Source organism: Hyla sarda, chromosome 12, assembly GCF_029499605.1.
Source record: "Hyla sarda isolate aHylSar1 chromosome 12, aHylSar1.hap1, whole genome shotgun sequence".
Classification (NCBI taxonomy): Eukaryota; Metazoa; Chordata; class Amphibia; order Anura; family Hylidae; genus Hyla; species Hyla sarda.
This window is the reverse complement of record NC_079200.1, coordinates 84,261,850-84,499,431: the sequence shown is the minus strand read 5'-3', so window position 1 is coordinate 84,499,431 and position 237,582 is coordinate 84,261,850. Positions and strand designations below refer to the sequence as shown.

The 237,582-nt window shown below is 45.0% G+C and overlaps 1 protein-coding gene, 1 long non-coding RNA gene and 1 other non-coding gene across 5 annotated transcripts; 2 read left to right on the top strand and 1 right to left on the bottom strand.

Annotated features, from left to right (window-relative positions):
• Window positions 1-97,909: 97,909 nt before the first annotated feature.
• PREX1 (phosphatidylinositol-3,4,5-trisphosphate dependent Rac exchange factor 1) lies at window positions 97,910-226,922 on the top strand. Its single transcript, XM_056549313.1, has 40 exons — window positions 97,910-98,641; window positions 152,320-152,394; window positions 154,476-154,598; window positions 160,087-160,191; window positions 160,409-160,510; window positions 161,502-161,663; window positions 162,310-162,443; window positions 171,617-171,732; window positions 173,441-173,590; window positions 177,535-177,679; window positions 179,035-179,135; window positions 184,164-184,267; window positions 184,714-184,763; window positions 186,700-186,775; window positions 192,651-192,723; window positions 193,443-193,579; window positions 194,606-194,698; window positions 195,799-195,947; window positions 196,234-196,319; window positions 203,134-203,270; window positions 203,562-203,712; window positions 205,536-205,714; window positions 205,951-206,112; window positions 206,224-206,434; window positions 207,126-207,405; window positions 208,423-208,632; window positions 209,250-209,338; window positions 209,456-209,538; window positions 210,802-210,892; window positions 218,049-218,177; window positions 218,783-218,824; window positions 218,903-219,120; window positions 220,037-220,136; window positions 222,368-222,511; window positions 222,595-222,706; window positions 223,670-223,727; window positions 223,819-224,006; window positions 224,141-224,243; window positions 224,323-224,390; window positions 225,013-226,922. Exons 1-40 carry the CDS (start codon window positions 98,474-98,476, stop codon window positions 225,053-225,055), a joined length of 4,947 nt encoding a protein of 1,648 aa, XP_056405288.1. The 5' UTR covers window positions 97,910-98,473; the 3' UTR covers window positions 225,056-226,922.
• Window positions 135,957-152,377, bottom strand: LOC130297079 (uncharacterized). Of its 3 annotated transcripts, none has more exons than XR_008849389.1 (2): window positions 152,278-152,377; window positions 135,957-136,123 (listed from the first exon to the last, which is right to left on the bottom strand). It is a non-coding gene; the product is annotated as an uncharacterized LOC130297079 (long non-coding RNA). The 3 variants fall into 3 exon arrangements; XR_008849387.1 differs by lacking the exon at window positions 152,278-152,377 and adding an exon at window positions 137,231-137,592; XR_008849388.1 differs by lacking the exon at window positions 152,278-152,377 and adding an exon at window positions 137,271-137,592.
• On the top strand, window positions 212,395-212,585 carry LOC130297187 (U2 spliceosomal RNA). Its single transcript, XR_008849443.1, has one exon. It is a non-coding gene; the product is annotated as a U2 spliceosomal RNA (small nuclear RNA).
• Window positions 226,923-237,582: the final 10,660 nt, after the last annotated feature.

Here is a 237,582-nt window from a genome sequence, read left to right as displayed (position 1 = left end):
GGTCCCCAGCACCCGCGGCCTCAAGGGCACCAGGACTCCGCGTGGCCACAGTGACAGTCCGTTAGGCTCCTTATTATATGCTGTGATACAGCTGGGCATAGGTGTCGGTCCCTCTTTTCAGCAGTGCCCTCTATCTTGTGTTTGTCAGTATTGCTACTATTTTGTACCTGTTAAACTCTCAAGGTTCTAGATACTGTGAAAGTCCAGGCAAAAGTACTCACCGGCTGGTGTTGTACTCAGATACTTTTTTAAGCATACTGTAGCGCATTTTTCTGCCCTCATAAGTGGATACCACATACCTACATCTAAGTGGTGTACTATTTTGTACCTGTTAAACTCTCAGTGGCCTAGATACTGTGAAAGGCCAGGCAAAAATAATCACCGGCTGGTGTTTTACTCAAATACTTTTTAAAGTGTACTGTAGCGTATTTTTCTGCCCTCATAAGTGCATACTACATACCTATATCTAAGTGGTGTACTATTTTGTACCTGTTAAACTCTCAAAGGCCTAGATACTGTGAAAGGCCAGGCAAAAGTACTCACTGGCTGGTGTTGTACTCAAACACTTTTTTAAGCATACTGTAGCGAATTTTTCTCCCCTCATAAGTGCATACCACATACGTACATCTAAGTAGTTTACTATTTTGTACCTGTTAATCTGTCAAGGGCCTAGATGCTGTGAAACGCCAGGCAAAAGTACTCACCGGCTGGTGTTATATTCAAATACTTTTTCAAGCGTACTGTAGCGCATTTTTCTGCCCTCATGAGTGCATACCACATACCTACATCTAAGTGGTGTACTATTTTGTACCTGTTAAAATCTCAAGGGCCTAGATACTGCGAAAGGCCAGGCAAAAGTAATCACCGTCTGGTGTTGTACCCAAATACTTTTTTAGAGTACTGTAGCGCATTTTTCTGCCCTCATAAGTGCATACCACATACCTACATCTGACAAGTTGATTCTGACTGCCAACCAATATATATATTTTAATACTTATATATTTATATGCCATTTCTAATGCTGAAAAAAAGATATTTGTTACCTACTCTATATATCCAGCTTGCTATTTGCTTGCAACTAAGATAAAGACCTTGGAATGATGCCCGGAGGCCCAGAAGACAAAACATTTGAAGAACATACAGATTATATAGAAGGGCAAAGATCTGGGTTTTTCCCAGTTTCAGAGTGAAAGAGCCGCATAAATAAATTTTGGCCAAGAAATAAATAAATGCTTAAATATGCTAATATATACAGAGACAAAGCTCAAATAACCAATCAAAATATAACATGATGATTTGACGTGATAACTAACCTCCCCTTTTTTGTCACATGTAAAAACAATGTACTTCCATGTAATAAACAGAACTCCTTGGGGCAGCTCCTCAGCCAGTATGCTGAGAAGGAGATATTATACCAACATTCTGTCTGGTGTGTATTCCTTGTGCCGGCACTCAGCGGTAGGCAGCAGCAGTCACTCATATTTTAAGGCCTTATCCGTACCCATCCTTGACACATCTAAGTGGTGTACTATTTTGTACCTTTTAAACTCTCAAGGGCCTAGATACTGTTAAAGGACAGCCAAAAGTACACACCTGCCGCTGTTCTAGACAAATACTGTTTTAGTCATAGTGAAGCGTATTGTGCTTCTCTCATATACGCACTAAGTATGTCAGAGAGAGAAGTGCCAGGACGTGCACAAAGGAGTGGTAGAGGCCTAAATTCATCAGGCTTAGGCAGAGGTCACAGCAGACTAGGGGCGAGTGACAGCAGGAGTCGCAGCGAGAGGCCTGATCTCCCAGTATCAGCTAGCGGTCGTGTCTCGACCATCAACCCATCTGCCACCATCGATTGGTTAACACGGTCATCCACTTCATCACAAGTGACATCTGATACACCAAGTCAACAGTCAGTGGGTTCCTCAGACACAACCCTCAGTTGGCATGGCCCGGGAGTAGTCCCTGTCCTCCCATTACCTCTGTCCTATGCTGTTCCCTCCCCTACAGAAGTATCTTATGCTGTGGGTTCACCTATACTATTCAGTGAGGACAATCTAATAGAGGACAGTCAGCAGCTACTGCCCAGCCAAGAGGTGGAGGAGACATCTTCTGCTTCCTCCGCTAGGCGGGCAGGTAGTGATGAGAGTGACGTGGGAGGTGGTGTTGCGAGTGTTCAGGGTCCTGAAGCAGACACTGTTGAGGAACCTGAGACACTTGTTGATGATGATAAAGCCAATCGCAATTGGGAGCAAGGTGCAGAAGTGGCTTCATCATCATCAGGAGAAGAGGGTTGCAGGTTGCCCGTAGGAAGCAGCTGACCCAGCAAGGTGGTAACATGGTTGGCAGTCAGCATGGTGGCAGAAGTGGACATTCTGGACCCAAATGTGCCCAGGGGAAACCACCTGCTTCGCGGCAGCCTACCTTCCTGGGAGGTAGTATAACAGGGTTTCTTGGAGACGGCAGCAGTAGCAGTCAATTAGTGCGGACTGTTGGTGGGGAAATCAGCTACTGTGGCAGTTTTTTATCAAGCATCCTGTGGAGGTTAACATAGACACATGCAAGCTGAGTCACACAGTCAATTAGTGTGGACTGTTGGTGGGAAAATCAGCTACTGTGGCAGTTTTTTTTATCAAGCATCCTGTGGAGGTTAACATAGACACTTGCAAGATGTGTCGGCAGAAGGTAAATCATGGCTAGGGTCCCAATGTTGGCACCATGGCCCTGTGTTAAAATATGCTGCGCCTGGGTGAACCGTGGCTCCAATGCGATGGTCCAGCCTGCTGCATCACCCAGTGGAACGCTGCTCCCTCTATCATCCAGCCAAGGCTCCACCACATCAGCCGAAGGGAGCTGTGTGTCATACCCTCCTTCTGTCGCTCCAGATGCTCCTGCTGCTCCTACTTTTAGTCAGTCATTCCACCAGCAATCCATCGGCAAAGCCATGCCCAAGAGACAACAGTATGCGCTCACTCAACCAACGGCGCAGAAGCTGAATGTGCTCCTGTACAAATTGCTGGTGCTGCAGTCCCTCCCTTTTCAAGTGGTGGACTCTACACCTTTCAGAGAACTGATGGCTTGTGCCGAGCCGAGGTGGAGAGTCCCAAGCCGTTATTTCTTTGCGAAGAAGGCAGTACCAGCCCTGCACAATTTTGTGAAAGAGAAGGTGGGCCAGTCCTTGAGCCTGTCGGTGTGTACCAAAGTGCACGGCAGCGCCAACATCTGGTGCTGTAACTATGGTCAGGAACAATACATGTCCTTTACGGCCCACTGGGTGAATGTGGTTCCTGCACATTCACAACACCAACTTGGACAGGTGATGCCGCTTCCTCTTCCACGCTCTCAGGCCGTTGGTCCTGTGACAGTGTACGACTCCGCCTCCTCATTCTCCACCGTGTCCTCAGCCTCCACTGCACGGACAAGTTTCAGTGCCCCTCCAGCATACCATGTGTGCAGGGCATGGCGGTGTCACGCTGTTCTCCACATGGTTTGACTTGGCGAACGGAGTCACACAGGGGAGGAACTGCTAAAAGTCATTCATAAAGAAATCGGAGCATGGCTTACTCCACGAAAACTGGAAATGGGCACCATGGTGACTGACAACGGGAAGAACATCTTGCCTGTGCTGCGACAATGAAGACTGAGCCATGCGTCCTGCATGGCACACGTGTTCAATCTGGTTGCCAAACAGTTCCTGCAGTGTTCCCAACATTTGCAAGACATCCTAACAATGCATGCACTTCAGCCACTCATACACCACAAAGCACACCCTCCTTGAGCTGCAGCATCAGAACGGTATGCCCCAACATAGTCTGATTTGCGACATTGCCACACGTTGGAATTCCACCCTCCATATGTTGGGCCGATTATACAAACAGAGAAAAGCCATCACCGATTTCTTGATGATCCAAGCGGATAGGGGTACTCCCCTGAGTAACTTCAATGTCAACCAGTGGCAGCTCATACGTGACACCTGCCGTTTGCTCAGGCCCTTTGAGGAAGCCACATTATTAGTCAGTCACCAGAATTACGGGTTGAACAACGTCATTCTACAGCTTCATTTCCTACAACACGTGTTGGAAACGATGGCTGGTCAGGGCACTGGAGACGTGGTGCCTACATCTCATGGCCACATGAGCCCTGTGGAAGCTGAACTGGAGGAGGAGGAGGGGCACAGTGAAGCACAGTTTAGGTTTTGTGAAATGGGTGGTTTTTCTAGTCATCTGACAGGAGAGGAGGAGCTGGAGCAGCCAGAGGAGCTAGAGGGTTATGAGGAAGGCGAGACAGAGGACCCAGACACACTGTTGCAGTATGCAGTGGAGATGGAGGCTGGCAGTCACTTGCACAAATGGCACGATGCATGCTCAGTTGCTTGCGTAGTGACTGCCGAATTGTCACCATTTGGCAGCGGAATGATTTCTGGCTCTCCACCTTATTGGACCCTGGCTTCCGCCACATAATGGGGGCCTTTTTTACACCCACATAGAGGGAGGACAAACTGACCTACTACGGAGACATCCTACGTAGTCAGTTGGACGCCTATTGGTGTCATCGTCCATCCTCTCAAAGGTCTGTCTCGGGAGGCCCTCTGTGCTCACCTTCCACTGCCATGGCTGCTGGGGAGGAGTGGGGTGGCAGGAGCAGTGCCAGCTCCATCAGCAGCAGCCTGAGTCTACAGTCGCTGACGAGTACCTTTCTTCATCTGCATAGTGAAGCAACTCATCAGCAGCAGGTAGACCTGGAGCAGGACCTGAACCAGAGGTGGTGGCATACCTTGACATGCCCATGCCAACACACATTGAAGATCCGCTGGAATTCTGGGCAGCAAAACTTGATTTGTGGCTGCAACTAGCAGAGTTTGCCCTGGAAAAGCTGTCCTGCCCGGCCAGTAGTGTGCCATCAGAGAGGGTGTTTAGTGCGGCCGGGGCCATAGTCTCCTCAAGGAGAACTTGTCTGTCAACGAAAAATATGGAGAGACTGACCTTTGTGAAGATGAATCAGGCATAGATCAGCCATGATGTCCACCCACCAATGCCTGATGCATTAGAGTAGATTGATCATGGTGCCAAACCAACACTTCACAAATATGCATAGTGCCAAACAGATTTAAGGCACTGCTCCCCAATTACAAACATTCCTCCGCATCAGATCTTTTTTCACCCACCTTCGTCACCGGGTACTGGTATTGCCACCCACCGCACCACTCTGTCACCCGATCACTTTCAGGACTCCTGATGCTGCTACTGCCACCTCCAGACTGTCTCATTCTGCCACCATATGTTCTCCTCATGCTGTCGCCACCTACACGCTGTGTCATTCAGCCACTATATGTTCTACTCATGCTGCTGCCAACTCCAGGCTGTGCCATTCAGCCACTATATGCTCTCCTCATGCTGTCGCCACCTACACGCTGTGTCATTCAGCCACTATATGTTCTACTCATGCTGCCGCCAACTCCAGGCTGTGCCATTCAGCCACTATATGGTCTCCTCATGCTGCCGCCAGCTCCACGCTGTGTCATTTAGCCACTATATGTTCTCCTCATACTGCCGCCACCTCCATGCTGTGTCATTCAGCCACTATATGTTCTACTCATGCTGCCGCCAACTCCAGGCTGTGTCATTCAGTCACTTTATGTTCTACTCATGCTGCCGCCAACTCCAGGCTGTGCCATTCAGCCACTTTATGTTCTACTCATGCTGCCGCCAACTCCAGGCTGTGCCATTCAGCCACTATATGGTCTCCTCATGCTGCCGCCAGCTCCACGCTGTGTCATTTAGCCACTATATGTTCTCCTCATGCTGCCGCCACCTCCATGCTGTGTCATTCAGCCACTATATGTTCTACTCATGCTGCCGCCAACTCCAGGCTGTGTCATTCAGTCACTTTATGTTCTACTCATGCTGCCGCCAACTCCAGGCTGTGCCATTCAGCCACTTTATGTTCTACTCATGCTGCCGCCAACTCCAGGCTGTGCCATTCAGCCACTATATGGTCTCCTCATGCTGCCGCCAGCTCCACGCTGTGTCATTTAGCCACTATATGTTCTCCTCATGCTGCCGCCACCTCCATGCTGTGTCATTCAGCCACTATATGTTCTACTCATGCTGCCGCCAACTCCAGGCTGTGTCATTCAGTCACTATATGTTCTACTCATGCTGCCGCCAACTGCAGGCTGTGTCATTCAGCCACTGTATGTTCTACTCATGCTGCCGCCAACTCCAGGCTGTGTCATTCAGCCACTTTATGTTCTACTCATGCTGCCGCCAACTCCAGGCTGTGCCATTCATCCACTTTATGTTCTACTCATGCTGCCGCCAACTCCAGGCTGTGCCATTCAGCCACTATATGTTCTCCTCATGCTACCGCTACCTCCACGCTGTGTCATTCAGCCACTATATGTTCTCCTCATGCTGCTGCCAACTCCAGGCTGTGTCATTCAGCCACTTTATGTTCTACTCATGCTGCCGCCAACTCCAGGCTGTGCCATTCAGCCACTTTATATGGTCTCCTCATGCTGCCGCCAGCCAACTCCATGCTGTGTCATTCAGTCACAATATGTTCTACTCAGGCTGCCACCAACTCCAGGATATGTCATACAGTCACTATATGGTTTACTGATGCTGCTGGGCCTGGGACATTACCTAAAAATGTTATGTTAGCACTAGCTACCATAAATCTTCCATTTAAATTTGAAAATGCATCTTTTAGTCTTAGGCTGGAATTCCACTGAGGTTTCCCCCCCCCCCCCCCCCATCAAAAATGCCAGGAAAAACTGCCAGTAAAACTGCCACAGATTTTTCCTGCATTTGGCAGTTTTTCTGCCATTTTTCCTGGTGTCTGGAAATAGCCAGTTTTGTCCTCTGTGGCATCACTACTCACCTCCCTTGGCCGTATAGTATAAAGGGGTGCATAGTGTACCCGTATATAGTATACAGGAGCTGGGAATCCTGTCACCAGACTGACAAGACTCCCTGCTCCTGTAGCCTTTTGGGCTATAGATAGCTGTATATAGTGTATACAGAACAGGAGGCCCACTTACCTTCCTCGCTCCCTGTCCCCGTCGGATCTGTGTAGCTCCACCTCCTAGTGATGATGTCATTAAGGGTGGAGCTACAGACGGGAGTCAGGCTAGTAAGGGTCTGAAGCTCTGTTCACATTGTCCACTTTGTATAATGTGAACAGACCCTTCTGGCAGTGTCTACCCAGACAGGGAGACTCCAGCTGATGCTAAACTATAACTCCCAGCCTTTGGCTGTCTGGGCATGCTGGGAGTTGTAGTTTTGCACCAATTGGAGGCTCCCTGTTTTGGTAAACATTGCATTATGGACGCTCTCCCCAGCGGAGAGTGCCTAAAATGTACTAACCAATTTTTTGTGTTTTTTTCTTCTCGTTTCAGATCCGTGTATGCAGAGGATTATGGTGGATTCGATGGATTACGATGGATGAACTGGATTTTTTACATTTTAATAAAATGGTTAATGAGGGCTGTGGGGGAGTGTTTTTTTAAATACATTTTTTTTTCCAATGTGTTGTGTTTTTTTTATTGAATTTTCAGGCTTCATAATGGAGGCTGTCTTATAGACGGAATCCATTACTAAGCCAGGGCTTAGCGTTAGCCCCAAAAACAGCTAGCGCTAACCCCCAATTATTACCCCGGTACCCAACGCCACAGGGGTGCTGGGAAGAGCCAGTACCAACAGGCCCGGAGCATCAAAAATGGCGCTCCTGGGCCTAGGCGGTAACAGACTGGCGTTATTTAGGCTGGGGAGGGACAGTAACAATGGTCCTCGTCCACCCTGGTAACGTCAGACTGTTGCTGCTTGGTTGGTGTCTGGGTGAGAATGAAAATACGGGGAACCCTATGCGTTTATTTATTTAAAAAAAAAAGCATAGGGTTCCCGTATTTTTATTCTCAGCACAATACCAACCAAGCAGCAACAGCCTGACGTTACCAGGGTGGGCGAGGACCATTGTTACTGTCCCTCTCCAGCCTAAATAACGCCAGCCTGTTACAGCCTAGGCCCAGGAGCGCCATTTTTGACGCTCCGGGCCTGTTTGTACCGGTTCTTCCCGGCACCCCTGTGGCGGTGGGTACCGGGGTAATAATTGGGGGTTAGCGCTATCTGTTTTTGGGGCTAACGCTAAGCCCTGGCTTAGTAATTGATTCTGTCTATTAGACAGCCTCCATTACTAAGCCTGAAAATTCAATAAAAAAACACAACACATTAGGAAAAAAAATTATTTTAAAAAACACTCCCCCACAGCCCTTGTTAACCATTTTATTAAAATAAAAACAATTCATCTGTCGTAATCCATCAAACCGTAATCCTCTGCATACACGGATCTGAAATGAAAAGAAAAAAACACAAGAAAATTTCCTAACCCATTTTTTTGTGTTTTTTTTCTTCTCGTTTCAGATCCGTGTATGCAGAGGATTACGGTGGATTCGATGGATTACGACGGATGAACTGGATTTTTTTTATTTTAATAAATGCAATGTTTTATTTTAATAAATGCAATGTCTTCCCAAACAGGGAGCCTCCAATTGGTGCAAAACTACAACTCACAGCATGCCCAGACAGCCTTTGGCTGTCTGGGCATGCTGGGAGTTGTAGTTTAGCAACAGCTGGAGTCTCCCTGTCTGGTAAGACACTGGCAGAAGGGTCTGTTAACATTATACAAAACGGACAATGTTAACAGAGCCTTATACCCTTACCAGTCTGGATCCCGTCTGTAGCTCCACCCCCTAATGACATCATCAGTAGGGGCAGAGCTACACAGACCCGCGGGGACTGGATGGAGGTAAGGGAACTTCTTCATCTTCTGTATACACTATATACAGCTATCTATAGATAGCTGTATATATTGTATACTGTCCAAAGGGTTAACCTACACTGTCCAGCAGTGTAAGTTAACTCTTTCCTTGACAGGCTGGCTTAGCGCACAGCTCAGCATGGGGTTAAGTGTATACTGTATACACATTGCAGGCTCACTGTAAGTTCTTGCTGGGCAGTAGATATAGGATGTATATCTACTGCTCAGCATCAGCTGTTCTCCCAGCTCTGTAGCCTTGAGAACAGCTGATCCCGACAGTCACTTCAGGAGGATCGCAGCGGGTGTCTGGAGAAGTGACATCTGCTGTGATTTGTCCCGTACTGCAGGTACTACTGCTCCCAACATTGAGCACACTCTGCTCCATGCTGGGAGCAGTAGTACCTGCATTAATAGACAGATCGCAGCAAGTGTAACTTCTGACACCCGCTGTGATCCTCCTGTATAATGTATAGATGCGTCCGCTCTTCTATGGTCCCCTGCACTGATGTATATATACACCTATTCATATTTCACACAGAGTTGTGATTGGCTGGAACCATCTGTCCAATCACAGCTCTCTGTGGGAAATATGAATATGTGTATATATACGGCAGTGCAGGAGACCATAGAAGAGCGGGTGGCCGCATCTATAAAATATACAGGAGGATCGCAACAGGCGATCTGTCTATTAGTACAGGTACTACTACTCCCATCATGGAACAGTGTGTTCCATGCTGGGAGTAGTAGTACTACCTAAAAAAAATTAAAAAATTTAGAAAAACACACACACACTACATTTTTATTATTGTTGGCTACATTTTTAGTGCTTTACCCGCCCACATAAATTGATCCCTGTTTAAAAATTTATAAAAATTTCAAAATAAAAAAGATTAATTTTGTTAGATACAATTTTTTCCATCACTACTGTATCTTTTTTATAATTTTTTTTAATGGTACCCTACGAAATTTTAATAAAAAAGGTATCTCCATCACTTTTTTGGATCCAAAAAGAATAAAAACCGCCTGCAAAAACGTTGCAAAAGTTAAAACCAACATGCCGTTTTTCTTGGTGTTTTTGCTCTCCCATAGACTTCTATGGGAGGAAAACGCCACGATTTCAGGGCAAAAAAACGCCAAACTAGGTTTTGTCGGGCGTTTTGAAAATCCAGCCTCTGAGCCAGAAATTGCTGAAAAATTTCAAAAGGATTAAAAATCGCCAAACTGAAAACCGCCAAGTGAATCTGGCATTTTGCAGTTTACTATTGACTTGCAGCTAACATCTGGACGGGGTGTTTTTTTGCAGAAAAAATACTGTGCGAAAAAATTTGCATTTTTTACGGCGTTTTTACAAAAAAAACCTGAGTGGAATTCCAGCCTTAGGGATTGTGAAGCCCTATTGTCTCCTCATGCTGCCGCCAGCTGCAGGCTGTGTCATTCAAACACTATATGGTTTACTGCTGCTGCTGGGCCTGGGACATTACCTAAAAAAACATTTATGGTAGCACTAGCTACCATGAATCTTCAATTTAAATTTGAAAATTCATCTTTTAATCTTAGGAATTGTGAGTCCCTATGGTTTTCTCATGCTGCCGCCAACTCCAGGCTGTGTCATTCTGCCAGATTATCGTCTCCTCATGCTGCTGCCACCTCTAGGCTCTGTCATTGTGCTGCCATGTGACTCCTTGTTAGATTGGGTTTTGTGGTCATACAGTATTAGTTCAAAGTAAATGCCAGGACATTAAACTTGGGAATCTAATATAAATCTTAAATTTAAATAAATAAATAAATCAATGTAATCTTTTCAAGACTGAGGCCCTATGGTAGACGACATCATATTACTTGTGGAATTATCACAAGAATCCAATGAAACAGCTTGGAGCGATCACAATGAACTGACATAACTAATTAAATGAAACATTCGCACTTTCACAGTCAGGAGGCGCTGAGAGGCAGGGGCTGGAACAGGTGGTATCTTACCTGGCGGAGGACCACCAGCTCGATGCTCACCAGAATGGTAATCAAAAAATTTAAATAAATTAAAATGAAATAAAATAAAAATTACATAAAAAATCTGCCACATCCAGACACTGTGGCAGAGATTCTAATAGTGATGCCTGAAATCTGCAATGAAATGTCATACTGAATAACAGTATTATTTCAATAACACAGCACACTCCCTATGCTTGTTAGGACAAGGCAAAGTGTTCTACACCCCTATTGAGCCTCTCTGTAGGCCACAAATAGCCGTTTTTAATAGCGATTCGCCGCAAATAAACTTGGTCCGAATCGGCAGAATCGAATTTTTCAGAAATTCGCTCATCTCTAATTACTGTCTATGTAAATCATATTGATTCGTATCACTATCTGTTTAAGTGGTGCACAGAAATTCAAATTTTGGTCAGAATCCAAAAATTTAGGAAGTGCTTATCGGAAAACCAAAACTGATCTAAAACTACAACTCCTAGCATGTTGTGCTCTAGGGCAGGGATCTGAAACCTGTGGCTTTGTAGCTGGTACAATTCAGCAGTACAATTCCTAGCAGGCAATGTCAACAACCAGCAATGCATAAGGGACAGTAAAGTGCTTTAACTTTCAGGACATGCTGGGAGATGTAGTTCTGCACCAGCTGCGGAGCCACAGGTTGCAGATCTGCAACCTATAATGCTACCCTTTGTACAAAACTTATTGCAATATTGGGGACGATTTATCAAAACCTGTGTATAGGAGGGGTGGTGCAGTTGCCCAGAGCAACCAATCAGATTGCTTCTTTTATTTAAAAAAGAAAAAATTCCTGTATAAAATGAAAGAAGCGATCTAATTGGTTGCTTTGGGCAACTGCACCACTCTTCCACTACACAGGTTTTGATAAATTTTAGATTTTATAGCCCCCTCCAGCTCAGCCCCACCTACACTTAAGTCATCATGGCAGGTCCATTAGCCGCAAACCCATCGCAGCTCAGCCCCATCTGGACTTCCCTCCAGCACAGAGAAAGATAAAATACACACGGTGCTTCCTGCTTCTGCCTTTCCCCAGGGTGAGTATGTCTGTCCGTCTGCCCCTCTCCCATTTTTCATAGTATTTTGTTGTTTCAGCACAATGCCAATAACCCAATTTTTCAGCCAATAAGCAGCTGACATTTTAGTGCATCCCTAGTTTTCATCTGTTTAAGGGTAGGGTCACATACAGAGTATATTTAGCATATTTCCTGCTGCGAGAAATCTGCCACAGACACACAGGGCTTTCCCCGCCACAGCCCTGTGTGTGCAGTAAGGTTTGGAGATGGGTCAAGCAAACTGTGACGTGTGACCCGCCTCCAAACCTTATTGCACACACAGGGCTACAGCGGGGAAAGCACTATGTGTCTGTTCATAGTGCATACGCAGCATATTTTCTGATGCCTAGATTTCTCGCAGCAAGAAATACGCTGCGTATTCTCTGTGTGTGACCCTACCCCAAAGGGACATCATTTTTCCCCTGTATATGTGCAGTAGATTTAGAATTGTCAAATACTACTATTTTGGAGACACATTCAATTTTATCTTTTAGCATACAATATAATGTGATTTTAAGCCATCCGTTTTACAATCTGTTCGACAGATGTAAAAATTGTGATGTTAATGCAGCCTAATAAAGATCAGAAAATATATACGATAACAATGCTGCATATAGCAGAGGCATGGAAACATCAGAACATGGTATAGCACAGGGGTTTCCAAACTGTGCGCCATTGTGCCTTTGGGCACCTTGGATTGCTTCCAAGGGCTCCACAGTCCCCAGGAGGACCCAATAAAAAGAGGTGCCGTGCAAGTGATTATAAAATGCAAACAAGTACTGCTAACAGTGCTCATTTGCAGATAATAAGCACCCACTTACCGGAGACACTTTGGTGCGGAAGTCCTGACTGGAACTTCCGTTGGAGCAGAGCAGCCGGCAGCCAGGCAGCCTGCTTTTATACAAAGGTAACGGCACTATCAAGGCACCATCTCTACGTTTTCTCTTTTACATACCCCCCTAACTACTATGTTGTCACAGAGGGGGCCTAACCTCTATATGCCGCTGTAATGGTTAGAACCATTGGTTTACTTTCACATCTATACCAGACACATTCAATTGTGGTATACCACAAATGAATACACCAAAACAAGATCAATTTGGTTCAGTACTTTTTATCATACACTTTTTAGTGGTATACGTTTGTATACGATTGCATACGTTGTAAACATAAAGGGGGAGATTTTTCAAAACCTGTCCAGAGGAAATGTTGCTGAGTTGCCCATAGCAACCAATCAGATTGCTTCTTCCCTTTTCAACAAGGCCTCTGCAAAATGAAAGAAGTGATCTGATTGGTTGCTATGAGCAACTCAGCAACTTTTCCTCTGGACAGGTTTTGATAAATCTGTCCCATACTTTTCTGTTATGTACATGTATTCGATTGTGGGTCTAAAACTGTATTCGATTGTGGGTCTAAAAATAACGTTAGTGGATAACCACCATTAAGTGAATAATCAATAAAACTGACCCAAATGTATTATATGCTCTATGATCTCCCAAAAACCACACTATATATACACACAAAAGAAAAAGGAGTAATTTCACCAATTCATATAAATAATATATTTCTTTATTTAGTAACATAAAAGCAAGAGAGGAAACAATCCCCAAGGGGAGAAAAAACAAGTGGCAAAAGCAAAAGGGTGTCGCTCCGAGCCCCTCCAGTAACCCTTATGACAATATACAACTATAAAATATTATTGTCCCCAGTAAAGTGCATATGCATGAATTAAGTAGCAGGATACCTATATGTGCAAAAATGCAAAACAGTACTAAAGTGCAACAGTATTACATAATAAAAGACAGCACTGTCCAGTGTCCCATAAGAAAAGTCAAAACAGCACCACAAAGGTATATATGCAAGATTAGGGGGTATACATACAGAAAATATCCCAAGTGGGGAAGAGGAGATCGGAGCGACACCACTCCAACGCTGGCGTTTCGGCAGGAAAGCCTCTTCCCCGCTTGGGATATTTTCTGTATGTATACCCCCTAATCTTGCATATATACCTTTGTGGTGCTGTTTTGACTTTTCTTATGGGACACTGGACAGTGCTGTCTTTTATTATGTAATACTGTTGCACTTTAGTACTGTTTTGCATTTTTGCACATATAGGTATCCTGCTACTTGATTCATGCATATGCACTTTACTGGGGACAGTAATATTTTATAGTTGTATATTGTCATAAGGGTTACTGGAGGGGCTCGGAGTGACACCCTTTTGCTTTTGCCACTTGTTTTTTCTCCCCTTTGGGATTGTTTCCTCTCTTGCTTTTATGTTACTAAATAAAGAAATATATTATTTATATGAATTGGTGAAATGACTCCTTTTTCTTTTGTGTGTACCTACAGGCAGATGGTATTAACCCCTTGTGTTCATGAAGCCAGGGCGTGGTTTAACCTCTACACCGCCCGAAGGTATACCGCTGGATCCTGGGCTAGGCACGGGGGCAAATGATGACTCCGACACCAAGTTACAGCTTTACTGAGTCAGACAGGTGTAACATTCTATACAGCTTGGCTAGTCCCAAGGAGGTGACCAGTGACTACAAAGACCACAGGGCTTACTGGGACTTCTAGTGCAATTGGACAATTTGATGCAGGGCCACGCTGACTTGAGACAGACTTGACTTGAACTGACTTGGACTGAGACTGAGTGGACAAACTTCACCCCATTTGTAGCTTACCAGGCTTTGACTTGGACCTGGGGGGTAGTGAACTTGTACTTTAGGCCTCCTTAGGACACCAGACACTCTCTCTCAGGACTTCACCTTGCTGCAACTTAGCTAAGCAGGAAAAGAGACTGAGCTAGCTCTACCCAGGGTTTATATGGGGGAGACTCTGGTGGGGTCCCATAGGTCACCCTGTAGGGCACATGGTCACTGGTACCTTCCTTGGTTACAACACATAGCAACATTACTTAACTCCTTAACGACGAAGGACGTATACTTACGTCCTGCGCCGGCTCCCGCGATATGCTGCGGTGTCATACGGCGGCGGTCCCGGCGGCCATCAACGGCCGGGACCCGCGGCTAATACAGGAAATCACCGATCGTGATGCCCTGTATTAACCCTTCAGACGCGGCGATCAAAGCTGACCGCCGCGTCTGAAGCAAAAGTGAAACTATCCCGGCTGCTCAGATGGGCTGTTCGGGACCGCTGCGGTGAAATCACGGCGTCCCGAACAGCTTACAGGACACCGGGAGGGCCCTTACCTGCCTCCTCGGTGTCTGATCGGCGAATGACTGCTCCGTGCCTGAGATCCAGGCAGGCGCAGTCAAGCACCAATAAGACTGATCACAGGCGTGTTAATACATCAGATCAGTGTGTGCAGTGTTATAGGCCCCTATGGGAAGCTATAACATTGCAAAAAAAAAGTGTTAATAAAGATCATTTAACCCCTTCCCTAATAAAAGTTTGAATCACCCCCCTTTTCCCATAAAAAAAATAAAACAGTGTAAATAAAAACATATGTGGTATTGCCGTGTGCGTAAATGTCTGAACTATAAAAATATATTGTTTCATTAAACCGCACGGTCAATGGCGTACACGTAAAAAAAATTCCAAAGTCCAAAAAAGCTTATTTTTGGTCACTTTTTTATATCATTAAAAAAATTAATAAAAAGTGATCAAAAAGTCCTATCAAAAAATGGCACCGATGAAAACTTCAGATCATGGCACAAAAAATGAGCCCTCATACCGCCCTGTACGTGGAAAAATAAAAAAGCTATAGGGGTCAGAAGAGGACATTTTTAAATGTATAAATTTTCCTGCATGTAGTTATGATTTTTTCCAGAAGTTCGACAAAATTAAACCTATATAAGTAGGGTACCATTTTAACCGTATGGACCTACAGAATAATGATAAGGTGTAACTTTTACCGAAATATGCACTGCGTAGAAACGGAAGCCCCCAAAAGTTACAAAATGGCGTTATTTCTTTGATTTTGTCGCACAATGACTAATGTAGAATTGACTAATGACTAATGACACAATGACTAATGTAGAATTGGTGACGCCAAAAATAAGCCATAATATGGATTTTTAGGTGGAAAATTGAAAGGGTTATGATTTTTAAAAGTTAAGGAGGAAAAAACGAATGTCACGATTCGGCTTACAGGTAGTGGATCCTCTGTGTCAGCGAGGGATTGGCGTGGACCGTGCTGGTGGACCGGTTCTAAGAGGCTACTGGTGTTCACCAGAGCCCGCCGCAAAGCGGGATGGTCTTGCTGCGGCGGTAGCAACCAGGTCGTATCAACTAGCAACGGCTCAACCTCGCTGACTGCTGAGAAGGCGTGGTACAGAAGGACTAGGCAGAGGCAAGGTCAGACGTAGCAGAAGGTCGGGGCAGGCGGCAAGGTTCGTAGTCAATATGGATAGCAGGAGATCAGGTAACACAGGCTTGGACAACACTAAACGCTTTCACTGGCACAAGGCAACAAGATCCGGCAAGGGAGTGCAGGGGAAGTGATCAGATATAGCCAGGGAGCAGGTGGAAGCCAATTAAGCTAATTGGGCCAGGCACCAATCATTGGTGCACTGGCCCTTTAAGTCTCAGAGAGCTGGCGCGCGCGCGCCATAGAGAGCGGAGCCGCGCGCGCCAGCACATGACAGGAGGGGCCCGGGACGGGTAAGTGACTTGGGATGCGATTCGCGAGCGGGCGCGTCCCGCTGTGCGAATCGCATCCCCGACGGCCATGTCAGTGCAGCGCTCCCGGTCAGCGGGACTGACCGGGGCGCTGCAGGGAGAGAGACGCCGTGAGCGCTCCGGGGAGGAGCGGGGACCCTGAGCGCTAGGCGTAACAGTACCCCCCCCCCTTAGGTCTCCCCCTTTTTTTGTCCGACAACTGCTTTACCTGGGACGAGGACACCGGGAGTGAATGGAGGGTTTCCTCAAAGGCAGGCAGTACAGCAGGAGTGGGAATGGGGAGGGAGGGCAGAGGGTGAAGCTTGGCACGGGGCAGGGTGACACAAGGATGGGGGCCATGAGGAGGCACTGAGGCTTGCCTGACGGGACTGGGAGGGGGGGAGAGGCATCTCTTGTGGCAAGCAGAGTCCCAGTTCTTGATCTCCCCGGTGGTCCAGTCAAGGGTGGGAGAATGAAGCCGGAGCCATGGCAGACCGAGGAGGACCTCAGAGGTACAGTTGGGAAGGACGAAGAACTCAATCCTTTCGTGGTGGGGTCCAATGCACATGAAGAGGGGTTTTGTGCGGTAACACACGGTGCAATCCAATCTGACTCCGTTGACCACGGAAATGTAGAGCGGCTTGACGAGACGGGTCACCGGGATGCAGAATTTATTCACCAAAGACTCCAAAATAAAATTCCCAGAGGCACCAGAGTCCAAGCAGGCCACGGCTGAGAGGGAGGAGTTGGCTGAAGGAGAAATCCGCACGGGCACCGTGAGACGTGGAGAAGCAGACTTTGAACCAAGAGACGCCACACCCACGTGAGCTGGGTGCGTGCGTGCGTTTCCCAGACGTGGAGGACGAATAGGGCAATCCACCAAGAAATGCTCGGTACTGGCACAGTACAGACAAAGATTTTCTTCCCTACGGCGATTCCTCTCTTCCTGGGTCAGGCGAGACCGATCCACTTGCATGGCCTCCTCGGCGGGAGGCCCAGGCGTAGACTGCAAAGGATGCTGTGGGAGAGGTGCCCAGAGATCTAAGTCTTTTTCCTGGCGGAGCTCCTGATGTCTCTCAGAAAAACGCATGTCAATGCGGGTGGCCAAATGGATAAGTTCTTGCAGGTTGGCAGGAATCTCTCGTGCGGCCAGCACATCCTTGATGCTACTGGATAGGCCTTTTTTAAAGGTCGCGCAGAGAGCCTCATTATTCCATGATAATTCGGAAGCAAGAGTACGAAATTGGATGGCGTACTCGCCCACTGAAGAATTACCCTGGACCAGGTTCAGCAGGGCAGTCTCGGCAGAAGAAGCTCGGGCTGGTTCCTCGAAGACACTCCGGACTTCAGCGAAGAAGGACTGGACTGTGGCTGTGGCAGGATCTTTGCGGTCCCAGAGCGGTGTGGCCCAAGACAAGGCCTTTCCTGAAAGAAGGCTCACTACGAACGCCACCTTAGACCGTTCTGTAGGAAACAAGTCCGACAACATCTCCATATGCAGGGAACATTGAGACAAAAATCCACGGCAGAGTCTAGAGTCCCCATCAAATTTGTCCGGCAGGGACAAGCGGAGGCTAGGAGCGGCCACTCGCTGCGGAGGAGGTGCAGGAGCTGGCGGAGGAGATGGTTGCTGCTGTAGCAGAGGCAGAAGTTGCTGTAACGTGGCGGTCAACTGCGACAGCTGCTGTCCTTGTTGGGCAATTTGCTGCGATTGCTGAGCGACCACCGTGGTAAGGTCAGCGAGACTTGGCAGCGGCACCTCAGCGGGATCCATGGCCGGATCTACTGAGTGCAGGGGAAGTGATCAGATATAGCCAGGGAGCAGGTGGAAGCCAATTAAGCTAATTGGGCCAGGCACCAATCATTGGTGCACTGGCCCTTTAAGTCTCAGAGAGCTGGCGCGCGCGCGCCCTAGAGAGCAGAGCCGCGCGCGCCAGCACATGACAGGAGGGGCCCGGGACGGGTAAGTGACTTGGGATGCGATTCGCGAGCGGGCGCGTCCCGCTGTGCGAATCGCATCCCCGACGGCCATGTCAGTGCAGCGCTCCCGGTCAGCGGGACTGACCGGGGCGCTGCAGGGAGAGAGACGCCGTGAGCGCTCCGGGGAGGAGCGGGGACCCGGAGCGCTAAGCTTAACAACGAAAATGCAAAAACTGAAAAATCCTGCGTCCTTAAGGGGTTAAAGGCATATAACAATATATGTACATTACATTGAATAGCATAGGCACTTCGTACTATTTATGGATTCAGGTGTCACTGAATGGAGTCTGCCTGACAGGGTAGCAAGGGTACAGGAGTGAAACTCCTGTCCTGGGCCACCACATACAACTATGTAAAACCAGTCACTGATAAAAAAAAAAATTATGGGAAAAAAAACATTTGTATTTGATTTATTTTTGTGGTACAGAGGAGAGCGCAGTGTGCAGAACTTTTCTATGCCACAAAAAAATTGTAGACAGCTGTACCAGGGGACAAAAGGTAGCCAAAAGTGACATATTTTAACTATTTTTGCATAAGGGAAGTCTATGGGTATACCACAGCATACCTTCAGGTAGTTTTTTTATCGTATTGCCTGGCGTACTGCTCTGGGATAAATGTGAATGAGCTGTTAAGCAACTCTGTAGCATGCCAATAAAAAGCATAGCATGATAATGCTCATTACCTCTGTATTTTAAGTTTTTAAAATGTGCTAATAAATGAGAGAAGAGGAAGGAAAAGAGTTAGGGGAAAGGATAATCCTAAAGTGATGACAAGAAAGAAAAAGGAGTGCAGAGAGGGGATAAAGAATGAGGGTTATCTTCCAGAGTCTAGAGCAGAGTCTGTGTTCCTAGATGCCGATATGGCATCCAAGCTTGGGATTTCTAAATTTAATTCCAAGGCAACCACATGTTTATGAATTTATCATGAGTGTCAACCCGCTTAAGTATTGATGGAGGGATGACTAATCTCCAAAGCCTCAGGATAAATTGTCTTATTGCCATCCCAAAAAAACCTGAAAGGTTATTTTTGATCTGTGAGATGGGCCTCAGAAACTCAGGTTGACACCTTACTTATTCCATGCATATTTTGCACAGAGAGGGTCATATGCTCTTTGGCATGTCCTAGCAGGTTCTGAGTGTTCGGACATCAGGAGAACAAGCTGGGAGAAGTTTGCGCTTGGTTCGTTCTCTCCTGGCTCTGTGTCACGTAATCGAGACAAACTCTTCATGCAAGTCTATGAGTTCATCTCAGTTACGTGACACAGGGAGGGAGAGGAGCGTGCGGTAGTGCAGACTTATCACGGCTCGTTCTCTTGATCGACAGAGGTCTTAACACTCAGACCTCCACCTATCAAAACTTTTGACATGTCACCAGGACATGTCAACAGTTTTGCAAAATGACAGGTACACTGGTACTCTGCGGCCCCAAGCGCATGGAGCATGCTGCGGGGGTTGTCACATTACGGCCACGCCCCTTGTAATGTCACGCCACACCCCCTCAATGCAAGTCTATGGGAGGGGGCATGACATCACGACCCCCACACCCAGCGTCCTAAATGAACACCGGGAGCTGCACAGAGATCATGGGGTTCCCAGCAGCGGGACCCCCGTTATCAGATCCTTTGGATAGGGGATAAGATGTCTAGGGGCGGAGTACCCCTTTAAGTATGAAACGATGTGTAGTATTTATTAAAACATTTACTGGTAATAAAAAAATGGCATAATATAGTGTACAATATATCACAGGGCCCTTTAGGTTGTAAACAACTTATATGGTTATGTGGTGTCCCGGTACCGTATTGCATACAGTACCTAGTGTAGAGGTCCCCAAAGTCAGAGTAACTACGTTCAGGTAGGGTTCCTCAGGTGGGACAGCCCCTAGTTGCCTCTCTTTAAGTCTAACTCTAATGTTAATATATGTCTGTATTTAATAATTATATTCATATTTCATAGCAATGTATAGTACTTACCTTGTTCAGCGTCGCAGGACCTTCGGTCATGTGACCATGCTAGTAACCTCTATGGTATGTTGTAGGACCTTAGGAGGTCCTTGGGTCACGTGTTACCCACAAATCTCTGTAATGGTGATTGACATCAGTATGGACCAATTAGCGTTAGTCCAGCCCCTGCCCATATAAGGGAGCTGCGTCCAATTATCGTTCTCTTGGGTTGCTGCTCCCGGGGATGCAGGACTAACAGGACCAACCATTGTCAATCTCCAAAGGAAAGCTGTTGTTATGCTAAGAGACTGTTATGTTAATGAAGTGTACAGAAAATCTTCAGTAAAAGTTAACACTGTTTACAGAAGCTCTCCGGTTGTGGACAATCTATTATTCTCTACCTCAAACCCATTATCATCTACCTCCCTATTGTTCCTGGGAAGGGTGGCGGTAGGAAAGGCTTTATTGAGGAGCCCTCACCCTGGCATCACGAATAGCAAGGGTTAACAAACACCCTTTGATTACTGCACAGCTACACTCCCCATACCCTACACCCCCCAGGCTATCACATAGCTTTTTCGCATCACGAACAGGATATGGGTGTGTGCCTCCAGCTGTTGCCACCAAGTAAAGTGTACTCCCCCTAGGCAAAAACTTTATTAATGTATTGTGAATCTCCTGCTAAAATACAGGACGGTGCTGCTGGTGTGGTGTGCAGAAAGTGCGCATGAAAAGTAAGAGGGGAGGTGAAAAATACTGCGGAGCCGCAATTCGCAGCACAAGGGGTTAAGGGCACAACTAGTCCTTCCCGCGCACGCGATCCTGAAACTCCGCCCACCAAAGTCTCCGGAGCCGCGGCGGCCATTTTGGCGGAGTCCCGGACAGAAAATCTGTGGACAGACTTAGCGGGTGCGAAAAAGAAACGTAGAGTCGGGCTGAAGACTAAAAGTGTTAAAGAGCCAGCACAGTGTAAAAGCTTGAAGCACCAGATCGCTAAACTAAAATCCTGGCTGCACTCCATTCAACTCCCACTCGTCCCACTCAAGCTGCAGCTCAGCGCACTCAATTTCCAGATCAACGCTCTCAAGTTTGAGATCTACGCACTCAAGTTCCAGATCAGAAAGGGAAAGGGATCTCTTAAAGGGACCGACGTTCCCGAGCTTCATTTAAAGGGACAATCCTGTTTGACAATATGTCGGATCCCGTAGTGGCAGTACCACTTCCAGGACCTGCTCCACCACCGGACCTTGCTCCGGTACCTGCTCCAGCGTCACCTGCGCCCCCTGATCAGCAAGATGGTAGTGCTCCAGTGGTTTCCTCAGGGGAACCAGCACAGCCAGCAGGGCAGGTCCAACCTGATTCATCTCCAGCCGCTGCACTGACCTCCAGGACACTTGTGGCTACTCCTGTCTTTTTGGGGAACCCTGTTCTCCCACATTATAGTGGGGATCCATTTACACTGAGGGACTTCAAAGAGAAGATATCCAGCCTCTTTGGTTTTTATGCTTTCTCCCCTCATCTACAGGTGCAGTTACTTACTGGACAGCTGCAGGGACATGCATTGGAGGAAGTACACACCTGGCCATCGGCCGACAAGGCTACAGTGGAGAAAATCTTTGAGGGGCTCCATCAAGTGTTCGAGTCTCACTCCCCCTCTGAGGTAGATTTAAGATTATACGAGCGACGTCTGAAACCAGGTGAGACTCTTCGGGCTTATGCTGTAGCCCTGCAGAACGCATTAGAAGCATTACAAAAGCTAGATGGCATTACGCCCGATAAGGGTAACCGGGTGTTGATGGACAGTTTCATAGATGGGGCCCAGAGTAAGTGGGATAAGGCCCAACTCAGGATGCTGGTGGCTCAAAACCCCGATATGGCTTTTCCCGCCTTTAAGAGGTTGGCCATTAAGGCCATTGAATCCGGCCCCGAAGCCGAAGAAGTTAGCCCCCTTTCTACTGAACCCTTGGGACCCCAGCCATAACTACACCCCAACCTGCTGCGGTGTCACTTCCCTCTAGTCCCTAGGCCAATGACTTACAGCACATCCGACAAGACATTGACCAGTTAACTAAAGCTGTGAAAGAGATGGTGGGTAGGACTAATTCCCCTTCTTCCAAAGAGACTGTCCCTCGTCCCGCCAGGCCACCTAATACCCCCCCCCCTGTGCGGCCCCCCGGGACTCAACGGCCTGTTTGTAGCCATTGCAACAAGACTGGACACTGGAAGAGCCAATGTTGGGCTTTAAACGGGCATCCCCCGGGGTCTAGGACCGCACCCTGGGAGTAATCACAGAAGGTCCGGAATCAACCAACACCAACTGTTAACCTCAATCCTTCAGTGTCACATTCTACCCTGACCAATGTGGTGTGGGAGAGCCACATTAACTTTTTGCCTGCTCGTGATCCTGAGAGAGGTAGAGGCATTAGGCGAGGAGCAGGACGACATCGCCGGAGCTGCATCTGAACTGTGACACTCATACCTCTTTAAAGATTTTTTTTTTTTGTCTTCACAGACTTTTCTGCAACAAGTTCAAGAAGTGTGCCTAGCAGGACTATGCTAAGACTGTTTTAGTTGTAACGTAACCATCAAGCTTTTGTGCCTGTTCTTTAGACCAAGAGACTCCTAGAGGTACCTACCTCACTTAAACTTAGTACACCAAACAAACAAAAACTTATCTCACACTAAAGTAAATGCCTTGGGAGTTGTATCTAATGTCAATTTTTCCAATTCCTGCCACTGTCATGTACACTAATTCTCTGTTCTTATACGTGTGCGAGATGTTCTGCCTGACCAGTAGATACTCTTGTGAGCTAAAAATAATGCACGTAATTAAAGGTAACCTAGGTAAGGTTTATCTGTTGTGTTCTAGGGATAGGAGCGTGTAGCCAATAGACCCTAGCAGCCAGACTTATTGCTAGAAAGCCTTGGGCAAGCCAATATACTTCCACTGTACTAAACAGGTAGCTAAATGTGGAAAAAATGTATAGTGAGATTTAACTTGTACAGTGAGCTTAGAAAATGTTAAGTAGGATGTATCTCATGTGAATAATATCATCCTGCGTTGCTCTTTCTTCAGGCGGAAATCCGCGCGGAACACATTGCGGTCTATTGGAGACTGCAGTGTCCGCGCGGTCCTAGCGCCGACTGATTCAGTCAGCGCTGGCCGCACTCGTAATCTCGGAAATTTTCTGCCCGGAGATTCTGTAGTCTGAACCTAGCCTAACTGATGCACTTGGCATGAAATTAGATTTAGGAACCACTTTAGGAAACCTTTATAAGGTAATCCTAAATTTCAAGACAGACAACCAGCCGCTACTTTTATCACTTGATACAAAAAAAGGACGGCTATATGCATATAACATTGATTTTTGAAATAAGGCTCCCTATGGCATACCTACACTTAGCTTTAAATGCCCAGACCTATCTTTATCACTATTTACCTATATGCAAGCAGCCAGTTATGCCCGCATCTAGGTAGAATCTCTTCTCCCCTCAGAGAGGGATAGGATGTTCCACTTAGCTTTCACCAAGTCTATCACTAGTGGGCAAATATCTCTCTTTTACAAATACCTCAGCCTATCCCTGAACTACTGCATAGTCAAATTCCTACACCTTCCTATGTTTACTATGTGATGATGTCTATGAGGATATTCCATAAATCCTACACCACATCTATAAAAGGTTTTCAACACCAATGTCTTTCCAGCACGTCATTGTTTTAAATGGTGGACCTGGGAATCTGATATTGCCTGTGAACTGCTCGTGAATCCAGGAATTCTTCACATGGTCTCCACGGCAGAATGGAGACACCAATACCCCCCTCTCCCTTGCCACCAACTATTCCTAGAAAAACTTTTTGGGTTATCTGTACAATCATGTTCATTTTTAACTGTGCACTATGCAAATATGTTAAATTGTATTATTATATACTTTATATGGCAGAAGCATCTTCTGTTGATTTCTCAGAAACTAGTATTTTCTCTTTATTCTGCTGAAAGAAGTGTCAAATAAATAATTGTCCTATGCATAATACCCTGCACATGTGTGTGCGATCCTTTAGAGGGGGAATATGTGGTGGACCAGTACAACTCTCCAAATGCTACACTTTACAAAATAGTCTGGTAGCTGAGGTATAATAGGTTAGCTGGATGCATATTTTTTTTTATTGCAGGTATGAACTATTTAGCAAAAAAAAGTTTTTTTTTGCATTGCCAATGTATATTCTGTATTGCACCACCAGTCTAAAGTATACATTAAGACTTAAAGCATTCAGTGGGTTAGTGTTTTTTGCATTGTATTGTATTTTGTGTACAGCTGAATGATTGATTTGATTATATGCAGACTCTTAACCAATAAATGCAGAAACTCATCCCAGGTCCACCATCCTCTCCTGGGGAAAACAGGTGGACCTAACCTTGTTCTAGTGAGTCTAGCCAGAGCCACATGTGTTGTCCTTCAGCCCTCTTAATCTTGAGGAGACTAAAGATAAGTGAGCCTAGGTAATGCTAATGTCTGGCATACCTCCTACATATAAGTAATCTGCTGGAGAGTTGCTGTTCCTGTCAGTGGCCTCGACAATGTCCTGCCTTGGCCAGTGATTAGCTGAGGGGCAGTGTGACACTCCCGGCCCTGACATCACTCCAGGCCCAGGCGTCATGGAGTGCAGGAGGGAAGTAAAAGTTTTTTGTTTTTTTTTTATGTTAATAACTGCCTAACTCCTGAAACAAAACAAAAAAAAAAACTTCCTGCTAGATAACCATTTTAAGCATGAAGAAAAGCATCCACATTTTATAAAGTGGGATTCCCAGGGCTAATACTAAATGCCCAAGAGAGTCTCTATAATTCCCACCCAATTTATTGCTCTCTAAAAATTCTGGGTATTCAGGGAAAAATATTTTGATAAATTAATACAGTGACCCCCCGACCTACGATAGCCCCGACATATGATGAAATCGACATACGATGGCCTCTCAGAGGCCATCGCATGTCGATGTCAGCATCGACATACGATGCTTTTTTATGTCGGGGCCATCGCATTAAGTGCTATCCGGCAGCGCCAAATGCTTAAGCTGCTGCCAGATAGCAGCTTAATGTTCCCCGTGTGGTGCGGTAAGTATTACTTACCCCTCCACGATGCTCCGGGGTGCCCTCCGGGTCCAGCGCTGGTTTTCCGGTGTCTTCTCGGCCCTCTCCGATGACGTCAATACGCTGCTGCGCACGTCATCCAATAGGAATGGCGTACGCAGCGGCGTAATGACGTCGCTACGCAGGCCCAGTAAGGCCTTGCGGAAGACAGAAGAGGACCGGAGAAGACAGAAGAGGACCGGAGAAGACAGCGGAGGACCGGAGAAGACAGCGGAGAGCCCAGCGGAGGCCGGGGTCACCATCGGGAGCGGCGGGGACACCATCTCGAGCGGCGGGGACAGGTGAGTACAGCTTCCTATACTTTACATTGCACGAATCCCTCAACATACGATGGATTCGACAAACGATGGCTCGTTTGGAACGAATTACCATCGTATGTTGAGGGACCACTGTATATGATTAGAGATAAAAGCCTTACTAACCTTCATAGTCTGCATGAGTTCTTGAGGGCATAATCAAGTTAAAGGGGTTATCCACCACGAGGTGATTTTAGTACTTACCTGCTAGACAGTACTGGACATGCTTAGGAAGGATCTATACTTTTCTAGGAGCTATTCGGCTATGTTCTGAGCCAGTCATAACGATGTGGCTATCTTTTTGTGAACTGGCTATTTCCTTTTGGAGTTCTCTCCCTTAAAAAGTCCCATAATTTCTTGTTTATAAGTGTGAGGTCATTTCCCTCCCTCCCACACATCAGCCACCCCACCCATTGAAACACACCTGTTGTCACGATGCCGGCTGGCAGGTAGTGGATCCTCTGTGCCAGAGAGGGATTGGCGTGGACCGTGCTAGTGGACCGGTTCTAAGCCACTACTGGTTTTCACCAGAGCCCGCCGCAAAGCGGGATGGTCTTGCTGCGGCGGTAGTGACCAGGTCGTATCCACTAGCAACGGCTCACCTCTCTGGCTGCTGAAGATAGGCGCGGTACAAGGGAGTAGGCAAAAGCAAGGTCGGACGTAGCAGAAGGTCGGGGCAGGCAGCAGGGATCGTAGTCAGGGGCAACGGCAGAAGGTCTGGAATCACAGGCAAGGAACACACAAGGAACGCTTTCACTGGCACTAAGGCAACAAGATCCGGCAAGGGAGTGCAGGGGAAGTGAGGTGATATAGGGAAGTGCACAGGTGCAAAGACTAATTGGAACCACTGCGCCAATCAGCGGCGCAGTGGCCCTTTAAATCGCAAAGACCCGGCGCGCGCGCGCCCTAGGGAGCGGGGCCGCGCGCGCCGGGACAGCACTGACGGAGAGCGGGTCAGGTACGGGAGCCGGGGTGCGCATCGCGAGCGGGCGCTACCCGCATCGCGGATCGCATCCCGGTCGGAGACAGTATCGCAGCGCCCCGGGTCCGTGGAACCGACCGGAGCGCTGCAGTGAGGAAGGTGTAGCGAGCGCTCCGGGGAGGAGCGGGGACCCGGAGCGCTCGGCGTAACAGTACCCCCCCCCTTGGGTCTCCCCCTCTTCTTGGAGCCTGAGAACCTGAGGATCAGACTTTTGTCCAGGATATTGTCCTCAGGTTCCCAGGACCTCTCTTCTGGACCACAACCCTCCCAATCCACTAAAAAGAAGGTTTTCCCTCTGACCTTTTTAGATGCAAGAATTTCTTTGACGGAGAAGATGTCCGAGGAGCCGGAAACAGGAGTGGGAGGAACAGATTTGGGAGAAAAACGGTTGAGGATGAGTGGTTTGAGAAGAGAGACGTGAAAGGCATTAGGGATACGAAGAGAGGGAGGAAGAAGAAGTTTATAAGAGACAGGATTAATTTGACACAAAATTTTGAAAGGACCAAGATAGCGTGGTCCCAACTTGTAGCTAGGGACACGGAAGCGGACATATTTAGCGGAGAGCCATACCTTGTCTCCAGGGGAAAAAACGGGGGGAGCTCTTCTTTTCTTATCCGCGAACTTCTTCATGCGTGAAGAAGCCTGTAAGAGAGAATTTTGGGTCTCTCTCCATATGATGGAAAGGTCACGAGAAATTTCATCCACAGCGGGCAGACCAGAGGGCAAGGGAGTAGGGAGGGGGGGAAGAGGGTGACGGCCGTACACCACGAAAAATGGGGATTTGGAGGAAGACTCAGAGACCCTGAAGTTATACGAGAATTCGGCCCATGGGAGGAGATCTGCCCAGTCATCCTGGCGGGAGGAAACAAAATGTCGCAAATAATCACCCAAGATCTGGTTAATCCTTTCTACTTGTCCATTGGACTGGGGATGATATGCAGAAGAAAAATTTAATTTAATCTTGAGTTGTTTACAGAGAGCCCTCCAGAATTTAGACACGAATTGGACGCCTCTATCCGAGACAATCTGCGTAGGCAACCCGTGAAGACGAAAAATGTGTACAAAAAATTGTTTAGCCAACTGAGGCGCAGAAGGAAGACCAGGAAGAGGGATGAAATGTGCCATTTTGGAGAATCGATCAACGACCACCCAAATAACAGTGTTGCCATGGGATGGGGGTAAGTCAGTAATAAAATCCATACCAATCAGAGACCAAGGCTGTTCGGGGACAGGCAGAGGATGAAGAAAACCAGCGGGCTTCTGGCGAGGAGTCTTATCCCGGGCACAGATAGTGCAGGCTCGCACAAAGTCCACAACATCCGTCTCCAGAGTCGGCCACCAATAGAAGCGGGAGATGAGTTGCACAGATTTCTTGATACCCGCATGACCTGCGAGATGGGAGGAGTGACCCCATTTGAGGATTCCGAGGCGTTGGCGAGGAGAAACAAAGGTCTTTCCTGGAGGAGTCTGCCTGATGGAGGCAGGAGAAGTGGAGATCAGGCAGTCAGGTGGAATGATGTGTTGCGGAGAGAGTTCAACTTCTGAGGCATCCGAGGAACGAGAGAGAGCATCGGCCCTAATGTTCTTATCGGCAGGACGAAAGTGAATCTCAAAATTAAATCGGGCAAAGAACAGAGACCACCGGGCCTGGCGAGGATTCAGCCGTTGGGCAGACTGGAGGTAGGAGAGGTTCTTGTGGTCGGTGTAGATAATAACAGGAGAACTTGATCCCTCTAGCAGATGCCTCCATTCCTCAAGTGCTAATTTAATGGCTAGAAGCTCTCGATCCCCGATGGAGTAGTTCCTCTCCGCTGGAGAGAAGGTCCTAGAGAAAAAACCACAAGTGACAGCATGCCCGGAAGAATTTTTTTGTAGAAGAACAGCTCCAGCTCCCACTGAGGAGGCATCAACCTCCAATAGGAAGGGTTTGGAAGGGTCAGGTCTGGAGAGGACGGGAGCCGAAGAAAAGGCAGACTTGAGTCGTTTAAAGGCGTCTTCTGCTTGAGGGGGCCAGGACTTGGGATCAGCATTTTTTTTGGTTAAAGCCACGATAGGAGCCACAATGGTAGAAAAATGTGGAATAAATTGCCTGTAATAATTGGCGAACCCCAAAAAGCGTTGGATAGCACGGAGTCCGGAGGGGCGTGGCCAATCTAAGACGGCAGAGAGTTTGTCTGGATCCATCTGTAGTCCCTGGCCAGAGACCAAATATCCTAGAAAAGGAAGAGATTGGCATTCAAACAGACATTTCTCAATTTTGGCATAGAGTTGGTTGTCACGAAGTCTCTGAAGAACCATACGGACATGCTGGCGGTGTTCTTCTAGATTGGCAGAAAAAATTAGGATATCGTCCAGATATACAACAACACAGGAGTATAACAGATCACGAAAAATTTCATTGACAAAGTCTTGGAAGACGGCAGGGGCGTTGCACAGTCCAAAGGGCATGACCAGATACTCAAAGTGTCCATCTCTGGTGTTAAATGCCGTTTTCCACTCGTCCCCCTCTCTGATGCGGATGAGGTTATAGGCGCCTCTTAAGTCCAATTTAGTGAAGATGTGGGCACCTTGGAGGCGATCAAAGAGTTCAGAGATGAGGGGTAAGGGGTAGCGGTTCTTAACCGTGATTTTATTAAGACCGCGGTAGTCAATGCATGGACGTAGGGAGCCATCTTTTTTGGACACAAAGAAAAATCCGGCTCCGGCAGGAGAGGAGGATTTACGGATAAAGCCCTTTTTTAGATTCTCCTGGACGTATTCGGACATGGCAAGAGTCTCTGGGGCAGAGAGAGGATAAATTCTGCCCCGGGGTGGAGTAGTGCCCGGGAGGAGGTCGATAGGGCAATCATAAGGCCTGTGAGGAGGTAGAGTCTCAGCTTGTTTTTTGCAGAAAACATCCGCGAAGTCCATATAGGCCTTAGGGAGACCGGTTACTGGAGGAACCACAGAGTTACGGCAAGGGTTACTGGGAACCGGTTTTAGACAGTTCTTGGAACAAGAGGACCCCCAACTCTTGATCTCCCCAGTGGACCAATCCAGGGTAGGGGAATGAAGTTGAAGCCAGGGAAGTCCAAGGAGAATTTCCGAGGTGCAATTGGGGAGGACCAAAAGTTCAATCCTCTCATGATGAGATCCGATGCTCATAAGAAGGGGCTCCGTGCGGAAACGTATGGAACAGTCCAATCTTTCATTATTTACACAATTGATGTAGAGGGGTCTGGCGAGACTGGTCACCGGGATGTTGAACTTGTTGACGAGGGAGGCCAAAATAAAATTTCCTGCAGATCCAGAGTCCAAGAAGGCCACTGTAGAGAAGGAGAAGGCAGAGGCAGACATCCGCACAGGCACAGTAAGACGTGGAGCAGCAGAGTAGACATCAAGAACTGTCTCACCTTTGTGCGGAGTCAGCGTACGTCTTTCCAGGCGGGGAGGACGGATAGGACAAACTCTCAGGAAGTGTTCGGTACTAGCACAGTACAGGCAGAGGTTCTCCATACGGCGTCGTGTCCTCTCTTGAGGTGTCAGGCGAGACCGGTCGACCTGCATAGCCTCCACGGCGGGAGGCACAGGAACAGATTGCAGGGGACCAGAGGAGAGAGGAGACGAGGAGAAGAAACGCCTCGTGCGAACAGAGTCCATATCTTGGCGGAGTTCCTGACGCCTTTCGGAAAAACGCATGTCAATGCGAGTGGCTAGGTGAATAAGTTCATGTAGATTAGCAGGAATTTCTCGTGCGGCCAGAACATCTTTAATGTTGCTGGATAGGCCTTTTTTGAAGGTCGCGCAGAGGGCCTCATTATTCCAGGACAATTCTGAAGCAAGAGTACGGAATTGTACAGCATACTCGCCAACGGAAGAATTACCCTGGACCAGGTTCAACAGGGCAGTCTCAGCAGAAGAGGCTCGGGCAGGTTCCTCAAAGACACTTCGGATTTCCGAGAAGAAGGAGTGTACAGAGGCAGTGACGGGGTCATTGCGGTCCCAGAGCGGTGTGGCCCATGACAGGGCTTTTCCGGACAGAAGGCTGACTACGAAAGCCACCTTAGACCTTTCAGTGGGAAACAGGTCCGACATCATCTCCAGATGCAGAGAACATTGGGAAAGAAAGCCACGGCAAAACTTAGAGTCCCCATCAAATTTATCCGGCAAGGATAAGCGTATCCCAGGAGCGGCCACTCGCTGCGGAGGAGGTGCAGGAGCTGGCGGAGGAGATGACTGCTGAAGCTGTGGTAGTAACTGTTGTAGCATAACGGTCAGTTGAGACAGCTGTTGGCCTTGTTGCGCTATCTGTTGTGACTGCTGGGCGACCACCGTGGTGAGGTCAGCGACAACTGGCAGAGGAACTTCAGCGGGATCCATGGCCGGATCTACTGTCACGATGCCGGCTGGCAGGTAGTGGATCCTCTGTGCCAGAGAGGGATTGGCGTGGACCGTGCTAGTGGACCGGTTCTAAGCCACTACTGGTTTTCACCAGAGCCCGCCGCAAAGCGGGATGGTCTTGCTGCGGCGGTAGTGACCAGGTCGTATCCACTAGCAACGGCTCACCTCTCTGGCTGCTGAAGATAGGCGCGGTACAAGGGAGTAGGCAAAAGCAAGGTCGGACGTAGCAGAAGGTCGGGGCAGGCAGCAGGGATCGTAGTCAGGGGCAACGGCAGAAGGTCTGGAATCACAGGCAAGGAACACACAAGGAACGCTTTCACTGGCACTAAGGCAACAAGATCCGGCAAGGGAGTGCAGGGGAAGTGAGGTGATATAGGGAAGTGCACAGGTGCAAAGACTAATTGGAACCACTGCGCCAATCAGCGGCGCAGTGGCCCTTTAAATCGCAAAGACCCGGCGCGCGCGCGCCCTAGGGAGCGGGGCCGCGCGCGCCGGGACAGCACTGACGGAGAGCGGGTCAGGTACGGGAGCCGGGGTGCGCATCGCGAGCGGGCGCTACCCGCATCGCGGATCGCATCCCGGTCGGAGACAGTATCGCAGCGCCCCGGGTCCGTGGAACCGACCGGAGCGCTGCAGTGAGGAAGGTGTAGCGAGCGCTCCGGGGAGGAGCGGGGACCCGGAGCGCTCGGCGTAACACCTGTGCTCCCTTCAATTCAATAGATCAGTGTTTTCTAACCAGGGTGCGTCCAACTGTTGCTAAACTTCAATTCAATGCAGAATGATCTCCTTCCCACCCAGTGGCCGCTCCACCCATTAAAGCAAAGACAGGCTCCCTCTGAACACCTGACTAGTGATATATTGTCTCAGGCTGCACTGCAACCTGGGAAAACCTGAGACAACAGTCATTTCATATGCTGTAAAAAAAACCATTGGGACAAAAATCACAGAATTGCGAGACCATCATTATACACAGGTACAGACACTATATTATGAACTAAACACATTTTATAGCCCCTGTAGCATAGTCAAATAAATAAAAACCCAGAATACCCCTTTAATATACAATGCATAATGTAATTCAAGGTCTGAACCTGTATAGGATTAGTGTCTTCAATGATACGGTGTCAGGTATTGTAACGCTGAGCGCTCCGGGTCCCGCATCCATCCCGGAGCGCTCACAGCGTCTGCCCTCCTGCAGCGCCCCGGTCTCTCACTCTGACCAGGAGCGCTGCTACAGTGCTGCCGGCGGGGATGTGATTTACATGGCGGCACTAGTCCGCTTGCGGGTCGCATCCCGTTCTGATTACCTGCCCCGTCCTCTGTCTCAGCCCCGGCGCGCGCGGTCCCGCTCTCTAGGGCGCGCGCGCGCCGGGTCTCTAAGATTTAAAGGGCCAGTGCACCATTAATTGGTGCCTGGCCCAATCTGTTCCAAATCAGTACTAATCACCTCCCATCTGTTTCTTTAGTGCCAAACATATAAAAACCCACTTCCCCTTCCTGTCCTTGCCGGATCTTGTTGCCTTGTGCCTAGTGAAAGCATTTTTGTGTGTGCCTTAACCTGTGTATCCAGACCTTCTGCCGTTGCCCTTGACTACGAACCATTGCCGCCTGCCCTGACCTTCTGCTACGTCTGACCTCGCCTCTGTCTAGTCCTTCTGTACCACGCCAGTCTCAGCTGTCAGTGAGGTCGAGTCGCTATCGGGGGATACGACCTGGGAGTTACCGCCCCAGCAAGCCCATCCCGCCTTGCGGCGGGCTCTGGTGAAAACGGTAACTTCTTAGAACCGGTCCCCCAGTACGGCCCGCGTCATCGCCTCACTGATCCAGAGGATCCACTACACGCTTACCAGTCCGGATCGGGACAGGTATTTTGAGACAAATCATAATTTAATGACACCAACTAGCCAATAGGTAGCAGAACTATATGGTTGACATTTCTGGAACCTAAGGGCCCATTCTCACTGCAGATTATTTGCTCGAAATCTGCTTGCAGCAGAATCCATTGATCTCAATTGGATTCTGCTGCTCAGTGCACACTACGGAAGTTCAGTTTTTGCGCTGTGATCTGTAGAGTTTATCATTATCAGTTTTTTGTATATGTGACTTATGCATAGGCATAGCACTGATCAGTACTGTCTGCGGTCTACTTCTCTGGTCTGCCAGAAGGAGATAGAAGAAGGTTGCAGCAGAGCGGCAGGTGAGAAGACCTCTGGCCGCCATCTGGAATCATTGGACCCCCGTGATTACACAGAAGGTGGTCCGATAAGTCTAATTGAACTCTCCCTAATAGTCTATTTGCCGCAATCAGTGTTAATTACGGCATCTGAAGGGTTAATGGCAGGCATCAACGTGATCGCTGATGTCTGCCATTACCAGTGGATCCCTGGCTGCTGATAGCATCTGGGACCCACCGTGCATTAAGCGATCGCATTTTCTGTGGTCGAGTCATGTACGTTAATGTATGTCTAAGTGCTTTAAGTACCAGGCCACCAGGACAAACATTTATGTCCACTGGGTTAATTAATCCTGATTCCTGGCGGCACAGGTCCACTGCCTGAATACAGTAAGGAAATCTGTGAGGAACTTAGTGTGCATGGGTCTTAACTGCGGCTGCCATTACTCCAGATAATTCCAGGACTTACAGTAGAGCTAAACAAATAACAAAAGACAGGAAAAAACATACAAAGCACTTATCAATACTTTCAGGTACAAAAAACAAGAATAGTAACTAACCAATAGATTTTGGGAACAGAGAATAATTACTAGATGATAATGATGGCACTCAAGAGGTGAAAAAGATGGCGAAAATTAACAACTACTAAAACTGACCATAGCAGCCATGAATAGCTACCCCAAACAAAGTAATAAGCATGAGAAGGTAAAATAGCTGGATGATCCCTGCTATTCTTTACATATACTTCTGGAATCATGAAATATAGCACATTTTCATCTATGCAGTCTTCAGGGAGAAATATACATGGGTGATTAATTTTTTTTTTGTCTCATTCAGTAATGTGAGAGGTGCCACTGAACAAGACTACTTAAGGGCCTTACTGAAGCCAGTATGACTCCAGTATGGACTGCATAGTGCTATTGGCAGTTTGTATCTCTTTGGTATGCAATAACTTTCAGCTATTTCATCTTTTACCCGCTCTACAAACACTCTAATGATTTCTGAACAAACACACCAAGAGGCAACACTCATAGACTTTAGGAGCTGCCAGCAATAGCCCATACTGTTAATAGTTGTAGGGCCTGAACATCTCAGAATCTTACACTGCATGGTCTTTAGACAGCTTGAAAGTCCATGCTGTTTGCAGTCCTAAGAGATAGATTGCTGGGAACCCCACACTGTTTATAGTCCTAAGATAGCCTCAAACCCCATCCTATTCATAGTCCTCAGGAATAAACTGCTGGGAACCCCATACTGTTTAAAGTCCTAAGATAGCTGGGAACCCCATGCTGTTTATAGTCCAAAGGGACAGAAAGCTTGGAACCCTACACTGTGTATAGTCATAAAGGTTAAACAACTGGGTGCTGTACTCTGTACGTAGTCCCATGACCTGGGAACCCCATATTGTTTATAGTGCTAAGGGAAAGACTGCTGGGAACCCCACAATGTGTATACTTACAAGGGATAAACAACTGTCAGCCCCACACTGTGCATAATCCTAAGGGCTCTTTCAAACAACGTTTTGGGCATATGGCATCTCCTGCTTTATCCCCACCCGACTTGCGTCGCACCCCATTTATTTGAATGAGGCAGACGGAGTCAGATAGTGACTCTTGGTATTCTTTAGGAAGAGAAGGGACTGAGGAGGTACAAAGCTAGATATACAAGTAGTAACACATTAAGGGGACCAAGACAAAATTATGCCATGCGCCAGTCAAACTCTGGATTATGTCTCCATAACCAGTAATAACTGAGCACAACAGGATAATGCAGGGAGTTGATTACCAGGAACTGGAGGGCCCCTATGTCCACAGAGATCATGGGTAATGTGAGCAGGGGTTTTTCATCAACTGCTTTAATGGCCAAAGGCAAGGACTGAAGCTGTAGAATCGCATTCTTGGCTATAGAGGCATATTCCACTAAATAGACAGCGGCAATGGAGTCTATGAGGGCCTCCAAGACTGCGGAGGAATTGGCTCTTGACAAAATAATTGTAATCATAGATTTGTTGTTATTACATAGTTACATAGTTAGTATGGTTGAAAAAAGACATATGTCCATCAAGTCCAACATTTGATCTCCTGCCCACCCAAGATCTGTCCCTGGCAGGACCTCAGGTGTGGGTGCTTTCCCTCTCCTCTGCAGAAAGGTGGTAGAAACTGAGCTGCAATGGTTTGTACCCTTCAGATGACTCAGAACCAAGGAGAGTATGAGTGGAGCCAATCTATCAGGAGGCCACCGCAGGCACTCCTGAAATGATCCACACAAAGAAAAAAGTAGTTGGCACAGCTGGTTACTCACTATTGTTTGGGTCCTTACGGGTGTAGTCACACTGCGCGATCCTATGCTGTAAGCGTGGTGCTCTGCCCGCCCGTAGCAGAGGCGCAAATTGTAACAAAAGAAGTCCGCAGACGGCACTCACAATTCAGCAGAAGTTTATTTGGGAACGCTGGATATCAACAACAAACACGCCAGGTGAGTCGACCGGTTTCGCGCTACACAGTCTGTGTAGCGCAAAACCGGTCGACTCACCTGGCGTGTTTGTTGTTGATGTCCAGCGTTCCCAAATAAACTTCTGCTGAATTGTGAGTGCCGTCTGCGGACTTCTTTTGTTACAACTCCTGAAATGATGGTCTTTCTCGAAGTGTCAATGTGAGACTAGTGTCACTATGAAAGACACTAGTGCTTAGGGTCAGTCTGCAGATCTCTGGCCACAATCTCATCAACTATAATATAGGACAGCCCATGGGCCACCAGCGCTTCATTATTCCAGACCACTTCTGCTGCTAGAGTACAGAACTCATTTGAAAACCACAATTCTCGTACCCTGTTTCATGGATATGAGCTGCTTTGCTGCAGAAGTAGAGTAGGCAGGGAGATCAAATATCTGTTTAAAAAGGTATTCCAGGATTGTTTTTTTTTTTTTTTAATAGACTGTGCTACAGAGGCTGTAAAATTAGTGTAGTTCATAATATAGTGTCTGTACCTGTGTTTGATGGCTGGTCTCGCACAATTCTTCGGTGATCTTTGCCCTGATGTTTATTTTCACCAGCATACAAAATGAATGTTGTCTCAGATTTTCCCAGGTAGCAGTGTGGCCCGAGACTATACATCACTAGTCAGGTGTTGAAAGGGAGTCTGTCTGCTTCAATGGGTGGAATGACTGCTGGGTGGGAAGGAGATGATTTCCCACAGGGCTGCAGGGAATTTTAGTTTCATGAACAGCACACATAGCCAGCTATGATGTAAAGCGTTGGGTGACTGATGTGTAGGAGGGAGAAAAGTGAACTCACACTTACAAACAAGGGATCCTGGAACTTGTAGTTGGAAGGAGGGAACTCCAAGAGTATATAGTCATTTCACAAAAAGAAAGCAGCAGTGTTATGGTGGACTCACAACACAGCCATTTAGCCCCAAGGCAAGCACAGATTCCTTCCTAAGCATGTCCAATACTGTCTGGCAGGTAAGTAAGTACTAAAGTCCCATTTTGGTGGATAACCCCTTTAAATGAAGAAACAAACTCTCTGTAGTCGTAGGTAATCTTTTGATCAGTCTCTTAAAGCATATTTTCCCAGGCTAGAGCCTTATCTGTATGGCGGGAAATCAGGAATCCTACCTTGCCATTATCTTTAGGAAAGGCCTGCTGGACCATTTTTAGATAAATGCCCACTTGGTTAGGAAGCCTCTACATTGATAAGGATTGCCACTATAATGCTGGAAAATTTGGGAAGATTTAATGAAATGCAACAGGTTCTATGGCAGCTGAGAGGTTTTGTAGTGGAGGCGGATGCCATTGAAGGCATGGGAGGTGTACCACCCACAGTGCACTGCAAGTGTCAATTGCTCAATCCTCTGATCTTGCAGGATCAGGTACTGGTGGATTGCCTGCACCATCCAGATTCATGGACCTTCCATAATGTCAGGAACCACAAAACAAGATGGAGATGATAGTGCAGTGCAAACCCTACCTTTATAAAAAAATAAATTTGTAAAAATAAAAAAATAATAAACAATAGCGGCATCCAGGGACTTTGTCACACATTGCCATGCAAGGGCAGAGGTAGTGTTAACTGCTGCAGCTTAAATAGCCAGGACCCAGCAAGAAAAGGGACTGGCTGATGAGCCAAGGGAATGATGAGCTGCCCATTATTATTACCTAAGGTGTCTTGCTGAGAAGCAAGTAGTGGAAGGGGGAAAGATTGAGAACCAGGTGGCAACTCTTGGCACCTCTGTAAATCAGCAATACTTCCATGCTGTTGATCCATGGCAGGCTACCTCTACACAGCCTTACCTGTCTATTCCCATCTGTTATTATGGAGATTGTATTGGCTTTATTAATCAATGTATGTAGTGCCCTCACCAATTCAATAGTGACTTAACATGAACACCTTCTCTCAAAGAATGCTCTGTTGTGGATCATGCCAAAGTTTGAGGGAATGGACCCTATGGAGTTCATTTTAACTTTTATTCTCTACTTGTTGATATCCCCATCTTGCTGTGTTGGGGGGGGGGTCACACTAAGTTTTGAAGATAAGGGAAGGGGAGTGAAACATAGAAACATAGAATGTGTCGGCAGATAAGAACCATTTGGCCCATCTATTCTGCCCAATAATCTGAATCCTATCAATAATCCCTGGCTCTATCTTATATGAAGGATAGCCTTATGCTTATCCTATGCATGTTTAAACTCCTTTACTGTATTTGCAGCGACCACTTCTGCAGGAAAGCTATTCCATGCATCCACTACTCTCTCAGTAAAGTAATACTTCCTCATATTGCTTCATAAACCTTTGCCCCTCTAATTTAAAACTATGTCCTCTTGTGGTAGTTTTTCTTCTTTTAAATATGCTCTCCTCCTTTACCGTGTTGATTTCCTTTATGTATTTAAAAATCTTTATCATATCATATCCCCTCTGTCTCTTCTTTCTTCCAAGCTATACATGTTAAGGTCCTTTAACCTTTCCTAGTAAGTTTTATCCTGCAATCCATGTACTAGTTTAGTAGCTCTTCTCTGAACTCTCTCTAGAGCAGTGATGGCAAACCTATGGCATGCATGCCACAGGTGGCATGCCGAGCCCCCTCTGTGGGCACGTGGCCATAGTTCGCCAGATGGGGCAAACCGAGACATCCCTGTGTCCCGAAAGATCTTTTTGGGACACAAGGATGTCCTGGTTACCTTTCTGCAGCCCTGCGTTAATTTTAGGGCCGCCGGGAGGTAACACACGCAGGGATGTCACTGATGTCCCGTGCGTGCGCCCATAGGAACGGAGGAGCGGAGCATCGAGTAGGAGAACGCGCGCTGGCAGGCATGGTAAGTTACCAGCTACACTTCAGCTTCGGTGCTCCTCTGGTCCCAGGACCTGCTGCTATGGCCTATAGGCCATAGCAGTAAGTCGTGACCCCTGACCGGAGGAGCAGTGGACGGAGCACTGTGAGGAAGTACACAGATATACAGCCTCCAGCCATACACTGTATATGGCTGAAGGCTGTATGTCTGTGGGGGAACTATACTGCACCTAATGTGGGGGGACTACAACCTAATGTGGGGGAACTATACTGCCAACCTAATGTGGGGGAACTGCAACCTAATGTGGGGGAACTGCAACCTAATGTGGGGGAACTACAACCTAATGTGGGGGAACAATACTGCCTACCTAATGTGGGGGAACTGCAACCTAATGTGGGGGAACATACTGCACACCTAATGTGGGGGAACTATACTGCCTACCTAATGTGGGGGAACTACAACCTAATGTGGGGGAACTGCAACCTATTGTGGGGGAACTACAACCTAATGTGGGGGAACATACTGCCAACCAAATGTGGGGGAACTACAACCTAATGTGGGGGAACATACTTCCAACCTAATGTGGGGGAACTGCAACCTAATGTGGGGGAACTGCAACCTAATGTGGGGGAACTACAACCTAATGTGGGGGAACAATACTGCCTACCTAATGTGGGGGAACTGCAACCTAATGTGGGGGAACATACTGCCAACCTAATGTGGGGGAACTATACTGCCTACCTAATGTGGGGGAACTACAACCTAATGTGGGGGAACTGCAACCTAATGTGGGGGAACTACAACCTAATGTGGGGGAACATACTGCCAACCTAATGTGGGGGAACTACAACCTAATGTGGGGGAACATACTGACAACCTAATGTGGGGGAACTACAACCTAATGTGGGGGAACAATACTGCCTACCTAATGTGGGGGAACTGCAACCTAATTGGGGGGGGGGACATACTGCCAACCTAATGTGGGGGAACTATACTGCCTACCTAATGTGGGGTAACTACAACCTAATGTGGGGAAACTGCAACCTAATGTGGGGGAACTACAACCTAATGTGGGGGAACATACTGCCAACCTAATGTGGGGGAACTACAACCTAATGTGGGGGAACATACTGCTAACCTAATGTGGGGAAACTACAACATAATGTGGGGGAACTATATTGCCTACCTAATGTGGGGGAACTATACTGCCTACCTAATGTGGGGGAACTACAACCTAATGTGAAGGAACAACAACCTAATGTGGGGGAACTGCAACCTAATGTGGGGGAACTGCAACCTAATGTGGGGGAACTACAACCTAATGTGGGGGAACAACAACCTAATGTGGGGGAACTGCAACCTAATGTGGGGGAACTGCAACCTAATGTGGGGGAACTGCAACCTAATGTGGGGGAACTACAACCTAATGTGGGGAAACTACAACCTAATGTGGGGGAACATATCGCCTGCCTAATGTGGGGGAACCACAACCTAATGTGGGGGAACTATACTGCCTATCTACTGTGGGGGAACATACTGACTACTTAATGTGGGGGAACATACTGCCTACCTAATGTGTGGGAACTATAACCTAATGTGGGGGAACATACTGCCTACCTAAGTTTTTTTTTTCTAAACTTAAACCTCAGTATTCTGATTTAATTGCTGTGCTGGCACTTTGCGGGGAAAAAAGTTGGCGTGCATTACGGTTTGGGCACTCGGGCTCAAAAAGGTTCGCCATCACTGCCCTAGAGTATCTTTATCCTTCTGGAGATACGGCCTCCAGTACTGCGCACAATACTCCAAGTGAGGTCTCACCAGTGTTCTGTACAGCGGCATGAGCGTTTCTCTCTTTCTACTGCTTATACCTCTCTTTATACATCCAAGCATTCTGCTAGCGTTTTCTGCTGCTCTATTACATTGTCTGCCTACCTTTAAGTCTTCTGAAATAATTACTCCTAAATTCCTTTCCTCTGATACTGAGGTCAGGACTGTGTCACATATTTTATATTCTACTTGAGGGTTTTTATGTCTTCTATGTGGGACAGTGTCAACTTTAGGTGTATCTCATCAGGCCCCTGTGACTTATTTGTCTTCACTTTAGACAACAAACCTAGAACCTCTTCCTCTGTAAAGAAACGTGCATCAAAAGATTCATTAGTCTTCCTCCCTAATTGAGGTCCTTTTCCTTCTTTTCATTAAGGCAGTCGGCTAGCCCTTTATTCTCTTCTACATATCTTTCTTCCTTTGTTTTTAATTTAGTTATTCCTTGTTTTAATTTACTTTTTTCATTTATATATCTGAAGAATGTCTTAGGGTGCATGCACACTACGTTTCTTAAGATACGGGACCGTATACGGCTGGGGAGAGAGGGGCGGAGAGTTGGGGCGGGGCAACCGGACGCTGCCATATGCGGACCCATATCTAATGTATTTCAATGAGTGACCGGAGTGAAACGCTGCTTCCGGTCGGCTCCGTTTTGGCCCGTATACGGTTTCCTGACCGGACCTACAAACGTAGTCAACAGCGTTTTTAGGTCCGGTCGGGAAACCGTACATGGGGCAAAACGGAGCCAACCGGAGGCAGCGTTTCACTCCGGTCGCTCATTGAAATACATTAGATACGAGACCGCATACGGCAGCGTGCGGTTGCCCCGCCCCCGACTCTCCGCCCCCCTCTCCCCAGCCGTATACGGTCCCGTATCTTGAGAAACGTAGTGTGCATGCACCCTTATCCCCTTTTTTCACAGACTGAGCTAGTTTTTCTTCTGCCTGTGCTTTAGAAGTTCTTATAACTTGCTTGGCCTCTTTCTGCCTAGTCTTGTAGATTTCCCGATCTTCATTGCTCTGGGATGTTTTATAATTACTAAATGCTAGCTTTTTGTTTTTTTATGATTTTGGCCACTTCTGCTGAGTACCACAGTGGTCTCTTCCTTTTTCTGCTTTTACTGACAAGTCTAATGCAATTTTCTGTTGCCTTCAATAATGCGTCTTTTAAGTAGTCCCATTTCTCCTGGACTCCATGTAATCCGTTCCAGTCTGATAGAGACTCATTTATGACTAATCTCATTTTTGAAAATTCAGTTTTTCTAAAATCTAAAACTTTTGTTTTTGTGTGGTGTGACTCCTCACTGTTCTTATATTAAACCACACTGACTGGTGATTACTAGATCCAAACCAGAAACATACAGGAACATAGAACTCCATAGTAAAAAAAGTTCAGAGGGCACAAATCAGAGAGTTAGTACAGAGGGCACTATATCAGCGGTCATGAACAGAGGACACCATAGATCAGCGGACATGAACAGAGGACTCAGAGGTCGTGAACAGAGGACACTATAGATCGGCGATCATGAACAGAGGACACTATAGATAAGTGGTCATGAACAGAACTCCAAAGATCTGAATAAAGAATAGTGTTGCTCGCGAATATTCGCAATACGAATTTTATTCGCAAATTCGCGAATATTCGCGAATATAGCACTATATATTCGTAATTACAAATATTAATTTTTTTATTTTTAGTTTTTCACAGTACACATCACAGTGATCCCCCCTCTCTGCTTCCAGCTTGTGTGGTGTAAAGAAGGCTCTAATACTACTGTGTGAGACTGGCGTGCAAATTTTCGCATATGCAAAAATTCGCATATGCTAATTTTCGCACATGTGAATTTTTGCATATGCGAATTTTTATATATGTAAATTTCGCATACGCGAATTTTCGCATATACGAAAATAAAACGAGAATATTACGAATATGCGAATTTAGCGAATATATTACGAATATTCGTCCATATATTCGCGAAATATCGCGAATTCGAATATGGCCTATGCCGCTCAACACTAATAAAGAACTAATAAACACATAGAGTTCAAAACACCAAACAGAAAAACGGATAAGTCTGAACATACTCCAGAACAAAACAGGAATAAGCTTAAAGGATAACTCCAGAACATAAAAATTGTCCCCCATAGTGCCGGCAGTAAAAAAATAAAGATGTACATACCTTCCTCCGCTCCCCCGGGGCCTCCAGTAACCGGCTCCGGTCTCCACCACGATCCACTTCCTGGTTGCCGGTGGTCGGATGAGTCATACTGCACTCAGCCAATCACCGGCCGCAGTGAAGTCCCAACGGGCCGACGACAGGCTGAGCGGCATTGTGACGTTTTCGGCCCACAGGTGCCGTTGTAGTGAAGAATTTTGTGTCCTGAAGCGTTTTCACACTGCCGCTCTGCCACACTGAGCGCAGTATGACTCATCCGACCACCGGCAACCAGGAAGTGGATCGCGGCGGAGACCGGAGCCGGTTACCGGAGACCCCGGGGGAGCGGCAGAAGGTATGTAGGAAGTAGGAAAACAGAAATATAAAATACAGAACTTCTTAAGAACGGATACAAGAGAAAACACAGTGTGAACAGAAACATATCAGAAAAGATATACAAATCCTAAAACCGACTATACAAACACAGATTAAAATCTACTATAAGCATGCCACCTAACCATGGTTAAAACCAGAAAATACAAAGTGCATGCTAAAGTAAAATAGTAGATAGATTAAAAGCTCAAATACAGAGTGTTTCACCAAGAGCTCCAAAGCAGCATGTCCAGCATGTTAGCAAGTCAGGATGTAATGAAGTATCACCACTGGGCTGACTTTAAAAAGACACACCCTAGGAGCTATTGGCTAGCAAGCCAAAGGCAATTAACTATTCCCTGACCAGGGAACATAAAACTGTTTACACACAACCAAACCAATAGCTGTGTGTGAACACAGGCCAATACAGACATGACAGATAACTTCTCCTTTCATTGTCATTTAAGCTATTTCTTCAACTAGTAGAAGACCAGCTGCTCCCGTATCCCAGCCGGACCCAGCTTGTATCTTCAAAATGTAATGTGAACCCACCCGCAGAAAGGAACTACTCGACTGGTGAGAGTTGTTAGCTGTTAAAGATGCCAAAGAAAAATGGCAACATCTTTTTTTTTTTTTGTTGAAGGTGCCAAGTTCCCTTTTACCATATTTACTGATCATAATAACTTAAAATATTTTTAAAATGTCTGACTTGATTTTACTGTTATTAGCTGTCAGGAATAGCAGAAATCGTCTGGCATTCCTTTCTGCCCATGTTTATTATTTGATTCAGGAGGTTCCTATGCATCTGTCTCATAATCCGGTTCCAAAGTCATGGATCAGGTCATCTCTCATGGCTCAGGTTTGGATGCTTTGGGTGGAGTCACTAGTTAGTCTATAAAAATGTCCAGGCATACCTCCGAGTACCGTGACCTATTGGCCTTGGGATCCTCAGTGACACCTTGATTCTTTCTTGGCTACCCTTTCTCTCGTCTGTCTTGGTAACCTTCCTGCCCCTACCTTCCTTGTTGTTTCCTGTCTGTCTGTAGGACCCTTGTCTCTGTATGCCGTCATGTCTGCCTGTTTCTGTGTTTTACATACCTTCTTATTTTTCTGTACTTCACTCTTTATGTTTATCCCTCTATTTTTTCTCTTCTGAACCTTGTCGCTTTAGCATTGATGTGGTCATTACATATTCTAAGCTGGTGTTCCTTGTTGAGTATACTGATTGCTTTGACATGATGTCTTTTCTTTCTATTGCGCGAGTAATGGACTCCCTAGTGCTGACCGCACTTTCTGCCACACATGGTCTTTATGACTTATTCTGTTTTTATCTTGCATTTAGGCCATGCTTAACAACTTGTGCCTCTGCCACTGTCGTGCCTTGTTATTGTTTCTTGTTTATTGAAAATTAATAAAAATTCCAAATGTTAAAAAAAAAATTAAAAAAAAATGTCCAGGCAGACTATAGAGCTGTTTAAAGTTTGTCCAAGTGTTTATGGTATCTCTCTAGTCCCAAGTTCTTGTCTTGTTTATTTATAGATTCCTGTATGTGTTATCATAGTTACATAGTTACATAGTTAGTACGGTCGAAAAAAGACACACGTCCATCAAGTTCAACCAGGGAATTAAGGGGTAGGGGTGTGGCGCGATATTGGGGAAGGGATGGGATTTTATATTTCTTCATAAGCATTAATGTTATTTTGTTCCATAAATGTATCTAATCCTGTTTTAAAGCTGTTAATTGTTCCTACTGTGACCAGTTCCTGAGGTATCCTTAAGCTTTAGAATGTTTTACTTGTAAGTTTCTGTGCTTAAGGATGTTTTTTGCTATTTATGAATGAACATTTTTGATGTGTGTTTATCTGGGTCTTAGTGCCCTCTAGAACAGTTGTAGTCTAGAACTTTTAAGGGCTTTTGCAAGAGAGGTTTCATTTTTGTAATGTTAGGGGCCTTTTACACAGGGGTATTGTTACGCCGAGCGCTCCGGGTCCCCGCTCCTCCCCGGAGCGCTCGCTTCACTCTCCCCGCGGCAGCGCTCCGGTCACGTCCTCTGACCCGGGGCGCTGCGATTCCGCTGCCAGCCGGGATGCGATTCGCGATGCGGGTAGCGCCCGCTCGCGATGCGCACCCCGGCTCCCCTACCTGACTCGCTCTCCGTCTGTTCTGTCCCGGCGCGCGCGGCCCCGCTCCCTAGGGCGCGCGCGCGCCGGGTCTCTGCGATTTAAAGGGCCACTGCGCCGCTGATTGGCGCAGTGGTTCCAATTAGTGTGTTCACCTGTGCACTTCCCTATATCACCTCACTTCCCCTGCACTCCCTTGCCGGATCTTGTTGCCTTAGTGCCAGTGAAAGCGTTCCTTGTGTGTTCCTTGCCTGTGTTTCCAGACCTTCTGCCGTTGCCCCTGACTACGATCCTTGCTGCCTGCCCCGACCTTCTGCTACGTCCGACCTTGCTTTTGCCTACTCCCTTGTACCGCGCCTATCTTCAGCAGCCAGAGAGGTGAGCCGTTGCTAGTGGATACGACCTGGTCACTACCGCCGCAGCAAGACCATCCCGCTTTGCGGCGGGCTCTGGTGAATACCAGTAGTGGCTTAGAACCGGTCCACTAGCACGGTCCACGCCAATCCCTCTCTGGCACAGAGGATCCACTACCTGCCAGCCGGCATCGTGACAGTAGATCCGGCCATGGATCCCGCTGAAGTTCCTCTGCCAGTTGTCGCTGACCTCACCACGGTGGTCGCCCAGCAGTCACAACAGATAGCGCAACAAGGCCAACAGCTGTCTCAACTGACCATTATGCTACAACAGTTACTACCACAGCTTCAGCAGTCATCTCCTCCGCCAGCTCCTGCACCTCCTCCGCAGCGAGTGGCCGCTCCTGGGATACGCTTATCCTTGCCGGATAAATTTGATGGGGACTCTAAGTTTTGCCGTGGCTTTCTTTCCCAATGTTGCCTGCATCTGGAGATGATGTCGGACCTGTTTCCCACTGAAAGGTCTAAGGTGGCTTTCGTAGTCAGCCTTCTGTCCGGAAAAGCCCTGTCATGGGCCACACCGCTCTGGGACCGCAATGACCCCGTCACTGCCTCTGTACACTCCTTCTTCTCGGAAATCCGAAGTGTCTTTGAGGAACCTGCCCGAGCCTCTTCTGCTGAGACTGCCCTGTTGAACCTGGTCCAGGGTAATTCTTCCGTTGGCGAGTATGCCGTACAATTCCGTACTCTTGCTTCAGAATTGTCCTGGAATAATGAGGCCCTCTGCGCGACCTTCAAAAAAGGCCTATCCAGCAACATTAAAGATGTTCTGGCCGCACGAGAAATTCCTGCTAATCTACATGAACTTATTCACCTAGCCACTCGCATTGACATGCGTTTTTCCGAAAGGCGTCAGGAACTCCGCCAAGATATGGACTCTGTTCGCACGAGGCGTTTCTTCTCCTCGGCTCCTCTCTCCTCTGGTCCCCTGCAATCTGTTCCTGTGCCTCCCGCCGTGGAGGCTATGCAGGTCGACCGGTCTCGCCTGACACCTCAAGAGAGGACACGACGCCGTATGGAGAACCTCTGCCTGTACTGTGCTAGTACCGAACACTTCCTGAGAGATTGTCCTATCCGTCCTCCCCGCCTGGAAAGACGTACGCTGACTCCGCACAAAGGTGAGACAGTCCTTGATGTCTACTCTGCTTCTCCACGTCTTACTGTGCCTGTGCGGATGTCTGCCTCTGCCTTCTCCTTCTCTACAGTGGCCTTCTTGGACTCTGGATCTGCAGGAAATTTTATTTTGGCCTCTCTCGTCAACAGGTTCAACATCCCGGTGACCAGTCTCGCCAGACCCCTCTACATCAATTGTGTAAATAATGAAAGATTGGACTGTACCATACGTTTCCGCACGGAGCCCCTTCTTATGAGCATCGGATCTCATCATGAGAGGATTGAACTTTTGGTCCTCCCCAATTGCACCTCGGAAATTCTCCTTGGACTTCCCTGGCTTCAACTTCATTCCCCTACCCTGGATTGGTCCACTGGGGAGATCAAGAGTTGGGGGTCCTCTTGTTCCAAGAACTGTCTAAAACCGGTTCCCAGTAACCCTTGCCGTAACTCTGTGGTTCCTCCAGTAACCGGTCTCCCTAAGGCCTATATGGACTTCGCGGATGTTTTCTGCAAAAAACAAGCTGAGACTCTACCTCCTCACAGGCCTTATGATTGCCCTATCGACCTCCTCCCGGGCACTACTCCACCCCGGGGCAGAATTTATCCTCTCTCTGCCCCAGAGACTCTTGCCATGTCCGAATACGTCCAGGAGAATCTAAAAAAGGGCTTTATCCGTAAATCCTCCTCTCCTGCCGGAGCCGGATTTTTCTTTGTGTCCAAAAAAGATGGCTCCCTACGTCCTTGCATTGACTACCGCGGTCTTAATAAAATCACGGTTAAGAACCGCTACCCCTTACCCCTCATCTCTGAACTCTTTGATCGCCTCCAAGGTGCCCACATCTTCACTAAATTGGTGGCCGACTCTGGAGACGGATGTTGTGGACTTTGTGCGAGCCTGCACTATCTGTGCCCGGGATAAGACTCCTCGCCAGAAGCCCGCTGGTTTTCTTCATCCTCTGCCTGTCCCCGAACAGCCTTGGTCTCTGATTGGTATGGATTTTATTACTGATTTACCCCCTTCCCGTGGCAACACTGTTATTTGGGTGGTCGTTGATCGATTCTCCAAAATGGCACATTTCATCCCTCTTCCTGGTCTTCCTTCTGCGCCTCAGTTGGCTAAACAATTTTTTGTACACATTTTTCGTCTTCACGGGTTGCCTACGCAGATTGTCTCGGATAGAGGCGTCCAATTCGTGTCTAAATTCTGGAGGGCTCTCTGTAAACAACTCAAGATTAAATTAAATTTTTCTTCTGCATATCATCCCCAGTCCAATGGACAAGTAGAAAGGATTAACCAGATCTTGGGTGATTATTTGCGACATTTTGTTTCCTCCCGCCAGGATGACTGGGCAGATCTCCTCCCATGGGCCGAATTCTCGTATAACTTCAGGGTCTCTGAGTCTTCCTCCAAATCCCCATTTTTCGTGGTGTACGGCCGTCACCCTCTTCCCCCCCTCCCTACTCCCTTGCCCTCTGGTCTGCCCGCTGTGGATGAAATTTCTCGTGACCTTTCCATCATATGGAGAGAGACCCAAAAATCTCTCTTACAGGCTTCATCACGCATGAAGAAGTTCGCGGATAAGAAAAGAAGAGCCCCCCCCGTTTTTTCCCCTGGAGACAAGGTATGGCTCTCCGCTAAATATGTCCGCTTCCGTGTCCCTAGCTACAAGTTGGGACCACGCTATCTTGGTCCTTTCAAAATTTTGTGTCAAATTAATCCTGTCTCTTATAAACTTCTTCTTCCTCCCTCTCTTCGTATCCCTAATGCCTTTCACGTCTCTCTTCTCAAACCACTCATCCTCAACCGTTTTTCTCCCAAATCTGTTCCTCCCACTCCTGTTTCCGGCTCCTCGGACATCTTCTCGGTCAAAGAAATTTTAGCTGCCAAAAAGGTCAGAGGGCAAAAATTTTTTTTAGTGGACTGGGAGGGTTGTGGTCCTGAAGAGAGATCCTGGGAACCTGAGGACAACATCCTAGACAAAAGTCTGCTCCTCAGGTTCTCAGGCTCTAAGAAGAGGGGGAGACCCAAGGGGGGGGGGTACTGTTACGCCGAGCGCTCCGGGTCCCCGCTCCTCCCCGGAGCGCTCGCTTCACTCTCCCCGCGGCAGCGCTCCGGTCACGTCCTCTGACCCGGGGCGCTGCGATTCCGCTGCCAGCCGGGATGCGATTCGCGATGCGGGTAGCGCCCGCTCGCGATGCGCACCCCGGCTCCCCTACCTGACTCGCTCTCCGTCTGTTCTGTCCCGGCGCGCGCGGCCCCGCTCCCTAGGGCGCGCGCGCGCCGGGTCTCTGCGATTTAAAGGGCCACTGCGCCGCTGATTGGCGCAGTGGTTCCAATTAGTGTGTTCACCTGTGCACTTCCCTATATCACCTCACTTCCCCTGCACTCCCTTGCCGGATCTTGTTGCCTTAGTGCCAGTGAAAGCGTTCCTTGTGTGTTCCTTGCCTGTGTTTCCAGACCTTCTGCCGTTGCCCCTGACTACGATCCTTGCTGCCTGCCCCGACCTTCTGCTACGTCCGACCTTGCTTTTGCCTACTCCCTTGTACCGCGCCTATCTTCAGCAGCCAGAGAGGTGAGCCGTTGCTAGTGGATACGACCTGGTCACTACCGCCGCAGCAAGACCATCCCGCTTTGCGGCGGGCTCTGGTGAATACCAGTAGTGGCTTAGAACCGGTCCACTAGCACGGTCCACGCCAATCCCTCTCTGGCACAGAGGATCCACTACCTGCCAGCCGGCATCGTGACAGGTATTGTGGCCTAAATAGGCCAATTATAGCCCCATATAACAGACCCAGCAATCTGCTGATGAACAAGCTTATTGCTGTGTGACCCGGAATATCATCATTCACTGGCCACATATCTTTCTGTGTAAACAGAGGATTTGTCGCCAATAATGTTCTAAGTAAGATGTTGCAGTTGATTCGCCTGGCACCTGTGCCTTCATATTGGCTGGAGCCACCACGTCACTCAATGACGGATGCCCCTCTGACATGCAGGGCAGCCATCATGGTGATAAGGTAGGCTGCTGCCAGACCACAGGAGGTGCAGAGACGTCACTGGATCTTGTAGCAGGTACGTATGTAACACACTGCTTTCATTATCATTTATTTGTATCCTCATCCAAACCATGCTTCCATGCCAACCACGCCTGTCGTGCAGTAATAACTCAACGATGAATTATGAATTATGGTAATAAAAATTATTAATTATGAAAAAATTAAAATTATTAAAAATCTCAAAATTATGACCTGGTGAATTGTAGACAAAGCTAATCAATACAATTCACATCTGAGTCCGACTATTTCCTCAGATATTAACAAGTTATTTTTATGATGGGATGACATTAACGCTTAAGGATGTAGTTTTGCAATAAACAATAATACACAGGTATTATAAAGTATGCAGATTTATTGGCTATAAGATTATAAACATAAATGAGTAATAAACACAATGATATATGGAAATGAATATCAATTAGATATTAGTTAACAGTAAAAGTTTGTTAAAATGACTACATATAAGTAGAACAATACATGTGAGTAGTAAGGAATTTGTTAAAATAAAACAAAAACTACTAGGTTAGAAATATCATATAATAAAAAGGTTACATATCACTCTATTCAGAGGAACCTCATGATATTAAGATGGGCAATATCTAATCATGACATCAATATTTGGAATGCTAGATACATTCTCCGCCCCCTTCTAACCAACTACAAATCACATGACTCCAAGAATGGGGAAATCCAGTTATAAATATGGAAGAAATATGATATACTTCCCCCCATTCTGGACTATTTTCTATATATTATTTTGGTAAGATATTAAGACAATTAAATAGCAATGATATATGATCTTGCTCTATATTTTAGGAGGAAGAACTTGAAACAAGTTTCCTGTGTGGGAAATATATTTATAACTCTTAGTTTGGTGAGTAGGAATTCTATCAATGTCTAAGCAATTATTTAATGCTTTGATAGATTATGAGTCTTGATTCTTCTGCAGGTAGAATGAAGTCTCACAATATCCTAAAACTATAATCTCAATATCGAGATAATTAATTATTTATTTTAATTAATTTATTGGCCAATCTAAATGGTATAATTCCATCCACATTATCCTAATTAGTCTTAATTAAATGGAATACCATTTTTGTGTCTCTTACCAAAACTTTGTAAGAAACTTACTTCTGCTCTGAGGAACAATGAAGGTCCATCTCATCGTCAGGGATAGCCATTGGGTAGGTACCGTGTAATCAGTCTGGCTTGCAGGGACCTACATGGCTTTCATGGCTTCCATCTTGTGGACCTCTTTCCTTTGTCTTTGTGTGTTCTCTCCAGTTTTCAGTTAGAACAGTTCAGCCAGAGCAGTTCAGACTTCAGTATCCAGACTTCAGTATATATAACATCTGGTTTACCAGACTTTTTAATTAGTTAGACACACCCACCTAAATTCGAATTCCCCAATGAATGTAGGTTGGGCGTGTACATATGGTAATGACTATGACATCACTTTACTACCCAGAATGCATTGAGCATATCACCCATAATGCCTTTCCTGTGGGTGTAATGTCAACTACCTATCCGCTAGGGGGTGCTATTGCATAAGCAATTAACATCATTACCATTAAGGGTTAACTGTCAATAATTGGTCTTAAACCAACATTCCACACTTGACTGATGGAACGATAATTAACAATTCAGGGATTACTTTTGACATCTATAAGTAATCAAACCCTGGATTCTCATAGACACAGAATCTCCAATTAGACATTTACATTTATTGAAGAGATGTTTGATGTAGGTCTCTTTCACACATGTGAATCTCCCTGTTTGTCCAGTCTTGGTAATTGATTGTTTGTTACAATAAGATTCACTGGCCTTATACAAAGACTCATTCTCAAAGTCTATATTTGAGAATCATATATAAGATAATAGATATATACTGATGTCCTTTACCATACTAACAGTATATGACAATATCATATGTCCTACTGATTACCTTATATATATAAAGAACTAATGGTCATTCGGTTGAGACATAGTTATTTTCTTCTCTCACCCCTTTTCTCTCCATTCAGCCCCCTTTTCCTTGGGTGAATTTTACTAGTGTCGTCTAGAGAGTGTAACCAGACCCCTTATCAGTCTCTTGTCTAAACACCATAAATAACTAGGTAGACATCTAAGTATTCTACTCCCAGACTGGCATTTTAATAGGAGGACTTAGAATTATTGTGGTCTTATTTACAACATACACAAAATGGCTGACATCATGCTATTATGCAAAGAAACATATTAAAACATAGTGATTCATGTTTGGGGTGTAATTAGCACGACACGCCTCTGCATTCTGAGCTAGCTAACACCACCTGGCTGATTCTAATGTACCCAGTTCTGCTACTAACACCCAATCGCCTCTCCCACATTGGACTGTTTGCTTCACTATTACCATCTACAGCATCAGCTTGCCCCTCCTGCCTGTATCCCCTGAGCTTTGCACTGGGGCGTTCTGCTTTGCTTGGCCAGCTGCTACTTAATCGGGACCACTCTTTTGGTAGTGACCTGGTACAACCACAGAGTTGATACGCTGTCAATCTTTCAATCCTACTGATTTTTTTGTTTTATTCCCTTGCTTTCACCTTTAACTTCAGCAGTATTTTCGTTTTTAGTTATATTTTAGCTGCTATCAACACTACTCCTCTACAGCCTGGGTTCATTTCTCTTTACTATCCAGGTTTCCTATCATGTCCAAACTCTTGATTTATTTTTACTGGTGGACACAATTTTCAGTTCCTAGAATGCTACAGTGTTAAAGGTACACACATTTGGGTTTCAAAAATAAATATAATACATAAATCATATATTTTACATAAACCATGTCTTCTTTCAAAATGTAAATGAGCTTACAATATTTATAAACATCCCTAAATCATATCAAAGAATCAAAATCTGCCACTCTTCAGGTGCCTACTATAATAATCCAGCATACTCTCTATTCTGATTAAGTCACATGCAGGTAATCGATGTGCAAATTCCTCCAACACTGTGACGGGAGTAACAGGGCGCTGGACACTCATTCAGGGGGACAAGGATAACTTTATTCACCCATGATGTAACACGTTTCACGGTTAGACTGCTTCATCAGGCATGATGCCAGATGAAGCGGTCTAACTGTGAAACGCGTTGCATCATGGATGAATAAACATATCCTTGTTCCCCTGACTGAGTGTCCAGCGCCCTGTTACTCCCGTCGCAGTGTTGGAGGAATTTTCACATCGCTTATTGTTTGGAATACATGTGGAGCAGCTGCAGGCACCTACATTTACATGATCTCTCCATTGTTACACAGAGTGTAACTGAATTGGGCAAGCGTTACTATCCTTCACCTTTACTTGTCCCATATGGTATCACACCATGCAAGTAATGTTGTTTGTTATTTAGGGATACAGATTCAGTTTGTCTGTGGAAATGATAGTGGTGAGAGACAAAGGTCTGCAAGCCAGCAGGTGAAGTAAGACAGGAAGTGTTATTTTCTGTTATGCATTGTCTCATATATGTCTAGTTCCACTATATGGCTCTGTAGCTGAGAGGTTCTAAAACAGTATAGCAATGTTAGTTATGTTATCTTCTTTGTCACATATGTAAAAAAAAACTCTTTGGTTTCTTGTTCAGTTTCCATTTTGTTTGCCCAGTAAAAAACATAAACCAATGCTCTCGCATCATATTTATTATCAACAGTAATTAAGTACAAGACATAACAATTGTCGACGAGGATGGGATCACTGTGAGTAATAGCATTATACAGAGTTCATGTGGATCTGAGAAATACTTTATTCCAGTTACCATACTGCTCACTTTACACAATACTACAACTATAACATGGCTACCATAGGTTTGATGTTTCCTTCCTATCTTTATGGAAGCAAAGAAGGAATCTAATGCTCTTCAGAAGCGAGCCGTGCCGCTGAGTGTCATAGGCCCCAAGACATATGATATCGCCCACTCTCTGATGTCCCCTAATAAACCCAGTGACTATTATTTTGAGGGTATTATTACAGTGTTAAAGAATCATTTTGCTCCTACCCCATCTTAAACTTCAACAAAAGGAATCAGCTTCCAGGTGAAAGTATCCCAGCTTTCATCACTGAACTGGGCAAATTGTCCGAAAACTGTTTAGAGTCACTATTAAAGGGGTACTCCAGTGGAAATATTTTTTTTTTAAACCAACTGGTGCCAGAAAAATTAAAAAGATTTGTAAATTACTTCTATTTAAAAATCTTAATCCTTCCAGTACTTATCCGCTGCTGTATGCTACAGAGGAAGTTATTTTCTTTTTGAATTCTTTTCTGTCTGACCACAGTGCTCTCTGCTGAAACCTCTGTCTATTTTAGGAACTGTCCAGAGCAGGAGCAGAGAGCACTGTGGTCAGAAAGAAAATAAATTAAAAAAGAAAATAACTTCCTGTAGAGCATACAGCAGCTGATAAGTACTGAAAGGATTAAGATTTTTTAATAGAAGTAACTTACAAATCTGTATAACTTTCTGGGACGAGTTAATTTAAAAAAAAAATTGTTTTCCACTGGAGTACCCTTTAAGAGAAAGATTTGTGTGTGGTGTGAGAGATGAGGCCCATCGGAGGAAACTACTAGCCAAGCCAAACCTTACCTTCACTACAGTGCAAGAGGAGGCATTAGCTTATAACGCTGCATTTCTTCATTCAAGAGATATACAGACATCTTCTGGTAATGTACATAACCCAAATGTAAATCTGCTGCATAATAGAGAGCGCAATGATACATCAGCTCCACAAATAGGTCACTGCTTTAGCTGTAGTGGAAATCACAGGCAAGATCAATGCATTTTAAAAATGCCATCTGTCACCAATGTAAACTTCAGGGCCACATATAGAGAGTGTGTAATTAGGGGTAACCTATACCAAGACACAAACATGTAAAAGAGAACTCATTACACAATTCAGCCCATATATCTAGTGATGCTTCTGAACTAGATGACAGAGAATATACCTCAGAATTTGTCAATATTATAAAATCTCCAAAAAGGGGACATAAGAAACATACTTAAAGGACAACTGTAGTGCAAGACTTTTATATATTTCTGTGCCCGGGCTGCAAAAATAAACAAAATAAACTTTAACATACCTTCCTATGTGCCCCCGTCGGTCGGGTACCGGCCTCCCGGTCAAGTGGTGCGCACCTCATTTAACTTCCTGGGGACGGAGACGTCACAGAGCCATCGGCGTATCACCGGCCGCAGCGAAGTCCAGTGGCCGGTGATAGGCTGAGCCCACTGTCATGTAAGGAGCTCTGGCCGGCTTCTTACATGACAGTAAGCTCAGCCTATCAGCGCCCAGGGCGGGACATCGCTGCGGCCGGTGATACGCCAATGACTCTGTGACGTCTCCGTCCTCAAGAAGTTGAATGAGGTTTGCACCGCTGGATCGTGAGGCCGGTACCAGACCGACGGGGGCACGTAGGAAGGTATGTTAAAGTTTATTTTGTTTGTTTTTACCACAAGCTTATCAGAATTAGTTGTAGATGAGGCAGCTGCTGATGCCCAAACAATGATTACATACAGAGGAGCATGCAGTTTGAAGTTTGTATTGCTCCAGGACTTGTTCAAAGTTTGATGGATGACCTACTAGCTGGACTTTCAGAAGTTGTTCCCTATTTTGATGATGTCCTCATTACAGAAATTTATAACATACATTTTTATAGATTTTTTCAAAGTAGAAAATATTGCAATACATCTCTTAGGGCATTAAAGGGGTACTCCGGTGGAAAACTTTTTTGTTTTAAATCAACTGGTGCCAGAAAGTTAAGCAGATTTGTAAATGACTTCTATTACAAAATCTCAATCCTTCCAGTACTTATTAGCTGCTGAATGCTACAGAGGAAATTCTTTTCTTTTTGGAACACAGAGCTCTCTGCTGAATCACGAGCACAGTGCTCTCTGCTGACATCTCTGTCCATTTTCAGAACTGTCCAGAGTAAGAGAAAATCCCCATAGCAAACATATGCTGCTCTGGACAGTTCCTAAAAATGGACAGAGGTGTCAGCAGAGAGCACTGTGCTCGTGATGTCAGCAGAGAGCACTGTGTTCCATAAAGAAAATCATTTCCACTGTAGTATTCAGCAGCTAATAAGTACTGGAAGGATTTAGATTTTTTTTAGTAGAAGTAATTTACAAATCTGTACAACTTTCTGGCACCAGTTGATTTAAAGAAAACACGTTTTCCACCAAAGTACCCCTTTAAAGGGGTACTCCGGTGAAAACCTTTTTTCTTTTAAATCAACTGGTGGCAGAAAGTTAAACATATTTGTAAATTACTTCTATTAAAAAATCTTAATCCTTCCAGTACTTATAAGCTGCTGAATGCTACAGAGGAAATTCCACTGATGACATCACGAGCACAGTGCTCTCTGCTGACATCTCTGTCCATTTTAGCAACCATGCATAGGAGATGTATGCTAAGGGCAGCATGGTGGCTCAGTGGTTAGCACTGCTGCCTTGCAGTGCTGGGGACTTGGGTTCGAATCCCACTAAGGACAATAATAAATAAAGCGTTATTATTATTATAATAATGTCAGCAGAGAGAACTGTGCTCGTGATGTCATCAGAGAGCATTCCAAAAAGAAAATAATTTCCTCTGTAGTATTCAGCAGCTAATAAGTACAGGAAGGATTAAGATTTTTTTAATAGAAGTAATTTACAAATATGTTTGACTTTCTGCCACCAGTTGATTTAAAAGAAAAAAGGTTTTCACCAGAGTACCCCTTTAAGTAGACAAAGTCTCCATTCCCACTTAGAAGCATACTAAAGAAAAACTTATCTTAAAAAAGAAAAATCTGTGTTTGGGGTGCCTAGTTTCAAATTCCTTGGATACAAGGTTGATGCGTTCGTAAATCATCCAACATACAAGAAAGTCAAAGCAATTCATTAAGCCCAAATTCCCAGGAATAAAACAGAATTGCAAGCATTTTTGGGTCTTCTGAAATAAGATAAGAATGCAGATTGCTGGATAAGGCTGGGTTCACACTACGTTTTCTCCCATACGGGAGCGCATACGGCAGGGGGGAGCTAAAACCTCGCGCTCCCGTATGTCACCGTATGCGCTCCCGTATGTCATTCATTTCAATGAGCCGGCCGGAGTGAAACGTTCGGTCCGGTCGGCTCATTTTTACTGCCGTATGCGCTTTTACGACCGGACCTCAAACCGTGGTTGACCACAGTTTTAGGTCCGGTTGTAAAAGCGCATACGGCGCAAAAATGAGCCGACCGGACCGAACGTTTCACTCCGGCCGGCTCATTGAAATGAATGACATACGGGAGCGCATACGAAGGCATACGGGAGCGCGAGGTTTTAGCTCCCCCCTGCCGTATGCGCTCCCGTATGGGAGAAAACGTAGTGTGAACCCAGCCTAAGAATGCAGTTTGGAACTGGACACAAAATCATGACAAAGCCTTTGAGGACGGCAAGAAATTATTGTCATCTGACAAGCCTTATTCTAACCTGTGATGCATCCCAGGGGTCAAGTCCTGGGGGAAAAATGTGGGAACTCACCCAAGATTTCCACTCAAGGGCTGGTCCTGCTAATGGGAACGGTGTTCCTTCTGAGGAAAAAGCACAGGGACTCAGTTTCCACAGGTTCCTGCAGGACTTGAGCCCTGATGCATCCCATGATGGAATAGGGGCAGTTTTGACTGTTAATGGAGGATAAGAAGCACCAATTGCTTACTCTTTAAGAATACTATGAGCACTATAGAAAGAAACTATGCACAGATTGAAAAGGAAGCTTTAGCCATTGTTGCAGGAGTAAGGAAATTCCATATGTAAGACATTTCACTATTATAACGTATCACAAGCCTCTTTTGGGTCTGTTCAAAAATAATGGGCCTACCACTCAGATCATAACACAACGTATGCTGCGATGGTCTTTAATGCTAAATGCATATGATGCTGAGCTCCAGTACTGGCCAGGAAAAGTGATCAACAATGTTGCTGCTCTTAGCCACTTACCAATACAAACTGCAGATTTTGTGGTACCTGCCATGTCTGAAATTCTTATGCTGGAAACAAATACTCCATTACAAGCTACTGATATTGCTCGCATGACTGCTTTAGATCCAATTTTGGTAAGAGTATTGAATTGGGTTTGGAAAGGGTGGCCACATTCAAAATTAACAAATTAATTTAAACCTTTTGACGGAAAGCAGCATGCACTCTTTGTCTACAAAGGTTGTCCCCCTTGGGGTAACAGAGTGTTCATTCTCAGAGCTGGTCAAACCCAAGAGCTTAACCCCTTAAGGACATGGGACGTATGAGTACGTCCTAAGTCCGGTCCCTGTCTATAACGCGGGGTCCCGTTATAGCGGGATGGTCCCGGCGCCTATTCACAGCCAGGAACCGTGGCTAATAACGCGTGGCCGCGATCGTTCGGCCACGCGCTATTAACCCTTCCGATGCGGCGCTCAAAGTAGAGCGCCGCATCGAAAGTGAAAGTAAATGCTTCCAGGCTGCTCAGTCGGGCTGATCGGGGTCATCGCGATAAAATCCTCCAGCGGCGTCCGGCTCCGATTGATTGCTCCATGCCTGAGTTACAGGCTGGAGCAATCAACCGCCGATTACACAGCTTGTTGCCATGCAACGGCAAGGCAAAAATCTGTGTATGCAATCAGCCATTGCAAGCTCATAGGTCCCTATAGGAGCTATGAGCTCGCAAAAAAAAAAGTGTAAAAAAAAGTTAACCCTTTCAGGTATTCCCTTCTGAATTAAAAGTTTAAATCACCCGGCATTTCCTAGTAACAAAATAAAACAGTGTAAATAAACATATGGGGTATCACCGCGTGCGGAAATGTCCGAATTAAAAAAATATACTGCTTTTAAAACCGCACGTTCAATGGCGTACGCGCAAAAAAATTCCAAAGTCCAAAATAGCGCATTTTTTATCACTTTTTATACCACAAAAAAAAGTGAATAAAAAGTAATCAAAAAGTCTGATCAGAACAAAAATGGTACCGCTAAAAACTTCAGATCACGACGCAAAAAATTTGCCCTCATAGAGCCCTGAACACAGAAAAATCCAGTAGACGGCACTCCAAACTACTTTGGAGTGCCGTCTTCTACTACTTTTCCTTTTGTGATTTGGGCCTCGGTTTGGCTTAGAGGACAGAGCACCCGCCGACTTAGGGCTGGGTTCACATCAAGTTTTCTCCCATACGGGAGCGCATACGGCAAGGGGGAGCTAAAACCTCGAGCTATCGTATGCGCTCTCGTATGTAATTAATTTCAATGAGCCGGCCAGAGTGAAACGTTCGGTCCGGTCGGCTCATTTTTGCGCTGTATGCGCTTTTTTCCTGGACCTAAAACTGTGGTCAACCCGTTATAGCGCCGAGTAGCAGGAGAAAAACTTGTGCCATTTGTGCAAGCACAAATTTTTCTTCAGCTATTCACAATCCTAAAATAACGGGCTTTACACTGCCAGAGACAAACAGCAGTGTGAAAGGATTACTGATGGCAACATTCTAAACCGGCACATAGACCAACAGAGTTGCCAAATGTATCTCACCTGCTACGGAAAGTGATCTAAACCCTTAGGTATCAACCATTTGGACTGATGACCTACACCCTACTGACCCCCCTCTCATCCAACAAGAGGAACAGTCTTCTCCACCAGCAGATGTGTCTGATGAAAATGAACCATATGTAAAGGACATTTCAAAAGAGACTTCTTCATATTCATCAGGCCATCCCGAATGGGTTATTTATCGCCTTGTTATTTGCCACTAGATGGCGCTGTAGCTGAGAGGTTCTAAAATAGTATAGCAATGTCAGTTATTTTATCTTGTTTGTCACCTATGTAAAAAACTCTTTGGTTTCTTGTTCAGTCTCCATTTTGTTTGCCCAGTAAAAGACATAAACCAGTGCTGTCGCATCATATTTATTATCAACAATAATTAAGACTTAACAGTGAGAGAAAGATATACACACAGACAGACTCACTATTCACCCCTCAACACAGTGATCCATTTTATCTACAGTATATATAAACTTTAACTTGGTGTCAGCTGATGACAATTGAGAACAGTTATCTAAACCTATGCTGACAAAAGCATTAACATTTTTACCAATGCCCAATGTGTAAATTAACCTCTGGTCGATAAAGAAATCTGTCAGCTAAATTATTTATTTGGCTCCTCATGTCTATGATCAGTATTACATTTCCTACCTGCTGTATAAATGGTCCTCACACTGTTGACCTTATCCACCGTGACAAGGCATTGGCACAGTTATCCACCACCCCAGTTTCCAGAAGATTACTGTGAAGGATGGAATAAAAAGTAATGTGATTCTGAAATATGAAAAGACTCATTTGCATTGATGTTTTTAATCTTCTTATGAGTAAAGTGCACTTGTCACATAATGAAAAGAAGTGAGACAAAGAAACAATGCCGGAAAGATCCATGGCATGACTACCATCCTGAGTGCTGCAATTATTTTCAGACACTTCCAGTGCTGTAAATATACTGTGTAAATCTGTGAACCTTACTGATACCTCCTGGGATACTGTACTTTAATATAGCCATTAAATGGTCACTGTCATTTCAAGCAATGTGCTTCCATTTAATATGCAGAGAAAAGCTTGTCCTGCTCACTCACAGCACCTGACTCTCTCCTCTGCTCAGAAAGGGGCTGATCCTGGCCCAGTCATGACTTGAAAACAGTGAAGATGGATGTCCAGCCCAGTGTGGGTCATAAAAAATAGCCTTCCTTTATGTTCACTAGCATCACAGCAAAGCACTCATAGATGGGGCTATGCCCACCATTTGATCCCCTAACCTTTAGAGTAAGTGTCTGATCGCAGGGGCTCCGACCCCCGCAATCTCCTGTACGGCGCTCCAACTCTCCTTTTGCACGGAGCGGAGGTCGGCATGCGCCATCCATTCATCTCTATGGGAGAGCCCGAGATACATGAGCTCTGTACCAGGGAGGGCCCCTGTGCAAAGAATGTGCCTGTCCCCCCCCCCCCCCCCTCCCAAAAAAAAAAAAGAAGACGGAAAAAAAAGTACTATGCCATAAAATTGCACTGCAACTCACATTAATCTGCAGCATTCAGTAGGCAGCAGTTCCCACATTAGGTAACAGTTATCCCACATTAGCTAGCATAGTTTCCCCACATTAGCTAGCATAGATTTCCCACATTAGGTAGCATAGTTTCCCCACATTAGGTAGCATAGATTCCCCATATGAGGTAGCAGTTTCCCCACATTTGGTAGCATATATTCCCTACATTAGGTAGCAGTTTCCTCACATTAGGTAGCATAGATTCCCCACATTAGGTAGCATAGTTTCCCCACATTAGGTAGCATAGATTCCCCACATTATTTAGCATAGATTTCCCACATTAGATAGCAGTTTCCTTACATTAGGTAGCAAATCTTTAATCAGTGTCACCTGCACTAACCTGTCAGTACAGACAGGTAGTGCAGGTCCTGTGTAGAAGTAGAAATGTAAAAAGAGGCCCAGAAGAGTCAAAGACTCTATAAAGTGGCCACTCACCTTGAGCGTATAGTAAATACGCAGATATCCTCAATTTGAGGTGTAAGAGATCCTGTGCAGGCCCAAGGTCTCAGGAGGTAACCAGAGGAGATCCTGATGTGAGGTTCAAGGGATAAGAAAAAGACATTGATCAAGGCGCCCAGGTGTCCAGTGAAGAATAACGCAACCAAGTAGAGGTTGTGAAATAAAATTCTTGTATATTAAATAAATAAAACGAGTTAAAACATTAACACGTTTCGGGGTATAGCAACCCCTTCATCAGATTGAAAGATGCATACAACATACTGAACATGTGGGCTTTTTATGTGGTTGTCAATAAAATCTCAAAATGGTGGCAGGGTGAAAGGTCAAAGTTTCATGGCACAATAGACACAAGTATACTATACACTTATGCAAGTATTCTACATAATTTCCATGGAGCAATGGAGGAGGCAAGCTTTCTTGGCAAAGGATTGCCCTATCTTCAAGAGTAGATAGTGATTATACAGTTTAGTAGAGATGAATGTATGTATTCCGGGCCTGGGGACACTGATGACAACAGTACTTCCCTTGTCCCGTTCCATGCAGTCATTCTCTGGTAATCTTCTCCGGTATCTTCAGCTCCAAGCCTGGCTTGGAGCATGGGCAGAGCATAGTAATGTCACTGCTGCTGTTCTCTGCTGGGTCCCGCTGCTAGAGAACAGCAGCAGTGATGTCACTAAGCTCTGTCCATGCTCCAAGCCAGGCCCTGAGCAGAAGAAACCAGAGAAGATTAGCAAAGAACGACTGCATGGAATGGGACAGGGTACCTACCATTGTCATCAGTGTCACCTGCAATACCTGTCTGTACCAACAGGTGACACTGATGACAGATTTCCTTTAACTTTCATAAGTTCATTTACATTAGCCATTTGTAAAAAAATGTTTGCACAAGGTTAGTTTGGGTGCCCACCTATTAACATCTAAGATGGTAGAAAAGAGATTAAAGGGGTACTCCGGTGGAAAACTTTTTATTTTATTTTAAATGAACTGGTGCCAGAAAGTTAAACAGATTTGTAAATTAGTAAAAGAAAGAAGGAGTCCTCAGCAAACTAACCCAGAATTAGGAAATGTGATGGATGGATGGTTCAAAAAATGGAAAAAGTGCAGATTTCCAGATCTATTTTAAATATAATTTATTGTATGCATAAAATCAATATAACAGATATATAAAAAAAAAAAAAAATATATATATATATATATATATATATATATATATATATGTGTGTGTGTGTGTATGTATATAAAACAGCCGCAGGGCCCTACGGCTGTATATGTAATAGAGTGTGTTTTTTCTCTCTCACCAGGACTTTTGTTACAGTTTATTTATTTACAGGACTGGCCACAACTTCTTGAAACAGCTGGGAACTGTTATTTTGTTACAATAAGACTTGAGCTACTTTTATTTACAGGATTTGAGCTACATTTAGATTTAAATTTTTAGGACCGGTCCCAATATTTCATGATACAGTCAGGAATTGTCAATTTCATATACTGCTTTTTGTTATAATTTTTACAGATACAATCTGTCTACAATATTATATATGCTCACTCTCTCTCCAGGCATACACTCTATTACATATACAGCCGTAGGGCCCTGCGGCTGGTATATATATATATATATATATATATATATATATATATATATATTCTTATATATCTGTTATATTGATTTTATGCATACAATAAATAATATTTAGATCTGGAAATCTGCACTTTTTCCATTTTTTGAACCATCCATCCATCATATTTCCTAATTCTGGGTTAGTTTGCATAGGTCTGAGTACTACTTTTTTCTTTTACTGTTTTCTTTTTTATTCTATTGGGTGAGAGAATTTCTCAGTTAACCTCGCAATTTCTTTGCTGTGAGGTGTGCTTACCAATTCTTTCTCAGATTTGTAAATTACTTCTATAAAAAAATCTTAATCCTTTCAGTACTTTTTAGCAGCTGTTTGCTACAGTGGGAAATCTTTATTTTTTTAATTTCTTTTTTGTCTTGTCCACAGTGCTCTCTGCTGTCTCTGGACAGTTCCTGACACGGACTGAGGTGTCAGCAGAGAGCACTGTGGTCAGACTGGAAAGAACTACAGAATTTCCTCTGGAGCATACAGCAGCTGATCAGTACTGGAAGGATTAAGATTTTTAAATAGAAGTAATTTACAAATCTGTATAACTTTCTGGCACCAGTTGATTTGAAAACATTTGGTTTTCCACTGGAGTACCCCTTTAACTCCTTAAGGACCACGGACGTATGAGTACGTCCCTGCGCCCTGGGTCTTAAGGACCAGGGACGTACTCATACGTCCCAGCGAATTTCGCATCCTGAACGAAACCGGACGCCTGCTGAAATCATTCAGCAGGCGTTCCAGGCAAATCCCGAGGGGGGTCCCGGGACCCGCACATGTCGACAAATCGCAAGTGAATTCACACTTGCGATTCCGGGTGATTACGGGTCCATGGTGACCCGGAGTATAAGGGGGATCGCGGGTGTCTAAGACACCCACAATCCCCCTGAAGAGATAGGAGTGAGGTGGCAGGAGTGCCACCCCTCCTATCCCTGCTATTGGTGGTCTAGACGCGACCACCAATAGCAGATCGGGGGCAGGGGGGGTTAACTTTCGTTTTCCCTGTTCTGCCCACCCACAATAGGCTGGGCAGAACAGGGAAACGACAGAGGACCGGCGCCGGAGTCCACTTACCGATCTGCGGAGGCTGCGGGCGACAATCGGCGTCGGAGCTCGGCGGGCGGCGATGTTGTAGAGCAAGCTCCCTGGATCCGACGGAAGCCGGTAAGTTGCCTAGCAACATCTGGAGGGCTGCAGTCTGAGACCACTATATAGTGGTCTCTATACTGTAGCACTCCAGATGTTGCAAAACTACAACTCCCAGCATGCCCAGACAGCTGTTTGGGCATGCTGGGAGTTGTAATTTTGCAACAGCTGGAGGGCTACAGTTTGAGACCACTATATGGTAGTCTCTGAACTATAGCCCTTCAGATCTTGAAAAACTACAACTCCTAGCATGCCCACACAACTGTTTGCTGTCTGGGCATGCTGAGATTTGTAGTTTTGCAGCATCTGGAGGGCCACAGTTTGCAGTGGTCTCTATACTGTAGCTCTCCAGATGTTGCAAAACTGCAAATCCCAGCATGCTGGGAGTTGTAGTTGCGATCCCTCCAGCTGTTGCATAACTACATCTCCCGGCATGCCCTTCGGTGATCAGTACATGCTGGGAGTTGTAGTTTTGCAACAGCTGGAGGCACACTGGTTGGAAAATATTGAGTTAGATAACAGAACCTAACTGAAGGTTTTCCAACCAGTGTGCCTCCAGCTGTTGCAAAAGTACAACTCCCAGCATGCATGGTCTGTCAGTACATGCTGGGAGTTGTAGTTTTGAAACAGCTGGAGGTTTGCCCCCCCCCCCCATGTGAACGTACAGGGTACATTCACACGGGCAGGCTTACAGTAAGTTTTCTGCTTCAAGTATGATCTGCGGCAAATTTTTCGCCGCAGCGCAAACTCCTAGCAGGGAACTCACTGTAAACCTCCGCCAGTGTGAATGTACCCTAAAAACACTACAATACACTACACTAACACATAATAAAGGGTAAAACACTACATATACACCCCCTTACACTGCCCCCCCCCCCAATAAAAATGTAAAATGTATTTTACAGCAGTGTTTCCAAAACGGAGCCTCCAGCTGTTGCAAAACAACAACTCCCAGCATTTCTGGACAGCCACTGACTGTCCAGGCATGCTGGGAGTTTAGCAACAGCTGGAGGCACCCTGTTTGGGAATCACTGGCGTAGAATACCCCTATGCCCACCCCTATGCAATCCCTAATTTAGTCCTCAAATGCGCATGGCGCTCTCTCACTTCAGAGCCCTGTCGTATTTCAAGGAAACAGTTTAGGGCCACATATGGGGTATCTCCATACTCGGCAGAAATTACACTACAAATTTTGGGGGGCTTTTTCTCCTTTTACCCCTTATGAAAAGGAAAAGTTGGGGTCTACACCAGCCTGTTAGTCTAAAAAAAAAATTTTTTTACACTAACATGCTGGTGTTGACCTTTACTTTTTATTTTCACAAGAGGTAAAAGGAAAAAAAGACCCCCAAAATTTGTAACGCAATTTCTCCTGAGTACGGATATACCCCATATGTGGGCGTAAAATGCTCTGCGGACGCACAACAAGGCTCAGGAGTGAGAGCGCACTATGTACATTTGAAGCCTAAATTGGTGATTTGCACAGGGGTGGCTAATTTTACAGCGGTTCTGACATAAACGCAAAAAAATAAATACCGACATGTGACCCCATTTTGGAAACTACACCCCTCACGGAATGTAACAAGGGGTATAGTGAGCATTAACACCCCACAGGTGTTTGACAAATTTTCCTTAAAGTTGGATGGGAAAATGAAAAAAAGAATTTTTTTCACTAAAATGCTGGTGTTACCCAAAATTTTTCATTTTCACAAGGGAAAATAGGAAAAAAGCCCCCCAAAATTTGTAACCCCATTTCTTCTGAGTAAGAAAATACCCCAAATGTGGATGTTAAGTGCTCGGCAGGTGAACCACAATGCTCAGGACAGAAGGAGCGCCATTGGGATTTTGAAGAGAAAATGTGTCCGGAATTGAAGGCCACGTGTGTTTACAAAGCCCCCATAGTGCCAGAACAATGGACCCCCCAACATGTGACCCCGTTTTGGAAACTATACCCCTCACGTAATGTAGTAAGGGGTGCAGTGAGCATTTACGCCCCACAGGTGTCTGACAGATTTTTGGAACAGTGGTCCGTGAAAATTAAAATTTTTAATTTCATTTGCTCAGCCCACTGTTCCAAAGATCTGTCAAATGCCAGTGGGTGCAAATACTCACTGCACCCCTTATTAAATTCTCTGAGGGGTGTAGTTTCCAAAATGGGGTCACATGTGGGGGGGTCCACTGTTCTGGCACCACGGGGGGCTTTGTAAACGCACATGGCCCCTGACTACCATTCCAAACAAATTCACTCTTCAAAAGTTCAATGGCGCTCCTCCTCTTCTGAGCATTGTAGTTAGACCGCAGGGCACTTGACATCCACACATGGGGTATTTCCATACTCAGAAGAAATGGGGTTACAAATTTTGGGGGGTATTTTCTGCTATTAACCCTTGCAAAAATGTGAAATTTGGGGGGGAAACACACATTTTAGTGAAAATTATTATTATTTTTTTTTACATATGCAAAAGTTGTGAAACCCCTGTGGGGTATTAAGGCTCACTTTATTCCTTGTTACGTTCTTCAAGGGGTCTAGTTTCCAAAATGGTATACCATGTGTTTTTGTTTGCTGTTCTGGCACCATAGGGGCTTCCTAAATGAGACATGCCCCCAGACCAAAATTTGCTTTCAAAAAGCCAAATATGACTCCTTCTCTTCTGAGCATTGTAGTTCGCCCGTAGTGCACTTCAGGTCAACTTATGGGGTACCTCCATACTCAGAAGAGATGGGGTTACAAATTTTTTTTTTTTTTGGGGGGGGGGGGTATTTTCTGCTTTTAACCCTTGCAAAAATGTGAAATTTGGGGGGAAACACACATTTTAGTGAAAAATGTTTTTTTTTTACATATGCAAAAGTAGTGAAACACCTGTGGGGTATTAAGGCTCACTTAATTCCTTGTTACGTTCCTCAAGGGGTCTAGTTTCCAAAATGGTATGCCATGTGGGTTTTTTTTTTTGCTGTTCTGGCACAATAGGGGCTTCCTAAATGCAACATGCCCCCCAAAAACCATTTCTGAAAAACGTACTCTCCAAAATCCCCTTGTCGCTCCTTCGCTTCTGAGCCCTCTACTGCGCCCGCCGAACACTTTACATAGACATATGAGGTATGTGCTTACTCGAGAGAAATTGGGCTACAAATACAAGTATAAATTTTCTCCTTTTACCCCTTGTAAAAATTAAAAAATTGGGTCTATAAGAACATGCTAGTGTAAAAAATGAAGATTGTGAATTTTCTCCTTCACTTTGCTGCAATTCCTGTGAAGCACCTAAAGGGTTAAAACGCTGACTGAATGTCATTTTGAATACTTTGGGGGGTGTAGTTTTTATAATGGGGTCTTTTATGGGGTATTTCTAATATGAAGACCCTTCAAATCCACTTCAAACCTGAACTGGTCTCTGAAAAATAATGAGTTTGAAAATTTTGTGAAAAATTGGAAAATTGCTGCTGAACTTTGAAGCCCTCTGATGTCTTCCAAAAGTAAAAACTTGTCAATTTTATGATGCAAACATAAAGTAGACATATTGGAAATGTGAATAAAAAAATGTATTTGGAATATCCATTTTCCTTACAAGCAGAGAGCTTCAAAGTTAGAAAAATGCAAAATTTTCAATTTTTTCATCAAATTTTGGGATTTTTCACCAAGAAAGGATGCAAGTTACCACAAAAATTTTCCACCATGTTAAAGGAGAATATGTCATGAAAAAACTATCTCGGAATCAGAATGATAACTAAAAGCATTCCAGAGTTATTAATGTTTAAAGTGACCTTGGTCAGATGTTCAAAAAACGCTCTGGTCCAAAGGTGTAAAATGGCCTGGTCCTTAAGGGGTTAAAAAGAATCTTTAGCAGGTCAGCAGGTTTTAGGGTATAAAGTGCATGGCTGTATAGGGATTTTGGGGGAGATTTATCAAAACCTGTCCAGAGGAAAAGTTGCTGAGTTGCCCATAGCAACCAACCAGATCGCTTCTTTCATTTTTCACAAGCCTTTTTAAAAATGAAAGAAGGAATCTGATTGGTTGCTACGGGCAACTTTTCCTCTGGACAGATTTTGATAAATCTCCCCCATTGATCCTAAATCCATACATACCTCTCATTAGTTAATCTACCCCTGCAGCACTGAGATATCAGAGTTTAAATAGATGAAATTAGACTTTGGAACCCACTAGGCTTTCCACTTGGCTGCCAGAGCCCAGCATTGAGCCCAGTTCTGCCCCTTCATAAGTTAGTTACTCATATCTGTGCACTGGTCACCTCTTCTACCCACCTGATTGACAGGGGAGTGACTAACTGGTGAAGGGCCCAAAGTGTGCTGAGCCCTATCAGCTGAGGGGAACACCCAGTGGGCTCCAAAACCTAGTTTGCGTCTATTTAAACTCTGATATCTTGGCGCTGGTGGGTTCAACTAACTAATGAGAGGTATGTGCAGATTTAGAGTCAAAGGCCCTGTACAGTCATGCCTTCACTTTATTCCCTAAAAAACTGCTGACAGACCTACTTTTAAGCTGGAAATAGGGCATGCTGAGGCAACTGCTTTTGCAGATGTACAATAGGGGAATGCAAGTAAATAGAAATAACACTACAGATCGGTGGTGTTGCTAGGGGGCTTTTGGGGCTGAAGCTCCAGATCTTGCCCCCATAGCCCTGGGTCTGGCTCAGGCTCGCTCGCTAATGTGGATCCAGGATACTTATCCCCAGATGAGAGCTGCTTCATCTGTATATGCACACGCGCATACAGGTGAAAGAACCTATGGCTTGCAGTGACAGGACGATGATGTTGTTTATCGGCGCCTGCACTGTGGAGGAAGAAGGATATAGCTGGGGTGTTTTGCTGATCACTGCACAAAGGGGGGAGGGAGGGGGGTTTACCTAACTACCTACCTACATACCTGACTACCTAACTACTTACCTACATACTTGGCTACCTAGCTAGCTACCTACCAACATACCTGGCTACCTAAGTACCTGGCTCGAACACGAGGAACGCCTCCCTGTGTGGAATCTCAAATAAAAGAATAAAAGGTACTGGTTGCAATAACGTGTAAAAAAACGCACTCACCTGGGCGTGTTGTGCGAATTGAGGCACAATACTTTCAGCACAAACACAATGAATGGACCTTGGTTGCTGCAACTTCCCACGCTGACCTGCGTGTCTTAAAAAAACTTACCTCTGAGAACAAATTCCGCCATCTGTCTTCTGTCACCAGCAGTGCGAACCAGCTTCCATCTCCTCCTTTGGTAACCTGTACCTAGCTAGCTAGCTACCTACCTACATACCTGGCTACCTAACCTACCTACCTACATACCTAGGTAAACCAAAGTAGTAGAAGCGGCAATCCAGAATAAATGGTAAAGTATGTCTTTATTCACTCATCAAAGTGCACAGGTGCAACGTTTCAGCCTCACAATGAGGCCTTTCTCAAGCAATTTACATATATCACTTCCTTTTATATCCAAATACAAAGTGACATCACAATCTCGTTTACATAATTTAGACATATAAACAAAGTGCAGATAGCATATAATCAATATAGTAAGAACAGTGCATATTACATAAGTGATGCTGTGACCATACATGTTCATGTGCCATGTGCACACACCACCATAATATCATCACTGATCATCTTAACCCCTTAACGACAATGGACATAAATGTACTTAACGCACCATGACGTACATTTATGCTCCGCCATGACCGCAAGCACCGGACCGGTGTTTCAAGCATGTGATGCTCCTTTAAACTCAACTGGGGCAATTAACAGGTGTGGGCAATATAAAAAACACACATGAAAGCAGGTAAAAAGGAGAGAAGTTCACTTAGTCTTTGCATTGTGTGTCTGTGTGTGCCACACTAAGCATGGACAACAGAAAGAGGAGAAGAGAACTGTCTGAGGACTTGAGAACAAATATTTGGGAAAAATATCAACAATCTCCAGAGATCTAGATTTGCCTTTGTCCACTGTGCGCAACATTATTAAAACAATTGCAACCCATGGCACTGTATCTCCCTGGGCATGGACGGAAGAGAAAAACTGATGAAAGGTGTTAACGCAAGATAGTCCGGATGGTGGATAAGCAGCCCCAAACAAGTTCCAAAGATATTCAAGCTGTCCTGCAGGCTCAGCGACCATCAGTGTCAGCGCAAACTAAATGTTGTCATTTAAATGAAATGAAACGCTATGGCAGGAGACCCAGGAGGACCCCACTGCTGACACAGAGACATAAAAAGCAAGACTACATTTTGCCAAAATGACCTTGAGTAAGCCAAAATCCTTCTGGGAAAATGTATTGTGGACAGATGAGACCAAGATAGAGCTTTTTGGTATAGCACATCATTCTAAGGTTTACCGAAATGATTTACAATGAAATATGGTGGAGGTTCAATGATGTTTTGGGGTTGTACTGCTGCCTCTGGCACTGGGTGCCTTGAATGTGTGCAAGGCATCATGAAATCTGAGGATTACCAATGGATTTTGGATCGTACTTTACATCCCAGTGTCATAAAGCTGAGTTTGCGTCCGAGATCTTGGGTCTTCCAGCAGGACAATGACCCCAAACATACGTCAAAAAGCCCCCAGAAATAGATAGCAACAAAGCGCTGGAGAGTTCTGAAGTGGCCAGCAATGAGTCCAGATCTAAATCCCATTGAACACCTGTGGAGAGATCTTAAAATTGCTGTTGGGAAAAGGCGCCCTTACAATAAGAGAGACCTGGAGCAGTTTACAAAGGAAGAGTGGTCCAACATTCCGGCTGAGAGGTGTAAGAAGCTTATTGATGGTTATAGGAAACGGCCGATTTCAGTTATTTTTTCCAAAGGGTGTGCAACAAAATATTAAGTTAAGGGTGCCAATAATTTTGCCCAGACCATTTTTGGAGTTTGGTGTGACATTTTGTCCAAGTTGCTTTTTTTTCTTCCCTTTTTTGGTTTAGTTCCAATACACACAAAGGGAATAAACAAGTGTATAGCAAAACATGTGTTATTGCAATCCTTTTTCTGTGAGATATACTTCCTTTTCTAGAAAAATTTCAGGGGTGCCAACATTTATGGCCATGACTGTATATAGGGAACCATAAATACCAACCGGTCTGTCACATCCCATTGCCCATAACTCAAAACAACACACTGTATAAATCCAATGAAGATACACAAAGGAGCCAAGAAGAAGCGCACGTAGCGCGAAACAATTGACGCTTACTTTTCTTTGCAACTGCTTGTGACCTGCTGCTCTGAATAATAAAGTTGGTGGATTAGCATATCGTGAGTACCGTCCGTTCTTCAACTATTCTAAGTTCTCTATTGAACACACTGTATGATGGCAAGACAATTTATTATGCTTTCATCAGAAAATCCACATTGGCCAATAATTTTAAAATATTCAAAGTTCGGCCTGGTACAGAAACAATGGGGAATATCACTATATACTGCAAACCAGAGATTTTCCAAAAGTACATTCCATATTTGGTTATTCAACCGTGGCATGAGGTGCAGAGACAATCCAAAGGTATTCCCCATAGTGCACTAAATAGAAAAAGAAAAGAAACATTTATAATAAGGAAAAATTATAACTTATATACAGAGTACTCAACATCAATAATCTCCTGAATATTCCACTAACAATGTACTTATTGAATATCAACCAACCAATGGTTTTAAGGAAAAATCAATATTCAGACCTAATGGTTGTAGGGATTTGAACTTACCTATCCAGAACAGTTCCTTCTTCTTAAGTAGCCTCTCCCTGTCACCTCCTCTCCGTGGCAGGGGTACATGGTCAATTATCATAAACCTCAACTGCTCAACTGTTTGTTTATGTTCAACAAAATGCCTTGGTACCGGTAGATCTGTTTTACCTATACAAAGTGATAATTTATGGTTGTTAAGTCTCACTCTACATTCTGTCGTGGTTTCACCAATATAGATGAATGTGCAAGGACATATCAGCACATAAATCACAAAATCTGATTTGCAAGTCAAATGATAGCGAATTTTACAACTTATGTTCAGAGTAGGGGGGTTAAATACATTTCCATTCTTCATCAATTACAATTTCCCATTGAATACAGGGATAGCACCCCAGTTTTTACTGTGAAACCAAGTCCACTCTATCAGTGGACAGATCAGTTTTAACAAGTTTGTCCCGTAGATTGGGGGCTCCTCCTGTATGCAAGTATAGGGGGTACCAATAATTTTTGGAATTTGATAAAATGTACTAGACAAAATGTTCCAGTGTTTACGTATACTCCGTCCAATTTTTGCACTCACAGGAGTATACGTGGATACAAATGAAATATGCTTCATAACCGATTTCTCAGAAACAGATTTCAAAGATTCTTCATGTCCTATCTGTTTAACTTTTTGCTTCTGATGTTCAACTAATCCTTTTGGATACCCCCTCTGGATGAACTTCCTCCCCATGTCATCCAGTATATCCCGTAATTTTGTAGGATCACCAACAATCCTATTAACTCTCAAAAACTGGCTGTATGGGAAGGACTTTACAATACTCCTGGGTTTTAGCTGTCAAACATCAAAAGATTGTTTCTGTCCTTGGGTTTTACAAACAGATCTGTTTTAAGGACACCACCCTCCACATAGACCCAGGTATCCAAAAACTGTATACCTGTTCTTGAGGAGACCATGATGAACTTAATGACATCATCAATAGTATTTAATTCTGAAAAGAAGGCATGCAATTGTTCCTCAGTACCCTTCCATAGGACGAAGATGTCGTCTATATAACACCACCACTATAAGATGTTACCAAAGTGGTGGGACGTATATATATATATACATTTCTTCCATCTCCGTCATCACAATGTTCGCGTACGTAGGAGCCATATTAGACCTCATCGCGGTCCCCTTTAATTGAATGTAATTCCTACAATTAATTATTTACACTCTGGTGATTGTCGATTGTATCATTCTTGTATTGAACAGTTTAAATTCAGTGTCGGAAAAAATATGAGATGAGATATTTATGATATCTGCACTTTGTTTTGATTGCGATGTCACTTTGTATTTGGATATAAAAGGAAGTGATGTAATGCATATAAATTGCTTGAGAAAGGCCTCATTGTGAGGCTGAAACGTTGCACCTTTGCACTTTGATGGGTGAATAAATACATACTTTTGTACCATTTATTCTGAAGTGCCGCTTCTACTTCTTTGGTTTACCTTGGATGCGTGGTTTGGAGTCAGGATCAGAGGAGCAGAGCACCCAATTTGAGTTATAAGCTAGTGTATCACAGTGCTGGTCCTCCCTATTTGGACTTTGAATTTGTGACTCGGAGTACCAGAGCACATGAGTTGAAAATATGGAATCTATTTAATCTACTACACCTGTCTTGTTTGCATATACGGAGGAGGACATTGATAAAATCCTGTGCGGACCACTGGGTAGTGATACTTTTTTGAGTATCCCATCTAAAGTTGATTTCAAGAGAATGTTTGAACAGGACTCTAAAAAATTGATCAGCTTACAACTGCACCTTTCTTTACTGAGTAAATATTACCAGAGCAGAATGATACCGGGAGGTCTCCGACCCCATTTAAGACCTAATTTGTTTCCATCTAATGAACATTGTTGTTGTGCCTTTGAAGGGCTAACAAATAAATACGCATTTGACTTGATCCTACATAGCATTGAATATCTTCAGAAAGAGATTGAGATTGTGCAAGCCAAAGTGGGAGTGCATTAGGATAAACTGAGGACATCGATGGAACAGACTGAATACTCCAGATATTGAGAGCGGATGACTAATATTCTCAAGATATTTAGAGAGGAACAGGAGAAAAATAAACAACAAAAATTACACCGGGACACTGAGGATTATGAACAAGGACAAGTGTACAATTAGCAGAACCAGGATAATCAGGACCGGAGGAGGGGCAATGCCAAATCCCAGCAATCAAAAGTTAAAGAACAGGATAAAGTATCTAAGCCAGCTTTTTTTTAGGAGGAAACAATGTGGAGACCCTGACAGGAGGAGGAGACATATCAGGAGAGGACGTAAGAGGCGACAAGAAAACATCAACTACTCGGAGCAACAAGGACAATCGGACACTATCTGCCAAGTAGCGGGACAATCTGAGATACAGAACCCTGTGGTAAATATCTAGTCTCATTTTTTCTGACACTGAATTTAAATTGTTGAATCATGGTTTATCATTTTGTCGTACACCCACTGTTGATTGGTTGCAATTGCGTGCAGATTTTTTTCTCTTTTTTTAGGAACATTAAGCTAAAGGTGTGGTTCTCTTCCAGTGCTGAGAAAAATAAAAAAACAAGTTGACAAACATATCAGTGAACTACGGTTACGTGATATGAGTGTACAAAGCAAAAGTGAGTTTATGCCGCCTGTGATCTCTGAGGCAATAAATACATTTTCAGCACTGGTGGAGAAGGACATCAATGAGCTGAGAGATGAGAGTATACATCATGTTCTGAATATGCATAGCAATTTTCCAGGACCAGAATATGGGGTGTTGAGAGACATTGTCCATGATGACAACATTGTGATAAAGCCCGCCGATAAAGGACAAATCTGAGTATCTCAGAGAAGTATATAGGCAAATTAAGGATACAGATGTTTACAAATGGAAGACATGATCCAAGAGGAATGGTTGATTGTTATTTGAAAATCCTTGTGGACCGTGCATTAGCGATTGATATAATTGATGAAGATTTACATGATTTTCTGTTGCCTAGGTTTCCCCAAACACCTATGATTTATATGCTGCCAATGATTCACCGGGTGGACCCATAGTTTAGGGAAGGGAATCCATACTTAGCCCCACTGCTCTTTATGTTGACAGATTTTTATGTCAGTATGCTGCCAACACAAAATCCTATATTAAAGATATATCTGAGTTGTTTAATAAAATTAAAGGAGGTGGTGCTAGCAAAGCAGTTCATTTTGGCTTCATTCGATGTAGTCAGCTTGTATACGTCTATCAATCACAATAGAGGTATAAAGAGCATTGTGTAGAGGTGGGGAAGGCACTGGAAAAATGTGAAGTCTAACATGTTTGTCCTGCAGATGCCAAAGAGATGTTTTTTGGCTTGAAGAAGTCGATGTGGCGGTCTTATCTAGAAAAGATCACAAAAGACTGCGATCAGAAAAGAGGTCTTCTGTGAGTCTCTAGATCTAACTGTAATCATATGGTATGCAGATCCTGTGTACAGCTGGTATCAACCTCTATATGGTCCTGTATATAACCACTTATATGGTATACTGATCTGTGTAAAGCTATTATCTATCTCCATATGGTCCTGGGTATCTTCACGTATATGGTATGAAGATCCTGTGCATAGCTGGTATATATCTCTGTATGGTGAATGTATGTGGGAATATTGGTCTTTTGTATAGTCGATTTTATCTAGTAACAATATATTGGGGTTAGTCAGTCGTAATGGTAGTTTTGGTCGTGTTGTGGCATATTATTTGTTCCTTACTGGTAATTTACAAAGCTAGCATTTTATTTTGTTTAGGGATGCTGACTATTTTTGTTTTTTGTACTGGTAGCTTATATTTTGTTACTTTTTACTTATAAAGTATGTAATTATTATTTTTTTAAACTATCTGTGAGATCTCAGCATGCACAGGCTACCTGAGTATGTACAGGTTGCGTGAGGGTAATAGAAGTGTGGTTGCAGCAATCACACTGTACGCTGGTAGTAGTGTGTATATTGAAGAAGTAGGTTGTGTGCAAGTAAGCATGGAGGAGGGCATGGTTAGGAGGAGTGACTAAGGGTGTGGTTAGGGGCATGGCTTAGGCTATGGGCTCCAGACCCCAGTTTTTTGGAGACCTAGTAACACCCCTGCTACAGATTCAAAATCAGTGTCCTTTGAGTTATTTAGTGATTATTTAAGTTTATGGAGGTTTTTGAAAGTGATTTCCCAAATCCTGCTATTATGTTGTATAAAACAGAGACCCAAATCCTAGTTTATAGGTCATTACTATTCGTGAAGTATTTTTGTTTTATTATAGAGAAGCTGCAGACATTTTCTCACAAAGCAAAAGAAAAAAAATCTTCCCTGGGGAAATCTGTTTGATGACATCTGTGACTGCCGCATCCAATTGAGACTATCATCCATCTCAAACAGTAGTTGCTCCCGTCTTTTTCTGATTGAGATTGTCCTAGTCCTTAGAAGCTATATCTACATTAATAGGTGTAAAGTGAGGCCACATAGAGAACTTAATCTTGTCAATGAGGGGTTATTTTATTATAAGGGGTAAAAGGCTTTGTAACCTGTCTAAGAAATGAATACATTTGTAAAACCCAGGTAAACCTGCTGTGCAATCATCAAGCAGCTGTCTGCTATAGTGCACCAAGCAACTTAAACACAAATTTTCAACCAAAATGAATTTTGATACAAATGTTAATTCCAAGCTGCCAAATAGGTGCCCATGGTGCTAATATTTAGTTAGTAAAGAGTCTGTTGTTCTTTATCTGTTTGTAAGGCTTCTCTAAAGACAGGTAAGGTGCTGAGAAATGAAGGGTTTAAGATCATCAGATACAGATAAATGACTAGAGCAGGACATGTAGGATACTGGAAAATAAATTGGTATGTGATCACCTTGATGCAGGTAAGTAAGGAAATTAGGAGGGCTAGGGTGCTGGGAAATGAAGGGTATATTATTTTCTTGATACAGGTAAGTGAGGAGAACAGTACAGGCAGGGTGCTTGGAAATGATAGGTATGTGTTCCCCTGGATACAGGTAATCAAAGAGAATAGGATGTGTAGGGTGCTGGAAAATCAAGGATAAATTATCACCTGCATACAAGGAAGTAAAAAGAACAGGATAGGTAGGGTACTGGAAAATGAAGGGTATATGATCACCATGTAGAGTACTGGGAAACAAATAGTACTGTATAAGCTCACCTGGATACAGGTAATTTAGAAGAACAGGACAAGTAGGGTACTAGAAATGAAGGTTATATGATCATCTGAATACAGGTACGTTAAGAAAACAGGACAGGTAGGCTACTGAAAAATGAAGGGTATATGATCACCTGGATACAGGTAAGTGAAAAGAGTCAGACAGGTAGCTTATTTGGTAATAAAGGATATTTAATCACCTGCATACAGGTAGGGTACTGGAAAATAAAGGGTAAATGATCACCTGGATACAGGTAGGTGAAGAGGACAGGTAGAGTGCTGGTAAAAGGAAGGTGTATGATCACCTGGATACAGGTAAGTGAAGAGGACAGGAAGGGTAATGGTAAAAAGGAAGGTGTATGATCACCTGGATACAGGTAAGTGAAGAGGATAGGTAAAGTACTGGTAAAAGGAAGGTGTATGATCACCTGGATACAGGTAAGTGAGGAGGATAGGTAAAGTACTGGTAAAAGGAAGGTGTATGATCACCTGGATACAGGTAAGTGACAAGGACAGGTAGAGTAATGGTAAAAAGGAAGGTCTATGATCACCGGGATTCAGGTAAGTGAAGAGGTTGAGTAGAGTACTGGTAAAAGGAAGGTGCATGATCACCTGGATACAGGTAAGTGAAGAGATTGAGTAGAGTACTGGTAAAAGGAAGGTGCATGATCACCTGAATACAGGTAATTGAAGAGGTCAGGTAGAGTACTGGTAAAAGGTAAAAGGAAGGTGTATGAACACCTAGATAAAGGTAAGTGAAGAGGACAGGTAGAATGCTGGTAAAAGAAAGATGTATGATCGCCTGAATACATGTAAGTGAAGAGGTCGGATAGAGTACTGGTAAAAGGAACGTGTATGATCACCTGGATATGGGTAAGTGAAGAGGTTGGGTAGAGTACTGGTAAAAGGAACGTGTATGATCACCTGGATATGGGTAAGTGAAGAGGTTGGGTAGAGTACTGGTAAAAGGAAGGTGTATGATCACCTGAATACAGGTAAGTGAAGAGGTCGGATAGAGTACTGGTAAAAGGAAAGTGTATGATCACCTGGATACGGGTAACTGAAGAGGTCGGGTAGAGTACTGGTAAAAGGAAGGTGTATGATCACCTGAATACAGGTAAGTGAAGAGGTCGGATAGAGTACTGGTAAAAGGAAGGTGTATGATCACCTGGATACGGGTAACTGAAGAGGTCGGGTAGAGTACTGGTAAAAAGAACATGTATGATCACCTGGATACGGGTAAGTGAAGAGGTTGGGTAGAGTACTGGTAAAAGGAAGGTATATGATCACCTGAATACAGGTAAGTGAAGAGGTTGGGTAGAGTACTGGTAAAAGGAAGGTGTATGATCACCTGAATACAGGTAAGTAAAGAGGTTGGGTAGAGTGCTGGTAAAAGGAAGGTGTATTATCACCTGAATACAGGTAAGTGAAGAGGTTGGGTAGAGTGCTGGTAAAAGGAAGGTGTATTATCACCTGGATACAGGTAAGTGAAGAGGACAGATAAAGTACTGGTAAAAGGAAGGTATATGATCACCTGTATACAGGTAAGTGAAGAGGACAGGTAGAGTACTGGTAAAAGGAAGGTGTATGATCACCTGAATACACAGGTAAGTGAAGATGTCGGGTACAGTACTGGTAAAATTAAGGCGTATGATCACCTGGATACGGGTAAGTGAAGAGGTCAGGTAGAGTACTGGTAAAAGGAAGGTGCATGATCACCTGGATACAGGTAAGTGAAGAGGACAGGTAGAGTGCTGTTAAAAGAAATGTGTATGATCACCTGGATACAGGTAAGTTAACTACAGTATATAATCACTTGTTTAATTGGAACGTTTAGGACATGGTTTATTGACAGAGCTGAGTGTTTTATCTCCCCTACATACATTCATAGAAACACAGGAAACATGGTTCTGGCCAGTGAAATTCCTTGAGCGCCACATTCTAGCAGCAGCCATTTCTTGTCTTCCTCCCGCTTGTCTCTGTCCAGAACTTATGTGAAGGGACGGCTATTTGTATGCAGTGGATGGTGCTTGTACACTTTCTATACAAACATGTGAGGATCTTGGCTACACACAGCACTCTTTGAGCATCAATGTATTAATCCTAGGATGGTGTGTGTGTGTCGGGGGGGCAGTGTGAATTATTCTGAGCTGGTTGCTAGGCGACGTGCGCTAAACTGTCAGCAGTATTGTTACTACAGAGACTGAATATAGAAGCCCAACCTGTTATCCCCCACGATAGCATCACACGTGTCACAGTGTACTGCAACAGTCTGGGGTGTTAGAGACATTTATCTCCAGACAGACATCGATTTGTAGAAAAGTGTCAGCTATTGCTCAAATAGCACCGACAGCTGGAAAAACCCTCTCATTGTGCACCTTCCAAACCTCCAGAGATTGCATGAAGAACCCTTTGCTCCTGTTAATTGCCTTCTATGGCCCTCATTTACTTAGAAAATCGGGTCTATCTTGCTTTCTTACCCGACTGCTTTTTCCGCCTGGTATTTATTATTATGTCGCATCCTGTTTGTCGCACGTGGGTTTTGTTGGTTTTGGTTTCCAACTCCTCTGAGTTGTCGGGAAAAAATACACAACAATTCAACAAATTCGGATTGGAAACCTTTATAAATACGTGGGAAAGCTCAGAAATGTCGGGTTACGCCCCTTTTTCGGGTTTGGTAGAATCCACATCGGGTCCGTTGGGAAAAAATGTTGCATCGTGCCGCAGACTGGCGCACAATGTCTGCGACATGGCGCAGACAAAGATGCGACAAAAAAACCCGACAAAACAAGTCGGGTTTAGAATAGTAAATGAGGGCCTATGTCTCCATCCAGATGCTAAACACCTACAATACAACCAAGTTAAGTAAGAGCAGTACAGGATTTCCTTGGTCTACGGTTCTGTGACTATAGAAGAAGGAAATCGCTGCAAATACCTTGTCCTTGTCCAACAGGAAAGGGACTTGATCCGATTTGTCACTGATGAGGCCAAAGCAGATCAAAACCAGTTAAGTTGAGGATGGAGAAAACATTTTAGGATAAGTTCATATAGGTGGGAATTTATCATTGTTGTAGGTTAATGATTTTTGTCCACCTTTATTTTGTGTGGTGCTAATTTTGTGTATGTTCGCTAAATTTATTAAAAGGGTACTCCTGTGGAAAACAATTTATTTTCATATCAACTGGCTCCAGAAAGTTAAACAGATTTGTAAATTACTTCTATTAAAAAATCTTAACCTTTCCAGTACTTATCAGCTGCTGTATACTACAGAGGAAGTTGAGTTGTTCTTTTCTGTCTGACCACAGTGCTCTCTGCTGACACCTCTGTCTGTATCAGGAACTGTCCAGAATAGGAGCAAATCCTCATAACAAACCTCTCCTGCTCCAGACAGTTCCTGACATGGACAGACGTGTCAGCAGAGAGCACTGTGGTCAGACTGAAAAGAACTCAACTACCTCTGGAGCATACAGCAGCGGATAAGTACTGGAAGGGTTAAGATTTTTTAATGCAAGTAATTTACAAATCTGTTTAACTTTATGGCACCAAATGATTTGAAAAAAAAAAATAAAAAAAAATAAGAAGGTTTTCCACAGGAGTACCCTGATTGCAGGGCAGGTAATACATTTTGCACAGGTACAAATTTCCTGGAATTTCTCTCTTCTTTCTCTTCTCTAGTTCACCAGTTTCTATGGATTACTCATTGCACGAAATGTTGCAAATTTTATTCCCACGCCAAAAATCTAAGCCATGTGTGACATATTTGCATCTTTTTAAAAATTTTCTTTTTAAAAATTAGACTTTTGACCCATTGCGCAAAAATGACTTTTTACCAATGCTGTCCACAACCAGTTTAATAAGCCAGGTCAGTGCTGGTGTAGATTTGCGACAAATATATTTGCGACAAATTGTGCAACAAGATCTTTATTCACATTTTACAGGGGCTGGACAATGTTCCTTTTTATAAAGTACACAACTTAGGCTGGGTTCACATAAGCGTTTTTTTTCCTCCATTGCTCCTCTCCTGTTATAGAAATGAGCAACAGAGATGAAAAAAAGGTAACAGATCCTATCCATGTCAATAAGCATTTTTTTAAATCTCTCCTGTACTTTATATATAAATGTGTATCGGCACTCTAATACTAAAAAACTATAAATAGTAATAGAGGCTCACTTACTAAATTCCTGATGGGGAGTGTGCTCAGAATCTCTGCCCAGAAGGAAGTTCTTGTCTCCACTTAAAAATCCTGCAAAGCTGTAGATCCGTGTCCTTGATAGTATGGAGCTTGTCCCGTTATACTTGCTTTTTCTGCTTGGAGTAGTTTACAGAAGTCCGTGGTTCCAGTCAGCCTATTAGCCGGGAGATCTGCCCCGGCCGGTGGCGTCTCACCCCCTTGCTGTACTGTTAGTGGATTACAGGGTGCTGTGACCTAGCGCTGCGTGTGGCGTCACTACTACAGGGAGAGCGCAAAGCCAAAAAGCAGCTAACGCGTTTCGGAAAGTAACGCTTTCCTTCATCAGAGATAGGATAATCCATCTCTGATGAAGGAAAGCGTTACTTTCCGAAACGTGTTAGATGCTTTTTGGCTTTGCGCTCTCCCTGTAGTAGTGACGTCACTCACAGCGCTAGGTCACAGCACCCCGTAATCCACTAACAGTACAGCAAGCCGGTGAGACGCCACTGGCCCGGGCAGATCTCCCGGCTAATAGGCTGACTGGAACCACGGACTTCTGTAAACTACTCCAAGCAGAAAAAGCAAGTATAACGGGACAAGCTCCATACTCAAGGACGCGAGTTTACAGCTTTGCAGGATTTTTCTTCCTTCTGGGCAGAAATTCTGAGTACACTCCCCATCAGGATTTTAGTATGTGAGCCTCTATTACTATTTATAGTTTTTATTATTAGAGCGCCGATACACATTTATATATATATATATATATATATATATATATATATATATACAGCTCCATTTTGGTGGTTTTAGCCGAGATCCACCTGTTGTATCTAGGCAGCTTGCACAGGATCTATTCAGCGCTGGTGTTATCTTTCCATTGTGTTATCCCCTGTACTTTGTTATTGCCCGTTAGGTTGAATTTTCTCTATTTTTGAGCAGAGAAAAGACAGCATGCAGGTTTTTTCCCCCGTCAAAAATAACAAATGTAATAAAGGATGTAATAATTTAACTTTAAAGTCTATGGTTATGCAAGTAACCTGAGGAAGCATTTTAGAAGCGAAACGAACGTTGGGGTTGGTAGGTATGGTCTGGCATTCTTGATAATTTGCTTGGGCATTGGGCTATGTTCCTTTTATTTTGACACATGTCCGTTACAATCTTATACTGTGGTTTACTTGTATCCTTAGCCCTTATTGCTATATATACATGTGACTATTCCTGTATACTTTTTCTGATGTAACTATATCATATACAGACCTATACTTGCCTTTCTATAGTGATCCAGTGCCTCTCATTTTATGTATTCTGTACTTTTCTATGTTTCTATGTTTTAACTTTGTGAGTTTAATAAAGTATATGGATTTATAATGATTTTATGCATTTGTGTGCACTGATTGGTACACGTTATCGGGGTTCTAGCTTAGAAAGTGCACTCTCACTTACTTTTCATAGTAAGGTGTCTCCCTTTTTTTCGGTGTTAGATGTTAACAGATGACAACTGTCAGATGATTTCTTGGAAAGGTCTATTAAAATAACATGGGGCTCAGTCATTGGGCTCAGTCAGATTCTGGGTCCGTTTGCATTTTTTTTAAAAAGCCCGAACAGCCCCAGAACGGGTCAGAGCACAACTGACACCACCAGATCCTGACAGATCCCATTGACTTTACTGGAGTTTGTGCATACGCATTTTTTTTCTTCACTAAATTCCGGTCGGTTTGACGGGCTGGCCGACGAAGCTACATATAACGGAGCCTAAGCAGGGGCAGATCCACAGTCTAGTCTCAGTAGGGGCTCTATCAGAGTGTTTTGTGTTGGCGACCAGAAAATAAGGTGTTGCTTATGGAACTTACAATAAATGATTCGCTATGTCAGAGAGATAGTAATAATAGTTGGTAATTTTTAGGGTAAGAGCACATGTAGCTGACATTGAGACATGGTTAAAGGACATTTTATCCCCTATCTACCTGCAGTACCTGGCGTTCGTTTAGAACGCTGGTTGCGGCACCGGAGGCTGGTGATGTCAGTGCAGCATCAAAAGAGGAAACATTTTTAAAAAATTATTGCATATAATTAAGTCACACTGCATTGGAGTTTTGCAATGCATTTTTTGCCTGATCTTCAAATAAAAAGACACATTGAAAAAAGACTGCACTGTGTGTCATTTAGCAAGCTATATAAATACCCCCCCCCCCCCTTAGCCATTACAGATACTAATTCCCTTTCCATAGAATGGGGGAGAAGTGTATGATCACGGATCGAGAACACATTAGGCAAAACCTCATTTTGGAGGTCTGTCCCTTGGTCTAAAAAACTTTTTTTTGTCCGACATTGAACAATACCACCATACTGTGACTGAATAACATCACCATACCAGAACAGAACAATACCACCATGCCGTGTATGAATTACACCACCATACCAGAACAGAACAATATCACCATGCCATGTATGAATTACACCACCATACCAGAACAGAACAATACCACTATGCTGTGACTGAATAACATCACCATACCAGAACAGAACAGAACAATACCACCATGCCATGTATGAATTACACCACCATACCAGAACAGAACAATACCACCATGCCGTGTATGAATTATACCACCATACCAGAACAGAACAATACCACTATGCTGTGTATGAATTACACCACCATACCAGAACAGAACATTACCACCTTGCCTTGTATGAATTACACCACCATACCAGAACAGAACAGTAACGCCATGCCGTGTATGAATTACACCACCATACCAGAACAGAACAATACCACCATGCCATGTATGAATTACACCACCATACCAGAACAGAACAATACCGCCATGCCGTGTATGAATTACACCACCATACCAGAACAGAACAATATCACCATGCCATGTATGAATTACACCACTATACCAGAACAGAACAATACCACTATGCTGTGTATGAATTACACCACTATACCAGAACAGAACAGTAACGCCATGCCGTGTATGAATTACACCACCATACCAGAACAGAACAATACCACTATGCTGTGTATGAATTACACCACCATACCAGAACAGAACAATACCACCATGCCTTGTATGAATTACACCACCATACCAGAACAGAACAGTAACTCCATGCCGTGTATGAATTACACCACCATACCAGAACAGAACAATACCACCATGCCATGTATGAATTACACCACCATACCAGAACAGAACAATACCGCCATGCCGTGTATGAATTACACCACCATACCAGAACAGAACAATATCACCATGCCATGTATGAATTACACCACTATACCAGAACAGAACAGTAACGCCATGCCGTGTATGAATTACACCACCGTACCAGAACAGAACAATACCACTATGCTGTGTATGTATTACACCACCATACCAGAACAGAACAATACCACCATGCCTTGTATGAATTACACCACCATACCAGAACAGAACAGTAACGCCATGCCGTGTATGAATTACACCACCATACCAGAACAGAACAATACCACCATGCCATGTATGAATTACACCACCATACCAGAACAGAACAATACCGCCATGCCGTGTATGAATTACACCACCATACCAGAACAGAACAATACCACTATGCTGTGTATGAATTACACCACCATACCAGAACAGAACAATACCACCATGCCTTGTATGAATTACACCACCATACCAGAACAGAACAGTAACGCCATGCCTGTCACGATGCCGGCTGGCAGGAGGTGGATCCTCTGTGTCAGAGAGGGATTGGCGTGGACCGTGCTAGTGGACCGGTTCTAAGTCACTACTGGTGTTCACCAGAGCCCGCCGCAAAGCGGGATGGTCTTGCTGCGGCGGTAGTGACCAGGTCGTATCCACTAGCAACGGCTCAACCTCTCTGACTGCTGAAGATAGGCGCGGTACAAGGGAGTAGACAAAGCAAGGTCGGACGTAGCAGAAGGTCGGGGCAGGCAGCAAGAATCGTAGTCAATAAGGAATAGCAGGAGGTCAAATACACAGTATGGACAAACACAGTAACGCTTTCACTAGGCTCTAAGGCAACAAGATCCGGCAGGGGAGTGCAGGGACAGAGAACAGATATAGTCTGGGAGCAGGTGGAAGCCAATTAAGCTAATTGGGCCAGGCACCAATCATTGGTGCACTGGCCCTTTAAGTCTCAGGGAGCTGGCGCGCGCGCGCCCTAGAGAGCGGAGCCGCGCGCGCCAGCACATGACAGCAGGGGACCGGGACGGGTAAGTGACCTGGGATGCGATTCGCGAGCGGGCGCGTCCCGCTGTGCGAATCGCATCCCCGACGGCCATGACAGTGCAGCGCTCCCGGTCAGCGGGACCGACCGGGGCGCTGCGGAGAGAGAGACGCCGTAAGCGCTCCGGGGAGGAGCGGGGACCGGGAGCGCTAGGCGTAACAATGCCGTGTATGAATTACACCACCATAACAGAACAATACCACCATGCCATGTATGAATTACACCACCATACCAGAACAGAACAATACCGCCATGCCGTGTATGAATTACACCACCATACCAGAACAGAACAATATCACCATGCCATGTATGAATTACACCACCATACCAGAACAGAACAATACCACTATGCTGTGTATGAATTACACCACCATACCAGAACAGAACAATACCACCATGCCATGTATGAATTACACCACTATACCAGAACAGAACAGTAACGCCATGCCGTGTATGAATTACACCACCATACCAGAACAGAACAATATCCCCATGCCATGTATGAATTACACCACCATACCAGAACAGAACAATACCACCATGCCGTGTATGAATTACACCACCATACTAGAACCGAACAATAACGCATGCCGTGTATAAATTACACCACCATACCAGAACAGAACAATACCACCATGCCGTGTATGAATTACACCACCATACCAGAACAGAACAATACCGTATGCCGTGTATGAATTACACCACCATACCAGAACAGAACAATACCGCCATACCGTGTCTGAATAACACCACCATACCAAAACTGAACAATATTGCCATACCGTGTCTGAATAACACAACCATACCAGAACTGAACAATACCACCATACTATGACTGATACTGTTACGCTGAGCACTCCGGGCCCCCTGCTGGCCTCGGAGCGCTCACAGCGTATGTCCCCAGGCAGCGCTCCGGCGTCTCGGCGTGTGCGTCCCCGTTCTCTAGGGCGCGCGCGTGCCGGGACTCTTAGATTTAAAGGGCCAGTGCACCAGTGATTGGTGCCTGTCCCAAAGTGGTTATTAAGGGTTAAGGTTTGTGTGCTGGTGTGACTTAATTAGGCATTCACCTGTGCACTGCCTATAAATACCTTCTCCTCCCACAGCCTCCTGCCGGATCTTTGTACCTTGTGCCTTGTGAAAGCGTTCCCTGTTGTTCCAGTGTTACCCTGCCTGTTGCCGACCCGTTGCCCGTGACTACCGCCTTAGAAGCTGTGCTGCCTGCCCTGACCATTGCTACGTCTGACTACGCTTCTGCCTATCCCTCCTGTACCGCGTCTATCTCAGCAACCAGAGGAGTTGAGTCGCTACCGGGTGGAACGACCTGGGGATTACCGCCGCAGTAAGACCATGCCGCTTTGCGCGGGCTCTGGTGAAAACCAATAATCCCTTAGACTCTGTTCCCCTGGTATGGCCCACGCCATCTCTCCTCTGGTCCAGTGGATCCACCTCCTGCCATCTGACCGGACCGTGACAGATACCATGGCCGTAATATTCAAGCACAATATAATAATGTAATTTAGGCACTGATCACAGCTGCGCTCCTCTACCAGGCTGTGTCGTCAACGTTAGTATGCCAGTAGGGTGGGGGGTGGGGTTGCGGTTGCTTTCAGGACCTGGACGCTGCTGTGTGGAGACGCAGCAGTCAGACGCCACCAGAATAAAATGGGCTGCATAGTCTAAAATCACCTTGGTTCAAGTGGCTCTTCAGCTGTTACAAGGCTACAACTCCCTTCATGCATGGAGATCTTAATGCATGATGGGAGTTGTAGTTTTGTAACAGCTGGAGAGCCACAAATGGCGTACAGTTTTACCCATCATCATGTCAGTACTCACAAGTGATGGGATAGTCAAGAGAATACACAATTGTATAATTACCTGAGTGACGTCTTGTCTGTTGTCTTTCCTTTTCTCTTCTTCCTCATCTGGTCCAAACACCATGTCTTCTTCCAGCTACATCTTCCTCTGCAGAGTCCAAAGTCCGGACATCATTGGTTCCTTAAGTTAGCAGATCCTCATCCTCTGTATGAAGACAATAATCATTATAACCCTGCCAGATACTGTGCCCCCTAAATATAACCCTGCCACACTCTGCGCCCCCCGAATATAACCCTGACAGACATCATGCCCCCTGAAAATAATACTGCCATACATTGTTTCATCTGTTTGGCAGAATGCCACCCCTGTACTGTCCTCCTCCAGATCCCTAAGTCCCCCTAGACCCATCTTTCCCCTCCTCTTTCAGACCCCTAAGGGCTCGTCCACACTGAGAACTTTTAGCCAGCGAAATGTGCCCTTGTAGCAGGCATCAGGAAAGTCATCAGCAGGGCCTTGCAGCAACTTTTAGACAGCAATGAAGTCCGGTGAAATTCTGCCAAAGAATATCTATGTTCATTCTTTGGGCTGACGTCCATTTTACCGGCAGAATTCCACTGAAAACAATGGGACTCTGCTGTAAGCGGAAATCCGCAGCAGAATTTCCCCGGTGGAATGTCCGTAGTGTGGATGAGCCCTAAGACCCTCCTTCCCTCCTCCAGACCCCTCTGCCCGCCCAGACCCCTTAGTCTCCCTTTCGACCCCTCTGCCTCCCTCACCTCCACTCTCCTCTTCTCCCTCAGACTCCTTCTCCTCCAGTTTTCAGCCCCCCCACCACATTCTCCACATTCCTCAGCCACCCCCCATGTCAGCCTCCCCACTCTTCTGTCATCTCCAGCCGACACTCCCCCTCCTGTCATCCTACACATTTCTCAGCCACCCCATGTCATCCTCCACGTTCCTCTGTCAACTCCAATCGCCCCACCCCTCCAACTTTTGGCGGAGTCGGGATCGCCTCTTTTTGTGGAGCAGCCAGGGCAGGGGCACGTCCGTGATGTCTGGGGTGTGCGTACACCCAGATGTCTGCTGCTCTTAAAGCAGCAGAATCCCTGCGCGAGGCCCCCTTCAGCGCCGGGTCAGCTGGACAACCTCTGGGACGGTCCTGTCCACCAGCAATAATTTTTTTCCAATCTCGTGGGGGGGTGGGGGGTGGTCTGTGGCCGGTAATTGCCCTGTTGCCCCCCTGGATCTGTCACTGGCCTAATGGCAGTGTAAAAGAGGCTTTATATATGCATTCTATCCGTTAATGTCTGTTTTTTTTCTATTTATGTTTATGGTCACATGATCTGGCCTCACTTCCTTTTTTTTTTTTACTGACCATGCTCAGTTGCAATAACGAATTGTAACGGATGCTAAAACCAACAGATACAGATGGAGATAACTTCCGTCACCATAGAATGTAATCTTACATTTATAACGGACATTATGATTGGTTCATGCCCGGTGTTTACTTCCCTCAAAATAACGGACCTTAGGGGAGATTTATCATTGACATCTTTGTAAAGTTCGTATTGAAGTAATTTTTTTTTCTTTGGTTTTTGCTTATGTATGAAACATTTTTTAGCACAATATATAGGTTGCACCTCGAGAAAACTGAAAAGACGGTTTTATGAACACTTCTATTTAAAACAAAAGGATTGTAGTGGTTCTCGTGCGATGTCTGGCCTGACGAAACACATTGTGGAAGTTCATGCGGGGGATTCGAGGCATATCCAGGTGACAGGAATTGAACAGGTACCCCGTCCCCAAAGGGGAGGAGATTGGTCCCAAGTAGTATACGAGAGAGGCTTTTTGGATATTGCGATTGGACTCCCGCTACCCACAGGGGTTAAACTTCTGCAATGACCTCTCTTATTTTTATTGAGTTTTTGGGCAATAAGGAATGATTAATTATTTACATATATCATGCAGAATTGGTTATATGTTGCTCGTATTCCCATTGAATGTTGGTTGCAAGAGATTTGGGGATTTTTATTGCTCTAGTGGCTTAAACTCCATTAAGCTAATTAAGCAAATTAATGATCCGCCCAGGAAGTGATGGCAGACGCCAGCTTCCAAATGCGGGATAGGTTTTCTCGAGCCATGTGCTTTTCTGGCATATTGTATATAAGGTCAGGTTTTATGTTTTTTCCTTGCCATGAGTAAGGACTGACTAGTCCGAAACGCGTCGGCGTAAGGGTGTCTTTATCCGCACTGGGTGTTTTTCGTTTGGATTTTAAAATGGACTAAATACATTTTTGGACTTTTAATTTTCCACATTATTATGAATTTCGGGGAACTGGAACCTTCTCCTTCTATTTCTACTATATCGAGGACAACGGCTCGACTTTTTCCTTGCTCCTGGACAAAGATGACAAAAGTGCTTGACATCAATGCATCATAAGTGGTGAGCTGGCTATTCTTTTCTTTGACTGTATAAACATTTTTTATACTTTTAATGGGGGGGGTGTATGTGATAAATTTGGCGCACATAAGCAAAAAACATTAAATCCCACAAATAGTAGCAAAAAGTCGACTTTTTGTGTCCTCCAAAGGCATTTTTTTTGTAAGCCAGGTCTGGCCTGGCTTTTACTTGCGGCATTTTGGAGGAGTTTGAGACTTTTTTTATGCCTATGTGCGACATTCAAACTTCATAAATTCAGGACCACTGCAAAGTGAAAACTGATAGTTGCTTAGGTAAGGCTGTATGCTCCTTTATGCGTACCCACAAAAGTTGCAAAAAAAAAAAAAAGTGTTTAGGCCACATGATACATTTTGTGGGCACTGAGGGCATAAGCAAAAAAAAATAAATGTAATGACAAATCTCCCCTAATAAGCGCATTCAAAATCAGCAATTGAAATGAATGGGATACGTTCATTTTAGTTTCTCAGATTCCTCAACGAATCCAAAATGAAAAACGCTGATATGAACGCAGCCTGTTGTGTATTGAAGGATGACAACTATATCTTCTGTTCGCCACATACAATGAACGCTTAGACTCCTCTGTTAGCTACTTATCGCCTTAAGATAAACAAAAGATTGGGCAGTTGGAATTTAACATGTCTGATCTGTCTCTCTCCTGAGATCATCTGTTGAGGGGGAGTCGGGAGGACCTTGTCAACATTAGATATTCGTCTAGTCCTGCTGAAATCAGTGGATTCATCAATCTTATCTCCAATATTTATATGGGAGCTTTTACAGTAGATAAGGATGGAACCTGTGACAACTCTATCAATGAGATACCTCCTGGTGTGATTATACAGATGATACATTTAGCTTGATAAGATAGCCTTACAAGGTAACATAGTTCATAAGGTCGAAAAAAGACAAGAGTCCATCAAGTTCAACCTATAACCCTAATGAGTCCCTACTGAGTTGAAAAAGTTCTAGAATCCATAACCTGTAATGTTATTATTCCCAAAAATGCATCCAGACCCCTTTTAAATTATTTTATAGAGTTCACCATGATGACCTCCTCTGGCAGAGAATTCCACAGTCTCCCTGCTTACAGTAAAGAACCCCCAGTCTGTGCTGGTGTAGAAACCTTCTTTCCTCTAGACGTAGAGGATGCCCCCTTGTTATAGATACAGTCCTGGGTATACATAGATCATGGGAGAGATCTCTGTACTGTCCCCTGATATATTTATACATAGTTATTAGTTCTCCCCTAAGCCTTCTTTTTTCTAAACTAAATAACCCTAATTCTGATAATCTTTCTGGTTACTGTAGTCCTCCCATTCCCCATATTACTCTGGTTGCCCATCTTTGAACCCTCTCCAGCTCCACTATATCTTTCTTGTACTCTGGTGCCCAGTACTGTACACGGTATTCTATGTGTGGTCTGACTAGTGATTTGTACAGCGGTAGAATTATTTCCTTGTCATGGGCATCTATGCCCCTATTGATGCACCCCTAGATTTTATTTGCCTTGGCAGCAGCTGCCCGACACTGGTCACTACAGCTAAATTTACTATTAACTAAGACTCCCAAGTCCTTTTACACGTCAGTTGTCCCAAGTGTGCTCCCATTTAATACATAATCCCAGCCTTCCTGGCCTTCTTCTCCATGTGAATTACCTTACATTTATCAGTGTTGAACCTCATCTGCCACTTCTCAGCCCAAACCTCCAACCTATCCAGATCCATTTTTAACAGTGCACTGTCCTTTATTGTGTTTACCGCTTAACATAGTTTAGTATCATCTGCAAAGATTGTTACTTTACTATTCAACCAGTCTTCAAGCTTATTAATGAACATATTAAATAGGACAGGACCCAAGACTGACCCCTGTGGTACCCCACTAGTAACAGTCACCCAATCAGAATAAGTACCATTAACAATTAACAACACCCCTTCACCTTATCCCCTTACACCCTTCCCTTCAATTCCCTGGTTGAACTTGATGTACATATGTCTTTTTTCAACCATACTAACTATGTAACCACCCTCTGTTTCCTATCACTTTCATCAATTAAAGTTGATGAAAATGGTCGATTTTAACCAAAATAATAGCTTGTCAGTTGAAATATAACAGCAAACTATTACTTTAGCTGACTGATGTCATGTCCTAGAAAAAGAAGTTATTCACTTCTTACATTTATGGCTTATTTTTTTATTTTTTTTTGCTTATGAAAAGTAATTTTGTCCATGAACAATCATTCGGGAAACAATGTCTGGAGTCATTGAACATGTAAGACCATTGATCAATATGGACTAAAAAATGTAAAAGTATGGGGGTTTCTGTTAAACAAACTTTTGGCTACCCTTTAGAAGAGACACCAGGTTTCTACCTGAAAACACTCTCTAAAACAGTGTTTTTCAACCAGGGTACCTCTAGCTGTTGCAAAACTACAACTCCCAGCATGCTTGGACAGTCTTTGGCTGTCTGGGCATGCTGGGAGTTGTAGTTTTCCAACCGCTAGAGGCAACCTGGTTAGGGAACACTTCTCTAAACTATTGTGCATAAGAAATAAACCAAGGGTGCAGGTCACAACTAAGAAAAATTAAGTTAAAGTGTACCTGTTGTTTGCAATGTAGATAATACAACTATATGTATATTTGTAATATACGGTACATTGGTTAAAAAATAGTTTATTTTTGGGTGAGAAAATTCTGTCCCTTCGGCTATTGCCTGTGTGTCCCCGTGAGGAGATCAAATACAAGAAGTTAGGGCAGGACAAGCAGGATTCTGTGCAGGCTCCTGGCTTGTCAATGATCCTGCTGTGTGTACCGGAGGCATGTCACAGAGCCTCACTGCACAGAGCCCTGCTTGTCCTCAGTGTACAGAGCCCTGCTTGCCCTCAGTGTACAGAGCCCTGCTTTTCCTAAGTGTACAGAGCCCTGCTTGTGCTCAGTGTACAGAGAGCATTGCTTGTCCTCAGTGTACAGAGCCCTGTTTGTCCTTCGTGTACAGAGCCCTGCTTGTCCTCAGTGCACAGATCCATGCTTGTTCTCACTGCACATAGCCCTGCTTGTCCTCACTGCACAGAGCCCTGTATGTCCTCAGTGCAAAGAGCCCTGCTTGTCTTCAGTGCACAGAGCCCTGCTTGTCCTCAGTGTACAGAGCCATGCTTGTCCTCAGTGCACAGAGCCCTGCTTGTCCTCACTGCACAGAGACCTGCTTGTCCTTAGTGTACAGAGCCCTGCTTGTCTTCAGTGCACAGAGCCCTGCTTGTCCTCAGTGTACATGAACCCTGCTTGTCCTCAGTGTACAGAGCCCTGCTTGTCCTCAGTTTACAGAGCCCTGCTTGTCCTCAGTTGCTATTGCCTGTGTGTCCCCATGAGGAGATCAAATACAAGAAGTTAGGGCAGGACAAACAGGATTCTGTGCAGGCTCCTGGCTTGTCAATGATCCTGCTGTGTGTACCGGAGGCATGTCACAGAGCCTCACTGCACAGATCCCTGCTTGTCCTCAGTGTACAGAGCCCTGCTTGTCCTCAGTGTACAGAGCCCCACTTGTCCTCAGTGCACAGAGCCCTACTTGTCCTCAGTTTACAGAGCCCTGCTTGTCCTCAGTGCACAGAGCCCTGCTTGTCCTCAGTTTACAGAGCCCTGCTTGTCCTCACTGCACAGAGAGCCCTGCTTGCTCTCAGTGTACAGAGCCCTGCTTGTCCTCACTGCACACAGCCCTTCTTGTCCTCAGTGCACAGAGCCCTGCTTGTCCTCAGTGTACAGAGCCCTGCTTGTCCTCAGTTGCTATTGCCTGTGTGTCCCCATGAGGAGATCAAATACAAGAAGTTAGGGCAGGACAAACAGGATTCTGTGCAGGCTCCTGGCTTGTCAATGATCCTGCTGTGTGTACCGGAGGCATGTCACAGAGCCTCACTGCACAGATCCCTGCTTGTCCTCAGTGTACAGAGCCCTGCTTGTCCTCAGTGTACAGAGCCCCACTTGTCCTCAGTGCACAGAGCCCTACTTGTCCTCAGTTTACAGAGCCCTGCTTGTCCTCAGTGCACAGAGCCCTGCTTGTCCTCAGTTTACAGAGCCCTGCTTGTCCTCACTGCACAGAGAGCCCTGCTTGCTCTCAGTGTACAGAGCCCTGCTTGTCCTCACTGCACACAGCCCTTCTTGTCCTCAGTGCACAGAGCCCTGCTTGTCCTCAGTGTACAGAGCCCTGCTTGTCCTCAGTGTACAGAGCCCCGCTTGTCCTCAGTGCACAGAGCCCCGCTTGTCCTGTTTACAGAGCTCTGCTTGTCCTCACTGCACAGAGCCCTGCTTGTCCTCAGTGTACAGAGCCCTGCTTGTCTTCCCTGCACACAGCCCTGTTTGTCCTCAGTGCACAGAGAGCCCTGCTTGCCCTCAGTGTACAGAGCCCTGCTTGTCCTCACTGCACACAGCCCTTCTTGTCCTCAGTGCACAGAGAGCCTTGCTTGTCCTTAGTGTACAAAGCCCTGCTTGTCCTCAGTGTACAGATCCATGCTTGTTCTCATTGCACATATGATTATAAAATCATGGCTTTGTCCAAGCTGAAGCACAGGCATGGACAATGTCCAGTAAGTAAGGGTGGGCTAGTACTCCACTGTGCTCTCTCCTTTCTGATAGTATTCCTCTGTGCTCTCTCCTGTCTGATAGCACTCCTCTGTGCTCTCTCCTGTCTGATAGAACTCCTCTGTGCTCTCTCCTGTCTGATAGTACTCCTCTGTGCTCTCTCTTTCTGATAGCACTCCTCTGTGCTCTCTCCTGTCTGATAGTACTCCTCTGTGCTCTCTCCTGTCTGATAGCACTCCTCTGTGCTCTCTCCTGGCTGATAGTGCTCCTCTGTGCTCTCTCCTGGCTGATAGTATTCCTCTGTGCTCTCTCCTGTCTGATAGCACTCCTCTGTGCTCTCTCTTGTCTGATAGGACTCCTCTGTGCTCTCTCCTGTCTGATAGCACTCCTCTGTGCTCTCTCCTGTCTGATAGCACTCCTCTGTGCTCTCTCCTGTCTGATAGTACTCCTCTGTGCTCTCTCCTGTCTGATAGCACTCCTCTGTGCTCTCTCCTGGCTGATAGTGCTCCTCTGTGCTCTCTCCTGGCTGATAGTGCTCCTCTGTGCTCTCTCCTGTCTAATAGTGCTCCTCTGTGCTCTCTCTTGTCTGATAGGACTCCTCTGTGCTCTCTCCTGTCTGATAGCACTTCTCTGTGCTCTCTCCTGTCTGATAGCACTCCTCTGTGCTTTCTCCTGTCTGATAGCACTCCTCTGTGCTCTCTCCTGTCTGATAGCACTCCTCCGTGCTCTCTCCTGTCTGATAGTACTCATCTGTGCTCTCTCCTGTCTGATATGACTCCTCTGTGCTCTCTCCTGTCTGGTAGCACTCCTCTGTGCTCTCTCCTGTCTGATAGCACTCCTCCGTGCTCTCTCCTGTCTGATAGTACTCCTCTGTGCTCTCTCTTGTCTGACAGGACTCCTCTGTGCTCTCTCCTGTCTGATAGCACTCCTCTGTGCTCTCTCCTGTCTGATAGCACTCCTCTGTGCTTTCTCCTGTCTGATAGCACTCCTCTGTGCTCTCTCCTGTCTGATAGCACTCCTCCGTGCTCTCTCCTGTCTGATAGTACTCCTCTGTGCTCTCTCCTGTCTGATATGACTCCTCTGTGCTCTCTCCTGTCTGATAGCACTCCTCCGTGCTCTCTCCTGTCTGATAGTACTCCTCTGTGCTCTCTCCTGTCTGATAGTACTCCTCTGTGCTCTCTCTCAAAAACTGCAGCGGCAGTTTTCCAAAAACTGCCAGAAAAAAAAAACAAGTGGAAACTTAGCCTCAGAGAGCTAAATAAGTTTCAGGACAGAAGAGTTTTTGATAGAAAGCTAACACAGGAGCATGGGGGCACAATCCGAGAATATTGGAAGGCAGATCAGAAGCAACACAAGAGAACATTATTTGGCTAAGAGTAGTAGAGGATTGGAACAAATTCCAGCAGATGTGATTGGTAAATCCACACTAATTGAATGCAAACCTGCCATCCCTAACTAGCCATCTCACGAGAGTCTAGAATAGAAGTGATTAGTGACTGAAAATGTATGTATAGCTGAGCAGCCTCACCAACCTTCAAATGGAAATCTGTGTAAGGCTGGGTCCACACTACGTTTTGTCCCATACGGGAGCGCATACGGCAGGAGGGAGCTAAAACCTCGCGCTCCCGTATGTGACCGTATGCGCTCCCGTATGTCATTCACTTCAATGAGCCGACCGGAGTGAAACGTTGACCACGGTTTTAGGTCCGGTTGTAAAAGCGCATACGGCGCAAAAATGAGCCGACCGGACCGAACGTTTCACTCCGGTTGGCTCATTGAAGTGAATGACATACGGGAGCGCATACGGTCACATACGGGAGCGCGAGGTTTTAGCTCCCTCCTGCCGTATGCGCTCCCGTATGGGACAAAACGTAGTGTGGACCCAGCCTAAGCCCCCCTTCATCTATGTCTGTCATCCGGGGTGTTTCCCTCTGGAACTGTAGAAAAAGCAACCGAGGGAAACTGATTGTAGAATCGATCCTATTCATTTGAATTGTAAAGTTATCATTCATCCGGGGTCTCAAGTTGGATGCTGGATGTTAGAACACGCTAGGGCTGGGCGGTATACCGGTTCATACCGAATACCGAAATTTTTGTGCTGCACGATATGAATTTTAACCCATACCGCAATACCGGTTTGGTGCCTCCCCCTCCGGAATGAATTATCAGCCCAGCGCTGTGCTGTCCCCATCGGGGAACTAATCATATGTGTCCCGCGAACGCTGTTATGCCCACCCCCCCCCCCAATTAATTATCAGCCCAGCGCTACTACTCACATATGTCACCCGCAAGCACTGCCCTCCTCGTCCTCCTGTTTGTTGCGGCCGCCGGCGCGAACACTCTATACCAGTGGTCTTCTCCGCAGATTGCAAACAACTGCTCTATACTGTATCCCTATGCCCGGGCTGCAAAAGGTAAACAAAATAAATTATCTCACCTTCCCCGTCGGTCCGGACTTGCTTCCCAGGCAATGGAATGTCGGACAGCCGTCAGCCTATCACCGGCCGCAGCGATGTTCGCCTCGGCCGTGATAGGCTGAGCGCACTGTCATGTAAGAAGCCGGCCAGAGCTTCTTACATGACAGTGGGCTCAGCCTATCACCGGCCGAGGCGGAACTTTGCTGCGACCGGTGATAGGCTGACGGCTGTCCGACATTCCCGTCCCCAGCGTAAGGCCGACGTCGGAACATGCGTGAGTTTATTTTGTTTACCTTTGCAACCCGGGTATAGGGATACCGCACAGTATAGAGATTTACAGCGCCGGCGGCCGCAACAGACAGGAGGACCAGGAGGCAGCGCTTGCGGGTGACATGTAAGTAGTACCCTGATGGGGACAGTGCAGCGCTGCGCTAATAATTAATTTTGGGGGAGTGGGGGGGGGGGGAATACCATTATATACCGTGGAATCGCCGTAAGTTACAAAAATACCGCGATACACATATTTGGCCATATCGCCCAGCCCTTGAACACGCCACATAGGCACCAGACCGGGGAATGCATCTTGCTGGATGCAGATCCTAAACAACTGATGCCAGCTGATGCACTTTTGTCATCAGTTTTGGGGAGTTTTAGGCAGAATTTCCACCTCAAATTAAAACCCAATAGATTATGGGATTCCGCACTCCCATTCACACTTGTAAAATTCATGCCGCGTGAATAGACCCTTAGGCTGGTTTCGCTAGTGAACCCAACTTTACCAACCAACTATGGTAACCATCCAGATTTCGATATTGATTGGACATTTTTTTTGCATAACTGACCAGCTTGGCCTGACCATCCAGGTGCAATTTTGACCACAAATCTTTGTGGAATGGAGGGTCTGGATGTGGCTATTGACTAAATGTGAATCTGTAACCAAATTCACCTAACTCTGTCCTCTAGTTGGGGGCATCTGTGTGTAACCCACCGAACAGTCTGACCATCCCATGCTGGAGGTGAGGGTGCTCAGCAGACTGACAGTTCTTGAAGTAGTCCTTACATAAACGAGCAGCAGGGGGCAGAACATTTCCAGCGTTTATTACAACCATTCTGTACAATCTATAAATCGAATCTATGTTATTATCAAACTTTCCCGGGTCATGCTCCTGGATCATATGCAAGGAGTTTAGGTAGGTTAAAGTTAAGGCAGGTAGGAGCTGATCTGTGAAGCAATGGGGGGAATGAGGATTCTGCCCAACAATCGTTCAATGTAATCCTACAGCAAAGCTTGTCATTCTGGGTGTCTCCTCCTCACACGTGTACCCCACTAACCAGTGCGCACATGGCTGGCATACATGGGGTATAGGTGCTGAAACATTGGGGTACATAGTGGTCAGGGCGTGGTCTGCATGTCCTGGGTGTGGTGCGGGGTGAGGGCAGTGACCGCTAATTGTGGACCTTCAGCCCGAGGTCCCTGCCCTTCACTATGCCCCATCTGCTGCCCCCAACACGGGGACCCTTCTCGTCATCGTGCGATAAGACATGTAGCGGATGATAAAACGTAGCGGATCTGCAGGCGACAATAGGCTGAGAGATTTGGAGCGCACCTCCACCCTCCCCCATCCTGTATTGTGCTCTCTGCCTGAACACAAGACGCTCCCAGCAGCACAGAGGAGGCGAGGAGAGCCTGGCAGCAGCACCGGGGAGGAGAGCCTGGCAGCAGCAGCGAGGAGTACGGGGGGCACCCCCTCGGCAGCGCACGGCTCGGACATCCCTAGAAACTTTCCACCCGAGCAGCGGACCATGCAGGGGGAGAGCGCCCCGAGCCGAGCAGCGGAGCGGGGGCTGCACTGAGCGCTGCCGCATCCTGAGCCCGGGTCATTAGCGGACATGGAGGCTGAGGAGCCTGCGAGCGGAGGGGACAGCGGCAGGGACAGCGGCAGGGACAGCGGCAACAGCAGGGACTCCGAGCGCCAGCAGCGGCTGAGGTTGTGTGTCCTCAACGAGATCCTGAACACCGAGCGGGACTATGTGGGGACCCTGCGCTTCCTGCAGTCAGTGAGTAGCAGCACATGGCCTTTGTGTTGTTTGGAAAATGCCCCATCCTACAACCTGAACTGTGTATGAGTGCCCCCATCCTACAACCTGAACTGTGTATGAGTGCCCCCATCCTACAACCTGAACTGTGTATGAGTGCCCCCATCCTACAACCTGAAGTGTGTGTATGAGTGCCCCCATCCTACAACCTGAACTGTGTATGAGTGCCCCCATCCTACAACCTGAACTGTGTATGAGTGCCCCCATCCTACAACCTGAACTGTGTATGAGTGCCCCCATCCTACAACCTGAACTGTGTATGAGTGCCCCCATCCTACAACCTGAACTGTGTATGAGTGCCCCCATCCTACAACCTGAACTGTGTATGAGTGCCCCCATCCTACAACCTGAACTGTGTATGAGTGCCCCCATCCTACAACCTGAACTGTGTATGAGTGCCCCCATCCTACAACCTGAACTGTGTAGGAGTGCCCCCATCCTGCAACCTGAAGTGTGTGTATGAGTGCCCCCATCCTACAATCTGAACTGTGTAGGAGTGCCCCCATCGTACAACCTGAACCGTGTATGAGTGCCCCCCATCCTACAACCTGAAGTGTGTGTATGAGTGCCCCCATCCTACAACCTGAACTGTGTATGAGTGCCCCCATCCTACAACCTGAACTGTCTGTATGAGTGCCCCCATCCTACAACCTGAACTGTGTATGAGTGCCCCATCCTACAACCTGAACTGTGTATGAGTGCCCCATCCTGCAACCTGAACTGTGTGTATGAGTGCCCCATCCTGCAACCTGAACTGTGTGTGAGTGCCCCCATCCTGCAACCTGAACTGTGTGTATGAGTGCCCCCATCCTGCAACCTGAAGTGTGTGTATGAGTGCCCCCATCCTACAACCTGAAGTGTGTGTGAGTGCCCCCATCCTGCAACCTGAACTGTGTGTATGAGTGCCCCCATCCTGCAACCTGAAGTGTGTGTATGAGTGCCCCCATCCTGCAACCTGAACTGTGTATGAGTGCCCCCATCCTGCAACCTGAACTGTGTATGAGTGCCCCCATCCTACAACCTGAACTGTGTATGAGTGCCCCCATCCTGCAACCTGAACTGTGTGTATGAGTGCCCCCATCCTACCACCTGAACTGTGTGTATGAGTGCCCCCATCCTGCAACCTGAACTGTGTATGAGTGCCCCCATCCTGCAACCTTAAGTGTGTGTATGAGTGCCCCCATCCTACAACCTGAACTGTGTATGAGTGCCCCCATCCTACAACCTGAAGTGTGTGTATGAGTGCCCCCATCCTACAACCTGAACTGTGTAGGAGTGCCCCCATCCTACAACCTGAACTGTGTATGAGTGCCCCCATCCTACAACCTGAACTGTGTGTATGAGTGCCCCCATCCTGCAACCTGAAGTGTGTGTATGAGTGCCCCCATCCTACAACCTGAACTGTGTATGAGTGCCCCCATCCTACAACCTGAACTGTCTGTATGAGTGCCCCCATCCTACAACCTGAACTGTGTATGAGTGCCCCATCCTACAACCTGAACTGTGTATGAGTGCCCCATCCTGCAACCTGAACTGTGTGTATGAGTGCCCCATCCTGCAACCTGAACTGTGTGTATGAGTGCCCCCATCCTGCAACCTGAAGTGTGTGTATGAGTGCCCCCATCCTGCAACCTGAAGTGTGTGTATGAGTGCCCCCATCCTACAACCTGAACTGTGTGTATGAGTGCCCCCATCCTGCAACCTGAACTGTGTATGAGTGCCCCCATCCTGCAACCTGAAGTGTGTGTATGAGTGCCCCCATCCTACAACCTGAACTGTGTATGAGTGCCCCCATCCTACAACCTGAAGTGTGTGTATGAGTGCCCCCATCCTACAACCTGAACTGTGTAGGAGTGCCCCCATCCTACAACCTGAACTGTGTATGAGTGCCCCCATCCTACAACCTGAACTGTGTATGAGTGCCCCCATCCTACAACCTGAACTGTGTGTATGAGTGCCCCCATCCTACAACCTGAACTGTGTGTATGAGTGCCCCATCCTGCAACCTGAACTGTGTGTATGAGTGCCCCCATCCTGCAACCTGAAGTGTGTGTATGAGTGCCCCCATCCTACAACCTGAAGTGTGTATGAGTGCCCCCATCCTGCAACCTGAACTGTGTGTATGAGTGCCCCATCCTGCAACCTGAAGTGTGTGTATGAGTGCCCCCATCCTGCAACCTGAACTGTGTGAGTCCCCCCATCCTGCAACCTGAACTGTGTATGAGTGCCCCCATCCTGCAACCTGAACTGTGTATATGAGTGCCCCCCATCCTGCAACCTGAACTGTGTATATGAGTGCCCCCATCCTGCAACCTGAACTGTGTGTATGAGTGCCCCCATCCTGCAACCTGAACTGTGTGTATGAGTGCCCCCATCCTGCAACCTGAAGTGTGTGTATGAGTGCCCCATCCTGCAACCTGAACTGTGTATGAGTGCCCCCATCCTGCAACCTGAACTGTGTATGAGTGCCCCCATCCTGCAACCTGAACTGTGTATGTGAGTGCCCACATCCTGCAACCTGAACTGTGTATGAGTGCCCCCCATCCTGCAACCTGAACTGTGTGTATGAGTGCCCCCATCCTGCAACCTGAACTGTGTATGAGTGCCCCCCATCCTGCAACCTGAACTGTGTGTATTTGGGTGCTTCATCCTGCAGCTAGAGCCGTGTGTGTGTGTGTGTGTGCATTCCTCGAGTGCCCCCCATCCTGCAACCTGAACTGTGTGTATGAGTGCCCCCATCCTGCAACCTGAACTGTGTATGAGTGCCCCATCCTACAACCTGAACTGTGTGTATGAGTGCCCCCATCCTGCAACCTGAACTGTGTATGAGTGCCCCCATCCTGCAGCCTGAACTGTGTGTATTTGGGTGCTTCATCCTGCAGCTAGAGCCCTGTGTGTGTTCTTTTTTGCATTCTAAACTCTGTGTACCAGGACTCTGCTGCTTGAATCTTGTGGTGTAACCTGAACTTTGAGGTATTGTCAGCGCATCTCCCTCACGTAAACAGTTCCAGTAGATGGGACATAAGGGGTCATGTGATACAAAACTTCTGTTTGCTGACTGTAGTGTTTGCTCCATGTTGTTGTGGTTTTGTGGATCCCTTACTGCTGTAAAACTACAAATACCAGGACCCCACTACTGTTAAAAGCATTAGTTCCTCTCCTGACAGTCCCTGCTCACACTTCGGTCCTGACAACATGGCTGCTCACGGAACTTGTAGTGTCGGGTTGTGTGCAGCTGCGCTTGTGTTTAGCTGTTTGCGGGTTTTGTGTAAAGAGCTTTGCTCGGGGTCCGTAACTGGATTAAAGAGACAAAACAACAACTTGTGAAGTCTGCAGGATTATGCCATGTTTTCTCCATTTGTGAACCGTGAGGTCACCAGAGATCCAGAGTAATCTGTCACTTTATGCATTCACAGCGGGGGTGATGTTTTATTAACCGCAGCATTGCTGGAATAGTGGATTGGATAAGAGCTGGTTAAGAATACAGGTTCCGGGCAGAACTCCTTGCTGATCTCTCTCTTAATTATCTATAATAATACAGCGGACAACCTAGGCTTGGTTCACACTGCCATTGTTCTCTGACCTGTTAGTCTCTTTTTTTTTTTTTGCGCCGAATTGACCCTGTACAGTTTGAAGCACAACTGACACGGCTGAGTCCTGACGGATCCAATTGACTTGATGGGGTCTGTCAGGTGTCCGGTATTTCACAGGGGTTGACCGGAGAAAAAAGATTGGACATGCACCCTCAACTCCTGTTCTGCCAATGGACTGAACAACAGAGCTCCTTTTAGCAGTGCACAGTGGCAGTGTGAACATAGACTAGTCTGTAAACACATGCAAGTTAATGTTGGGTATGAAAATCACTAAATTGGTAGGATTCAGGATGTGATATATTTGGTGGTAGCATGCAGACAGTATATGAGAGACTAAGAGAATGCGAGTGTTACCAAGAGAAACCATAGTGTTGCTGCCTCAGGGTGCTGCGGTCTTCTGGTCACTGCCTCAGGGTGCTGCGGTCTTCTGGTCACTGCCTCAGGGTGCTGCGGTCTTCTGGTCACTGCCTCAGGGTGCTGCGGTCTTCTGGTCACTGCCTCAGGGTGCTGCGGTCTTCTGGTCACTGCCTCAGGGTGCTGCGGTCTTCTGGTCACTGCCTCAGGGTGTTGCGGTCTTCTGGTCACTGCCTCAGGGTGCTGCGGTCTTCTGGTCACTGCCTCAGGGTGTTGCGGTCTTCTGGTCACTGCCTCAGGGTGCTGCGGTCTTCTGGTCACTGCCTCAGGGTGCTGCGGTCTTCTGGTCACTGCCTCAGGGTGCTGCGGTCTTCTGGTCACTGCCTCAGGGTGCTGCGGTCTTCTGGTCACTGCCTCAGGGTGCTGCGGTCTTCTGGTCACTGCCTCAGGGTGCTGCGGTCTTCTGGTCACTGCCTCAGGGTGCTGCGGTCTTCTGGTCACTGCCTCAGGGTGCTGCGGTCTTTTGGTCACTGCCTCAGGGTGCTGCGGTCTTCTGGTCACTGCCTCAGGGTGCTGCGGTCTTCTGGTCACTGCCTCAGGGTGCTGCGGTCTTCTGGTCACTGCCTCAGGGTGCTGCGGTCTTCTGGTCACTGCCTCAGGGTGCTGCGGTCTTCTGGTCACTGCCTCAGGGTGCTGCGGTCTTCTGGTCACTGCCTCAGGGTGCTGCGGTCTTCTGGTCACTGCCTCAGGGTGCTGCGGTCTTCTGGTCACTGCCTCAGGGTGCTGCGGTCTTCTGGTCACTGCCTCTGGGTGCTGCGGTCTTCTGGTCACTGCCTCTGGGTGCTGCGGTCTTCTGGTCACTGCCTCTGGGTGCTGCGGTCTTCTGGTCACTGCCTCTGGGTGCTGCGGTCTTCTGGTCACTGCCTCTGGGTGCTGCGGTCTTCTGGTCACTGCCTCTGGGTGCTGCGGTCTTCTGGTCACTGCCTCTGGGTGCTGCGGTCTTCTGGTCACTGCCTCTGGGTGCTGCGGTCTTCTGGTCACTGCCTCTGGGTGCTGCGGTCTTCTGGTCACTGCCTCTGGGTGCTGCGGTCTTCTGGTCACTGCCTCTGGGTGCTGCGGTCTTCTGGTCACTGCCTCTGGGTGCTGCGGTCTTCTGGTCACTGCCTCTGGGTGCTGCGGTCTTCTGGTCACTGCCTCTGGGTGCTGCGGTCTTCTGGTCACTGCCTCTGGGTGCTGCGGTCTTCTGGTCACTGCCTCTGGGTGCTGCGGTCTTCTGGTCACTGCCTCTGGGTGCTGCGGTCTTCCGGTCACTGCCTCTGGGTGCTGCGGTCTTCCGGTCACTGCCTCTGGGTGCTGCGGTCTTCTGGTCACTGCCTCTGGGTGCTGCGGTCTTCTGGTCACTGCCTCTGGGTGCTGCGGTCTTCTGGTCACTGCCTCTGGGTGCTCCGGTCTTCTGGTCACTGCCTCTGGGTGCTCCGGTCTTCTGGTCACTGCCTCTGGGTGCTCCGGTCTTCTGGTCACTGCCTCTGGGTGCTCCGGTCTTCTGGTCACTGCCTCAGGGTGCTGCAGTCACCTGGTACTTTTGTTGGGGGTGCTATCATTGGCTCATTACTGTGTTTGATGGCTGTAGTCACAGTTGACACTGCATCACAGTGTACTAATGCCTGCACTAAGATGATATGGATTACAGGACAGAACAGAATACAGTGTGTGTATGCACCTCAGTCCATGATGTTCAGGGTCCTGCAGATTCTTACCATCCTGTCTTCTCTCTATATTGGGTTCATATTGAAGGAATATATCCACTGTAACCAAGTGGTTTTATCATTTACCTATATACCCACAGTCAGCATCCTGATGGGTACTGTCACGGCTCCGTCCAAGTAATTTTGGTCACTCAAGACGTGGAGGGCTATTTTCTTACCCGAGGGATGCAGCTGAATTGTTCTGGTAAATGTATTCGCATTTCTTTATTTCAGATTGTTTTTGTTTTTCCCTTGTTGCTCAAATTGTCTCCACAAGTATAACGTCCACCATTGTGGTGAAATAACCTATCTTGCCTAAGAGAGTTCAGGGCTTCCTGTATGTGACATGAGGACAGTGAAGACTTCCTTCCACTGATGCATTGTACCAGATGGGTGGAACGATAGCAAGCTCACAATATCACAGCCGCAAAATCCCTTTTTACTCCTAATATAAATCTGACTAGTTTAGTCACAAAGTAATCTTTAAACACAAGGGGAGTGATTTATCAAAACCTGCCCAGAGGAAAAGTTGATAAGTTGCCCATAGCGACCAATCAGATCGCTTCTTTAATTTCTTAGAGGCCTCTTCAAAAATGAAAGAAGCGATCTGATTGGTTTCTATTGGCAACTCAGCAACTTTTCCTCTGGACAGGTTTTGATAAATCTCCCCAAGGAGCCCTAAAGGGGTACTCTGCTGAAAACATCTCCTTTGGATAGGGGATAAGATGTTAGATCGTGGGGGTCCCGCCCTGGGGACTCACGCGATCTCTGCTGTGGCACCCCTGGCAGTCTGTGCACGGAGCCAACTATGCTCCGTGCCTGATGACTGGTGATGCCAGCCGCCACGCCCCCTCCATTCACGTCTATGGGAGAAGGTGTGACGGCTGTGTACAGTGGTCCCTCAACATACGATGGTAATCCGTTCCAAATGGACCATCGTTTGTTGAAACCATCGAATGTTGAGGGATCCGTGCAATGTAAAGTATAGGACAGTGGTCTACAACCTGCGGACCTCCAGATGTTGCAATACTACAACACCCAGCATGCCCGGACAGCCGTTGGCTGTCCGGGCATGCTGGGAGTTGTAGTTTTGCAACATCTGGAGGTCCGCAGGTTGAAGACCAATGGTATTGGGCCAGTTGAAGCATATCTTGCGAAACGGCACCGTAGCCCCGAACGAACGTCCCCCTGTTGTTTGTCCACCCGTGTCTTGCACAGTTTATACCCTTCATGGATCAATAAAGAAGCTTGAAGTTTACGTAATTGGTGAGTTGCCCTGGTTTCTTTTTCTCTTCTTTACGGATTATTTGCATTGGACTTTGCTATTACCAGTGAGCACCATCAGACGTGGTTAAGCCAGCAGAGGCATTGGATGTCAGGTGCTTATAATTAAGGAAGCAGTGCCGAGTTTGTTTCTTTCTACTATTGAATACTGTCAATGGTATTGGAGGTTGTACTCGTGTGTCCCCGCCGCTCCGGACCGTCACCGCTGCCCCGGATGTCGCTGTCCATCACTGTCGCCGTGTCCCCGACGCTCCGGCAAGGCCTCTGCTTCCCCGGCATCCTCGCTCTCCGTCGCCGCCATCACGTCGCTACGCACGCCGCATCCTATTCGATGACGGGACGGCGTGCGCAGCGAGGTGATGACAACGATGGAGAGCGCTGACGATGAAGGGGATCCTGAAGAGGACGCGCCGGAGCCCCGAGGACAGGTAAGTGATAGTCATTGACCACACGGGGCACTGTAAACGGCTATCCGGTGGCAGCTGAGGCAGTCTGGGGATAGCCGTTTATGCGATGGCCCCGACATACAAAAGCATCGTATGTTGATGCTGCCTTCAACATGCGATGGCCTCTGAGAGGCCATCGTATGTTGAAGTGATCGTATGTCGGGGCCATCGTAGGTCGGGGGGGTCACTGTACTAGGTGTAATACCCCCTTCCTACACAGGAATGGAGGGGCGTGGTGTGACATTACGAACGCAGAAGCTGCAAGCTTCCATGTTCTGGATGCCGGCGCTTTGGATAGGGGATAAGATGTTTTCAGCGGGGTACCAATTTAAGACCCAGACACGCGTTGTCATTGACATACAGCTCTCAACAACAAGGAGGAGACAACTGCTTTACATCCCAGACGTGTACTTATAGTAGACTGTGGCTACGTACCCTTCTTTGCCACATGACCTGTCCTGTTTCATGTGGCATTACATTATCTGAGCATGTTGTTTTATTGTCATCTCTTGTATGATAGACTTTATGTTGTCCTCCGTCTTTAGAGGTCTATGGGTCATTACATCTAAATTTCAGTCACCACACAGATCTTGCTGCCATCTGCTGCTCTATAATTCATGCATGTCTGTGCACATTACTACTATACTACAGGCCATATAATGGTACCGCACTATGTGTGATTACCCCCAGGAGACTTGACAACACATTGTAAAGGGGGGGTCGCATGTGTGATGTTGACTCTACTTAGTACGAGAGGCAATATGTATAATGAGGTGCCTGTACCTTTTTAAGTTGGTTCCCAGCATAGCAGTTTACAGGCCTGAACCTGGCTCAGCCTCATGCTGTCTGTTTATCTCGTCTCTAAATCTGCCTTGCCCAAGTGGCATCGGGCCCTGTAGACCAAAGCGAGGTGTGGAGTTGTGGTTTCTGTTTCACCAACTCCTAAGTCTAAAAACACACTGAATTTTTTTAATTTTTTTTCTGCTGTGGGTGGGACCCTGCTGTGATTCAGAAACTAAAGTACATGACTGAACTCAGCCACTGAATACCTCATTCCTCGTTGTATGGATTCTATTGACAGGAAGTATCCCCCTTCACCTTGATCATATTCTTACATCTATCTATCTCATATGTGTGTGTATATATGTATATATATATATATGTATATGTATATATATATATATATATATATATATATATATATATATATATATGCCACAACCTGAAGGTAATCCATGTGTATGTGATGCTTCATCCCCAGGAGCCACAGACCCTCAGTAATGAACCATGGGAGGTAGCTGTCCCTGTGTGGCTGCCCGTCAATCTCTAATCTAGATGTGGTGCTATTAAGCAGGCATTCTGCATTGTGGTTTATGTAGGCCGTGCTTGACTCTGCTCCTGGTCATTTGCTTATTTCATCTGCTAATGGTGGGAATACCAAGATTTCACGGATATATTTTACAAGTGTGAGGATCAAGTGTAATGTGAGGTTAACACTACCAGCTATTATGGGATTATATCATCATAAACTGGAGTGGCACGTGTTTCCCAGTTCTGTCTGCGATGTGCATGTAACCAGCCATCGGGATGTATTACCTACTTGTATGCATCACTCATTATCCGTGATCCCTGGAGCTTACAATCTAATCTCACACATAATGTATCACAACCTTTATTTCTGACCCCAGTCGCTTACAATTAAACCTCCTTACCTCATAGAATTCCATAGAATGCCAGTAATACAGTCATTTTAAGAAATTGGGTGAATATTTAAAGATTCTTGGGTCACAATGTAGCAGGGTAACAATGTTGATGAATGAGCCATTAAAGGGGTTATCCACCATAAGGTGATTTTAGTATGTACCTGGCAGACAGTAATGGACATGCTTAGGAAGGATCTGCTCTTGTCTTGGGGCTAAATGGCTATGTCATGAGATTACCATAGCACTGTGGCTAGCTGTTTGTGATCTTTTATTTCTTGTTTTGACTTTTCTTTTTTTGACTACAAATCCATTTTCCTCCCTCCTACACATCAGCCACCCCACACATTGAAACAAAAGACCTGTGGTTTTCAATCAGGGTGCCTACAGCTGTTGCATTAATTGCAGATTGATCCCTCCACCCATTGAAGCAGACAGGCTGCCTGTCATCAGCTGACTAGTGAGTCAGGTCTCGGCCGCATTGCAAGCTGGGAAAAATCTGAGACAACAGTCATTTTGTATGCTGGTAAAAATAAATAGTGGGGTGAAAATCACAGAAGAATTTTGAGAAAACCGTCACACACAGGTACAGACACTATATTATGAACTACACTAACTTTACAGCTTCTGTAGCATAGTCAAATAAAAAATATTCCTGGAATACCCCTTTAAACATCTACTGCCTTGATTTATTCCTTAGGCTGTTTTGTATTATGTGGACCTCTCCTACCCTCGGAGATGGTCTGTTATGAAGGCTGGAGTGTCCCCTCCATGTGGCCTCTGCTGTCACACGTCTGCGCTCTTTAATGACTTTTACAGATAAGAAAATCTGCGTAATGCTGGACACTCCTCAGTTTTTTCCTCCTGTTTTTTTTTTCCCAGTCAGACAGAGTAATGTTCTCACTCCAGATTTTAGTGTCTGTGGCTTAGCTTTATCCCATTGCATCATATAAAAGGAGTCTGGATATCAGGACTGGACAAATCCTATGGGCACCAAGCCTAAAAATGAGGTGCCAGGGTCATCAAAATTTGCCTGGCCCCTACTCTGTAGAGGTTTGTGCTTTCAGGTACTTTTGTGCTATTTAGCTCCTACGACCTGCAGCCTCCTGTATAATGTGCATTATCCACCTTGAGTGACCTACGTAAGTGTTCCCACCAGCTGCAATCTTCTATGGATTATGCAGTAGATGCCTGAAGCCTCCTACCTAATGTGCCCCATAAACCTGTAGCCTACAATGTAATGTGTGTCCACTGCCTGTAGCTGCCTACGTAATGTGCACCACAAACCTGTAGCCTTCTATGTAATGTGTGCCCACTGCCTGTAGCTGCCTACCTAATGTGCCCCATAAACTTGTAGCCTACAATGTAATGTGTGTCCACTGCATGTAGCTGCCTACCTAATGTGCCCCATAAACTTGTAGCCTCCTATGTAATGTGTGCCCACTGCCTGTAGCTACCTACGTAATGTGCACCACAAACCTGTAGCCTTCTATGTAATGTGTGCCCACTGCCTGTAGCTGCCTACCTAATGTGCCCCATAAACTTGTAGCCTACAATGTAATGTGTGTCCACTGCCTGTAGCTGCCTACCTAATGTGCCCCATAAACTTGTAGCCTCCTATGTAATGTGTGCCCACTGCCTGTAGCTGCCTACGTAATGTGCACCACAAACCTGTAGCCTTCTATGTAATGTGTGCCCACTGCCTGTAGCTGCCTACCTAATGTGCCCCATAAACTTGTAGCCTACAATGTAATGTGTGTCCACTGCCTGTAGCTGCCTACCTAATGTGCCCCATAAACTTGTAGCCTCCTATGTAATGTGTGGCCGCTGCCTACGTAATGTGCACCACAAACCTGTAGCCTCCTATGTAATGTGTGCCCACTGCCTGTAGCTGCCTACGTAATGTGTGCCCTCTGCCTGTAGCCTCCTATGCAATTTGTGGTGTGTCATTGAGATGTAGGATCTAAGTTGTATTCCCTAAGTACTGGAGTAGGGTGTGGGGGGGTACTATCATGGGTCACAGTTTACTCAAAAATGTAGGTCTGGATAGCACGGACATGTATTGAGAAAAGTGCTCTGTATCTCTACCAGACATCAGTGCCCTATCTGGACCCTTTCCAAAACCAGATAAAATGTAAAGATGAAAGGCAGGTCAGCAGGGGGCACTGGATCTGGTTACAGACTCCACAGAAGGGAAACCTGAATCTTCCTTCTATTCTCCATTTTACTTTACCTGGTACACAGCAGTTTCAGCAGGAGTGTTCTAGATTCAGCCCAGGACCAATAGGGATGTGTTTATGTGGAAATAGTCAATACATACCCAATAAATGCCCGCTGCCTCTGCAGAGTAGTGATCATGGTCTCTTCTGATACATGCTGCCAGTCACCATAATCACCACATAGTTTTGGCACCTTCTACTGTACAAAGAACCTGTTCATAGCTGTCATCCTCTGAACTACTGGAGACGACACATAAGGTAGAAATAAGAAAGTGTATGCCCTTTGAGAACTTACTATTGTGACCTGGAGATGCCAGCTAGCAGCTCTGCCCGGTAGCACTGTGCTCTCTTCTTTGCCATACTTTAAGCACAGAAACTATTCTTCTGTTGCTGGTTAATCTGATCATTTTCCAATTTTTTGCACAAGACTAGAATTAGTCATGATGCCGGACACTGCTGCATGTGTAGTGTGGAGAATGGAGGAGAACCATGCTGTTTGTTTTGGGAAACTGGGGCATTGGCAGTAGCATGGACCTGAATGACTTCCATGTTGTATCACATGTCAAGTTTTATCAGTATATATTATATTTATTATTTATTTTATTTATATAGCGCCCTTGGTTCCAGGTCACTTTACTTGTGGTCGAGGCCTACAACATAAACAAGCTGCCTGAGACTAATCACCACAATAAGAATAACACACACTAATGATGATAACGGTAAACAGTAATAATAACAGCGATAATAAGTTATAACTATAACCATGATAATGATCACAGTAAAAACGATAACCACAATAACGATGACAGTAATATTAACAGTAATAACGATAATACTACTAATAACACTACAAATGATACCAATAATAATAATAAAATACCAATACTGTTGAATATAACAACAATAATAATGAGAATAACAACATACTTACAGCAGTCAGAAGTGTGCCCAAAACCGCAACCATGAGCACGCCTATAGAGGGCCAAAGGTGCCAGGGGCGTTCAAAATGCCCTTGTAACATCTGTTTGACTGGCTGTAACTGTTTTATCTGTACCTGTACGATTGAGGATACTTAACATATTAGTTTTAGGGTGCGTTCCCACAGGGCGTATACGCAGCGTATTTGACGCTGCGCAAAATTTATGGCAGCAGCGGGAAATACGCTGCGTATCCCTTGCTCACTATACACACAGGGCTTTCCGGCTGCAGCCCTATGTGTGTAGTGAGTTTTGGAGGCGGGGCCGCGCGTCACAGACACGCCGGCATATGGCTCCGCCTCCAAAACTCACTACACACATAGGGCTGCAGCCGGAAAGCCCTGTGTGTATAGTGAGCAAGGGATACGCAGCGTATTTCCCGCTGCTGCCATAAATTTTGCGCAGCGTCAAATACGCTGCGTATACGCCCTGTGGGAACGCACCCTTAAGTGAGCTATACCTCTTACAGGGCCCCACCCATAAAGGGCGAAAACCCAAAACAATATCCTTTGACTGCCTACCACCACCTGCCCATGATATTATTGCTCTGAAGACATGTCAGTAACAATAATTACACTGTGCTTGACCCTGCAGACGCGGCATGCATAACAGGTATACTATCTCCTATGAGTCGTGATATTATTGCTCTGAAGATGTGTCAGTAGCAATAATTATGCAGTACATCCCCTTGCAGACGTGGCAGGCACAACGGGAATACTGCCGCTTAAGAACCTTGATATTATTACTCTGAAAACTAGTCAGTAGCAGATACGCAGTACATCTCCCTGCAGAGTTGGCAGGCATACCAGGTCTACTACCGCATATAGATTGTGATATTATTATTCTGAAAAATGTGTCATTAACAATAATTTTGCAGTGCATCCCCCTGCAGACATGGCAGACATAACGGGTATACTACTGCATAAGGGTTGTGGTATAATTGCTCTGAAGAGGTGTCAGTAACAACAATTGCACAGTGCATGCCCTTGCAGGCATGGCAGGCATAAATGGATCGTGATATTATAGCTCTGAATGTGTCAGTAGCAATAATTACGCAGTGCATCCCCCTGCAGACATGGCAGGCCCAATAGGTATACTACTGCCTCTGAAGATGTGCCAGTAACAATTACGCAGTGAATCATCCTGCATATGTGGCAGGCATAACAGGTATACTACTACCGATCAGTCGTGGTATTATTGCAGTATGAATGCCATGAGGGTGCGCGCAGTATGACTGCCATGAGCGTGCGCACAGTATGACTGCCATGAGCGTGCACACAGTATGACTGCCATGAGCGTGCGCGCAGTATGACTGCCATGAACGTATGCGCAGTATGAATGCCATGAGCGTACGTGCAGTATAAATGCTATGAACGTCAGTGCAGAGTTAATGCTGTGAGCCTATCTGAGCGTCCGTGCAATCAAAACATTATTAGCATATGTGCAGTATAAATGCAGTATGGATGCATGCCCGTATGTGCAGTATAAATACTTTGAGCATACGTGCATTATAAATGCTATGAGCCTATGTGCAGTATAAATGCTATGGCCGTAGGTGCAGTATAAATGCTATGAGTGTGCGTGCAGTATGAATGCTCTGTCCATAATTGCCGTATAAGTTCATGTCCCCATTGTAATATTCTAACAGATGTAGGGCAATGGTACAGAGTGTGTAATAGAGCTTATCATCCACAATGCCATCCATCAGTAGCACAAACTCTTAATCAATGGGTGCAATATGAATGACAACTTATCACATGTCCCTGGTGAGTTTTAACATTCAGTGCTCCCTGAGGAAAAAGAAACTATTGTTCATTTAAAACAACATTTTTCAAGTAAGTGGCATTCTCCGCATATACTCACATGATGTGGAGCTAGAGCAGACCAGACAGACCAGGACACCCAGGGCTAAAGGCAGAACGTGCACCGCTGCAGCCCGGCCTGTGCCACCACGTGTACTTAAGCTAGATCCGTGAAGCCGCGACCAGCAGCAAGCTTCCGACTCTGCATCAGGCAGAGACTTCCACCACCCTGACCGACAGACGCTAAGCGGGCGCCTCTACCTCCCAGAACCCCTGCCCCCAAATCTGTACCTTCTAAACGTAATCTTCCCCCTCCCCAATATTTAACCACTGTAGGTGAAGATTGTGGGAGTCCAGGCATTCATAATCATGCCGCCGGCGGCTACAAGTGATACTGTGCCCGTAACAACTCGCATGGCTCAGGAACAGCGCAGCGTCCATAGAGAGAGCGGCAGCTCGGAGCTCCAAAATGGCGGGAGATTCAAACGCCGGAATCTCCAGATGCAAGAGGTTCCTGCAAACGTTCCTCTTGCCAAACGCCCCTCCCACAAATTCAGCCTTAAAAGGCTTACACATATGATAAAGGTAACAGTACATAACACTAACATGGGACCGTTGAGCATTACACACAGTAACTTGCCGACTGACATAAAGGGGCCCTGCCCGCAAGGGCTCACAATCTACAAGGCGAGGGGAAGGGAACAGTAGGTGAGGGGGACAGAAAGTCATCTGTGAGCAGGTGGTAGAGTAGCCATTAGTGGTGCAGTGGTAGCAGGATTATTGACGGTCAGGTGATGCATGATAGGTAGGTAGGTCAGGTAAGAATCCATGATAATTGAATGGTGTTGCATTCTGGTATTCTGCTGGACACTTAGATGTAGCACTTAGATGTTACTGCCCCAATGGCCAGTGATATAGTATTTATATGAGTAATAAGCAGGGGTATTGTATAGCAGACAGTGTGCAGCTTTAAAGTCCCAATCCTGCTGCCTTCACCCCCTGATTCTGAGGGTTCACCACTACTTCAGACTGATTCCTCTCCTCTACAGAATAATGGTCTACGTTAACCTGAGGTTGCTATGACTTGTTCAGTCAGCACAACATCATCAATGATTTATCACAAACTGTCTAGAGCAGATGCAAAACATGAAGCTTTAGGGCCCCGAAGAGGGTCCTTCTGCAGATTGTGATGTCGTTTAAAGTTTGGTTGGTTCCCTTTTGGAGAGTGAATGCTATTCCATTATTCCTTGTTTATAAATAATGTAAAACTTTACTTACCTCCCGTGCTTCCCCGATACCTGTGAGATCTATTTGCTGATCTACACTGTAACAAATAGACCTCCAGCACCAGAAAGAGTATCACTCAGGAGGGCGGGAGCAGTGCAGGAGGTAAGTAATGTGTTTTTTTTTTTATATTGCTGACAGAACGGGAATATTTAAAAACATTTAAAAAAAACACCTAACTGCTAGGTAATCCAGGAAACCCTCTCACTATCCCTTGTCCTACACCACTATTTTTCATATATTTCATTACTGTAACTAAATCATGCTGTCAGGGACCGACCAGGGGACAGGGAGAGTGAGCCCTAAACTGACCCTAAAATCTCTCTCCCTGCCTACTTGTCCATCCACCCTAAACTATAGATCGACAATTGGGCGCCTCGTCCCTCCCTGAACTAGAGTGCAGGGGCCTAAATAACACATACTAATAGTCACAAACCAGAAACATAGCAGGAATATAGAACTCTCTTATAACAGATTAAGTTCAGAGGACATAGATCAGAGAGTTAGTACAGAGGACACTATGGATCAGCAGTCGTGAACAGAGGACACTATAGATCAGTAGTCATGTACAGAACTCCAAAGATCTTATCAAGAACTAATAAACAAATAGAGTTCAAAACACCAGACAGGAAAACAGATGAGTCTAAAAAGCCTCCGGGAACAGACAGGAACATAGCATAATCCCCCAGAACCTCCAGTAGACACAAAGTCCCCATGGACTGGTAACAGGGATCTATAGCTAAACAGGAATAATCGCAAACCCTCTGAACACCTCCAGTAGACACTAAGTCCCATTGACAAGTAACAGGGATGCCTAGATACACAGGATATAATTATAGAACGCTGTTCACACTGAACACAAGACAGGATATCGCAATCCCTCAGAACACCTCCAGTAGACAAGGAGTCCCCATGGAATGGCAACAGGGATGCCCAGTTACAACTCAGAAAAACAGATACAACAGGATATAATTATAGAACACTGTTCACACTGAACACAAGATGAGAATCATCGCTATCCCTTCAGAACACCTCCAGTAGATGCAGGAATAACAATACCCTCTAAGTCCCCATGGACTGGTAACAGGGATCTCTTGATCAGAGCCTCCAGTAGACACAGGAATGTCCCAATGGAGCGATAACACAGAAAACAGATACAAGAGCAAACACAGTGTGAATAGATACACAGCAGAAAGGACATACAAATCCTAAAACCGACTATACAAACACAGCTTAAAATCTACCAAGAGCATACCACATAACCATGGCCAAAACCAAGGTGCATGCTAAGACAGAGATAGATTAAAAGCTCAACTAAAGAGTGTTTCACCAAGAGCTCCAAAGCAGCATGTCATGATTTCAGGAAGTCCATATGTAATGATCTCGATCACCAGCCCAGAGGCTAGACTTGGCTGATTTTAAAGACACATCCTGGGAGCTATTGGCTTGCAAGCCAAAGGCTTTTAATTTATTCCCTGGCCAGGGAACATAAAACTGTTCACACACAAGCACATCAAATAGCTGTATGTGAACACAGCCATGACAAAAGTCAGTGTTGAAGTGGTCAGTCTTGGGTCAGTATCAACTGTTTAGGCTTCTGGTTGTTGGAGTCTAGCCAGATTATTAGGTTAGTCTCATTAGGTGAACTGCAACACCACCTCTCTCTGCAAAGCCAGGAAAATGTAGGCAGCATGAGAAAATCATTTTGTTCTGAAATAGAATCAAGATGGCTAAAAACCATGCCTGCCATATCAGCTAAAACGGGTAAGCACAAGACATACACAAGAACCTCTACATTATTCTTTAAAAAAACAAAACAAAAAAAAGCCTCAAACAAGTTCCAAAGTTATTCAAAGTTCTGAAGTGGCCAGCAATGAGTCCAGATCAATGGGATTTAGAACACCTGTGGAGAGATCTTTAAAATTGCTGTTGGGAAAAGGCGCCCTTTCAATAAGAGAGAACTAGACCAGTTTGCAAAGAAAGAGTGGTCCAACATTCCGGACGAGAGGTGTAAGAAGCTTATTGATGGTTATAGAAAGCGACTGATTTTCAGTTATTCAGTGTGTGCAACCAAATATTAAAGGGGTTCTCCGGTGGTTAAACATCTTATCCCCTATCCAAAGGATAGGGGATAAGATGCCTGATCGTGGGAGTCCCGCCGCTGGGGACCCCCGGAATCATGCACGCGGCACCCCGTTTGTAATCAGTCCCGGAGCGTGTTTGCTCCGGGTCTGATTACGGGCGACTACAGGGCGGGTGGCGTGTGAGGTCACGCTCCGCCCCGCAATGCAAGCCTATGGGAGGGGGCGTGATAGCTATCACGCCCCCTCCCGTAGGCTTGCATTGAGGGGCGGAGCGTGACGTCAGACGCAGGCGTGACGTCACCCGCCACCCGCCCGGTAGTCGCCCATAAGCCGTCCCGGAGCGAACACGCTTCGGGGACTGATTACAAACGGGGTGCCGCGTGCATGATCCCGGGGGTCCCCAGCGGCAGGACTCCCACGATCAGGCATCTTATCCCCTATTCTTTGGATAGGGGATAAGATGTTTAAGCTCCGGAGAACCCCTTTAAGTTAAGGGTGACAATAATTTTGTCCAGCCCTTTTTTTGGAGTTTGATGTGACCAGGGATGTGGAGTCGGACGAAATTTGGGGTACCTGGAGTCGGAGTCGGCAAACAATGCACTGACTCCTACAAAATTTAGATTGGAATAAAATTTTTTTAAAAAAAAGCAAGTTTAAATGTCCCAATTGACAGTTATAATTAATGACTTCTCTACTTAAAGAATAAAGACCAATGCATGCAGTGCCTCACGTAACCACAAAAAGGAACATGTTAAGTGACCGTGAAGAAGCATGCTTTCCATGTGCTTCACTATATGGCACGCAACGCACAATTAGGAGCTGCAATACTTATACTTTCCATAGTGTTGTGTTCTGCTGTTACAGGGAACCCGTGGGTAACCTAACCTCTCACTGATAAGGGATTAAGTAAATATGTTTTTTGCAGGACTAGACACTTGTATAAGTAAAGGGAATGGAGGGTCAATAGTTCAAGACTGAAGCTGTAAACCATTGAAAAACTGCTGCCATTCAGCTAAGGCTATAAAAACTTGTAAACTCAATTGTTAGCTTAAAGGGGAACTCCGCCCCTAGACATCTTATCCCCTATCCAAAGGATAGGGGTAAGATGTTAGATCGCCGGGGTCCCGCTGCTGGGGACCCCCGAGATCGCCGCTGCGGCACCGCACTATCATTGCTGCACAGAGCCAGTTCGTTCCTTTGGATAGGGGATAAGATGTCTAGGGGCGGAGTACCCCTTTAAACTTTAAACATGACTATGGGATTCTACTAGGGAAATCATGTTTTATAATAAATGCCCCTTCCTGTTGGCTGTTGGCTTCCCAGCCAGTAGTCCTGTGGTAATGACATGTATGTTGCCTTTCTTTCCTTCAAGAAATGTATAAAAATACATTTGCATATTAATACAGAGGAGTTGGGGAGTCGGAGTCAGAAGTACAAAAAACTGGGGAGTTGGATTTGGAACATTTATCTACCGACTCCACAGCCCTGGGTGTGACATTATGTCCAATTTGCTTTTTCCCCCTCCCTTTTTTGGTTTAGTTCCAATACACACAAAGGGAATAAACATGTGTATAGCAAAACATGTGTTACTGATATCCTTTTCTGTGAGAAATACTTCATTTTCTAGAAAAAATTCAGGGGTGCCAACATTTACGGCCATGACTGTATCTTCGCCATTACATGTAAACCCTTGCCCATACATGATTGCTTGTGGAGAAGCTGTGTTATCATAGTAGACTTCCATGATTTTTTGGGATGTTCGAAGGCAGAACATTTTGTTAGGGGGACATCAGAGCAGATGATTCCACCAGTTCCGCCAGTTTCCTTATTTAGTGATAGTGTCTTCCGTGGACTTTGGTTCCAGTGCTGATCCTTTAGGGTTGGGTGGGTAGTAGTTGTGGGCAGTGATTTTGGAGATGTGTCTAGTCATTGTAGTGAAGTAAGGAAGACTGGACATTTCCTTGGTATCCATCCCCCTGACTTCCCTCTCGACATCATGAAACTGGATCCTTTGTTTCTGCTTTTCAAAGAATCAACTGTCAATTGAGAGCAGAACGTCTGAAAATAAATACTCCAGTGTTTACATGGATGAAGTGTCCTGGAGCGGCACAAAGCAGGGGGCTTTTGGCCACCGAGGGGCTGCTGTCACCCAACCAGCAGAAAGAAAGGCATCATTGAGCAGCTCCTGTGGATGGGTAATTGATAGGTTGATCCTGCAGGTCATATTATAGGATCACGTGACCCCACAGCTGGTTCCCACACATTATACTGGGGGGAGGGGGCGAGATTTTGTATCATTACTGAATCAAATCAGACTTTTATATTTCAAATTTAAGGTTTTTTTATTTTCAAAAGAACAAAAGAAATAACATTGTACAAATGAAGCACATGACTTATCAAGGCACGCAAAAGTCAAACACACACATAGAACCACAACATCAAGCAGGATGAGATATGGTACCAGAAAAGGAGGCAATCCCATCTGGCATCCAATGTGTCAAGAAGGGCATAGCAGTGAGTGCATCTTTATCCAGAAGGAGCAATATCCTGAGAAACTATATGTCAATAAACAATGGTAGCAAGTTGTACCCAAATTACAAAAATGGTAAGACAATCAGCAAATTAGACACTAGTCATTAGCCTATGAAGCTCCCCCAAGAGGGAGTGTAGAGAATACAAAAAAGAATCAGGAGAGAAGAGGGGAGGGAGGGGGGTGGAAACCAGCATGAATCAAATAGCAGAGGAGTCCTAAAGGGAGAGAGAAAGGAAGGAGCAGGAACCGAGACAATGCAGGTAGAGTCACAAGGAGACATTGGGTGCACAAACAAGAGCCACCAGGGAGGGAGACACAAAGGACAACAACGTGAAGGGGGAAAAACAGAGAGGAGGGAGGGGCCAGGAAGAGGGGATGAGGGACTCCTATGAAGTAGGGGCGGGGACAAGCAAAGCGCTATACTCGGGGGGATGATTGGAATGACAACCACTCGGACCACACTTTCGCGTAGCGGTCATTCTCCGCAGGGGATACCGCCATCAATTCCTCCATTCTCTGGGTCAGTGAGATTTCCGCCAACCACTCTCCAACCGTAGGGGGCTCAAGAGTTCTCCACCTACGGGGAATGACCGTACGCGCCGCTTGGAGCAGGTTACTGAGTAGGGATTTCTGTATGGAGCTAGCAGACATAGGAAGGTGGAGAAGCAGCACAGATTCAGGGGAACTGGGAAGGACAATGTTCGTCACCTTCCGGATAAGACTTTTATATTTCACTATATCTCCATAGTCCCCTATATTACTGACCAGTACCTCTGCTACGTGTCTGTACAGTTGCTGGAACATTTGTGCACAGTGGTGGTTGTAGGCTCTGGAAATGATGCTGAAAATGTCCTGTCCTGCATGTATTCTTTCACAATATGGTCATCATGCCGGTCGCTTTAAATTTAGGTGCTCAGTGGTGGCGTAGACAAAGTTCTTATGATGCTTGTAAATTAAAGGGGTACTCCGCCCCTAGACATCTTATCCCCTATCAAAAGCCGTCACACGGGGGCGAAGTCGTGATGTCACGATCTCACGTCACCGTGGTCGGGAGCCGTTAGGATGAGAGCATCCAACGCTGCCGGAAGCCGCAACAGGTGGGTGCTGCAGCTGAGATCCCGGGGGTCCCCAGCGGCGGGACCCCCGCAATCTGACATCTTATTCCCTATCCTTTCGATGGGGATAAGATGTCTAGGGGCGGAGTACCCCTTTAATTACATATATTATACCTTAGTGCTACCAATGAAGAGTAGAATCACAATCTCCAAGGATTTGTTGAACCTTTAAAGTGTATCATATTCCACACAAAAAGTTGTTACTCAGTACCTAATTCTGATTATGTACATATCATTTTTGTGTCTAGCACCTATATTTCTTTCACATATACCTTTTTATTGTGTTGCTCACTTGGTTTTTCATCCTGTGTTTTGGAAGCGTAGTGTCCTTACTCTGCATGACTCAGCTTCCTCCCTAAATCTGCTGTGCTAGGTCTCTTCATCCAATCACTGCAGGCTGCTCTGTGACCCTCTCCTCTCTGTTTTCATCCTGCAGTTGGATAGGACTGGAGTGAACACAGATGAGTACTAGTCCTGTCCTCACTTACTGGACTTTGTCCTAGCCTGTGCTTCAGCTTGGACAAAATGAATGCTGCAGCTGGACAGGATTATGTTCTGGATGATATGGGGACCCCTAGATTTAGTTTTTTCCCAAAGTCATGATCATTTTTTCTTATGAAGTATATTAGAAAGGTTTATGTTTTGCCAAGATGTACAACATATAAAAAGATTTTGAATCTGACAGTTCCCATGTAATCATGGCCTTAAAAAGTTAACTAAAAAATACCTAAGACTACATGTAAATGGAGTATGTCTTATTAATTAAATTAACCATGCATTTATACCAACTCAGATTAATACTGTAGTAACCGCAAATAAATGCTGTTCTCCTACTAAACCATTGTTTCCCAAGCAGCGTGTCTCCAGCAGCAAAAAGGCTACCTTGGAGTTGTAGTATTGCAACAGCTGGAGACACAGTTTGGGAACCTCTGTACTAACTCCTTAGGCTCAGATCAAATCTGCATCAGAGGCTCATTTTAGGTTCCCGTGTCACAGTCAAAATACCTGCAGTATGCAGCCCCATTTTGACCATTCAAATGACACCAAATAGCCCCATTAAAGTCAGTGGGGTTTGTTGGATGACGCCGGCCTGCAGCAGATCCACCAGCTCCGTTTTTTTCGATCTACTGTTTCAATAACGCAGCAGATGAATGAAAGACTAAATGTAAATGTGAACCTAGCTTTGACCATTTATGAATTACAAATGGATCAAAATGAAAATTTACTCCTCCATTTGGATACATTTTGTAATCGGAGCCGTATTTCTGACCGTAAACAATAACCATGCATTTGGTCCAAGTATATCTTACATCTGAACCACAGGGGATTTTTTACCTGGTTGCGTTTCAAGCAATGTAAGGATCACAGCTGGCGTTTCAGTCAGTGTCCGTCGTCAGCGTTGTTATATAGTCAGTGTGCATGTTGGGAGAAGCCATGCCTGCACTCTGGGTGCACCAGCAAGAAACACAACAGAGATGCGCGTAGTGAAGTATACCTGTAGTCATGGTGACCACAACAATGAAGGGGTCGTGACTGGCTGTCAATTAGCAGTGTCAGTACCCATTCCGATTACAACATGCTAGGGAAATATATTCAGCCATTATTAAAATACCAAAGGGGAAAGGACCATGATGGGATGATAACAGGTCAGAGTATACGGTAAACTGAAGGAAATAATGGAGAATTACCAGGTAAAAACATCCAACGTCACGTTGGCCGATTGTTTACCACAGTGATAGCACATTTCCTATTTATAAGTGTCATTATAAAGTAACAACATAATATTAGTATATGTTGAAGACATGGACATTATATTATGTTGTGGTGATGCATAATTTGTCACGACAAAATAAAAACATTAAGAAAAATGTTAGTATACAATCACTTACAAAAACACGCCAAGAAGGATTTATTGGAACAAAATTATACTTTCTATTCATGAATGTAATGATGATATATGTAAATTATACCATTCTAAAAGTGAAAGGAGAAACTGTACAGTTGAATGGAGGCTCTAGTACCCTGTCGGGACATGGCCCGGACTGAGATGGGTATATAATGAAGGTGCCACCTATGTCTGGATGATGGACATGGAAACTGGGAGCTGCTTGTGCTTGTCAGCAGATGAAATGATCCTCTCTACTGGTGGGGGTGACCTGTCTGAGACATCTAGAGCCTTCTCACAGTGTGTCCTCATGTAACCACTGCTCCCAACACCTCCTAACAGCTTGGTCAGAACCGCCTAGGTGGGGGGCAATTCATCAAAACAACCATCTTGCTTCTCTTAATCCAAGGATGTTCCTCCTCTTAAAGTCTCTCAACTGGGCAAAATGTCTTTTTGGTGTGTGTTAGCAGCATTTCTAGCAGTCAGTGATCACTTACCAAGAGGTACACCACTGCAAAGTAGCATCTACACTTACTTACTTGTTGCAAGACCTAGGGGGGGGGGGGGGGAATTTATCAAGGGATTTAGACTAGAATTCCACTGAGATCTTTCATGCAAAAATGCCGATAAAAACGCCCATTTTGACACGCAGCATTTTTTTCTGTGAAAAAAAAACGCAGCGGCCAGATGTTAGCTGCAAGTCAATAGTGAACTGCAAAATGCCAGATCCACTTGGCATTTTTCATTTTGGCATTCAGAAGTCTATGGGAGGGAAAAAACGCCAAGAAAAACACCATGGCGTTTATGTAGGCGGTTTTTATTCATATATTTATTTATTTTTGTTACATTTCGTAGGGTACCATTTCGTAGGGTTAAAAAAAATATAAGAAAAGATTCCTTAGGGATAGAAAAAAAATTGTATTTAACGAAATTTATATTTTTTAGAACAACATTTTTATAAATTTTAAAACAGAGATCAATTTATGTGGGCGGTACAGAGAACTAAAAATCTTGCCGTCAATATAAAAAATTTAGAAAGGGGCCATTTCATTATAAAAATATATTTTTTATAAATAATTTTGTAGAACTTTTTATTAATGTATTTTAATTGTGTTTAATAAAATGTGTTTTTTTTTTAACTTAAAATTTTTTAGGTACTACTACTACTACTACTACTCCCAGCATGGGAGTAGTTGTACCTGTACTAATAGACAGATCACAGCAGGTGTCACTTCTCACAACCACTGCGATTCTCTGGTATAAGCTATAGAAGCCGGTGGCCGGCCCCACTTCTTTGTTCGACTGCCAGTCACTACAATCTGCTGTGATGTACTACTGCTCCCAACATGGAGCAGAGTGTGCTCCATGTTGGGAGCAGTAGTACCTGCAGTAAGGGACAGATCACAGCAAGTGTCACTTCTGACACCTGTTGCGATCGTCCTGATGTGAATTTCGGGATTCAGCGGGGCTCACAGCTACAGAGCTGGGAGAACAGCTGATGCTGAGCAGTAGATATACGTTGTACATGTTCTGCCCAGCAAGAACTTACAGTGAGCCTGCAATGTGTGTACAGTATACACATTGCTGGCTCATTTAACCCATTGCTGAGTATGTGCTATGGGCCAGCCCGGCAAGGAAAGAGTTAACTTACACTGCTGGACAGTGTAGGTTAACCCTTTGGGCGGTATACACTATATACAGCTATCTATAGATAGCTGAATATAGTGTATACAGAAGACAAAGTCCCCTTACCTCCCTCCAGTCCTGGCTGGGTCCATGTAGCTCCTCCCGTAGTGATGACTTCATTAGGGGTGGAACTACAGACGGGAGCCAGGCTGGTAAGGGTGTGAGGCTGTGTTTGTACGGAAAAAATGTCCTAACTAATTTTTGTTTCTGTGGATTAACTGGATTTTATTCCTTTTAATAAAATGGCTAACGAGAGCTGTGGGAGAATTTTTTTAAATAAAATAATTTTTCCAATGTTTTTTTTTTTTTTTTTTTAAATAGAATTTTCAGGTTTAGTAGTGGAAGCCGTCTTATAGACAGAGTCCATTACTAAGCCAGGGCTTAGCGTTAGCCCCAAAAACAACTAGCGCTAAACCCAATTAGTACCCCGGTACCTAACGCTACAGGGGTGTCTGGAAGAGCCGGTACCAACAGGCCCGGAGCGTCAAAAATGGCGCTCCTGGGCCTAGGCTGTCGTTATTTAGGCTGGGAAGGGCCAGTAACAATGGTCCTAGCCCACCCTGGTAACGTTAGGCTGTTGCTGCTTGGTTGGTATCTGGCTGAGAATAAAAATAAGAACAACCATATGCTTTTTTATTTTTATTTATTTTTTAATAAAAATTAATTAAATAAAAAACGCATAGGGTTTCCCGTATTTTTATTCTCAGCCAGATACCAACCAAGCAGCAACAGCCTGACGTTACCAGGGTGGGCTAGGACCATTGTTACTGGCCCTCCCCAGCCTAAATAACACCAGCCTGTTACAGCTTAGGTCCAGGAGCGCCATTTTGCTCCAGGCCCGTTGGTACTGCTCTTCCCGGCACCCCTGTGGCGGTGGGTAAGGGGGTAATAATTGGGGTTTAGCACTAGCTGTTTTTGAGGCTAAAGCTAAGCCCCGGCTTAGTAATGGATTCCGTCAATTAGACGGCTTCCACTACTAAGCCTAAAAATTTAATAAAAAATAAAAAACATGACACATTGGAAAATTCATTTGATTTTAAAAAACACTCCCGCACAGCCCTCGTTAGCCATTTTATTAAAAGGAAAAAATCCAGTTCATCCGCAGTAGTCCTCTGAATCTGCTGTAATCCTCTGCATACACGGATCTGAAATGAGGAGAAAAAAAAACACAAAAAATGGGTTAGGACATTTTTGGCGCTCTCCGCTGGGGAGAGCGCCCATAACAGAGAGCCTCTGTGAATAGACCCTTCTGCCAGTGTCTTACCAAAAAGAGAGCCTCCTATTGTTGCAAAACTACAACTCCCAGCATGCCCAGACAGCCTTTGGCTGTCTGGGCATGTTGGGAGTTGTAGTTTAGCAACAGCTGGAGTCTCCCTATCTGGGAAGACACTGCCAGAAGGGTCTATTCACATTATACAAAATGTACAATGTGAAGCCTCAGACTTACCACTCTGCCTCCCGTCTGTAGGTCATCATCAGGGGGGCGGGCTACACGGACTCGGCAGGGACAGGGAGCGAGCGAGGGAGGTAAGTGGACCCCGGCTTCTATATACAGCTATCTATAGATAACTGTATATACTGTATACTGCCCAAAGGGGCTATAGGAGGAGGGAGTCCTGTCAGTCTGGTGACGGGATTCCCGGCTCCTGTATAGTATACACGGGTACACTATGCTCCCCTGTATACTATACGGCCGAGTGAGGTGAGTAGTGATGCTGTACATCACTTCTCATCTCCCTACACTCTGTGGACCGGGCGCTCAGCATCTGACCCAGAGAGTTGTACCTGAAGACAGTTAAAAAAACTGCAACAGGGGACAAATTTGGCTGTTTCCACACACAGAAAAAACGACAGAAAAAGATGTGGTGGTTTTTCTGGCAGTTTTTCCTGCCGTTTTTGCCAGTGGGAAAAAACCTCAGAGGAATCCTAGCCTCTCACAGGTTTTTTTGTGTATTTTTGTTGCAAAAATTTCACTGGCCTGCACGGTTTCTCACTGAAAAGATGTTTTACAGGAAATCTGCTTTTTACTTTGCAGTGGTCAGTGATTTATGATGTGCGACTTTTCAAAAAAAAAAATAAATAAAATAAAAATAAATTGGAGATTTGTTGCGCAGCCTTCAATTACACAATAGACTTACACCAGAACAGACCTGGCTTACAAAACTGGATTTCAAAAAGTCACACACAAGTCGCAGAGAAGGAGCTCATACAAAGTGGTGTTCTGAAGTGAAATTTCACGAAAATGTTTACTAGCCCCATATTTATCACATTCCCTAGACCATTTAAAGAGGTACTTTGGTGGAAAACTTTTTTTTTTTTTTTTTTTTTAAATCAACCTTTTGCCAGAAAGTTAAACAGATTTGTAAATTACTTCTATTAAAAAATCTTAATACTTCCAGTGCTTATCAGCTGCTGAATACTACAGAGGAAATTCTTTTCTTTTTGCAACACAGAGCTTTCTTCTGAATCATGACCACAGTGCTCTCTGCTGACATCTCTGTCCATTTTAGGAACTGTCCCGAGTAGGAGATAATCCCCATAGCAAACACATGCTGCTCTGGACGGTTCCTAAAATGGACAGGAATGTCAGCAGAGAGTACTGTGCTCGTGATGTCAGCAGAGAGCTCTGTGTTCCAAAAGGAAAATAATTTCCTCTGTAGTATTCAGCAGCTAATAAGTACTGGAAGGATTAAGATTTTTTCTAATAGAAGTAATTTACAAATCTGTTTAACTTTCTGGCAAATCTGTTTAACTTTGATGTCATAAGGGGTGGAGCCATGACGTCACTCTGCTCCGGCCCCTGTATCGCCCGTCATTACGCACAGACCGAACTCGCTCTGTGCAGTAATGATAGCGGGGTGCCGTAGTGGCGATCCCCAGGGTCCCCAGCAGCGGGACCCCGGCGATCTGACATCTTATCCCCTATCCTTTGGATAGGGGATAAGATGCCAGGGGCGGAGTACCCCTTTAATGCAGTGGTCTCCAAATTGGAGCTTCTGCTGTCGCAAAATATTGGCTACTCGTGCATGCTGGGAGTTGTAATTTTGTTACATCTGGAGGTCCACAGTTTGGAGACCACTGCTGTAGATGATCCAGGCACAGCAGAATAGGTTTGATAGGTAGGGTGCTATTACACAAGAGGTATCTACTGCTTTGCACTATTGTCTAGAACAGTGGTCTCCAACCAGCGGACCTCCAGATGTTGCAAAACTACAACTCCCAGCATGCTGGGAGTTGTAGTTTTGCAACATCTGGTGGTCCGCAGTTTGGAGACCACTGGTCTAGAAGGTTCCACTAATATCTAATGTGGCAGATAAGAACGTCTGAAGTATTTGGTGCAGTGGGGGCAGGACAGGTACACAGCTTCCTCTACTCTTCCTGTTAGTTTACAGCTGATTTCTGCAGGGCAGGGGTGCAGCACATGAGATGCACTTCTTTGTATTTTTTTGTATTTTTTTTTTAAACGAAGATCTGTGTTAGAACTATAATCTGTGGTACAGCCTGGACATGCATAAGAGGCTTAGATACCACATAGAGTATCGCACGATATAGGATAAGCTAGTATCGCACATGATACGATAAGTTGGTATCAAAGCTACTTAGGGGAATATAAAAGAAACCCAAACCTCAAGGATAGTATTGATGATGGTATATAATAAATTATTGATTCAGAGACCGTGCTTCAATATCAAATAGAATTATTTATAAAAATAATATTCTAAAATACATCTAGTATCTTCTCACAGGGCCCTTGTGTGGGGGAATAGTCTAGTAAAATTCACATGCAATAAACAATAATACTATGCACACTGCTGTAGGTGGATTATTGGTATATGGTATATAACTGAATAGTGTATCATGCAGTCCGGCATTTATTGTCCAGAATTACTGGTTATAGTGCAAAAATGGTGGAATAAAGATGGTGAAATTGTCCATATAAAGCACTAGTAGCACTACAATGCACAGTCCTAACACATCACACATGATTGTGTGGTGTCCTGGTACAGGACCTGCTCCTGTCCCTTTGTCTAAAGTCCCCTCAGCCAGAGTCCCTCCATGTCAATAGGGCTCTCCTGTAGGACTAACCCCTAGTCGCCTCATATAAATGGTATTTAATGTGTGTGTGTGTATATATATTTTGCATTGATAGGACTTATTGATCGCTTTTTATTCATTTTTAAATGATCTAAAAAGTGACCAAAAATGCACTATTTTGGACTTTGGAATTTTTATTGCGCGTACGCCATTGACCGAGCGGTTTAATTAACGATATTATTTTTATAATTCAGACATTTCCGCACGCGGTGATACCATATATGTTTATTTTTATTTACACTGTTTTTTTTTTTTTTATGGGAAAAGGGGGGTGATTCTAACTTTTAATAGGGGAGGGGTTAAATGATATTTATTCACTTTTTTTTTTTGCAATGTTATAGCTCCCATAGGGATCTATAACACTGCACACACTGATCTTTTACATTGATCACTGGTTTCTCATAGGAAACCAGTGATCAATGATTCTGCCGCTTGACTGCTCATGCCTGGATCTCAGGCACTGAGCAGTCATTCGGCGATCGGACAGCGAGGAGGCAGGTGGGGGCCCTCCCGCTGTCCTGTAAGCTGTTCGGGATGCCGAGATTTCCCGAACAGCCCACTGAGTTAACCGACACTTTTTACTTTTGCTTTTAGCTGCAGGGCTCAGCTCTGAGCACTCGGCTAAAGGGTTAATAGCGCGCGGCGCCGCGGTCGGCGCTGCGCGCTATTAGCGGCGGGTCCCGGCTTCACTATGACGCCGGGCCCGCCGTGATATGATGCGTTGTTACTGTGTAACCCTGCGTTATATCACGGGAGCAGGACCAAGGACGTACCGGTACGTCCTTGGTCCTTAAGGGGTTAATTGAATTGTATTATGGTTTAACCCCTTAAGGACGCAGGACGTAAATGTACGTCCTGGTGAGGTGGTACTTAACGCACCAGGACGTACATTTACGTCCTAAGCATAACCGCGGGCATCGGAGCGATGCCCGTGTCATGCGCGGCTGATCCCGGCTGCTGATCGCAGCCAGGGACCCGCCGGCAATGGCCGACGCCCGCGATCTCGCGGGCGTCCGCCATTAACCCCTCAGGTGCCGGGATCAATACAGATCCCGGCATCTGCGGCAGTTTGCGATTAAAATGAACGATCGGATCGCCCGCAGCGCTGCTGCGGGGATCCGATCATTCATAACGCCGCACGGAGGTCCCCTCACCTTCCTCCGTGCGGCTCCCGGCGTCTCCTGCTCTGGTCTGTGATCGAGCAGACCAGAGCAGGAGATGACCGATAATACTGATCTGTTCTATGTCCTATACATAGAACAGATCAGTATTAGCAATCATGGTATTGCTATGAATAGTCCCCTATGGGGACTATTCAAGTGTAAAAAAAAATGTAAAAAAATGTAAAAGTAAAAGTAAAAAAAAAAGTGAAAAATCCCCTCCCCCAATAAAAAAGTAAAACGTCCGTTTTTTCCTATTTTACCCCCAAAAAGCGTAAAAAACATTTTTTATAGACATATTTGGTATCGCCGCGTGCGTAAATGTCCGAACTATTAAAATAAAATGTTAATGATCCCGTACGGTGAACGGCGTGAACGAAAAAAAATTTAAAAAGTCCAAAATTCCTACTTTTTAAATACATTTTATTAAAAAAAAAATTATAAAAAATGTATTAAAAGTTTTTTATATACAAATGTGGTATCAAAAAAAAGTACAGATCATGGCGCAAAAAATGAGCCCCCATACCGCCGCTTATACGGAAAAATAAAAAAGTTATAGGTCATCAAAATAAAGGGATTATAAACGTACTAATTTGGTTAAAAAGTTTGTGATTTTTTTTTAAGCGCAACAATAATATAAAAGTATATAATAATGGGTATCATTTTAATCGTATTGACCCTCAGAATAAAGAACACATGTCTTTTTTACCAGAAATTGTACGGCGTGAAAACAAAACCTTCCAAAATTAGCAAAATTGCGTTTTTCGTTTTAATTTCCCCACAAAAATAGTGTTTTTTGGTTGCGCCATACATTTTATGATATAATGCGTGATGTCATTACAAAGGACAACTGGTCGCGCAAAAAACAAGCCCTCATACTAGTCTGTGGATGAAAATATAAAAGAGTTATGATTTTTAGAAGGCGAGGAGGAAAAAATGAAAACGTAAAAATTAAATTGTCTGAGTCCTTAAGGCCAAAATGGGCTGAGTCCTTAAGGGGTTAAGGACCTTTGGGTCACGTGATACCCAGAGTTCACTGGGTCAGGACTGACAGGTTCTGCTGACCAATAAGCTTTGTCCCACCCCCTTAATAGTGTGCTGCAGCCACTAAATTAGCTCTCTTACTCTCTTGAGACCTGTACATGAAAGAAAGCACATCTCATATCTTCCTCATCAATTCAAGCTAGGCCTGAAGCCTAATACCTAGCAGCCACAAAACCGTGAGTTATGCAAGCCCAAACTACTACATCCTGTGTGACTACTAGAAACTCAAATCTCCTAAAAATAATAGCACAGTGGCTAGCATCAAAGCTCATTGATCCCGGAGTCCCAGCAAACCTGTGAGGAACCTGTACTACGGTTCTCTCTCTCAAAAGACTGTTATGTTCCATGCCGTTGCATAAAATATGCAGTAAAGTTACTTCAAGTTTACCTTATAAAATCTGCTGTGGACATTCTGTTATTTCTCCCTGCCGTTACATTGAGGAAACCTCACCCTGGCATCACGAGAATTAAGGGTTAATACCCATATACCCTACACTATCACTGCAACACCCAAGACCACCACAATAGGATTATGTATAGCAGACAATATCACACCTAAAATTAGATTCAGAAGGCAGTACGATTAGATACATCTGTGATACGATTAGATACCGTATTTTTCGCCCTATAAGACGCACCGGCGTATAAGACGCACCCAATTTATAGGTGCAAAATCTAAAAAGATAAAGATTTTGAACCCAATAGTGGTCTTCAACCTGCGGACCTCCAGATGTTGCAAAACTACAACTCCCAGCATGCCCGGACAGCCGTTGGCTGTCCGGGCATGCTGGGATTTGTAGTTTTGCAACATCTGGAGGTCCGCAGATTGAAGACCACTGCATAGGAGGTAATACTCACGTGTCCCTGCCGCTCCGGACCAGTCACCGCTGCCCTGGATGTCGCTCCATCGCTGTCGCCCTGTCCCCGTCGCTCCGGAAGGTCTCTGCTGCCGGCCGGGTATCCTCGCTCTCCGTCGCCGTCATCACGTCGTTACGCACGCCGATGCACGTACGCAACGACGAGGAAGGAGAGCGCCGGCCATACAGGGGATCCCTGAACGGAGAAGACACCGAGGAGGCAGGTAAGGTCCCCCCCCAGTGTCCTGTAAGCACTAACCCGGCTATTCAGGCGGGCTGTTCGGGACCGCCACGGTGAAATCGTGGCGGTCCCGAACAGCCCGTCTGAACAGCCGGGTTAGTGTCGCTTTCCTTTCAGACGCGGCGGTCCACTTTGATCGCCGCGTCTGAAGGGTTAATACAGGGCATCACCACGATCGGTGATGATCTGTATTAGCCGCGGGTCCCGGCCGTTGATGGCCGCAGGGACCGCCGCGATAGGTGTGTATTCGCCGTATAAGACGCACCGACTTTTCCCCCCCAGTTTTGGGGAAGAAAAAGTGCGTCTTATACGGCAAAAAATACGGTACATCATCTGTGTCCCTGGAAACATAATCATGGTTGTTGTGGATGCCCTGGTTTATGGGAAATAGCTCTCTTGGACAAGAGGGGTTGAAGTTATTTAAGGAAGAAGTTGTGTTGAATTTTGCTGAAACTTGAAGTTGTGTTTCCCCTTTTCATCAGAACAGACACTTACTCATCAAGAACTTCTCCATTTTTTCGGATGTTGTGTGTAGTGGTTGCAGGTTTATATTCAGGTTTGTGTCAGGCCTTCCTCCTCTGTAGAATCATTGATGGAGGTGTGGGGCTCTTCTAGGAGCCCCAGGACCAGTAATGTCACACTGTTGTGGGAGGAGCTTTAGCGGTCAGCTGTCAATCATTTGTTTCTTCAGTCTTTGCTGCAGGGTGTGTCTGCTGTCTGCATGAGTACTGTATATGGCTGCAGTTAGGTTTACTTGGTTTTATTTGCCTGACTTGTCATTCGTCCCAACCTGGAGTTTATCTGGGGTATGAATGTCCTTCTCCCCTGTGTTCAAGGCTTGGCCCGAGGGTGCCCCAGGGGACATGGAGTTATTTCTCAGAGTGGAATGAGGCATTTCAAGGGGATATAATGTTTGACCCTTTCACACAGATTGCTTTCTATTGATTGAACTGTATATTCATCCCCTAATGGTTCCCGGTGTAACTGTAAGTTCCGAGAGCTGTAAAATCTTCTCTGTGATGAGTTATAAACTCTGAAAACTCGAAAACGTTTACAGGTGCACAGACTTTCACTACATCCTTATATCATTGTCAACCACATTTTTTATCTTCCTCATCCTCCTCATCACTCTTAGGCCTGGTTCACATTGCTGTCGGACTCTGCTCTTCGAAGTTCCTATAGCCGTCCCATCAGAACGGGGAGAGTTTTGTTCATACACTATTTTTTTTTTCTGTGCTAAACTCCCAGATCCCCGACGGACTCCATTCAAGTGAGTGTGCATTGTGTTCATACCCGTTTCAGGGTCCGATTGACTCAAGAGGGAAAAAAAAAAAATCTGAATGGGACAGAAGACAATATCAATGTGAACCTAGCTTTATATTCCTTCTCATTGGGGGAGATTTATCAAAACCTGTCCAGAGGAAAAGTTGCTGAGTTGCCCATAGCAACCAATCAGATTACTGCTTTCATTTTTAAAAGGGCCTCTGAAAAATGAAAGAAGCGATCTGATTGGTTGCTATGGGCAACTCAGCAATCTTTCCTCTTGACAGGTTTTGAGAAATTCCCCCCCCCCCCATCATCCTTCTCTTTCTGACCCTCCATTATCCTTTTCTTCATCTACCACCTTCTCATCCTTATTTTCATCCTCACTCTACTTATCACCGTTGTTCATCATCATCATCATCCTCATCCATCACCATACTTCTCCTTATTATGCTCATCATAACTCTGCTTGTAATTGTATTTATTTTCCTCATCCTCGCTGTCCTCCTCATCACCCTCCTCCTCTTATGTTTACTTTCATCACCTTCTTCATCATCCTCACTCTCCTCGTCATCATCCTTATTTTCCTCATCCTCGCTTTCTTCCTCTACTTTCATCATCTTCATCCTCACTCTCCTCCTCACCCACATCTGTCTCATGATTACACTCCTCCTCATCACCCTTATCATCTTCATGTCACTCTCTAATATATAATAGATGTAGTCAGTGCGGTTTAGTGAGGCAGGAAATGCACACATTGGCTCTGGCCTGCCCTCACCTGCCTGTTTCCTTCCTCTGGGTGTACCCGTTGATGGCAGTGTCTTCATATTGGGAGGCCCCTGACAGTGACAAATCTATAATTTTAATGTCGTACCTTAATATTTGCATTATATGACCCTGGCATGTCTGGTACCACTCTTTCCCCAAACTTAAAAGAGCAGATCAGCTGAGCTCCTGAGATTGGGCCTGTGCAGTATGGAGGGAACCATTGTCCATCTCCTCTTTCTTTTGCACTTTTGAGGTTCACTCTTTTTGATATTTACTTTGGGCAGATATCCCCTTCCATATTACCCTGTGAAATAGAGATGTTCAGTCACTGAAAAATGTTGCCTTTCACTGACAAGAAGCAGAGAATGTCTGGAAAGTTCCCACACCTTTCCATAATGAAGAAACTTTTTTAAGGCAATTTAATAGAAATGCACACCCCCTACTTTATCCCTTGCACGCAGTAGTCTATGTTGTGTAGTGTGTGAGAGAAGTATTTCCATGCTTTGTCACCACAGATGTCCCAGTCCTCTGGAGAGTGTTGGGGAATGACAGCGGGTGCAGAGATGGAATATTGGAATGTGAGGCTCTGCGGTCACCTCAAGGTGGTCCCCAGACACACAACCCTGGTGGTAGTATCTGTCAGACTAATATCATGTGACATGGCTCCTGGTCATGGTGGCTGCTGCTCTTTTCCTGTCTGTATAGCAGAATATCACAGATTATATTTAAAGGAAATCTGTCATCAGAATCACCCGCACTAAACCTGTTACAGGTTACGCTTCTTACCTGGTTAAAAATGGTTCAGCGGTTCTTCAGATATCTATATTTTTAGTTTTCTGTTATTCCCTGGCTTGGGACTCAGTGGGAGGTCTTATCATCTCGGCTATACGTCATTCTAGCTGGGCGGAGCGGCCGCCCGGCTCATGAATATTCATGAACTTATCATCGTAGTCTAACTCCTTTTTCTAGGTCTGGTGGGGAGGGCCGCGCATGCGCCGCGTTCCGTACACCCGGAAGCGGCTTTCTCCCCCCGGCTTCACTCGAGCTGCGGCCTAATAGAAGTAAGAAGACGGGCTGCATGAGTGAAAAGTCGGGGGAGAACGCCGCTTCCGGGTGTACGGAACGCGGCCCTCCCCACCAGACCTGGAAAAAGGAGTTAGACTACGAGGATAACTTCATAAATATTCATGAGCTCCGCCCAGCTAGAATGACGTATAGCCGAGTCCGAAATGATAACACCTCCCACTGAGTCCCAAGCCAGGGAATAACAGAAAACTAAAAATAAAGATATCTGAAGAACCGCTGAACCATTTTTAACCAGGTAAGAAGCGTTTTAATCAGGATCACCCGCACTACAAGGCTGTGTAACAGGTTTAGTGCGGGTGATTCTGATGACAGATTTCCTTTAAATAAGATGCGGCCGATGTGAATGTGAACTAAATAGTATGCCCTTGTCATGTGCTCCATTGTTGCAAGTTGTGTAGGTCTGAATCTCTTTGAGCTGCTGAATCAGGTTACTGGGTCATCTTTTTTTATTTCTTGGGAGACCTTTTCATGGATGATATTCTTTCATTTCTCTGTAGTCTCTGTGACGGGCTCATCAAGTTTTAGTTCTGTGCTGGAGATTTCTGCAAAGAGTTTTGTCCCTCAAGTGATTTCCATTGCTAGGATTTATTTAGGAGAAATTTGGGTGGATATAATGAACCGGCTGATGAGGATAGTAGCGATACCTTCTACATCCTGACCACATGATCCAGTGAGTGGCTTGTAGTCATGGCTGTATGTGGCAGCCATACTGATTGTCTGGGGCTTCTAGGATCGTCTAGATTTTCTAGAGATATACTTAGGAAACCATTGAATTTAATAATTTGAAGGACTCTTCAGAGAAAGACGTAATCTTATTGGTTGTTATGAGCAACTGCTCCAGTGTTGCTTTTCATATTTATGAGACTCTTTCCTCCTTCTATATGGGAATCTGTCATCCGTATCACCCACAATAATCTGTTGTGCAGGCTTGTAGTGTGGCTGGCACTGATGGCAATGATCCTTGCCGGTGTAGTGAAGAAAAAAGCGGAATGTGACCCTCCGCACAGGGACACAGTTTTCTGCTTTTCAGCCGGCTCCCTCTCACTTCATCCCTGCTAACCTCTCTCAGGGTGCTGGGCGCACATCTCCCTGCTGCTTAGACAGTCTGCAGAAGAGGAGGCTCATCCCAAGGGAGAAGGTGTTTATAGGGAGTAGGGCTAAAACAACAAACTGATTGATAGGCAACTAATCGATAATGAAAATAGTTCTCAATTATTTTTATAATCGATTAATTGGTTGGTCGATTAGTTGGTCTCAGCCAGTTTCAAAAATTCACGTACACTTAGCGATTATCACTATGTATATATGCAACTGTGGTCCTCGGCAGCCTGTTTAGTGAAGAGGGGGCTCAGCACACACCATCTTTTGCTTCCTGCAGCTCCTTTCTGCAGCTATCATCCCTGGTTGTCGGGCTCTGTGCTAAAGGCCAGATTTGCAATAGTTGCAGAGAGGAGATGCAGGAAGGGGAAGATTATGTGTGCTGGCCCCTCTTCACTAAATGGCCTGCTGGGGGCACGTAGGATTGACAACCAGGGAATGTGCTGCCCGCTTCTATCTGGCCACACGTAAGAAACAGGGAGGGGAGTATAACACTTACAAGAGAAAAAAAATAATTATTATATGTATTCAAATAATAGGCTACTCCTCTCAGCCTCCGCAAAGCTCAGCATCTAGCTGACTCCACAAACTCTCTCTTAACACACAATGCATCCTTTAACTAAAACACACAGAAGACCCTCATAATCATTTGTAGCAGCCCTAATAGGAAGATGGCGGCCGGATGTCACTGTTTACGGGGAACTTGGGAACGTTTGTCCCGGTACTAGCAGAGTGTACCTCATAAAAGTGTCTTTGCGTACATTGGGACGGCTGTGTGCAGGGTTTCTTGCAAATCTTGTCATGTGTATGTGTATGGTGAAGCTTCCTGTCATCACTGGTCACCTTCTGTCAGTGGACATTTAACCACTGTTAATGCCGAGCACCTGCTGCTTGGATGGATGTGATACACTGGCCACACAAGGTCTTATGTAAGAGCAGAAAATTAAGAGCTTCCAGAAATTTCTTCTTTTTTTTAATCTCAAGTAGGTCAGAGCTGTGCACAATAGGCCTTTGGACTGCGATCAGGAAACGTCTAGTCTTCCCTGGGAACCGCTGCTGGTTTTGTGCTGTGAACATTGGCCGCTTTGAGTATCGAGAGTTGTCTGGGAAACCCAACGGAGAACCTGGTGGAGACAGGAAGAGAAAAGAGGGCTCTGTAGCCTTTCTGGACATGTGTACTGTACCCCCTGTGACGGTCAGATGGAACAGTTAATGTTTGTCCTCTGTAGCCTCTTGGGGACATTGTCTGTCTGAGATGACCTGATCGCATCAGGAGAAATCAGAGCCGACCCTTCATGTAATCACTGCCCTGCTCGGTTATGTAACGTTACATCCCCCCCCCCATCCCCAAATATATATAGTTCTAAGATTTTACTCATGAACCTGGAATCTCTGAATGACCAGAGCCCAGATAGTGAAGAGAGGACTGGGGAGTCAGTCACTGGGGGAGATTTATCAAAACCTGTCCAGAGGAAAAGTTGCTGAGTTGCCCATAGCAACCAATCAGATTGCTGCTTTCATTTTTGAAGAGGCCTCTGAAAAATGAAAGAAGCGATCTGATTGGTTGCTATGGGCAACTAGCAACTTTTACTCTGCACAGGTTTTGATAAATCTCCCCCACAGTGTGACTGTAAATGTGGAAAGTCTGTGATGTAAAATAAGCTCATTCCTGGTGGAGTCAGAGGTGAACTGATCTTCTTCGGACTCTTGTGACAGTTTCATGTTTCTCACACTAGGCAGAACCCATTGCATCAAACTCTGCGTCTTAGAAAATAGGTGGACAACTGGAGCTAGGGCCTTAGTGAGGGAGTTACTGAGCACATTACTGTGTATAAAGTAACCTATTCCATTTTGAATGTAAGGTGTGGCACTGCCCCAGAGGACACCTTACCGTATCTGCAACTCTTTGTCCTGGGACCCCTTATCCTGAGGTCCCTTGCTAGCTGCTGTATGACCCTAATGTAGTTAGCAGAGGTTGGAGTGTAGGATATGTAAGGGAGGCACATTTGGTTCCTGTGAACCTGGTTCTCCATCCTTGTTATGTAAGCGGCACTGGAACCTGTCAGCACATGACACAGAAGTATTCACCTCCACAACATTCCCCAGCACGGCACACCCAGGATATCTACCTCAGGTGCAACCTGATGTCTAGAACCCCCCCCCCCCCCATGGAACCCACCCTTAACATCTTCACATAGCACCTGCTGTCACGGTCACCACCTGGCACCTACCACTGTCATCACTACCTGGCACCTTGGCACAATATAGCACCTGCTATTGCTGGGGAAGAGATGTGAAAACCTTGAGTAGTCAGCTGGAAACTGTGTCCCTCTTTGTGGGGCCCCGTCACATGATGGACTTCACAACCGCCAAGTCCTTAGCACTGAAGAGAGAAGTTTCCGTGTGTTGGTCGAGCCAAGGACAATAGAGTCTGCTAAGAGGAGAGATTGTTTGTTTCAGTGGGAAATCCCTTCACTGGAATTTCTCCCTGGTCGCCTGGTTCCTAGTCTTCAATTCTAGGAAAAGAGCCCGAGACGACAGAATTGTGCAGAAAAGACTCTACCCCAGTCACATTACTCTCAAGATAATCTATTAATCTGGGTGTGTAGGCCCTCATCCTCCTCAATCTGTAAGATGCTCACGCCACTTAGCCATTCAGATGCCTGATACTTGCATAATTTACCCTAATGTTATCTGCAACAAAATTACTAATTTCCCGCATTTATTATACTTAAATGCTTGGTTTGCAGCACTTTTGAGTCCAACTAAAAACGTGTACATGTGGTAAATGACCTAGACATAGTCCCTAGCGGACTACATTCAGGACACTGATGTAAATGAGCCCCATAACTTTCTGTAAACATATACATCGGCAGCCGATTTTGACAGGTTACCAATGTATATACGCAACAAGAGACCGAATCATGGTGTGAACAAGCCTTTAGATACAATTTAACAGCAGAATGGTGACTGCAGCTCTGGAGGTCACTGGAAGATAAAACGGCAGCATTGTGCTTGCAGGGAGGGATAAGTAAAGTATGTATAAAGTTTATGAGGGACATTTATCAATGTTTGCTTATGTATTCTTTTTTTTAGTAATTTTTTCCTTACTTTTTTTTTTGCTTATGTGCGACTTATTTATCAACTGGTTTCAGCCTGTGGATAATTTTCTTTCACGTAAGCAATTTTTCCTTTTTTACTTTGGTAGTAGCTTTTTCTGCTCCATGTTTGAGTTGGAGTAAATGTAGTCAATTTTTAACCCTGTTGCGACTTTTTTTGCGCAGTTGCGAATGTCGCAGTTAATAAATACATGACTACCCGTAGTCCATTTTAAAATTATTACTAAATAGTTAATTTTTGGAAAACTTGCTTTTCTCGCTTTCCAGTCAAAATGTCGCACGAAAAATCGCGTAGTCGCAGTTGCGACAATTTTGCGACAATTATAGTAATGAAAACCTGACTAAACCCGTTGATAAATGTCCATATATATATGATTTGTGATTGTTCGCTCTAAAAGAGAATGTCCCATTGCAGTTAATATACCTTCCATGCTAATCACTGGTCACACTTTCCCTATCGTCCCTCATGTACGATAGAATCTGTACTAGATGGGACACTAGGACAACTGTGTGGGTCTGTGGCCTTTCCTGTTTTTGATTCTTGTGCTCTTGGTGACTGGGGTAGATCCTTTTGTGGGTCTCTAGTAATGCACATGGGCAGGGGGTGACTAGTGGGGGGGATTTGTTTGTGTCGGCCCTCATGTGTATGGTGTTCTGCACTCATGTGGGGGCTCAGCAGCTGTTAATTATGGTGTAGTCACACAGCGGGGTCTGCCAGTTATATGTCATCACAGTCATCTCCAGGAATTCACACCTTACGTGTTGTATAGAATGAATAATTATCAGCTCCCAGACATCACACGAGTTAGTACTGTGTGCATAGTGCAGGCCAGGGCAACACTGGCACGGGGCCACCAGTCACATGAGGGGTGGGGCTTATATCACTGTGTACTGCATGGGTGAGGGGAATATATCATGGTACACTGCATGGGTGAGGGGGGTATATCATTATGTACTGCAGGGGGTATATATCACTGTGTGCTGCAGGGTTGAGGGAAATAGATCACTTCAGGGGAGAGGGGAAAAATCAGTGTGTGCTGCAGGGGAGGGTTTAATTAATGATATAATTTTATAGTTCGGACATTTACACACGCGGCGATACCACATGTTAATTTTTATTTACAGTGTTTTTTTTTTTATGGGAAAAGGGGGTGATTCAAACTTTTATTAGGGAAGGGGTTAAATGACCTTTTTGTTCACTTTTTTTTTTTTCACTTTTTTTTTTGCAGTGTTATAGCTCCCATAGGGACCTATAACACTGCACATACTGATCTCCTATGCTGATCCCTGCAAAGGCATAGCTTTGTACGGATCAGCGAGATCGGGGTTTGATTGCTCAAGCCTGTAGCTCAGGCTTGGAGCAATCAAACCTCGATCAGACGCCGTGGAGAGAGGTAAGGAGACCTCCGCCTGCGTTCCAGCTGATCGGAACATCGCAATTTTATCGCGATGTCCCGATCAGCCAGACTGAGCTGCCGGGAAGCGTTTACTTTCGTTTTCAGACGCGGCGATCAACTTTGATCGCTGCGTCTGAAGGGTTAACAGCGCGCGGCAAAACGATCGGTGCCGCACGCTGTTAGCCCAGGGTCCTGGCTATCGTTAGCAGCCGGGACCGACCCGGTGTGATGCGGGATCACGGCGTGACCCCGTTTTTCACACCGGGACCGGGCTCAGGGCGTACAGGTACGCCCTGAGTCCTTAAGAGGTTAATATTTGGTTGCACACCCTTTGGAAAAAATAACTGAAATTAGTCGCTTCCTATAACCATCAATAAGCTTCTTACACCTCTCAGCTGGAATGTTGGACCACTCTTCCTTTGCAAACTGCTCCAGGTCTCTCTTATTGGAAGGGCGCCTTTTCCCAACAGCAATTTTAAGATCTCTCCACAGGTGTTCAATGGGATTTAGATCTGGACTCATTGCTGGACACTTCAGAACTCTCCAGTGCTTTGTTGCCATCCATTTCTGGGGGCTTTTTGACGTATGTTTGGGGTCATTGTCCTGCTGGAAGACCCAAGATCTCGGATGCAAACCCAGCTTTCTCACACTGGGCTGTACAGTGCAACCCAAAATCCGTTGGTAATCCTCAGATTTCATGATGTTTTGCACACATTCAAGGCCCCCAGTGCCACAGGCAGCAAAACAACCCCAAAACATCATTGAACCTCCACCATATTTCACTGTAGGTACCGTGTTCTTTTCTTTGTAGGCCTCATTCTGTTTTCGCTAAACAGTAGAATGATGTGCTTTACCAGAAAGCTCTATCTTGGTTTCATCTGTCCACAAGAAGTTTTCCCAGAAGGATTTTGGCTTACTCAAGTTCATATTGGCAAATGTAGTCTTGCTTTTTTATGTCTGTGTTAGCAGTGGGGTCCTCCTGGGTCTCCTGCCATAGCGTTTCATTTCATTTAAATGTCGACAGATAGTTCGCGCTGACACTGATGCTCCTTGAGCCTGCAGGACAGCTTTAATATCTTTGGAACTTGTTTGGGGCTGCTTATCCACCATCCAGACTAATCTGCGTTGACTCTTTTCATCAATCCACGCCCAGGGAGATTAGCTACAGTGCCATGAGTTGCAAACTTCTTGATAATGTTGCACACTGTGGACAAAGGTAAATCTGGATCTCTGGAGATGGATTTGTAACCTTGAGATTGTTGATATTTTTCCACAAATTTGGTTCTCAAGTCCTCAGACAGTTCTCTTCTCCCCTTTCTGTTGCCCATGCTTTGTGTGGCACACACAGACACATTGCAAAGACTAATATCTGGATATCTTTTCCTGTATGTGGTATTGAACGGTGACGGGGACGCGGCCCACAAATCCGTGCATAGGTATGCTTGAGGAGAGTGAGCAGTTCATTTTCTCTGCCTCTGTGATATATCACTGTTCTGCAACTGCAGTGGCAGGGTGGATATATCACAGTGTACTTTAGGGAAGGGGTATTAATTACTGTGTACTGCAGGGGTGGTACCAGGATCACTGTGCACTGCAGGGGTGGTACCAGGATCACTGTGCACTGCAGGGGTGGAATAACCATTTACTGTGGAGGTAGGGGGCTCCTTTCATGGCTTGTGGCCATTTTATGTCAATACCTGTGAGATTTCTGGACACAGCATCATACCATCTCCGTAGATCACAATCATTATGTGCGTTGCGACCTTCTTCACAGAACCCAAAGGGGAGGGCCTGCCAGAATCCTGAATGGCAGATATGTATAGTTAGACAAGTGCCTCTCTCCTCTGTAGGTGCCTTGGTGGCAACCTCTGTCGGAGGTGTAGTGGCACCATAGTTGTCACCTAGTTTTTCGTGCTCTGTGTTTTTATATGGATGGGTCAAGTAACGGCTGCTTACACTGGGGGAGGGAGGCGGGGGGGGGGGGGGGTGATGTATTGTATATACAGTTATGGGGCATCCCTGGTGGGTCCATGATCCATTATTTATATCAGGATTGTTCCACGTGATTGTACAGTAGACTCTCGTCCAGCTGTTTACTGGATTTGTGGTGGCTTTTATCTGAGGTGTCGGATGGATCCACTGTGAGGCTCCTGCAGATCCTCCTTGTTACGTGTCCGGGTCGGACTTCTTCCACTCTCTGAGGTAACGTGATCATTGACATCTAGGCTCCAGCTCAGATGATGTCAAGGTAAAAATAGACATGCAGCTTGTGTTACTGAAATCCTGCAGGCAGCCAGTGCTAGATGGCGAAACAAGGACCACACGTAGGATCTCTGTTACTTCCTCTGTGTCCTGGAGAATCTGTCAGTAGATGACTCCCTCTGAAGGAAAGCCTAGGATTGGTACAACAAAGGTGGGGGCTGAACTGATGGCTGTGACCGTGCTGCTTCTCCCTAATCTGGAGAATGACCTGCACGCAGGTTACATGCTACGTCTGTATAAAGGTCCATGACTGCAGACTGACTTCCTCAACATTTACATGATTTCTTCTTGCTGTCAATGAATGGGAACAATTTTGTCTACATTCAGAAGCTTGAAATACATCCTGACCTAGTTTTGCTCACAAAGTTGATGGCCAATGTAAAGTGCAGCATTCCAATGACCCTATATAACTTAGGTGAACCCGCTCCTTTTTTATCAGGTCTATAGACCATATACCAGACAGTAAATGGCTTCTAGATTGTCACTAGAGATGAGCGAACTTACAGTAAATTCGATTCGTCACGAACTTCTCGGCTCTGTAGTTGATGACTTCTCCTGCATAAATGAGTTCAGCTTTCCGGTGCTCCGGTGGGCTGGAAAAGGTGGATACACTCCTAGGAAAGAGTCTCCTAGGACTGTATCCACCTTTTCCTGCCCACGGGAGCGCCTGAAAGCTGAACTAATTTATGCAGGATAAGTCATCAACTGCCGAGCCGAGAAGTTTGTGACGAATCGAATTTACTGTAAGTTCGCTCATCTCTAATTGTCACAGCTGTATACAGCTCAAACAGCAGTGTGTGATATATATATATAACCTCTGTCCAAAGCAGGAAAGTGGGAAATGTGTTTTTATTTACCAACTAAAAAAGACACCAAACAGTGGCACCGAAACCTATAGGCCTCACAACCACATGATGGAGATACTCACTTCAGGTAGAAAACCAGATATAACCATACATGGCAGTGCTAGGACAATAAACAGGAATCAACGATATGCAAACTGTAGAAAAGGACAGGCGTTCTGCACTCACCGTGTAAGATCTGGTTATTCAGCTCCCATCTCGGGCCGCTCCTCCGGTCGGGGTATCAGGACAGCGTGGGGCGCTGAGCGCCCCACGCTGTCCTGATTCCCCAACCGGAGGAGCGGCCCGAGATGGGAGCTGAATAACCAGTTATTACGCGGTGAGTGCAGGACGCCTGTCCTTTTCTACAGTTTGCATATGGTTTTATTTACCTCCTACAACTGGAATCTTTTTCAAGTCACACATGTGTGTATTTATATGCATGTATATATGTAAATCAGGGGCGGACTAACAGGTCAGGCATTGCCCGAGAGCCCGGGTCTGAAGGGGGCCCGTCCACGGCTGGACTTGCTGTTTCCCAAGATCAATGAGCAAGCAAGCTGAATATATACAGATCTTCAGCATGCATGCTCCCTGATCTTCTTGCAGTTAGTGAAGGAGTAAAGCAAGGAGTGACCTCTGGACCGGGGTCAGATAGGATGATGGGAGGGGGCAACTTTATATCTTGAGTTTAGGAACTTTTCCCCTGCACGATCTGTGTAGGAGAATGCTTAAGGACCTGAGTCATATGACCCAGTCACATGACCCGCAGGTCTTTAAGCCTTTACTTCACAGAGGAAGAAGACAGAGAAAAAAAAAGTAAGGTGTGTGCCTGCATTTACTATTCACTGCTGTTACACCATGTGTTATCCTCCAGTCACCTCCAAAGCTGCACTCCCTATCCTGCATTTACACCCGATATTATCCTTCTTTCCCCTCCAGAGCTGCAGCCACTATTCTGCTGTAACATCTTTTCTTATCCTCCAGAGTTGCACTCACTATTCTCCTGTTACATCATGTGTTATCCTCCTGTAAGCCTCCAGAGTTGCAGCCATTATACTGCTCTTGCATCATGCCTTATCCTCCAGTCACCTTCAGAGCTTCACTCGCTTTTCTGCTGTTGCATTGTGTCTTATCCTCCAGTCACCTTCAGAGCTGCACTCGCTATTCTGCTGTTGCATTGTCTTATCCTCCAGTCACCTTCAGAGCTGCATTCGCTATTCTGCTGTTACACCATGTCCTATCCTCCAGTCACCTTGAAAGCTGCATTTCCTATTCTGCAGTTACACCATATCTTATCCTTCTGTCACCAACAGAGCTGCGCTCACTATTTTGTTATTACATCATGCCGCTGCACTTTCTATTCTGCTCCTGCATCATATTTTATACAGTAGTCACCTCCAGAGCTGCACTCACTATTCTGCTCTTGCATTATATCTTATACTCTAGTCACCTCCAGAACTGCGCTCACTATTCTGCTTTAGCATCATATTTTATTCTCTAGTCGGCTCCAGAGCTAAAATCGCTATTCTGCTGTTACATCTTGTCTTATCCTCCTATCACATCTTGTCTTATCCTCCTGTCGCCTCTAGAGCTGCATTTACTATTCTGCTGTCTTTTACTGCAGTCACCTCCAGAGCTGCATTGGCTGTCTGATAGGAGTGTAATTGCTGTAATCACACTCCTATCACTCTTAGGGGAAGGCTATCTGCACTCATAACCTGTACTCACTGCTGTGCTGCCTACACTTACTGGGGGCAGAGAGTCAGTGCAGCCAAAACTCAGACGCTAAAGGAAGCCTACCCCTCTAGTGCTCAACACCTGGCTTCACGGACTCCACCTCCCCGTAAGTGTATGTCAGTTAGGCAGGCAGCGCCAGCATTGCAACTCCCTTTGTCAAATATCGAAGCGATAATTCTATCCCAATAGGAGCGTTGGTGGCCACATTCCTGTCACTGTGAGAGTCTGATGGAAGGAACCAAGCTCCTGGAGAAATATATTGTATGTGGACAGGGTTCCCATAAAGGGTGGGCACATGGGGGCCCCATAATCTTCTATGGCCCCATAAGGTGTCAGTCCACCCTGATATATACATATGGACCTGGAAACATTCCTCAGAGATTTTGCCCCATATGGGCATGATGGCATCACACAACTGCTGCAGATTTGTCATATGTTCGTCTATGATGGGAATCTCCCATTTCACCACATTCCAAAGCTGCTCTATTGGATTGAGATCTGGTGACTGTGGAGGCCATTGGAGTACAGTGAACTCATTGTCATGTACAAGAAACCAGTATGAGATGATGTGAGCTTTGTGATATGGTGAATTATCCTGCTGGAAGTAGCCATCAGAAAATGGATCCACTGTAGTCATAAAGGGATGGACATGGTCATCATCAATCCTTTGGTAGGCTGTCTCCATTTAAATGATGATTATTTAATCATATAAGGGGTCCTAATTGTGCCAAGAAAATGTCCCCCACACCACCATCAGCCTGAACCGTTGATACAAGGCAGGGTGAATCCATGCTTTCATGTTGTTTACTCCAAATTCTGACCCTGCCATTTGAATGTTGCATCTGGAATTGAGACTTTTTAGACCAGGTAATGTTCTTCTAGTCTTCCATTGTCAAATTTTGATGAGCCTGTGAGAATTGTAGCCTCAGTTTCCTGTTCTTGCCTTACAGGAGTGGCACCCGGTGTGGTTTTCAGCTGCTGTAGCCCATCTGTTTTAAGGTTCAACATGTTGTGTGTTCAGAGGTGTTATTCTGCATACCTTGGTTGTAACAAGTGGTTATTCAAGTTACTGTTGCCCATGTCATCTTAAACCAGTCTGCCTATTCTCCTCTGACATCAAAGAGTAATTTTTATCCATACAACTCCTGCTAACTGGATATTTTCTCTTTTGCAGACCATTCTCTGTAAACCATGAAGATGTATGTGTGTGAAAATCTCAATAGATCAGCAGTTTCTAAAATACTCAGAACAGAGCATGATTGTTGGTGCTAGCCAGGCTGGTCTAAATTGCTTAAATCCCCTTTCTTCTAAATTCTGATGTCCTCTGTATACTGTATGGACCCATATCAGGCCATCCACTCTCTAGACCTTGTTTTGTCCTCTATGTACTGTATAGCCTCAATAAATATAGTGGACAGACCATCCTCTACATCTGGGTGACCTTCAGCTAATTTCCTGTGACCCATGTGGTGACTGGTAATTGGGGGGTAATTGGGGGATTTGGTTGATATCTTTCCTCTTATGGGTGAAAATTTGGCTTTTGTTCTTCTGATAAGGCCAACCCTCCTATTAATGCTGGGCCCGTCTCCAGTCCTCTCTCCTGGTAATGCTGGGCCCATCTCCCCTCTTCTCTTCTGGTATTGACAGATTTTCTCACCTCCTCTTTCCCGGTAATGGTAGACTTATCTCCCCTCCTCTCTCCTGGTAATCCTGGGCCTCTCTCCCCACCTCTGTCCTGGTAATGCTGGGCCCCTCTCCCCACCTCTGTCCTGGTAATGCTGGGCCCGTCTCCCCTTCTCTCTCCTGGTAATGCTGGGCCCGTCTCCCCACCTCTCTCCTGGTAATGCTGGGCCCGTCTCCCCTCTTCTCTTCTGGTAATGCTGGGCCCGTCTCCCCTTCTCTCTCCTGGTAATGCTGGGCCCGTCTCCCCTTCTCTCTCCTGATAATGCTGGGCCCGTCTCCCCTTCTCTCTCCTGGTAATGCTGGGCCTGTCTCCCCTTCTCTCTCCTGGTAATGCTGGGCCCGTCTCCCCTCCTCTCTCCCACAGTCCTCCGCACATTTATATTCCCAATGGAGTCTCTTTTTACAGTTGAGACCTTATGGGCTTGTGCAATGAGAGACGCGTAATGAGAATGCTGGTTGGGGGCACCGTATTATAAATTTCTGCCTGTCTTTCAATAGGGTATGCTATGGAGGAGGCACAGAGGTGCCTGTAAAATTATAGACTGGAATAATGTTACTATGTTAGAGAAGAGACATCAAATGGGAGAATCTTATCAGCATGCTACTAAAAGGGGAAAGAAACATTAAAAGCTATAGTGAAAAAAATGGCAGCAAGTAGGTCATTGTCAAAGAGAGTAGAACTAACCCTAAAATGTCCTTCAGTTATATAGATAGTGAAAAGGTTACTACTGAATGTCAGTTTTATACAGTAATGAGGGAGTTGAGGAGTAGAAAGATGAATTACTGTATCCACTGAGGAAAATGAAATGCCAGGTGAAATATAGAGGAACAATATACTCTTTCCCCACTTACACAGGTGACTTATACTGAAAAGCAGAGCCGCCTTAAAGTGAAACTGACGTCCAGTTCACCCGCACTCAGCTCGATACAGGTTAAAGTGTGGTGAACCAGATTAAAATAAGGTCTAACTTACCCGGATCAGTGCTGCCGCATATTAGCCTCCCTTGCCAATATGTAAATGTTGTCCTTTGCACAATGGAGACTGGACCCTACATACCCAGCATCCCTGCCTCCATCCTTTCTGCTCCTATATGCCTGCACACCTTGTAATTATTCATGAACCCCTCTGCCCATGTAAGCCCAAGATAGGAGCAGAGAGGACGGATGAAGGTATGCCGGGTCCCGTCTCCATTGCGCAAAGAGCAACATTTACATCTTAACAATGGAGACTGGACCCGGCATACCCAGCATCCCTGCCTCCATCCTTTCTGCTTCTATATGCCTGCACACCTCGTAATTATTCATGAACCCCTCTGCCCATGTAAGCCCAAGATAGGAGCAGAGAGGACGGATGCAGGTATGCCGGGTCCCGTCTCCATTGCGCAAAGAGCAACATTTACATCTTAACAATGGAGACTGGACCCGGCATACCCAGCATCCCTGCCTCCATCCTTTCTGCTTCTATATGCCTGCACACCTCGTAATTATTCATGAACCCCTCTGCCCATGTAAGCCCAAGATAGGAGCAGAGAGGACGGATGCAGGTATGCCGGGTCCCGTCTCCATTGCGCAAAGAGCAACATTTACATCTTAACAATGGAGACTGATGTAGATTGTATCTACCAAAAGGAGGTGACAATCTGGGTAAGCTTGGCATCATTTTATTCCCACTCACCCACACTATATCCCTGTGTATTGGTTTTAGGACAGGTGAACCAGCTGTCATTTTCCCTTTTTTAAAGGGGATATCCGCGAGGAGAAAGAGAGTACTTTTGCCTGATCCCAGGAACGAGAAGGAGATGCAAATGGAGCATTGGGAGGGAGAGAAAAGCATAACGATTTAAAAAAATGACCATAGAAATACAAATCACCAGGTACAGATGCCATTCATTCCTGTGTTCTAAGAAGTTTAAAGCATTACTGCCATTATATTGTTATTCACAGTAACCCTTTGACTATGTAGTAAACAAACACTTATTTTGGATTATTGAACGGGCTATCTCAACATTTCTCCTGTCTTAGAGATACGTACTGTTATGTCATCCGCTGATCATAAATAAGAGTGGAAGTTTCCTTGTCCTCCGGGTAAATGAAGTGGCAGCGTGCACGTTCAGCCTCTGCTCCATTCACTCTCTGTAGGACTTCTGAAGATAGCCAAAGATTTTACTTGCAACTGAAACCTTCAATCTCATTAGCATCTTATAACCAGAACCCTCCTTTATTAATAGAAACCTGGTCCAAATGCAATGACCAGAGATGATCGTTCCATTCTTGGGGTTATGGTTTTGGAGCAGTAATGCTCCCTGCTGAGAGGGGTTGTTGTCCATGGTCACTGACAAGTGTCCTTCATTCTTTGGCCAAGTTCTTAATGCAGCCATTGTCGGAAGCTGACCAGCTGTTCTTCACACAAATTCTCCCACAGCTGTAGGGCTGCACATCTGCTGTGATCCTGCGCTCATCCACAGCAGCCTATACTGTTTTAGTTGTTGCTGTATGATTATGGTTCCCCTGTTCTTCCCGTTCATACATGACTCCAGCTGTGTCTGTGTTATAGACAGGGATTACACTGTATACCATAGACACATGACAAACCAATGTATTTCACATTGTTCGCAGACTTATTGGGGTCCCCTCTTGTGGAAGGAGCCTTCAGAAAACACAATTTTCATTTTTATTGGGGGAGAGGATTTTAATTTATTTTTTTTTTACACTTCTTATGTCCCCTATCAATAGCAATCAGTTGATTGCTAATACTGTTCAGTGCTATGCACAGGACATAGTACTGATCAGTATTATCGGCCATCTTCTGCTTTGGTCTGCTCGATCTCAGACCAGAGCAGAATACCCGAGGAGATGGCCTGAGGTAGGTAAGGAGACGTCCGGCCGCCATTACAGATAATCGGATCCCCACGGCAGCGCTGCGGGCAATCCTATCATCTATTTTAACATGCGCATTGCCGCAGATGCTGTGATCTGTATTGATCATGGCATCTGAAGGGTTAATGGCGGACATCCGCATGATCATGGACGTCGGCCATTACCGGCAGGTCCCCGGCTGCTGATAGCAGCAGAGACCTGCAGTGTATGAAGCGAGCCCCGCTCTGATGCTCACTGTCATACAAAGGACGTAAATGTACGTCCTGTTGCGCTAATAACCTCCGCACCAGGATGTACATTTACATCCGTGGTAGTTAAGGGGTTAAAGGAGTACTCTGGGGAAAATTTACTTATCCCCTATCCACAGGATAAGAGATAAGTAGCTGATTGCTGGGGGTCCAACCGCTGGATTCCCCTGTGATCACCAGGACCGGACCTGGAGCTCTCAGTTAGGAGCGCCTGTCGTCTACCGGTAGACGGCACGCGCTCTAGCTGTTTCTATGGGAGCACTGATTGTGCCCCAGAGCTGTACTCGGGTCTCTTCGGCGCTCCCGAAGAAATGTATGGAGCACATACTGGCTGCAGCACGCACTGTTCACTGAGTGCCTGAGTGTGATCAGTGAAGAGCCACTTATCCCCTATCCTGGGGATAGGGAATAAATTATTTATCGCTAGAGATCTCCTTTAACATTAATGAGTTAAATTGTCCATCCTTAAAGGGGTATTCTAGGAATTTTTTTTGACTATGCTAAAGGGGCTGCTGTAAAGTTAGTGTAGTTCATAATATAGTGTCTGTACCTGTGTGTGACGGTTTTCTCACAATTCTTCTGTGATTTTCACCCCAATATTTATTTTTACCAGCATACAAAATGACTGTTGCCTCAGATTTTTCCCAGGTTGCAATGCGGCCGAGACCTGACTCACTAGTCAGCTGATGACAGGGAGCCTGTCTGCTTCAATGGGTGGAGGAATCGCTTGGTGGGAGAGAGATCAATCTGCAACAGCTGTAGGCACCCTGATTGAAAACCAGACTGATTTGAATGAATGCAGCTCATTTATGTTTCAATGGGTGGGGTGGCTGATGTGTGGAAGGGAGGAAGATGGAATTATGGGATTTGTAGTCAAAAAAGAAAAGTCAAACAGGAAATACCAGTTCACAAACAGCTAGCCACAGTGTTATGGTAATCTCACAACATAGCCATTTAGCCCCAAGACAAGTGCAGATCCTTCCTAAGCTTGTGCAAACAACAAACAAAAGAACTCCAGCTCACCACCTCTTGGCCGTGCTCGGATCCTGTGCACGGCAAGGCACTCCAATGCAAAACAAACAGACGGCGATCCAGCACTTGCAAAACGAAGACAGCTTTATTGAAGATCACTGGGCACAGATAAAACCAACCATATCATAAGACGCGTTTCGAGTGCATGCGCTCTTCGGTGATGCCAATCTGTTCTCAGGTCAGGGTTTAAATATCCTGGCTGTGGGAGAAATCTCCTCCTTTGCCTACATTAACCCTTTCACTGCTGAGTGACAGATTGATTACAAGATTTGCAGTAATGCATAAAATTACATATACAAAAACACAATCTAGTAAAAACAAATATGTGAAAAAGACCTTTGCATGGAACAAGAAAGGGATGTACAATATTTAGCTTCAATAATGAAATAACAATTCTCTGCGAATATTCATTCCCTTTGGGAAGGGAGTATCTAACGTAAATTTCCAGTACGCTTCTCGGTTTGCAAATTTTTTCCGCAAGCATCCCTTTCTTATCCCTGTGCTTACATGTTCTATGGCATAGATTTTGAATCTATTCATGTTACCATCATGTATTGTGTGAAAATGTGTGGAGGCTGCAGATACATTAAGTTACAGAGCGTGCACTCAATGATGTATACAACATTACTGTAATTGCATTGTATATAGGTTTTTATATCAAAAGTTTTTGTTCCATTTGCATTTTTGAATAATTTCATTTGTTTAGCAAAATTACACGTGCGGCAAATTTTGTGCCCACACTTTAAAAAAAAAAAAAAAAAAAACTTTTTGCGTAAGCCAACCACTTGTTACACAACTTGTTACTGTTTGCACCAAACTCCTTCCTAAGCTTGTCCATTACTGTCTGCCAGGTATGTACTAAAATCATCTTATGGCTGATAACCCCTTTAAACCTTTCCCACCATACTGTCTAGGAAAGATGCTTTACATATGTCCTTGGTTCATCACATTCACTGGGGCCACTTGTTGGGTGTGTAGAGGACAGGTCCACTTTAAAGCTGCTTCTTCATGTAATAATCCAGGTACAGATGAATGTGTGAATGTTGTGTATTGTGTAGTGATTAATACCGGTGTGCGGCAGTGGGCGGGATGTGTGTGGGATTATAGGAACAGACATAGAAATGTTCAGAGATTTCCTCCTCAGGTGGGAGATGTAATTGTTGTATGTGCGTCATATCTGTATGAGTGGTGGCTGGCATGCTGGGCTTCTTGGTGCAGGACGCTGGTTATTACATGAAATACACTTGCTAGTTATTATCGATATTGGCTTTGTTGCGGCAACCAATGAATGCAGTACTCAGCTAATGTTCCCAGGTCCCAGTTCTTGGTGACTAATGTGAGAAGAAAGGGGGAGCCGCAGATGTAGGGACTAGCAGCCAGCAGTCAGATGAGCAATCCAATAGTCATCTTTCATGGGCATGTATAGATCGTGCCACTTGTTGTGTGTAGGGCATGGTGCACATCAGATAGATTCCAGCCTCTAGTCTGATCAGTGATAATGGTGTGTCAGTCTGAGCTTCTACGTATTAAATACATATTTTAAGTGAGGCTACACTACATGTGGGTCCTACTAAAACTGCCACACAAGTAAATAGGACAGAGGATCTCGCACCTATCAAAAGTGGAAAATGATGGAGAAAATGTTTCCTAGTGTTGTCTCTGTGTGGTCTGGGGGCTAAGGACATCTACAGATTCTCTCTTGGATCTGCTCTGTGTGGTCTGGGGGTTCAGACGATTTGCCGGTTCTCTCATAGACCTACTCTATGTGGTCTAGGAGTTCAGTATATACATTTTCTTATGGTAATCTGCTCTGTATGGTCTGGGAGTTCAGCAGCTCTGCAGGGTCTCTTGTGGATGTGCTGTAGGTTCAGTAAGTGGATCCACTTTGTGCGGCCCAGGGACTCAGCAGCTATGCAGGTTCTTTTGTAGACAAAGCAGATGTACTAGCCTGAAAAGTGTGTGTATATATTTGTAGTCCACTTCTCTGTGGTCATTTTGTATGATGGGCAGCCATGTGTTATGCCCCATCTTCCCCCTACTGTCTACCTCTGTATGGCATAGATTGGTAACATACTTACGTTAAGATGCTTGCACTCATGAATAATTGTTCTTCTTTCCAGGCATTTCTGCAGCGCATCCGACAAAACATCATTGAGAAAACTGAGAGCTGCATCATATCTGAGGAAAATGTTAAGGTAAGATGCAAAGATTAGCGTCATTTACCTGTGGGGTGGTAATCGGCACAGGTAAGAGCATGTATTTGTCAGGCGAAAGGACAATGCTAATCTTTGGTAGGTCAATGAGGAGATGCTGCCAAAGGCATACTGTAACTGTTGGGACCGTAGTGGTAGTGTTGCATTAGTGTAGATAACATTAATCAAATACTGTCCATCAGACTGCTGTATAACAGTTCTGGGACAGAAGAGTCAGGGCTGGATGCATGTACGTCACACTGAAAGGTGGAGGCATCTCAGGAGCCTGCAAAGAGTGTGGGAACCCAGGGGCCACCTCCAGGAATGCAGTGAAGCAACACAGAAGCAGGAAATCCCAAAAGTGACCACCGGAGCCTGCATCCCCCCCCCCCCCCACCTCCCGGGAAATGTCTGCGGAAGGAAAACACCGGCAGCAGCTGAGGCATGTATAGAAGGAGAAAAGATGGAATTCTCTGCTGCTCCCAATAAGGGGGGGGGGGGGGGTATACTGGACTGGTGATATGCTTTGTGACCATACTCCATACACTCCAGTCACTGAGTACAGGATGGAAGAGATGACACCAGGACATCACACTGGGTAAAACCAACCTTTATGTAAGATCCTCATGGATAGTGGAAATCCTCGGCTGGCTATAATGAGGATGATAGTTAAACCAGAACATTCTCATCCTCATCATAAGACTATCCTGTAGATTTGTCTCTCCCCCTGAGGACTTCTCAGGTCCTTCTCCCACCACCCCCAAAGCCTCAACCAGAGAAGTATGTCACCATCATAACCAGCTTATTAGAGTGTAAGTTCCTATAGTCCAGCCTCTCAGGTAACAGCACCATATAACTATTAGTAGTAATAACAGCAGCTAGGCTGGGGCTACAAGACGACTGACAAATTACAAATAAGGATAGTGAATGATGTTGTCTTCCTACATGCAGAATACCACGATACAACAGTCATGAGATATCCAAATCTGCTAGATTTTTGTGCAACCACTCTTTTCTATACTGGTACAATGAAGAAGAAAAAAGTGGATGCACTCACTCAGATAATCTTGCCAGACGAATTCTTTATTCCAGATCCATAAAAGTCAGGTATAGCGGGTAGACGCAGAGGAGCAGCCTCGCAGCAACAGACTGTTTCCTGCTCCCTAGACACACTTCCTCTAGCAGCCCGAGGAAGTGCGTCTAGGGTGCAGGAAACAGTCTGTCGCTGCGAGGCTGCTCCTCTGCGTCTGCCCGCTATACCTGACTTTTATGGATCTGGAATAAAGAATTCGTCTGGCAAGATTATCTGAGTGAGTGCATCCACTTTTTTCTTCTTCATTTTACCAGTCATTGCCTATTTAGGAGTGCACCCTCAGTATAGCCCCACTGGTTCATGTGTTTGTTCGTGCTGTGCGTGATGGGACATTAGGTGGATTGCAGTGGACTTATCTTTCTTACTCTTTTCTATACTTAGTTGGGATTCCATCAGCAGAGCTTTCCAATCTATTGTCTTGCATCCACAAGTCACTGTGTATCCCAGGCCTTATTTTACTGCAGTTTTGGTTTATTTCTCGGTGGTGGTAGTGGGGTGTTCTTTTCTGCAGCATATTTCACCATCTTTGCATGAACCAACCCTGTGTGCTGTGCTGTGAATGGGGGGAGTACAGCCTTGCACCGTGGAGCCTTTATGAGCACCAGCTGAGCTTTGTGTCCTCAGACAAGTCTCCCAGCTGTCTCCATCTCACTGAAGCCCCATTCAGGGCGGTGCATTTATGGCAAATGTGGATTGGAGCAACATCAGAAGCATTAAAAGCTGCACTCAGCAGCCCCTTCCTCTTCCCCGGTTCTGAGGTTAGGAGTCTGAATTGGTCCCCGTGTGACCCTGCCTTGGTGTGTTGCTCAGATGGCTTCCATTCAGTGTCTGTGAAAACCTGGATGATCCCTGAGTAGACAGTGACAAACCCGAAGGACAGTTATATATAGAACAGGCCTTCCTGTAGACTGCCCCTTGTATATGGTGTATATGGCAACTCCTGTGCATCATTCCTTCTTCTCTTCTGATGCTTTTCTTACTTTTCCTCCAGATTTTATTCTCCAACTTGGAGGACATTCTGCAGGTTCACCGTGACTTTCTGGCAGCGCTGGAGAATCGCCTTCAGCCGGAGCCTCAGCCGCAGAATGAGCTGGGAGCAGTTTTCCTGCACTTTGTAAGTATGAAGCTTCTCACTGGTCTATATCTGTGACATGACATATAAGTGGTTGACTATAGGAATCAGAGTTTATCAATTGTTTGCTTTCCTGGTGCTGAACAAAGAGCTGACAACAGCAATTCACACAATGATACCAGTATCCCTGACCTTGATACTGGTATCCCTAACCTCACTGCCACATTACAGTTGACCCCCCAGCCTTACTGCCACATTACAGTTGACCCCAGCCTTACTGCCACATTACAGTTGACCCCAGCCTTACTGCCACATTACAGTTGACCCCAGCCTTACTGCCACATTACAGTTGACCCCTCAGCCTTACTGCCACATTACAGTTGACCCCTCAGCCTTACTGCCACATTACAGTTGACCCCAGCCTTACTGCCACATTACAGTTGACCCCTCAGCCTTACTGCCACATTACAGTTGACCCCTCAGCCTTACTGCCACATTACAGTTGACCCCTCAGCCTTACTGCCACATTACAGTTGACCCCTCTGCCTTACTGCCACATTACAGTTGACCCCTCTGCCTTACTGCCACATTACAGTTGACCCCTCAGCCTTACTGCCACATTACAGTTGACCCCTCAGCCTTACTGCCACATTACAGTTGACCCCTCAGCCTTACTTCCACATTACAGTTGACCCCCCAGCCTTACTGCCACATTACAGTTGACCCCCCAGCCTTACTGCCACATTACAGTTGACCCCCCAACCTTACTGCCACATTACAGTTGACCCCTGAGCCTTACTGCCACATTACAGTTTAGGGATCGACCGATTATCGGTTTGGCCGATATTCACAATTTTGGACGATAATCCGATAATGCCCAGAACCCCCCAAACCGCCCCCCCAACGCACCGCACCCCCCCCCCCCACACACACACACCGCACCGCCACGGTCAGAGACTGCCGCTGCCCCTATTGCCTCCCCCATCCCTGGTTTTATAATTACCTGTTCCCGGGGTTTACGCTACTTCAGGCTCCTGCGGCATCCTGTATTACGCTGTGCGCTGCACAATGCCGAGTGACGTCCTTAACGCAACGTCACCATTGGTGCGCACAGTGACAGCTCAGGACGCCGCTGGAGCCAGAAGTAGCGTGGACCCCGGGAACAGGTAATTATAAAACCGGGGATGGGGGAGGCAATGGGTCAGCAGCGGTTGGACTAAGGACCGGCAGGGGGAGAGAAGCCGGCGGTGGCGGTCTCTGGGCAGAGGATAGGTAGGTGGGGGGGGGGTGGTCAGCGGTGGTGGTAGGACTCAGGACCCCAGGACAGGCAGGGGGAGAGAAGAGGGTGGTGGCGGCCGTCTCTGGCACCGCAAAAGCGCCTGCTATAAATCAATGATCTGCAGCGGTGTCGCGGGTGGGGGGTTTGGGGTTATGTGTGGATAAATAGCCAATAGCTTATACCGGAATATCGGTATAAGTTATCGGCTATCGGCCTTAACCTCAACAGATTATCGGTATCTGCCCTAAAAATCGATATCAGTCGATCCCTATTACAGTTGACCCCCCCAGCCTTACTGCCACATTACAATTGACCTTCAGCCTTACTGCCACATTACAGTTGACCTTCAGCCTTACTGCCACATTACAGTTGACCCCCCCCCCCCTCCACCCAGCCTTACTGCCACATTACAGTTAACCCTGAACTCGTATATGGGACCATACTGACCGCAGCTCTGAAGACTTTCCTACTGCTGTTCTGTGGTGTTACGTAGGGCTGCAGGGGTTCTATCTATGTAGAGGCATGAAGCAAACATTGTGCTGCACTTGTTTCTCTGTTGGTTGGTCATAGGTGGCGTCCTAGCAGGTGTGCAGGAACTCGTTCTCTTGCTGGATTTATCCATCCTGATTGCTTTTCTTTTCCTTTCTCTGATAGTTGCAAAAACTTTGCAGAATTATTGATGTCAGGTGAGGAGTAAAATCGCCTTCATCTTCCCAGATAATCTGCTGCAAAGCATCAACTCTCATGGTGGCCAGTGTCTCAGTGTCTTTCCCTGACCTAACACTGTGCTTTAAGATCCTAAGTTGGTGTATTCAGTCCTAGCGATGTGCATTTCAGAAAATGGCTACGTGACCTCTAAACTTCATGAGACTATCTGGATGACTCACTGGTTAGGTCGGCCATATGCGCTACATGTTTAGAATGGGATAAAAGACTGAGGAAGGAGAACTACTTGATAACAGCACAATGCAGACATCACAGTGGTGAAGAATAACCTGGAGATATAGAGAGATTCATCAAAACCTGTGCAGAGGAATAGTGGTGTAGTTGCCCATTTAGATCGTCAGATCGCTTCTTTCATTTTTAAAAAGGCCTCTGAAAAACAAAAGAAGCAATCTGATTGGTTGCGATGGGCAACTGGATCACTCTTCTTGTACACCGTTTTTGATAAATCTTCCTCCTGGTGCATACTACCAAGAGCTTTCACTTATAAATATATACATAAAAACAAGACACGTATACATATGTACTACACCATAAATATGTATGTACTAGTCACCTATTAGTAAATATACTATATGGTCGTATATAAATAAATATATCCAAATCAATAAGACAAATATGCAGTGAATTAAAAAAATATTTGATACCCTTTTGTACATTTGCCCACTGACAAAAAAAGAAGGAAAAAAAAATCAGTCTGCAGTTATAATGGATTGATTTGCATTTGTAAATTACGTATTTCATCTTCTTTCAAACAGTAAGATTTCTGACGCCCAGTTTTCGTTTTTATAGGTAATGAGCTGAGATTAGGAGCACTCTCTTAAAGCAGTAGTAGTTACGTACAAAAGCGTATCCCCTGTGCGCAAGATAGGGGATACGTTTTAGATTGCGAGGGGTCTGACAGCTGGGACCCCAGCTCTCTCTGGGAACAGAGTGTGTTGCCACTGATATGCCCCCTCCATATATCTCTATGGGAGATCTGAAGATAGCCGAACAGCTCTCCCATAGAGATATATGGAGGGGGCATGTCAGCCACCACTTCATGCGGTGGTTGACGCACCCTGTTCCCGGAAAGAGCTGGGCCCCTGTAAGGGAGATTGAGTTGTCGGACCCCTCGTGATCTAAAACTTATCCCCTATCCTGCAAATAGGGGGTGACTTTTAGTACATGATATGTCTTCTTTAAAGCTTCCAATCACAGCTTATTACCTGTATAAAAGACACCTGTCCACAGAAGCATTCAATCCACCAGATTCCAAATTCCTGACCAAAGAGCTGACCAAGGATGTCGGGGACAAGATTGTAGATCTATACAAGGCTGGAATGGGCTACAAGATCATTGCCAAGCAGCTTGGTGTGACGTTTACAACAGTTGGTGCAATTATTGGCAAATAGAAGAAACACAAAATAACAGTCAACCACCCTTGGTCGCAAGATCTCACCTCGTGGAGTTTCGGTGATCATGAGAACAGTTTGGAGTCAGCCTGGAACTATACAGGAGGATCATATCAATGATCTCAATGCAGCTGGGACCATAGTCTCCAAGAAAACAATTACACTACATTGTGAAGGACCAAAATCCTGCAGAGCCCAATGCTTCAGAGAGCTCATGTACAGGCCCTTCTAAAGTTTGCCAGCGAACCCCTGAATCATACAGGTAAGGCTGGAATTACATGTCTGGCATACACGAACCCAGCCTAAGTCTTGCCACAACTGCATTTCCCTGTCCGGTGTCGGTCTCATGAGTCTATAGCCTAACAAGCTGAGATTAGAAGAACACCTTTAAGAGAGTGCTCCTAATAATAGCTTGTTTTTTGTATAAAAGACTATGGGGGGGGGGGGGGGGGGGAGGGGGTTTGGGAGATTTATCAAGCTGTTAAGATGTCTTTGACTGATAGAGATTTTATTTGCACCAAAGTTATCAAAGGCCATGCTCCAAAATGATAACTTTGACGCAAAGACGTCAAAAAACAAACAATCTGCATAAATAGTTTTTCATAACCAGAATTGATAAATACCTCCCAATTTTTTTCAATTTTATCTCTAACTGTTCAAATAAACCTACCATTAAAATTATAGATTGATAATTTCTTTGTCAGTGGGCATACATACAAAATCAGCAGGGGATCAAATACTTTTTTCCTTCACTGTATGCATATTACATTCACACTCACACGCATATCCAGAACTTCATACATATGGTGCCTCCAGTGTGCTCCAAACTCTTTCCTGTCCATTTTCCTTCTCTCATCTCTTTCCTGTGGAAACAATGACAGCAGCGCTGATATGTCAGGGCTGTGGTGGAAGATTTCCCCCTGACCCCGGTAATGGATACAGAAAGGAAGCCTGGGAGTGAGGAGGTGACATCACCTGGATGGGCCTGTTCACACGTTGTTTGCGCCTTCACCCCTAGTTCAGGGTATGAGGGTACACTCCGATCCTGGGGCTGTGATGCTCTGAGGTGGCTTGACTATGAAGCACTACACTTCCTTTCATTTTAGGAAAACAGGCAGTGATAAAAGTGTATTAATCTTGCATATGCAATCTATGCATAGACTTGCATTGAGGGGGCGTGGCGTGACATCACGAGGGGTGTGGCCATTACATCACGACCCCCGACGCCTGCACTTAGCGTTCTAAGAAACGCCAGTTGAAGCACAGAGATCGCGAGGGTCTCAGCGGCGGGACCCCAGCATTAAGACATCTTATCCCCTATCCTTTGGATAGGGGATAAAATGTCTAGGGGGGAAGTACCCCTTTAACAAACCCTGAGCTGTGAGTAGGCTGAATGTTCCCATTAATTGACAGCCAGCAAAATCGTGAAATAAGGATGAAAGTTTGATATTTACATTCTACAATGCTTTATCTATAAACCCTCCTATATAAACCCTCCTACATATCTGTAGCATGGTTCCAGCCCTTTAATACCTGCTGTATGATGCTCTCAGCCCCCTGCTGGTCAGATTGCTCTCTGTCTCACTGGAATCTAATCCTGGATTATTGATTAGGGGATAGCTGAGTTTACTGGATCCCATATCCTCATCGATTTCACAGTCTCAATTCACATCCCCCATCTCATGACTTATAATATGGCAACATCCTATTATTATGCTTATAGTGGGGAAGGGTTTAGTGCAAACACCCCCGTCCCGTCACACATAGCACCCCAAAAATAACCAGCTGCCCTGATTAATCTGCCCAGTAATATAAGCCCTGGTGGTCCTTGTCTGTCAAAATGATAAATTTGTGTTACCCCTGTAGGTTCCCCTCCAGTCATCTTTTTGGTCCTCTGTTCACTCTTGGTCCTTTGGCTTATCCCATTGATCATTCATTAAGTCTTCCCTTCACGCTTCCAGCCACCCCTTTGGTCAGAGGTTGCCATTCAGCTTTCTAAGACTCCTCAACAGAAAATATGCTTGTAAAGTATGAACAGGAAATCTGTTATGCAGGGCTATAACACATTATCTCTCCCCCTGTATTTGGGTATATGTCTACTTGCTGATTATTTCTTGTGTTTTTGTCCTCTCAGAAGGATCGTTTCTGTGTGTATGAGGAATATTGCAGCAACCACGAGAAAGCCCTGAGACTTCTGATGGAGCTAAACAAAGTCCCAACTGTGCGAGCCTTCCTGTTGGTGAGTATATCCGGGGTCTGCTCAGGATTGCTGAAACTTGTAGTCCCCCACACCATGTTTTCCTACTCTTAGGTTCATGTGTGGGGCATCTCTCTTCTGGAGTGGAGGTGGGGGGGGGCTTCTCCCCTCTGGATTGTGGGTGGGGGGGGGGGAGCCTTCTATTTTCTGGGCTGTGGGTGTCCTTTATTCATAACCTCCAATTTTATTTCTCTTTAAGAGCTGCATGTTACTTGGTGGCCGCAAGACAACAGACATCCCCCTTGAGGGCTACCTGCTGACTCCCATCCAGAGGATCTGCAAGTACCCACTGCTCCTCAAGGTAGGACACCTCTACTGTGAGATGTTATGTGAAGGTTGGGGTGGAGTATAAAGGGGGAGGGGGTTGGTCAAATGATGTATATATTCATGTCTGCATACATCATGCATAAGTAAATACCATCTCAAAGAGCCTCTGTATGATTAGACCTCTACAAAGCTATGAACGGGTGCTGCGCCCAACTGCCCCCTTCTCACTTCTGAAAAATCCCTCCATTATAAGACAACAAATGGTGGGCAGGGCTCACACTGATGTGCCTGCCCCTGTGGATCACCTCTATATAGCAAACAAGCAGTCATCATGTAACGGCTCATAGAACCTTTGTGGTCTAAAGAATTACTGTATTTGAGGTGTCATGCTGTGGCCCCATGCTCTTTGGGCCTGTTCTGCTAGAGTTAAGGAGGTCCTATATACCAGCAGATAAAGTAATTCCTAGGAAATAATTCCCGGGAATCTCTGTCTTTCAGGTATGCCCCCTTTCCCCCAGAGAAGAGTGTCCCTGGTAGTGACAAGGATTTAATAGCATTGCATAACCCTTTGGGATGTTTTGGCTTTTATAAATAAACCACAGGAAATGAGGTTGACTCCACATTCCATCATATAGAAATCCTGCTCTTGTGATTCCTGTTTTTGGTGCGGCCACGGAGCAGCTGTGTTTATCCTCACTGATCCGTCAATCTGTGAAACGCAGGAAACAGTCAGCACCGACTGCGCCAAATTCTAATTCAGGGGAAACAAACACAGGTGGCTGCAGAGAAGCGGGAATACTGGAAATCTCAGCTCAACTTACATCCAGAGCTGCAATCGCAGCATGTACCTACAAAATCCCCTGCACCATAATCCCGGGGTCCCACCTCAAGGGGAGGTGTCTTGTGTGGATGTGAGAATTCCTAGCACTAGCTCTGTAGCGCCCCCATGTCTCTAACTCTCATACTTCATACACAGTGAATCGTGCAAGGGAAGGGGGTCACTTATAATGTCATGGGTATTACAGGAGCTGGCGAAGAGGACGCCTGCAAAACACCCGGACCACCAGCCAGTGCACAGTGCCCTGCAGGCCATGAAAACGGTGTGCACCAACATCAATGAGACCAAGAGACAGATGGAGAAGCTCGAGGCCCTGGAGCAGCTGCAGTCCCACATAGAGGGATGGGAGGTCTGTGTACATAAGAACGGAGAAGTGGTACTGTGCACTGTTCATGCGTACAGGGCAGAAGTGGTACTGTTCACTATTCATACATACATAGCAGAAGTGGTACTGTGTGCTTTCCACAGAGACTGGGCAGGAGAAGTAATACTAGGCCTTGTCCATACATGCAGAACAGGAGAAATGGTACTGTCCACTTTCCATAGATATAGAACATAAGATGATTTTCTGGGTACTGTCTATAGATGCAGAAACTCAGAGGGAGGAGTGGAATTGTGCATCTATAGAAACTAAGATGGAGTGGTACTGTGCACTGTCCACAGATACACAGCAGGGGAAGTGGCATTGTGTATGATCTATAGTTATGGAGAAGCAGCAGTTCTGTGCACTGTCCATATATACAAAGCAGAAGTGGTTCTTTTAGTGTTTATATACAATGTAAGAGAAGTTGCACTGTACATTGTTCATAGATACTGTTCTCGATCATATATTATATATGTGTATGTATAGATAGATAGTATGTGTTTGTGAGTAGTGATACTGTGCAAAACAGAGCAAAAGTGATACTGTTAGCTGCCATAGTCCGGTGGTCCAGATGTGAGACATGAGATATGTATATGAAATAATGGATCTGATGTGTGTTTTCTGTGTTCAGGGCTCAAACCTGACAGATATCTGTACCCAGCTGCTCCTGCAGGGGACGCTGCTCAAGATCTCAGCCGGGAATATCCAGGAGCGCATGTTCTTCCTGTTTGACAACCTGCTGGTTTATTGCAAGAGAAAATCCAGGTAGGAAAAGGTTAATGGTGTGTAGTGTGTGTGTGTGTGTGTGTGTGGTGTGTGTGTGATCCCTCAACATATGATGGTAATTTGTTCCAAATGAACCATCGTTACTTGAATTTATCGTATGTTGAGGGATCTGTGCAATAATAATAGACAAAGTTATAGTCACGTGTCCCCGCCGCTGCTCTGGATCGTCGCTCTCCATTGCCGTCATCACATCGCCGCACCTATTGAATGACGGGAAGGCGTGCCTGGCGACGTGATAAGAACGAAGGAGAACAACAGCCATGCAGCGGAGCATGAAGAGGATGGTCCAGAGCGGAGGGGACAGATGAGTGACACACACAGGGGCACATTAAACGGCTAGCCGTTTATGCGAAGGCCCCGACATACAAAAGCATCGTATATTGATGCTGCCTTCAAAATAATTAGAAAAAAAAATCCATAAAATCACATTGTCTGTCTGATTTTTTAAAAGAATTTATTTGCAAATGATGGTGGAAAATAAGTTTTTGGTCACCTACAAACAAGCAAGATTTCTGGCTCTCACAGACCTGTAACTTCTTCTTTAACCCCTTTTTCCGTTTTTGCATTTTCGTTTTTTCCTCCTTACCTTTAAAAAATCATAACTCTTTAAATTTTGCACCTAACAATCCATATGATGGCTTATATTTTGCATCACCAATTCTACTTTGTAATTACGTCAGTCATTTTACTCAAAAATATACGGCGAAACGGGAAAAAAATCATTGTGAGACAAAATGTAAAAAAACACACCATTTTGTAAATTTTGGGGGCTCCCGTTTCTACACAGTACATTTTTTGGTAAACATGACACCTTCTTTTTATTCTGTAGGTCCATACGATTAAAATGATACCCTACTTATTTAGGTTTGATTTTGTTGTACTTCTGGAAAAAATCATAAATACATGCAGAAAAATTAATATGTTTAAAATTGTCATCTTCTGACCCATATAACGTTTTTATTTTTCTGTGTAATGGGCGGTATGAGGGCTCATTTTTTTTGCGCCGTGATCTGAAGTTTTTAGCGGTACTATTTTTGCATTGCTAGGACTTATTGATTGCTTTTTTTTTTTCATGATATAAAAAGTGACCAAAAATTCACTATTTTGGCCGTTGGAAATTTTTTGCGCGTACGCCATTAACCGTGTGGTTTATTTACTGATATATTTTTATAATTCGGACATTTCCGCACCCGGCGATACCACATATGTTTATTTTTATTTTCACAGGTTTTTTTTTTATGGGAAAAGGGGGGTGATTCAAACTTTTATTAGGGAAGGTGTTAAATGATCTTCACTTTTTTTCCACTTTTTTTTTTTTTTTGCAGTGTTATAGCTCCCATAGGGACCTATAAAACTGCACACACTGATCTTTTACATTGTTCAATATTTTCTCATAGGAAACCATTGATCAATGATTCTGCCGCTTGACTGCTCATGCCTGGATGAGCAGTCATTTGGCGATCGGACAGCGAGGAGGCAGGAAGGGACCCCTCCGGCTGTCCTGTAAGCTGTTGGGGATGCCGCGATTTCATCTCGGCGATCCCGAACATCTCCCTGTGCTAACCGGCAAATGTTCAGTCCGGTCGGCTCATTTTTGCCCCGTATGCGCTTTTCCCCCGCACCTAAAACCGTGGTCGACCACAGTTTTAGGTCCGGTTGTAAAAGCTCATACGGGGCAAAAATGAGCCGACCGGACCGAACGTTTCACTGCGGTCGGCTCATTGAAGTGAATTACTTACCGGAGCGCATAGAAAGGCATACGGGAGCGCAAGTTTTTAGCTCTCCCCTTCCGTATGCGCTCCCGTATCGGGGAAAACGTAATGGGAGCCCAGCCTTACAGAAAACATTTGACCTCTATCATTGCCAACAGAGGGTGTATAACAAAGTATTGAGATTAACTTTTGTTATTGACAAAATACTTATTTTCCACCATAATTTGCAAATAAATTCTTTAAAAATCAGACAATGTGATTTTAAGGATTTTCTTTCTCATTATGTCTCTCATAGTTGAGGTATACCTATGATGAAAGTTACAGGCCTCTCATCTTTTTAAGTGGGAGAACTTGCACAACTGGTGGCTGACTAAATACTTTTTTTTGCCCCACTGTGTAATATATATTCCATCCCACCAGAATTAGAGGGGCCAGCATGGGATTTGATACCAAAACTATTGTGACAGATTCTCAGCTGTGATTAGTACTAAATAAGGACGGGTTTTACTGAAGGCAAGCAAAGTTCTTGGAAATGGGGAAGAATGAACCACAAAGTCTATGAGGAAGTGTTAAAACTGTACACAGGGGTGAAGCTTTACATTGGACTGCATTATTTCTGTTAAAGGGGTATTCCAGGCCAAAACTTTTTTTTATATATCAACTGGCTCCCGAAAGTTAAACAGATTTGTAAATTACTTCTATTAAAAAATCTTAATCTTTCCAATAATTATTAGCTTCTGAAGTTGAGTTGTTGTTTTCTGTCTAACTGCTCTCTGATGACTCACGTCCCGGGAGCTGTGCAGTTCCTATGGGGATATTCTCCCATCATGCACAGCTCCCGGGACGTGTTTAATGTTGCGTCCCAACAAGATAACTCCACACAGCCATTAATGTCTAAACCTTGGCAACAAAAGTGAATACAACCCTAAGTGGAAATGTTCAAATTGGGCCGGATTAGCCATTTTTCCTTCCCTATGACATGAGACTTATTAGTGTTACAAGGTCTTAGATGTGAATGGGGAGCAGGTGTCTTAAATTTTGTTAAACCCCTTAAGGGCCCAGACCATTTTCACCTTAACCCCTTAAGGACGCAGGACGTAAATGTACGTCCTGGTGAGGTGGTACTTAACGCACCAGGACGTACATTTACGTCCTGTGCATAACCGCGGGCATCGGAGCGATGCCCGTGTCATGCGCGGCTGATCCCGGCTGCTGATCGCAGCCAGGGACCCGCCGGCAATGGCCGACGCCCGCGATCTCGCGGGCGTCCGCCATTAACCCCTCAGGTGCCGGGATCAATACAGATCCCGGCATCTGCGGCAGTTCGCGATTAAAATGAACGATCGGATCGCCCGCAGCGCTGCTGCGGGGATCCGATCATTCATAACGCCGCACGGAGGTCCCCTCTCCTTCCTCCGTGCGGCTCCCGGCGTCTCCTGCTCTGGTCTGTGATCGAGCAGACCAGAGCAGGAGATGACCGATAATACTGATCTGTTCTATGTCCTATACATAGAACAGATCAGTATTAGCAATCATGGTATTGCTATGAATAGTCCCCTATGGGGACTATTTAAGTGTAAAAAAAATGTAAAAAAATGTAAAAGTAAAAAAAAAGTGAAAAATCCCCTCCCCCAATAAAAAAGTAAAACGTCCGTTTTTTCCTATTTTACCCCCAAAAAGCGTAAAAAACATTTTTTATAGACCTATTTGGTATCGCCGCGTGCGTAAATGTCTGAACTATTAAAATAAAATGTTAATGATCCCATACGGTGAACGGCGTGAACGAAAAAAATTTTAAAAAGTCCAAAATTCCTACTTTTTTAATACATTTTATTAAAAAAAAAATTATAAAAAATGTATTAAAAGTTTTTTTTATATACAAATGTGGTATCAAAAAAAAAGTACAGATCATGGCGCAAAAAATGAGCCCCCATTCCGCCGCTTATACGGAAAAATAAAAAAGTTATAGGTCATCAAAATAAAGGGATTATAAACGTACTAATTTGGTTAAAAAGTTTGTGATTTTTTTTAAGCGCAACAATAATATAAAAGTATATAATAATGGGTATCATTTTAATCGTATTGACCCTCAGATTAAGAACACATGTCATTTTTACCAGAAATTGTACGGCGTGAAAACAAAACCTTCCAAAATTAGCAAAATTGCGTTTTTCGTTTTAATTTCCCCACAAAAATAGTGTTTTTTGGTTGCGCCATACATTTTATGATATAATGAGTGATGTCATTACAAAGGACAACTGGTCGCGCAAAAAACAAGCCCTCATACTAGTCTGTGGATGAAAATATAAAAGAGTTATGATTTTTAGAAGGCGAGGAGGAAAAAATGAAAACGTAAAAATTAAATTGTCTGAGTCCTTAAGGCCAAAATGGGCTGAGTCCTTAAGGGGTTAAAGGGGTATTCCAGGCCAAAACTTTTTCTCTATATATCAACTGGCTCCGGAAAGTTAAACAGATTTGTAAATTACTTCTATTAAAAAATCTTAATCCTTCCAATAGTTATTAGCTTAAGAAGTTGAGTTGCTGTTTTCTGTCTAACTGCTTTCTGATGACTCACGTCCTGGGAGCTGTCCAGCTCCTATGGGGATGTTTTCCCATCATGCAAGGGATAGTCTCCCATCATGCACAGCTCCCGGGACGTGACATCATCATTGAGCAGTTAGACAGAAAACTTCAGAAGCTAATAACTATTGGAAGGATTAAGATTTTTTAATAGAAGTAATTTACAAATCTGTTTAACTTTCCGGAGCCAGTTGATATATAAAAAAAAAAAGTTTTTGCCTGTAATTAGGACCCGAGCATTTTTTGCACATCTGATCACTGTGACTTTAAGCATTAATAACTCTGGGATGCTTTTACTTTTCATTCTTATTTCGAGATTGTTTTTACGTGACATATTCTACTTTGTTAGTGGTAAATTTTTGTTGATACTTGCATCATTTCTTGTTGAAAAATTCAAAAATTTGATGAAAAACTTGAAAATTTAGCTTTTTTTTTTTTTTACTTTGAAACTCTCAGCTTATAAGGAGAATGGACATCCCAAATAAATTATATCTTGATTCACATGTACAATATGTCTACTTTATGTTTGCATCATAAAGTTGCCATGTTTTTACTTTTGGAAGACATCAGAGGGTTTCAAAGTTCAGCAGCAGTTTCCCAATTTTTCAAAAAATTTTCAAAATTTTAATTTTTCAGGGACCAGTTCTGTTTTGAAGTGGATTTGAAGGGCCTTCATATTAGAAATACCCCACAAATGACCCCATTATAAAAACTGCACCCCCCAAAGTATTCAAAATGGCATTCAGAAAGTGTTAAGCCTTTAGGTGTTTTCACAGGAATAGCAGCAAAGTGAAGGAGGACATTCAAAATCTTAATTTTTTACACTTGCATTCTTGTAGACAAAAGTTTTTGAATTTTTACAAGGTGTAAAAGAAGAGAAATCACCCTAAAATTTGTAACCCAATTTCTCTTGAGAAAGGAAATACTTAATATGTGGATGTTAAGTGCTCTGTGGGTGCACTAGAGGGCTCAGAAGGGAACAAGCAAAAATGGGATTTTGGAGAGTGATTTTTCTGAAATGGTTTTTGGGGGGCATGTCACATTTAGGAAGCCCCTATGGTGCCAGAACAGCAAAAAAAAAACACATGGCATACTATTTTGGAAACTACACTCCTCTAGGCACATAACAAGGGGTACAATGAGCCTTTACACCCCACAGGTGTTTGACAAATTTCCACTAAAGTTGGACGCGAAAATAAAAAATTTGTTTTTCAAATTTTTCATTTTCACAAGGGGTAATAGGAGAAAAGGCCTCCCAAAATTTGTAACACCATTTCTTTTGAATAAAGAAATACCCCATATGTGGATGTAAAGTGCTCTGTGGGCAAACTACAATGCTCAGAAGAGAAGGAGCGCCATTGAGCTTTTGGAGAGAGAAATTGGTTGGAATAGAAGTCGGGGGCCATGTGCGTTTACAAAGCCCCCAGTGCGTTCTTTCATTTTCACGGACCACTGTTCCAAAAATCTGTCAGACACCAGTTCAGTGTAAATGCTCACTGCACCCCTTATTAAATTCTGTGAGGGGTGTAGTTTTCAAAATTAGCTCACATGGGGGATGGGGGGCACAGTTCTGGCACCATGGGGGCTTTGTAAACACACATGGCCTTCAATTTTGGACACATTCTCTCTCCAAAAGCCCGATGGAGCTCCTTCTCTTCTGAGCATTGTAGTGAGCACGCAGGGCACTTTACTTCCAAATATGAGGTATTTCCATACTCAGAAGAAATGGGGCCACACATTTTGGGGGGCTTTTTTTTCTTTCCTATTTTCCCTTGTGAAAATGAAAAATGTAGGGTAACACCAGCAGTTTAGTGAATACATTTTTTTTTTCATTTTCACATCCAACTTTAACGAAAGTCAAACACCTGTGGGGTGTTAAGGCTTACTATACCCCTTGTTACGTTCTGAGAGGTGTGTAGTTTCCAAAATGGGGTCACGTGGGTATTTATTGTTTTGCGTTTTTGTCAGAACCGCTGTAAAATCAGCCACCCCTGTGCAAATCCCCAATTTAGACCTCAAATGTACATGGTGCGCCATGTTGTGCGTCCACAGAGCACTTTGCGTCCATATATGGGATATTTCCTTTACAAATTTTGGGGGTCTTTTTTTCCTTTTACTGCTTGTGAAAATGAAAAGTATGGGGCAACACTAGCATGTTAGTGTAAAAAATAAAAAAAATTTACACTAACATGCTCGTGTAGACCCCAACTTTACCTTTTCATAAGGGGTAAAAGTAAAAAAAGCCCCACAAAATTTGTAACACAATTTCTCCCCAGTAGGGAAATACCCCACATGTGGCACTAAACTGTTGCCTTGAAATACGACAGGGCTCCAAAGCGAGAGAGCGCCATGTGCATTTGAGGGCTAAATTGGGGATTTGCATCCGCCACCAAGATACCCTACGGCAGTGTTTACCAAACGGTGTCTCCAGCTGTTGCAAAACTCCCAGCATGCCATGTCAGTGGCTGTCCGGTAATACTGGGAGTTGTTCATTTTCAACAGCTGGAGGCTCTGCTTTGGAAACAGTGCCATACGAGAATTTTTTTATTTTTTTTATTGGGGGGGTTGGTGTAATTGTGTAGGGGTGTGTATATGCAGTGTTTTTACTTTTTATATAATGTAGTTAAGTGTTTTTAGAGTACATTCACATGGGCGGGGGTTTACAGTGAGCTTCTCACTGGGAGTTTGAGCTGCGGCGGAAAATTTTCCACAGCTCAAACTTGCAGCGGGAAACTCACTGTAAACCCCTGCCCATTTGAATGTACCCTGTACATTCACACGGGGAGGGGGGGAAGAAACCTCCAGCTGTTGCAAAAGTACAACTCTCAGCATGCCCTTTGGCTGTTTGTGCATGCTGGTTGTTGCAGTTATGCAACAACTGGAGGCACACTTTTTCATAGAAAAAAAGTGCCTCCAGCTGTTGCATAACTACAAGCCCCAGCATGCACAAACAGCCAAAGGGCATGCTGGGCTATGTAGTGGTGTGCCTCTAGCTGTTGCATACAACAGCTCCTAGCATTCCCTTTCGCTGTCAATGCATGCTGAGAGTTGTAGTTTTGCAACAGCTGAAGGCACACTGGTTGCAAAACACTGAGTTAAGTAACAAACTGTGTTTTGCAACCAGTGTGCCTCCAGCTGTTGCATAACTGCAACTCCCAGCATGCACGGACAGCCAAAGGGCATGCTGCATGGGGTGCCTGCTGAACGATATCAGAAGGCATCCTGGTTCGGTCGTTGCCGATTGCCGTGCATACAGGTATTTTATTTTGGTCTTGTAAGCCTAAAGGATGTGGTTCCAGGAATCCATGTCCTTAGTCTGCTTGTTTCCAGCAGTCTTTTGTGTGCTTCATTTTCAGAGGAGGATTGCTTCTGGGATGACAGCCATGCACACCATTTTGATGCAGTGTGAGGTGTATGGCTTGAGCACTGACAGGCTGACTTCATGACTTCAACATCCCCCCTCCCCCTTTTAACCTCTGCAGCAATGCTGGCGGGACTGGTATGCCTTTTTCCCAAAGACATCCTCTTGATATAACACTGAGCACATACACTCAACTTCTTTGGTCGAACATATTCAGTACACCATTTTGATGCAGTATGGTCTTGCCCACCTTGCTACAGCTCAGTTGCACAGCTGAGACACTGACAAATCACATGACATGTGGGAAGGGAAATGGCTAATTGGTCCCTATTTGGACATTTTTTTTTACTTAGGTGTGCACTCACTTTTGTTGCCAAGGTTTAGACATTAACAGCTGTGTGTTAGGTTATTTAGAGGGGACACAACATTAAACACTGTTATACAGGCTGTGCACTTTACATTATAACGGTGTGTCATTTCTTCAGTGTTGTCACATGAAAGGATATAATATCCCTTATGTGACATACTGTATGTAACCTTAAAGGGTGCATTTACACCTACAGTATCCAGCACAACTGCATGTTTGAAGCTGCAGACTTTATTGAAATCTATACGTGTGAATAGACCCTAAATTAGTTTTTACTCTTTTTCAGGGGTAAATAGAAAGAAAAAATTGCCTAGTAAATAATACATGATCTTTGTTCTCGGGGTTTGTACAATTATTTTAATTTTTTTTTTTTTTTTTTTAGCAATTTTATCTTTTTATTGCTTTTGCACAATAAAACACAGTTTTGGTATAACTCTCTTGTGGTATAACTCTCTACATTTCATGGCTCTATACTAGTACAGCAATATGAAATTTCTGTTTTTTGTGTCTCATACATCTTGAGCAGTAAAATCTCTTTCTTACAGATATTTTTGCAGTTTTTTTTAGTTCTATTAAGAGATCTCCAGAGGCCACCCTGTGATAAACACTATGAAGTGCAGGGTATTTATACCTCCAGCAGGGCCTCCTTTCTTCACATACGTAGAGAACATGGGTGCTTTTATCAGGCCCCCAGCTGCCATGACAACTCATCGGCACTTTATAATTTGGTCACAGGAGCGGCGATAGGCTAATACAGCCCCCCCTTCCTCTGTCTTACTATGTGGATGCCCTGATGCTCGTGGAATTTAGGGGGTTTTATCCAAGACAACACAACTATATGACTAGTTGTGGTAAATGCTTTAAAGGCTAAATGTCCAGTTTCATACAGCAAAGCATTAAACTCCAAACAAAGTGAGTGATATCTGGGCACGTTGTCAGTCTGCGGTCCCTTCATTCAGGTCCCTGCTGTGTATATGGTGTGCTGACGCCGATCTCTGTTGTGAGGTGTTGAGCCTGTTATCCTCCCAGACACTTTGTTTGTATAGTGTGCTGGGATATTGGGGGTTACAACACACATATGGCTAATTTCGCTACACTTTCCTCTATCTCTGATGCATCTTTTCTCTTCCAGGGTTGCCGGAAAGAAATCCACAAAGAGAACAAAATCCATTAATGGGTCATTGTACATTTTCCGAGGGAGGATCAATACAGAGGTCATGGAGGTGGAGAATGTAGAGGACGGGACAGGTGAGGGTGAACACTGTCTTTGCCTATAAAATGGCCGATTCTGGATGTTTGCTTCCTGAAAATAGACAGGGTCTTGTATGTCTGAGTATCAAACCCTAGGAGCGTGAGGTCGTTCTTGGACTTTGAGGTCATGGGATTGATTTGTGTTCTCCAGGATTAAAGCCCTTTATTTTGGTAGACGGAGGAGTAGGACCCTTTTGGACAGGTTGGGAGTTGCCTTTACAATTTCCAATAAAGTGTTAATAAGGATAGAGCACAGCTTTTTTATTATCAATGTTTTCCTCCTCATAATCTATTGTTCAGAGATCACCTTTATAGAACAATGGCAGTCCTGGGAAAGATAAAACGTGATTGGTAACGTCTGCACTCCAAAAGCCCAGGGCCCTTTATGGGTCAGGTGTTAGCAGAGGCTGACATGTCCTCTGTGGTTCTTGACGTAGCAGAGTTTGAGGTGCCCTCTAATGGTAATAGTAAAAAGAGAACAAACCGTAGACTGCACTCACCATTCAGAGGTCTTGCTTTATTGCAGAAGACAATGCATTTAAATAATCCAGAAATGGTGAGTGCAGTCTACTGTTTGTTCTTTTACCTATGGACTGTGCACCACCTATATCAGTGTGTGGGGATCGCGCAATGTTGGATTCCTGCTGAGTTAGCATCCGCTCCAAGTTGTGCATGTGCTGGATCATTTACTCTACATACATCATTGGGAACCCTCTTAGGCTAATGTCATAGCAGTTGTTGAGGCACCTTGTAAAGGTATTATTTTGACATGGGTCATGGTGTCTGCATGGGTCATGTATTTGCAGTCGTTGAGGTGCCTTCTATGGGTCATGTCTTGGCAGAGGTTTAGGTTCCGCTAGATGGTTCATGTCTTGGCAGAAATTGAGGTTAAAGGGGTATGCCAGTGAAAAACTTTTTTTTTCATATCAACTGGCTTCAGAAAGTTAAACAGATTTGTAAATAACATCTATAAAAAATCTTAATCCTACCAATACTTATCAGCTGCTGAAGTTAAATTGTTCTTTTCTGTTTGACCACAGTGCTCTCTGCTGACACCTCTGTCTGTCACAGGAACTGTCCAGAGCAGGAGAGATTTGCTATGGGACTTGCTCCTTTTCTGGACAGTTCCTGAGACAGACCGACAGATGTCAGCAGAGAGCACTGTGGTCAGATAGAAAAGAACAACTGAACTTCAGCCGCTGATAAGTACTGGTAGGATTAAGATTTTTTGATAGAAGTAATTTACAATTTTGTTTTACTTTCTGGAGCCAGTTGATATGAAAATAATTGTTTTTCACTGGAATACCCCTTTAAATCAGGACAGAGTAGTTCCTTCTTTTGAGTCCACCCCTGAAGACCTAGTTTCTGGTAGTCTGTTATTAGACTATTGAATGTGTACCCAGTCATTCAATCATTTTTAGTTTATTTAAGCCTAGGGATACAAGATTTATACTGGACAGTAAAACCATGGCATCATGAGGATAATGTTAATAGTAGTTGTCTTGATGTAGTGGGTTGTTGTTTAGTCTCTCTGGCAGCAGGTTATGTGTGGGTACGAAGCTGCCAAATCTTAAATCATTATACCTCCAGGTGTATTTCTTGTTGTCACCCATATGCTTATCTGCAGATTCCAGGTGCCTGAAAGGGTTAGGTTTACTTGGACCCTATTTTGCACTGTTCCTAATGGTTCTTGTCTTCTTGACAGCTGATTATCACAGTAACGGTTACACTGTCACCAACGGTTGGAAGATCCATAACACCGCCAAGAATAAATGGTTTGTCTGCATGGCGAAGACTCCTGAGGACAAGCAGAAATGGATGGATGCAGTCCTGAAAGAACGAGAGCAGCGGGAAAGTAAGTGTAGTTTGCAGATGACTGCTGTGAGATGATTGGCTGAGCATCTTACAACACATGGCTTAAGATGTTGTCATGAGGCAGCAGACTTTGGGCATGCTGGGGGACGGACATGAGGGCACACCAATGTCAGCTCAGGTCACACTCGGAGGAGCGAAGTCTGAGTGCTTGGTCCGGGCTACCAAATCCTCCCCTCCAGTATTACCACCATAGAATTAGTAATTATCATTACGCTCTGTTGCGGTCATGTCTGATGGACTATCTTTATTTTAAATCCTAGTTAAACAATACACAGTGATTAGGGGGATGTAGCCCCAAGATCTCCATACTTTATTACAATGATTTGTTGACGTCTCTGCTACTAATAAGACAAAAAGATGATGCAGAGATGTAGAGCCAAGTCGTTAACTACCTTGATATAAATTGGGAAGCTGAAATCTGCAGGACCAGCAAAGAATTTTAACCAATAGGCCAGGCAGAATATGAAATGTTGACCTATGAGTTCACCTAGGTAATAGTGACCACAGCATGCACAGCTAAATATATTTATTTTTTTATCTCTTAATAAAATGTTTAATATTTTTGCCCGGCATGCAAACCTCATGCCTGCGTTGTGGATACAAATTATGGCACACGCACAATGAGGTTCCCTGGCAAACCTAATACTGCTAGAAAATGTCATGATAGACAGACCCTTATTACTAATATCTAAATTCTTTAATGACAGAGTTTGTTCCACAGGATTGGCGCATAGCAAATGTGGTGCCAATATTCAATGAAGGGTCAAAAAGTGATCCTGAAAGCTGTAAGCCCATATGTTTAACATCTATTGTGGGAAACTGTTTGAAGGTTTTACTGAGGGACACTTTTCTAAAGTCTTATAATAAAAATAACCTTATAACACAGCGTTAGCATGGTACTGTCTGACTAATCTAATCAGCTTCTATGAGGAGGTCCGTTCTAGATTGAGGCTGTGGATGTTGTGTATCTGGACACCATACTAAATAAAAGGTTGGTACATACAATAAGAATGGTGGGACTAGAGGAAAAATGTTAGTAGTGGGGTAGTGGGTCCGCTAATTTTTTTATTTTTTTAACAGGGTACCTTTAATCATGCTCCTGGCATCCGAATATGTCCGAAAATATTGGGGCCACTTCTGATCCCATGACATAAATGCAGACTATTGCAATGTGGAGACAGTGGCCGGAATTCCCATACAAGTCTATGGGACTTTTGGTAACTCTGTCCACAGATTGTGATAGTTTGCAAGCAAGTCACGGGATTAGAAGCAGCCCGGATATTTTTGTATATCTTCTGCCACTGGGAGCATGATTAGAGGTACCCTTTCATTTTTTATTAATGACCCGGTAAAGGGATTACTGTGTCAAATCGCGGTGATCACACTAAGTCACACTTGAGGTCAGTGAATGGGTAGCAAAGGAAAGCTAGCAGTCATGGAATATTGCACACCACCAAAATGTACATTTTTCATAATTTTGGTTGCGTGCAATATTCCATGGCTTCTAGCTTTCCTTTGCTTCCTTATTTTTTTTCCTTTTTAGCACCCCTCTCATACCTATAGTTGTGCCCATTCATACATATTGAAGTCAGTGAATGGGGCCGCATTGGGACCCACAAGATGGATTTCATGCAACTGCCAGGACATAGTTGCTGCCACTTTCAGGTCACAGTACGACTCCTATTTTCTTAACTTAACTGCGATGCCACACAATCCAAACACTGTGACACAACAATCTTGTTTGCGTGACCCTTGTCACAACCAATATCGCAGCCCCAGGATTATAGTTTGAATTTGCTGGACTCTAACTTTTTCAAACCCTATCAATTATGTAACTATCTTATAATAATCCTATAGATTGTGCAGCTTTGTATAGCTGGCAGTGCCGCTATGGAATCTTTCCTGGTGGAAAGTTCCGGATGGGCTGCTCCTGCAGAGTCAGCGTTCTGTGGAGATGCTTCTGGTCCGTCCAGTGCATTAACCGTAATCCCTAATGTTTATTGATTGCAGAAAATACATAATTAATACTGCGATACAGAATGACGCAAACAAACAGTTCAGCCAGAGAGGACCATATGCGTGGAGTTTGTGTAGGGAGGGGACCAGGCATGCGGGGTGTGTTCTGGGGGAGGTCTGAGCGTGCACAGGATGAGGATGGAGTGTAAATCGCAATGTAAATTATAATGTACTGCATGTGTGGAATGGGAGGCAGTGAAGGGTGAATGTAGTGACAACATTTCTGGATCACTTCCCACTTGGGGACGTCCCCCAGTGTGGTTCCCACCCCCCTAGTAACGTCACTGATGTGCCTTAGGGTGTCTGTAATGGGTCAGCTGACTTCCTGTGGACTATAGGCTGACCTCATCACCCCTCCTACTAGCCTTCAGATCCCTCCCCACCCAGATCTTATAATATTTTTTATGGGGTCAGGATTAGTAGTGTTTACACATTGCGTTTTTGCTGTGTTTGTTTTTGCAGTGATTTTTCAAATATTGTTGTAAAAATTGTGATTTGTCGTGATTGTGCCAAATGTTGACAGAAAAAATTAGGTAAAAATTCAGTGTGTAAATACAGCCTAAAGACCCTTAAATCTTCATAAAACACCCTAATTGTGATAATAGGTCAAATCACTTTTGCCTCATGGCACATCGAAACTACATGAAGTGTGGACTGACGTCAACCCACTTATGCGTCGTTGTTTAGGCTTCTAGTTGCTGGAGTCTATCCAAGTGAATAGGTTGGTCTCATTATGTGAATTGAATCACTCCCTCTCTTTGCAAAGTCAGAGGTTTTATAGCAAGCATGCCAATTTTAGTTTTTCTCCTAATCATACACAAACATAGCTTAAAACTCATGCCTGCCACATCAGCTAATAAGGGGACACACAAGACATACAAAAGAAGCTCTACATGGTTCTGTAATAATAGCCTATTCTGCACTACATAAACAAATTAATACTCCTGGAGTGCTTCTGTAAGGCTCCATTCACACTATATGTTACTCCATTTTAAAGACCCGTTACAATGTCCCGTTAAGAAAACCCTTAAAACGTCCGTTACAAAATCCCATTCAAGTCTATGGTATTTTTTGATCATCTGTTATCACCCTTTATAGCCTGTTATGAATAACGGTCGTTATTTGTGACAGGAGAAAAAAACGTTACATGCGCAAACTTTTCTCCCTTCACAAATAATGGCCGTTATTCATAACAGGCTATAACGGGTGATAACGGCTAATAAAAAATCCCATAGACTTGAATGGGACTTTGTGACGTTTAACTTCCGTTTTTAAAGGGGTAGTCCAGTGGTGAAAAACTTATCCCCTATCCTAAGGATAGGGGATAAGTTTGAGACCGCTGGGGCCCCCTGCGATCTCTCTGTACGGGGGCCAGGCTCTCCGGCCAGATAGCTGGTGTCGACCACCGCACGAAGTGGCGGCCGACACGCCCCCTCAATACATCTCTATGGCAGAGCCGGAGATTGCCAAAGGCAGCGCTCCGGCGCTGCCATAGAGTTGTATTGAGGGGGCGTGTCGGCCGCCGCTTCGTGCGGAGGTCGACACGCCCCCTTCCTGCGGGCTTTCGGGGCTTCGTACAGGATCTGCAACTTATCCTCTATCCTTAGGATAGGGGAGAAATTGTTCACCACTGGGTTCACCACTGGATATCACCTTTAGGGGTTTTCTTAACGGGATTGTAACGGGTCTTTATAATGGTCTTTATAATATAGTGTGAAAGGAGCCTAAGATAACACAGACCTCCTCCTGGATCTCTGAGCTGACAGTCTACCTGTATGTAGTCAAGTGACTGTGGCTGTATCCCAGATTTATCCATAACTGTGAAATGTCTGCCCCAGGGGCTTACAATCTATAGTGAATGTCCAGGCTTAGCTACTGTGTTTAGGAATGTTGTTAACATTTCTGCAGGTCTGAAGCTTGGGATGGAGAGAGACGCTTATGTCATGATCGCAGAGAAAGGGGAGAAGCTTTACCACATGGTCAGCAAGAGGTCGAGCCTCATCAAAGACCGCCGAAGGAAGTTCAGCACCATCCCAAAATGCTTCCATGGAAAGTGAGTGCTGCAGCTGAAAAGCTCTATTCATGTCCGTGACCTGAAAAGCTCTGCAGGGTGGTGGAGCCGCACACTGTGCATACGTAATGACCCCCAACAAGCCACTCTATTCATTGCTGTGAGGGACGAGTCCTGTGCTTGCTCCTCATATAGAGATACCTCCCAAATTGGCCCCTCACATACAGACAACGCCCTGATCAGCCCCTTGTATAGAGATGTTGCCCTGATCAGCCCCAAACACAGAGACAATGCACCAGACAATGCACCAGATATTGATTGATGGAGATCACTGATTGGAAGGAACTATTGTCAGTAATTGAGGGGGTAGAGACACCTGGATGTCAGGGTCTGGGGTTCGGTGTTTGCAGATCTTTGTGGGAACCTTCAGTATAATGTGAGACCACTGTCAGGATCCCGCACCGCCTGCTTTTCCCCTTACATAAGGTGCAGTATTGGCCCTATATGTACATTTTAAAGGGGTATTCCAGGCCAAAACTTTTTTTATATATATCATCTGGCTCCGGAAAGTTAAACAGATTTGTAAATTACTTCTATTAAAAAATCTTAATCCTTCCAATAGTTATTAGCTTCTGAAGTTGAGCTGTTGTTTTCTGTCTAACTGCTCTCTGATGACTCACGTCCCGGGAGCTGTGCAGTTCCTATGGGGATATTCTCCCATCATGCACAGCTCCCGGGACGTGACATCATCATTGAGCAGTTAGACAGAAAACTTCAGAAGCTAATAACTATTGGAAGGATTAAGATTTTTTAATAGAAGTAATTTACAAATCTGTTTAACTTTCCGGAGCCAGTTGATATATATAAAAAAAGGTTTTGCCTGGAATACCCCTTTAAGCTGTTGATCTGTTTCTTATACTCTTAATGGAGAATCCTTGAAATGTCCATAGGTCTAAGGAGCCGCAGTCGTCCTGTAACAAGTGTGACTCATGGAACACAGATGAGCGCAGGAATACCACCATTGTCTGGGGCCGTTTCCACACTTCCTAAACTAACATAGCCACTTAACCCCCACACAACTGCTACAATTGGCCCCATATTTATGAATGGCCGACGCCATACTTAGTCTTATCTTTTGCTCATCTGCCTTTGCACAACACAGCGTTTCACTGACGTCAAATGTTTTTTCCTTTGTTGTATATGTTGCTCTTGATGGTGTATAAATGTGTACCACAATGTACTTACAGTGAAAGCCCTGTTCTCTTATCTTATCATGGGACCCCTGTTCTGTGGTAACATTTCTGGCCCTCACTCCTGTCTCTTGCAACTGAGGCCACATCATCCTATGGTCATGTTAAGATTTCTCTGGGCTTCACTTCTGTGTTTCTCTCTTGCAGTGAATTTGTCTCTTGGCTGATGGAGAACGGAGAGATCGGTAAACCTGAAGAAGGTGTCAACCTGGGCCAGGCCTTATTGGAGAACGGGATCATCCATCACGGTAATAAGGCTGCCTGAGGGGTGGGGCAAATCACTTGTGACTTGTGTATTGATCTATAAGGTGGTGGTTACAGTGTGAATGACGGTCGTCCTGAGATCCGTAGAGAACACACATACCTCAATACAGCAATGATGTGAGACATCAGTATGCAAGTCACAGGAGTGGACCTGCTAGACACTTCCACAAGAATTGTAGTGCAACTCTAGGACCTGCTGATTAGTCACTGACTATCAGATACTCTGGCTGCTGGCCCTTCCCCACCCTGTGTACAGACATTCAATGAAGTGGTTTCCAGAGGATGTTGCCTGCCCCTCCTGCTGGCCCTGGGTTTACTATAGGGGGTGATCTCCATGTGACTTCCATCTCTTCTCTGTCATGCTTCATGTTAAGATTTGTGCTTTTAATTCCTTGTGCTACTGATTAGTTGTGTATGGCGCGTTGTGTACAAAGAATGACAAATGATATTACAGCAGCAGGATGGCCATGAGACAGGGTTTATAACTGAAGGTGTCCAGTACACACTGCTGTATGCCTATAAAATCGACAGCCATGACAGTCCAGTCCAGCACAGTGTGTATGTATGTATGTGTGTGTGTGTGTGTGTGTATATATATATATATATATATATATATATATATATATATATATATATATTAGTATACAAAAAAAAAAGGATTGCAGCAGCACACATTGGTCAAAAAATTGAGGCTCTTAGCGCACTTTTTGATCAAAACCTGTCCCCCCATCCACCACGTGGAGGTGGCCTCATTTAGGATGGGACCCTAACACAAATTCTGAGCCTAAAACTCATCCACTCACCTTTGTTGGGCATATAGCCTCTGACTGGGTGACATGCTGGATCCATTAATAATTTAAAACACCTCCTGTGAAAAAGGGGGAGGGGTGCACAGCTAAAGAGGGTGCCATTCCCCCTGAGTTGTACAATCAAGCAAAAAGAAAAATAGCCAGCACAATAACCTAATACACGGGTGCATGCTGCTGTGGCAAATACAGAGTATACAAAAAAAAGTGTTGCAGCAGCACACATTGGTCAAAAATTTAGGCTCTTAGTGCACTTTTTGATCAAAACGTGTCCCCCCATCCACCACGCGGAGGTGGCCTCATTTAGGATGGGACCCTAACACTCATATCCACTCACCTCTGTTGGGCATATAGCCTCTGACTGGGTGACATGCTGGATCCATTAACAATTTAAAACACCTCCTGTGAAAAGCTACACATACACACTGCTAAAAAAAAATAAAGGGAACACTTAAACAACACAATGTAACTCCAAGTCAATCACACTTCTGTGAAATCACATTGTCATTCAGTGTTGCTTCATGAGTGGACAATCAATTTTACATGCTGTTGTGCAAACAGACAACAGGTGGAAATTATAGGCACTTAGCAAGTCACCCCCAATAAAGGAGTGGTTCATCAGGTGGTGACCACAGACCACTTCTCAGTTCCTATGCTTCCTGGCTGATGTTTTGGTCACTTTTGAATGCTGGCAGTGCTTTCACTCTAGTGGTAGCATGAGTCTACAACCCACACAAGTGGCTCAGGTAGTGCAGCTCATCCAGGATGGCACATCAATACGAGATGTTGCAAGAAGGTTTGCTGTGTCTGTCAGCGTAGTGTCCAGAGCATGGAGGCGCCTCCAGGAGACAGTCCAGTACATCAGGAGACGTGAAGGAGGCCGTAGGAGGGCAACAACCCAGCGCCAGGACCGCTACCTCCGCCCTTGTGCAAGAGGGAGCACTGCCAGAGCCCTACAAAATGACATCCAGCAGGCCACAAATGTGCATGTGTCCACTCAAATGGTCAAAAACAGACTCCATGAGGGTGATATGAGGGCCTGACGTCCACAGGTGGGGGTTGTGCTTACAGCCCAACACCGTGCAGGGCGTTTGGCATTTGCCAGAGAACACCAAGATTGGTACATTCGCCACTGGTGCCCTGTGCTCTTCACAGATGAAAGCAGGTTCACACTGAGCACATGTGACAGATGTGACAGAGTCTGGAGATGCTGTGGAGAACGCTCTGCTGCCTGCAACATCCTCCAGCATGACCGGTTTGGTGGTTGGTCAATAATGGTGTGGGGTGGCATTTCTTTGGGGGGCCGCACAGCCCTCCATGTGCTTGCCAGAGGTAGCCTGACTGTCATTAGGTACCGAGATGAGATCCTCAGACCCATTATGAGACCATATGCTGGTGCGGTTGGCCCTGGGTTCCTACTAATGCAAGACAATACTAGACCTCATGTGGCTGGAGTGTGTCAGCAGTTCCTGCAAGAGGAAGGCATTGATCCTATGGACTGACCCTCCCGTTCCCCAGACCTTAATCCGATTGAGCACATCTGGGACATCATGTCTTGCGCCATCCACCAACGCCATGTTGCACCACAGACTGTCCAGGAGTTGCCGGATGCTTTAATCCAGGTCTGGGAGGACATCCCTCAGGAGACCATCCGCCACCTCATCAGGAGCCTGCCCAGACATTGTAGGGAGGTCATACTGGCACATGGAGGCCACACACACTACTGACCCTCATTTTGACTTGTTTTAACCTGTTCAGGACCCATGACGTAACGTTACGTCATGAGTCCGCTCCCAATCTATAACGCGGGGCCACGTCATAGCATGGCTAATAGCGCGCGGCATTGATCGTGGTGCCGCGCGCTATTAACCCTTTAGACACGGTGTTCAAAGTTGAACGCCGCGTCGAAAGTGAAAGCATGCCGGTTAGCTCAGGGAGCTGTTCGGGATAGCCGCGGCGAAATCGCGGCATCCCGAACAGCTTACAAAACAGCTGGAGGATTCCTACCTGCCTCCTCGCTGTCCGATCACCGAATGACTGCTCAGTGCCTGAGATCCAGGCATGAGCAGTCAAGCGGCAGAATCATTGATCACTGGTTTCCTATGAGAAACCAGTGATCAATGTGAAAGATCAGTGTGTGCAGTGTTATAGGTCCCTATGGGAGCTATAACACTGCAAAAAAAAAAAGTAGAAAAAAAGTGAATAAAGATGATTTATGATTTAACCCCTCCCCTATTAAAAGTTAGAATTTTCCCATTAAAAAAAAAAAAAAAAGTGTAAAGAAAAATAAACATATATGGTATCGCCGCGTGCGGAAATGTCCGAATTATAAAAATATATTGTTAATTAAACCGCATGGTCAATGGCGTACGCTCCAAAAAATTCCAAAGTCCAAAATAGTGCATTTTTGGTCACTTTTTATATCATGAAAAAATGAATAAAAAGCGATCAATAAGTCCTATCAATGCAAAAATGGTACCGCTAAAAACTTCAGATCACGGTGCAAAAAAATGAGCCCTCCTACCGCCCCATACACGGAAAAATAAAAAAGTTATAGGGGGTCAGAAGATGATAATTTTAAACCTATTAATTTTCCTGCATGTAGTTATGATTTTTTCCAGTAGTACAACAAAATCAAACCTATATAAGTAGGGTATCATTTTAATCGTATGGACCTACAGAATAAAGATAAGGTGTCATTTTTACAGAATAATGTACTATGTAGAAACGGAAGCCCCCAAAAGTTACAAAATGGCGGTTTAAAAAAAAAAAAAAATTTGTCTCACAATGATTTTTTTTTCCGTTGGGCTGTAGATTTTTGGACAAAATGACTGATGTCATTACAAAGTAGAATTAGTGGTGCAAAAAATAAGCAATCATATGGATTTTTAGGTGCAAAATTGAAAGTTATGATTTTTTAAAGACAAGGAGGAAAAAACGAAAGTGCAAAAACGGAAAAACCCCGGGTCCTTAAGGGGTTAAGGACATTACATGAAAGTTGGATCAGCCTGTAGTGTGGTTTTCCACTTTGATTTTGAGTGTGACTCCATATCCAGACCTCCATTGGTAGATAAGTTTGATTTCCATTGATAATTTTTGTGTGATTTTGTTGTCAGTACATTCAACTATGTAAAGACAAAATTATTTCTTACGATTAGTTCATTCAGATCTAGGACGTGTTATCTTAGTGTTCCCTTTATTTTTTTGAGCAGTGTAATATATATACATGCACTCACACTTATTAGCCATAATATTAAAGCCACACTGCCTAATATCATATTGCTATCCCAGTGCTCTGACCTGTCGAGGCCTAAACTATATAGACTTGTGATTTCTCCTGTGGTATCTGCACCAAGATGTCATCATCATTAGATCCTGTAATATGCGAGGTGTGACTTCATGGGTCAGACTTATTTCTCCAGCACATCCCACAGACACTCTATTGGATTGGGAAATTTGGAGTCATCATCTTGATCTTTGTCTTGACCCCTGATACACATCATTAAGCCTTGGGCTCCATAACCCGGCCTTTGATACCCAGTTATCCTTCCTTGGAGCAATTTTGGTACATGCTAATCACTATGTGCCCAGGGCATCACAAAAGACTTTTGGAGATGCTGTACACTAGTGGTCTAAACATCACAATTTGGCCTATGTCACTCTAGCTTACATCTTTAGGGCCCTTTTGCAGAGGCGGCGTAAGCCCAGATAACAAGCACTGTTCTTGCTGTCGGCACTACGTTAATGAGCCTTTTGAATGGTTGAATCATTGTGTAGGCCGGGTCACATGAACGATCACTGGATCATTTGCTTGGCCTTGTAAATTCATCATTGTTGGCGAAAGATTACCCGTTTACATGGAGCAGGTGCAACCTATAGCAATGATTTTAATGCCTGATTAAAAGTTGAGTGTTTATCATCCTTTTGGCTGTTCATTGGCCCTTTTACATAGTTCCTATGAATACTCATTCGTCTGATCGGCCCACGTCGGGGGTCCTTTCCTCTTGCCTGTTTTAAACATCAACTTCAAGAACTGTCTCATCCCTTGTCCTTACATATCCCCCTTGCCAGGCACCATTGTCATTAGACAATCCAGGTTATTCACTCCATCTCTGCATTTCATTTTATTATTTATTATTTTTGACCAGTGTATACTTCAAAGTACACACAAATTACAACACTTCTGTGTTTCTTTTCCACTTTTAGTGTCAGACAAGCACCAGTTCAAGAATGAGCAGGTTCTCTATCGCTTCCGCTATGACGATGGGACGTACAAGGCAAGGAGTGAACTAGAGGACATCATGTCCAAGGTACTCTCCCAGCTTCCTTTCTAGAAAATGGTTTATGGCACCAAATACTGGCCCTGATAATCTCTCCATGTGACAGAAATTTTGAGTATCATTCACTGTAAGGTCTGTGCCAATAGTCTGATTTATTAAAGTCACGTGACCCAAGTAAGTACCAACTATCACTGCTGCTACCTGGGGGGGATTCTGTTGATGACATCATCAGTTATTCTTATCAACCAGCAGAATAGTAAGTGCAGCTCTAAAGTGTATGTGTGTATATATATATATATATATATATATATATATATATATATATATATATATATATATACACACACACAGTGAAGTTACTGGGGTCAAACATATGGAGATTGATGCCATCAGTGAACTGTATATTGGGGTCATGGATAGAGCTGAGCTTTAGATGTGTGCGGTCCTGTTGGTGACTCCGCTTTGTTCTTTTGCAGGGTGTCAGACTATACTGTCGTCTTCACAGCCTTATAATTCCAGTAATAAAGTAAGTGTGATTCATCCTCTTGTGATGGTTTGTGCGCTGCCGTCGCCTTCTCCATCATGTCGGTAATGGCAGCGACAGTAAGGCTATGTTCACATGGCAGAATTGCAATGGAATTCTGCATGAATTTATAGCCAATTCACTTCAATGGAATTCCTGCAGCTGAATGGGACAGCAAAATCCCATTGAAGTGTCTTGGCTATAAAGTCATGCAGAATTCAATGCAGAAATTCTGGCATGTGAACATAGCCTAATAATGCAAGGGAGTAATGTATTTGTTTAGCTAAGTGGGTCTCCGGTGAATCTTTATGACAATGCACTGTTTACTTTGTTTTAAATCCTTTTGGCACTTATTTAGGAAGTAGCATTAAACATTTTAATATATTTTTTAAGGTGGCCATCTGTGGTGTAAGGGTAACTCACGTCTTCTTCCTCATGATAATGTCTTGTCGCCCACCATAGTGATGGACATCAGTGGCCTTTAATAAAGAGTACCTATCATGAACTCATCTGCTGACAGGCTCTGCAGGCCATCCTGCTTGCCATGCACAGGCTGCTCCCAGGCTGGCATGGGTCCGAAAGTTTTTCAAAGTAGAAAAAAAATATATAAAGATACATTTTTGTTAATCACATGGTATTAGAAAAAAACAAAACATTACATTACTAATACATTGATTAACAAAATATAAAAAAAAAATTGGGTGACAGGTACTCTTTAACACATTGGGCATATGTAGCCTGGAATGTTCACAGTCTGTGGATGTGGATGGTTGTCATCCACAGTCAGCAGCAGACAAACCAACCTTTCGTTGAAAAGAGTTTATAACCACACCATGGTGAATTAAAATAAGCCTTTATAGTAGAATCTTTAAGACAAAGCATCTGATGCTGTGAATAAATGCATCTGTGTTTTTATACATAACATATGAATATGGACCTGTTGTGTAGTTTTATATTTTAAAGATTTTTTTAATAAAGGTTCATATTAATCCATCATGGTGCTGAAGCAAATTCCCGTCAAAGTAAAATATATAGCGCCTGGGTCACCGTCCTCTTTGGGGTCCGATCTTCTCTGTACCCCACTCTGAGGTTTGGCCTTGTATTAGTTTTTGCTTTGGAAACAGATTTTTTATGCAGTAGGCAGTGGTGGTGACAGATGAGCTGACACCTTCTTTTATACCACGTGTGACGCTGCAACATCTCCCACTTCCCGTTTTTTTATTTTTGCTTTTTCTGTCTCAGCACTTCCTTCCTTATTCTTCTTTTTTCCTATTGGTCTCATTTGAGAACTGAGAAATCTGTAAAGAAATCTTCTCTCTACTCCTGGAGCTCAGACATGTGCACCCGGCCCTTCCTTTCTCTACGCTATCCTTTTCTGCAGCAGGAGCTTCCCCTTACTTATCTGCTTTGTCTGAAGTCAGACATAAAATACAAATAAAAAACATCCCTCATGCAAAGCCCTGGTCCCCATTTAAACATGTATCAGAATTTCCCTTTATTCTCTGCAGCTTCATATCGGCCATTGATGCCGATCTTGTGCGATTCTTTGACCACGCCTTGGAGCTCTTGTTGTGTGGATTATACCCTACTGATGTTTTCAACAATCACTTCCTGTACTCAATGTGGTGACATGGTGCCATAGCTTAATGATGGCCGTCACGTTAAGTCACAGTGCTCTAGCGACACCACCACTTGGATGGGGGGGGGAGGTATGTTGTGTGGGTATATTCTGTGTTGGACATGTGCTGTGTATACTGTTAGGTTACTGTTATATTCCCCCTTATGACTGGCACATCAGATGACACATGACTAGAGATGACACATCACTATTTCATAAGAGGACTGTCTTAAGTACCGTACACCAGATAATATCACTATTATGTATGTGGTTATGACTGTACTCTATCCACAGATAACAACTTTCTTTTCTGTCCTCCAGGGACCGAGATTACCACCTGAAGACCTACAAATCCGTCATCCCGGCCAGTAAGCTGGTGGACTGGCTGATAACACAGGTGACAACCACCGCCACTGGAAAAGTAGAGCCGAGGGAGCATGGCAAGCCGCTGTATATTGTATATTAGTCACAGAAGACTTAAAGCTGTATTGTAAACAAGTCCCAGGTGATTGAAATCTGTATTTTACTCTAGCTCCAGGAGACTGATATCTGTATTATAGTCTAGTCCTAGGGAGGTATATCAATCTCCTGGTTCTAATATGCAATACAGTCTCGTAGGATTGGTCTAAAATACATATATCGGTCACCTGCGACTGATAAGCAATAGTGATCAGTCACTTGGAACTAATATACAAGATATAAACTGATATACACTATAACCATTATTCACCTGGGATTAGTATGCAATAAAGATATCAATCTCCTGGAATTAGTCTAATATACTGAGATCAGTCAGTTTGGACTGATATACAATACAGTTAGCAGCTGCCTGGAACTAATATACAATATAGACATTATTCACCTAGGTCTAGTATGCAATAAAGATATCAGTCTCCTGGGATTAGTCTAAAATACAGATATCAGTCTCCTGGAACTCAAGTTAAACCCACCCTATGATGAATAGTTACTACATGGGCAGGAATACGTGAATACTAAATTACGTTTTTCTTTGTCATTTAGCGTTACATCTCTAGTCAGGTGTTCAAAGGGAGCCTGTCTGCTTTAATGTATGGAGCGTCTGCTGGGTGGGAGGGAGATCAATCTTCACAGGGCTGCAGGGAATTGTCCCAGGTGTGCTTCAATTAGTTATTTGGCTGTTGTGTGGAATGGAGAAAAGTGACCTTACACTTACAAACAAGGGAGTTCCCTTCCTCCTAGTTGGAGGAAGGGAACTCCATCAGGAAATAGCCATTTCACAAAAAGAAATCAGGAGCAATACGGTGGACTCGCAACACAGCCATTTAGCACCAAAACAATCACGGATTCTTCCTAAATATGCCCATTATTGTAAGGCAGGTAAGTATTAAAACCACCTTTTGGTGGATAACCCTTTTAAACCTTTAGCTCCTGCAAGCAAAATTAATTGCAGGATCTAAAAGTCAAAATAATGGCCTGATCAGGACTACTGCGGAGTCCTGATCAACTGGGATAACAGCCGCGGGGTCCCTACCTGCCTCTGTGTATCCCGAATGGCACTCTAGGAATACAGGTTTATAGAGGTAAGAATAGAGCCATTTTTAGGCATACTTGTTTCTCGAGCGCTTCATTGGGGGACACAGGACCATGGGGTATATGCTACTTGCCGCTTGGGGGCTGACACTAGGCAAAAAAACTAAAGAAGGTCGGCTCCTCCCGGCAGGATATACCCGCCCCCTGACTCTTAGCAACTCAGTTTTAGCTTGGTGTCAGAGGAGTTTCTTTTTTTTCCTAGTATCAGTCTATAGTTAGATTTCCTTTCCTTTAGTGTTTTTTCTAGCGTGGGGTGACAGGAGCATGGTGCTGCCTGATCCCCCCCCCCCACCTGCGAGCTAGGGGCACGGTGCATTGCTGGATGGGCCGTTAACCCCTCCTCGCCATCAACCAGCGCCTGGTGGTGTACCCAGGGTCCGGGTCCCCCATTTGCCCCTGTTTACCAGCTGGGCTGGCCGAAGGCAGGTGGCCCTAGATGGCTGAAGACTACCTAGGTGAGTATATCTATGTGGGTGAGTATGTTTCCCTCCTCACCTGGACCCGGGGGGCTTTTTCCTTTTGGCTGCGGAAGGCCTCCCTGGCATATGACGGGTTAATCCATGCGGCGCTCTCTCTCTCTCTCTCTCTCTCTCTCTCTCTCTCTCTGGCTGTTAGCGGCAACTCACCTGCCCTCACGCACGGCCGGATTCTTCGGAGGCCTGAGATAGTCCGCCCACCGCGGATTCTCCATTCCTCCGGAGGTGCTTGTGCTAGCTGCGCTGCGAACGCTGCCTTGCGCAAACTACCAGGCGACAGAAGCCCTTTTTTCTTCCGGCCCCTACCGTGGGCGCTTCTCTAATTGAGCCCGCGGCTTATGCCTATCCTTTGCATAGGATTTGACCCCTGTATGTGTGTGTGTGTGTATATATATATATATGTATATGTGTGTGTATAATATATAGTAAATTTGAGTAGCCGTATTAGTCCAGTGATGCAGATGCAAATCATAAAATGTCGCAGTATCTTGTAATACCTTTTTTATTGGACTAACAGCATTTTGTAGAGACAAGCTTTCGGGATTCCTCCCTTTATCAAGTCCAAAGCAAATCTAAGCTCACAAGTAGAGCTTATAACCTGTACTATACTGGATTCTCTTATAACCTGCACTGTGTTCTCTTTTACATCTCACTATGTCCTGCTAATTATCAGTCTCTCCCCTCCCTCCCCCCTTTTTCTCATCCTTATCTATTTAGTCTATGTTCCCATAACAGGACAATTTATGGCCCATCTTAGTGTGAATTATCCACATCTGTTGTCTTAACCCCTGCATACTTGTGAGATCTAACCTGTGTCTTCTACTTGTGAGCTTAGATTTGAATCTGTAAAATATATATATATATATATATATATATATATATATATATATATATATATATATAGCACGACTGCCTGGGATTTGTAGTGCACTACACACATTACATATATGCACACGATAGATATATATATACACACATCTGTTTATCCTATTGAGATATATATACACATACATATACAGTCATGGCCGTAAATGGCACCCCTGAAATTTTTCAAGAAAGTATATCTCACAGAAAAGGATTGCAGTAACACATGTTTTACTAAACACATGTTTATTCCCTTTGTGTGTATTGGAACTAAACCAAAAAAGGAGGAAAGAAAGAAAATTGGACATTATGTCCCACCAAACTCCAAAAATAGTCTGGACAAAATTATTGCCACCCTTTCAAAATTGAGGAAAAATAAGATTGTTTCAAGCATGTGATGCTCCTTTAAACTGACCGGGGGCAAGTAACAGTGGGACAAATCCCCCTGGTCTCTTCACCATGGGCTCTGACTTCCGCTCAAAGTTCGCCGCTCCCTCCTTTGGTGGCTTCGGTCTCCTCTCCTTCGGGCGGATCACTCCTTCTTGCCCCTCCATTAGCATGTCCTGACCACGGACGTGAGTCTCCTCGGCTGGGGAGGTGTCTTTCGGGACGAAACGTTCCAAGGCCATTGGACCCTGTTGGAGTCCGGTCTCCCCATCAATGTTCTGGAGCTCCGTGTGATCTTCCTGTGTCTTCTTCACTGGAGTCACCTGCTGTGGGGTCTTCCGGTACGGGTGCAGACAGACAATGCCTCAGCCGTGGCATACATCAATGGCCAGGACGGCACCCGCAGCTTGGCGGCCATGAAGGAGGCGTCGAAGATCCTCTCTTGGGCGGAACCACATTCCAGCCATATCGGCAGTTCACATTCCTTGGATCGATAATTGGGAAGCGGACTTTCAGAGTCGAACCGCCGACGACCCAGGCGAAGGGTCCCTTCATCCGGAGATCTTCGCTTAAATCTGTCACTGCTGGGGTATTCCAGACGTTGATCTCTTCGTGTCCTGCTGGAACAGGAAAGTCCCTCGCTTTGTCTCCAGGTCAGGGGATCCCCTGGCACTAGCGCTAGATGCTCTTGTGGTTCCTCGGATCCCCTTCGCTCTCCCCTACCTCTTTCCTCCGCTTCCACTTCTTCCCAGAAGCTCAAGGCGGAAAGTGTCTCAGCGATTCTCGCGGCTCCGGATTGGCCTTGTGGTACGTGGACGTGGTCAGTCTCGTGACAGACGTTCCCTTCCGTCTTCCGGATCGTCCCGACCTACTCTCCCAAGTACCCCTCTGCTACCCCAATTTACTTCCGCTGCGTTTGACGGCGTGGCGGTTGAAATCACGGTTTTGAGGGCTCGTGGATTCTCTTCTAGGGTGATCCGGACCATGCTCTGTGCTCGAAAGCCCTTGTCCGCCAGAATTCACCACCATACCTGGCAGGCCTATTTCCGCTGGTGCAAGGCTCATTCCCTCTCTCCCACTTCTTTTTCCTTGCTGAATCTCTTGTCCTTTTTACAATCAGGCCTGGAAACATGCCTTGCCCTCAGTTCCATCAAGGGGCAGGTTTTGATGCTTTCTGTCCTCTTCCAAAGTCCTCTTGCGTCTGACCTTCGTGTGCGCACTTTTTTGCAGGGCGTGGCTCACGAGGTTCCTCCGTTCCTGTCCCCCACTGCACCTTGGGACCTCAATCTTGTTTTAGATGCTCTACAGGGAGCCCCGTTTGAGCCTCTTGGTCAGGTTTCCTTTCGTTTCCTTTTCTGGAAGGTGGCCTTCCTTGTCGTAGTCACGTCCATTCACCGTGTGTCGGAATTGGCTGCCCTCTCTTGCTGTTCCCCTTTACTGGTGCTTCACCAAGACAAGGTAGTTCTTCGCCGGTGCCCTCTTGTCAGCCCAAGGTCGTGACTTCTTTTTACTTGAACGAGGAGATGGTTGCCATCTTTTTGCACGTTCCCTTCTCATCTGCGGGAGCGCCAGCTTCACAAGCTGGACTTGGTCTGGGTGGTTCAGACCTATTTGTGAGTCACTTCCTCCTTCCGGCAGTGTGACTCTGTTTGGGCCGCAGGGTTTTGCAGGGTTCTGCTGTCCGCCTGAGTTTTTTTCTGGCTTGAATGTTGTTTTTGCCTCCCGAGGGACTGCTTTAGGATGTCCCATGGTCCTGTGTCCCCCAATGAAGCACTCAAGAAAAGTAGATTTTTTTTGACTTACCATAAAATCTTTTTCTGAGCTTCTATTGGGGTACACAGCACCCGCCCATTGGTTTGTTTGTGACCAGCCAGTTTTCCACCGCTGTGGTGCGGGGGTGTTTTTTCATGGTTGGTTCCCTTCTTTTGTCTGGGTTATTTGTTTGGACTGTTCTTTCTTGGTCTGTTCTCCTTCTGCTTTGGGACTAAACTGAGTTGCTCAGAGCCAGGAGGCGGGTATATCCTGCCGGGAGGAGAACTTTCTTTTGTGTTTTTGCCTAGTGTCAGCCTCCTAGTGGCAGGCAGCATATACCCCATGGTCCTCTGTCCCCCAATAGAAGCTCCGAGAAAGAGATTTTATGTTAAGTCAAAAAATCTACCTTTTCTTACAAAAAGTTGTAATTTTTTTTTTTTTTAAAGCAGTAAAATAAAACAAAACCTAAGACCACTACTCTGGTAGAAATCCAGATCTCGTTGGTTCTTTCTCGTCTTACTTGTTTTTTCACCACCTTGGCCACCCCCTTTTCCATCTCTTGTGAATTTTGGCACAGAATCTTATTTCAGTTTTTTCCAAAGTTTCATAAACAATGAATCTGATTGGAATTTTAGATTTTGCCAATTTTTCCAATATTACATAATAAGAGATGTAAAAACCGATGGCTGACTCCTCCGCAACCCGCATTCATCGGCCAGGCCTGGGACACACTCCTCACAAGAACAATCTCAAGATAATGGTGTTTTCTGTCCTATATTTGGTTCCTCGCTCGGGGATCAGTGACGTCCAGCACTTGCACCTTTGCTTATATTTCCTGTGTTTAGCTGCTGCATTGGAGATGCACAGCACAACAATGGTCATGATTGTCTATGAATAATCACGTTTCAGGCAGTGGCCATGCTTCCTCGGGAGAAAATCAGGGGTGCTTTATAATATGAGAAGAGGGAAATAAGGAGGGAATGTGGGCTGTTATGTGAACATTATATGCTCCAAGTTTATTAAGCTTCTCATGAATCTCAATTGTTATGGTTGGTGCAGGGTTTTGCCTAGACGTAACATACATTGAGGGATGTGAAGAGAGAGAAAAGAACTGTCCGTGTGTGCAGGCGATGTTTCTCTGCAGTAACGCATATCTGCTCCATATCCTATATCTGCTCAGTGTTTTATCCGGGGATGCTAACATCTGACATTTTGTGATTCTAGGGAGATTGTCAGACAAGAGAAGAAGCTGTTGCTCTTGGCGTTGGACTCTGCAACAATGGATTTATGCATCACGGTAATTTTTCTGATATAGTACGCGAGTGAGCTAAATTCAGCTAAATTTTTCGGATAAAGTCCATGACCTACCACAGTTACCAGAGTAACTGACTGGGTAGCATTGTATGCAGCTGTGCTATTGATGGATTGCTTGTGTCTGTTCTTTACGGACAGGACATACACATGGTGTCCAGACTTCACACAGGGCATACATCATCTGTCAACTTCACCTGACTTTAGAACCCCGACCAATCAAAACTTTGCATAACATGTAAAAAGTTTTAAGACAAGACCGTAATGCTAATAATGTCAGGTTCGCAGTTGGTTGTATTTGTCCGAAAATACAAGATGTCATTTTGGACAAATTGATTATTTTGGTGAATACTTCTTGGGAAATTTGTCCTGTCGAGTTTTGTACAAAAATCTATCCTGTTGGGCAAAAACATCTATCCTTTGTCCACAACTCCTTATTAATTCTCTTTTTAGTATATTGTGCTTTAAAAAAATTCCCTACAATTGTTGTCCACACACTTTATATATCTGTCCAAAATGATAACTAGGTAGGAATGCCTGCTATTTGAGATGTGGACAAAAAAATATGTATCGGCTGGAAAAAGTTGAATTTTTCGGCACTCAATGATAATAAATCTGTTTGTCCCCAGACTGTCTCCATGTTGCTTCTTACATTGCTCCCCTCCGCACTATTTTTACTCTTCTGTCCTTATTTCTCCATAATAGTGTTGGAGAAGAGCGAATTCAAGGATGAATCCCAGTTCTTCCGGTTCCACGCTGATGAGGAGATCGAAGGGACCAACTCCAAGAGCAAGAAGAATGACTTTAAAATCGTGGAGAACATCATGGCCAAGACTCTGCTGGTGAGGAGATTATGGTCAGCAGCATGAGAGGAAGGGGCACTGTGGTCAGCATCATGTTGGGGGAAGGGACACTGCATTCAGTGGCATGTGGGGAAAACACCTCTGTATAGATATCTACTGGTCACTGCATATCAACTACATGTCAACAGAAGGTACGCTTGTGATGTGTGTGATTTCAGGTTTGTGGGGTGTGTGTAACTGTAGGCACATTTGGTGTGGGACCCCACCCTTGTGCCATGTGTGCAACTGTGGCTGTGTGTGAGGTCCAGCCCACCCTCATGTTCATAAGCCAGCAGATACTCTATTAGCTGCGGAATATGATCAGGGGCTGTGAGTTTGTTGTACATAGGGCCAAGGGCCACATGTCCTCCACATGTTCTGCACCTCAGGAATGTCAAGAGACATAAATACATCTGCTGCACGAACACATTCCACTGCACTCACCGCTACCACAGGAATAGGACCCCCCCCCCCCCTTCCTTTACAGATCACTCTGGGTGTTATAAGAGGTCATTTGAAGAGGGGTCACATGGGAGATCAGAGTGTTAGCTCCAGGGCCCAGGAAGATTTGAGATATACACGGTGTAAGATAAAAAGATTAGATTGTCAGCTCCTGAGGTCTGGGATGATGGGAGTGATAATATCTGGTGCTTTCCCTCTATTATTCCGAGTGGTTGTTTCTGTTATATTTGATGCCTGTGAAGTATCTGTCTGGTCCAGTATCATGGGGATTATTGTGTAACCTGTCCTAATACAGAGTAAACATTGCCAAACCTGGAGAAGTGATTTCCCAATCAGGGAGAAACTGCTTGTTTGCAATTGGTTGAATATTTTACTTCAATTTAAGAATTTTTGTGTGGTGGCATTCCGTCCCCTCATAAGAACAGAGTCTGATAATCATCTGAGACTGCTGGGGCTTGTAGTTCTGTGTAGCTAGAGGATTTTGGACGGTCCCTCCTCCATGTGAGAACACCGTTCTCCTCCAGTCTATTAAGAGATATTTATTATGTCTTTGTTCTCTCGTAGATTTTACCCCAGGAAGAAGATTATGGCTTTGACCTGGAAGAAAAGAACAAAGCAATCGTGGTGAAATCTGTCCGGAAGGGGTCCCATGCTGAGGTAAAGGGACATCAAGTGGTATACCCAGACCTGGTAACTATAGAGGTGTGTCACCACTGAGAATTCGCCAGAGCTGTGATGTTACTACACATCATGAGCAGCAGAGCACCGCCCAGTAGCAGCTATATCTGAATATAAGAGCGCACCACCATCTGTCTCCGTGACATTTCCAGATTTCTTGGTGATATTGATGTAAGGACCACTTACTCCTTGCCAGGATTCATGGGTGCCAGAGGTAACTCTGTGGAAATATACTAAGAAGATAGGCATGTGGCTGGCCAGAAATCTCACCGTTGCCCTGTGCATTGACTGTATAGCGGGTGCTGAGAATCTTTCTCATGATTTCCTTTGGTGTGTGCAGTTAGGGTTATGTCCCATGTGTGGTGTTGGATCATTTAGTCACAGTCCTTCATCAGTATCCATAGTCGTCCTGTTCATCGATGATCACCATGATCTCGGTTATTAGGCTTGGCCATTACTGAGCAACTGTGTATCTTTAGTATAATGTAGGTATGAGTTTGAAGGAGTAGCCCTATGTAAGAAAATGTATCCCCTTTTATCCCCTATGCCCTGATAAGGGTCCGACCACTGGGACCAGCTCACGTGTCTCCGGCTTTCCCATAGAAATGCATGGAGGGGGCGTGCCGACCCCCGCTCAATGCACGAGGAGAGCCGTAGCACCGTATAGGAGATCACAGGAGTTCCCAGCATTTGAACCATTCGCGATCAGACACTTTTCCTTTGTATAGGGGATAAATGTTCCTACTTGGGACTTCTCCTTTAATGTTGTTCCCGTTGAAGTTCCTACGGGTAGGTCCCCAGGGGCCAGATGTTAATAGGGCTTTTCACAGTGTATAGTGTTCACCTTTAATCAATATACAGTAGCCTGGAGGATTTCATACTCTTCTGACTTATTTTTGAGTCCCCAGTGGCCAGATGCTGGTGGCGCTCAGTGTACGGTCTACGTGCAATATTCTGGAGGATTTCATGTTCCTCCGGCTCTGTTCAGAGTCCCTGGAGCCTAGGCGTTGATGGCCCAATATTTTATTTAATTGTTGTTGTGCGGTAACCTGGAAGATTCTCTCTTCATCCCCCTCTAGATGGCTGGACTGCAGATGGGCCGAAAGATCTACACTATCAACGAGGACCTGGTGTTCCTGAGACCTTTCTCTGAAGTGGAGATTCTCCTGAATCAGTCTTTCTGTGCTCGCAGGCCCATCCGCATCCTTGTGGCAACCAAATCCAAAGAGTAAGAATATTATAAGATCTGGGCAGATTTGGGGATGGTCTGGACTGCTCACCACCAGTCATAGACCGTAGGTGCATCTGGTTACACTGTTTGTCCCTCTACACATCAGAACCTGCCTCTTGGGGCCCATATGTGGCATTACGTGGAGTCAGCACTTAGATGTTGCTGTCTATAATGGGGTAATGAGAAATTATTTTGGGCTGTATGAGATTTGGTTATGACCTGGGGTAGGGTGTGCTGGCAATTATTTTTAACATGTGTAACCCTCTTGGTTCTTGTGCTGTAGGATTGTGAAAATACCAGATTCTCCACAGTCCCTGTGTTTTCAGATCAGGGGTTCAGCTCCTCCTTACGTCCACGCGGTGGGAAGAGGTGAGACCTGCTGGGGGAATAATGGGGGTTCCATTTGGTGAGTTATACATGACACCTGATCTCGTAGCAGCCAAATCCATAAAACCTTGCACCCCTGAACAGTCACCTGTGTCACTGTGACGTACACATCATAGAACAAGCCAATGTAGAATGTAGACAGTTACACTGACAACATATACACCCTAGATAGGCCTTGTGTAGAGTCACATAGGGAACATACACACTATAGACTGGCCCAGTATAGATAGTCACACTTGGAACATATACACTATAGACCGGCCTGGTATTCAGTTTTATCGAGCCTTGCAAAGTCACCCTCTGTACTCATACGTTATTGTTGTGCTATGTTTGTGCTTAAAGCTGCTTGCAGATTCCTCAATTACAGTGTGAGACTCTGACTTCATAAAAAGCACTGCATTTAATGTTAGTCACAGCCGGCAAGAATATCTACTAAGTACCTACAGATGTGAGCACAGCTCTGAGGCCGCACTGACATCTGCTGTGCAGGGGCCACAGGCACAGACTGCTTTATTAGCCCCAGTCCGGTAATTTACTATTATATTTTAGGATGGTAGAGTATTATATGGGTGAAACCTGCAAGCATATATGTGTCTATACAAAGGAGTAGTGGTGTGTGTACTATATGTGTATGGTGTGTGTCTGTACTGTCTGTGTATATTATATATGTCTGTGTGTATATTGTTGGGTACATGTATGTACTGTGTGTATATTGTATGTGTACAGTGTGGTAAATGTGTGTACTATATAGTATATGTGTCAAATGTGTGATCATTATGTATGTGCACTGTGGGAACACATCTTCATATATATGTGATCATTTATGAGCTGCGGTGGGGCAAAAAAAGTATTTGGCCAGCCACCAATTGTGCAAGTTCTCCCACTTAAAAAGATGAGAGGCGTGTAATTTTCATCATAGGTATACCTCAACTATGAGAGACACAATGAGGAAAAAAAATCCATAAAATCACATTGTCTGATTTTTAAAGAATTTATTTGCAAATTCTATAAGTATTATAGGTAAAATAAGTATTTGGTCAATAACAAAAGTTCAACTCAATACTTTGTTATATACCCTTTGTTGGCAATGACAGAGGTCAAACATTTTCTGTAAGTCTTCACAAGGTTTTCACAAACTGTTGCTGGTATTTTGGCCGATTCCTCCATGCAGATCTTCTCTAGAGCTGTGATTTTTTGGGGCTGTCCCTGGGCAACACAGACTTTCAACTCCCTCCAAAGGTTTTCTATGGGGTTGAGATCTGGAGACTGGTTAGGCCACTCCAGGACCTTGAAATGCTTCTTACAAAGCTTCTCCTTCGTTGCCTCGGCAGTGTCTTTGGGATCATGGTCATGCTGAAAGACCCGTTTCATCTTCAATGTCCTTGCTGATGGAAGGAGGTTTTCACTCAAAATCTCAAGATACATGGCCCTATTCATTCTTTCCTTTACACGGATCGGTCGTCCTGGTCCTCGAGATTATCAGTGGTCTTGTATGTCTTCCATTTCCTAATAATTGCTCCCACAGTTGATTTTTTTCACACCAAGCTGCTTACCTATTGCAGATTTAGTCTTCCCAGCCTCGTGCAGGTCTACAATTTTGTTTCTGATGTCCTTTGACAGCTCTTTGGTCTTGGCCATAGTGGAGTTTGGAGTGTGACTGTATGCGGTTGTGGACAGGTATCTTTTATACTGATAACAAGTTCATACAGGTAACAAGTGGAGGACAGAGGAGACTCTTAAAGAAGAAGTTACAGGTCTGTGAGAGCCAGAAATCTTGCTTGTTTTAGGTGACCAAATACTTATTTTCCACCATAATTTGCAAATAAATTCTTTAAAAATCAGACAATGTGATTTTATGGATTTTTTTTCTCATTATGTCTCATAGTTGAGGTATACCTATGATGAAAATGACAGGCCTCTCTCATCTTTTAAAGGGGGAAAAGTTTCACAATTGGTGGCTGACTAAATACTTTTTTACCCCACTGTAGTTGAGAGTTTAGCGATATTATTGTCTACGGTTGTATTTGGGAACACTATGACAATATTCTGTTTGTTGTTTTGTGGTTGTGGTAATCATAGACAACGTATAAACTCTTCAGTGATAACATTTCAGCTGCACATGTTCTGCAGCTTACACTCATTACAGAGGGTCTGAGGGTAGCGAAAAGGGTACATGCCTTTAACATGTCTATTATAGATTATTGTAGATACATGTTTTTTTTTTTTTTTTTTTTTTTATAGCAACCAAACAACCCTAGGACAGCAGTGCACTCAGTGAGGGTGTAGTGAATAATCAACATTATGGAGTAGGGTGTCTGTGTGAGTCCTATATCCAGACAGAGGAGTCTTGAGCTGTCTGTAGATATAGATGGAGGGTGAGAGGGTATTGTATCCAGACAGTGGGGCTTTTGGTTGCCAGTAGATGTAAATAGGGTCTGTGTTGGTTCTATATCCAGACAGAAGGGTCTTCAACTGCCTGGAGATATAGATGGGATGTGAGGGGGCCCTATATCCATACAAAGAGATCCACAACTCCCTGTATATGTAAACGGGATGTAAGAGAGCCCTATATCAAAGACTGAGAGGTCTTTAGCTGCTTCTAGATATAGATGGCAGGGCCCTCAGCTGTCTGTAAAAGTAGGTGAGATGTGGGGAGTCCTATATCAAGTCGGAGGGGTCCTCAGTTGACTGTAGATACAAATAGGGTATAGAAGGGTCCTATATCCAGACAGGAGTCTCTATTTAGGAAAATAGGTAATTGGGTGGCTACACACTATATCTAAAATATGTATAGCTTGCTTAGACTGAGGAACTGAGTTGCACTATTCCATAAGTGACAATGGATAATCGAACATAAAAATGTTTCAGACCTCAAGGTGTAAACAAACCGGTGTTTGGTTGATATTAAAATGAATAAATTGCAATGTAGCTGGTTAATGTAAAAAAAACTGGTTTATGAGGTTAAGGTTTGATAAAAATCAGCATGGAAAACTGGTATCTAAGCAGGGCCCTTGCTACAGATCCAGTTATATAGCATATGTGATACAAATCAGCAGATAGAATACAGTGTAAAAAAACATATATCAGATAATAATGATACAGTGTCAGTTTGGGAAAATAAAATACTAATAAAAAGCAGTATACCCCTTTGCTGTAAAAGATCAATAGTGCCTTGAGAAAGTAAATGCCATTGGAGTCAGTGGAGCAACAATATATGTGATCGGCAGGAGTTGTCTCCAATAGCAACAGTCTGGTATTTTATCTGCCCTGGAAGACTCCGGGATTAGCAGATGTAGATAAGTAACAAGTTCAATTCAGAAGATGTTTCAGAGAGGTAAATACCTTATACATGAATGGATGACTCCGGAGGTTGGCACGGGCTCCTCCCGGCCTCTGGGTGAATGTTACCTGTGGTTGCCGATGTATCGGCTTGTGCTGGTGGAGGTGTCGCTGTGAGCAGGGTATGAGCTCGTCCTGCGGGAGAAAGCTGGCAGGCTCCGCTGCGAGGTGGCACGGATCTGTGTCCGGCTTGATGTCAGGGCAGCGGGATGTGGTCAGTGAAGACTGTTGCCGGCGTCCTCGTGCAGTAGTTGGAGATTTCAGGCATGTGATCACACCCTGCAGTGGTCTCCTGGTAGAGAGACTGCAGCGCTTGAAAAGGTAATGGCGTATACAAGGCAAACGGTATATCAAATTGGGCAGCAATAAGATCGCAGTACTGGGCAAATGGTGGCCAGATGCGTTTCGGGGAAGTACCCCTTTTTCAATGGCTTGATGTGGCTGTCCTTTCCAGAGTGAGTTTTAATAGTGTGCCAGATATATTAATTGGCATCCTGGTTGATGGTACTTGTAATAGATGACATGGATTGGGATCAGGAGTTGTGTAACTGCTTGAATGAGAAATAAACAGAGCGCAAATGCATAAAATACACAGTCTTTGTGAAAATGAAACAATCATAGAATTGATAAGAGGGTATAGATTTTATTACCAGCTAAATTGTATAAGTTTTGGAGAAACAGAGTAAAAGAGCTAGTGCATAGTTGTATAAGTGCCGTATATGAATATGTGAAAGAATACAATATATGGAAATGAAATAGAAAATGAGATGGGTATATAGCATTGTGCATATATATAGTGTCTGGAATAGTGGATAGTGAGGGAGATTTATCAAAACCTGTGCAGAGGAAGAGTGGTGCAGTTGCCCATAGCAACCAATCAGATTGCTTCTTTCATTTTCCACAGGCCTCTTTAGAGGCCTGTGGAAAATGAAAGAAGCGATCTGATTGGTTGCTATGGGCAACTGCACCACTCTTCCTCTGCACAGGTTTTGATAAATCTCCCCCAGTGTGTAGATATAATATCTAGAGTGATGGGATATAATGCTATTGTGCAATGAGATAGGGATGATAGATGTCAAAGGAAAAATATGATTGTAGGAAAATAGGAGAAAAAATGGAAATGGTAGAAGTTGAGCAATAAATAGTGTGTGTGAAAATCAAAGCTGAGATAAAAATAAAATTTTTATTATTTTTTATTTTTTATCTATATTCATATTTTTTATTTAATATTTTTATTTCTATTTTTATTTCTATTTTTTATTTTCAATTTTTATCTCCACTTTGATTTTCACACACACTATTTATTGTTCAACTTTTCCCTATTTTCGTTTTTTTTCCTCCTATTTTCTATTTCACTACAATCAAATGTTTCCTTTGACATCTATCATCCCTATCTCATTGCACAATAACATTATATCCCATCACTCTAGATATTATATCTACTCACTATCCATTATTCCAGACACAATATATGCACTATGCTATATACCCATCTAATTTTCTATTTCTTTTCCATATATTGTTCTTTCACTTATTCATATACTTATACAACTATGCACTTGCTCTTTTACAGTGTTTTCTATAAAATCTATACCCTCTTATCAATTATATGACTGTTTCATTTTCACAAAGACTGTGTATTTTATGCATTTGCACTCGCAGTTTATTTCTCATTCAAGCAGTTACACAACTCCTGATCCCAATCCATGTCATCTATTACAAGTACTATCAACCAGGATGCCAATTAATATATCTGGCACACTATAAAAACTCACTCTGGAAAGGACAGCCACATCAAGCCATTGAAAAAGGGGTACTTCCCCATAATGCATCTGGCCACCATTTGCCCAGTACTGCCACCTTATTGCTGCCACAATTTGATATACAGTTTGCCTTGTATACGCCATTACCTTTCAAGCGCTGCAGTCTCTCTACTAGGAGACCACTGCAGGGTGTGATCACATGCCTGAAATTTCCAACTGCTGCACGAAGACGCCGACAACAGTCTTCACTGACCAGATCCCGCTGCCCTGACATCAAGCCGGACACAGATCCGTGCCACCTCACAGCGGAGCCTGCCAGCTTTCTCCCGCAGGACGAGCTCATACCCTGCTCACAGCGACACCTTCACCAGCACAAGCCGATACATCGGCAACCACAGGTAACATTCACCCAGAGGCCGGGAGGAGCCCGTGCCAACCTGCGGAGTCATCCATTCATCAAACATCTTCTGAATTGAACTTGTTACTTATCTACATCTGCTAATCCCGGAGTCTTCCAGGGCAGATAAAATACCAGACTGTTGCTATTGGAGACAACTCCTGCCGATCACATATATTGTTGCTCCACTGACTCCAATGGCATTTACTTTCTCAAGGCACTATTGATACAGCAAAGGGGTATACTGCTTCTGAAACTGACACTGTATCATTATTATCCGATATATGGTTTTTTACACTGTATTTTATCTGCTGATTTGTATCACATATGCTATATAACTGGATCTGTAGCAAGGGCCCTGCTTAGATACCAGTTTTCCATGCTGATTTTTATCATACCTTAACCCAATAAACCATTTTTTTCAGATTAACCAGCTACATTGCAATTCATTCATTTAAATATCAACCAAACACCGGTTTGTTTACACCTTGAGGTCTGAAACCTTTTTATGTAGGAGTCTGCCTGTAGATACAGATGGGGTGTGTCTGAGTCCTACAGAGTAAGAATCCACTGTCTGTAATCCAGAGGGCTGTGCAAAAAAAATCACTTGAAAAAGGGAGCTGGGACTCCCGAAACGCGTTGTCGTATTAATAAATATCTGTTTATTATTTTAACCCACGGTGTCCGCGATATTCTTCGGGACCCCTCCCGCGTGTGCCCCTATAGACCCTTTTTTTCACAGCCCTCTGGATTACAGACAGTGGATTCTTAGTCTGCATTGGACCTTCGCTTGATGGTCCGGGTTGGTGGCAGCTGCGGCACATCTTTAACAACTGCATTCATAGATTTTAAGCTCTGAGCCCATCATCACCAGGCAAGTGATTTTCCTTTTAACTCTTTATCATCTATCATTGGGCTAACGGCACTAGGCAGCACCTCTTTTGTTCGTTTTTTTGTCTCCTTCTCCTATATTAAGACAGGGCTCTTCAGGAACCGGTAGATATGATACATACCCCAACTGTATCTACAGGCAGCTGATGACTCTTTTCTGTTTGTAGGATCCCTTAAACAGACAGAGGGTGACCACTCCGTCTTGATATAGGACCCTCTCATAGTCCATTTATATCTACAGAGTGGTGTCTGGATTGGGTGTGAAAGGATCCAAAAGCCAGAAAAGAGTCCTCAGCTGCCTGTACATTAAGATGAGATGTATGAGGGTCCTATATCCCGACAGAGGTTAGATGTGGTTCAGTGATAAGTCTATTAGATAGGTCATCTAATGTCTGCTCATTTCCAGGGTCACAGGCAGCCGCTGTTTGTCTCCATCCTGGACAATGTATACTCAAAGTTAATGGAACGAACGTTGCACATGACAGTCACATCGAGGTGCTGGAGCACTTTACTGCATACCGGAAAGAACCACAAAATCCCTTGGTGAGTAGGAAGTAGTAGATAACAACCGCATCCTCCGATATTGAGATGTACAAATTTACAGAATATGTTCTGCAATCAAGCTGAAACCATTGAGCTTAGACAAGGTGAAGTTTAAAGGGGAGATGGAACTTGGATGGGGACTGCGGGGCTTGCACAGGTGGTGGTGGAGATGATGATTTCTACCCGCTGATGATGTCATCAGGACTCCATAATTTTTATATGGGTTGTATAATGACTGGTGTATGCATGTAGTGGTGCCCAGTGTCCTATATACAGCTTGTCTGGTTTCAGGGACTTTTCCAATGGATCTACAGAACTCACGAGGATGCGGAGGAGGATAGAGTGCAGAGCTGCAAACGGGATGAGTGTCTGAATGGCAGTCTGTGTGATGAGCTCAATGCTGGCCTCCTACTGGACACGAGTGTCCCCAACAGACAAGCAGGTAACAGGTGACCCTGTGGGGGCCCATACAGTCAGTCTACAGGATCTAAGGTGTTGATTTTTTTAATGGACTTAGGGGGGCATTTCCAGTTAACTGATATATCCAGACAGGGCAGATTTGTTGCAGAACTGTCCCCTTCATCTGAAAGCCATATTGATATAAAGCTAAGTGCACACTGCTACACTGCAGTGTGTCCTTTCTATACGTCCGCATCCTGTCAAAAGAAAGGGGTGCCAACGTATACTATGGTGCTTTACAGTGGACTTCATTCACTCTAATGGCTCAATGTAATTTTTTAGTGACTGCAGTTGGGCTGCTTCCCACATTTATATGGTTATTTAGCAGGACTTAAAGGGGTAGTCCAGTGCTGAAAAACGTATCCCCTATCCTAAGAATAGGGGATAAGTTTCAGATCGCAGGGGTCCGACCGCTGGGGCCCCCGCGATCTCCTGTACGGATCTCCTGCACAAAGCAGCGGCCGACACGCCCGCTCAATACTTCGCTATGGCAGAGCCGGTGATTGCCGATGGCAGCGCTCCGGCTCTGCCATAGGGTTGTATTGAGAGGGCGTGTCAGCCGCCGCTTTGTGCAGTGATCAACACGCCCCCTTCCCGCAGGCTGCCGGGGCCCCGTACAGGAGATCGTGGGGGGCCCAGCAGTCGGACCCCCCGCGATCTGAAATTTATCCCCATCCTTAGCATAGGAGATAAGTTTTTCAGCACTGGATATCTCCTTTAATAGTGTGGTTTGCTGTGCTATCGATTCTAGTGAAATAAGTATATACATGCGGGAAGTAACCCAAACCTAGTCACTTGCTGACTGTATTCGAGCCATTAAAGTGAATAAAGCTCTCTGTGGTGCACCACAGTATATAAGTCCGCATCCCTTTTTAGAAAGAATGTTGACATATAGCTAAAACGTACTGCATTGTAACTCTTGTTAGAAGAACTAAACAGGTTTTCATTTACAGAGGTTTCTGCAACGTGTAAATATACCCTTTTACCATTGCAACCAATTATCACAAATGGAGAGAGATTTTTGCTGCTGTGTTCAGCTCACAGAGGACTGTCTACGCCAGTGGTCTCCAACCTGCGGACCTCCAGATGTTGCAAAACCACAACTCCCAGCATGCCCGGACAGCCAACGGCTGTCCGGGCATGCTGGGAGTTGTAGTTTTGCAACATCTGGAGGTCCGCAGGTTGGAAACCACTGGTCTACGCTATGAAGTTTTAACAAAGCTTCATCTGTGAGAGGTGTTAAGTATGTAGGGGGATTTCAGTATTTGACTTCAATTCACTGACCTGAAGCAGAGGTGGTGAAAATGGTGAGGAGCTGACACGTACTTCAGACATTGGCAGAATTTCTTAGTGATGAAGCTGGATATTTTGAGTTATTTCATGTTCCTGTAGAGTCCTCCTCGGAGTGGCTGCTTTTGGCAATGAATGAGTTATGGAGCAGAGCTCTCTCCGCTGACCGTCATCAGCTCATTTATTATTAACGCCCTGAATCCTAGCTGCTCCGCTCCACTCATCTTCATGTTTGAGATGGGGGAGGGGCTATTTTGAGTTAACTAGATCTCCGTACTTGGGGGGCGACATACATGTAAGGTTCACCCCAGCTGCATGTTGTAAGGTCTGTGTTCAGGGGAGAATCTTTTCACTGCTGTCATGGTTTGGGGAGTGTTATCTCAGGTGTAAGGGACAAGTCCTTAACTCCCCTACCTCCCCCTATGATGGCCCTTGGTGATGAGCTGAATGTTGGAGCCACCCTTCTAAAAAAACCCTAGAAAAACTGATCTTTTGTGGGGGCTTGTCCGTCTGTAGATGTGGCTCCCTGTCCCCCCTCTCCAGTCATCGAGGATGCGTCTCTCATCAACCTTACGGTGGAAAACGTCCATCTGGAGCACGGGGTGATGTATGAGTACGTGAGCACCGCCGGGATCAAGTGCTACGTCCTGGAGAAGATGGTGGAACCTCGCGGCTCCTTTGGGATCACAGCTAAGGTAAGGGACTTGCATTGCTCTTGAAAGCTGTTGCTACTCACAAGACCGATACATTGGGATTCCCGCAGATGGTGCTGCCTCCAACCTCAAGACACAATATGCCTCCTGATTTGTTGAGTGACTTAGATCATCCACGCAAATGCCCAGCTGTATTTATAGTGAGGGGAGAGTCACATGACTGGGCAAGAGAGTACATCAGTTGGGTCCTCTGTCTATATCTCATGTTTTCCTCTTAGATCCTGCAGGCATTTATCACTGATGATGTGCAATTTGTGGAGAATTGTACTAGACTCATCGCCATGAGCAAATCAGTGATGACCATGCCACAGTACGAATTCCGCCACATCTGCGACACCAAACTGGAGAACATCAACCGCAGGATCCGCAGTTATGAGGAGGTAAAAGGAAGTCTCCTGAATTTCCTGGGCCACAGGTCTCCACCTCCCCTTGTTGCCGCCCCTTCCTCCACCCTGTACCTTGCAGCCTACACCTCTTTCTTTCTTTTTCAGTTTAAAGATGAGCTCAGGATGAAGGTGAGTCCATCTTTTAAACAAGCAACAAGTGACCGCCACCTGCTGCAAAGCATGGACTTCTGCCCGACCAATTGTCACATCAACATCATGGAGGTGTCTTACCCCAAAACCACCACTTCAGTGGGGCGCTCCTTCAGCATCCGATTTGGACGCAAAAACTCCTTCTTTGGCCTTGATCCGGATCAAGGTGAGGTCATGTGACATCTGTGGATGAGAATATATATATATATATATATATATATATATATGTATATGTATATATGCAGCTCTGACTCAAACAGCAGAATAGTGAGTGCAGCTCTGGTTTATGATGCAGGATATAAGTCAGAATCAGCATATTTTTGAGAAATGAAATAAAATCACAAATGTTTGTGCAACGACTATAGAAAATGGTGCATTTAAGTAAAATATTAGGAAAGGTGTACCTGTGCAAAATGTATCAAATGTTCTGCGACCATTTACGCCCCCTGACACGCCCCCTCATACATCGCTATGGCAGAGCTAGAGATTGCCGAAGGCAGCGCTCCGGCTCTGCCATAGAGTTGCCATAGAGTTGTATTGAGGGGGCGTGTCAGCCGCCGCTTCATGCGGTGGTCAACACGCCCCCTTCCCGCAGGCTGTCGGGGCCCCGTACAGGAGATCGCGGGTGGCCCCAGCGGTCGGACCCCCCGTTATCTGAAACTTATCCCCTATTCTTAAGATAGGGGATGAGTTTTTCACCACTGGATATCTCCTTTAAGTAATATCATGTCGAGAAGTGCCACATAATGGCTAAGTATTAATCCTGTTTCTGTCCTGGAATGACTGAGAACAGTAGTGTGTTTTTTGTCCCACTATCTGGTTTAAACTGAGGTCTCCCCAATATATTGTCTCTGCAGTCGGCAGCTTGAATCCTATGACATACTCTCAGCACTGTATATCCAGTATGGCCGCCCCGGCCTGGAGGTGTATCAGCAAGAAGGACGATGACGGAATGAATGGGGGATTCTCAGACGGTGGCTTGTCTCAATTGAATGGAGGGATGAGTAGCGAGGAGCAAGGGCTGAGCCATCTACTGAAGCAGGAAGACACAGAGATTCAGGATGGATACCTGCAGCTCTTCAATAAGCTGGATGTGGCTGTGAAGGAGATGAAACAATATGTCACCCAAATCAACAAGTGAGACTCCTACCTTTGTCGTGACTGAGCCTAAAACCCACTACCTGCTGAGTGCACACTCAGAAATATAGCGTTAGCTTAGCCCTGAGTAAAAGTTAGAAATAATTGTCTCAGATCCAGGATACTCTGGGCAGAAGCAAACAGGATCAGCTCAGTAACACTAGATAGCTTTGTATATAATCTGTCAGTGAATTGGAGCATTCATACAAAATGAAAACCTATCTAACCTCGTCCTCTTCACACTGATGATGGGTTTGTTTCAGTATATTGAATCTATACTGGGAACATCTGTCACACATGAATGAAAGAGGGGGGGGGGTCCAGCTCACAGGTAGATTGCTGTTAAAACATAGCTTTTATTAAATCATATTAAAAATGGAACAAAAGAAAACAAATAAAACGTAATATGTGCGTTAAAAACAGCCTGCCGACACGAGACGAGCTTAGGGCAAGCTCTTAGTTATGGCCATGACTAAGAGCTTGCCCTAGGCTAGAAACGCGTTGGCGTGCTGTTTTTCACGCACCTATTAGTTTGTTTTTTTTTTGTTCCATGTTTTAATATGATTTAGTAAAAGCGATGTTTAAACAGCAATCTACCTGTGAGCTGGAATCCCTCCTTCATTCATCTGTTACATACAGGAAGCAGTCCGTTGCTTCAGCAATCTTTACCGCAGCTGGAGTCCGGCAACCTTGTGTCCATATCTGGTGGTAAACTGAGAATTGTGTTTTTTCTATTTTCCACATCTGTCACAAACTTTCAACTGTGAGAAGTATTGGCTCTCTACAGTTTCATGGATTGTTTACAGACACTGACGGCAAACAGAGATTTTGAAGAAAGAAAAAGGCTTTGAGTAATGAATTAAACACAAGGTCCTTTAGAAAACTGCTACATTTTTTAATACATGAAAAAGCTATTTGCATAGAACTGCTTCTGATTTAAGCTGCGGTTACAAAAGACTGCACCTATGTTTAAACTTGCATTACTCTAGTATCAGACCTCCTGTACTTCTCCTGCAGACTCCTGTCCACCATTACCGAGCCCCTGGAGCCGGAGCCTCCCTGTGAGGCCGCTCCTGCTGGTGGCACCCCTCCTTCTTCCCTGGTAACAGACGATGGAGATGGTGACAAAGGGGATCCCAGCGGCAGCAAGAAAGTTTGCTTCAAGGTGTCAGAGGAAGATCAAGAGGACTCTGGGCATGACACGGTCAGCTACAGGGACTCCTACAGGTTAGTGTTGGCCTCGTGTACTGTCTTTTTAGGCCCCATAGATGTCTGCAGGGAGCATTTACCATAATTACAGGAAAGTCTAAAACCTCTTAATCTAAAGGGGTCACTGCATCTGGGGGGGGCGGGGGGGCCTCCACCACAGTGCTATGTGTATGAAATAGGGCCCCCACCATAATTGCTATCTTTATATAAAAGGGCCCTCTATCACAGTCCTATATTAAGGAGCCCTCCATCACTGGGCTGTATGTATTAATACACAGAATGCTGATTGACCCTTTATGGTCTGCCTTCATTTAGGGGTCCGTCAAGATCTGTCTGTAAGTGCCATGTGATACCCGTATGACATCACATATATAAGTGATCTTTTAGAGGATATTGGGATCTGAGTCTTCTCCCTATTATCTTCACACCTTAGGTGAATGAATACAGCTGTCAGCAAAGGCGAAGTCACTTAGGGTGTCCAGACCTCACTTTTCTTTTGCTGCTTCCACTGCGGGAGCCATTCTCTTAGTGAGTGATTGGATGTGTGCGGTGCTGCTAGATCGCACTGACTATAATTTTCTAGGCTTTATTATGCCGCCCTCTCCTAGGGTAATTGTCTCTTCTGTGTCTTGCAGCGAATGTAACAGCAACCGAGACTCTGTCCTGTCCTATACAAGCGTCCGCAGTAACAGCTCCTACCTGGGCAGTGATGAGATGGGATCAGGTGACAAGCACAAATCTATCTGGTTTACCCCTGTATTCTCCTATACTTTAACCTATGCACACACAATGTTCCCAGCCCAGTATCTCTAAGAATGTGTGTCTATATTTGTGTCCTCAGGGGATGAGCTGCCATGTGATATGCGGATCCCCTCCGATAAACAGGACAAGCTGCACGGCTGCCTGGAACATCTGTTTAACCAGGTAAGTGATCACCCCTAGCTTGTCTGCCTGCCGTAACTACTGTAACCCCACCACCATGGTACATGAGGGTATAATGCGCCCCTTTTAAGCTTATGTCAAAGCTTATAGCTTTTTATACCTATTTCCCCTTCCCTGCCTTCCATGACAACTTTAACCCCATCAACATGGTACATGAGGGTATAGCGTTCCCCCTGGTGGCTGATGTCAGATCTACACTTAAAGGAAATCTGTCATCAGTGACACCTGCACTAACCTGTCAGTACAGACAGGAAGTGCAGGTGACACTGATGACAACCATACTTACCTGATCTTGCTCTGTGCTTCTGTTCTTCCGCTCTCTTTCTCCGTATCTTCTGTTCCAGGGCCAACTTGGAGCATGGGCGAAGCCTTCTGATGTCACCGCGGCAGCGGGACCCAGCAGAGAAGCAGCAGAGGTGATGTCGGGAAGCTCCACCCATGCTCCAAGTCGGCCCTGGAACAGAAGATAGGGGAAGATAGCGGGAGAACCGGAGCATGGAACGGAATCAGGTAAGTATGGTTGCCTTCAGTGTTACCTCCACTTATTGTCTGTACCGACAGGTTAGTGCAGGTGACACTTACAGATTTCCTTTAATTATACATTTCACACCCTACTCTGCCTTCCATAACTACTGTTACATTACCACCATGGTAGATGAAGGTATATAGTACCCCCTAGTGGCTGATCCAGAGTGGGCACCTACTTATACATATGCCTCTACCTTGCACATAACTATTTTAACTCTATCACCATGGTACATGAGTACAGCGTGCCCCCTGGTGGGTGATGTCTTAAATTGTACCTAATTATAAATACTTGCTTATACCCCTGCCTACCATATAAACCACTTCTACAATGACACAATATAAAAGGGTATAGAGCACTCACTCCCTGGTGGCTCAGATCAGCTGGAATGACCTATTATTTTTGTGTCTGGACTGTATTGATGATAACAAAAATGCCTACTAAACAGATACAATTATAAATGTCATGAAATACATAGATAAATGCATATAGAAAATGATTATCACATAGTTTGTTGGTAGAAAGTGTTGAACTTAGTTTGACTGATGAGAGGTTTTCCCTCCAAAACACGCTGTAAGAAGGACATCGTGGATTTATTATTTATATGTTTAAGAAATTCAGTTTTAGTTCTCCATACTTTGGACATGGAGGTTGTGCAAGTTTTTTATAACTCTCTACATCTGTTCCTGCTCCTTTAATTCCGGATTTTCTTTTTGCAGGTGGACGCTATTATAGCACTTCTCAAAGGAAAAATAATGTCTAAGGCTTTTGAGGAGACAAAGCACTTTCCTATGGAGCACAGCCTACAAGGTGACTGACAATGGCGAGGTCACATGCAAGGTGGTCAGCGGTCTTTAAAATTATAGACAGTCCGTGAAAGACAGGAGTTCTCTGCTGTTCATAGTGTCTGGCATAAAAATCACCTCATCCTTACTGTGATTTCTTTTTTTAATGTTTGAATTGTGCACTCACCATCACGTAACACGTGCAGTACAAACAAGGTTTCTCAGTCGCCTTATTGGGGAACACAGAGACCGTGGGTACATGCTGCTGTCCACTAGGAGGCTGACACTAGGCAACAAAAGAAGTCTGCTCCTCCCAGCAGGATATACCCCGCCTACTGACTCTGAGCTATCAGTTTTAGCTTAGTGTCAGTAGGAGGCAGACACATGTCTGGAGTTCTCTCCAGACCTGGTCTTTTCTGTTTTATTATTTTCTAGCTAGGGATGTTAAGTTAAGTTTTTTTTCCCTTTTGTTATTTTTCTAGGTTGGGGCAACAGGAGCATGGTGCTGCCTGATCGCCCACATGCGACAAAGGGGCACTGGGCATATGGGCCATTAACCCCTTCTCGCCAATGGCCAGCGCCTGGCTGAGTACCCTGAGTCCGGGTCCCCCACTTGCCCTTGCCTGCCTCGCTATGGCAGCTTGGCGTGACGCAGCGTGGTTTTTAGCTGGCCAAAAACTTCAGGGTAAGTATAGGAAGATGAGGTCTGCGGGTGATTATGTACTACATTTCCCCCCTCCCTTCCTCCTCTACCTCCCTTTTAACTACCTTCTAGGGGTTCTATACTCTGTGTCCGGTTCCTCAGCCACCATATCTGGTGGCTGCTCTGGGCAAGAACCCTCATAGCCCCGGCGCCATACCTGTAATGGTCAGTCCGGTGGTCTGTCTCACCCTCATTCGGCCACACACATATTTCCCCCAGCTCTGCTCGCCAACGTGGCTGCCGCAATTTCGGTCGACTAGCTGGCTGCCGGGTGTCTTAACACTCTAGTCTCCTTCCCAGACATTGGGGAGACGCGTTGCAGTGCTCCTTCTCTTTTCCCAGCTGCCGGTGCCCCGATCGTGCAGCCGAGACCCCGTGCGGTCCCCGACCTGGTCACTGGGAAGGCTGCTGGGGAGGCACAGTGTCCAGCGCGCTGCGATTCCCGGCGGTCGCTCCATAAATTTAATCCTCGGCTTCTCCTTACGGTAGGCCGCCTTCAGCAGCACCTGGGGGCGTGTTTTCACCAGCGCGTCCTTTCTCCTGAGGGCTGCGCGATCTGCATATTAATATATATAAAAAAGTAAAATTAAAGCTTCTCATGGGCACTCTGCACCCTCCAGTGGCAGAATGTTGTTCAGCACTGTTTGCTCCCCTGTGTTAGCCCCCCTCTAGTGGCCACACATGGGTATTACAGTTGCATAATTTTTTTCTATGGCCCTTCCCCTGCTCCTGTCTCTTCTGTGGTTTGGAGTATCTCCCTTAGACCACCTGTGGCCTGAGGTTGCCTGGCGCCTCACATCCCTCCCTGCCTTGAGGGCATTCTGATAGCTTCTCAGCCTTTTGGCTAAGATCAGGTGTAGTATCTGTTCTTATCAGTTTAATATCTGATATGTCCCCTATCTGGGGACCATATATTAAATGGATTTTTGAGAACGGGGGCCGATTTCGAAGCTTTCTTCCGTCACCCTATGCATTGACCCGATATGGCAGTATCTTCGGGTACAGTGCATCTCCCACAACTCTTTACTATCTGTCAAAATATTGGTCCACGTGTTTGCGGCACTTAACCTTCGCACTATACCATTTTGACTACATAAGTGCACTCTGCAGCCATGTGCTTCCTAGCCCCTGTTTTTTGAGCGATGGTGTCGGGCCCTGGCCCATTTTCCGTGGTGACCTGATTTGGTCATTTTACTGGGGTATGGTATTTTGACAGTGGTCCAGACTTATGGATAGTGATCGACTTGGCTCACCATGCTCCCCTTTATCATTCCTTGGGGAATTCCAGAAAACCTGGCAGCACACTGTCTGTTTCCTTCTCTACTGCTCACCAGTGCCAAGTCTGCTGTGCCTGAAGTTCTGTTCTCCTCTACCTGTTTGAGGTAACTGAACGGGATGCCATGATGTGGACGACAGAGTCTCTGCAGCTTCCATGAGCTAGTCCAGTGTAAAATGGTGAGCATGTCATCTGCCACAGCTGCAGTTTCGGCACTCCACTATGAGTGAGAGTAGACCGATGTACAATGGACCCTCTACAACTCCAAGGGAGTACGTGATGCCTGCTGCATCTGCGGCTCCAGTTCCAGTACCCCACTATGTGTTAGTGGACCGAATGTAGAATGTACCCTATACGACGCCCATGGACAGCGTGATAAATGCCACATCTGCGTTTGCAGTTCCAGCACTCCACTGTGAGTGAGAGTAGGCCGATGTACAATGGACCCTCTATGACTTCTGGGGAGTACATGCCGCCTGCCGCATCCGCGACTCCAGTTCTGGTGCCCCACTATTTGTGAGTGGACCGATTTAGAATGGACACTCTGCGACGCCCCTGGACGGCATGACGTCTACCACATCTGCGTTTGCAGTTCTGGCACCCCACTGTGAGTGAAAGTGGCCGATGTACAATGGACCCTCTACGACTCCTAGGGAGTACATGACACCTGCCGCATCCGCGGCTGCAGTTCCGGTACCCCACTATACGTATGAGTGGACTGATGTAGTTTGGACCCTCTGTAACATCCATGGACAGCGCAAGGTCTGTCACATCCGCACTGGCAGTTCCGGTACCCATGCACATGGGAGTTGCCAAAGGGGTGATCCTGCGTGTACTGAGCTCCCTCTATGACGTCCGAGGGAGCGTGCTGTCTACCACATTTGCAGCTGAAGTTCCGGTCCCCCACTACCTGTGGGAGGTGTCCAATGACTTTCCCTCCAGGTGCAGTGTTCCACCTTCTCCAGCAGCGACCACTTTATCGCTGCCATTTGGATGTAATATGGGTGTACAGTAGTGTCTGCTATTGTCCTGGCTGGATGCCCATGCCATAATTGCCTCTTTCGCAGCGGTTCTAGTACCCTGCTACTGGTACGAAGAGCTCTGTAGAGTGGCCCTGCGTATTCTCCTGGCTCTGGACAGTCATGGCGTCCTTTTCCCCCTTCCTTATGTGAGGTATCAGTGGTTTTCTAGGTGCAGTAGTTTGTGGACTACCTGTTGTGGCTCTCACAGCCAGCGTACTCCCCCCTTTTATAGAAAGGGCAGGTTTGTGGAGTATATGCATGGGTGACTACAGCCTTTTCTCTTACCCCTTCCACGGGGGGAGTCGTTCGCTGTTATTAGCGGGGTGACGCTGTATCCAGGTCGGGGCTTAGTGGATTCCGACTGGCTAGTCCAGGGTTTGCATTTCCCTTCCCAGAAAAGGCATAATGGTGAGATTAGTTACTCTACTGCTATGGCTGGTTAGTCGATCACATTTTTCTCCTGTGGTCATTGCATTTCTTCTCATCTGGGCAATCTTCTATGATTCCTCTTATGGCGTGTCCGGCCATCTCGTTGACCCCCTTCCACTACCAGCCTCAGGGTGACTTGGTGGGCTGCCTGCTATCTGGATTTCAGCCATTCCTCTTCTCCTTCCTACAGGCAGTTTTTCAGGTCTTGCACTGTTCCTGTTTTTGTTCTTTAAGCTGTCGGTCTCCAGCCTCCTTGTATTGGATGGCTTATTTTGTTGGTGGCAGAGCATTGGTACGTCAGTAGTACATTTCTCCTGCCACGTGGGAGGCCCGGGTTTGACTCCTGTCCTCAGCAGCACTGCTCTTTGCCTATTCTTCCTATCCCTTCCATCATCCTCCCACCTCTGGCGGAGTGCTGCTGGATTGGCTTAGTTGCGGCTGTTGCTCTCCTGGCGTTCGTGTGACCCTTCTTTTTTTTTTTCTCCCATCCAAACCCCCCCTGTTTTTTTTTTTTGGGTGGGGTCTTGGCGATCCTGGCATGGTTTTTACTCTGGTTACCCTGACCGTCATGTTGCACTTAGCTTCATGGCAACTTGCTTAGATGATATCCGGGCAGGCCTTGTGCGGTTCTGCTCGTTCTTTCTTTCTTTTGTTTCCTTCCTCCCCCTTTTGTGGGAGGGTGTTCTCGGTTTACTCTCTGCTCTTGCTCTCCAGCAGTCTCCTTGCTTGGAGTGTCTCAAGAACTTCCTCTTCGTGGCTCTTCTGTGTGGGCTGCTCTTGGCTTCCTGAGGTTCGGCATCAGTCTTGATGCGGCATTTCCTTCCTCTTTAGGGGTGTGTGACAGTTGTTCCGTGCCTGGACGACAGTCTTGGTGGGCAACCTCCTGCGCCAAGATCATGTGTTCTGTTCATGCGCCTTTCTGCTTCAGCTGGACTGACACCACTTGGTCCCTTCTGTCTAACTCTCTGTGCCTTGCCTTCTGGGCTGTGTCTCCTTGGAGTCATCCAGTTCCTTCTGACTGCTGGGATCCAATGCTTGTTCGGCCTTATCTAGCCTCTCGTCCCTTGTATCTGAGGGTGCTTTGGATGTGCAGTGATCTCGGTGCTAACGTTGCCTGTTGCTCTGCCCGCTGCTCCCTCATAGGGTATGCCACTTCTTTTGTGGTGGTCCCGGACTGGTTCAGGACCCTCTCCCTTGATGTTCTACTTGTGCAGGACTTCTTTGTGTTGTGATATATTCCAGGTGGCGGTTGCTCATCTCTGTCTCCGGGGTGGTTTCCCTATGCTTTTTTTCGGCGTAGTGGCTCTTCACCTGGGGTGTTTCGCTCATGCTTGGGTTTGCTTAGCCGCCTCTGGTGTGGGACCCCGCGGTCCCTCAACCTATTCCTGAATCTGGGAACCTCTGGTTCTCATGACGGCTGCTTCAGGGTTGCCGGACAGTTCTAGCCTCCTAACCGGCCTGTTTGTATCCCATTGTCTCCCTCCGGGGCTGTGCGGACCTTGTGGCTGAGAGCTGGTTACCTCTGTCTGGCAATTTCGCACCTAGATAAGTGTTGTCTTCCCGTTGCCCTCAATTCTCTTCTCCTTTTCCGGTGGCTTCTTGTTCCGCATTCTGAGTTCTTGCCCTCTGCTGGCCGTGTTCAGCTGCCTTCTTCTTATCATTCTCTCTCCTCAGCCTCAGTCCTGTGGTTGCGGCTGGCCTCCTGGCAGGCGGCCTGTCCGGCATGCTTCTTTCTGGCAGCTGGAGGTTCCTTGCAATGTTCGTTTGCTTCGTGGAACCCCTGAATTGTAGTTCTCTTTTTGTTCTCTCTTTCATGTTTCGGCCTGGTCTCAGTGGTACTGCGCCTTATGTCTTTCCTTCGGAGGTATTGTTCGCTCTCTGGCCAGGAGGGGATCTGGCCGGCAGGCTTCAGAGGCGACTTTTTTTGCATTTGGTTAGAGGTTGGACCTCCCTCCTTGCTTGGTTCCTTCCTTTTCGGGTCCTAGCTCTCCCTTCATGTTTTGTAGGGGCTTCAAGGTGGTTGGTTTCTGGCTTCCTCTGGGCCTCTTCCACGTTCCTGTGCGTATGGGTATAGTTCAGTCTCTGGACTGCTCTTTCCTTCTCTGGCGGTTGTTTTTTCCACCTCAGGGACTGCTTTGAGACATTCCATGGTCTCTGTGTTCCCCAATAAGGCAACCGAGAAAAGGAGATTTTTTTTTGTACTCACCATAGTATCTCTTTCTCGTAGCCTTCATTGGGGAACACAGCACCCACCCATTTCTGGTTCCTGGTCAGGTTGTTTGTTGCTTGTTGTTACTTTTGATGTCCTTCGGACATATCTCCTTTGTTGTTTGGCTTTTCCTACTGCTTTCCGGCACAACTGATTAGCTCTGTGCCTGAGGGCAGGTATATCCTGCTGGGAGGAGCAGACTTCTTTTTTTTGCTTAGTGTCAGCCTCCTAGTGGAGGATAATACCTATGTTCTCTGTGTTCCCCAATGAAGGCTACGAGAAAGAGATTTTATGGTCAGTACAAAAAAAATCTCCTTATTTCTGAGCCAAACACTTCAAATACAGAGTAGGGAACATGAGGAAGAGAGAGAGGGCAGGACGTGACACTCCAGTCCACTTTCTGGTTCATGCAGTACGTTCCTTGCTCAGCCAGCCGACCCCTGTAAGAATTTATTTATTTATTTATTTATTTTGCACCACCACACTGCTGTTTTGATTGACGGTTATCACTCTCCAAAACCACTGACAGCAGAGTGCAGGAGGTAAAAGCATCAGTTAGTTATGCTCATGTGAAAATTAACGTATCCCCTATACAAAAGATATTGAATAAGTAGATAATCGCCGGGGGACCGACTATGGGGCCCCCCGTGATCTCCAGGACAGGACCTTTTTATTTTCCATCAAGAATAAACCTATTACGCCATAGAGCGCCACATATCTTTTTTCCTTCTTTTCCTCTATTTCCAGGACAGGACCTCAGCACTCTCAGCGAGGAGTATCTATCGTATATGGCACATGCTCCATTCATTTCTATGGGAGTACCGATGATGCCCGAGAGCTGTACTTGGATCTTTATGACGCTCCCATAGAAATGAATGGAGCACATGCCAGCTGCAGTATGCGCTCCTCACTGAGAGCCGGGTCCCGTACCAGTGATCAGGGGGGTTAGCAGTCAGACCCCCTCTGCGATCGGCTCAGGATCTGCGTAGTAGGGAGCTATAATGGCAGGTAAAGAATATGGTTACCTGCCTTGTCTTCACTGATCAGGGGCACGAGGAGACTGGTACCCAGAAAATGCCTTCTTCCAGGCATTTATTTTTCATACAGTATGTTATTATGCATTTGTTGATGTATATTCACTTGTTTACTACACTATTATTTTTTTCCAGCATTTAAAAAAAAAATTTGAGACAGCTCCTCTAGGACATGTAAACAGAGCCTTATTACTTTTTGAGGGGGTCAGTAAATTTGTATAGCAACAAAAACTATATACTTTATGATGGCATTTGCTATACACCATATAACTGCATTATTACTGTACATAGGGTGGAGGTTGGCTCCTCTGTTCTCCCACCTCCCATCTCCCGCCTGGTCAGTCTGATTCCTGTGCAGGGTGGGCTCACATCTCTATCCCTGGGTGATACTGCCAGTTTATGGCACTTTAGTTTCATATTCTTTCATCATAGAATGTTTTGGCAGATAACCATTTGGCCCATCTAGTCTGCCCAATCACTCCCTGAAAATCTTAGTTTCTCCCACTAGAGTTTCAGAAAAAGGAAGAATGGACAATTAAGTGCCGCAGCATGATCCAGCTGAGCGTCCGAGAAGATCCATGGAATCTGCCAAACTCCATCAAGATCCTGGTTGAGAGTATCCAGAAATACGTAGAAGGTTTGTAAATCTTGGATGTTTGGCAGTGTGGACTGACAGGCACTTTAGCCTTCCTCTATATGACTGATAAACAACACTTCGTGATCCTCAGGTGGAAGAACTTTAGGGGTGAATTTATCATTGATTGTAGACTATATTTACGCTCTAAATTTGTCGGTTAGTTTTTGTGACTTTTTTTGCAAATTTTCAAATAGACCATTTTCTCATGATTGTATGGGTATGTCAAAATCTAATTATTTTTCTGAATTTATCATGTGCAACTTTTGGCAAAAAGTTTCTAAAAAAAATGTTGTAAAGCCTTCAATTTGTCTAAAATCTACACCCTGGCTACGCTTTAAAAACTGGCTTTGGCGTGCATTAGTACAAAGTCCCACAAATTGTTGCATCAGGTTAAAAAGTCACAGAGGAGAGAGCTATACAATGTGGTGTACTGAAGTGTAGTAAAAAAAAGCATTCTAGCGCCATATTTATCATTTGCCATGCAACCATTACATTTGGTGCACAGACATATTACCACCACACACATTAAAGGGGTGGAAAATTTGTTCACCTGCATTACCATTGATACATTCCCCCCTTACTTTTCCCCATCTCCCTCTTTTCAGATGGAAAGAACCAGCTCCTGTTGGCTTTGCTGAAGTGCACAGGTATATGTCCCTCCCGCTAGGTGTAAGATCTGAAGGTGGCGCGGTGACTCTGGCTCTAACATTCTCCTCTCCTCTCAGATACGGAGCTACAGGTCAGGAGAGATGTGATCTTCTGTCAGACTCTGGTCGCTGCCATCTGTACGTTTACAGAGCAGCTCATGGCGGCCCTCAACTACCGATACAACAACAACGGCGAGTATGAGGAAAGTAGCCGGGATGCCAGCAGGAAATGGCTGGAGCAGATAGCCGTGACTGGAGTCCTCCTCAGCTACCAGTCTCTGCTGTCACCCAACGTGGTAAGTATGTCTCCATCCACAGACCTTCACTGAGTATAGCTGCCTTTGTAAAACAGATGCAGGATGTGGTCTTTACATTTACTATAAGCTCTAACACAATGTCGTCGTCGTCCCCCCACATGGGGATGCCGTTAAGCCCCCTCCCCACAGAGTCCTGCACATGACCGCCCTGTGTTATCCAGGAGGTCTGGCAATGACATTCACATAGAGAGGCCTTCCAGTTGGCAACATCATTGGCACAAGAGTCACACAAAGCAGGAAGATAGAACCGCACAGAGGACAAAAATGGATGTTAAGAGGAGAGTGCCAGAATACAATAAGGAGGGGACGATTGGAACAGTTGCGCTGCTACTTCTCTATTAATATCTTAATCCATCACCTCGAGTGGGCACATGTAGTACTACACCTAACGCTTAAAGGGGTACTCCCCTGGAACAAATTTTTTTTTTTTTTATCAACTGGTGCCAGAAAGTTAAGCATATTTGTAAATTACTTCTGTATGCTCCACAGGAAATAATTTTCTTTTTTAATTTCCTTTTTGTTTGACCACAGTGCTCTCTGTTGACACCTCTGTCCATTTTAGGAACTTTTTGGAGCAGGATAGGTTTTCTATTGGGCTTTGCTCCTGCTTTGGACAGTTCCTAAAATAGACACAGGTGTCAGCAGAGAGCACTGTGGTCAGACAGAAAGGAAATTCAAAAAGAAAAGAACTTCCTCTAGAACATACAGCAGCTAAGTACTGGAAGGGTTAAGATTTTTAAATAGAAGTAATTTACAAATCTGTTTAACTTTCTGACACCAGTTGATTTATAAAAAAATTTTTTTACCAGTGGAGTACCCCTTTAATTACTGAGATTATATATTTAACGCTGCAGAGATGTGACCCCCAAATAACAGCCATGTTTCTGTCTGATAGAAAGAAGAGCGTGTGATGCTGGAAGACATTAAGGCAACACTGCAGGACCTGGACAAAGTGGTGTTTTACTTCAAGCAGATGGACGAAACGCTTGTAGCCAGTAAGAGACCCTGACCAATATCGTCACACTGACCATAGTATCACACTGACTGCTGACCATTATTGTCACACTGACAGCCAGCATCACACTTATCGACATTTTCATACAGACTTTTATTTAATATCATGACCCTGACCAGTCTCATCACACTGACTCCAAACAACTAATAGCATAACGCTGACCGATATGGTCACACTGACCACTTACTAAAATAATCACACGGACCATTAACCCCTTAAGGACGCAGGACGTAAATGTACGTCCTGGTGAGGTGGTACTTAACGCACCAGGACGTACATTTACGTCCTGTGCATAACCGCGGGCATCGGAGCGATGCCCGTGTCATGCGCGGCTGATCCCGGCTGCTGATCGCAGCCAGGGAACCGCCGGCAATGGCCGACGCCCGCGATCTCGCGGGCGTCCGCCATTAACCCCTCAGGTGCCGTGATCAATACAGATCCCGGCATCTGCGGCAGTGCGCGATTTAAATGAACGATCGGATCGGGGATCTGATCATTCGGAATGTCGGACGGAGGTCCCCTCTCCTTCCTCCGTCCGGCTCCCGGCGTCTCCTGCTCTGGTCTGTGATCGAGCAGACCAGAGCAGAAGATGAGCGATAATACTGATCTGTTCTATGTCCTATACATAGAACAGATCAATATTAGCAATCATGGTATTGCTATGAATAGTCCCCTATGGGGACTATTCAAGTGTAAAAAAAAAATGTAAAAGTTAAAGTTAAAAAAAAGTGAAAAATCCCCTCCCCCAATAAGAAAGTAAAACGTCCGTTTTTTCCTATTTTACCCCCAAAAAGCGTTAAAAAAAAAAATTATAGACATATTTGGTATCGCCGCGTGCGTAAATGTCCGAACTATTAAAATAAAATGTTAATGATCCCATACGGTGAACGGCGTGAACGAAAAAAAAAAAAGTCCAAAATTCCTACTTTTTTAATGCATTTTATTAAAAAAAAATGTATAAAAAATTTATGATTTAAGATTTTTATATGCAAATGTGGTATAAAAAAAAAAGTACAGATCATGGCGCAAAAAATGAGCCCTCACACCGCCGCTTATACGGAAAAATAAAAAAGTTAGAGGTCATCAAAATAAAGGGATTATAAACGTACTAATTTGGTTAAAAAGTTTGTGATTTTTTTTAAGCGCAACAATAATATAAAAGTATATAATAATGGGTATCATTTTAATCGTATTGACCCTCAGAGTAAAGAACACACGTCATTTTTACCATAAATTGTACGGCGTCAAAACGAAACCTTCCAAAATTAGCAAAATTGCGTTTTTCGTTTTAATTTCCCCACAAAAAGTGTTTTTTGGTTGCGCCATACATTTTATGATATAATGAGTGATGTCATTACAAAGGACAACTGGTCGCGCAAAAAACAAGCCCTCATACTAGTCTGTGGATGAAAATATAAAAGAGTTATGATTTTTAGAAGGCGAGGAGGAAAAAATGAAAACGTAAAAATTAAATTGTCTGAGTCCTTAAGGCCAAAATGGGCTGAGTCCTTAAGGGGTTAATGAATATCATCACAGCGACAGCTGGCCAATATAATCACATTTACCAATATAGTCACACTAACTTCTGATTATTTTGATGTTGGAGGAGCCTGGGGTGTCAATGCATTGTGGGGCGCACATAGAAGATGCTAGGCAGCTCGCCTAATCGAATAGTTTGGGCATCACTAAAAGGTTGTAAGCCAGCATGGTACACTACACATTATCATATTACTGGCACCCTGTGGATGCCTTAGCTGTCTGCAACTATAATACTAAGCAACTACCCACCTCATGAATAGTTTGCGTGTGAGTTGTTGTTCATTAGTATTTTACACCTGTGCAACCTCCTCTTATATAGCATTATGGCTTATCTGCATCATAATGGGAATAGGTGCGTAATCTACCCTTGTACCAGTAACCAGCCTTTTTCTGTGATTTTTTTCCAAGTATAACAGTCAGCATGATGATAATATTATCTTGCTGGCCACTATCACACATTGACCGGTAAAAGTTGTGATTTTCCAGGACACCCCCAAATATTATGCTTGGGCTATAAGGGCTATATATGTGGCTGACTGACCCAGGCTGGTTCCAAGCCTCCCTGAACTGTTCACAAAGCGGATCTATGTCACTGACCTCTGTCCCGGTTATCTGGAGAATTAGACTCCCCTATACCATTCCCTTGAAGTAATGTGTTTATGTCCCCTACAGACACAGCTGTCTTCCACCACATAGAAGGATCCCGCCAGGCCCTCAAAGTCATCTTCTACCTGGATAGTTTTCACTTCTCAAAATTGCCAACTAAGTTTGAGCATGGTGGCTGCTTGAAGCTTCAGTCTGTCCTGTTCACACAAGGTAAGAGGACCTCATGGGGGTGATGTCAGGGGCAGGGGTCCTGTACATGGCCCCCTTTTTACTCTCTTACTTTGTGGTTGCAGCTCTGGACAGTGCGGAGGGTCAACCAGGCAGTAATATGCCTCCAGAGGACATTCAGCAGCAGATTAACCAGAATTCCCTGGAGATAGTACAGAGTTACTACCGCAAAATCAGGTACTGCAAAGAAAGAAGCCCCTGCAGTAACTACACTATTCATGTACCACTTCACAAAATCCTCAAAACTGTGACTAAAATACCAGAATGTAAAATTCTGACCAAATAAAGAATGAGCCACCATGTTTAAAGGGTTGTATTTGGTTAGGATAACATGGCTGCCACCAGAAGTCACGCACCCTACTGTCCATGGCTGTATCAGTTTTTACAAGTGATTGGATCCAATCTGCAATACCAGACCTGACCCATTGATAGGAGGGGGCGCTGCTTTCTGTTGGCAGCCATAATGTTCTAAGGCCCCTTTCACACTATCCATTCATCCATTTTTAAAGATCTGTTATATGTTCCGTTATGAAAACACTGAAAATCGGCAGTTAAACGGGCGATTTAACCGTCACAAAATAATGTCCGTTATTAATAACCGGCTATGACTGGTTAAAACGGGTAATGTAAAAATCCCATAGACTATAATGGGATTTTGTAACGGCCATTTAATGTCCGTTTTTAATGGTTTTGTTAACGGATCTTTAAAACGGATAATTCTATAGTGTGAAAGCAGCCTAACCTTCTATAGCCCATAATTCACTAGAAGTGAAGTAATGTATAAAACAATCAGTGACTAAGGAAACCTCAATATCACCCCTATATTGCTGCAGTATAACCCCAGTATCTCTTCAGTATAAGCCCAATATCACTGTAGTATCACCTTGATAATTTGCCAGTATCCTTCTGATATCACTGCAGTATCGCCCTAAAATCAGTGCAGTTTCTCCCTATTATCATCTCAATATCTCCTCAATATCACCATTATATAAACCCAGCACCTTTATTAGTATCACCATAATATCACCGCAATATCACTCCAGTTTTTAGAGTCTCCACAGTGTCACTCTTTTTTCACCGCAGTAGCACTGCTTTTGCCGTGTTGTTCCCTCCCGAGTTACTGATGTATCTTTATTTTAGGGCATTTTACCTAGAAAAGTCGACCGACTCCAATACCACGGCCATAAAGATTGACCAGGTAAAGACTGTCATCATCCAGGGCATCAAGTGACATCGCTGCAGGTAATTCCTCTCATTGATAACTGTGTTCTTGCTGGTTCTGTCCACAGCTCATTCGCCCCATAAACGCTCTGGATGAGCTCTGCCGGCTCATGAAATGTTTCATCACTCCAAAACAATCTCCATCAGAATTGTGTAAGAACAGCTTGTCAGGGGCCGCATTGCTCCCCATCTCCTCAGAGCTCTGCTACCGCTTGGGGGCCTGCCAGATCATCATGTGTGGCACAGGGATGCAGAGGTAATTGATGCCAGAATATGTCCTCGCCCTTGGACCTGTACGGTCCTCATCTTTCATACCTTTATGTACATGTACTTTCACCCTCATCCTCCATAACTACTCTCTTGCCCTTCATTATGGTTCCTTACACACAGGAGTACGCTGAGTGTGTCTCTAGAACAGGCAGCCATCCTGGCCCGGAGTCATGGATTGCTCCCCAAGTGCATTATGCAGGCCATGGACATTATGAGGAAGCAGGTAAGGGCCGAACAACGGGTATTGCCCTATGGGTGTTGTGCCATTTGCCTGCTTCTCTAATATCTTGGTTTTCTTTTAGGGTCCTCGTGTGGAAATCTCAGCAAAGAACCTAAAAGTCAGGGATCAAGCATTGCAGTCTGCTCCACGGTAAGTACATCCCCTCTTCATTCCTCCCCAAAACTATCCCTGCCTCATACCCTGACAGATGGTGCCCTCTTTCTCCTCCCTGCCAGATACCACCCTTACCTAATACCCCCCCCCCCCTTTACCTGCAGGATACCACCCTTACTCAATGCTCCTTCCTCAACCCTGACAGATAATACTCTGTGTCTCTCCAATCCAGCAAGATATCACCCCTATTCAGTACCACTCTTTCTTACTCTGTCAGACACTATCCCTGCTTTCCCATCGTCTAGCCCTGCCTGATACCACACCCTTTTTTTCTCCCCCACTTTCACGTACACACCTGCTCAGTGCCCTTTCCTCTATCCTGCCAGGCACTACACTAACTCGGTGCCCCCTTCATTTACTGTGTCAGATACCACTTTTGCTCAGTGTCTCCCTCCTCTACTCTGCCAGATGCCACCCCTTCCAGATACTACCCTTGCTCAGTGCCCCCTACCCTGCCAGATGCTGCCCCTGGTGCCTCTCTCTGCACTTCCTCCTGTAGACTGCCACCATTTTCTTCATGATACCACCTCCTGCAGAGCCAGACCCTTGTTGTGATCAGATTATTACTTTCACATCCTTTATCTTATGTACCCTGCAGGATCTACAGGTTGTGTGTTCCACCACGAGATGGAGACTTGTAACTTTCTGGAGACTATGACATATGCCACTCAGCACCGGTGACATGAAGGGACCTGTTGGAGACAGAGGAGCTATTGCCCATTGTGATTCCTTGGGGGAGGGTACAGCCCTGTATTGGGCTTGTCCCTGGGGTTTCCTGGCACATAATGGACTCTTTGAACACTGGACATGTGCCAGGGTATATCAGTGTTATAATGTGGCCAAACTGGAGGGTAAGTAATGGATTGTGACGTATGAAACCATAACTGCCACAACCAGGAGTGAAGCTCCTCTGTCTACCAAACAAGCGAAGCCACTGCCTCAAGTATTAGGAACAGAACTGCACTTTCCGGCTATTAATGGCACAAAACTATTTATTATGACTTGTAGATGATTCCCCTGCTCCAGCCCCTCCCCCAGGAGCAGTTTTACCTTTTTAGCTTTTATTTCAGATTTTTATGTTGCAATGTTTTATATATTAAGATTTTACTTCTGTAATTAAATAAGCTTCTCAAGGAAATGTCCAACAAAGGAAAAAAACTGAGCAATTCTCATCCTGCTGGCAACTGCGCCAAACTGAAGCCTGACCAAGAATTCTTCACTTTGCAGCTGCGGCCTACTAGTGATCACAATCTGAGACCAAGCTCCTCACGTCCTCCATTGGTCTGTCCATCACAGAAAAGGTTACTCTGAGTTACTTTTATGGCGGAGGTTATAAATCCTGTGACCTGCCACTGCAGTCATTCTGTTCCCTTTTGTCGATAAGGGGGCTATGATAACTGATGAGTGGATGTTGTATACTTTTATACAACATGGAAACTTTGGGGCAACTTAAACTCTGCATAGGACATATTTGTGGCCTTCAGCATAACATCATGTTGTGACTTGTGGGGAATCGTTTAAGATCTGACATCATTGTAGCACATGGTCAGGTGTCCACATGGACTGTACCACCCTCTGAACCACAGTAGAGCTTTGTCCTTTATGCAAGAAAACAGGATGTTTTAGAGATGGCAGCATGGACCCCACAGTTGAGCAGGTCTTAGGGCAAGAGATGAAAAAGCGGTCTTCTACTGAATGTTTTTCAGATAATTTATGCATTCCAGAGCAAGTGTTGCTTACACTAGGAGTGGCCTTATACAGGAAGGGGGTGCACCAGGTCAGGGCGGAGCCCCTTAAGATGTAGCACATGTAATGATGGGTTTTCCTCTCAGGGAGGAGACGTAGGCCATAATGGCATGCTGTTGGCCTCTGCCAGGTGTATAAGGGCCTATGGAGACAAATGATGGATATAGTGAGAGCTTTCCTTTTGCATACGGATAACAGACACTCCTAAACTCAGTCTCCTCCAAACTCTACCTGGAATCTCTGGAGACAGCATACAATCCTAGTCAGTGTTCATGTACAAGGAGTTATATTGTCCCTAGAAGTGACCTTATGACATTAATGGTGGCGCTTTTCAGACTCTCATCTTTGCTGCTGCGTCTTCTGTAACAAGATACAGGCAGTGGCTGGCTTCAGTATATGGGGGGTTTACACTGGTACCTTCTCCCCCATCTTTATTACACATTCCTCCTACTTGAATACATCATAATTTTGGGGTGTTGTGGATATTTGATCCTCATATCTTCTCCTGAGCCTAGTATGATAAGCCAATGTTTACTGCGTGAGGACTAAAGCGCAAAACCACCATCTCCTGTTCTGTCATTGATCTCCTTCAGGCGCGGCTTCCCTTACACCTGAACCCTATAGAAATCCACCCATGGCGCATTCTACACAGATCTTATTGTGACCTCAGAACACTCGTCCGCGCTTTTATAGAGGCACCACTTCTCTCTGTACAGACAACTTTGTCAGCTAACTGTCTGAAATAAACCATTTCCATATAAAGAGTTGGTAACTGATCTCATGATATGTTCCGTGAAGACCCCTCCCACAGTCTGGAGACCCACCAGGTCTAAATGACAACACTGCATTGGACACACCACAAGCAGAATACAAAGAGATTCAATTTTTCATTCTTATTTTTTTTTTTAAAGGGAATGTATCCTCAAAAAACTACCTATTGTTTTAATGGTAATCACATAAAAAAAAAATTAGGTCATATTTTTTCTAATTTTTCATTTTACTATCAATATTTTTAAATCTAAAAATCTTGCAGTTTTCATTCTGGCCAGTAGGCTTAAACCAGGCTGAGACTTCCTATTCTGTACAGATAATTTTTTAGCAGTGCTTTGCGTATCAACACAGAATTTTAACACTGGATCTTGCAATCAGAAATTATACATATAGTTTTAGTATTTGAATAGCATGCAGCAAACAAAAAAGCTAAGTGTACGCTATCCAAAGAGTCAGGAGGAGGGTTGTAGACAAATAATAAGACAGAGAGTGTTATTTATAAAAAAAAAAGCATGCACGAAAATATTTCTCCCATTTGATCTTTGTGCACACAAATAGTCTCCCATCATACTGTTCTGCATACTAAAACAGAGACCCCTTTAGAAAAAGAAGCGTGAGAGGAGTAATAAGACCATTGAACCCAGTGCATTGACAAAAGTTTAGTATTTTCTGGTGTAAGAAATCTATGAAGATGAGCGAACGCCAGAGCTTGCTTCTTTGGAGTCCTCAAACCCCTGACATTCCAAGATATTATACATCTAGTCACGAGAACAGAAATTCCTGCCAGCAGCAGTGTCAAGCAGAAACAGATATGGCTAAGTATTACAGCCAAATGCATATCAATACAGGACACCACAGATGAGAGATGCTGGGTATGAAGAACTATGAAACCAAATTCCCCCATAAGAACAGGGGGTGTGGAAACAAACAGCAGTACTAGCAAATTAAGGTAATGGCTTCATCTAGTGGGGAGAGCCTGCAATGTAGTAGTAATAGATCCAACTTAGAGGAAAGAAAAAAGAACAAAAGCGTGAAAAAAAGGGGGGTAGAAGGAGCCCCGACAGCAAGGACAGATAACCCAATTTAGGAGGCACTATGGCACAGAAAATATAATCCTCCAAATATAAACATGGCAATCAGTGCACATTGAGGTGTACAAGCAATTACAAGGATACTGGAGGGGGGAGTGCATCTATACACCATATAGATCATGGAGAAATGGGGAGTATATACCAGATCGGGATCACGTGTAAGGATAGTCCAAGAGCATAGTACCACTAGAAAATGATTATCTAGCAAGTCCCCATGAAGGCAATAGGGTACCAATCGCTCTTATGTAGTCTGATCAAAGTGAGACCGAAGCAGAATGTAAGAAACTAACAGACACATATAGCATCATAATACAAAACTTACAAACTGCATCGGAGCAGGGGGGCGCAAACCACAGAAGCCATGGCGTGTTTGTCTCAGTTTACACTGCAAAGCATAGAGCAATGGAGAAACTGTCCAGAGAACACAACATTCATGCAGTACAGACATAGAGCTATGATGATCCACCTTTGCATATCTGCGGTTTGTAGTTTACATAGTCACATGGGGGACATTTATCAATGCATTTAGAGCTGTTTTGTTGTCTATATTTTCAGCTGTTTAGGCCCAGTGGGGGTTTTTTTTGTGACTTTTTCCAGCTTTTCAAATAGACATTCTTCACAATGTGGACTTGTAGGGCACCATTTATCCTTTTTACTATACCGTGGTCATGTATCAATTGCGATTTTTGTGAAAAGTCACAAATTTTTGTGCAAACATTTCTAAAAAGTCATAAAAATACACCAGCCCAGACCTGGCTTTGCTTTCTGGTGTATGTGTAGAAAAGTCACAAATTTTTGCGCATCAGGATTAAAAAGTAGCTAAATTTTGCGCAACAAATAAGCCAGAGAAAATCTAGGAAATGTGTATCTGCACAAAATTTATCAAATTCCCTGCGTCCATTTAATAAATTTGGTGCACCTACACATTACCAGCACACAAAAAAAAAGGTGTAAAAAAATGTTTCACTTACAATGATAAATGCCCACCATTGTTTGTAAGAGTCCATCAAGTTTAACCTAAACAGGTGACAGAGAACTGATAGAAGACAGAGATGCAACTATGGAGACATCTGCTGTCTCGCCAGCCAGTCCTCTGCCTCCAGTTGTGTAGAGAAAAATATTATTAAGGAGCATATTAATAGAGATGTGCGGCACAAAAAGTGTACTTGAAGGGGTACTTCACTGGAAAAAAAAAAAAAATTTTAATCAACTGGTGCCAGAAAGTTAAACAGATTTGTAAATTACTTCTATTAAAAAATCTTAATCCTTCCAGTACTTATCAGTTGCTATATGCTCCACAGGAAGTTTTTTCTCTTTTTGAATTTCCTTTCTGTCTGACCACAGTGCTCTCTGCTGACACTTCTGTCCATTTTAGGAACTGTTCAGAGCAGGAGAGGTTTGCTATGGGGATTAGCTCTTACTCTGGAGAGTTCCTAAAATGGACAGAAGTGTCAGCAGAGAGTACTGTGGTCAGACAGAAAGGAAATTCAAAATGTGGAGCATACATCAGCTGATAATTACTGAAAGGATTAAGATTTTTAAATAGAAGTAATTTACAAATCTGTAACTTTCTGGCACCAGTTGATTTAAAAAAAAAAAGTTTTCCAGCGGAGTACCCCTTTAACAATGGAGTGGGATATGCAGATCTTATATCCCCCCCCCCCCTTAAATAACTACATAGGCCATATCAAACTTACCCAAAACTTGGCATCTGCAAGCTCTGTATACTTTTAGGAAAGGTTCACACAGAAGAATGGTCTGGCGGAATTCCGCAGGAATATTCCACACGGACATACCTCTGCATCAGAGACCTATTGATTTCATTGGGACTCTGCTGCACTGTTTACATTGTTCTATTCTGTTTGCAGACTTTGCTCAGAAATACATAGTCTGTGAGATGGCGCATTTCTGAGCGGTTCTAGCGCCCACGGGATAATTCAAATGTGCAAATTTTCCACACATGTTTTCCGTGCGGACATTCTGCATATTTTACAATGTGTGAATGCAGCCTTATACTGATCAATACAAAACAAAAATCTACAGTGTGCGGTGCTTTCACTCTAGTGGTAGCATGAGACTGCTTCTACAACCCACAAAAGTGGCTCAGGTAGTGCAGCTCATCCAGGATGCCACATCAATGTGAGCTGTTGCAAGAAGGTTTGCTGTGTCTGTCAGCGTAGTGTCCAAAGCATGGAGGCGCTACCAGGAGACAGGTCAATACATCAGGAGACGTGTAGGAGGGCAATAACCCAGCAGCAGGACCGCTACCTCTGCCTTTGTGCAAGGACGAGCACTACCATAGCCCTTCAAAATGACTTCCAGCGGGCCACAAATGTGCAGGTGTCTACTCAAATGGTCAGAAACAAACTCCATGAGGGTGGTATGAGGGCCCAACATCCACAGGTGGGGGTTGTGCTTACAGCCCAACACCGTGCAGGACGTTTGGCATTTGTCAGAGAACACAAGCTCTTCACAGATGAAAGCAGGTTCACACTGTGACAGAGTCTAGAGACGCCGTGGAGAATGTTCTGCTGCCTGCAACATCCTACAGCATGACCAGTTTGGCGGTGGGTCAGTAAAGGTGTGGTGTGGCATTTCTTTGGGGGGCCGCACAGCCCTCCATGTGCTGGCCAGAGGTAGCCTGACTGCCATTAGGTACCGAGATGAGATCCTCAGACCCCTTGTGAGACCATATGCTGGTGCGGTTGGCCCTGGGTTCCTCCTAATGCAAGACAATGCTAGACCTCATGTGGCTGGAGTGTGTCAGCAGTTCCTGCAAGAGGAAGGCATTGACGCTATGGACTGGCCCACCCGAGACCTGAATCCGATTTGAGCACATCTGGGACATCATGTCTCGCTCCATCCACCAACGCCACGTTGTACCACAGACTGTCCAGGAGTTGGCTGATGCTTTAATCCAGGTCTGGGAGGATGTCCCTCAGGAGACCATCTGCCGCCTCATCGGGAGCATGTGCAGGCGTTGTAGGGAAGTCATATGGGCACGTGGAGGCCACACACACAATTGAGCCTCATTTTAACTTGTTTTAAGGACATTACATCAAAGTTGGATCAGCCTGTAGTGTGGTTTTCCACTTTGATTTTGAGTGTGACTCCATATTCAGACCTCCATGGGTTGAAAAAATTGATTACTATTGATAATTTTTGTGTGATTTTGTTGTCAGCACATTCAACTATGTAAAGACGAAAGTATTTCATACGATTAGTTCATTCAGATCTAGGACATGTTATCTTAGTGCTCCCTTTAGTTTTTTTGAGCAGTGTACATTGGTGTCTGCGTCATCCGATAATCCCCGCTCTGCCACTTCAAGAAAAGTGGCTACTGGGGTTGGTAGTGTGCTGTGCACAGGCATGTCTGCCCACGTCAGCTCCATGGAAAGTAGTGTAGGGGAGAAAGAAGAGAGTTGTCAGTCACTTCACAGCTTCTCCCCCTGAGACCATCCGTGGCTGCCTGTTAAGCGTTTCAGGTCAGATGTGTATGACTGTCCGTCACTATGTGACCTCCACTGCCTGTGCCTTTATAGTACTGTTCTGCTGTAATGTGCAGCTGCCACCGGACGGTTAACATTAAGCCCTGAAGGACGGAGCCCATTTTCACCTCTAGGACGAAGCCCTTTTTTACAAATCTGACCATTGTCACTTTAAACATTAATAACTCTGGAATGCTTTTAGTTATCATTCTGATTCCGAGATTGTTTTTTCGTGACATATTCTACTTTAACATAGTGGTAAATTTTTGTGGTAACTTGCATCCTTTCTTGGTGAAAAATCCCAAAATTTGATGAAAAAATGGATATTCCAAATAATTATTTTTTTTGATTCACATATACAATATGTCTACTTTATGATTGCATCATAAAATTGATGAGTTTTTACTTTTGGAAGACACCAGAGGGCTTCAAAGTTCAGCAGCAATTTTCCAATTTTTCACAAAATTTTCAAACTCACAATTTTTCAGGGACCTGTTCAGGTTTGAAGTGGATTTGAAGGGTCTTCATATTAGAAATGCCCCATAAATGCCCCATTATAAAAACTGCACCCCCCAAAGTATTCAAAATGACATTCAGTAAATGTTTTAACCCTTTAAGTGTTTCACAGGAAAAGCAGCAAAGTGAAGGAGAAAATTCTAAACCTTCATTTTTTACACTCTCATGTTCTTGTAGACCCAATTTTTGAATTTTTACAAGGGGTAAAAGGAGACAATGTATACTTATATTTGTAGCTCAATTTCTCTTGAGTAAGCACATACCTCATATGTCTATGTAAAGTGTTCGGCGGGCACAGTAGAGGGCTCAGAAGCGAAGGAGCGACAAGGGGATTTTAGAGAGTACTTTTTTCTGAAATGGTTTTTGGGGGGGCATGTCGCATTTAGGAAGCCCCTATGGTACCAGAACAGCAAAAAAAAACACATGGCATACCATTTTGGAAACTAGACCCCCTGAGGAACATAACAAGGAATAAAGTGAGCCTTAATACCCTACAGGTGTTTCACGACTTTTGCATATGTAAAAAAAAAAAAATGTTTTCACTAAAATGTAGGTTTTCCCCCAAATTTCACATTTTTAAAGGGTTAATAGCAGAAAAGATCCCCCAAAATTTGTAACCCCATCTCTTCTGAGTATGGAGGTACCCCATAAGTGGACCTGAAGTGCACTGCGGGCGAACTACTCAGAAGAGAAGGCGTCATATTTGGCTTTTTGAGAGCAAATTTTGCTCAGGGGGCATGTCGCATTTAGGAAGCCCCTATGGTGCCAGAACAGCAAAATAAACCCCACATGGCATACCATTTTGGAAACTAGACCCCTCACAGAATGAAATGAGGGGTACAGTGAGCATTTACCCCCCACTGGTGTCTGACAGATCTTTGGAACAGTGGGCTGTGCAAAATTTTTCATTTTCACGGACCACTGTTCCAAAGATCCGTCAGACACCTGTGGGGTGTAAATTCTCACTGTACCCCTTATTACATTCCGTGAGGGGTGTAGTTTCCAAAATGGGGTCACATGTAGGTGTGTTTTTTTTTTGCGTTTGTCAGAACCGCTGTAACAATCAGCCACCCCTGTGCAAATCACCTCAAATGTACATGGCGCACTCTCCCTTCTGGGCCTTGTTGTGCAGCCCCCAGAGCACTTTGCGCCCACATATGGGGTATCTCCGTACTCGGGAGAAATTGCGTTACAAATTTTGGGGGGCGTTTTTCCCTTTTACCTCTTGTGAAAATGAAAAGTATAGGGCAACACCAGCATGTTAGTGTAAAATTTTTTATTTTTTTACACTAACATGCTGGTGTAGACCCCAACTGTTCCTTTTCATAAGGGGTAAAAGGAAAAAAAGCCCCCCAAAATTTGTTAGGCAATTTCTCCCGAGTACGGCGATACCCCATATGTGACCCTATTCTGTTGCCTTGAAATACCACAGGGCTCCAAAGTGAGAGCGCCATGCGCATTTGAGGCCTGAATTAGGGACTTGCATAGGGGTGGACATAGGGGTATTCTATGCCAGTGATTCCCAAACAGGGTGCCTCCAGCTGTTGCTAAACTCCCAGCATGCTTGGACAGTCAATTGCTGTCCAGAAATGCTGGGAGTTTTTGTTTTGCAATAGCTGGAGGCTCCATCTTAGAAACACTGCCATACAATACGTTTTTCATTTTTATTGGGGATGGGGGGTGGTGGGGGGGCAGTGTACGTGTGTATATGTAGTGTTTTACTCTTTATTTTATGTTAGTGTAGTGTAGTGTTTTAGGTTACATTCACACTGGCGGCAGATTACACTGAGTCTCCCGCTAGGAGTTTGAGCTGCGGCGGAAAATTTGCCGCAGCTCAAATTTGTAGCGGGGAACTCACTGTAATCTGCCGCCAGTGTGAATGTAGCCTGTACATTCACACGGGAGGGGGGTCAAAACTACAACTCCCAGCATGCACTGACAGACCATGCATGCTGGGAGTTGTAGTTTTGCAACAGCTGGAGGCACACTGGCTCGAAAACCTGGAGTTAGGTTCTATGACCTAACTCAGTATTTTCCAACCAGTGTGCCTCCAGCTGTTGCAAAACTACAACTCCCAGCATGTACTGATTGCGGAAGGGCATGCTGGGAGATTTAGTTATGCAATGGCTGGAGGCACGCAAGTACAACTCCCAGCATGCCAAGACAGCCTTATGCTGTTCCTGAATGCTGGGAGTTGTAGTTTTGCAAGATTTAGAGGGGTTGAAGTTGTAAATCACTGTCCAGTGGTCTCAAAACTGTGGCCCTCCAGATGTTGCAAAACTACAACTCGCAGCATGCCCAGACAGCAAACTGCTGTCTGGGCATGCTGAGAGTTGTAGTTTTGCAACATCTGGAGGGCTACAGTTTGAGACCACTTAGTGATCTACAACCTGAACCCCTCTAAATATTGCAAAACTACAAGTCCCAGCATGCCCACACAGCAAACAGCTGTCTGGGCATGCTGGGAGTTGTAGTTTTGCAACATCTGGAGGGCCACGGTTTAGAGACCACTGTAAACTGTGGCCCTCCGGATGTTGCTAGGCAACAACTCACTTAGCAGGACCCGGAAGTATTGCTGCCGCCGCACGTGGGGGAGGATCGCGAACGGGGATCCGGGATCCAGGTAGGGACCTCTGGCGCCGACCTTCCCTGGACGGTTCCCCCGTTATGCCCGGACACCGATAGGTGGGCAAAGCGGGGGAACCGAACTTTAACCACCCCCCCCCCCCCCTCCCCCGGTCTGCTATCAGTCGGTCGCTCGGCCGACCAATAGCAGGGGTGGCACCCCTGCCACCAAACTCGTATCCCTTTAGGGGGATCGAGGGTGTCTTGGACACCCCCGATCCCTCTTATTTTCCGGGTAGTCATCCCGGCCCGATCACTGCTACCGGTGACGCGGCGCTCCCGGAACCCCGCGACGTACATGTACGTCGCCGCGCGCCAAGTGACACTTCGCGGCGCCGTACATGTACGTCGCTCGTCGTGAAGGGGTTAAGGGCCTGATAGCAGCCAGCTATGAGGAAGAAAATGCCCATGCTATATGACCCTACCCCCTCATGTGCACAGTGCTATCACAGACACTCTGCTATAATCAAATATACCCTATTCTGGTTACTGTAAAACTGCCCTAAAAATGGGTGACTATTCCCACATACTGAGAGAGGAAAAGTGGAGAAGTTGTCCATAGCAACCAATTTGGTGGCTTCTTTCATTTTTAAGAAAGCCTTTGAAAAATAGAAGCAATCTGATTGTTGCTATGGGCAACTCCATCACTTTTCCTCTCTACAGGTCCTGATAAATCTCCCCCACTGACCATACAGAGGTAGAATCCATAATCTGCTGACAGTATAGGTGATTACAATGACAGGACTCACAGGCGACGTCTTCTCTGATCGGAGTTATTCTAGTTTCTTTTCCTTCTCCATCTGGTCTGGACCTCCATGAAGAGTTCTCGCAGCTATGACTTGTCTTTGCAGAACCTCATGGACACACATTTTAGACTCCTTTCTAAAGCACCATCCCCACCTCTATACAAACTCCACATCAATATTGCCTCACATAGTAATAGTGTCCACTTTGTGTCCCCATACACAGATACAGCCCACACACGTGCGCACAGCCCCTATACACATCCCCCACACACATACACAGTCCCCACACACACACACACACACATACTCAGCCCCCATATACACAGCCCCCCTATACACACACAGCCCCCATATACATCACACACATACACAGCCCCCATATACAACCCCCACACACATAAACAGCCCCCATATACACATACACAGCCCCATGTACACATACACAGGCTTCATATACATATACATAGCCCCCATATATACATATACACAGTCCCCACACACACATACTCAGCCCACAATACACGCATACACTGCCCTTATGCACACATAGGGTTGCCACCTTTTTTCCAAAAAAATGCCATGGTAATTTGCATAATTAATTATATGTGCGTGACATCACAGGAAGGTACGCACATGCCCATACACGTTGCGTCACGTAATGACACATAGGAATCAGAAGGGGATTAAAATGGGGGTGGGAGGCTTGATCAGAGTGGGCAGTTGAACTGGCACAGGGGGGTATCGGAGGGGGGGGATTGAAATGGTACAGGGTGTCAGAAGGGGGGGATTGAAATGGCACAGGGGGATCAGAGGGGGGGGGGGGGGAAATAAAAAAAAATAGTACAGGAGGATCAGAGAGGGATAATTTCAGTCCCCTCCTGATCCTCCTGTGCCATTTTGATTGACACCTTCCTGATTCAGGTAAATTAAAATGGCACAGAGGGATCAGGCGCTGCCTGTTCAGCATCTGGGGCAACAGCCACTTAGTACGGTGAGCGGCGGCGGTTGCTACTGATCTGGGCCAGGGCTAATTTTATTCTGGTATTTTTCATATTAAATTACTGGCGGCAAATTAAAAATACTGTCTGGGTGGCAACCCTACAATACACCCCCCCCCCCCCCCCATCCCATACACACACATACAGAGCCCCCACAACCACACACACAATCCTGTACCGTGATGTCACTTTGCATATTAACCCTATACAGTGACACACAGTACAGGGTTAATAAGCACAGTGACATTACAGTACAGGGTAACTATACACATAGATGTCACAGTACAGGGATAATACACACAGTGAAGTTACAGTACAGGGTTAATACATGCACAATGATGTCACATAACATGGAAAATATATACAGTGGCGTCACATTACTTTGATAATACACACAGTGGCGTCACAATACAGTGATAATACAGCCAATGAAGTCACAGGGATAATGTTCACAGTGATGTTACAATATGTGGGGCAATACATATGGGGAGTTTGTAAAGCTGCGGGGTTGGTGCTCTAGAAAGGAACCTAAAACGTTTGGCAGATTCTGCAGAGACATGGCCAGGAGAAGTCATCATGGTGATTTGAGCAGGATAGAAAAGAAAAGGAGAAGTGAATGATCATAGAAGATACCAACATCGCTAGATGTAACTGTAATCACAAATGATCTGTAGATCGCTCACGCACAGCTGGTATCTACCACTATATAGTCACTGTATATAATCACTTATATGGTATACAGATTTGTGTACAGCTGGTATCTACAACTATATGATCAGTGTAAAGTGATTTTTATATAGTAACAGTATTGTGGTGTTAGTCATTAGTCGCAATGGTAAAGGTGCGCACATATTTCATTTTGCATTTTGTCTGGCGGGTCTGACCATCAGCTGTATATATGCAGGCTGCAGGAGGCAATGCCGCTGATCTTTATTTATCTGTACTAAGTAATGAACATGAATAAGAGATATGGACCTAGTGGCACCTCAGAAGTTCTTCAATAGACAGGTCCCACCAGAAAACACTTGACCGGCAAGACTTGCCTACACCAGTAGATAATACTTCTTCAGTGGTTCCTGTAAGGAAACAAAAAAATGCATAAGCATAACACTGTATGATAAAGCAGTTGAACTGTGCCCAAAAATCGCAACAGAGGGTTAGCCCTATTAATTTATAAAGAAAAGAGT

Coding starts and splice junctions, on each gene's coding strand:
- PREX1 (XM_056549313.1), top strand. CDS start 98,474: ATGGAGGCTGAGGAGCCTGCGAGCGGAGGGGACAGCGGCAGGGACAGC. Junction 218,825..218,902: donor GGCTTTGCTGAAGTGCACAG/GTATATGTCCCT, acceptor CTCTCCTCTCAG/ATACGGAGCTACAGGTCAGG. Junction 224,244..224,322: donor TGGACATTATGAGGAAGCAG/GTAAGGGCCGAA, acceptor GTTTTCTTTTAG/GGTCCTCGTGTGGAAATCTC.